At 39.2% G+C, this 288358-nt stretch overlaps 1 protein-coding gene across 6 annotated transcripts; it reads right to left on the bottom strand.

The window, feature by feature from the left end:
• Positions 1 to 90623: 90623 nt before the first annotated feature.
• Positions 90624 to 204298, bottom strand: LOC146004621 (uncharacterized). Of its 6 annotated transcripts, none has more exons than XM_083143501.1 (5): positions 204198 to 204298; positions 159536 to 159698; positions 156908 to 157083; positions 129129 to 129667; positions 90624 to 92306 (listed from the first exon to the last, which is right to left on the bottom strand). In XM_083143501.1, the coding sequence occupies exons 2-5, from the start codon at positions 159615 to 159617 to the stop codon at positions 90626 to 90628; spliced, it is 2478 nt and encodes an 825-aa protein (XP_082999627.1). In that variant the 5' UTR covers positions 159618 to 159698; positions 204198 to 204298; the 3' UTR covers positions 90624 to 90625. The 6 variants fall into 6 exon arrangements, with proteins under 6 accessions (XP_082999627.1, XP_082999629.1, XP_082999626.1 ...); XM_083143503.1 differs by lacking the exon at positions 204198 to 204298 and adding an exon at positions 171697 to 171795; XM_083143500.1 differs by lacking the exon at positions 204198 to 204298 and adding an exon at positions 169321 to 169364.
• Between the last annotated feature and the right edge of the window lie 84060 nt (positions 204299 to 288358).

Raw genomic sequence — 288358 nt, 5'->3', positions numbered from 1 at the left:
GAGTATGAACGAAGGTTGAAATATGGGTTTTTGAGTTATCAGCGCTCCGGGGTGCTGCAGCCTGGTGGAGGCTATGAGAATAGGCTATCTACAAGGACAAAGGTTGCGGCGCTATTTCGCAAGTGAAAGTGGTAGTTCTTTTCGGCCTTGGACGCTGTTATAGATTTGCAACCTCGGAAAACTTTTTGCATGTATGTTTTAACTCAACGTTTTCTGAATTCTCATCTGCTTTGTATATGTTATGATATTAGGGTGCATAAAACAGATGTGGGCTTTTATAAAACCATGATTTGTTTGTGAAATATGTACCACAGAGTGGGAAAATAAATTGAAGAAGAAAATGGTGTGATGGTCTAAATATGGGCTATGCCATAATGTCTAAATATGGGCTATCATCACATATTTAGAACACATATTAGTAATACTTAAACAAAGAACTAATAAATGTTTATTTTTATTTTAGAATGTGAAGCACAAAGCCATGCTATGAAAGGAAGGGAAAACGAAAAATATGGAATCAAGATGATATGGCGAGTGCCATAGCAGACGTAAGATCGACAAAATGAGTTGTGATAAAGCAGCCGTTGATCACAAAGTTCCTCGTTCTACATTGCAAAGACTTAGCAAGAATAATTCATTGACGCCAGCTGAAGCATCAAAAATAAAGTTAGGAAGAAAGACAATCTTAGGGGAAGAACTGGAGAAATTGCTTGTGTCATATTTGCTTTAAAGGGAACAAAGGTTTTTTGGTTTTACAATTGGCGATCTGGGGCCTAAGTCTTGAACTGTCAACACGTTAAGGTCTAACGAGTTCGTGACGTTTTTGTCAAGAAAGGCTAACGAATGCCATTTAGTGTAGTCTCCACTCTTCGTTAACGAATACGGTTACGGACGCGCTAACAGAAAACGAGTGGAACCTACTCACAAGCCAGGGTGCTTAATCCCGACTCTCAATACGTGAGCACGGAAACGACCATTTCGTTATCACCCCAACTCGTGATCGGAGAGAAAATCGTAGTCCTGACTGGTCGTTAACGAGTGCCGACTTCGATGGCTTACGAGTTCTCGCTAACGACTGATGGCCGAGTGCACCAACGCCGATTCTTTCGAAGTTCAGATGAGCGGGATCAATTTTGATCCACTCTAAATGAACGTGGTTTAAAGATTTGCATTGCACCAACGAAAAACGACGTTCAAGAGATTCCGTTCAAATGATCCGAGATTAATTTGTAAGGCTATACCTGATTGGTTGGCTAAAACAAATGACAATCAAGAACCCCACCGAATAGTGTGATGTGTTAAAGTATCAACGTGTAGGAGAAGAAAGTAATTCGGGACAAACGTATCTGAATTTGAGAAATGTACTGATCAACCTTGTCGACGAATACAAGGATGTAGTAGGGTGTAAAGAAATAATAATGTTAAAAAAGAACTGACGGCAAAGAATAAGGAGAAAGCATGGAACCTTCTTCTACGGGACTTCAATGCCTAACGAAATGCATTCGTGAGAGAACAGCGTACGCTGAAACTCGCCCGCTCAATAAAGATATTTTATTATTATTATTACTGTATTGTGGTAAGTATTTGAATTTTTCATTTCTTAATTCTTATATATTTATATTGTCATGTGTAGCAACAGCATGTAGCAATATCGTAACATTGCTCTGTTCTAATTTACCTTGCACTTGCACATGTTTTGTGTTCTGGGATAGAAAGTACAGTATTTAGAAACACTTCGACTTTGCACCACAGAACCACAAATTATTATTATTATTTTGGCAGTTTTTAGTTTACTTTACACAACTCTCGAATTATCAGCATTGTACATCCAACATCTCTAGCGTTTGCACGCCCTCGATATCACTTTCGTTTATATTCAAAAACAACTGCCTGCAGTCGAAGCGTCAGTATCGTGAACCGGGATCGGCCACCAAAACGGTGGCGAATGGCCGTTCAGAAGATAAACTCGTTTTGATGTTCCTAGATCGCGATCAAGTGTTGAACCGTCTTCGTGCAATGGAATTTTCCAGTGATCCTTTCCCGATCCGAGTTTAAAATTTGATCTTCGTTCGTGCACACGGCCATGAGAATATAGTCTCTGATGCACTCAAAACAAGTTTGTCGTAGAGGCTACACCCAAAGAACCAATCAGATGGCGAGAATTAAAATCGAGAGTCGTGAAGAATCGATCGATCTTCATAAAAATCGATTGTGGTTTGTTTACTGTGGGCCCGTTCCGAAAGTCGCACGAGTTGAACGCGTTAAACGAGTTATGGTAACTGGCCGTTCCATAAGTGCTTCCGTGCGTTTCGTGAGTTTCATTATGCTGTCCCAAAAGTCGCATTCCGTGCGTTTCGTGCAAGAACGAGATTCACCAAACGCACGGGCCAGGATGCTGGTTTGTTCCGTGAAAATCGTCTGCTCCTTGCAGACAAAGCGCGTGCTGGTGAATTCAAACTGCACTAGTTCGGAAAATGTATTATAATTTTAACAGATAGCGATATGAAGCAACATGCACAAGATAAGTATGGTTTGACCGTTCTTAGAATGTGATTAAAATGAGTAACAGTGGCCATAATAGAGTTTATTTTTGCCATAAGGACATTCCTTCCGCTGACGCCATGCGGAAACTTTCTCTAAACAAATCGCTGCGCCTGCGCTTTCGCCTAGAGTGTCCCATAAGTCCGTAAAATAACTGGTTTCGCCAGATTCACGAGCCCAGTTATTTTCGTTGAATGCGTTCGTTTCGTTAAGACTTTCGGAACGCACCCTGTCTTATGAAGTTGCCCAAATGTCGAAATTGATCTTAAATGTAAAACTGCACGGAAAAATAAATAGTGAGTTTATTCGAATAGATAATATTCATGTATGTGAGCGGCACTCCATGAGGATTTTTCGGAAGAAAAAATAAAACAAATCTATGCACTTACCAAATTAGCTAATAACGTCAAGACTTTAAAAAGAAAAAAAAAGTTGTACAATGTTATGAATGTACAGCCCAATATTTTTAAACATGTAATAGTAGTTTTCTTAACTGCATAGAAGACAGGGAGAGGGAGGGTTGTTTCTTTCAAATGTATTATGAGAAGAGGTGTTTCAAATATGTGGTAACTTCTCGGTCCAAGTTCCGATCGTTTAATTCAAAATTAATGGTGCAATTGTATTTTTTACACGGCTCGATTTTTTATCTGTATTAACACATCGTTACCACACATTCTTTATAGTTTTAGTGATTTCTTGCTGCATCTCGTGTGAAGAACGATTTTTCCCTTCCACACATACCTACATGATTGTTGGGGAGTATATATACGTATATTGCAACATATTGAAGGTTAGGTTTTTCTTGGTAAATAATATTTTACAAAATTTTAAGGGCAAAAATACACACATATTCCTAAAATGAATGTTTTGCTTGTCTTTGATACAAATAGCTGATTGGTATCTTACGTTTTAGGTTAAGCAGGTTAGATTTAAGGCTCTTAGAATTAATAAAATATTCCTAAATACTTTCGTTGTAAGGTTGGGTTAGTCAGGTTTAGGGTTCTTAGCATTATAACAATATCTAAGTGAACAAAACATCCAGTCTCAAGCACAAAACTCCCTTCGTACCTTGATGAAAATCTGCTAAAACTCCATGTCTTACATAACCGGAAACCAAGAATGATTATTTGCTGCAAATCACACCTACTCGTGTAAGCTCCTTTAAAAATCGAAGTATCTCGGGTAAATAATACTTTGTGTAGAATTTAACAGTGCTAATTCATTTCTCCAAGCTTCAAACTTACCTTCACACATTGTTTCCAGTATCCCAAACTACTTTCTAATACATCTATAAAATTTGCAAAAATGAAAAAGAAAGAAAAAAGAAAAGAATATCATTCAACATTCGGAACCGTTGCCAACTTCTCTATTAATGGCAGAATATTGATTTTCGGTAGGTAATTGTGGGAGTTTGTGAATGAGGGCTGATTTTCTATGAGCATTGTAGGAATATGTATGCATTTTATCCTAAATTTTCCAAATTTTATTTACAAAACAAAAAATATTGAAAAATCGAACGAACACATCGAACATTGGGAAATACAGGAGTTACCCATTTATGACAACATTAAAGTGCAAAAGCAACCTTTTGAAGTAATTCTTTTATGGCACATTCCTGGTAAATCCAGGTTCCTCCCCTCACTAATTCATAATTTATTGAATGGAGATGGAAGTATACAGAATTTCTTTGCATTACCAATACAAGTGTGATTTTCCTCAGTGAAATGTACAGAAAACATACCTAAAAAATGACAAAAATATGCTGTCATACAATGAATTTGCTAAAAAATATGCCTTGGGGTTTTTTATGCATTTACATGACAAATGACAGCATCATCATAGCGTTCACAGAAGATAGGAAATTTAATTTGGTGTGGAGAAATAAGCTGGGATAAAAACATGACAAAAATCTGAGGCCTGTAAGGGGAAAAAAACCTGAACATATACTTACTGATTTCATAAAGGTGCTTTGTCAAAAATGAAAATTGTTACTTCTGGAAGTTTATGACAGCCACACAATCTTCATTGTGTACCTCAACCTATCTACTTACCATTCAAGTTAACATTTCTGGAGGTGTGAATATCCTTAGCTAGTTATATGCAATAGCTTATGGCAAGTTGTGAATATGCTTAACTAGATGGCACCTCCATTGCAGGAAGAACACAGTAATTGCATGACAAATAGTATGCTGTAACTTATTAATGCCTAACAGAACCAAGAAGTTACAGAACTGGAATTGTAAATTTACACAGAGATCCAAGTTCTGGAAATTATGGGAGTGCAATACAGAGTTTTTTTTTTTTTTTTTGGAGACACTGTGAGCATTGGCACATAATACCAAAGACATGTTTTTCCATTTCATAAATTTTCAGTCAATTATAATGTCTCTAACATGTAAATTTTGCATTCCTAGATGCTATTTAATGATTGGTACAACAACTATAATTTCTCAAAACTATTTATTCAGTGAAGTGTAATTTTCAGTCGTTACAGTACCGAGACAGTGATGTGAAAAGTTTTATGAATTATAATGGCAATCTTAGTGTAGGATTTCCCTTGCTCTTTGAGTGGATTGGAGTTTAAAGTCCACTTTTGTGCACAGATAGGCTAATTGGGACTGGACCTACAGTTTAAAGTAGGATCCAAACCTCTATGCCTCACCGGTTCTCAAACTTGGAACCCCTTGATTGCAAAGCAAATATGTTACAACTATGCCATCGGGGAAGAACCCCTACCATTTGAAGTAGATGATGTAACAAAAATTATTGTGGATGCCGTATGCAAATGGAAATATAACATCAAAAGGTAAAAAAAATAATAATAAAAAGTCTCTCAAGAGATTGAAAATGAAATCTGGAGTCCCCTTGATGTTGAGGTAATTAAGATTTGACTAATCTATTAATGGGGAGACTGTTCAAAGTAGTCCTCCCATTAATGACTATTGCAATATTGTTGTACGAGAACCAGATGGACCTAACTTAAATTTATGTAATTTTCACGAGTGATTATGTCTGAATATAAAAAAGTCAGTAATTTGAAGATACTTAAATCCTCTTTACCACTAATGAGAAGAGCTGGACATGGGTGAATCTGACTCCAAACACGGCTTTTTTAGAGTTACGTTCCTCTGGTTCTCACACGGCAACATATGACATGAGGTCGTCTTTATGCACAAAGAAGCTACAGTTTAAAGTTGTATCTGAACCATTAAGTGCCTCTGCTGAGTATTGAACATGGAATCCCTTGGTTACAAGATGGCAACATGCAACATTTCCAATACACCAATGAAGAGGCTTGAACTCTCAGTGAGCAAATGAGTAAAGTAAACCAATCTCAGATAGAACAGCACTGAAAAATATATTTGCAATGAAACTTTTCTAAATCAAGTGGGAGGTGATTGTGTACATTATGAAACATGTATTCATGAAATCAGATACACACTGATGCAGACCTTTTGTACACAGAAAAGGCATAGTTAAAAAAAAAAACTGACTACATGGGAACTTTGCATGTAATATCAGCTTTTTAAAACTTTAGGAAAACCCTTTTGTGTGTTCTGTTACAGCTCTTGCAATAACAATCTTCTACAACAACACACTACTTTATGGCAAAAGTAACTAAGGCAATGAAGTACATTGATATTTCATAACGACAAACAAGGCTTAAAAACTGTTGCAAAGGGGAAGCTTTAAACAGAATAAAATAAACCTTTTCATGTTTCATCTTGCATATGAAAATATAAATCTCCTTTCTTTAAAGAAATATATTTTAAGGTAAAAGCCATCCAAGCCATATGAAATGGCTGATGTGCATTTTACTGAAAAGTTATCTGAAAATTCTGGCTCAAGCAGATATTTAGTTTTCTGTTGGTTGAGTCCCAATCTTCAAAAAAACCTTCCAGCAGGTAGTAAAAATAAATAAGTGAACCATTTAAAGTAGTCAATAATTAAATGAAAGAAGTGAGGAATTGGCACTGCTAACAATATTGAAATAAAGTTCTGGTGTACCGTTACAATGTTATATTTCAAAAAGAATGTCACAGAAAACCTATTTCACACAAACTTAATAACATTAAAACACATCTGAAGATTTACACACACACACATGCAGAGTTGACAGTGGATGGGAAAACTGAATTTTCTTCCATCCCTCCATCTTTGATTTTTGTTGCCATAGGAGGGCGATAGTGAAGCACCATGTTCTTTAAAAGACACCTCCATTTTTGTTTTAGGATGCCAATGGTCCATTACATTAGACAGCTATGCACCTCAGGAGTGTTTTCACCAGCACCATCTATTGGTGTCATGACCCATGGTCCTCTGGATACCCACTGTTACCTGCAAAGATAAAGAAAGGCCTGTCCTGAGTTTCCACTGTAGATAATAAATATCCCAATAACAATTGAAAGTAACTTCACTTAAAAGATTTTAAAGGATCAGCAGGAATTCAGCACTTCTATAATCTATTCCTTTACTTCAAAACATCTAAAGTGCACATATCCGGTGATGGTTCCCCCAGTCTCTTATGAAGAAACTGTATGTTAAATTTGGCAATCCTCTAAAGTGCCACATTTATAGAAATTTCGAGTTCTTTTGTCCAAATCGCAATGTCAGTGTTTGACTTCTAAAAATACGCAAGTGTTCCACAAAAGCTCTATTTCCATAGCAAATGGAATGTTGAACAAATGAACATGTAATAGCCCCATCTAGTTGCTGCACTTTTTTACACTCTGTGCAGTGCAGGTGTATCCAGTGTCAAGAGTAGTGCAAGGAAATCACGTTCAACCAACTAGACGGGGTAGTTGTATGCTTGTTATATTGTGGATGTGGAAGAAATGTTCCTTTATGACTATGGTACGAACCGACTGAGGGCCCCTTTGCTTTACCTCCCCTGCCCACCTTCACACAGCAGACCCCTTGTGACAGCCACTGGACAGAAGCATTCAAAACATCGTCTCTCACAAACATCAGGGTTTATCCGAAACTGATATCAATTCTGCCAGTCACACCAGAAGGGTTTCTAATTTAGCTGTACTTTTTTGCTAGTAGTTTGTGTTAGACATAAATATACAGGTTGTCGCCATACACATAGGCGGATCTAGAACTTGTTTCTGAAATGATGTCCTCCTGCATCCACATATTTATAGGAAATTTTCACTAACACGTATCAGTTCCTGTTTCGAAATTGCTTCAATTTATTTCTTCATAATTTCTTTCAATACTTCTGATATATGGCTTCCGGTATAAAAACTTGGTAACTTGCCACGATGACGTTAGAAATATGTCTGTTTCTTGTGCAAGGCTATCTGGATACTGAAGCACGGACGTGTCCAATGTCAAGGTCAGCGTACAGTTGTGTGTTTAAATGCCGGCAGATGTGCTCTTACTTTACGACGCGCTAGCCGCCGCCTAACGGCCACCTCGGCCGTGAAAGACAGTATATCCTTATCACTAAAAATTCCGAGAGAGAGAAATACAACGTTATGAAATCAAGGAGTTAACAAAATATGAATTAGAAATATTAAAATTGAGCTCCACACTCAGGTAGTCTGGTAATAATAAGACTGCTGCCTTGTAACCAAGTGTACCCATGTTCGATCCCTCGTGGGGGTACATTTCATGAAGTGGCTCGAATTCCACTATAAAATACTGCAATTTGTTCAAAAGTCAGCACGCTTGGGCAATTTAATGCTCTTCGGAGTCTTAGGAGTATGCCTACATTCCCCAAGCGTGCTCATTTTTGCACCGAATTGCAGTATTTAGTTGGTTGGATTTATATTAACTTCATTTCTGAGGTTACAAAATAATTTGTGCATTTCGATTCCAGCATGTGAAAGCAGAAGAGCTACATGTGAAGAGAATATTAAAATTATGATTTATTAATTTCTAAATTAAAGGAAAGCTTTACTAAGGACAGTAAGTGATGTGTTAATTGGATTTGGCGTTTCAATTCAGAAAGTTCCGAATTTATAAACTACGGAAAGCTACAATCTTCCGCCTCACACTACTGTTGTGATATGGAAGGGAATTAGCAATAAGAACCCTTCAGCAACTGCTTGCAATGGTTGAAACGTTCAAAAGTGCCTTTAACGAACTATATAAGCTTTGTGTTATTCATTAACAGTTAAATGCAGTGGAGGCGATTGGGTTACAAAACTTTGGGGGGGGGGGAAGAACAATTTACTTTCTCTTCGTACATATGGTTTAGCATAATGCGGGGGCAAAAGCGGCAAAAAGTGTGGGGGGGCATCTGCACCCCCATGCCAACCTAATCGCCGCCACTGCACTAATCGAGAATCAAAAAGTTGTTCCATCCCATAAAAAAAATATCCAGGACTATTTTGTTAAATAACTGTTATAATAATAATAATAATATATCTTTATTGAGCGGGCGAGGTTCAGCGTACGCTGTTCTCCCACCTAACCCTTGTCAGAATACAGTCTACAGTTACAAAAGGTATATATGTCCAATAAGAAAAAAAGAAACAAAACCAAAAATAATAATAGTAAATAAGAAAGATGAAAGAAAAACGTATGGACAATTTGAAATCAGATAAGAACTGTAAAGATACAATTAATGAGTATATGTATACACATAAAACTAAATTCTAAATACAATTTTAAGTATATATATATAGGCACACACACATGTACACGTAAATGCATATTTGTTAATATTTGATGGTGCAAAAATAGAAATATTTGACATGAAGTAATACCAAATTCTTACATTGACATTAATACATTGTGGGATGTATTTTTATTTGTGTGTGCTTCTAGATTCAAACTGTTTACATAGTAGATAGTCCTTTGATGTGGATTTAAGAGCATGCAATGTTGATTGGTTAGTTATTGTTATGGGTAATTTATTCCAGGTTGAAACTGCATTTACCGAGAATGATGATTTGAAGATGATTTGAAGGAGGCGGTACTGTAATGACATGTAAAAAGTTTGTTATGCCCTCGCGTGAAGTGTGAGTGTATTTGAGTGCCTATTTTAAGTTTTCTAAATAGATAATCTGGTTTACTTACTTTCAAAATTTTGTTCATGAAGGTGATATAGTGCAGATGCCTTCTTCTGTCCATTGTTAATATTTTCTTTGTGTTCAAATGAGGCAGGATATGTTCATATTTTCTTATGTTCAATGCAAATCGTATACAAGAATTTTGCATCACCTGAATTTTCCTTTTATCTCTGACTGAGACCCCAGGACCATAAACTACATCACAGTAATCAAAGAGTGACCACAATAAGAGCTTAACGAGCTTCAGTTTAACTTTTTCTGTTAGATAATTTTGAGACCTATATAAATTTATGAGAATGTAGAATGATTTTCTACACAGTCCATTGATGTGTTCTGTCCAAGTAAGAGAACTATCAATCACCAAACCCAGGTTTTTAGATGTTGTTTTATGCGGTATGCACGTCCCACGTATCTTTAAGACTATGTCATTATACTTGTCGTTCGTAATTGTTTGTCTGTTCCCCAGTAACATATATGTGGATTTTTTGGGATTTAAAATCAGTGCATTGGAATCACACCAGGTGGAAATTTTTTTTAATTCATCGTTGAGGACCATAACATCACATCTAACTGTAATTGGCGTGGTAGGTAGGTATATCTGTGTGTCATCAGCATAGAAATGATATGTACATGTTTGTATTACTCTCGATAAGTCTGCTGTGTATAAAGTAAACATGGCCCCAATATTGATCCCTGAGGCACCCCAGTTTTTATTGGCACAGATTTTGAAAATGATAGTGGAGTGCCAGGCATTTGTACTTTCTGGTGTCTGTCTGTAAGATACGAGTTGAACCACTTGATTGCTAATGGGCTGAAGTTATAATATCTGAGTTTAGCTAAAAGTAGATCATGCCGTACACTATCGAAGGCTTTGCTGAGGTCTAAGAGGACTAGTATGACTGCACTCCGTTCATCCATGAAATGAAGGAAGTCATCTACTACTTTTCTGAGTGCAGTGGCAGTACTATGTTTACTGCGAAAACCTGACTGTAATTCTGGTATTATATTGTTCGCATCAACAAATTTGGTGAGTTGCTGACACACTACTTTTTCAATAATTTTGGAGACAACAGGCAGCAAGCTTATTGGTCTAATATCATCAAGACTTTGAATATTCTTCTTCTTTGCTAGTGGGATTACGTGAGCTTCCTTCCATATGGAGGGAAATTCTCCAGTGCAGATAGAGAAATTGATGATTTGTGTGAGTGCAGGCAGTACAAAGGGAAGCGATAACTTTAACATTTTAACTGTGATTTTATCAGCTCCAGCTGCATTTGAGTGTATACTATGTATTGCCTTATATATGTCAAGTTCTGTTATTGTTTTAATTGTGAAACATAAATCTGTGGTATTCTCATTCTTGTTTGTCATGAAGTAATTGTACTGTTTTTGGATAAGAGTTTCAGAAAAATTGAAGTTCTGTGTAACGCTAACAAAATGGTTGTTTATAACATCTGCATCCCTAAGATTAGATGGAAGGGCATCAATATTATTTGTAGTTTTATCAACAATACCTAAATCTTTTAATTTTTGCCAGGTACCCCGTGTGTTCATATTTCTGCTGTTTATATGGGATGTGAAATATGCTTTGTTTTCCTGCCTTGTAATTGACGTTGTGAAGTTACGGAGATCCTTGTATTGTAGCCAGTCGTGTGGGTTATTTGTTCTTTTAAATTTACGTAAGGCATTATCCCTGAGTTTCATTACTAGTTTTACATTATCTGTGATCCATGGAGTATATTTTTTACCTACCCTTGCCGTTTTAGTAGGTGCATGAATTTCAAAGATGCTGATGATTTTTGAATTAAAATAGTTTATTTTGTCTTTAATATCATGGATAGGTTTCAGCAATTCCCAATCTACGGCTTTCATATCATTTTCAAATTTATCACTATCAAAATGAGAAAAGTCACGATATGTAACGTATTTCATCTGCTTTATGGGCTTCTCACAAACCAACGATACATATGTGAGACAGTGGTCAGAGGTAACTATAGGGTTTTCAACATTCGACCCGTGAACAAGCTCAGTATTATCTATTGCTATGAAGTCTAAGAGTGTCCTACTATTTGCTGTGATTCGAGTGGGTTTGTCGATTATTTGAGTCAGGCCAAATGTGTTAAAAATTGCTTTTAAATACATAGTGTCCGATTCGTGTTTTAAGAAGTCACAGTTTGCGTCACCCAGCAGCAAGAGGGTGTCTACACAAGGGTATAGCTCAGAGAGTAGATTTTCTACAATGGAGAGCTTTGTGTACGCTATGTTTGGTGCTCTATATATAATACACACACCTATTCTCTTACTATTATTATTTATAATAATACTGATATATTCAACATCACTGCCATTGTCCAAGTCACTATAACCTACAATGCGAAAGTTCAGTTCTGTTTTCATGTAAATGGCAATGCCCCCTCCGGTTTTATGCATCCGATCATTTTTCACGATCTGATACCCTGGTAGGTTGATAGATGCCATTGGCGTGTAGGCATCAGTCCAGGTTTCAGAGATTGCGACAATATCAAAATCATGCAGTAATGTAACACACTGTAGTTCATCAATTTTTGGTACAAGAGACCGCACATTACAATGAGCAACGCTAAAATTACCACTTGGCTGCTTTAGACACTCTAGATTTCTTCTTTCACTTTTGTTATGACTTACCATAAAAAATCTTCATTCCTTTTTGGGGCACACGCTTTACACTTTCTGAGGATCTTAATGTACGAGGTGTATTTATCTTTGAACTCTGATTTTTTTCTACATCACTACCACCATTAACACCATTGCATGCATTTGGCACTATATGATATATTTCCATGTAAGTATCACGAACATCACCACTGCCTGCATCTGGCATTTCTTGAAACATTTCTCTATCACTATCACCACTGTTGCATGTCATTAGCACTGTGTTGTATTCCACGTTCACTGTAGAGGGGGTTTGTTTCCAAGGGAGAGGGATGGTAGAACAGTCTGTATAATCTTCATTAACTATATCCATGATCCTTTGACAGATGCGACTTTTTCCTCTTCTGTTAAAATGCAAGCCGTGCTGCGTGTGGAGTGCCCTGTCCATTGAGTTAAGATCCAAAAGTTTGATATTTTTGAAGGCTTTACATACTTTCTCTAATTTACGGTTTACTTTGGTAAATTCTGAATTTACACACGAGCTTTTCATTAAGTCATGGCGGTGGGGAATATTTGCAATGATTATGTTAGTGTGATTTAGACTTCGTAAAGTATTTAACAGATTCGGGATGATGGCATCTGCGTTGTTTCTTGAGACGTCATTTGTACCACTTATTATGACCACATTATCCTTTGCACCCAGCGTTTTTGCATCTTCAACTGCTGTTTTTGTGACCTCTTCAGTCCTTGCACTAGGTTTCACAATAGCACTGCAGCGCATGTTTGGTGTAAGTCCATGTATTTGTGGAGCTAGATTGCGCCCATGACTGTCTGCGCTTAACTTTTTTGGGGAGGATTAAAAAGTTTTCTAGGCCATAAAAATAGCGTCCAAGATTATTTTTATTTTGTGAAACAACTGTCACATTTGTGAAATCATAAAAATTGCTCCTCTGGCCCGAAGAGGTCAATAAAAGTACCATTGACTTGTAAATTTTAATAAACCTGAAAATTTTAGACGGCCAATGCCCCCCTTGCTTCCGCCATTCTCATTTGCGACAGCAGTCCTCTTCTATTGCCTTTACTTCAGTTACTTTTGCATTTGAGACTATTTCCTGAAGTTAAATATTTACGGAAAGAATTTATGACTATCGTAGCATTCGCACAGCAAGCCCATCTCCATAAAGGAATAAGTTTCTATCCTGCATCTCTTAAGATGCTTTCGAAGATACCATGCCTTGTTGGACTACTTGAAATTAAGCTATATATGTATTGCATTATTAAAAAAAAAAAAAAGATCAGACTGTTTAAACTATATGTGACTTTAAATTAATCTCTCAGGTTCAGATTCAAAACAACTACACATAATTTATTAATTTCCAAGTATGAGCCATTTATTCGCCAGGCACATTTAGCTACATAGCTCACAACTCACAGCTAATGTATAAAATATGAGTGAGTGTTAATTACAAGAAATTTCCTAGAAAACGGAGTGGAATAGTTCAATTATATACAAAGTAATACAAGCAACCAAGAAACAAGAAAAAACAATAGTTGGTGATGTTTTTGATGTCGATGTTTTTTCCGTCGATGTTCTTGCCGTCGATGTTTTTGCGGTCGATGTTTTTGCGGTCGATGTTTTTGCCGTCGATGTTTTTGGTGTCGATGTTTTTGACGTCGATGTTTTTTCCGTCGATGTTTTTGCCGTCGATGTTTCTACCATCGATGTTTTGTTGGCGATGTTTTGTCGGCGATGATTTGATGCTACACCTACAAGAAGTATACTAGGAGAGGCAAAAGGCTTCGCCCTACATGCAAGGAAGCCGCCGAACAGCAAAAATATTAGAATAATTTTAGCATGCCCGGTGGAGGAACATAGTGGTTCGAATTCTATGTACTTTAAACTGTAGGTCCGGTCCCCATTAGGATTTCTGTGCATAAAGTGGGCTTAAAAACTGTAATGTAATTTTAGCGTTTTAGAAGCAAGTTATGCTAAAATTCGACATTTACTGTTAAGCAACTTGCTCATATATTTGCCACAATTACGTGTTGCGAGCGCACGTGTATCGAGCGCATGGTATTTGGAGCGGACACAGAAAAGAAGCCGTTCGAGCGCACGTGAAGGTAACATAACTGAGTCACCCAAGCATATTCAAGGTGCAGGTGGTGCAGGCGAGGAGAAGATTGACATTTGAAAAGTGGGTTCATTCTTGGAAAGTATTTGTAGTGAGAAAGTCGTGGTTATCGGTAACATGTTGGCCGTCAAACTGAGAACATTATCCACTGCCGGTGTGTGAAGGAACGACTTTCCGACGGCAAGAGCTTCCTTATGTTCGACATAACTCTGGATAATGGAAAGAAATGCATGATATTTGGAAGTGACAGTGGCAGAAAGTTATTACAATCCAGAGAATCTTTCTTCCTAGACGGCACATTCAAAAGCTGTTCTAACTAGATTCAACAGATTTATACAATACATGCTGATTGTGGAAGTTCAGAAAAAGAAACAAAAAATATCCAGCTGAAGGATAAGAAGAAATCGACGTACGTGCAACTTTTTGAAGCGTTAAAACGTTGGGGTTGGTCTCCGAAAACCATTAAATTGGACTTGGAGGTAGAGGTGATACAGGCGATCAGAGACGTGTTTCCACATACTTTCGTCTCTGGTTCTAATTATAATTTTTACCAGTGTCTGTGGAAGAAGATACAGCAACTAACCTTAGCAAAGGAGTACAAAGAAAACAGGGAGATTAGGAAAACATGTAGGATGCTGCTTTGACGTTGATACCGACAAAAAAGTCGACGCAGCCTGGCTCGGGATTATGGAGAGAGCGCCACAGGATCTGAAATTAACAAAATTCCTGGACTATTTTGTGGAGCAGTGGTTGAACAACGACAATATACCAATCAATTTATGGAATGTTTCCGGCCAACGACACTGGACAAATAATCCGGTTGAAGGATGGAACAAGTTCAACAGGATCGTTGGAGCACCGAATCCGAACGTTGCTCCAGAAAATGAAAGAAGAAGCGTAAGAGATAAGCTGGAGGATAATGGCTCAAGACTTGGGAATCCAAAGCAAGCAGAGGATGCGCTATTACATTGAAATGGACAGACTCATACAAGCCATTCTAGAAAAATATTCTGAAACTGAAGACTTGCTTCACTGCCTGAGAGCTCTATCGAATGTGTCCACGTTTGGTTGAGAGCCATTAACATTATGTGACGAGGCTATTGCCGACTGAAAGCCATTAACCTTATGTGATGAGGCTATTGCCGATTGAAAACATTATTGTGAAAGGTTTTGACGAAGCTGAGTGCTGAATTAAAAAGTATTAATCCTAAAAAAATTGACGAAGCCGTTGCTAATAGACAACAACCTTTAAACCAGCATTGTGTATTAAATTACACATTGCCAGTCCCAAGTCTGAAAAAGTGTGAGGGAAGGTTGAGATTTAAACATAATGGTAGAAAAATGTGTGTGCCCTCGTTGTATGGTCGTTTAAAGGTCATTCAGAAAGTGTGTGCTCGATGTACGAAATTTCCTTTTGCGTTCGATGTACATGCGTTAGTCGCACGACACCATTTGCCACTATTAACATCCTTTACAAATTGAAATACTTTGTTATTTTTTTTCGATACAAGACATAAAATAGATAAATCTAGCCTCCCTAAACTCAACGTAAATGATATGCATCTGCCCTTCTCCACTATTGTTAAGAATCTGGGTGTGATACTCAACCACCATCTCACCTGGACAGAGCACATTGACTCGGTATCTAGAAGAGCTTTCGGTGCATTGCATTCACTCTATCGGCTCAAAAACTTCCTCCCTGAATGCATAAAAATTAAACTCGTCCAGTCTCTTCTCTTTCCCATTGTTGACTATTGCGACATTGCTTTCTTGGATGTCAATCACGAGCAAGCTAAACGACTGCAGCAAATCAAATATGCCTGCATTCGTTTCGTTTTCGATCTAAAATATTCAGAGCATTTGACATCGTACTTTGCGAGGGTCGAGTGGCTTAAATTAAGCGATAAACGTAATTTTCATAAGTTAATTTTACTGTACAAAATTCTCCAAATAAAAGACCCGCAATATCTCTACCTATAACTGATTTCAACATATTTCAGACTTTCACAGCCGCAACACAAGATCGCGCGAAAGGTCTCTGCTCTCCATTCCACTCCACGAATCCAACTTTTATGCAAATTCTTTTACTGTTACCTCAGGAGGCCTTTGGAACAAGTTGCCACCTGAAATTCACATCTCTTCCTCAATTGTGACGTTCAAAAAATTGTTAAAGTTCACATATTATATAATGAAAATTAAATGTTTGACTTCCCTAATAATGTGGCGGGTACAGAGAATTATAGAAGGACGTAAGGCACAGAAATGATTTAATGTAATAGTTAACATGAATTATCGTCAAAGTATACCGTTTTGGACTGTGTTTAAGTAGAGGAGTATGAACGAAGGTTGAAATATGGGTTTTTGAGTTATCAGCGCTCCGGGGTGCTGCAGCATGGTGGAGGTTATGAGAATAGGCTATCTACAAGGACAAAGGTTGCGGCGCTATTTCGCAAGTGAAAGTGGTAGTTCTTTTCGGCCTTGGACGCTGTTATAGATTTGCAACCTCGGAAAACTTTTTGCATGTATGTTTTAACTCAACGTTTTCTGAATTCTCATCTGCTTTGTATATGTTATGATATTAGGGTGCATAAAACAGATGTGGGCTTTTATAAAACCATGATTTGTTTGTGAAATATGTACCACAGAGTGGGAAAATAAATTGAAGAAGAAAATGGTGTGATGGTCTAAATATGGGCTATGCCATAAGGTCTAAATATGGGCTATCATCACATATTTAGAACACATATTAGTAATACTTAAACAAAGAACTAATAAATGTTTATTTTTATTTTAGAATGTGAAGCACAAAGCCATGCTATGAAAGGAAGGGAAAACGAAAGATATGGAATCAAGATGATATGGCGAGTGCCATAGCAGACGTAAGATCGACAAAATGAGTTGTGATAAAGCAGCCGTTGATCACAAAGTTCCTCGTTCTACATTGCAAAGACTTAGCAAGAATAATTCATTGACGCCAGCTGAAGCATCAAAAATAAAGTTAGGAAGAAAGACAATCTTAGGGGAAGAACTGGAGAAATTGCTTGTGTCATATTTGCTTTAAAGGGAACAAAGGTTTTTTGGTTTTACAATTGGCGATCTGGGGCCTAAGTCTTGAACTGTCAACACGTTAAGGTCTAACGAGTTCGTGACGTTTTTGTCAAGAAAGGCTAACGAATGCCATTTAGTGTAGTCTCCACTCTTCGTTAACGAATACGGTTACGGACGCGCTAACAGAAAACGAGTGGAATCTACTCACAAGCCAGGGTGCTTAATCCCGACTCTCAATACGTGAGCACGGAAACGACCATTTCGTTATCACCCCACCTCGTGATCGGAGAGAAAATCATAGTCCTGACTGGTCGTTAACGAGTGCCGACTTCGATGGCTTACGAGTTCTCGCTAACGACTGAGAATATAGTCTCTGATGCACTCAAAACAAGTTTGTCGTAGAGGCTACACCCAAAGAACCAATCAGATGGCGAGAATTAAAATCGAGAGTCGTGAAGAATCGATCGATCTTCATAAAAATCGATTGTGGTTTGTTTACTGTCTTATGAAGTTGCCCAAATGTCGAAATTGATCTTAAATGTAAAACTGCACGGAAAAATAAATAGTGAGTTTATTCGAATAGATAATATTCATGTATGTGAGCGGCACTCCATGAGGATTTTTCGGAAGAAAAAATAAAACAAATCTATGCACTTACCAAATTAGCTAATAACGTCAAGACTTTAAAAAGAAAAAAAAAGTTGTACAATGTTATGAATGTACAGCCCAATATTTTTAAACATGTAATAGTAGTTTTCTTAACTGCATAGAAGACAGGGAGAGGGAGGGTTGTTTCTTTCAAATGTATTATGAGAAGAGGTGTTTCAAATATGTGGTAACTTCTCGGTCCAAGTTCCGATCGTTTAATTCAAAATTAATGGTGCAATTGTATTTTTTACACGGCTCGATTTTTTATCTGTATTAACACATCGTTACCACACATTCTTTATAGTTTTAGTGATTTCTTGCTGCATCTCGTGTGAAGAACGATTTTTCCCTTCCACACATACCTACATGATTGTTGGGGAGTATATATACGTATATTGCAACATATTGAAGGTTAGGTTTTTCTTGGTAAATAATATTTTACAAAATTTTAAGGGCAAAAATACACACATATTCCTAAAATGAATGTTTTGCTTGTCTTTGATACAAATAGCTGATTGGTATCTTACGTTTTAGGTTAAGCAGGTTAGATTTAAGGCTCTTAGAATTAATAAAATATTCCTAAATACTTTCGTTGTAAGGTTGGGTTAGTCAGGTTTAGGGTTCTTAGCATTATAACAATATCTAAGTGAACAAAACATCCAGTCTCAAGCACAAAACTCCCTTCGTACCTTGATGAAAATCTGCTAAAACTCCATGTCTTACATAACCGGAAACCAAGAATGATTATTTGCTGCAAATCACACCTACTCGTGTAAGCTCCTTTAAAAATCGAAGTATCTCGGGTAAATAATACTTTGTGTAGAATTTAACAGTGCTAATTCATTTCTCCAAGCTTCAAACTTACCTTCACACATTGTTTCCAGTATCCCAAACTACTTTCTAATACATCTATAAAATTTGCAAAAATGAAAAAGAAAGAAAAAAGAAAAGAATATCATTCAACATTCGGAACCGTTGCCAACTTCTCTATTAATGGCAGAATATTGATTTTCGGTAGGTAATTGTGGGAGTTTGTGAATGAGGGCTGATTTTCTATGAGCATTGTAGGAATATGTATGCATTTTATCCTAAATTTTCCAAATTTTATTTACAAAACAAAAAATATTGAAAAATCGAACGAACACATCAAACATTGGGAAATACAGGAGTTACCCATTTATGACAACATTAAAGTGCAAAAGCAACCTTTTGAAGTAATTCTTTTATGGCACATTCCTGGTAAATCCAGGTTCCTCCCCTCACTAATTCATAATTTATTGAATGGAGATGGAAGTATACAGAATTTCTTTGCATTACCAATACAAGTGTGATTTTCCTCAGTGAAATGTACAGAAAACATACCTAAAAAATGACAAAAATATGCTGTCATACAATGAATTTGCTAAAAAATATGCCTTGGGGTTTTTTATGCATTTACATGACAAATGACAGCATCATCATAGCGTTCACAGAAGATAGGAAATTTAATTTGGTGTGGAGAAATAAGCTGGGATAAAAACATGACAAAAATCTGAGGCCTGTAAGGGGAAAAAAACCTGAACATATACTTACTGATTTCATAAAGGTGCTTTGTCAAAAATGAAAATTGTTACTTCTGGAAGTTTATGACAGCCACACAATCTTCATTGTGTACCTCAACCTATCTACTTACCATTCAAGTTAACATTTCTGGAGGTGTGAATATCCTTAGCTAGTTATATGCAATAGCTTATGGCAAGTTGTGAATATGCTTAACTAGATGGCACCTCCATTGCAGGAAGAACACAGTAATTGCATGACAAATAGTATGCTGTAACTTAATAATGCTTAACAGAACCAAGAAGTTACAGAACTGGAATTGTAAATTTACACAGAGATCCAAGTTCTGGAAATTATGGGAGTGCAATACAGAGTTTTTTTTTTTTTTTTTTTTTTGAGACTCTGTGAGCATTGGCACATAATACCAAAGACATGTTTTTCCATTTCATAAATTTTCAGTCAATTATAATGTCTCTAACATGTAAATTTTGCATTCCTAGATGCTATTTAATGATTGGTACAACAACTATAATTTCTCAAAACTATTTATTCAGTGAAGTGTAATTTTCAGTCGTTACAGTACCGAGACAGTGATGTGAAAAGTTTTATGAATTATAATGGCAATCTTAGTGTAGGATTTCCCTTGCTCTTTGAGTGGATTGGAGTTTAAAGTCCACTTTTGTGCACAGATAGGCTAATTGGGACTGGACCTACAGTTTAAAGTAGGATCCAAACCTCTATGCCTCACCGGTTCTCAAACTTGGAACCCCTTGATTGCAAAGCAAATATGTTACAACTATGCCATCGGGGAAGAACCCCTACCATTTGAAGTAGATGATGTAACAAAAATTATTGTGGATGCCGTATGCAAATGGAAATATAACATAAAAAGGTAAAAAAAAAAATAATAAAAAGTCTCTCAAGAGATTGAAAATGAAATCTGGAGTCCCCTTGATGTTGAGGTAATTAAGATTTGACTAATCTATTAATGGGGAGACTGTTCAAAGTAGTCCTCCCATTAATGACTATTGCAATATTGTTGTACGAGAACCAGATGGACCTAACTTAAATTTATGTAATTTTCACGAGTGATTATGTCTGAATATAAAAAAGTCAGTAATTTGAAGATACTTAAATCCTCTTTACCACTAATGAGAAAAGCTGGACATGGGTGAATCTGACTCCAAACACGGCTTTTTTAGAGTTACGTTCCTCTGGTTCTCACACGGCAACATATGACATGAGGTCGTCTTTATGCACAAAGAAGCTACAGTTTAAAGTTGTATCTGAACCATTAAGTGCCTCTGCTGAGTATTGAACATGGAATCCCTTGGTTACAAGATGGCAACATGCAACATTTCCAATACACCAATGAAGAGGCTTGAACTCTCAGTGAGCAAATGAGTAAAGTAAACCAATCTCAGATAGAACAGCACTGAAAAATATATTTGCAATGAAACTTTTCTAAATCAAGTGGGAGGTGATTGTGTACATTATGAAACATGTATTCATGAAATCAGATACACACTGATGCAGACCTTTTGTACACAGAAAAGGCATAGTTAAAAAAAAAAACTGACTACATGGGAACTTTGCATGTAATATCAGCTTTTTAAAACTTTAGGAAAACCCTTTTGTGTGTTCTGTTACAGCTCTTGCAATAACAATCTTCTACAACAACACACTACTTTATGGCAAAAGTAACTAAGGCAATGAAGTACATTGATATTTCATAACGACAAACAAGGCTTAAAAACTGTTGCAAAGGGGAAGCTTTAAACAGAATAAAATAAACCTTTTCATGTTTCATCTTGCATATGAAAATATAAATCTCCTTTCTTTAAAGAAATATATTTTAAGGTAACAGCCATCCAAGCCATATGAAATGGCTGATGTGCATTTTACTGAAAAGTTATCTGAAAATTCTGGCTCAATCAGATATTTAGTTTTCTGTTGGTTGAGTCCCAATCTTCAAAAAAACCTTCCAGCAGGTAGTAAAAATAAATAAGTGAACCATTTAAAGTAGTCAATAATTAAATGAAAGAAGTGAGGAATTGGCACTGCTAACAATATTGAAATAAAGTTCTGGTGTACCGTTACAATGTTATATTTCAAAAAGAATGTCACAGAAAACCTATTTCACACAAACTTAATAACATTAAAACACATCTGAAGATTTACACACACACACATGCAGAGTTGACAGTGGATGGGAAAACTGAATTTTCTTCCATCCCTCCATCTTTGATTTTTGTTGCCATAGGAGGGCGATAGTGAAGCACCATGTTCTTTAAAAGACACCTCCATTTTTGTTTTAGGATGCCAATGGTCCATTACATTAGACAGCTATGCACCTCAGGAGTGTTTTCACCAGCACCATCTATTGGTGTCATGACCCATGGTCCTCTGGATACCCACTGTTACCTGCAAAGATAAAGAAAGGCCTGTCCTGAGTTTCCACTGTAGATAATAAATATCCCAATAACAATTGAAAGTAACTTCACTTAAAAGATTTTAAAGGATCAGCAGGAATTCAAGTATTAACTTATGAGCACTTCTATAATCTATTCCTTTACTTCAAAACATCTAAAGTGCACATATCCGGTGATGGTTCCCCCAGTCTCTTATGAAGAAACTGTATGTTAAATTTGGCAATCCTCTAAAGTGCCACATTTATAGAAATTTCGAGTTCTTTTGTCCAAATCGCAATGTCAGTGTTTGACTTCTAAAAATACGCAAGTGTTCCACAAAAGCTCTATTTCCATAGCAAATGGAATGTTGAACAAATGAACATGTAATAGCCCCATCTAGTTGCTGCACTTTTTTACACTCTGTGCAGTGCAGGTGTATCCAGTGTCAAGAGTAGTGCAAGGAAATCACGTTCAACCAACTAGACGGGGTAGTTGTATGCTTGTTATATTGTGGATGTGGAAGAAATGTTCCTTTATGACTATGGTACGAACCGACTGAGGGCCCCTTTGCTTTACCTCCCCCGCCCACCTTCACACAGCAGACCCCTTGTGACAGCCACTGGACAGAAGCATTCAAAACATCGTCTCTCACAAACATCAGGGTTTATCCGAAACTGATATCAATTCTGCCAGTCACACCAGAAGGGTTTCTAATTTAGCTGTACTTTTTTGCTAGTAGTTTGTGTTAGACATAAATATACAGGTTGTCGCCATACACATAGGCGGATCTAGAACTTGTTTCTGAAATGATGTCCTCCTGCATCCACATATTTATAGGAAATTTTCACTAACACGTATCAGTTCCTGTTTCGAAATTGCTTCAATTTATTTCTTCATAATTTCTTTCAATACTTCTGATATATGGCTTCAGGTATAAAAACTTGGTAACTTGCCACGATGACGTTAGAAATATGTCTGTTTCTTGTGCAAGGCTATCTGGATACTGAAGCACGGACGTGTCCAATGTCAAGGTCAGCGTACAGTTGTGTGTTTAAATGCCGGCAGATGTGCTCTTACTTTACGACGCGCTAGCCGCCGCCTAACGGCCACCTCGGCCGTGAAAGACAGTATATCCTTATCACTAAAAATTCCGAGAGAGAGAAATACAACGTTATGAAATCAAGGAGTTAACAAACTATGAATTAGAAATATTAAAATTGAGCTCCACACTCAGGTAGTCTGGTAATAATAAGACTGCTGCCTTGTAACCAAGTGTACCCATGTTCGATCCCTCGTGGGGGTACATTTCATGAAGTGGCTCGAATTCCACTATAAAATACTGCAATTTGTTCAAAAGTCAGCACGCTTGGGCAATTTAATGCTCTTCGGAGTCTTAGGAGTATGCCTACATTCCCCAAGCGTGCTCATTTTTGCACCGAATTGCAGTATTTAGTTGGTTGGATTTATATTAACTTCATTTCTGAGGTTACAAAATAATTTGTGCATTTCGATTCCAGCATGTGAAAGCAGAAGAGCTACATGTGAAGAGAATATTAAAATTATGATTTATTAATTTCTAAATTAAAGGAAAGCTTTACTAAGGACAGTAAGTGATGTGTTAATTGGATTTGGCGTTTCAATTCAGAAAGTTCCGAATTTATAAACTACGGAAAGCTACAATCTTCCGCCTCACACTACTGTTGTGATATGGAAGGGAATTAGCAATAAGAACCCTTCAGCAACTGCTTGCAATGGTTGAAACGTTCAAAAGTGCCTTTAACGAACTATATAAGCTTTGTGTTATTCATTAACAGTTAAATGCAGTGGAGGCGATTGGGTTACAAAACTTTGGGGGGGGGGGGAAGAACAATTTACTTTCTCTTCGTAATGAAGTAATACCAAATTCTTACATTGACATTAATACATTGTGGGATGTATTTTTATTCGTGTGTGCTTCTAGATTCAAACTGTTTACATAGTAGATAGTCCTTTGATGTGGATTTAAGAGCATGCAATGTTGATTGGTTAGTTATTGTTATGGGTAATTTATTCCAAGTTGAAACTGCATTTACCGAGAATGATGATTTGAAGGAGGCGGTACTGTAATGACATGTAAAAAAGTTTGTTATGCCCTCGCGTGAAGTGTGAGTGTATTTGAGTGCCTATTTTAAGTTTTCTAAATAGATAATCTGGTTTACTTACTTTCAAAATTTTGTTCATGAAGGTGATATAGTGCAGATGCCTTCTTCTGTCCATTGTTAATATTTTCTTTGTGTTCAAATGAGGCAGGATATGTTCATATTTTCTTATGTTCAATGCAAATCGTATACAAGAATTTTGCATCACCTGAATTTTCCTTTTATCTCTGACTGAGACCCCAGGACCATAAACTACATCACAGTAATCAAAGAGTGACCACAATAAGAGCTTAACGAGCTTCAGTTTAACTTTTTCTGTTAGATAATTTTGAGACCTATATAAATTTATGAGAATGTAGAATGATTTTCTACACAGTCCATTGATGTGTTCTGTCCAAGTAAGAGAACTATCAATCACCAAACCCAGGTTTTTAGATGTTGTTTTATGCGGTATGCACGTCCCACGTATCTTTAAGACTATGTCATTATACTTGTCGTTCGTAATTGTTTGTCTGTTCCCCAGTAACATATATGTGGATTTTTTGGGATTTAAAATCAGTGCATTGGAATCACACCAGGTGGAAATTCTTTTTAATTCATCGTTGAGGACCATAACATCACGTCTAACTGTAATTGGCGTGGTAGGTAGGTATATCTGTGTGTCATCAGCATAGAAATGATATGTACATGTTTGTATTACTCTCGATAAGTCTGCTGTGTATAAAGTAAACATGGCCCCAATATTGATCCCTGAGGCACCCCAGTTTTTATTGGCACAGATTTTGAAAATGATAGTGGAGTGCCAGGCATTTGTACTTTCTGGTGTCTGTCTGTAAGATACGAGTTGAACCACTTGATTGCTAATGGGCTGAAGTTATAATATCTGAGTTTAGCTAAAAGTAGATCATGCCGTACACTATCGAAGGCTTTGCTGAGGTCTAAGAGGACTAGTATGACTGCACTCCGTTCATCCATGAAATGAAGGAAGTCATCTACTACTTTTCTGAGTGCAGTGGCAGTACTATGTTTACTGCGAAAACCTGACTGTAATTCTGGTATTATATTGTTCGCATCAACAAATTTGGTGAGTTGCTGACACACTACTTTTTCAATAATTTTGGAGACAACAGGCAGCAAGCTTATTGGTCTAATATCATCAAGACTTTGAATATTCTTCTTCTTTGCTAGTGGGATTACGTGAGCTTCCTTCCATATGGAGGGAAATTCTCCAGTGCAGATAGAGAAATTGATGATTTGTGTGAGTGCAGGCAGTACAAAGGGAAGCGATAACTTTAACATTTTAACTGTGATTTTATCAGCTCCAGCTGCATTTGAGTGTATACTATGTATTGCCTTATATATGTCAAGTTCTGTTATTGTTTTAATTGTGAAACATAAATCTGTGGTATTCTCATTCTTGTTTGTCATGAAGTAATTGTACTGTTTTTGGATAAGAGTTTCAGAAAAATTGAAGTTCTGTGTAACGCTAACAAAATGGTTGTTTATAACATCTGCATCCCTAAGATTAGATGGAAGGGCATCAATATTATTTGTAGTTTTATCAACAATACCTAAATCTTTTAATTTTTGCCAGGTACCCCGTGTGTTCATATTTCTGCTGTTTATATGGGATGTGAAATATGCTTTGTTTTCCTGCCTTGTAATTGACGTTGTGAAGTTACGGAGATCCTTGTATTGTAGCCAGTCGTGTGGGTTATTTGTTCTTTTAAATTTACGTAAGGCATTATCCCTGAGTTTCATTACTAGTTTTACATTATCTGTGATCCATGGAGTATATTTTTTACCTACCCTTGCCGTTTTAGTAGGTGCATGAATTTCAAAGATGCTGATGATTTTTGAATTAAAATAGTTTATTTTGTCTTTAATATCATGGATAGGTTTCAGCAATTCCCAATCTACGGCTTTCATATCATTTTCAAATTTATCACTATCAAAATGAGAAAAGTCACGATATGTAACGTATTTCATCTGCTTTATGGGCTTCTCACAAACCAACGATACATATGTGAGACAGTGGTCAGAGGTAACTATAGGGTTTTCAACATTCGACCCGTGAACAAGCTCAGTATTATCTATTGCTATGAAGTCTAAGAGTGTCCTACTATTTGCTGTGATTCGAGTGGGTTTGTCGATTATTTGAGTCAGGCCAAATGTGTTAAAAATTGCTTTTAAATACATAGTGTCCGATTCGTGTTTTAAGAAGTCACAGTTTGCGTCACCCAGCAGCAAGAGGGTGTCTACACAAGGGTATAGCTCAGAGAGTAGATTTTCTACAATGGAGAGCTTTGTGTACGCTATGTTTGGTGCTCTATATATAATACACACACCTATTCTCTTACTATTATTATTTATAATAATACTGATATATTCAACATCACTGCCATTGTCCAAGTCACTATAACCTACAATGCGAAAGTTCAGTTCTGTTTTCATGTAAATGGCAATGCCCCCTCCGGTTTTATGCATCCGATCATTTTTCACGATCTGATACCCTGGTAGGTTGATAGATGCCATTGGCGTGTAGGCATCAGTCCAGGTTTCAGAGATTGCGACAATATCAAAATCATGCAGTAATGTAACACACTGTAGTTCTTCAATTTTTGGTACAAGAGACCGCACATTACAATGAGCAACGCTAAAATTACCACTTGGCTGCTTTAGACACTCTAGATTTCTTCTTTCACTTTTGTTATGACTTACCATAAAAAATCTTCATTCCTTTTTGGGGCACACGCTTTACACTTTCTGAGGATCTTAATGTACGAGGTGTATTTATCTTTGAACTCTGAATTTTTTCTACATCACTACCACCATTAACACCATTGCATGCATTTGGCACTATATGATATATTTCCATGTAAGTATCACGAACATCACCACTGCCTGCATCTGGCATTTCTTGAAACATTTCTCTATCACTATCACCACTGTTGCATGTCATTAGCACTGTGTTGTATTCCACGTTTACTGTAGAGGGGGTTTGTTTCCAAGGGAGAGGGATGGTAGAACAGTCTGTATAATCTTCATTAACTATATCCATGATCCTTTGACAGATGCGACTTTTTCCTCTTCTGTTAAAATGCAAGCCGTGCTGCGTGTGGAGTGCCCTGTCCATTGAGTTAAGATCCAAAAGTTTGATATTTTTGAAGGCTTTACATACTTTCTCTAATTTACGGTTTACTTTGGTAAATTCTGAATTTACACACGAGCTTTTCATTAAGTCATGGCGGTGGGGAATATTTGCAATGATTATGTTAGTATGATTTAGACTTCGTAAAGTATTTAACAGATTCGGGATGATGGCATCTGCGTTGTTTCTTGAGACGTCATTTGTACCACTTATTATGACCACATTATCCTTTGCACCCAGCGTTTTTGCATCTTCAACTGCTGTTTTTGTGACCTCTTCAGTCCTTGCACTAGGTTTCACAATAGCACTGCAGCGCATGTTTGGTGTAAGTCCATGTATTTGTGGAGCTAGATTGCGCCCATGACTGTCTGCGCTTAACTTTTTTGGGGAGGATTAAAAAGTTTTCTAGGCCATAAAAATAGCGTCCAGGATTATTTTTATTTTGTGAAACAACTGTCACATTTGTGAAATCATAAAAATTGCTCCTCTGGCCCGAAGAGGTCAACAAAAGTACCATTGACTTGTAAATTTTAATAAACCTGAAAATTTTAGACGGCCAATGCCCCCCTTGCTTCCGCCATTCTCATTTGCGACAGCAGTCCTCTTCTATTGCCTTTACTTCAGTTACTTTTGCATTTGAGACTATTTCCTGAAGTTAAATATTTACGGAAAGAATTTATGACTATCGTAGCATTCGCACAGCAAGCCCATCTCCATAAAGGAATAAGTTTCTATCCTGCATCTCTTAAGATGCTTTCGAAGATACCATGCCTTGTTGGACTACTTGAAATTAAGCTATATATGTATTGCATTATTAAAAAAAAAAAAAGATCAGACTGTTTAAACTATATGTGACTTTAAATTAATCTCTCAGGTTCAGATTCAAAACAACTACACATAATTTATTAATTTCCAAGTATGAGCCATTTATTCGCCAGGCACATTTAGCTACATAGCTCACAACTCACAGCTAACGTATAAAATATGAGTGAGTGTTAATTACAAGAAATTTCCTAGAAAACGGAGTGGAATAGTTCAATTATATACAAAGTAATACAAGCAACCAAGAAACAAGAAAAAACAATAGTTGGTGATGTTTTTGATGTCGATGTTTTTTCCGTCGATGTTTTTGATGTCGATGTTTTTGCCGTCGATGTTTTTGCGGTCGATGTTTTTGCGGTCGATGTTTTTGCCGTCGATGTTTTTGGTGTCGATGTTTTTGACGTCGATGTTTTTTCCGTCGATGTTTCTACCATCGATGTTTTGTGCTGTCGATGTTTTGTACCGTCGATGTTTTGTCGGCGATGATTTGACGCTACACCTACAAGAAGTATACTAGGAGAGGGAAAAGGCTTCGCCCTGCATGCAAGGAAGCCGCCGAACAGCAAAAATATTAGAATAATTTTAGCATACCCGGTGGAGGAACATAGTGGTTCGAATTCTATGTACTTTAAACTGTAGGTCCGGTCCCCATTAGGATTTCTGTGCATAAAGTGGGCTTAAAAACAGTAATGTAATTTTAGCGTTTTAGAAGCAAGTTATGCTAAAATTCGACATTTACTGTTAAGCAACTTGCTCATATATTTGCCACAATTACGTGTTGCGAGCGCACGTGTATCGAGCGCATGGTATTTGGAGCGGACACAGAAAAGAAGCCGTTCGAGCGCACGTGAAGGTAACATAACTGAGTCACCCAAGCATATTCAAGGTGCAGGTGGTGCAGGCGAGGAGAAGATTGACATTTGAAAAGTGGGTTCATTCTTGGAAAGTATTTGTAGTGAGAAAGTCGTGGTTATCGGTAACATGTTGGCCGTCAAACTGAGAACATTATCCACTGCCGGTGTGTGAAGGAACGACTTTCCGACGGCAAGAGCTTCCTTATGTTCGACATAACTCTGGATAATGGAAAGAAATGCATGATATTTGGAAGTGACAGTGGCAGAAAGTTATTACAATCCAGAGAATCTTTCTTCCTAGACGGCACATTCAAAAGCTGTTCTAACTAGATTCAACAGATTTATACAATACATGCTGATTGTGGAAGTTCAGAAAAAGAAACAAAAAATATCCAGCTGAAGGATAAGAAGAAATCGACGTACGTGCAACTTTTTGAAGCGTTAAAACGTTGGGGTTGGTCTCCGAAAACCATTAAATTGGACTTGGAGGTAGAGGTGATACAGGCGATCAGAGACGTGTTTCCACATACTTTCGTCTCTGGTTCTAATTATAATTTTTACCAGTGTCTGTGGAAGAAGATACAGCAACTAACCTTAGCAAAGGAGTACAAAGAAAACAGGGAGATTAGGAAAACATGTAGGATGCTGCTTTGACGTTGATACTGACAAAAAAGTCGACGCAGCCTGGCTCGGGATTATGGAGAGAGCGCCACAGGATCTGAAATTAACAAAATTCCTGGACTATTTTGTGGAGCAGTGGTTGAACAACGACAATATACCAATCAATTTATGGAATGTTTCCGGCCAACGACACTGGACAAATAATCCGGTTGAAGGATGGAACAAGTTCAACAGGATCGTTGGAGCACCGAATCCGAACGTTACTCCAGAAAATGAAAGAAGAAGCGTAAGAGATAAGCTGGAGGATAATGGCTCAAGACTTGGGAATCCAAAGCAAGAAGAGGAGGCGCTATTACATTGAAACGGACAGACTCATACAAGCCATTCTAGAAAAATATTCTGAAACTGAAGACTTGCTTCACTGCCTGAGAGCTCTATCGAATGTGTCCACGTTTGGTTGAGAGCCATTAACATTATGTGACGAGGCTATTGCCGACTGAAAGCCATTAACCTTATGTGATGAGGCTATTGCCGATTGAAAACATTATTGTGAAAGGTTTTGACGAAGCTGAGTGCTGAATTAAAAAGTATTAATCCTAAAAAAATTGACGAAGCCGTTGCTAATAGACAACAACCTTTAAACCAGCATTGTGTATTAAATTACACATTGCCAGTCCCAAGTCTGAAAAAGTGTGAGGGAAGGTTGAGATTTAAACATAATGGTAGAAAAATGTGTGTGCCCTCGTTGTATGGTCGTTTAAAGGTCATTCAGAAAGTGTGTGCTCGATGTACGAAATTTCCTTTTGCGTTCGATGTACATGCGTTAGTCGCACGACACCATTTGCCACTATTAACATCCTTTACAAATTGAAATACTTTGTTATTTTTTTTCGATACAAGACATAAAATAGATAAATCTAGCCTCCCTAAACTCAATGTAAATGATATGCATCTGCCCTTCTCCACTATTGTTAAGAATCTGGGTGTGATACTCAACCACCATCTCACCTGGACAGAGCACATTGACTCGGTATCTAGAAGAGCTTTCGGTGCATTGCATTCACTCTATCGGCTCAAAAACTTCCTCCCTGAACGCATAAAAATTAAACTCGTCCAGTCTCTTCTCTTTCCCATTGTTGACTATTGCGACATTGCTTTCTTGGATGTCAATCACGAGCAAGCTAAACGACTGCAGCAAATCAAATATGCCTGCATTAGTTTCGTTTTCGATCTAAAATATTCAGAGCATTTGACATCGTACTTTGCGAGGGTCGAGTGGCTTAAATTAAGCGATAAACGTAATTTTCATAAGTTAATTTTACTGTACAAAATTCTCCAAATAAAAGACCCGCAATATCTCTACCTATAACTGATTTCAACATATTTCAGACTTTCACAGCCGCAACACAAGATCGCGCGAAAGGTCTCTGCTCTCCATTCCACTCCACGAATCCAACTTTTATGCAAATTCTTTTACTGTTACCTCAGGAGGCCTTTGGAACAAGTTGCCACCTGAAATTCACATCTCTTCCTCAATTGTGACGTTCAAAAAATTGTTAAAGTTCACATATTATATAATGAAAATTAAATGTTTGACTTCCCTAATAATGTGGCGGGTACAGAGAATTATAGAAGGACGTAAGGCACAGAAATGATTTAATGTAATAGTTAACATGAATTATCGTCAAAGTATACCGTTTTGGACTGTGTTTAAGTAGAGGAGTATGAACGAAGGTTGAAATATGGGTTTTTGAGTTATCAGCGCTCCGGGGTGCTGCAGCCTGGTGGAGGCTATGAGAATAGGCTATCTACAAGGACAAAGGTTGCGGCGCTATTTCGCAAGTGAAAGTGGTAGTTCTTTTCGGCCTTGGACGCTGTTATAGATTTGCAACCTCGGAAAACTTTTTGCATGTATGTTTTAACTCAACGTTTTCTGAATTCTCATCTGCTTTGTATATGTTATGATATTAGGGTGCATAAAACAAATGTGGGCTTTTATAAAACCATGATTTGTTTGTGAAATATGTACCACAGAGTGGGAAAATAAATTGAAGAAGAAAATGGTGTGATGGTCTAAATATGGGCTATGCCATAAGGTCTAAATATGGGCTATCATCACATATTTAGAACACATATTAGTAATACTTAAACAAAGAGCTAATAAATGTTTATTTTTATTTTAGAATGTGAAGCACAAAGCCATGCTATGAAAGGAAGGGAAAACGAAAGATATGGAATCAAGATGATATGGCGAGTGCCATAGCAGACGTAAGATCGACAAAATGAGTTGTGATAAAGCAGCCGTTGATCACAAAGTTCCTCGTTCTACATTGCAAAGACTTAGCAAGAATAATTCATTGACGCCAGCTGAAGCATCAAAAATAAAGTTAGGAAGAAAGACAATCTTAGGGGAAGAACTGGAGAAATTGCTTGTGTCATATTTGCTTTAAAGGGAACAAAGGTTTTTTGGTTTTACAATTGGCGATCTGGGGCCTAAGTCTTGAACTGTCAACACGTTAAGGTCTAACGAGTTCGTGACGTTTTTGTCAAGAAAGGCTAACGAATGCCATTTAGTGTAGTCTCCACTCTTCGTTAACGAATACGGTTACGGACGCGCTAACAGAAAACGAGTGGAACCTACTCACAAGCCAGGGTGCTTAATCCCGACTCTCAATACGTGAGCACGGAAACGACCATTTCGTTATCACCCCAACTCGTGATCGGAGAGAAAATCGTAGTCCTGACTGGTCGTTAACGAGTGCCGACTTCGATGGCTTACGAGTTCTCGCTAACGACTGAGAATATAGTCTCTGATGCACTCAAAACAAGTTTGTCGTAGAGGCTACACCCAAAGAACCAATCAGATGGCGAGAATTAAAATCGAGAGTCGTGAAGAATCGATCGATCTTCATAAAAATCGATTGTGGTTTGTTTACTGTCTTATGAAGTTACCCAAATGTCGAAATTGATCTTAAATGTAAAACTGCACGGAAAAATAAATAGTGAGTTTATTCGAATAGATAATATTCATGTATGTGAGCGGCACTCCATGAGGATTTTTCGGAAGAAAAAATAAAACAAATCTATGCACTTACCAAATTAGCTAATAGCGTCAAGACTTTAAAAAGAAAAAAAAAGTTGTACAATGTTATGAATGTACAGCCCAATATTTTTAAACATGTAATAGTAGTTTTCTTAACTGCATAGAAGACAGGGAGAGGGAGGGTTGTTTCTTTCAAATGTATTATGAGAAGAGGTGTTTCAAATATGTGGTAACTTCTCGGTCCAAGTTCCGATCGTTTAATTCAAAATTAATGGTGCAATTGTATTTTTTACACGGCTCGATTTTTTATCTGTATTAACACATCGTTACCACACATTCTTTATAGTTTTAGTGATTTCTTGCTGCATCTCGTGTGAAGAACGATTTTTCCCTTCCACACATATCTACATGATTGTTGGGGAGTATATATACGTATATTGCAACATATTGAAGGTTAGGTTTTTCTTGGTAAATAATATTTTACAAAATTTTAAGGGCAAAAATACACACATATTCCTAAAATGAATGTTTTGCTTGTCTTTGATACAAATAGCTGATTGGTATCTTACGTTTTAGGTTAAGCAGGTTAGATTTAAGGCTCTTAGAATTAATAAAATATTCCTAAATACTTTCGTTGTAAGGTTGGGTTAGTCAGGTTTAGGGTTCTTAGCATTATAACAATATCTAAGTGAACAAAACATCCAGTCTCAAGCACAAAACTCCCTTCGTACCTTGATGAAAATCTGCTAAAACTCCATGTCTTACATAACCGGAAACCAAGAATGATTATTTGCTGCAAATCACACCTACTCGTGTAAGCTCCTTTAAAAATCGAAGTATCTCGGGTAAATAATACTTTGTGTAGAATTTAACAGTGCTAATTCATTTCTCCAAGCTTCAAACTTACCTTCACACATTGTTTCCAGTATCCCAAACTACTTTCTAATACATCTATAAAATTTGCAAAAATGAAAAAGAAAGAAAAAAGAAAATAATATCATTCAACATTCGGAACCGTTGCCAACTTCTCTATTAATGGCAGAATATTGATTTTCGGTAGGTAATTGTGGGAGTTTGTGAATGAGGGCTGATTTTCTATGAGCATTGTAGGAATATGTATGCATTTTATCCTAAATTTTCCAAATTTTATTTACAAAACAAAAAATATTGAAAAATCGAACGAACACATCGAACATTGGGAAATACAGCATTAAAGTGCAAAAGCAACCTTTTGAAGTAATTCTTTTATGGCACATTCCTGGTAAATCCAGGTTCCTCCCCTCACTAATTCATAATTTATTGAATGGAGATGGAAGTATACAGAATTTCTTTGCATTACCAATACAAGTGTGATTTTCCTCAGTGAAATGTACAGAAAACATACCTAAAAAATGACAAAAATATGCTGTCATACAATGAATTTGCTAAAAAATATGCCTTGGGGTTTTTTATGCATTTACATGACAAATGACAGCATCAAATAGTATGCTGTAACTTAATAATGCCTAACAGAACCAAGAAGTTACAGAACTGGAATTGTAAATTTACACAGAGATCCAAGTTCTGGAAATTATGGGAGTGCAATACAGAGTTTTTTTTTTTTTTTTGAGACTCTGTGAGCATTGGTACATAATACCAAAGACATGTTTTTCCATTTCATAAATTTTCAGTCAATTATAATGTCTCTAACATGTAAATTTTGCATTCCTAGATGCTATTTAATGATTGGTACAACAACTATAATTTCTCAAAACTATTTATTCAGTGAAGTGTAATTTTCAGTCGTTACAGTACCGAGACAGTGATGTGAAAAGTTTTATGAATTATAATGGCAATCTTAGTGTAGGATTTCCCTTGCTCTTTGAGTGGATTGGAGTTTAAAGTCCACTTTTGTGCACAGATAGGCTAATTGGGACTGGACCTACAGTTTAAAGTAGGATCCAAACCTCTATGCCTCACCGGTTCTCAAACTTGGAACCCCTTGATTGCAAAGCAAATATGTTACAACTATGCCATCGGGGAAGAACCCCTACCATTTGAAGTAGATGATGTAACAAAAATTATTGTGGATGCCGTATGCAAATGGAAATATAACATAAAAAGGTAAAAAAAAAAATAATAAAAAGTCTCTCAAGAGATTGAAAATGAAATCTGGAGTCCCCTTGATGTTGAGGTAATTAAGATTTGACTAATCTATTAATGGGGAGACTGTTCAAAGTAGTCCTCCCATTAATGACTATTGCAATATTGTTGTACGAGAACCAGATGGACCTAACTTAAATTTATGTAATTTTCACGAGTGATTATGTCTGAATATAAAAAAGTCAGTAATTTGAAGATACTTAAATCCTCTTTACCACTAATGAGAAAAGCTGGACATGGGTGAATCTGACTCCAAACACGGCTTTTTTAGAGTTACGTTCCTCTGGTTCTCACACGGCAACATATGACATGAGGTCGTCTTTATGCACAAAGAAGCTACAGTTTAAAGTTGTATCTGAACCATTAAGTGCCTCTGCTGAGTATTGAACATGGAATCCCTTGGTTACAAGATGGCAACATGCAACATTTCCAATACACCAATGAAGAGGCTTGAACTCTCAGTGAGCAAATGAGTAAAGTAAACCAATCTCAGATAGAACAGCACTGAAAAATATATTTGCAATGAAACTTTTCTAAATCAAGTGGGAGGTGATTGTGTACATTATGAAACATGTATTCATGAAATCAGATACACACTGATGCAGACCTTTTGTACACAGAAAAGGCATAGTTAAAAAAAAAAACTGACTACATGGGAACTTTGCATGTAATATCAGCTTTTTAAAACTTTAAGAAAACCCTTTTGTGTGTTCTGTTACAGCTCTTGCAATAACAATCTTCTACAACAACACACTACTTTATGGCAAAAGTAACTAAGGCAATGAAGTACATTGATATTTCATAACGACAAACAAGGCTTAAAAACTGTTGCAAAGGGGAAGCTTTAAACAGAATAAAATAAACCTTTTCATGTTTCATCTTGCATATGAAAATATAAATCTCCTTTCTTTAAAGAAATATATTTTAAGGTAACAGCCATCCAAGCCATATGAAATGGCTGATGTGCATTTTACTGAAAAGTTATCTGAAAATTCTGGCTCAATCAGATATTTAGTTTTCTGTTGGTTGAGTCCCAATCTTCAAAAAAACCTTCCAGCAGGTAGTAAAAATAAATAAGTGAACCATTTAAAGTAGTCAATAATTAAATGAAAGAAGTGAGGAATTGGCACTGCTAACAATATTGAAATAAAGTTCTGGTGTACCGTTACAATGTTATATTTCAAAAAGAATGTCACAGAAAACCTATTTCACACAAACTTAATAACATTAAAACACATCTGAAGATTTACACACACACACATGCAGAGTTGACAGTGGATGGGAAAACTGAATTTTCTTCCATCCCTCCATCTTTGATTTTTGTTGCCATAGGAGGGCGATAGTGAAGCACCATGTTCTTTAAAAGACACCTCCATTTTTGTTTTAGGATGCCAATGGTCCATTACATTAGACAGCTATGCACCTCAGGAGTGTTTTCACCAGCACCATCTATTGGTGTCATGACCCATGGTCCTCTGGATACCCACTGTTACCTGCAAAGATAAAGAAAGGCCTGTCCTGAGTTTCCACTGTAGATAATAAATATCCCAATAACAATTGAAAGTAACTTCACTTAAAAGATTTTAAAGGATCAGCAGGAATTCAAGTATTAACTTATGAGCACTTCTATAATCTATTCCTTTACTTCAAAACATCTAAAGTGCACATATCCGGTGATGGTTCCCCCAGTCTCTTATGAAGAAACTGTATGTTAAATTTGGCAATCCTCTAAAGTGCCACATTTATAGAAATTTCGAGTTCTTTTGTCCAAATCGCAATGTCAGTGTTTGACTTCTAAAAATACGCAAGTGTTCCACAAAAGCTCTATTTCCATAGCAAATGGAATGTTGAACAAATGAACATGTAATAGCCCCATCTAGTTGCTGCACTTTTTTACACTCTGTGCAGTGCAGGTGTATCCAGTGTCAAGAGTAGTGCAAGGAAATCACGTTCAACCAACTAGACGGGGTAGTTGTATGCTTGTTATATTGTGGATGTGGAAGAAATGTTCCTTTATGACTATGGTACGAACCGACTGAGGGCCCCTTTGCTTTACCTCCCCCGCCCACCTTCACACAGCAGACCCCTTGTGACAGCCACTGGACAGAAGCATTCAAAACATCGTCTCTCACAAACATCAGGGTTTATCCGAAACTGATATCAATTCTGCCAGTCACACCAGAAGGGTTTCTAATTTAGCTGTACTTTTTTGCTAGTAGTTTGTGTTAGACATAAATATACAGGTTGTCGCCATACACATAGGCAGATCTAGAACTTGTTTCTGAAATGATGTCCTCCTGCATCCACATATTTATAGGAAATTTTCACTAACACGTATCAGTTCCTGTTTCGAAATTGCTTCAATTTATTTCTTCATAATTTCTTTCAATACTTCTGATATATGGCTTCAGGTATAAAAACTTGGTAACTTGCCACGATGACGTTAGAAATATGTCTGTTTCTTGTGCAAGGCTATCTGGATACTGAAGCACGGACGTGTCCAATGTCAAGGTCAGCGTACAGTTGTGTGTTTAAATGCCGGCAGATGTGCTCTTACTTTACGACGGGCTAGCCGCCGCCTAACGGCCACCTCGGCCGTGAAAGACAGTATATCCTTATCACTAAAAATTCCGAGAGAGAGAAATACAACGTTATGAAATCAAGGAGTTAACAAACTATGAATTAGAAATATTAAAATTGAGCTCCACACTCAGGTAGTCTGGTAATAATAAGACTGCTGCCTTGTAACCAAGTGTACCCATGTTCGATCCCTCGTGGGGGTACATTTCATGAAGTGGCTCGAATTCCACTATAAAATACTGCAATTTGTTCAAAAGTCAGCACGCTTGGGCAATTTAATGCTCTTCGGAGTCTTAGGAGTATGCCTACATTCCCCAAGCGTGCTCATTTTTGCACCGAATTGCAGTATTTAGTTGGTTGGATTTATATTAACTTCATTTCTGAGGTTACAAAATAATTTGTGCATTTCGATTCCAGCATGTGAAAGCAGAAGAGCTACATGTGAAGAGAATATTAAAATTATGATTTATTAATTTCTAAATTAAAGGAAAGCTTTACTAAGGACAGTAAGTGATGTGTTAATTGGATTTGGCGTTTCAATTCAGAAAGTTCCGAATTTATAAACTACGGAAAGCTACAATCTTCCGCCTCACACTACTGTTGTGATATGGAAGGGAATTAGCAATAAGAACCCTTCAGCAACTGCTTGCAATGGTTGAAACGTTCAAAAGTGCCTTTAACGAACTATATAAGCTTTGTGTTATTCATTAACAGTTAAATGCAGTGGAGGCGATTGGGTTACAAAACTTTGGGGGGGGGGAAGAACAATTTACTTTCTCTTCGTACATATGGTTTAGCATAATGCGGGGGCAAAAGCGGCAAAAAGTGTGGGGGGGCATCTGCACCCCCATGCCAACCTAATCGCCGCCACTGCACTAATCGAGAATCAAAAAGTTGTTCCATCCCATAAAAAAAATATCCAGGACTATTTTGTTAAATAACTGTTATAATAATAATAATAATATATCTTTATTGAGCGGGCGAGGTTCAGCGTATGATGTTCTCCCACCTAACCCTTGTCAGAATACAGTCTACAGTTACAAAAGGTATATATGTCCAATAAGAAAAAAAGAAACAAAACCAAAAATAATAATAGTAAATAAGAAAGATGAAAGAAAAACGTATGGACAATTTGAAATCAGATAAGAACTGTAAAGATACAATTAATGAGTATATGTATACACATAAAACTAAATTCTAAATACAATTTTAAGTATATATATATAGGCACACACACATGTACACGTAAATGCATATTTGTTAATATTTGATGGTGCAAAAATAGAAATATTTGACATGAAGTAATACCAAATTCTTACATTGACATTAATACATTGTGGGATGTATTTTTATTCGTGTGTGCTTCTAGATTCAAACTGTTTACATAGTAGATAGTTCTTTGATGTGGATTTAAGAGCATGCAATGTTGATTGGTTAGTTATTGTTATGGGTAATTTATTCCAGGTTGAAACTGCATTTACCGAGAATGATGATTTGAAGGAGGCGGTACTGTAATGACATGTAAAAAGTTTGTTATGCCCTCGCGTGAAGTGTGAGTGTATTTGAGTGCCAATTTTAAGTTTTCTAAATAGATAATCTGGTTTACTTACTTTCAAAATTTTGTTCATGAAGGTGATATAGTGCAGATGCCTTCTTCTGTCCATTGTTAATATTTTCTTTGTGTTCAAATGAGGCAGGATATGTTCATATTTTCTTATGTTCAATGCAAATCGTATACAAGAATTTTGCATCACCTGAATTTTCCTTTTATCTCTGACTGAGACCCCAGGACCATAAACTACATCACAGTAATCAAAGAGTGACCACAATAAGAGCTTAACGAGCTTCAGTTTAACTTTTTCTGTTAGATAATTTTGAGACCTATATAAATTTCTGAGAATGTAGAATGATTTTCTACACAGTCCATTGATGTGTTCTGTCCAAGTAAGAGAACTATCAATCACCAAACCCAGGTTTTTAGATGTTGTTTTATGCAGTATGCACGTCCCACGTATCTTTAAGACTATGTCATTATACTTGTCGTTCGTAATTGTTTGTCTGTTCCCCAGTAACATATATGTGGATTTTTTGGGATTTAAAATCAGTGCATTGGAATCACACCAGGTGGAAATTCTTTTTAATTCATTGTTGAGGACCATAACATCACGTCTAACTGTAATTGGCGTGGTAGGTAGGTATATCTGTGTGTCATCAGCATAGAAATGATATGTACATGTTTGTATTACTCTCGATAAGTCTGCTGTGTATACAGTAAACATGGCCCCAATATTGATCCCTGAGGCACCCCAGTTTTTATTGGCACAGATTTTGAAAATGATAGTGGAGTGCCAGGCATTTGTACTTTCTGGTGTCTGTCTGTAAGATACGAGTTGAACCACTTGATTGCTAATGGGCTGAAGTTATAATATCTGAGTTTAGCTAAAAGTAGATCATGCCGTACACTATCGAAGGCTTTGCTGAGGTCTAAGAGGACTAGTATGACTGCACTCCGTTCATCCATGAAATGAAGGAAGTCATCTACTACTTTTCTGAGTGCAGTGGCAGTACTATGTTTACTGCGAAAACCTGACTGTAATTCTGGTATTATATTGTTCGCATCAACAAATTTGGTGAGTTGCTGACACACTACTTTTTCAATAATTTTGGAGACAACAGGCAGCAAGCTTATTGGTCTAATATCATCAAGACTTTGAATATTCTTCTTCTTTGCTAGTGGGATTACGTGAGCTTCCTTCCATATGGAGGGAAATTCTCCAGTGCAGATAGAGAAATTGATGATTTGTGTGAGTGCAGGCAGTACAAAGGGAAGCGATAACTTTAACATTTTAACTGTGATTTTATCAGCTCCAGCTGCATTTGAGTGTATACTATGTATTGCCTTATATATGTCAAGTTCTGTTATTGTTTTAATTGTGAAACATAAATCTGTGGTATTCTCATTCTTGTTTGTCATGAAGTAATTGTACTGTTTTTGGATAAGAGTTTCAGAAAAATTGAAGTTCTGTGTAACGCTAACAAAATGGTTGTTTATAACATCTGCATCCCTAAGATTAGATGGAAGGGCATCAATATTATTTGTAGTTTTATCAACAATACCTAAATCTTTTAATTTTTGCCAGGTACCCCGTGTGTTCATATTTCTGCTGTTTATATGGGATGTGAAATATGCTTTGTTTTCCTGCCTTGTAATTGACGTTGTGAAGTTACGGAGATCCTTGTATTGTAGCCAGTCGTGTGGGTTATTTGTTCTTTTAAATTTACGTAAGGCATTATCCCTGAGTTTCATTACTAGTTTTACATTATCTGTGATCCATGGAGTATATTTTTTACCTACCCTTGCCGTTTTAGTAGGTGCATGAATTTCAAAGATGCTGATGATTTTTGAATTAAAATAGTTTATTTTGTCTTTAATATCATGGATAGGTTTCAGCAATTCCCAATCTACGGCTTTCATATCATTTTCAAATTTTTTTGTGACAAAAATGTCATTAGTAATGTATATATATAAAAAAGATTTTCTCTCACCAGTGTCTGGGCAACCGAAGGAGTACTTTAACTTTTACTGGTGCTTAGGCGTTTAGGTTAGATTTTGTGATTACAATAAAAAAAAGATAATTTTATATTCCCGTCGTGATAAAAAAATAGATTTGGAATAAATTCTAATGTCCGTAACTCTGTAAATATACGTTTCTATGCCCCCAAGCTTCTGATATAGTCTTAACAACAGTTAATCTTTCCATGGGGAATTTTTCCTGGAAATTCGAGGGAGTACGTAATTTAGTACACTCGACCTGCAATTAATACAACTTAAAACATAGTGTCAAAATTTCCTTTAAAATCTTTATCATCAGTTCACGTACTGCATAAATCATGCGTACCATTTTTTCCCCCTATATATAACATATGGTAGTGGTGCCTAATTGAAGTATTTTATAGTACCGTAATTTCATTTACTGGTTGCAACAGGACAATATGTTGCAGAAAATTAATTGTTCTTATTTTGTGCGGCATCGTTATTTTACATTTTGATGTGACGTGGGTGGAATGTTGGCATACATTTCCCAGGTGTATCAAAATATATTTTGCAGTAGTATTTTGTTTCGCGATTGCTAAGCTTAAGGAATGTTGCAAAAATATCAGCTCTAATTCTTACAAAGTACGTGGAACAATGTAATTAACAATAAGAAGGAAAATGGCACGAAGTATTTAATTCTTTAGGTACATCGTAGCAACAATTCACAATACATACGTATTTCACTCTCCCCCAGATTTGTTCCAATTGTCCTTATGTTCATACCCAATAATATTAATAACATACTAACATGACGTACTTACTCGAAATACGACTCAAACGAAGTGGGATTGCAATTCTTGTTTCTTCAAAACCATCCTCCGCAACAGCTGATAGTGTCCATCTTGAAAATCTGCAGCCGTGAACGAACTCGGTAGGTGCCTGGCTTGTGACTAGGTTCCACTCGTTTTCTGTTAGCGCGTCCGTAACCGTATTCGTTAACGAAGAGTGGAGACTACACTAAATGGCATTCGTTAGCCTTTCTTGACAAAAACGTCACGAACTCGTTAGACCTTAACGTGTTGACACTTCAAGACTTAGGCCCCAGGCACCTACCGAGTTCGTTCACGGCTGCAGATTTTCAAGATGGACACTATCAGCTGTTGCGGATGATGGTTTTGAAGAAAGAAGAATTGCAAGCCCACTTCGTTTCAGTCGTATTTCGAGTAATTACGTCATGTTAGTATGTTATTAATATTATTGGGTATGAACATAAGGACAATTGGAACAAATCTGGGGGAGAGTGAAATACATATGTATTGTGAATTGTTGCTACGATGTACCTAAAGAATTAAATAATTCGTGCCATTTTCCTTCTTATTGTTAATTACATTGTTCCACGTACTTTGTAAGAATTAGAGCTGATATTTTTGCAACATTCCTTAAGCTTAGCAATCGCGAAATAAAATACTACTGCAAAATATATTTTGATACACCTGGGAAATGTATGCCAACATTCCACCCACGTCACATCAAAATGTAAAATAACGATGCAGCACAAAATAAGAACAATTAATTTTCTGCAACATATTGTCCTGTTGCAACCAGTAAATGAAATTACGGTACTATAAAATACATCAATTAGGCACCACTACCATATGTTATATATAGGGGGAAAAAATGGTACACATGATTTATACAGTACGTGAACTGATGATAAAGATTTTAAAGGAAATTTTGACACTATGTTTTAAGTTGTATTAATTGCAGGTCGAGTGTACTAAATTACGTACTCCCTCGAATTTCCAGGAAAAATTCCCCATGGAAAGATTAACTGTTGTTAAGACTATATCAGAAGCTTGGGGGCATAGAAACGTATATTTACAGAGTTACGGACATTAGAATTTATCCCAAATCTATTTTTTTTTATCACGACGGGAATGTAAAATTATCTTTTTTTTTTTATTGTAATCACAAAATCTAACCTAAACGCCTAAGCACCAGTAAAAGTGAAAGTACTCCATTCGGTTGCCCAGACACTGGTGAGAGAAAACCTTTTTTTGTGACAAAAATGTTATTAGTAATGTATATATGTGTGTGTGCATGGGAGGGGGTACTTGGTATACTGTATTCATAACCATCAATTGAAAAGGGGAAAATATTTTTTTTTCTATATGAAACCATCAACAGAATGCACTCAGTTTAACTACCTTATGTCATGTGTTGATAGCGGGTAGCATGAATTTATTTTAAGCATGAAAATCTTTGAGTCAGTGGGAACTGTTTGATAGAAGTTTCCTTGTAAGAGAATTTATATTTATTTTTTCTGAAATAATTTCATAGGTGCTAGAATCTCTCATTTTCACAACATGGAGGTACCAGCCAGATGGTTATAGGTCATCAGCCAGTGTATAGAGCAAGTGTGCAGTGCTATGGTGGTTATTGGTCCTCACAATGGATGAAGTTTCCACTGATACAAGCAGATCAGCTGGATGTTAAAAGGAGGTAAGATAGTGCACGTTATTTTTGTTTCATTATAATAACACCTATTGACATCCATCATGTGGTGGGTTTTAGACAGCTTCTACAATAAAATGTAATAAAACATAAATACTGAAATGAGTGGCTGACTGGCCATGTAGGTAGGTATATTGTGCAAGTGAACATGCTAGTTTATTTTCAATACTATCCATATAGTTCTGGATTTGCAAACAAATTTGTATCACTTTTTATCTCGTATTCCTATTTGCATGGACAAAACAATACAATTATAATTGTTAAGACAAACCAAATCAAAGGTGCTCATGGCAATAACAGTTCCAGAGTGATATTCTTTTAATATTTTATTATTTTTTATTTGAACACAGTAAAAGGTGAATTTGTGGGGTTTTCAAAACAGTTGCTATTTTCAAATAAATCAGAAGTAAACAACTGAGTAATGTGTAACATCAGATGGATGGTGTTTCTCATTCAGAATAACATGAATATATATATATATATATGTTTTTTAAAAAAAATCATTAACTTTGTGCAGTATCTTATTATGATCAATACCTCAACTTGTTAACCCAATTATTTGTGCAAAAGTTACAGTACTTTTCCTCTTTTGCAGATAGCCGATTAAAATGAAAATATTGTGACTACTCTCGGTATCCAGGGTGGACACATGAGGAATTCCAACATCAGATACTTTTGTCAATATAAGAATAAGGCAGGTACAAGGAACACTTGGCTATCAGGTATGTAGATGTTCTAAGTCTGGAATAATTATTGTTAATAATTTTTCCATGAAGTATTTAAATTGCACTCATCTCATATATTAACTGCATTATTAAAGATGTGAAGTACTATGTTTATTACCGCAGTGTTGTTTCATAATTATCTATATTCTACAATAAGTCTAGTATTCTCTTCTCTCACCTTTTTATTATTACAAAATGTGCAATATCCGTAAATTTTAAACTTAAACATTTCTGAGTTCTTCAAATGTTATCAAAACGTTTTATTCTTAGATACAAGTAGTAATAATAATAATAATAAGAAGAAACCCTACCAGTATACAACAACACCATGCTAGGGACAATTTTATGTGGAAGCATTTTTATTAATAGAAATGTTACGTGAATGTTTCATAAAATCATATAACTATTTTTATTCCAGACAATACTATTCATGGAAGCCTTCACATAACATTCACAGTTAGCATAATCTATAATATTTGCCACACAATGAGCATGTGATTAAATATGATACATGTTTAATTTGGATATGAATAACAAGATTATTGAAATGTAATAGAATTTGTAGAATGTAAATTGAGGATGTTGTAGGTGAGTTTATAAAACACCTAGGAGTCATAACACATTAGCCCCATCTAGTTGACTGCACTTTTTGACTCTCTTTGCACTGAAGCGTCTAGTTGGTTGCACGGTGCAACACTGAGTTGTTCTAGTTTGTTGATTTGGAGTCAAGTAGTGTATTTGGTGTCTGCACAATCTGCACTACCTTTCGGACTGGTGTATGGTCACGTGGTGTGTGCTAACTAATCAAATGACCATTCAAAGCAGCAGACAGGCATTTGTTGAATCTTCTTAACTGGAACACTGCTTTCCGTCTAGTTGGTTGAACGTGATTTCCTTGCACTACTCTTGACACTGGATACACCTGCACTGCACAGAGTGTAAAAAAGTGCAGCAACTAGATGGGGCTATTACATGTTCATTTGTTCAACATTCCATTTGCTATGGAAATAGAGCTTTTGTGGAACACTTGCGTATTTTTGGAAGTCAAACATTGACATTGCGATTTGAACAAAAGTACTCAAAATTTATATAAATGTGACACTTTAGAGGATTGCCAAATTTAACATACAGTTTGTTTCATAAGACACTGGGGGGACCATCACCGGATATGTGCACTTTAGATGTTTTGAAGTAAAGCAATAGATTATAGAAGTGCTCATAAGTTAATACTTGAATTCCTGCTGATCCTTTAAAATCTTTTAAGTGAAGTTACTTTCAATTGTTATTGGGATATTTATTATCTACAGTGGAAACTCAGGACAGGCCTTTCTTTATCTTTGCAGGTAACAGTGGGTATCCAGAGGACCATTGGTCATGACACCAATAGATGGTGCTGGTGAAAACACTCCTGAGGTGCATAGCTGTCTAATGTAATGGACCATTGGCATCCTAAAACAAAAATGGAGGTGTCTTTTAAAGAACATGGTGCTTCACTATCACCCTCCTATGGCAACAAAAATCAAAGATGGAGGGATGGAAGAAAATTCAGTTTTCCTATCCACTGTCAACTCTGCATGTGTGTGTGTGTGTGTGAATCTTCAGATGTGCTTTAATGTTATTAAGTTTGTGTGAAATAGGTTTTCTGTGACATTCTTTTTCAAATATAACATTGTAACGGTACACCAGAACTTTATTTCAATATTGTTAGCAGTGCCAATTCCTCACTTCTTTCATTTAATTATTGAATACTTTAAATGGTTCACTTATTTATTTTTACTACCTGCTGGAAAGTTTTCTTGAAGATTGGGACTCAACCAACAGAAAACTAAATATCTGCTTGAGCCAGAATTTTCAGATAATTTTTCAGTAAAATGCACATCAGCCATTTCATATGGCTTGGATGGCTGTTACCTTAAAATATATTTCTTTAAAGAAAGGAGATTTATATTTTCATATGCAAGATGAAACATGAAAAGGTTTATTTTATTCTGTTTAAAGCTTCCCCTTTGCAACAGTTTTTAAGCCTTGTTTGTCGTTATGAAATATCAATGTACTTCATTGCCTTAGTTACTTTTGCCATAAAGTAGTGTGTTGTTGTAGAAGATTGTTATTGCAAGAGCTGTAACAGAACACACAAAAGGGTTTTCCTGAAGTTTTAGAAAGCTGATATTACATGCAAAGTTCCCATGCAGTCAGTTTTTTTTTTTTAACTATGCCTTTTCTGTGTACAAAAGGTCGCATCAGTGTGTATCTGATTTCATGAATACATGTTTCATAATGTACACAATCACCTCCCACTTGATTTAGAAAAGTTTCATTGCAAATATATTTTTCAGTGCTGTTCTATCTGAGATTGGTTTACTTTACTCATTTGCTCACTGAGAGTTCAAGCCTCTTCATTGGTGTATTGGAAATGTTGCATGTTGCCATCTTGTAATCAAGGGATTCCATGTTCAATACTCAGCAGAGGCACTTAATGGTTCAGATACCACTTTAAACTGTAGCTTCTTTGTGGATAAAGACGACCTCATGTCATATGTTGCCGTGTGAGAACCAGAGGAACGTAACTCTAAAAAAGCCGTGTTTGGAATCAGATTCACCCATGTCCAGCTTTTCTCATTAGTGGTAAAGAGGATTTAAGTATCTTCAAATTACTGACTTTTTTATATTCAGATATAATCACTCGTGAAAATTACATAAATTTAAGTTAGGTCCATCTGGTTCTCGTACAAGAATATTGCAATAGTCATTAATGGGAGAACTTCTTTGAACAGTCTCCCCATTAATAGATTAGTCAAATCTTAATTACCTCAACATCAAGGGGACTCCAGATTTCATTTTCAATCTCTTGAGAGACTTTTTATTATTATTATTTTTACCTTTTGATGCTATATTTCAATTTTCATAAGGCATCCACAATAATTTTTATTACATCATCTACTTCAAATGGTACGAGTGCTTCCCCAATGGCATAGTTGTAACATATTTGCTTTGCAATCAAGGGGTTCCAAGTTTGAGAACCGGTGAGGCATAGTGGTTCGGATCCTACTTTAAACTGTAGGTCCAGTCCCAATTAGCCTATCTGTGCACAAAAGTTGACTTAAAACTCCACTCCACTCAAAGAGTAAGGGAAATCCTACACTAAGATTGTCATTATAATTCATAAATCTTTTCACATCACTGTCTCGGTACTATAACGACTGAAATAAATAGTTTTGAGGAATTATAGTTGTTGTACCAATCATTAAATAGCATCTAGGAATGCAAAATTTACATGTTAGAGACATTATAATTGACTGAAAATTTATGAAATGGAAAAACATGTCTTTGGTATTATGTGCCAATGCTCACAGAGTCTCCAAAAAAAAACAAAAAAAACCTCTGTATGCACTCCCATAATTTCCAGAACTTGGATCTCTGTGTAAATTTACAATGCCAGTTCTGTAACTTCTTGGTTCTGTTAGGCATTAATAAGTTACAGCATACAATTTGTCATGCAATTACTGTGTTCTTCCTGCAATGGAGGTGCCATCTAGTTAAGCATATTCACAACTTGCCATAAGCTATTGCATATAACTAGCTAAGGATATTCACACCTCCAGAAATGTTAACTTGAATGGTAAGTAGATAGGTTGAGGTACACAATGAAGATTGTGTGGCTGTCATAAACTTCCAGAAGTAACAATTTTCATTTTTGACAAAGCACCTTTATGAAATCAGTAAGTATATGTTCAGATTTTTTTCCCCTTACAGGCCTCAGATTTTTGTCATGTTTTTATCCTAGCTTGTTTCTCCACACCAAATTAAATTTCTTATCTTCTGTGAACGCTATGATGATGCTGTCATTTGTCATGTAAATGCATAAAAAACCCCAAGGCATATTTTTTAGCAAATTCATTGTATGACAGCATATTTTTGTCATTTTTGAGGTATGTTTTCTGTACATTTCACTGAGGAAAATCACACTTGAATTGGTAATGCAAACAAATTCTGTATACTTCCATCTCCGTTCAATAAATTATGAAGTAGTGAGGGGAGGAACCTGGATTTACCAGGAATGTGCCATAAAAGAATTACATCAAAAGGTTGCTTTTGCACTTTAATGTTATGTCAACAATGGATAACTCCTGTATTTCCCAATGTTTGATGTCTTCGTTTGATTTTTCAATATTTTTTTTTTGTAAAAAAAATTTGGAAAATATAGGATAAAATGCATACATATTCCTACAATGCTCATAGAAAATCACCCCTCATTCACAAACTCCCACAATTACCAACCGAAAATCAATATTCTGCCATTAATAGAGAAGTTGGCAACGGTTCCGAATGTTGAATGGTATTCTTTTCTTTTTTCTTTCTTTTTCATTTTTGCAAATTTTATAGATGTATTAGAAAGTAGTTTGGAATACTGGAAACAATATGTGAAGGTAAGTTTGAAGCTTGGAGAAATCAATTAGCACTGTTAAATTCTACACAAAGTATTATTTACCCGAGATACTTTGATTTTTAAAGGAGCTTACACGAGTAGCTGTGATTTGCAGCAAATAATCATTCTTGGTTTCCGGTTATGTAAGACATGGAGTTTTAGCAGATTTTCATCAAGGTTCGAAGGGAGTTTTGTGCTTGAGACTGGATGTTTTGTTCACTTAGAGATATTGTTATAATGCTAAGAACCCTAAACCTGACTAACCCAACCTTACAACGAAAGTATTTGGGAATGTTTTATTAATTCTAAGAGCCTTAAATCTAACCTGCTTAACCTAAAACGTAAGATACCAATCAGCTATTTGTATCAAAGACAAGCAAAATATTCATTTTAGGAATATGTGTGTATTTTTGCCATTAAAATTTCGTAAAATATTATTTACCAAGAAAAACCTAACCTTCAATATGTTGCAATATATATATATATACTCCCAAACAATCATGTAGGTATGTGTGGAGGGGAAAAATCGTTCTTCACACGAGATGCAGCAAGAAATCACTAAAACTATAAAGAATGTGTGGTAACGATGTGTTAATACAGATAAAAAAATCGAGCCGTGTAAAAAATACCATTAATTTTGAATTAAACGATCGGAACTTGGACCACATTTTTGAAACACCTCTTTTCATAATAAATTTGAAAGAAACAACCCTCCCTCTCCCTGCCTTCTATGCAGTGAAGAAAACTACTATTAAATCTTTAAAAAATATTGGGCTGGACATTCATAACATTGTACAACTTTTTTCTTCCTTTTTTAAATCTTGACGTTATTAGCTAATTTGGTAAGTGCATAGATTTGTTTTATTTTTTCTTCCGAAAAATCCGCATGGAGTGCCACTCACATACATACATGAATATTATCTATTCGAATAAACTCACTATTTATTTTTCCGTGCAGTTTTACATTTAAGATCAATTTCGACATTTGGGCAACTTCATAAGACAGTAAACAAACCACAATCGATTTTTAGGAAGATCGATCGATTCTTCACGACTCTCGATTTCAATTCTCGCCATCTGATTCGTTCTTTGGGTGTAGCCTCTACGACAAACTTGTTTTGAGTTCATCACAGACTATATTCTCAGTCGTTAGCGAGAACTCGTAAGCCATCGAAGTCGGCACTCGTTAACGACCAGTCAGGACTACGATTTTCTCTCCGATCACGAGTTGGGGTGATAACGAAATGGTCGTTTCCGTTCTCACGTATTGAGAGTCGGGACTAAGCACCCTGAAGAGAGAAGCCTATCAAGTTGCAGAAAATAACAACATACCCCAACCTGAGGCAGGAAGAACATGGGTAGATCTTTTTCTTCGTTGTTACAGCAATGTCTTGTCTATGCGAAAACCGACTGGCCCTTCATTTTCCAGAGCTCTAGGATTTAACAAAGAAAACGTGCAGAACTCTTTCCAACACCTTCATGAAGTTTACAAAAGGTTCAAATTCCATCCCGACAGAATTTTTAAAGTCGACGAGACAGGTCTCACGATAGTGCAAAGTAAAGTACCTTACGTCATTGGAAAGAGGCAAATCGCTGCACTCACATCAGGGTGCTTAGTCCCGACTCTCAATACGTGAGCACGGAAACGACCATTTCGTTATCACCCCAACTCGTGATCGGAGAGAAAATCGTAGTTCTGACTGGTCGTTAACGAGTGCCGACTTCGATGGCTTACGAGTTCTCGCTAACGGCAGAGAATATAGTTTGTGATGCACTCAAAACAAGTTTGTCGTAGAGGCTACACCCAAAGAACCAATCAGATGGCGAGAATTAAAATCGAGAGTCGTGAAGAATCGATCGATCTTCCTAAAAATAGATTGTGGTTTGTTTACTGTCTTATGAAGTTGCCCAAATGTCGAAATTGATCTTAAATGTAAAACTGCACGGAAAAATAAATAGTGAGTTTATTCGAATAGATAATATTCATGTATGTGAGTGGCACTCCATGAGGATTTTTCGGAAGAAAAAATAAAACAAATCTATGCACTTACCAAATTAGCTAATAACAAGACTTAAAAAAGAAAGAAAAAAGTTCTACAATGTTATGAATGTCCAGCCCAATATTTTTTAAAGATGTAATAGTAGTTTTCTTAACTGCATAGAAGGCAGGGAGAGGGAGGGTTGTTTCTTTCAAATTTATTATGAAAAGAGGTGTTTCAAATATGTGGTAACTTCTCGGTCCAAGTTCCGATCGTTTCATTCAAAATTAATGGTGCAATGGTATTTTTTACACGGCTCTATTTTTTATCTGTATTAACACATCGTTACCACACATTCTTTATAGTTTTAGTGATTTCTTGCTGCATTCGTGTGAAGAACGATTTTTCCCTTCCACACATACCTACATGATTGTTTGGGAGCATATATATATTGTAACATATTGAAGGTTAGGTTTTTCTTGGTAAATAATATTTTACAAAATTTTAAGGGCAAAAATACACACATATTCCTAAAATGAATGTTTTGCTTGTCTTTGATACAAATAGCTGATTGGTATCTTACGTTTTAGGTTAAGCAAGTTAGATTTAAGGCTCTTAGAATTAATAAAACATTCCCAAATACTTTCGTTGTAAGGTTGGGTTAGTCAGGTTTAGGGTTCTTAGCATTATAACAATATCTCTAAGTGAACAAAACATCCAGTCTCAAGCACAAAAGTCCCTTCGAACCTTGATGAAAATCTGCTAAAACTCCATGTCTTACATAACCGGAAACCAAGATTGATTATTTGCTGCAAATCACAGCTACTCGTGTAAGCTCCTTTAAAAACCGAAGTATCTCGGGTAAATAATACTTTGTGTAGAATTTAACAGTGCTAATTCATTTCTCCAAGCTTAAACTTACCTTCACATATTGTTTCCAGTATTCCACAGGCGGTCAGGGACGTGATGCTGATCACATCACCCCCACTCACGACCAGATAAAGAAAGTGTGGGGCGTTACCCCCACACCCCCTATACGCCTTCATGGCGTGGTGCTATGCACAGGGGAACACTTTACCTTTACCTTTTTTTTAAATTCCAAACTACTTTCTAATACATCTATAAAATTTGCAAAAATGAAAAAGAAAGAAAAAAGAAAAGAATATCATTCAACATTCGGAACCGTTGCCAACTTTTCTATTAATGGCAGAATATTGATTTTCGGTAGGTAATTGTGGAAGCTTGTGAATGAGGGATGATTTTCTATGAGCATTGTAGGAATATGTATGCATTTTATCCTAAATTTTCCAAATTTTATTTACAAAAAAAAATATTGAAAAATCGAACGAACACATCAAACATTGGGAAATACAGGAGTTATCCATTGTTGACATAACATTAAAGTGCAAAAGCAACCTTTTGAAGTAATTCTTTTATGGCACATTCCTGGTAAATCCAGGTTCCTCCCCTCACTAATTCATAATTTATTGAATGGAGATGGAAGTATACAGAATTTCTTTGCATTACCAATACAAGTGTGATTTTGCTCAGTGAAATGTACAGAAAACATACCTCAAAAATAACAATAATATGCTGTCATACAATGAATTTTCTAAAAAATATGCTAACTAACTAACGAACTCTCTAGCCTTCTTAAACCCGAAGGTTCATGGCTGCAGCAACACAGGCCTTCCATCTGTCCCTATCTTGAGCAAGATCTATATACTCTTTTCCATCCCTACCGATTTCCTTTAGGTCCATCTCAACGTTGTCTCTCCATCTTCGTCTTGACCTTCCTACAGGTCTCTTACCATCTGGTTTCCCAACAAGAATCCTGTAAACTCCTCTTTCCTCTCCCATTCGTGCCACATGGCCTGCCCACCTAAGTCTTCTTGATTTAATTATTCTAATAATATCTGGACATGAATACAAATTATGTAGTTCTAAATTATGTAACCTTCTCCACTCACCTGTCTCCTCATCCCTTTTAGGTCCAAAGATTTTCCTAAGGATTTTATTTTCAAATACTCTCAATTTATGTTCCTCTTTCAATGTAAGGGACCAAGTTTCACACCCATATAATACTACAGGCAAAATTACTGTTTTGTATATTTTAACTTTTAGTTTCTTAGATATTAAACGAGAAGACAAAAGTTTATGAAGAGAGAAGTAACATGCATTTCCTGAATTAAGCCTACTTTTTATTTCCTCTTTAATATAATTTTCATTTGTTAATATTACTCCTAAGTATTTGAATTTGGAAACTGGTTCAAACGAGTTGTTATCAATAATTAGATTTTGATTATTACCTAACACTTGGTTTCAGCCTGTAAGCATATATTTAGTTTTCTCTTTGTTAACTTCCAAACCTATCTCTTTAGCAGTTTTGAAAAATATTTTAGCATTATTCTTAATTGTATTCACATCATCCCCCAGTAAGTCTACATCATCTGCATATGCTAACAACTGAGTCACACCATTTAATTTTAGTCCTTCTTTAGTTTCTTTTACCTTCCTTACAGCATATTCTAGGGCAAAATTAAAGAGCAATGGAGATAATGCATCTCCTTGTTTTAACCCATCATGAATTGTAAATTTGTCAGACATATTATTACCCACACGAAGTTTACTTTCTGTTTCACTGGTGCATATTCTTATCATACTAACAAGCTTCTTAGGTATTCCAAACTCTACTAATATATTATATAATTTATCTCTTTTGACCGAATCATATGCTTTTTTGAAATCAATGAATAGCTGATGGACATTTTGATTATATTCCCACTTTTTTTCAAGTGTCTGTCTGATGTGAAAAATTTGATCTGTAGTTGATCTGTTACGTTTAAATCCACATTGATAATCACCTATAATTTCATTAGCATATGGGGTTAGTCTTGTTAAAATAATGTTAGACAATATTTTGTGTGTTGTTGAGAGTAGAGAAATTCCACGGTAATTACTGCAGTTCATTTTATCACCTTTTTTAAACACAAAAAATATGCCTTAGGTTTTTTTATGCATTTACATGACAAATAACAGCATCATCATAGCGTTCACAGAAGATAGGAAATTTAATTTGGTGTGGAGAAATAAGCTAGGATAAAAACATGACAAAAATCTGAGGCCTGTAAGGGGGAAAAAATCTGAACATATACTTACTGATTTCATAAAGGTGCTTTGTCAAAAATGAAAATTGTTACTTCTGGAAGTTTATGACAGCCACACAATCTTCATTGTGTACCTCAACCTATCTACTTACCATTCAAGTTAACATTTCTGGAGGTGTGAATATCCTTAGCTAGTTATATGCAATAGCTTATGGCAAGTTGTGAATATGCTTAACTAGATGGCACCTCCATTGCAGGAAGAACACAGTAATTGCATGACAAATTGTATGCTGTAACTTATTAATGCCTAACAGAACCAAGAAGTTACAGAACTGGCATTGTAAATTTACACAGAGATCCAAGTTGTGGAAATTATGGGAGTGCAATACAGAGGTTTATTTTTTTGGAAACTCTGTGAGCATTGGCACATAATACCAAAGACATGTTTTTCCATTTCATAAATTTTCAGTCAATTATAATGTCTCTAACATGTAAATTTTGCATTCCTAGATGCTATTTAATGATTGGTACAACAACTATAATTCCTCAAAACTATTTATTCAGTGAAGTGTAATTTTCAGTCGTTATAGTACCAAGACAGTGATGTGAAGAGATTTATGAATTATAATGACAATCTTAGTGTAGGATTTCCCTTACTCTTTGAGTGGAGTGGAGTTTTAAGTCAACTTTTGTGCACAGATAGGCTAATTGGGACTGGACCTACAGTTTAAAGTAGGATCCGAACCACTATGCCTCACCGGTTCTCAAACTTGGAACCCCTTGATTGCAAAGCAAATATGTTACAACTATGCCGTCGGGGAAGCACCCCTACCATTTGAAGTAGATGATGTAACAAAAATTATTGTGGATGCCGTATGCAAATGGAAATATAGCATCCAAAGGTAAAAATAATAATAAAAAAAGTATCTCAAGAGATTGAAAATGAAATCTGGAGTCCCCTTGATGTTGAGGTAATTAAGATTTGACTAATCTATTAATGGGGAGACTGTTCAAAGAAGTCCTCCCATTAATGACTATTGCAATATTGTTGTACGAGAACCAGATGGACCTAACTTAAATTTATGTAATTTTCACGAGTGATTATGTCTGAATATAAAAAAGTCAGTAATTTGAAGATACTTAAATCCTCTTTACCACTAATGAGTAAAGCTGGACATGGGTGAATCTGACTCCAAACACGGCTTTTTTTAGAGTTATGTTCCTCTGGTTCTCACACGGCAACATATGACATGAGGTCGTCTTTATGTACAAAGAAGCTACAGTTTAAAGTGGTATCTGAACCATTAAGTGCCTCTGCTGAGTATTGAACATGGAATCCCTTGATTACAAGATGGCAACATGCAACATTTCCAATACACCAATGAAGAGGCTTGAACTCTCAGTGAGCAAATGAGTAAAGTAAACCAATTTCAGATAGAACAGCACTGAAAAATATATTTGCAATGAAACTTTTCTAAATCAAGTGGGAGGGGATTGTGTACATTATGAAACATGTATTCATGAAATCAGATACACACTGATGCGACCTTTTGTACACAGAAAAGGCATAGCTAAAAAAAAAAACTGACTACATGGGAACTTTGCATGTAATATCAGCTTTCTAAAACTTCAGGAAAACCCTTTTGTGTGTTCTGTTACAGCTCTTGCAATAATAATCTTCTACAACAACACACTACTTTATGGCAAAAGTAACTAAGGCAATGAAGTACATTGATATTTCATAACGATAAACAAGGCTTAAAAACTGTTGCAAAGGGGAAGCTTTAAACAGAATAAAATAAACCTTTTCATGTTTCATCTTGCATATGAAAATATAAATCTCCTTTCTTTAAAGAAATATATTTTAAGGTAACAGCCATCCAAGCCATATGAAATGGCTGATGTGCATTTTACTGAAAAATTATCTGAAAATTCTGGCTCAAGCAGATATTTAGTTTTCTGTTGGTTGAGTCCCAATCATCAAAAAAACTTTCCAGCAGGTAGTAAAAATAAATAAGTGAACCATTTAAAGTATTCAATAATTAAATGAAAGAAGTGAGGAATTGGCACTGCTAACAATATTGAAATAAAGTTCTGGTGTACCGTAACATTGTTATATTTGAAAAACAATGTCACAGACAACCTATTTCACACAAACTTAATAACATTAAAGCACATCTGAAGATTCACACACACACACACACATGCAAAGTTGACAGTGGATGGGAAAACTGAATTTTCTTCCATCCCTCCATCTTTGATTTTTGTTGCCATAGGAGGGCGATAGTGAAGCACCATGTTCTTTAAAAGACCCCTCCATTTTTGTTTTATGATGCCAATGGTCCATTACATTAGACAACTATGCACCTCAGGAGTGTTTTCACCAGCACCATCTATTGGTGTCATGACCCATGGTCCTCTGGATACCCACTGTTACCTGCAAAGATAAAGAAAGGCCTGTCCTGAGTTTCCACTGTAGATAATAAATATCCCAATAACAATTGAAAGTAACTTCACTCAAAAGATTTTAAAGGATCAGTAGGAATTCACGTATTAACTTATGAGCACTTCTATAATCTATTCCTTTACTTCAAAACATGTAAAGTGCACATATCCGGTGATGGTTCGCCCAGTCTCTTATGAAGAAACTGTATGTTAAATTTGTCAATCCTCTAAAGTGCCACATTTATAGAAATTTTGAGTACTTTTGTTCAAATCGCAATGTCAATGTTTGACTTCTAAAAATACGCAAGTGTTCCACAAATGCTGTATTTCCATAGCAAATGGAATGTTGAACAAATGAACATGTAATAGCCCCATCTAGTTGCTGTACTTTTTTACACTCTGTGCAGTGCAGGTGTATCCAGTGTCAAGAGTAGTGCAAGGAAATCACGTTCAACCAACTAGACGGAAAGCAGTGTTCCAGTTAAGAAGATTCAACAAATGCCTGTCTGCTGCTTTGAATGGTCATTTGATTAGTTAGCACACACCACGTGACCATGCACCAGTCTGAAAGGTAGTGCAGATGGTGCAGACACCAAATACACTACTCGACTCCAAATCAACAAACTTAGACAACTCAGTGTTGCACCGTGCAACCAACTAGACACTTCAGTGCAAAGAGAGTCAAACAGTGCAGTCAACTAGATGGGGCTAATGTGTTATGACTCCTAGGTGTTTTATAAACTTGCCTACAACAAACGAGGTTAGATAAATTTATCATCCTCAATTTACATTCTACAAATTCTATTACATTTCAATAATCTTGTTATTCATATCCAAATTAAACATGTATCATATTTAATCACATGCTCATTGTGTGGCAAACATTATAGATTATGCTAACTGTGAATGTTATGTGAAGGCTTCCATGTAAAGTATTGTCTGGAATAAAAATAGTTATATGATTATATGAAACATTCACGTAACATTTCTATTAATAAAAGTGCTTCCACATAAAATTGTCCCTAGCATGGTGTTGTTGTATGCTGGTAGGGTTTCTTCTTATTATTATTATTATTACTTGTATCTAAGAATAAAACGTTTTGATAACATTTGAAGAACTCAGAAATGTTTAAGTTTAAAATTTACGGATAATGCACATTTTGTAATAATAAAAAGGTGAGAGAAGAGAATACTAGACTTATTGTAGAATATAGATAATTATGAAACAACATTGCACATGTATTCATAATACAGTAATGGTAATAAACATAGTACTTCACATCTTTAATAATGCAGTTCATATATGAGATGAGTGCATTTTAAATACTTCATGGGAAAATTATTAACAATAATTATTTCAGACTTAGAACATCTACATACCTAACAGCCAAGTGTTCCTTGTACCTGCCTTATTCTTATATTGACAAAAGTATCTGGTGTTGGAATTCCTCATGTGTCCACCCTGGATACCGAGAGTAGTTACAATATTTTCGTTTTAATCGGCTATCTGCAAAAGAGGAAAAGTACTGTAACTTTTGCACAAATAATTGGGTTAACAAGTTGAGGTATTGATCATAATAAGATACTGCACAAAGTTAATGATTTTTTTTTAAAAAAAATATATGTATTCATGTTATTCTGAATGAGAAGTACCATCCATCTGATGTTACACATTACTCAGTTGTTTACTTCTGATTTATTTGAAAATAGCAACTGTTTTGAAAACCCCACAAATTCACCTTTTACTGTGTTCAAATAAAAAATAATAAAATATTAAAAGAATATCACTCTGGAACTGTTATTGCCATGAGCACCTTTGATTTGGTTTGTCTTAACAATTATAATTGTATTGTTTTGTCCATGCAAATAGGAATACGAGATAAAAAGTGATACAAATTTGTTTGCAAATCCAGAACTATATGGATAGTATTGAAAATAAACTAGCATGTTCACTTGCACAATATACCTACCTACATGGCCAGTCAGCCACTCATTTCAGTATTTATGTTTTATTACATTTTATTGTAGAAGCTGTCTAAAACCCACCACATGATGGATGTCAATAGGTGTTATTATAATGAAACAAAAATAACGTACACTATCTTACCTCCTTTTAACATCCAGCTGCTCTGCTTGTATCAATGGGAACTTCATCCATTGTGAGGACCAATAACCACCATAGCACTTCACACTTGCTCTATACACTGGCTGATGACCTATAACCATCTGGCTGATACCTCCATGTTGTGAAAATGAGAGCTTCTAGCACCTATAAAATTATTTCAGAAAAAATAAATATAAATTCTCTTACAAGGAAACTTCTATCAAACAGTTCCCACTGACTCAAAGATTTTCATGCTTAAAATAAATTCATGCTACCCGCTATCAACACATGACATAAGGTAGTTAAACTGAGTGCATTCTGTTGATGGTTTCATATAGAAAAAAAATATTTTCCCCTTTTCAATTGATGGTTATGAATACAGTATACCAAGTACCCCCTCCCATGCACACACAGACACACATATATTATATACATTACTAATGACATTTTTGTCACAAAAAAAGGTTCTCTCTCACAAGTGTCTGGGCAACCGAATGGAGTACTTTCACTTTTACTGGTGCTTAGGTGTTTAGGTTAGATTTTGTGATTACAATAAGAAAAAGATAATTTTACATTCCCGTCGTGATAAAAAAAAAATAGATTTGGGATAAATTCTAATGTCCGTAACTCTGTAAATATACGTTTCTATGCCCCCAAGCTTCTGATATAGTCTTAACAACAGTTAATCTTTCCATGGGGAATTTTTCCTGGAAATTCGAGGGAGTACGTAATTTAGTACACTCGACCTGCAATTAATACAACTTAAAACATAGTGTCAAAATTTCCTTTAAAATTTTTATCATCAGTTCACGTACTGTATAAATCATGTGTACCATTTTTTCCTCCTATATATAACATATGGTAGTGGTGCCTAATTGAAGTATTTTATAGTACCATAATTTCATTTACTGGTTGCAACAGGACAATACGTTGCAGAAAATTAATTGTTCTTATTTTGTGCGGCATCGTTATTTTACATTTTGATGTGACGTGGGTGGAATGTTGGCATACATTTCCGAGGTGTCTCAAAATATATTTTGCAGTAGTATTTTATTTCGCGATTGCTAAGGTTAAGGAATGTTGCAAAAATATCAGCTCTAATTCATACAAAGTACGTGGAACAATGTAATTAACAATAAGAAGGAAAATGGCACGAAGTATTTAATTCTTTAGGTACATCGTAGCAACAATTCACAATACATACGTATTTCACTCTCCCCCAGATTTGTTCCAATTGCCCTTATGTTCATACCCAATAATATTAATAACATACTAACATGACGTACTTACTCGAAATACGACTGAAACGAAGTGGGCTTGCAATTCTTCTTTCTTCAAAACCATCTTCCGCAACAGCTGATAGTGTCCATCTTGAAAATCTGCAGCCGTGAACGAACTCGGTAGGTGCCTGGCTTGTGAGTAGGTTCCACTCGTTTTCTGTTAGCGCGTCCGTAACCGTATTCGTTAACGAAGAGTGGAGACTACACTAAATGGCATTCGTTAGCCTTTCTTGACAAAAACGTCACGAACTCGTTAGACCTTAACGTGTTGACAGTTCAAGACTTAGGCCCCAGCAGAAAGGCAGGCTACAGTCACAATCATTGTTTGCATGAGTGCTAGTGGCATTTTCGTCCCCCCAACAATTGTGTTTCCAAGGAAGAACATGTCCGAACATCTCATGCGAGGTGCTCCACCGGGATCTATTGGTTTCGCACATCCATCTTGGTGGATTCAAGCCAACATTTTTACGAAATGGCTTAACAATTTCATCGAAAAAGTGGTCCCTACAGCAAACTCCCCCATGCTGCTTATCTTGGATTGACACTACACCCATGTTAGGAATATGGAAGTTATTGACATTGCCAGCCAGAGCTAACCACATAACCATAATTTCTGTGCCTCTGCACTCAATGCACAAGCTTCAACCGCTACATAAAACATTCATGGGACCCTTGAAGATGTTCTATAGCGAGGATGTGCGAATGTGGATACGTCACAATGAGAAACCTTTCACTCCCTAAGACATGATGGAGCTTTTTGGAAAAGCTTATTTGAAGGTCCAAACCAGTGAAGTTGCAGTAAATGGGTTTAGAACAACAGGAATCTACACTATGAATAAAAATATCTTCTCCGAGGTGGACATCATTGAAGTTCAAAGGAAATCTGACAAGACGTGCTCATCAGCTGAGATGTCACCCGACGCAATCCCTGGACCAAGTGGATCAACCCAGCGAGGTCGAACACCGCCAGAAGGCTCGCTAGATTCTGTGCCACATTGCATGCATGAGACCAATCATCAAGGAATGTCAAGAGATCTCATTAGCCCATTCGATATCTCGCCTGTTCCATCAATCACAAAGAAAGCGAGTAATCGAGGTCCGAAGGTTGCGATGACTCCTGTTGTTACAGGATCTCTCTACAAGACTGCTCTTTCTGCATCGATGGAGAGGTCGGCAAGTAAACCACGAAAGGGAAAGAGGAACTTGGATTTTGGAGAAGGAAAACGAAAGTCATTGATAGAAGACCAAGAAAAGAAGAAAGCAAAAGGAATCCTCTGCAAACAGGGTTCATCAAACCTTGCATCACGAAAGACGAAACTCAAGGAAGATGTGGACAGCAGCGATTGAGATGAATATGAAGAAGAGGCCGTCACTAGGATGCAGTTGATTGAAAGTGACGAAATTCCTTTCGGAGAAATACATCCACAAGATAATGATGCTGAGTGCATATTTTGCAGTAAAAAAATTTCTGAAGACCGTTCTAATGAATTGTGGGTGATGTGTCAATCCTGTTCTTTGTGGGCACACAACGAGTGTGCGAGGTGGACAAAGATCTGTATATTTGCGATTTCTGCAAAGTATACACTGACACTGTCATCTACATAACATTTTCAATCTTGCTACATGAAAAATGAATATAGTTCATTGTTTACTTTCGATCTTTTATGTTATTTCAATTGCTCGTCCATGTTGAGATCACATTTTCAACAAATATTTGGATATTTTTCTTAATTTCGATTTTTTTCCCATTCTGCGTGATTTTCAAAACAACAGATTATTCATAAATGTGAATTTTATAATCTTTTAGTCATAAATGACTGTTTCTTTAAATTTTAATTGTTTTTTTGCGATATTGCCAATGGGAGCCCATATTTAGACCACCATTTTGAAATATATCATTTTACCATTTTCTGGAAATTCCTTTTTTTTTAAAAAAAAATGGAGACCTTCTATACTTTTAGCATGCTATTACATTTAAGTATATCTTTCATAGATATGTATTTTAAAGGCAGGTATTTGATATATTAAATTTCTTCCTCTGAAAATGACAAAATAAAAAGGGGGGTCCATATTTAGACCTTTTCCTCTAACTGTAATGTTGGACTGTGCTTAAATAATTGTACTGTTATGTATTGGCTTGTAGTACATGTGTAAGGCCAAAAATATGTATGTGTGAGTGTGTGCCCGTATCTATAGGTATTACTTATTTTTCTATAATTTTTCTATATTTTTTCTTTCTTTCTTTTTTTAATATTTTCATTATTCCACATTCATTTTTTTGTAAACATTGTCAAGTGGATGAAAAGGATCCACAGCCTTAACTTCGCCATGTAAAAGAAGTCGAAATAAATAAATAAATAAGACATGCACTTTGCATATGTACATTATATATTCAAGGATGGTGACAGAAAATATGTAAACACCCACGACAGTAAAGATTTTTTTTTTCCATAATTGAAATGAATGATCTTGAATATGCAGTTTTATTATTATGAATTTTAACTGGAAATAGTGCTGCTTCCTGAATGAGGGTTAATGAATGACCTTTTACTTGGCTCATGGCGGATTTTCAAATTGATAAGTGCATATGAATGTTTGCATTTAATTAATGGGGAAAGGAAAGTGCAATTTTTGTCCACAATGCATTAAAATTTCTCAGTATAACTAGAATTCTTACTCAAGATATCGCTGAAAAAGGGTAAAAATAAAGAAACTTGTGCAAAATGAATTAGAAAAATTGACGTCACTACAGAAGCAATCACTTCACTGAAGTAAATCTTCATCTGGGCAATGTGGGCCTCCGTGATGGTGCAGTGGTAGCCTTGTAATAGTCGTCGTGTAATCAAGGAGTCTCAGATTCAATACCCGGTGGAAGTACATAGTGGTTCGGATCCCACTTTAAACTGTATGTCCAGTCCCAAACGGAAGGGTTTTCACTGTGCATTAATTGTTTCACGATCCAGCTGTATTCTAGAATTCCTTTGTTTCATGCTGATATATGACAAAACTGCAGAAGCTGTGACAGACAATGTTGAACACTTGCGAGTGGTTACCAGTGGCGAAGCTCCTATGAGGCTTTTGAGGCTTAGCCTACCCAAAAAATGTTGAAAGTAAAATGTTCTTGTACCTTGTAACAATGAAAGTTCGTTAAAACGAATTAAACTATGTAATCCGAATGTTTGGTTCCGCCGATCCTTCCAGATATGTTGTCAGTCAGGCCAGAAAGATGAGAGCTCGTTCGGTCTGAACTGTGAGGCTTTTGACGAAAAGCCTCGCATTTAAAAGGCAGCTACAGCATGAGCTGTGTGTAGATGGGAGGGGAGGGTAAAGGGAGGGGACTGCCGATTCACTGGGTGAAAGCGGCTAGCCTCAGAACCAATCTGTTGTGCTTCTAGTCTTCTTGTGCAAAGTGCGTCGTTCACGCGCTGCATTGTTGAATGTTTATTTACTTCAAGTGCATGTGCATGCGTGTGTGTGTCACATAGTGTATTTATGTTATAAAAATATAATACTGTGAAATTATGTGTTGAAAACTCTAAGAGGATTTGCATTGAAATAAATGTAAGTGAACAAGATTTCGTGGCTCTCAAATGATTAACCTATGAAATCTTGGACATACTGACTGTACAAATGGAAATAGATTTTGGATATCTTGAAAAGATAAAATTTGTTGAATTGCTAGACCAAAATAGCTTTGGGCGATATAAACTGCATTTTCCAGTGATGAAATTAAATAACCTTTTGTCCACATATCCATTTTTTAATAAAGAACGATTAGAAAATGATTTGAAGAATATCTATGCTGATGAAGGAAAGCATTTACCTCCTGCAGACCTTCTAAAATTCATAGTTAGAAATGAACTTCAAACAATCTACAAAGAAATAACACAACTTATCAAGTTGGTCTTGATATTCCCTGTTACAACAGCTTACTCCAAAAGAAGTATGAGCACCCTCAAGAGAGGTGGTTAGGCCTGGATATGAACAATTTGGTGGGTTTCGGCTTTTATAAGAGCTGCAAACATGGGAGGACAAGACACATTAGTGGTGTTCATCAGACATACATTTTCGAGAACTGTCCGTGTTCAGTTCTCAGCCCACAATTTGAATCTCATGTTATTGAGTGGATTGTCCATCCCATGGAAGGACGTATTTAGGGGGGCCCGCCCCCTCCCCGAAAGATTTATCAAGTACTAAAATTAAATAATGAAAAATATATTCTTTTAGCCTTTGTTGTATAATTTCCTCTGAACTTATTGGAAGACAAGGGATCATATGGCTTTGAAGGACAGGAAGGACGTATTTAGGAGCTCCAGGTGCGCACCCCCCATCTTAAAAAAAAAAAAAAGACTTACATACTAAAATTAAGTAATGAAAATATTGACATTTGTTGCATAATTGATGGTTATTAATTTCCTTTCAACTTTTTAGAAGGCAAGGATTATATTGGGATCATACGGCTTTGAATGACATTACAAAGAAGATTTATGTACACTACTACTCAATATGCATAAAATCTTAATCAGAAACTTACTTTTCTCCAACTACATGTAACATGATTTTTGCTATTCGATAAACTTTCAATTATTCATCTATTTGACAATAATTTCATTGCCAGGGCAATTGTTTTTATGTAAATTATTCCGATCTTAACTACAGGTAAACTACGTAATGAATATGCACTGTTACATCTCTATTCTTATACAGTCTTTTTACCTATTCCTGTAATAATAAAATAATATTAATTTATATATTGTATTTAGTATTAATTTTATTTGATATAATTATTTTAATTTAAACATTATTAGTAATATTATTGTTATTATTCCTGAGACACTTACTTGGTTTGGACCGACACCCCCCCCAAAAAAAACATATTTCTAGACATGTGCCTGATCCCGTGCTTGTGTAACAGTTATGTGAAAACACTCAAAGACACCATAGATGTTTTAATGTCTGATGAGAAGAAATGTAGAAACACACATACTGAGATGGTTCCGGCATACAATATTAATGCATGGAAACAGAGGAGTCGAATGGTAAAAAATGTTCCGACTTCACGTTCTGATTAAAATGGCAGCCTTAAACAGTGGCCCCATTTTCTTTCTTTTTTTGCCTCCACACTATTACCCTATGACCTCTTAATGCTAAGCCTTGTCTACAAAGAGAAAGTCAATTTTCCTTGCACCCCTCCCCCCCCATTTTGGAATCCAATTGCAACCATTGGCCATAAACATAGAATTGTGAGTTTCTGTCTATATTCCTTAAAAAATTGTGTTTAGCCCCCCCTTAAAGGAATTCCTGGATATGTGCCTGTTATGTGGTGTTAGTCAGTGCTTTAGTCCAGGTGCGTAATCCTGGGGAGATAGGATGGGATTTCCCTCTCACCAACAATCTTGTCTCAAAGGAACTCACCAAAATTTCCAGGAGGACTGATGGAATTGGTGTTTAAAGTCCACTTTATGCACAGTAAGGCTAATCTGGATTGGACCTACAGTTTAAACCACTATGTGCCTCCACTGACTATTGAACCAGGGACCCCTTGATTACAAGATGACGATGCTACCGCTATGCCATCGGGGAGGCCCTTTAGGAGGCGAACTAGTATGTGCTTCCACCCAGTATTGAACCTGGGACCGCTTGATTACAAGGACAATTGATATTCTTGCGGCTTCCGTAATTGTTTCATTGTGTGTTAAATAGATCTTTGTCATTTCCAATGAAGAACCTAAAATCTCCTTGAACAAATCTATTCTGATAGCGAGATCTTCTACGTGCAAAGCAAGTATGGAGGAATTTCCTGTTCAACCAGGGAGTGGCAGGTCATTGTCACACGGAGATGTAGGAAAGCTATTTACAGCCGCTGCCGACACTGGCCTCAGGTCGAAGGGAGCTTGCAAATATCAGCCAACATCTTTCATCTTTTGTCTCCTTCACAGAACTTTCCCACAGCTGGCAAGAGGTCTGTCCATAGGGTCCCTTTTCCGAGAAGGGAAGGCGCTGGAATCATGAACACATATCTTCACACTGCTTTCCATGTGCCATTGTTAAATTCATTTGAAAACAGCGTCGATATGTCAACAATTTCCAAGAGTCAATAGTTACAGCAGAATATTTAACTCATTATATAATAATTTATTTTATATGTGGGGCATGGTAGGCACTTATCCATAAATATATTTCTGGAAGGGTTCTCGCATGCCAGTCAATAGCATCACACACAATAATAATAACAAAATTCTGGTAATATTAAAATATCTACTACTAATAGTATATTAAGACAAAAATAACCGGCTGGCTCTTTGGCTGAGCACGTTAAATAGTCGACTATCGATCTCATATCAGAAATTCCCGGTTTTGAATCCCTGCCATGAATCATGAAGTTCATCCAATTATCACTCATCGTCACAATTAGTGAAAAGTGCCATAAAAGTGATGTCAAATAATGAAACAGATAAGGAAAAGGTAATACTTGTAATAATTATGGATAATTATATGAATGGTGGCAGGGGCCGTGCTGATCTAGTCAGTAGGGTGTTTGACCCGGGTTCGATAGGAATTTTTCCGGCCTTTTCCCTGCATGAAGCACACTCAGCCACAATAAATGGGTTTTGGAGGCAACCCTTGAGAGGAAAAGTAGGTCGGAGCATGCCACTTCAAAATTACCGAGATGGACAATATGTGGTGCCTCCAGGCACGTAGCCAGAAAAGGGCTAAGGGGCTGAAGCCGCCGCACCCACAAAATCCTACAAATATCTAATTTAAATGTTATTTTTATTGTTAACGTAAATAAAGTTATAACCACAGTAAAAACTGCATTACATCAAAAAACGTTTAGTGTATAATAGAGAAACCAGGTTACATTTTTATATTCTTTCTATCAATTAATCCAAAGAATAAATGGATCCACAGCTTCCAAAACTTATAGTTTTCTTTGTGAAAATTCAAAGAGTAAAATTTATCACCAACTGTTAAAACCATCTTTAGAACGATTGTGTAAAAGTCAATAACAAAATACAATAACTATGATATTCAGTACACTAAATGTACAAAATTTAAGAAAAATAATGGACAGCAAATGTGTTAGTTATTCACTGATATGGTGGATGGAGTAGCAAAGTCTCTCCATTTATGTAATAATAACAATAAATTTGGAGTGAAATTGGTATATTTTAATAACTTATATTGTTATTATTGAAAAATAACAATAATTATTATTGTTAATATTATTTGTGCTAATCAAGTTTTATTTATGACCTGACACCTTCTACATATATTTCTGACGATGCCCTTGCTGATAAGGGATGAGCCCCCCCCCCCCCCGATATAAAATTCTGGCTGCGGCCCTACCCTTCACATCTCCTAAGGGAGATTTCACACCTAAGCATCAGGTGACATGCAACACGAGAGTTTCACACCGAAGCTACACTTGTTTCTGTGTTCAGTTCGCATGGTGCCGTCATCCGATGATGATACAGATATAATTGCACTAATCAGTTTATTAGTCGCCAGAAGAAAAAGTTAGAAGAGACATTGCTATACGTGATGCATATCATGTAAAATTTGTGCAACTCATGGAAACTTGGGAGAGTCATGTTGTCCATTAGAAAACCGAGAAATCATTGACAATGACCATAAGCTAGACTTTCCAGTCTAGATAACGCAAGGACTTAACGCTAGAGCAGTGGTTCTCAACCTTCGTGAAACCATGGTCCAATAAATTATTTACTTGAAAGTCAATTCCCGGATCGCAAGAATTTTCCAACTTAATAACTTTCCAGGATTTAAAAATTTTATTTATGAATTAAAATGCACCATTGAAATTAAATATTGATATGTGAAATCTGCCATGATCATAAAGGGTAGTAATAGTTCGAGTACGTGTAGGCATGTAATTAATTAATCCCGGGTTCGATACCTGGTGGAGGCACATAGTTGTGCGGATCACACTTGAAATTGTAGGTCCAGTCCGAAATTGGCTTTGGAAATTATGTGTGAATCCTACATGAATTTTTCTTCGTAGGCATGAAAAATGGCAACGTTTATTAATTCAAATACGTTTGAGCTTATACATATTTATTAATGCCCTGAGTCAAGTTTTTAACAGTTTAGTTGTTTTTTTTTTTTGTCGAGAAAGGAAAAGAAAGGAAAGCTGCATGGAAAATAAAATCCAATTCTCTCAATCCGATTGCTTTGCAGACGATACCCAGTTATATTTCTCAGGTAATTACGCTTCGTTGGAACATAAGCTTCAGTCACTAAATTCTGACTTGAACATCGTCAGTAAATGGTGTATATCTAAATGTAAATCTAACGGTCTGAAAATAAATCCAGAAAAATCCACTTTCATAATCATTGGTTCTAATTATTCAACTTCATTAATTAAAAATAATAAGATTGAGCTCAAAATAAACAATTTGCCCATTGTCAGGAATAAGACTGCTAGAAATCTTGGTCTGGTTTTTGATAAAATTTTTGATTGGACAGAACATGTAAAGACGCAATGTAGGGAAGCTTATGGAATCTGAATCGTTTCCATGACTTCCTTCCTGCGGAATGCAAGCTAAGACTCATCCAAGCATTAATCTACCCATTGTTCGACTATTGTGATAATGTTTACAGCCCTCAACTCTCGCAAAATCTCAGTAAAAAAAATACAAATGGTGCAAAATGCATGCTTCCAATACATTTTTCAAGCAAAAAGATCCCATCATATTCTTTCACTTTTAAATAATAATCAGGTTCTTACCATGGCAAACACAAGGAATTTGCACTATCTCTGTTTCATACGCTGCATACTGACACATTACCTGTTTGAGAAGATTCATTCCCATAGGGAAATCCATCAGTATGTTACCCGTAAGCAGAACAACTTCGATTTACCCCATCATTCTACCACGGACTACAATTTATCATTTTTCTCCTCTTCGGTTCCCAAAGCATGGAATGCATTGCCTGCGAACATCGCTAGTGTAAACAATCCATTAAATGTCAAAGGTAAAGTAAAAGATCTGCTGTTAATGGAACAATGGCAGAGTCGGGGCACATACTGAAGGTATCAAGTCACTCACTATATGGAATTGTATTATCACTACTATTATCTTTTGTATTTCTAGTTACACTTTTCTCTCTGTATGCAACTAATTCCTATGTATTTTTTTCTTTTTTTTAATCTGTGTATTATTTTATATTTAGCATACTGCTCCATAGGCAGTTTATATCATCTTCTATGTATTATCATATTGACAAGCGTTAAGTGGCAGAGCAGCCATTGGGTGGAACCTTGCCCACTTAATAAAGAAATAAGTAAAGAAAGAAAACAATCTACCTGACAGACTGAAGATTATTGCAAGATATTTTGAATTTGATTGGAAAATTTCAATTTGAAATTCTTACACAATTAACAATTTGTAATATATTTGTATATTATGTAACATTTGTGACTTGTGTTAGTAGATATATTTTGAGTCTTCAGTATGTGAAATGGCAAATGTAAACTCCGCACCTTAAATTAAATGTTGTAAATATCGTAGTGTACCTCACATTTTCTGAGTTACCTTGGCCTTCGTAGAAGGCAGGATATACAAAGAATGCGTTTACGGCAGCAATATACATTTCAAGTATCATGAGTTGTAAAAAGGAAGTAGGGGGAGAAAAGAGCAGGGAGAGAGCAAAGATTGGAGGTGAGAGGAGTGGAGACTCGGTGTTTGGCTTGGAAGGGAAGAGGAACATTTACCACATACAGTTTAATTTAATTGAATTAAAAATTTTGGATAAATTGGAATCGCACAGACCCTGTAAATGGTTTATACAGGGTGTTACTAAAGTTCGTTTCCAATGCTTAGGAGGTGATTCTACAACTGAAAATAAACACAAAAGTTCATGTGACGAAATACCGAAAACGGCACCCATTCGGAGTTATTGAAGTGGGAAAATTATGTTTACAAGGAAATAGTGGCACAACGGCCAACCATATGACTGCGGCGAAGGGCGTTCCACGAAGAAATGCGGCATGGTCTATTCAAAAAAGCACATGGCAGTTGTGTGAAGTTGATGCGCAAGGGATTCCCCAAATAAAGCAAATGGGTCTGTTGAAGTCATGGGGGTAGGGAAGGGTTTAGCGAGATGTGTTATCCACGGAAAGTGATATGTGGAGACTGACAACTAAGAAGAAAGTAAATATCCATAGTGGACATCACCATTACGTAGAAAAACAAAGATGGTGGTTGTGCTGCACTACGTTGAATATGTGCCAACATGTTCACTGTGTGCAGAGTGGAGGTGCCGAGGGAACCACATCACAGACGATGTTCAAACTGTCTGTCATTAACTTCCACGCAGAGATGACAACACCGTATCAACGATTGTCTAGTGCAAGCAAACAACCCTGCGGTGTCTGCTATCGTCGCTGTGGTGACATTAATGCGTGCAATGAGATCCTTGGCTGACATGACAGGTGTTTCGTATACGAGACATTTCATCTCTCCGCATAGAAAGAAGTCCAGGGGAGTGATGTCTGGCGATCTTGCTGGCGAAGGGCATAGTCAGGATAGTCTTGATACCAGTATGCGCGCTATAGCCAGTGCCCACAACACCTCCCGTGTTAATGATTGGCGCATCTTATCCGAAGAGGGATGTACCCTTCCAAACTCCAAAAGGCATAAGACCTTTTGCCCCAGGACTTTGACCCATGTGTGGTGTTTTGCCAATGGTTTTTGCATTAGATGAAAACTATCCAAAATTTTGTGAACAGGGTGTTGTGGACCGATGCAACAATGTTCACCAAAACGGGCATGTTCAATAGTAAAAACAGTTACGTTTGGGATTTTGCAAATCCACATGCAATTCTCATGGCACACCATCAGCACAGGTTTGCAGTTAATGTGTGGTGTGGGAAAGTGCATGACCATTTGATTAGGCTATACATTTTCCCTGTTCGCTTGTGTGGTGGTACATATCATGCATTTCTTCATGATGTTTTGCCTGAACTGTTGGAGGACGTGCCCTTGGCACTGAGGCAAGTACTATGGTTCCAACACGATGGTGTACCACCACATTTCGACAAAAATGTGCGTCACTTCCTCAATGGCTTGTTCCACAATCGGTGTATTGGTAGGGGTGGGCCTGTGCCATGGCCAGCAAGATCGCCGGACATCACTCCCCTGGACTTCTTTCTATGGGGAGAGATGAAATGCCTCATATACGAATCATGTAGAATCACCTCCGAAGCATTGGAAATGAACTTTAGTAACACCCTGTATATTTGTGTCTATGTGTATGTGGGTGGTGAAGTAGAGAAACATCTGCTTGTACCTTTATTTTTTGGAAAGTTTGTCTTGAAAAACGGGAATTATACTTGAATTTTATTATGGGTCTAGAGTGGCCACCCTGTTTTATCTCCACATGCTGTTTCTGATTTGTACCTGATTTCCATGGGCACATGATTTTTGCTTTCTTCTATTTAACAATGTAAATAATTTGTTTCGATTGGTAAGGCACTGTGATGTTACATTGTTTACGTAGTCTTTATATTTTGTTCCTAGGTAAATATTTAGAGTGACGTCAAATGCTATAGAAGGTTTGATGTGTATGCACACTGGGGCTGTTTCCACAGATTCCAGGCTTCCTTTTTGTTTCTTAACACCACTATGAAAAAACACCGAATATATTGTTGGTTTCAGTTTCCTGGTCGGCACGAAGTCATTAATCACGGCATGTAGGACGTCCACAAACATCTCTGCTGATTTGTCGACATCATCATCCTGCACCAGACACCAAGGGTAGAAATGAAGCGCTCGGCGAGTGTTGTCCCATGGTGCATTCCGCCACAGGCTGCTTTAGTGGCTGAGACTTCTCCACGGGGATCAGGTACACAAGGACATCTCATGATTGATAGTCCTATGGTACAATGTTTCTTCCAGGGTTATTTCTGGATCATGCAGTGTTGCCAGAATGTAGTCTTAAGTTACTATCACCATGTCTCTTATGCATATTGAATAGCTTCAAACCAATACCATTCACAAATGTGTCAATGAACTATTGGTCAGCCGGGCAGTTTGTAGTACCAGACGTGGAAGTGTTCCAATTGGTTATTCTGTACCAGTATTGATTTTCAATTGTTTACTTTATTTAAATAATAAATATCATCATAATGATAGGAATACCTATGCTAAAGTGATAAGTGATAATGAATACTCAGATTCTATAATGTTAAAATTTCATCTTCATAAACTTAATAATTTCTGTGAAATTAAAGCATCTTGAACATGGACATAGAAGTAAGAAGGTCAGTTGACTACAGCTGTTAACTAGGGGCATCTTCCAAGAACAATTAGAAAATTTACAGGTAAAGTTATCACAGCCAATTGATTTTTGTACACTAATGATAGAAAATGAAGGGAAGTCCAAATGAATCAATTGAAAAAAACAAAACAACTTAAGGTCTGGATTATCCTGGAGTCTATTGAAGTAGCAACTACAATACAGAAAAGCCTGGTAAATTTAAGAGATTCTGCAGATATTATTCCTGTGAAATTCCATAATTCTACCCTTGTGAATGAACTAAGTAACCGTACAAAATTTTGATGAAGAGGAGATTGGAGCAACACCTAAATGTAACTTCGAAGTTCTTGTTCAGTATAGTCACATGCATACAGGATGGAAATACTTGTTGTAAGTTTTACTATTTACCACAATTCAATAGTGAGCTTCCATGCCCAGCAAACAAGATAATAATGGAGAGCAACTATGCCCCATCTAAACAATTGCATGTTTGTAATCAAACAATCTTACATTAACAGTATATAAAAGCAAAAGTTTGGATGTTGTTGCTTTCGAAAGATACAGCACTCCAAACTTACTCCCATTTCAGTTTTCATGAAAAATGGAGGGTATGACCTTGAAATTCAACATTTTCTACAGAGAGGATATTTTCTCAGGGTCTCAAAATCGCACATTATTCATGTTTCATTAAACATACCTGTTTAAGTTCAATGAGTTAACTTCTATTTTTGAGCTGCCTTTAGGTGTATTTTCACTGCCCTTGAAGCCCTGGCTGCTGTGTTCAAGTGGCAAATGCAAATAAAAGTTTAATTTCTCCTATATCGTAGCATGATGTCGCGCACGGGATAGAGTCACGCTGGGACGTAGATCACTGAAATGAGGTATGAACTTCAAATTTAGGACTCGCTGAACCACCTCTACCCTCAGTGGTACAGATGAAGGAGATTGGGAGCTGTAGTCGGTTGAAGGCAACCCACCCCTCACTCTGTTTTCTCAACCCTCAGCAACCGGCCCCCATCGCGGAGTGGTTAGCACATTGCGCTACAACACCAAGTGTACCAGGTTCAAATCCTGGCCTGGGCATGGATGTTTGTGAGTGTCCATTCATCAATTTCATTCACTCATCCCCATCATTGCAAATTAGCCAAAAGTGGAACAAGAAGCAAAGTAAAATAAAACATATCAATCAATCAACTCTCAGCTGCTGTTGTTGGCAATGATTGACAGGGAAGTTGGCACCCTGGAGACTGTGATGGGATGCACCAGAGATTGCTGATTTGACGCAGATGGTGATGGAAGGTGGCAGGAGAATCGGCAGCTTATTGCATTACGCGTTCTCCTGACTTGGGCTGGCTTCTTGCTCTGTTGTGAGCCCGGAACTGCTGCAGTAGAACCGTGGACTGGATGCTGCCTTGGGAAGTTGTGATCTCTTGGGGGGGTTCTTGTCAGCTACGTCGATGCTCTCGAAGGCGTTGTCTGTTGATTTTCCATCTCCAGAGGGTTTTTATAATTCAGATTTTACTCATGATGAGGTGGACTTCGAACCTCCACCTGTTCATCTGGGATATCCCTCGATTGGTTGACTTGGTGTTTTAATTTCACTTTATGCACAGTAAGGCTAATTGTGACTGGGCCTACAGATTAAAGTGGAATCTAAACCACTATGTGCCTCCACTGGGTATAGAACCCAGAGCCCCTTGATTACAAGATGACGACTAGGTGGAAAGTTAACATGGAGGTGCACTCACTGCCTGCAATGACCATAGCCTAGGTGTCTGTGCAGAACCGAGTGGAAATTTCTTATCACTCGACTCTGCATCCGGAGGAAGTTGGGGTGAATGAGCATTTAGCTGGCAAGCTTCATCATTTTAATGAATGGAGATCTTGAATATTATCCTCCCAATTTCTTCGTCATTATTCCAGCAAAGATGTATCCACTGAGAGTGGTTACCAAACAGAGTAGCGATAGCCATTAAGAGTATATTTGTAAAAATATTGTGGAAAGTTACATTAAGTGAAAAAAATAAAAACCTGTATTTGTATAATTGGTTTAAAAAAAAAAGAGAAAAAATGAAGCCATCTGGACATCTGGTCACTGCAATGGTCCATGTTTTTTTCGGTTTGAGTTGATATCTTAAGTCCACTTGATGCACAGTAAGGCTAATCGGGAGTGGACCGACGGTTTAAAGTGGGATTCAAACCACTGTGCCATGTGCCTCCACCAGGTAACGAACCCGGGGATGATGCTACCACAATGGTCCATGGGAACGTAGGAATGAGTAGAATCATTGGGACAGCTGGGATGGGTTGAAAATGTGTTGAGTTGCTGGCACTGGCTTGATGATCAACTGAAACTCAAAATTTTTACTTAAGTTACTTATCATAGAGTACTGTATTGTGTACAAATTTCAGATTTTTAAACAACTGCCCACCAGAGATATTTAACCCTGAACTTGAATTTTTTTTAACAAAAAGTACATGTTTATGACCCTGTAGAAAAAATGGATTAAAGTCTGAAGCTTCAAATAAGTTTGGCACACACTATTGGTACACAGGTACTTGCACAAAAAAATTCAAGTGTCAAACAAACTGCCCTCCCCCTAAAAAAAATGTCTGAAAATGTTATTTTGAGTGATTAAAATACAGAATTTTGACCTTACAATTTATTATGAAGGAATAATATTTAGAAAACTACATAGAAATATAATTGTAGCCTATAATGTGCTTAACATCACACATTTTGTCTCATTGTCGTAGGACTTACCAGAGCTGAGATAAAAAAGTTGCCGCTGATGCTTACGAATGGAGAAAATGATGCACGCCATGATAAACAAATGCCCGTCATCTTCAAGTCGGTGATAGTAAAAATAAAAACAGTGGTTCTGAACTGTCAACACATGAGGCTCAAACCACACAAAAAATAAACTTTTTTAAAAATGGTCAAGCAACCATGTTGTATGACTTCATATGGATTGACCCAATTGTCAAATTATTCAAGGTCAAAATTCACAGAAATTGCTGTTTCTGAGCTTGTTTAGCTATACTAAATGTGCAATACCTCTGCTCCTATTTGGCCTAGGAAGTTTATAATAAATAAAGTTTATTGTGCAGGGAATCGAATGAGCTTTCCAATATGTAACAAGCCTACCTTTGGATAAAAATAAAATTTTGACCTTGAAAATCTCAAAACATGTCATCATCAATAAAATAAATACTTAAATTTTATTTATAAAGAAATTTATTACCAAAAGAAAGCTTAAATATTAAATGTTTATTTGTGGAAAAAGAGTATTGGACAAATGGTGACCGTTCATGTTGTCTCATTCAATTTTTCTTGAACTAAAGTTTTCGATCACTTGCCGAAGCAATGCACGAGGAATAGCATTGATTTCATCTGTAATTCCTTGCTTCAATTCTCTCAAATTTTGTGGCATTGGGGTGTATACCTTACTCTTAAGGTAACCCCATAAGAAAAAATCTGCTGGTGCAAATCAGGACATCTCGGTGGCCAGTTAATGTCTCCTCTGTGACTGATGACCCTTTATTGAAATAACTGATGAAGAGAATTCAGTGATTCACTGGTGACATGACAAGTGGAAAAACGTGTTTCTGTTGTAGCCATCATGGTTCTGAATTTCAGTAAGTTAAAAAGGTCCTAATCATTTGGCAGTAGTGCTCAGAAGTTACAGTTACGATTGGCAAGGATACTCACTAACAAACTGGCGCACACGGTCAACGTTTCTGTTCGATCTTGATGACCTTAGACGTCCCAGCGGGTTACTCGTCATAGTGCTTCCAGTGTTTTCAAACTTTCTCACCCAATATTTAATTAAATTTGCCTTGGGACGTCTCACATTCTGGCAGGTTAAAATGATGCCAGTACAAACGATGCACAACAATATAAGAATCATAATTTTTATAAACGCACAAACACAAAAAGTACGTTGCTACCCTGTAAAGTGCTCCATGGCAACTAAATATTAAGAATGTTGCCAAGCGTTCGCAATCTATCTCATTTCTCCATAATGTGGGAATTGCCCCAGAGGGCAGATTCAAAAACAAAAATATTTCTGAGATACGCCTTATTTGGCATACCATACCACATACTCTTGAACATTAAAAAATAAAATTGGAACTGCAATGGCATCAAGAGATACAAAATAATATGTATAACTATGTGAGTGAAAAAGGCCTCATTACAATGCACTAGGGTGAGTTAAAAGTCCATTAACACCCCTATAAAATGTAAAGAATGTAAAGGAGTTATACCAGATACAATAGGTCATGATAAAAACATGTTAGTCTCAGAGAGAACCATAATTATGTGTGCCAAGCAGAGGTCCGGTATATTGTTGGCCATTCAACTCAAACCTTTTCAGTTGAAAGGGGGTGATGTGACATATCAGGCTAGAATTTCATGAGCACCTTGTTGAAAACATTTTTAGAACCGTCTTTTCCCTTTCCTGACCATAATTTTGCACCTTAAAATCCGTTCCCAACTACTAAAGATAGAGAAATGATTTTATTACAGTCAATGAAATCAGATCAATGCTCTCTATCGGTTTATAGGATAATTTTCATGCCAAGTTACAGTAGAAACCACCCTAACAATACAAAATTGAATCCAATTGTGCACGATTGTAGTTGTTGCCATGAAAAATTACTATGATAAGTTCTGAATCAAAATAGATAGGTAAACATTTCATATTGCATGTAAAAATGTTTTATCGTTCAATACAACTGGTTTGCGAGTGTGCTTTGCCAAAACATTTTAAGGGTGAAGGGTCATGCCATTGACAAAATTGAACAGTCAATATATTAGAAACGAATACCGTGGAGATTCAGTCAGTAGGGTGTCTGACTGCCATGCACGAGACCTGTATTCAATTCCCGGAGTGGTAATTTAAGCATTTGAGGTTGTAATTTTTCCAGCAACTTCCCTCCATAAAGGGGCTCAAAATGGGTACCTGAGAGAACCCCTCCCCTGGGGGAACATAAAGGCATCCGAAGCATAATGCTTATCATATCACCTCAATGGTTGGGATCTTGAATGTGTGAAGCCCTTACCTCCACTGCCTTGAACCCACTATGAGCCTCTATGGCTTGTTGAAATGTATAGAGGAAGGCTTTACCTTTTGCAACAAAAGTTATTATCATTATTAATATACATATATTTCAGAAAAGACTTCTACCTGACCCAACAGCTAAGTGATTATCCAGTTCATCTGTCATTATACAGTTAATCTGTTTGTTATTAACATTAACACACCTTGCTCAAGAAACATCTCCAAGCTTAGAGGAACTTTTAGTTCAAAAATGTCTGATTTCTGGGCAGGAGGTGGGGCTCATTTTTCAAACTTTGCTGCAAACTTATGAAACCATTTATTATTTGGATTAAGTTGTGGAATATGATAAAATGAAGTTCTGACATGGGTCATGTACTTTACACTCATTTTATTAACATTTTAAAAAAAAATTAAATACTAATTAGCTAAGCTACTTAAAAATATTAAGCTATATGTTTTTCATTAATTTTCAAATGAACGATGCCAATATCTGGGAAGGTAGACTGTGCAGTTCGAACCTCTCTCACAACATCTACATGGTGTGTCTACTAAGTTTGAGGATTGACTTTATAAAAAGTATTTGTGTGAAAAGAAAATCACTTTTATTGTTCAGTCTTTCTACTGTGCACACTGATTCGCATAGTCATACAACTTCTGGATGCCTCTGTAGATGTCCTTGGCAATGGTGTTCAATGTACTCATCATGGCTTTGTAGATATCTGAAATCAAAGTCAAAATTATACAGTCCCTTACATGTAATTTTTTAACACATGTATTTGGTTGCAAAAATAAAAAATCACAGGGATATCAATATTGATCCACAAAATATCAGAGCATAACAGAAATTGCTTGATTCATGCAATATCACAACAACAACAGTAATTTTAAGACATAAGAAATTCTTATATTTAATTGATCTTGGGAAGATTTTAACTCACAAGTGATTTCCTATAAATTTTCATAATTATCTACTAAGAAGTGCACGAATCTGTTTAAGATAAAAAAAATATTAAAGTTCAAGCAGCATTTATAGAATGAATTGAGTTGAGCTGAGTTGGTGTTTTAAGTCCACTTTGCGCAAAGTAAGGCTAATCGGGACTGGACCTACAGTTTAAAGTGGAATCCGAACCACTATGTGCTTCCACCAGGTATTGAACCCAGGACTTCTTGATTACAAGGTGATGACGCTACCACTGCACCATCGGGAGGCCCATTTATAGAAGGAAAAGATTTCACGAGGTGAATAATAGGCTCAAGTAGTTACAAGTATATTAAGGTCCTTATGTACACTATTGGATAACTTATGTGTAGCTGATGTAGGCTATGTTATCCATACTTATGTAATTTCCTCTGGTCATAATAAAATTTTGTGGTCAAAGTTATTTTAGTGGTAATATTTCTAATAGTGTAAGGTTTTGATTGTTGACAAATCTCGTGTGCACAAACTCAGTTCATACTTTATGATTACTGTAATACTTGAATACTTCATAAGCCTCAAGTGGCTAAATCATAACGTGCACACGTGTTATTTTATATGTAGTTGGTTTTGCTTTTCTTAAATTTAACTTCCGGTAAGAGTAAGATAACACTTGTTTATTCCGAACAATATTTGTTCAAGACTTTTCTATATAATACTATTGCTTGATAGTTGTCATTATTTTTAATTTTCACATTTATTTACACATATAGAATTAGAACTCAATGAGTTATGATATTTTCTTGTGTTCATGGTTGTTGACTTATGTTTATTCATAAATTATAACAAACATTTAACAATACCACAGTCTTATGCATGGGTAGAAGTAATGTAGATGTTCCTAGTCTCATCAAGAAAACACTACGTATGATGCAAACACCAATTTTTAAGGTGGCAGAGAAGTGCATTGAATTTAAAAATATTTTCATTTGGGTAATATGTGTCAATTCTTTTGTTGGTAGTAGATATTTGGTAATTTCATTTACCTGGTCTCGTACTTTAAGTATATTTCTATTTGATATATGAACTGGTCATGCATACAAGCCTTAATATATGCAAAGATCAATGCATATGCATAAAAAAGCATGGTCTTTCAAGGTACACTAACTACTAAAGAAAATATACATATATAATATAGTTATTTATTTAAGTTTGGAAAAATACTTATATACATATGCATGTTTGCATACATATATAGATATTGACACATAATGGTACTGAAGTTACAGAAATTTGACATGCAGTTTGTGAGAAGTTGAATTTAAAAAAGCAATTGAATATTTTCTGTTGTATGTAGAATAGGTACGTGATAATTCATTATTTGGCAACTTGGTCATTGGGCCTGGGTATCATCCCAAGCTGAGTGCCAGTATGACCATCATTTTCAATGAGCTCATAGATTGACAATATCTAACAGGATATTTGGTATGCTTAAAGTCAAAATTATAGTCTCTGACATTTAATTTTTTTACACGTGTACAGGGTGTCCAGGCTAGAGGTATACAAAAATACATACATTTTAGAATCTGTACAGTTTACTAACTTTTTTTCCCGGTTTTGTAGAAAGTAACTTAGAAAGTCTCTATGTATGATGGTACACTTTTGTTCACAAAAAGTGGCACCATGTTTGAGTTGCAGTCCATCTTTGTGACCGGAAGTACAGCTGAAGTAAGTGTTAGGAAAGCAGCAGTGTTGCTTACTATCAATCAATTTAACCATATGCAGGGAATTTTGTGTCTCTCAGACTCAAAGAAAAGGGCTAATGGAAAGATTGCAGCGTAAATATTAACTGGATCTTCCACGTTTACAATCAAAATAATGTAAATTCAATGTTCGTGACGAAGTAGCTATCACAATTCGTTAGAATGCGAGGGCCCTGGGTTCGAATTTGGCCTGAGCTTGGGTGTTCATCATGGTCGCGAGTAGCCAAAAATGGAAGAAAAGCAACACTAAATAACGAAACGGAAAAAAACGCAAACAAGAATAAGCAAGACAGAAATAGTGCTGTTGCAATTCCTGAAAATTATGCAAAAGAAAAAAAAATCTTTCGAAAATAGTGTTATCCTAGTCCAGGAGAAGGCTTGAAGAATAAATAAACTCTTTCCCCATACACTTTGCAAACAGAATCACAAAGTTGGCACTGAATATGCAATGGGAAAAATAATAGAAATCTGAAAGGAAGAAGAGTTTTTCACAGCCAGGGGGGCACATGAGAAGAGGTACCCCCACATCAGTCATCCAGGCTATTCAAAAAATAAGTCAGTGGTTGTCCTCTCATTTAACTTTAACAGTAAATGGAATTATTGTAAAATAAAAATTGTCAGGCTTTACTTGTTTTACGCGTGCACATTGGTTTCGTAATGGAGCACAAAAATAGGATTGTGACTTTCGTAAAATTCTTACCGAATGAATGAATTGAATGTCTCCGTAAATTCCAGAATAATGACTCTGCATTTTGAAATCAATAGCTTAAAATAAAAAAAAAATATATGTGCTGTTGGTTAATGAGATTCATTGTCACATAGCAGAATCTGCTATATTGACAGAAACTAGAGAACGGTTATCATTTAGGGTTGCAAACACTAACCTTCCGCTAAAGCACGATTTCCCAAAGTCTTCATTAATTTTCATGTACAAGCTTCACTTGTATTTTGTCAACAATGTGTACAGTTTTTGAACCTTATCTCATGAAGTGTATTGCTTTCAAATTAATGTAATTAGCGAGAAGCGACATCAAAATTTTGAGCTGGACAGGAAAAGATGCAATCGTATGGATAAATTACTCAAATAGTTTGGTTTCTTCACTGTGGCTTGTGGACATGTCTGTTAAAGGCCAGCTTTGTAAGCTGAAATCCTAGGTTCGAGTCCCCGTGTCTCCAAAATATTTTTTCTTACCAAATGGGTGCTACATAATGTATTTTATTCTCATCACACCAATTGCAGCCTGAAACTTTATTGTTTGCATGCCAATAAGAAAATATGTATTGAAGCTATTACTTGTTCAGAGAACATGACTGTTACTCGAGACTACTTGAAATTGAATTTTTTTAGTTGCTGCTAACCCTCGATATTTACAAGTGCTAAAATTGAAAACTGTTGTGTGATAAAACACACCGTTAATATTCTCAAGAAGGAAACCACTCAAATTAAGTGAGTAAATTGTGAGGAACATCAGCAGATGTATTTTAAGATGTTCGTCATTCACGTGTCACTCTTCTCGTTTTATACATAGAGATATTTACAAGTGACCCACTCGAGGAATGCTCGCACCTTAAGAGTAATTTTCAGATGGGATAGAAAAAAGCCTGGTCCAAATTGTAAAGTCAAGACGTGCACAGATTGTAGATGTTATCAAAAAAACACAAAAAAAACAGAATTAATCAATAACTACAATTATTTACCTAAACATCACTCATATGGCACTTAGAATACAGATGTAAAATATGTATTTTGGATGATTAGATGTTTGAATTCTTCTTCTTATATTATACGTATTATACCGGGTGTTCCGTACAAATCTCCCTAATTTCAATTATTTACTGTGAACGAAGTACGATGAATTGTGAAATGACTATAACACCAAATGAAAGGCCAGATCTTCAAGTTTTGTTTTCATAACTTGAAGTTGTCCGTTTGCTCACTACGCAGCACCACTGTTGCATAAATTAAAATGGCAACTCTTCAACAACGTGCACAGGCAGTGGTGTGGTATTCTGAGACAAAATCTGTGATTGCAACGCAACGAAATTTCAGACGAGTGTGCGGAGGAGTTGCACCTGATGCTAAATCAATTAGGCTGCGGTTTAGTAAGTTTCTAACAACCGGCAGTGTGCTAAAACAATCTGGTGGAGCTCGGCGTCGTGTGTCAGAGGAAAAGGTAGAAGACATTCGAGCGGGGTTTTAGAGAAGCCCAAGTAAATGCATCCGCCAGGCATCTAGGCAATTAAATGTGACTCCAACAACAATGCAGAGTTCTGCACAAGCAGCTTCGGTTGTATCTGTATAGAGTGCAGATTGTGCAACAATTGAAGCCAGATGAAAAGCAGCGTCGCATAGAATTTGGTATGGAAACCCCGCTCGAATTTCTTCCACCTTTTCCTCTGACACACGACGGCGAGCTCCACCAGATTGTTTTAGCACACTGCCGGTTGTTAGAAACTTACTAAACCACAGCCTAATTGATTTAGCATCAGGTGCAACTGCTCCATACACTCGTCTGAAATTTCGTTGCGTTGCAATCACAGATTTTGTCTCAGCATACCACACCACTGCCTGCGCACGTTGTTGAACAGTCGCCATTTCTATTTATGCGACTGTGGCGCTGCATAGTGAGCAAACGGACAACTTTAAGTTATGAAAACAAAACTTCAAGATCTGGCCTTTCATTTGGTGTTATAGTCATTTCACAATTCATCGTACTTCGTTCACAGTAATTAATTGAAATTAGGGAGATTTGAACGGAACACTCTGTACTACTGCTTTTGAGGTGCAATTTGAGCAAAACAGCTGAATCTGGACTGCATTCTAATATTAATAGCATTACAACCATTGCAGTATAGAGAGATGAAAGGGACAAATATGTCGTTTCCATTCACATTGTACTACGCAGGTAACGTCTGGGGTAACTTATCATATGAATTGGTTTTAAGTAAATTTGACGTTACATTCCATGAAATGTTAGTTTCCTTGTTATGAACTATCTGAATAAAAGCTTCCTCTTGTCTGTTAGCAGGAGCTCATTTAGACTGCCAAGGTCAAATATTCACCATGTTCGAGTAACATAAGCACCAGTGACGTAGTCATGTGAACTTGTCAATCCAGCTGTTTCTTCTCTGCGACTGAGAAGCAAAAACAATTCATTTTGCTTATTTTGCTTTGGTATAAATTAACAAACTGCAAGGATCGCGAGTTCGAACCCTGTCAGGATCAGATTTTTTTCTTCTCTTTATTTATGAGGTAAACAGTGAAGTGTATCAAGATTCAAAAGAAGATTTTGATATTTCGGTTTGGCCATCGATGTATAATATGTCATTTTGAAAACTGCCAACATTCAGATGTTAAAGCATGTGGTGCTAATGGGAAACCTATATTTCTGTGCTTTTAGAGGTTACATACAGAAGGAAAAATTATACATTTATTTTTTAAAAAACTTGATTTTCACAGGGTCAGGTGGCAAAGTGATTTTTTTTTTTTCAAAACGTGTCAAAAATTTGTGGATACATCACACTCACACTTCAATTATACTCGGGACGGAACTTAAAGTTGCAAGCGAGAACTGAACCACTATGTGCCTGCCATCTGCTATCAAACCCACAGCCACTCTATTACAAGTGGACTAATTTACAACACAACATACGAAAGTATCACTCTTATGTCACGAAATTTACGATTTCTAATTCAGCTTACGATTAAGCTGGAGAACTATAAAATGAACTGTCCTTACCAGCATTTGAGGTGTTATTAGTGCAACTACTTAAACCCTGTCTCAAATAACCCAAATCGTAAACTTTCCTCTTGTATGCAACATCTTTAATGATTTGAACCTAGCCAGCTATATCATGTACAGCACTTTAAGCTGTGCACATCTGCACGAGGAGCAGAAACACTGCCAAGGTTGGTAACCCATCTTACTGAGAGTTGTTCTCATGCCGTTTCTGCTCATGCATGGCTCAACAGCACAATTAATCGTACTGACCACTGAAATCTTGGATCGCTGGTCTATCGATTGAGCACCATTATGAGACAATATAAGAAGTAGTTTTCATATTATCAGCAGTTATTTTTGTATCCCTCTAGCTCGGACACCCTCTATTTGGTTGTAAAAATAAAAAAAAAAAAATCACAGGAATATCAATATTGATAGAAAAAATATCAGAACATAACAGTAATTGCTTGATTCATCCAGTACCATAAAATTCGTAACTTTAAGACATAATAAATTCTTATTCTTAATTGACCGTGGAAAGATTTTGATGCACGGGTGATTTTGTATCAATTTTAATTAATTTTTGACTAATTATTAAATTGTTCTGAAGTCTGTTGGTATTTTGATAATGCAGACATGTTAATTTCGTTTTGATTTTAACTCTAATTTGATTTTGGCAGTGGTAAGTCTGCAATCTCTCATAGAGTGTAAAAATGGTAAAGTTAAATTCCTGCAGGAGAAAAATACTATCTTATTTTCATTTTCGATTTGAATATTAAAAACCTATATAAATTCATATAAAAATTAATTATTTGTTTTGTTGTACTACTAAAAGATTTGTTTCATTTATGTATAAGAATTTTAATTTTTGTATTTCGCACTAGAGGGTTTTAAACAACGAAGGTTTGGTCGTTGTAGCTTTTCATTTACATGCCCAGTAATGTTTCGCAATTGAAATTTAATTTATCTGGAGTTTGACAAGTGTTGACTTCAAACAACCTAAAATGAAAAGTCCTTGGACGATTTGTTTAGTCTTGAAGAAATATTGTAAAATATTAAGAGTTCCTTGTAGGCTCCTAATAATTATACTGCAATTTTATGGTCTACATGCAACTACTTCTGAAAATCATGCTTGGTGTATTTCTGCTCCTCATCCAATTCCAAACACCTTAGTTAAATCAAGCACTTGATCAATGGACCAAAGAAGAAATGTCAAGAAGCAAAGATGATCCAGGAACTCACATAGAATATGGACATATTGTCTACTCAAACTACTCCACTTTCTCAAGTTTCACAGAAACAAGTAGTTTGGAAAGTGGTAAAAAAAAAGGGGGGCAAGAAAAATATGAATGGAATTCCTGAAACACAAGACTAATTTGGAAAAAGGAAATTAAAAATATGAAAGAAAGTTGAAAATACCAAAAGTTATTGCAAAAATTACAAAGTTCAGACCGCAAATCCATTTCATATCATGCTACCCCAAAGAAGGAAGTGATGACTTTGGTAGAAACAAATAACACTGAAGAAACTGAAAAAAAGACTATTGTTTGGTGAAGTCATCAGACAAGATAATGAAACGTTTCCAAAAAGAAGGTTACACAAAGAAGAAAGCAGCTAAACTGCAAGCATTAACATGAAAAATGTTAAGGAAGATAAATACCTTGAGATGGAGCTTTCACTTCGAAGAAAACTTTTACGATCAAAAAGAAATAAAGTTCACATCTACTTTTTACCAAGGAAAAGGTTAGGTACAGAAAAAGTTTGGTTTCCACTCCAAGGACTTCAAAATTCACTTTATGGAGATGAAAGTCCACTCTGTGAACAAGTCAATATTACAAATTTTAATTTTCCAATTAACTAGGAGCAAATTATCTTGGCCAAGGTCAGCATTTGATTACGTTCTTGAAGAACAATATTTCATTATTTTTACAAATTTTAATTTTTCTCTAATTCATCTCTTTGTTCATTTCAAGAATGACCCCATATAATTAAGGACCAAAGTCACAGGGTTTTGTTGGGAGTTGAATATATATATTTTTAAAATTGTATTACAGTACATAATATATAAAGCCAATATATTCACACTTTGGCAAAAGTTAAGAAATAGACACAACATCCATTAATCTGTGATGCAAAATAAACATATATCTAAAGTCTGTATCTTCCAAAGGTGCTTGTGTAAAGTAGGTTAATGAAACTTTTGTGTTAATAATTACATTAGCTGTATTTTGTATTAACAGCATACAGTCAACTCTCGATACAACGACCTTTCACGGTTCTCGGGAAAAGGGTCGTTATTTCGAAGGGGTCGTTATTGGAATGTGAACCAATTTTTAGCTTCAACGGAGCTGAAACGGACACAAAGGTTCGTAGGAGACAGTAACACAATTTATCCTGCATAGTTATACAACCTGTAATGCACAGGAGGCGTGTCGTGAGAAGGAAAATAGACACGAAAACGTTTAAAAAGACAAAAGGATTTTAAATAATGTTATTTTCTTTTAATTGTGCACAGTCGTTGCTCTTCCCCAAAATTCTTACAATTCAAGTTCATGAGAAACCCGTTTGCAATGAGATCTACGAAAAGGAAAACAATCGTTTATTGCAAGCGAAACTCGAAGAATCTTGACACCAGTTACGCTGACGCCAGCAAAAGTCAGGAGATAATCGGGCAGAATGAATGTTGGATTTTATACGGGTCTACTAGAGCATTGTACAGGATTAAATGGTAAGATAAAATCTCTTGGGAGACACAACACAACCTTTCTTGGCACCAGGCCAAAAAAAAAGCGGGGCTGTAAATTTCGTTCTGATTCGGCTGTGTAAAATACATCGTCAAAAAAAGTCGCTTCTTCTTTGCTTCAACCAACTTCATATTCATCCCCCTCCCCCATTCAAGTGATCAGGGCAAACTATTCCCTGACTTGCATCGAAATCCTGCCTGAAAAAGGAAACACGTTGGTACATATGCTTTTTTTTTTTTTTTTGTCTGTCCCTGCCAATTCCCCTAAGGTTATGTACTATTATATTTCAGTTATGTAGATCACACTTTAAACTGCATACAGGTATCCAGTGTCAATTAGTTCAACAGCATAAACTGAACTCTAAACAACTTTTTTGACACTTTCGGAAGTTCATTTTTTCCACGCAAAATTTATTTGTGATCGATTTCATCACTGGTCTGGAAGTGTCGTCTTCTCTTGCTGCGGGCGGCATGGTTCCTTCTTCCGTGAAAGGCAGAAAGTAAAAGGCTCGCATCAACTAGCATCGCCATGAACACAAGGGGAAGAAGATGGAACCACCCCCCTGCAAGATAAGAGTTATGGTCTCTTTTTTTTTTTTTTTTCTTTCAGAAAGCTGGAGAAGAGCGAAAGAAACTGGCTTGTCTTTTAACTCCTCGCTTTGTGTATGGTGTTCGAATTTCGTAATCATCAAAGCAAAACAGTCTTGTGAAGCTGCAGATTCAAAACAATGCCGTTTTTCTTCTGGATGAGTCATTGTGATTCTTCTGGATGAGTCATTGTGATTATTACCGTAGTTGATAAGGCAAGCGATGTTTGTTTGCCACCTAGACAAAACACTGGCGCCGGGCAATAGCAGTCTGGCTGAAAAGGAAGGCAGGGGGAAACAGGTGGTTGAACGAGTTTTAAAGGACATCGCACTGCACGTGTTGAAGAAGAGAAGTCTTATCAGTAAAGTGCTAATTTTCGAAGCAAGCTGCAGAAGGGGGGGGGGGAGGAAGGGTGGATCGAACACTGCTTAACGCATTCCCATGCAATCAATGAACACACGAGCAATGTTTCAGACGCAGAACTTGAATAAAAACCAGTGCGTGCCTTATACTGTATACGCATAAATACGGTATATATGTAGTACTCTTTTTCTCTGTGTATCAAATTTTACCTTTTTCAAACATTTTCACTAAGTGAGCAAACTTGGAGTCTGCAATTATTGCAGTTGCTACGAAAATCAAAAGCAACATAATCGTCCAATAAGTCAGTCCAGATGATACCTTTAATGGAGGCCATGGAAGCATAATTCTTCCTCCTTACATGTATATATTTTTACCATGTCAAAAGTCGCATTAACAAAAAAATAATTAAATATTGCTAGATAGTGAAACGGACAAAAAACACATAATTTTATAAACATAGAACATCAATAAGTCTACTCACCATTGGCAATATTCAGGCTTATTTTCAACAGGTGGTTGAACGAGTTTTAAAGGACATCGCACTGCACGTGTTGAAGAAGAGAAGTCTTATCAGTAAAGTGCTAATTTTCGAAGCAAGCTGCAGAAGGGGGGGGGGGGAGGGTGGATCGAGCACTGCTTAACGCATTCCCATGCAATCAATGAACACACGAGCAATGTTTCAGACGCAGAACTTGAATAAAAACCAGCGCATGCCTTATACTGTATACGCATAAATACGGTATATATGTAGTACTCTTTTTCTCTGTGTATCAAATTTTACCTTTTTCAAACATTTTCACTAAGTGAGCAAACTTGGAGTCTGCAATTATTGCAGTTGCTACGAAAATCAAAAGCAACATAATCGTCCAATAAGTCAGTCCAGATGATACCTTTAATGGAGGCCATGGAAGCATAATTCTTCCTCCTTACATGTATATATTTTTACCATGTCAAAAGTCGCATTAACAAAAAAATAATTAAATATTGCTAGATAGTGAAACGGACAAAAAACACGTAATTTTATAAACATAGAACATCAATAAGTCTACTCACCATTGGCAATATTCAGGCTTATTTTCATCAATTGTCAGTTTGTCCTTGATCAAATTCACTGGCCCCGCCCCCCCCCCCACACACACACACTGATTCCCCCCACACACACACTGATTCCCCCTCCCCACTACTTTCTGAAGAAGTCCATTATCGATGTTTGTTTCTTCTTAGACTGTTCTGCAAAGTCTTTCACTTTGTAAAAGTGAGACCACATCTCTTCACTGGCGCCCCTGTGTTTCAGTATCCGTTCATACACATCCCCCGCTTTGAGAATGTCTTTGATGGTGGGGACATCTTCAGGCTCTTCAATTTCTTCCTCCCCCTTCATCGCTAGATTCCTGCTGCCCTCTGACTATATCCGCATCATCGAGGGTGCCCCAGACAGCAATGTCATTGTCCGCTGTTATGTACTGCTCGTACGTGCAGCCTGGGGCCAAACTCTGCCAAGTTTCTTCGTTGCACGGACGAGAGAAAGTCGGGGGGACATATGCAGGCGCTGTCGATTGGGCAGGCTGGGGCTCCGCATCCACTGGCGGCAGGCTGTCTGAATCTTTGGCGGCAGCGGAAGGCACACCGACGGCAGGTTCTTTGTCGACTCGTGGGACAAAGTGGGCGTGTCGGAAACAGTTTGTAATAACTTCAGGCCTCACAGCCCTCCAACTGGCGATGATTCCTCCCATGGCCCTGAACACGTCCCACTTCTTGACTTCCTGGCCCATGTCAAGTTTCCACACCATACCCCACACAAGCATCTCACGGTACTTCACCTTCACTTGTTGGATTATCCCCTGGTCCAGAGGCTGAAGCACGCTGGTGGTGTTCTTTGGTAAGAAAACCAGCTCGATGTTCCGGAGATTGTCGAGAGAAGGAAGTGCAGGGCACGACTTTCCTGTTTGCCGCACCCATCCTCGAGTCGAAACCTCTAAGCCACCTCGTAAAAACCCCCGAGGTCATCCATGCCTTCTTATTAAAGTCATAATCACAAGGCAGGATGTTGCCCTTGAAACCTCGGGGTTTCTTGAACTTTCCGATCACGAGGGGCTTCATTTTATCGCTGCCGTCCATGTTGCAGCACAGAAGGACGGTGAGATGCTCTTTACTCCTCTTCGCACCCTTGCACTTATCTCCTTTCACGGCAAGAGTGCGATCTGGCATCAGATTGTAGAATATCCCCAGCTCGTCAGCGTTATACACATCTTGGGGCGGATAGCGGTTGAGGATGTTTTGTACCATCGGCAGCCACTCACTCACAGATTTCGGATCGACCGATGCACTTTCGCCGACGACTTTGTGGCTGGATATTCCGTGACGCACTTTGAAACGCTCCAACCACCCACTTGAACATTTAAAGTTATCTATCCCCAACTTCAGGGCAAAGTCGTCGGCCTTCTTCTGCATCATGGGTCCATTTATAGGTACATTTTGAGCTCTATGCTGGCCAAACCACTCCAGCATTGCCTTTTCCAGGTTTGCATGCGCCGCGCCTTTCAAATTTTTCGATTTAACGTTGTGACCTTCCTTCTGCACTGCGTTCACGATTTCATCTCTCATTTTGAGAATCGTGAAAAGCGTCGACTTCGGAATACCATGCTGCCACGCAATCTCTGTCTTTGTGATTTTCTTTTCGTCCACTTCCTGGATGATCTCGTACTTCTTGATAAGCATCAAGAATGTCCTCTTTCCACTCATTTTGCCGAAATCACAAATCCGTAATAAATAGCGTGGGTCGTCAAAAATCGTTCACAAAATCAAATCCAAAAATACAAACAAATCGAAATATAAAAAAGCGCAAGTCGTCAAAATAGCTGTAATCAAAACCAAGAGAAATCCAAAATCGTAATCCAAAACACAATGCACAAATCCAAGACGTAATAGCACAAGCACAAAGAGAGGGTAGCGTATCCAAGAGCAAGCGAAATCACAATGGCAAAACAAGCCTGGCGCGTAAGTCGCGACCGTCGCTGAGCTTGGAGGAGGGGATGACAGAGGTCAATTGCTATTGGATATCACTCAAGCGTGGTGTGGTGGTGTCTATTTTTAGATCAGGCCCACTTGCGACCCGCAGAGCGCTCGTGAAGGGAATTGCAACACAGCAAATAAAATGAGTGCAAGAAACGTATTTTTCGGCCGATTTCCTTGAATTTTTCACTTTTTTTTTTTTCACGGTTCCCGGGAAAAGGGTCGTTACTTTGAGAGGGTCGTTAAATCCGGGGTCTTAGAATCGAGAGTTGACTGTATTCTAGTTCATCAGATGTACTTTATTAGGATGCGTGATCAATTAGATGATTTTCCCTGATATTTACATGAGATTTTAATTTTTTTCCAAATTCCCTGAGATTTTCAGGTTTCCAGGTGTGTTGGCATTCTCCATTTGCACATTGAGACTCCGTTTAACAGCAAAATCTTTGTTTCAAATTGAACAAACAAAAGGCTTCTCCTTAGTATGAACTCTCATATGCCTTATAAGATTGTGCTTATGGGCAAAATCTTTGTTGCAAATTGAACAATTAAAAAGGTTTCTCCTTGGTGTGAAGCCTCATACGTGCATTGAGACTACCTTTAGTGGTAAAATTTTTGTTGCAAATTGAACAATTGAAAGGCTTCTCTTTGGTGTGAAACCTCATATGTGCGTGCATTGAGACTCCCTTTAATGGTAAATTCTTTGTTGCAAATTGAACAAAGAAAAGGCTACTCCTTATTATGAACTCTCACATGCCTAATAAGAATGTGTTTACTGGTAAAACCTTTGTTGCAAATTGAACAATTGAAAGGCTTCTCCTTGGTGTGAAGCCTCATATGTACATTGAGACTCCCTTTAAGGACAAAATTTTTGTTGCAAATTGAACAATTGAAAGGCTTTTCATTGGTGTGAAACCCTATATGTACATTAAGATACCCTTTTTGAGAAAAACGTTTATTGCAAATTGAACAAAGGAAAGGCTTCTCCTTGGTATGAACTCTCACATGTACAATGAGATTGTGTTTACTAGCAAAACCTTTGTTGCAAATTGAACAATTGAAAGGCTTCTCCTTGAAAGGCTTCTCCTTGGTGTGAAGCCTCATATGTACATTGAGTAGCCCTTTAAGGACAAAATTTTTGTTGCAAATTGAACAATTGAAAGGCTTTTCATTGGTGTGAAACCCCAAATGTACATTAAGATTCCCTTTTCGTGAAAAACTTTTATTGCAAATTGAACAAAGGAAAGGCTTCTCCTTGGTATGAACTCTCGCATGCATTATGAGATTGTGTTTACTGGCAAAACCTTTGTTGCAAATTGAACAATTGAAAGGCTTCTCCTTGGTGTGAAGCCTCATATGTACATTGAGATTCCCTTTAACAACAAAATCTTTGTTGCAAATTGAACAATTGAAAGGCTTCTCTTTGGTGTGAACTCTCGCATGCACAATGAGATTGTGTTTAGTGGCAAAATCTTTGTTGCAAGTTGAGCAATTAAAAGGCTTCTCCTTGGTGTGAAGTCTCATATGTACATTGAGACTCCCTTTAAGGACAAAATTTTTGTTGCAAATTGAACATTTGAAAGGCTTTTCATTGGTGTGAAACCCTATATGTACATTAAGATACCCTTTTTGAGAAAAACGTTTATTGCAAATTGAACAAAGGAAAGGCTTCTCCTTGGTATGAACTCTCACATGCACAATGAGATTGTGTTTACTAGCAAAACCTTTGTTGCAAATTGAACAATTGAAAGGCTTCGCCTTGAAAGGCTTCTCCTTGGTGTGAAGCCTCATATGTACATTGAGATTCCCTTTAACAACAAAATCTTTGTTGCAAATTGAACAATTGAAAGGCTTCTCTTTGGTGTGAAACCTCATATGTTCATGAAGATACCATTTTTGAGAAAAACTTTTATTGCAAATTGAACAAAGGAAAGGCTTCTCCTTGGTATGAACTCTCGCATGCACAATGAGATTGTGTTTAGTGGCAAAATATTTGTTGCAAATTGAGCAATTAAAACACTTCTCCTTGGTGTGAAGTCTCATATGTACATTGAGACTTCCTTTAAGGGTAAAATATTTTTTGCAAATTAAACAATTGAAAGGCTTATCTTTGGTGAGAACTCTTGTATGGGCTATGGAACCACTTTTGTAAGAGAAAACTTTGTTGCAGATGGGACTTGCATATTGCTTCCTCCTGTTATCATTTTTGTTTTGGTCACTACATGCTCTGGTTTGAAGGGATTTTGATGAAGTTTCAGTCTCAAATTTTCCTTTCCCATTTTTATTTTTATGTTCTGTGTTATCTTCTGGCTGCTCTTGTTCACCTAACTCTCCTGTAGATACCAGCAAATGTGCAACTGACTTTGGGAGTTCTTGAATCTCTCCTTCCACGTACTTCTTGTTCAAGTATCTGAAAAAATAGAATAACACACAAATGTAGTGTCACTTCCTAAGCAGGTGACGTATTTTATATGTATATCATTGAAGACAAAGGATAGTAGAATATACTGTTAATGAGGATATACTCATAGAAATGTAAATATGTTATTGATTCAACAAAAAATATTAATATATTTTTCCTTCCACTTAGACCAATGTTTTTAAGAGCAATAAAAAAATGTGACATTCCTTGCAATGCATTTGCTGTACTTATTGTCAATAGTTCACTTTAGAGAAAAGTAAAATTAGACATCAACAGTACCAAGCAAGTAGAATAGGTGTGTCTGCCCATCACGATCCGACCTTATATGTATATATACATCCTCTGACAATAAAGTTTGGTGAATGATCCTGAATATCGAAAGTAGACGAATTCTTAATGAAACCTGCATCACCCCGTCGGAAGAAGGCCAAGGAGGAAAAATTGTTGTTCCCTTCAGCAGGAATTCCTTGTGGATCATGCCATCACTGTCAAAGAAAGTGATAAGAATCGTCTTGATGCGTGATTTTACACCTTGACCTTCTTCTGACTGGGTGATGCAGGAGAACGCCATTCCATGCTTTGGCATTTTGTTTCAGGGTCCTACCTCACACACCAGCTCTCATCCTCTGTAGCAATGCATTGCAAGAAATTTGAATCTGAATCCTCCAGATTTATTTCTCTTCCCACGCCTCAAAATCGCTTTGAAACGTCAGAGATTTGAGGATATTCCGGACATCCAACGGAACGTGACGAGGGTCTTGAACACCATCCCGAAAGAAGACTTTTCTAAAAGTTTCCAGGACATGTACAGCCGTTCTCAATGGTGCATAGCCATGGGAGGGGACTACTTCGAAGGACAGTAAGGTAGGTTTCATTAAGAATTCGTCTACTTTTGATATTCAGGATCATTCACCGAACTTTATTGTCAGAGGTTGTATATAACAAGTAACTACTAAGTTCTTTGAGGTACATGAAGTTTAGCATCTTTCGCATGCAAGAGATAGCTGTGCTCAATAGTTTGAAGAGTTTGAAATTTACTAACAATACCAGAAAACACACAAGGAAGCACTGAGAATATTTATGAAAATTCAGTTGCTGCTGTTTAATTTTTTGGTATGTCAACTAACTCTAGACTTCTTAAACTTGAAGGTTTTGTGGCTGCGGCAACACAAACCTTCCATCTGTACCTATCCTGATGAAGATCTATCTACTCTTTTCCATTCTTACTGATTTCCTTTAAGTCCATCTCCATGTTATCCCTCCATCTTTGTCTTGGCCTTCCTACATGTCTCTTACCATCAGGTGTCCCAACAATTAATGCTGTAAATTCTTCTTTCTTCTCCCATTCGTGAATTTGACATATTAATGAATAGCCACCATATTTATATAACTCAGCTGGTATTAAATCAATGCCAGGTGCTTTGTTATTCTTTAGTCTTTTAATATCATCTTTAAGTTCAGTCAAGTTAGATTTTGGAACTAAAGGTTCTGCTGTGTGTAATGATCATCAGTCAGGCAAAATGGTAACTAAAAACATAATTTATTATAACTTATAACTTCATGTTATAAAACTACATGAAAGACATTCAACAGAGACAAAAACACAATATATATCCACATAGCAATATCCGCAGTCTATCTTTACATATGCTTTATCTTCTTCTCAACCTTTCAACTCTCCCCCTCTAACAAAAGAAAAAAAATATTGACAGGTCTTCTTACCAAAAGTCACTTTCAGTCCATCAGGTTCTTTCTTGGATTTTCACTACGTATACCAAAAACTAATTGGTCTCTCATCATTTCGTTAAGGAATGTACCAAATGAACGTAGCTTCTTGATGCTTCAAACTAATTCTAAATTCAGATACCGTTTGCCGTTTTTCTTGCCTTAACAAATGAAACATACCTTTCAGCTATGACATTCCTTTTAGGCCTAAAATGAGTTAGCAACAAGGTACATAATTCTTCATACTGTATGTCTTGTGTGGCATTTTTGCTGGTGCAACTAAATTGCTGAGGATATTGTATACTCTTCCGCCAGCTACAGAAATTAATGTACAAACTCTTTTATCTGGCTCAATATTATTTGCCAAAGAGAATTGGTCAAACTTTTCAATGTAAGTTTGGTCAAACCTTTGAATGTTTCCATGCTCCACATTAAACTGTTCAAAACACTGTACATGATTGGTACCTCCATTCACAGCCAAATATTCTTAATAAGCCAAATCTTCTTATCTCTATTATACATGTTACCTTATGTTCCATTCTTATCCTCGTCACCAATTGTAATGATCATCAGTTACACCAAATGGTAACTAAAAACATAATTTAGTATAACTTACAACTTCATGTTATAAAAACTACATGAAAGACATTCAACAAAGACAAAAAGCCAATCTATCTCCATTCTCCACATAGCAATATCAACAGTCTATCTTACTTCATCATTGTTGTAGATTAATCTTAACCAATAATACTGCCTCTTCATCAAGTTGTCCTGCTAGGTTTTGGGTAAGGAGAGGAGAGTAGGCCTTTTAACCCATTACTGCCCACTGTCGACATTTGTTGACATAAAATTTAATAATTTAGTATATTTTTTGCTCATGTGTTTTGTGGTATTTCCTTACAATGATAATTTTCGTGGATGAGTTGGCAACTACTTCAGTGGCTGCAGCAGAGTGACATTCAGTTTCCTACCACAGAGCTTGGTGAGTCATTGTTGTTCACACGTGTTTCGATTGTGTTTGCATCATGCACTATGGCTGCTAACAATAAGTAGGTTTTTTGTATTATCCTAAAACTTAATTAGGTTATTTTTGTGTGTGCATAAAAAGCACATATTGGTTATATTTATGCTAAGTTCACTTTCATTGAATGGTTATCATCATCTTCTACGTATGTCGTTTTAATTTAGTGTCGACAGTGAGCACGCACGGGTCCATTGTTTTCATCACCGTCCGTGTTACAATATCAGTTGCATAATTTTTCCAGCTTGACTGTAGAGCACATCGCTTGTATATTAGAAAATACAGACAATCTCTTAAATGCAATTGTATAAACCCAGCCTCCTGAGCATGTTCTTCTAGGCGATGGTGACAGTGATGAAGATGAACCCATTGGGAGATATGAACAAACTTTCTAGTAACCAACTTCGGACAGGTGCAGCGCTGGTTTGCTCCAAAATCACCGATAAGGGAATAGTGCATTTGATACAGGGTGAACCAGATGATGATGCGAGCAATATGTTGCAGCTATTTCAGTGTCCGATGTGCCTCAGTTTAATTTTGGAAGCCCTCCGCAGAAGTGACCAAAATCTGAAGCGTCAACAAGAACAGATCCCAGTAGTTCTATTCAAATCGAGAGTAAACAAATCAAGACTGGAGTAAAAGGTACACCTTCACATCACAGAATAAAGTCTCAAGTTCGTAAGTGGGAAAAGTGTGACATCAGAGACAAACCTTCGATCAAGTTCAAAATGATTTCACACTGGCACAATTGTTCAAAATGTTTTTGGACGATGAAGTTATTGAATTTATAGTTCAATCCACAATTGAGTATGCTGTACAGAAGGGAAAACCTGCATTTACATTGTGCGAGGATGAACTCAAACTTCTCTTTGCAATATTATTCCTTTCTGGATACAATGTAATGGCTAGAACCAGAATGTATTGGGAATTAGCTGAAGGTGTACATCACGCAGGTGCTTCAAATGAAATGTCAAGGAATAGGTTTGAAGAAATACTGTGATACATACATTTTTGTGACAATTCAAAACTAGACGCTGTTGATCGTTTTGGGAAGATAAGGCCAGTTTGGTCTATGATAAATGAGCGTTGGCTCCAATTTTATCCAGGTGATACATATCTCTCAATCGACGAGTCAATGGTGCCATATTATGGGAGACATGGCGCCAAACAGCACATCCACGGGAAACCCTTCACTTTGGTTTCAAAGTATGGGCATTGTCGATGCGTCATGGATATCTTATTCAAGGAGAGCCTTATCAAGGTGCTGCGACGGGAAATAGAATACCAGAATCTGGAGTAGGCGGCTATGTAGTCATAAATTTGATATCCGAACTTTCGGCTCACTCACGGCTCTATTTGTTTTTTGACAACTATTTTACTTCCATTCTTCTGCTGAAACATTTGCAGGCACACGGTCATGATGGAACTGGTACAGTTTACGCAAATCATGTGAAAAATGCTCCACTTCCGGATGTTAGTTCGTGCAAGAAGCAAGAGCGGAAAAGTTACCATCAACTAACAGACGAAGTACTGCCATTACTCTTGTACAATGCCATGATAACATCATTACAGTAGCATCAACTGTCTCGGGTGTGTTACATCTGGGACATGCAAGGCGATTGAGTAATGCAAACAAAAAATACATTTCAGTCCCTCAGCCTTCATCTGTTGTTCTATACAATAATTACATGGGGTGGTGTTGACCGCATGGACCAAAACACTGCATGCTACAGGATTAGTATCAGGTGCAATAAGTGGTATTGGCCAATGATAAGTTATCTGCTTAATGTCTCCATGAACAACGCATGGCAACTTTATCGCCTGACTGCAAAAGGAAAAGAAGATGGGCTTGATCTGCTCTCATTTACGAGGTATCTAGTATGGAATTATATGCAGTCGTACGTGACAAACCGTCCACTAGCAGTAAGGCCAAGCATTAAAGTCGCATCCAAAATATTGCCTGTAGTGCAATTTAATGGCACATCACATCATTTGGAAACTGTTTCCAAGCAAGTCCGTTGTGGACATTGTGGAAAGGCTATAAGGAAAAATTTAAGAAGTGCAATGTCGACTAGTAGATGCACCAGCCCGGTTCTGCAACCTCTATTGAGGCTCGGTGAGGCTCGCCTTAATGGACTTGTCTCGTAAGGCAATGAGCCTCATTTGATGGCAGTGTTGCCAGCTGCTTACTCGAAAAAATCACCAAGAGTTTTTTTGGGTCTAACGTAGCCTCAAGCAAGGAGCTGGCAATTTTGCTTGAGGCTCGCCTTAATAGTTTGTTTTTGTAAGGCATAAGCCTTATTTTCTCCCAGTGTTGCTAATATTTTACTCGAAAAAAATCACCAAGGTTTTTTTGGTCTAACCTAGCCTAAAACAAGAAGCTGGCAATCTTGCTTGAGGCTTGGGGTTACACAGTGCATAAAGCAAGGAGCTGGCAATCTTGCTTGAGGCTTGGAGAGAGAGAGAGAGAGAGAAGAGTTAAACAACCGACAGCTGCCAACACCCACCCTAACCTACTCTAACCTAACCTAACCTAACCTACTCTAACCTAACCTACTCCAACCTAACCTACTCTAACCTAACCTACTCTAACCTAACCTAACCTAACCTAACCAAACCTACTCTAACCTAACCTAACCAAACCTACTCTAACCTAACCTACTCTAACCTAACCTACTCTAACCTAACCTAACCTAACCTACTCTAACCTAACCTACTCTAACCTAACCTAACCTAAAGCAAGGAGCTGGCAACCTTGCTTGAGGCTTGCCTTACAGTGCATAAAGCAATTTGCCAACCTACTGGTACTTTTGCCATGGCTTTTTACAAAAAAAAAGAGAGGAGAGAGAGAGGGGAGAGTTAAACAACCGACAGCCCACCTACAGTTTTTTTTTGTCTAACCTAACCTAAAGCAAGAAGCTGGCAACTTTGCTTGAGGCTTGCGTTACAGTGCATAAAGCAATTTTGCCAACCTACATATACTAAACAAGAAGATAGGTTAGGTTAGGTTAGGTTAGGTTAGGCAACAAACATATATACTGCCGTAAAAGAGAGGGAGATATGGGTGGATGGTAATATAGTATGCGTGTGCGTGTGTGCGTATAATATGTAGCATTATTAACTAGAGTGTGTTGGCAATTTACTTACAACTAAAAAAAATAGAGATGCCAATTTTGCTGTAAGATAAAGAGAGAGAGATTTATGGCTGGCAACAGTGGTGAGCGATGTTCTCTCTCTTCTGTGCAATATGACATTATGATGTTACTGTAGTTTTTGACGAGGATTACGAGTTAACTAAAAAAAACCTGCAACTAGAGAGAGTTGCCAGCACATACACGCTATTGTAAGAGAGATGGATGACTGGGGGGAGGGGGCAGCATTTCTGGCATTTCAGCAGGTCTGGCAACTGTTGAGAAATAGTGACGTCAGTTAACAGCATTGGTAGCAGTGATGCGATGCGATGCATTAACTTGTGAATTTTCGAACTCGTAAAATGATGTGGCTGAAATATAGGGGGGGAAGAATGGCTATTCACAGTGGCGGATGTACTTCCTGTTTTTTCAAAAGCTAACAATAATGATGGAATTTCATGCTGACGCATTTATTTCGTTCAAAAATTCGTGTTCAGCACAGATAATGCTATGTAATTTTCACATCAGCTCAGCCAACTGTTGAGAAATAATGACGTTAGGTAACAGCATTGGTGGGGGTGACGTGATGAATTTACGAAAATAGGAAAAATGACAGTGCTAAAAATTGAAGTATAAAACTATTTTCTAGAGCATACACATGATGCTTAGGTTACAACAGCTGTTAACATCAGGTCTGGCAACTGTTGAGAAATAGTGACGTCAGTTAACAGCATTGGTAGCAGTGATGCGATGCGATGTATTAACTTGTGAATTTTCGAACTGGTAAAATGATGTGGCTGAAATGTAGGGGAAGAATGTTCTAGACTGGATTTCTACTAGTCCACGTTGTTAACCTACATATTACTCCTCGACTAATAAACTAGAAGCTCGAGGGGCATCAGGTCTTATTTTTTATTGTGAGCTGCAAGAAGAATATTGTGATTGTGATTGAAATTAACTAAGGTGAGTAAATTTGTTTGTTAGCTTGCATGAGTTGGCTTTGTGTTATATAAATAGGTAGTGTTGCTTTTGTGAGTTGATTCTGTAATAACCAAACAAATGTAAAGAAATTGTAGATAAAAAACCAAACAATTCTTAAGCATATTGTGCAAGAAATATATACTCGCAAAGCACGCAAAAAGAAGAGAGATAGAGTATACGAGTTTTAAGTGTGTTGCAAGTATCCCCCTTCTTTTTTTTCTTGCTTTTTTTATATATATATTTATTACATATTACTATATACACCAAGCATATGCAAAATAGCAATATGCAGGGGTGTAGGAGGACGACTTTCTGGTAAGACGCCTAACAGTTAACCTCACTTCCACGTAGTACACTCTGGACTGTAGAGTAACGAGGCTCTGGCGTCTGGCAGACCAGTATAATTTTGCGTGTGTTAGCCTGTTTTTTTGTTTTTTTTTGTGCCTTTGATATTTAGTGGGGGGTACATAGTGTTTCGAATTTTATTATTATTTAGTTTTATACACAGAAAAGATATTAAACATAAAATTAAATAAAATAATATCTAATTATGTTTTTTTATCACAACAAGCATTCACAAAAAAATAACAATAATGTGGTTTAAAGTTTTTTAACGTAATTGCTACGTAAACAAAATGGCCGACTTGCAATGAGTGTGTCAAAGTTTTTTTAAGCCTAATTGCTACGTAAACAAAATGGCCGACTTGCAATGACTGTGTCAAATATGAATAGATTGAGAGATGGAAAGAGAAGTTAAATATGCTTAAATAAAGTGCTCTTCTGTGCATAGCACCATACCATAAAAACATATAGGAAGACTGCCATGTTTATGCATGAAACTTAAATATACATATAAAATTAAAATATTTGGTGCTGACCACATCACACATTGCTGATTTTGCATTGTACTTTCCTATATTCACATATGTACAGTAAAACTAATCGGGACTAGGCTTTTAGTTTTTTTAAAATAGGATCCGAACCACTATGTACTTTTATCGGGTTCGAACCTAGGACCTCTTGATTACAAGGCAACAACACAACCACCGCACTTTCGAACCCTAATGAATATGTAGGAAAAAACAACGGTATATACATAATCCAAAATTGCGTGGTTCTAGGCCCCATAGGAACCGAGAAAATCAATGTCTTGGAAAACATCTTAAGATATTTGTCTTAATCTTTAAGAAAGTCGACTTCCGGTCTGTCAAGATGTTACTTCCGGTCTGTCAAGAAAATTTTCTTAAGACAAAAATCTTAAGACGTTTTCCAAGACATTGATTTTCTCGGCTCCTAATTGAGCTAGGATGATGATTTTAGGTTTGTTGGATAGGATTTGACGAAAACTATACAACTAGCAAATAAAATCGATTCCACCCCCTCAAGTTTCGAAAATATAGACAATTTTTTTTATTTTTTGAGAAACTTGATTTGCTGGCTTAGTTTTTACCCTATTTCGAAAATTTTAATGAGATTTGATAAAAAATTGAATGTACTCTACAACCTATTGGAAAGATAATGATTAGTGCTTACTGTTTTCGAGTTATTTTAAATTTAAATTTCAAGATGTAATTTCTAAGTTGTTTTGTAACTCGTAAACTAGGGGTCGTAGAAAACCCATTCTTGTTTTATCTGCTATTGCCAGACAAATACTATAAACACAAATAATGTTTATTGTTTGATTTAAAAAAATCTGAAAATAAAAAATGTGTGTATGGAAAAAAAAATACGATTATATCAGCCGAAACAATAGAATATATATAAACAAGTATATTTTCATAGTGTCATACCTCTACTAGATTGGTAGAAAAATATACTAATGGGCAATAAAATCTGAAGAAGATTTGTGTCTAGCAAAAAATAAACTAAATAGAATTACACATGCATACAATATTTATTGTGCTTTTTTTTCTATCTACATATTTTTCTTATATCTTTTTTTTTAATTTTTTTACAGGGTTTATTAAAGCACATATTTGAGGAAAACAAAATTTTTCTCGTAAGGCATTTTTTGTAAATACTCTACCACCAACAGATCACATATAAATAAACATACCCCCCAAAAAATGCGCTCCATGAAAAGTTGCCCTGTGTGCAAAATAAACATATCAAGCAGAAATTTTGCAAGACATTGTCGTACCTGCGTGCCAGGCAAGCATTTGGGTGCTAAAAAATCATGTCCCAGGTGCGGTATACATATTACCATTAATAATTTAAAGCGGCATATAACATTATGCAAAATTGTCGTCGGAACACCTGTTCCACAACCGTCGACCAGCTCCACCAAGAGGAAAGCAGAAGCAGCCTCCATCAATGCACCACCCACGAAACGTGTCAAGCCTGTGGCGAAAGCGAACCGGACTGCTTTCGAGCGTTTGTTGGAGGACTTTGTCATCACTTCGGAGGGCTTATGCGACGTGCGTAGCTTTTTGGAGGAGAAGCGAGCAGAGATAATTTCCATCCTCGGTGATGCGCTTGCAACACACTCCACCAAATTCTACGCATCGCTACGTTGCCAGTACAAGAAGCCGTCCGATGAAATTTACAGCTCTACCACAACACCAAGGCGAAGACGCTGCATCTGGCGGATGTCGAAAACCTAGAGGTCATCTACAACAAGTTTGCCGAGGAGCTGGTGGCAAAACAAGAAGAACATGAAGCTGAGGGCTCGGGGGGTTCGCTGTGTGGCGGGCCTCACGAACTGTGCGTCAAACTTTGCAAGTTTACGCCTCTCTCCGCCTCCAGCTACGTCCCCTTACCACCTTCCATCGCGGCAAAAAAGGCCGTCCTGAACATTCAAAACGGTGACGCCAAGTGCTTTCTCTGGTCGGTGCTTGCAGCGTTGCACCCTGTCGACCGGAAAAACCAACCACATCGAGTTAACCACTACCTACCCTACGAGGCAGAACTGGAAGTTGCCATGGCTGGGATCGACTACCCGGTGGAGGTCCCGGATATTCGCAAGTTTGAGGCCCGTACACGCAACCCTCGGTTGGCTATCAACGTTTATGGCCTCACCGACGAAAATGTGGTGTACCCTATCCGGGTGAGCGACGTAGACGACGATGGTGCGCAGGAAATTCATCTTCTGCTCATCAAGGACGAGACCCATCACCATTACACCCTCATTCGCTCCCTCTCTCGGCTTGTTTCGAGCCAACGGAGCGGTGATAGTCACCACGTCGAGGTGTGTTGCAGGTGCTTGTCAATGTTCGACGGACGGGATCAACGCAATTACCAACATGTTCGAGGCTCCAACATCGCTGCCGAGAAGCTCGCTCGCCACACGTTCTACTGTAGTAACAACGAGCCTGGGGTGGCAGTCTTGCCCAAACCTGGCACCGTGGAGCGTTTCCGCATGCACGGTGCCATGGTGGAGCATCCCGCTATCATCATCGCGGATTTCGAAGCCTTCCTCAAACCCCTGTCCACTTGCGATCCCGACCCTGAAGTTTCTTCCACCACCCCTTACCAACTCCACGAGGCTTCGAGTTATGCATACGTTGTGGTGCGACGAGACCAGCACATTGCCCCCGAGCCCTACGTGTACCGTGGTCCCGACGCAGCCAAACACTTCCTCGAGAGGATGGTTGTCGAGGCCAACGAGATAGGGAAGGTACTGTTGACCCCCAAGTCTATGCTCCCACTGTCTCCCGACGATCAGCGTAGACACGACGAGGCCATCGCTTGCCCTGTCTGCGTCAAGGAGTACACCGCCAACAACCGTAAAGTCCAACACCACGATCACTTTAACGGTAGGTATGTTGGTCCTTGGTGCAACGGATGCAACCTCATGGCCCGGGACCCGCGATTTATCCCTGTGTTTTTTCACAATGGCTCGGGATACGACTTCCACCACCTCGTCAAGCATCTTGGGTACGACGACATGCGAATCAACGTCCTGGCGCAGAACGAGGAGCGTTATATTAGCTTGAGCAAGTGGGTGCGAATCCCAGGATCACGCTCTACCGTCGAGCTTCGCTTCCTCGACTCTCTGAGGTTCCTCCCGGCAAGCCTCGATGCTCTCGTGGGGAAGCTTAGCGATGAGCAAATGCTCATCACTTCTGCAAACTTTCCGAACTTGGACGCCGGCCTCTTCAAGCGTAAGGGGGTCTATCCCTACGAATACATCACAGACCCTTCCAAGTTCGCGGAGACGTCGCTACCTCCCCAGGCGAAGTTCTACAGTCAGCTACGAGGTTCGAACATCACCGACGAAGAATATCACCATGCCCAGTCCATGTGGCGCGAGCTGGGCTGTCGAACTCTCGGGGACTACCACGACGCCTACCTCAGACTTGATGTGACGCTCCTCGCCGACGTGTTCCAGACGTTCCGTGCGACCGCAATGAAGATCTACCAGCTGGACCCCGCCTACTTCTACAGTCTCCCCGGACTGGCGTGGTCAGCCATGTTTTTGGTGACGAAGATCGAGCTGGAGCTTCTTTCCGATTATGACATGGTGCTGTTTGTGGAACGTGGCATCCGGGGTGGCATGGTCCAGGTGTCGCAACGGTACGCGCGCGCCAACAACCATTACATGGCTACTGGCTACGACCCCTCACAACCGTCCAGCTACATCATGCACACGGACGTGAATAACTTGTACGGACACTCCATGATGCAGCCACTCCCCTTTAGAGACTTCGAGTGGGCCGACCCCTCCAACTTCAACATCGAAAGCTTCGACGATTCAAAACATGGGTTCTTCGCCGAGGTTGATCTGCAATTCTCCGAGAAGCTGCAGGATTTGTTCAACGATCTCTCCCCTGCACCCGAGTTCAAGTGTCCACCCAATTCCAACCAGAAGAAGCTCATCATGGATTTCGAGCCCAAGAAGAATTACGTCCTACACTACCAGAATCTCCGGTGGTTGATGCAGCAAGGGGTCACGGTCGACGCAGTTCACCGCATCCTCAAGTTCGAGCATTCTCCGTGGTTGCGTCCATATATTGAAGTCAACACCGAACACCGCACCGCAGCCACGTCGGAGCTTGATAAGGATTTCTTCAAGCTTATGAACAATGCGGTGTTCGGGAAAACCATGGAGAATGTACGGAATCGTGTAGATGTGAGGCTAATATCAAACAAAGCACAATGTCGCAGGCTCGTAGCAAACCCGTTATTCAAATCGAGGACCATTTATAACGAACAGCTTGCTCTGGTGCATATGAGGAAGGGCGAGGTGAAGCTCAACAAGCCAATTTATGTTGGCGTCTCAGTATTAGACCTGAGCAAGCTGCACATGTTTCAAATATATTATGGGATACTACGCCAGCACTATAACGACAATATTAGCCTACTCTACACGGACACGGACAGCTTAATATATCAGGTTCGCACAGCCGACGCGTACAAGGATATGGCCACGGTTCCATCTTTGGTTGACCTCTTCGACACCTCAAACTATCCCCAGCCGAACCGATACGGCATCCTGGCTCGCAACAAGATGGTGGTCGGCAAACTCAAAGACGAGAAGAAAGGTGATTTAGGTCTCGAGGTTGCAGGTTCTTGCGCCAAAACCTATGCCATCAAAGCCGAGGGCAGCGTTACCAAGAAGGCCAAGGGTGTCGGCAGACAGGTGGTTCGGGAGAATTTCATATTCAAGGACTTCTACAATTGCGTCAAGAGCAGGTCGCGGGTTCTAAGAGCAGAACAGCGCATCCAGAGCGTCGACCATGTGTTGACCACAAACAAAGTTAGAAAAATTGCGCTAAATCCTGATGACAATAAGACGTACATCCTCGAGTGTGGTATTCACGTATCGTCGTGGGGGTACTATCGCTTAGCAAAAAGCAAAACCTGCAACATATGTCCATCTTCAACAGAAGATTCATAAAAACAAAACAAAACAACAAAAAAAAAACATTTTGACTGTCATTACAAAAAACTTTGACCGTATTCTTAAATAACCAGCATGCCTATGAATTTGTTCGGTTTCAAAAAACAGATCATTATGGAAACCATACCAGATCATGAAGTCTTACCTTCCGTGTTACCTAAACTCAACGGTCTGTTGATCATTCACCTCAACAGCATTTGGACGAAACTGAATGACGATGTGGGCAAGATGTTTTGTTTTTAATAACAATTTAGATTTCTACGAAATTCCGATCGATGGGAAACTTCAAATCACCGTGAATCCGGAAAACGCAGGCGAAATCAAAATTTCTACCGGCAAGAATATTTTTCGAATCAAGCACGACAAGATGCTTTCTAACATTACGTACGATGTGTCTGCAGGAGATTATTTTTACATAGAACTCCTCGGAGATTACGACAAACTTATTCCTCTTTTTGTAGAATTACGAATCGTCTATCCTATTATAAATAACCGTTAACCAAAAATGCCTAACGACATTTTCGGCAACACCAAGCGTGTAGACCATGCAGAAGAGATTCTCATGTTGGACATTCGAGTTAAGAAGTTTAGGACCGATTTGATTGCTTTGCAGGAAACCTTAAACAAAAGTTTAGAGTCGGAAATCGCTACGCTCCAAACGCAATGTCTCGACCCCATTCTGAAAATCGATTCCGAACTGAAAACGCTCATAAAAAATTATGTCGACGTACCTTCTTACGACAACGTTCAAAATATACAGTTGAGCGTGGATTCGCTTCAAAATGATTTGGCCAAATTACAGCAATTTCAATCGAAAAATGAAGATTTGGAAAAATTGAAACTCGAAATCGAAAAACGAACTTCCGCAATAGAAAAGAATTTCTCTGAACTTCAAACCGTCGTGAACGATATAGACGCAGAACGCTTGCACGTCGTTGTTTCCAAATTACAAGAAGAATTCACCGGCACGTTGGAAGAAATTAAATCCAAGTTGCAGACTTTGGAAGATACCATGACGAACCTACCATCGTCGGACGAACTGCAGGTCATCGGTAAAAGCGTCGCGAACATAAAAATTCAATTGGAGGCCTATCAAGATTTCGAACACATTCAAACCACCATCGCTACGCTTCAGGCGTCCTTGGAATTGATCAACGAAGAAATTAAAAATATTCACGCTGAAGCGAGAGCGTTGACGAGCATTCAAGACACGTTAAGCACGGTTCAGCAGAAGATCGAATATTTAGAAAATTTGAACGTCGAAACGAATCTCGCTCATTTTCATCACGTACTCGACAACATACAGGGTGACTTGGAATCGTTACGGGCGAGCGTGCCTTCGAGCGAAGATTTGGAAAAATTGAAAACGGCGGTGACGGCACTATCCGATTCGAGCGACATCAAAAGTTCGTTGAGCGATCTCGAGAGTAGGGTGGCCAATCTCCCCACCTCCAAAGAATTACACGCTTTGAAAAGGAACATATCTCGAATGCTGAAACGACTGGAAACGGAAACGGCGAACGTGGAACAGATTCGAGACGAAATCAGTTCGCTGGTGTCGACGCTGCCCACTTCGCAGAGCGTCGCCGACCTTCACACGCAGTTTACAGAGATGCGAAGCATCGTGAACGATCTTACCGAGAAGAGCTCGAAATTGAATCAAGTCGAGAACCTTCAGAACATCGTCGTCAACATCAGAAATCAAGTTGGAGTGCTGGAATCCACGCAGGAATCGACGCTGGCCTCTTTCGGTGCCAAGTTGCAAGAACTCAACGAAAACTACAAGCAGTTGAACGTGGAAGTGAAAATCAAACCGTCGTTTTCTGCCGTAACGGATACCATAGTCGAGCATTTGCTGCCCATCGAAAATAAACTCGGACAAGTTCACAGTAATCTGCTCGGCGTCGACACTAAATTCGCTAAACTGCATTCTCTGCAAGCCATCGAAATCAACAGCGTACCCAATCAACAGAGAATTTCCACGTTCGTCGAAGGTAACAAACTGTACATGTTGCATCCTTATCATCCGTACTACAAGTTTCTCCTCGATGGCACGATTCAGATAAACGAATTTTCGTACTGGTCTCACGGTAGAAAAGCTAGCGTTCCCACCATGACCTTGATATCGAATCGTGGTGTCCAGAAAGCAGGAAACATTCCTCTGGCACGTTGGAACGAAACGCGCAACATATATGAAATACACGAAGACGAAGATCTCACCGTTTTCGACGTGAGTGCCGGCGATAAGCTGATCATTCAAAACACGAGCGAAGTGCCACCCTCTTTGAATCCCATCACGCTTGTGCTTCTCTTGAAACGTAATCTCTAAACAAAAAAATGTCTAGGCAAGCCATCGTCGAAGAATTGCATAAACCTGCACGCCGCAACTACGAACGTTTGGCTGTGGTAACCAAGAGCATCGATGACCTCTGGCAAAGTGACCTCGTGGAGATGAGTAGCGGCAATTTGAAGAACATACATAAATTGAACAAGGGCAACAAGTACCTTCTCACCGTCATAGACACGTTTTCGAAATTCGCATGGGCTCTACCTTTGAAAGCCAAAACAGGAACATGCGTCACGGAAGCATTCAAGACAATTTTTCGCGAAAGCGGCGGCAGACGACCACGGTTTCTGCAAACAGACAAGGGGAAGGAATTTTATAACGCTGTATTCCAAAAGTTTATTCAAAAACACAAGATTCGACATTATTCGACCTTCAGTCACATCAAAGCCAGCATCGTGGAAAGATTCAATCGAACCTTGAAAACACACATGTGGAAACGATTCACGCTTCGGGGAAATTACAAATGGGTCGACATCCTCCCGGAACTCGTCGACACCTATAATGATACGGTACACAGAACAATAGGCATGAAGCCAGCCGACGTTACGAAATCTGACGAGCAGCGTTTAATTTCTACCGTTTACTGTCCAAAGTACACACCCACGACAAAAAAAGCTAAATACAAAATTGGAGACCAGGTGAGGATCAGCAAATTCAAACGCACCTTCGAGAAGGGATTCACAAAAAATTGGAGTACGGAACTCTTTACGGCGGTTCGAGTTTTACCTGGAAACCGACACACGTATATAATAAAAGATAGTAGCGGCGAGATTTTGAAAGGAAGATTTTACGAAGAGGAACTCTCTAAAACAAAACACCCCGACACGTACCTCATCGAGAAAGTATTGCGTAGGAAAGGTGACAAACTGTTTGTCAAATGGCTGGGACTTCCGGAAAAGAGTTGGATCGACGCGGACGAAGTGATCTTGTGAGTACGTGGAACGTGGTGAAGCGTCTACCGGATCCGGAAAGTCAAACGAAGAAAAAGAACGGTGAGTTGCTTCCCGACAGCATCCGCTGTCTGATCGTAGGTCCTTCGGGGTGTGGGAAAACAACACTGCTCGTGGACAATTTTCTCCTCGCACCTAATTGGTTAGATTGGAAGAACAGGCACCTGTACGTGTTCTCGAAAAGTTTGGAGCAATCCAAATACCAGCAACTGATGAAACTGTACGATGGTCTGGACATTGCAACGTTCGCCTCGGAAATAAAACCACTCGACGATTGTCGTGAAAATTCAGTTGTTGTGTTCGACGACGCCATCCTGGAAAATCAAAATGAAATTCGCAACTTTTTCACGCAAGGTCGTCACAAAGGAATGGATTGTTTTTACCTAGCTCAAACGTTTTCCAAAATTCCAAAACAGTTAGTGCGCGACAACGCTAATTTCATATGTTTGTTTCGCCAAGATCACACCAACCTCAAGCACGCGTACGATGACTACGTAGGCGGTGACATGAACTACAATCAATTTTCGGAAGGCTGCTGTTCTACTTGCTGGAACGGTGACGATTTCGGATTCGCGACGATCGACATGACGAGGAAACCCAACGACGGAAAATACAGAAACAAAATCAACGATTTTCTAAACGTTGCAACGTTGTGAGAAACGATGTATATAAATAAACATTATGACGAAACGAAAAATCGAGGACGAAAATCTCAAGTTGCGAAAATACTTCGCGAAACGCTTCAAAGGTTGGAAATCCGAGAATCGCGGATTCTACGAAGAGAAGAAACGTCAGGATCAACCCGTGATCGATGCCATCAGCAGTCTAGGTAAAGAAATTAAAAGTGTCACGGAACAAAATAAAAATTTGATCAACGAACTCGTACCGCTCGCAGCTAAAAGTTACGCCGTACCCACACCTATTTCGAGCATTCCTTCGACGCCGTTCGAACTGAAGGATGCACCGGCACGACGTCGAGCCATTGGTAGCACGTCTTCGGATAAAATCGAGTTGGGGCCTTTGGCACGAGACTACCTGAGCACGGGGAAATTCGACAAGGATGAAGTGTTCGGATTGTATCCCAGCATGGAAACCAGCGAAGGCGGTGGTGTGGTGTGGAAGATTGGGAAATCGAAGGTGACCTTCGAAGGCAACGACATTAAAATTAATTTAGGCGACAAGGATAGTTGGAACAGGTATCCGGGTACGGTGGGACTGTGGGAACTAGTCGCCAAAAAGCAGCCGAAAGATTACACCGACGAAGATTACCAAAGTTACAAGGAAATTCTGATCATGACGGATGCCTTGTACCAGAACAACGACGCCTCGCAGAATAGGGTGAAATCGAGCAGCGGCGAGAAGTACAAGAATCTCATCAAACCGATTTGGAACCAGGTCAAAACAGGCAGCGGCGTCAAACGCTACAACACGCTACCCAAAGAATTCGTTTGGGTGGACGACGTTAGGAAACTCGTGGACCGATTGTTGGTGATAGCCGGCGAAGAGAATGCAGGCAACCGTAATTTCTACAACGAGAAGGTTGGCATCGTGGACATGATCAGCACGAAACTTTCCAACTTCATCGTGAACGACGACAAGGGCATAGGTTACCTGATCAAAATCATCAACACGCTGCCTCCGAAATTTTGGAACGTGGCCGAAGGAAAGGGACTCGTGAACGACATCATCAACAAGTTACCTTTCGAGATGCATCTACCTGGCTACCAGTACTGCGGACCGGGTACCAAACTCGAGAAAAGATTGGAGAGAGGAGACAAGGGTGTGAATCCGTTGGACGCTGCATGCAAAGATCACGACATCGCCTACAACACCACGCAGACGGATCTGGACGCACGTCACGAAGCAGACAAAAAATTGGAACATGCAGCTTTCGAAAGGTTTGTGAGCAGAGACGCATCGCTGGGTGAACGGGTCGCCGCACTGGGTACCACCATCGCCATGAACACGAAACAAAAATTGGGGTGGGGTATATAAATAACATACCGTAAAAAAAACTACACAAGAAAAAATCTCAGAATATATATATAAATAACATACCGTGAAAATAACACATAGAGCATCAACATGAAGCCCAAGGGTGTCGTGTACCAGATACCATACTCCAATCTTAAAAATCTAGGTGCTCTCGATGGGTTACTCACCAAGAAACAACGCGAGAAGAAACGTTCTTGCTTGTCGAAAGGACACGGAATGAAATTGCTGCTCAGCACACCTCAATTGAAAAGATTGCAGCGTTCGCGGAAACAGCAAAAGGTCGGAGGTTTCATATTCAGCATCCCGGCCATCCTGGCAGCATTGGGGGCCGTTGGAAGTTTAGCCGGCGGTAGCGCCGCCATCGCGAAAACCGTCATCGACTCGAAGAAGAACAAGGCGGAATTGGAAGAACAGAAACGTCACAACCTGGCCATGGAGAAGAAAAAGGGGAAGGGCGTGATGAGAAAGTTTAAAAAAAAGAAACAGAAGCACTCACCAACCGAGATATTGAATCTCTGATCGAACCGTTACAAATCAAACACTTCAGAGGAGTTTTCATGTCCGACTCGTTACCTTCAAGCGTTAAAAGAAGAGAATGCGGAGTAGTCAATTTGGACGGTCAAGAAAATCCAGGCACGCATTGGATATGTTACCACAAAAATGATGATAAAGCATTCGTTTTCGATTCTTTCGGAGGTGTTCCACCTACAAATTTAATTTATTATCTGAAAACGAACAAAACCTCTATATACTACAATGACGAGCGCATTCAAAATTTCGAAGACGTGAACTGCGGTCATCTCTGCCTCTCCGTGCTCGCGTTTCTCTCTAAAATAAATAACCCTACGATCGAGGATTTCCAGAAAGCATTGTGGAACCTCAAACAGCATCACTAGGATGGGCGTGTTCCATCTCACGAGCGAATCTTCAATCTTGAAACTCACGCTGCACGACGACATCGTCTATCCTAAATCCGTGGCTCTGCGTGCATTCTACAGCATGTACCTCATACCTAACGTCACGCAGCACAACAACAAAATTAGCGTCGGAAGCGAACACATCGTCGTCACGCCAGGCCAATACAATCTTTCCACTTTGCAAGCTCAATTACCCAAAGGCACGTACCTTTCTCAAAATTCGGTCACGCACAGAGTGGAAATCCTATCCGCGACGGAGACCGTGGACCTGGGCACCATGGGAGAACTTTTAGGTTTCGAGAACGACACAAAACTCGAAGCTGGCATCAAGCACACAGCAACCAACATTCCTAAATTCTTGGCCATAGAGACTCTGAACGTACACTGCAACGTGGCGGAAGGTATGATCACGAAATCTTCGGACGGATTATTAGGAAGTCACAAGCAGACGGGAATCATAGCCACTTTCAAACCAAGTTCCGAGTTCATGGAACCGATCATCTACACGCCCTCTTCGCCGATCTATTTTCCAGTATGCCGCAACCGCATAGACGACATAGAGTTGGTGGTGACGAACGAGAAAGGAGACGTGGTGGATTTCGCAGGTGCCACTACGACGGCCATCGTGGAGATCAACGTATAATAAATAACCATACATGTAAAATGGAGCAAATCGAAAGTTACGAATTGCAATCTTTCCCTCCCAACCGTCGCACGTTCGCCAATCTGAACGAAGCGAACAGGGAGATTGAATACGACGTGGACGTAGGCGACGGGTTCATTCATCCTCACAGAGCGGACCTCTACCTTCAATTCGACGTGGTGAAGAAAGAAAGCGAAGACGCGTTTCCCGCAGCAGCAAACTTGATACTCGTGGACAACTTCGTGCCTCACCTGTTCTCGCAGGTGGAGGTGAGGAAACACAACACCGTCATCGACAGAATAGATTATCCAGGCATCACGTCGACGGCAGTGGGAACATTGAAATTATCCAAAACGGACGCAGCGTACTACCAGGCCGGGGGATTCGAAGCCGGGACCAAAATATCGACGAGAAGTCACACGGTGCTTTTTCCCATGCGTCTGCTGCCTGGTTTCTTCTCGGACTACAAGGAGATCATGTGGAAGGGAGGACTGAGGATCACGTTTCGAAGAGCGGCCAACGACAACGACGCACTGATGCGATACGCTACTTTGGGTCCGGACGGCACCACGCCGATAGCCAACACTTTACCCGAAGCGGCGAAATGCGTCATCCAAAGCATGGAATTGAGAATGCCGGTGGTGGAATACGAAACGAACTACGCCCTCAAGTACAAAGCGGAGATCTTGAAAAGTCCGCAGGTGCCGATTCACTTTCACGGTTACCAGTGCGTGCAGAAAATAGCGTCGGGAAGTCACATGGAATTCGACGTGACGACGCAGTTCAACAACATACAGTTCGACATGCCAGATTTCGTCGTAGTGCTTTTTCAGACCGGGAGAGACAAGAATCAGGAAAAAGATTCCAGCAAGTTCGACGACTGCAAGATCAAGAACGTTTATCTGAAGAACGGACGCAACGAAGTGTTCCCGCGCGAGAATTACAACCTCGACGTGACCAAAAACGATTACCTCAAACTTTACGAAGCGTTCTCGGCTTACAAACGCGTGACCAAGGGAAGCGTGGACATGTACTACACGCCCAGCGAGTTCAAAGCACGGAGACCCATGACCGTCATCAACACATCTAAGAGAAAGAAGGTTGTGGTCAACGATCGAACCAACATCAAGGTCGTCTGCGAGTTCCACGATGCCTTGCCCGAGGATACCCTATGCAGTGTCATCCTGATTGCAGAGAAGTCCTTCGCCTACGACGTGAAGAACGAGAGGGTCACAGAGCAGTTTTAACAAGTTTTTAACATCTTTTCTTGCACAATAAGAAATTTTTTGTACTAGCACAATCAGTTACAATGGCACAATACGAATTTCACTAGTTCAGATCAGTTACAAATGTCAATTTCATTAGTTATCAGTTACAATATCTTTTTTGCACTATAGCACGAGAGACAATCAGAAAATTTGCACAAAATTTGTTGTTGTTTTTACACGTGAAAATTAACAATAAAATTTCTTTTATCGTTTCAGATGCTGTCGAACATCAAAAACACATACACACACACTAGAAAAATAAGCATGCAACTTTATTTGTAACACACACACATATTCTCCATCTTCATCAAGAAAATATTATAATAAACATAATTATTTTTATCTATATCTCACAATAAAACTCTATATCCAAAAATATCACAACATCAAATAACACTAGAGTCGTTAGTACACGTTGCATGCATTACGGAGGTCCTCTGTAGGGTTTCATGGAAGTTTGGGGGGAAAAAAAAAAAACACGTGAAACCCTACAGAGGTGCGGTTATCTAGAGCCGTAGCCGTTAGAACCTTTTTGGGTTGGGCACCACGCACCCTGGCGGGGTTAGGGGCCAGGTATCCTAAAAAACAACAATTATTATTTTGTTTGTTTGTTTGCGTCACAATACATACGCGCGCACGCGTGTGTGGCACATCGTTTCCCCGAGAGAAGTTTACAAAAGTCACGATATATAAACATTGGCCTTTTTTTTTTGGGACTTGGAAAAAATTTACAATAAGAGAACATCGCTCACCACTGTTGCCAGCCATAAATCTCTCTCTCTTTATCTTACAGCAAAATTGGCATCTCTATTTTTTTTAGTTGTAAGTAAATTGCCAACACACTCTAGTTAATAATGCTACATATTATACGCACACACGCACACGCATACTATATTACCATCCACCCATATCTCCCTCTCTTTTACGGCAGTATATATGTTTGTTGCCTAACCTAACCTAACCTAACCTATCTTCTTGTTTAGTATATGTAGGTTGGCAAAATTGCTTTATGCACTGTAACGCAAGCCTCAAGCAAAGTTGCCAGCTTCTTGCTTTAGGTTAGGTTAGACAAAAAAAAAACTGTAGGTGGGCTGTCGGTTGTTTAACTCTCCCCTCTCTCTCTCCTCTCTTTTTTTTTGTAAAAAGCCATGGCAAAAGTACCAGTAGGTTGGCAAATTGCTTTATGCACTGTAAGGCAAGCCTCAAGCAAGGTTGCCAGCTCCTTGCTTTAGGTTAGGTTAGGTTAGAGTAGGTTAGGTTAGGTTAGAGTAGGTTAGGTTAGGTTAGGTTAGAGTAGGTTAGGTTAGAGTAGGTTAGGTTAGGTTAGGTTAGGTTAGAGTAGGTTAGGTTAGGTTAGGTTAGGTTAGGTTAGAGTAGGTTAGGTTAGAGTAGGTTAGGTTGGAGTAGGTTAGGTTAGAGTAGGTTAGGTTAGGTTAGGTTAGAGTAGGTTAGGGTGGGTGTTGGCAGCTGTCGGTTGTTTAACTCTTCTCTCTCTCTCTCTCTCCAAGCCTCAAGCAAGATTGCCAGCTCCTTGCTTTATGCACTGTGTAACCCCAAGCCTCAAGCAAGATTGCCAGCTTCTTGTTTTAGGCTAGGTTAGACCAAAAAAAACCTTGGTGATTTTTTTCGAGTAAAATATTAGCAACACTGCGAGAAAATAAGGCTTATGCCTTACAAAAACAAACTATTAAGGCGAGCCTCAAGCAAAATTGCCAGCTCCTTGCTTGAGGCTACGTTAGACCCAAAAAAACTCTTGGTGATTTTTTCGAGTAAGCAGCTGGCAACACTGCCATCAAATGAGGCTCATTGCCTTACGAGACAAGTCCATTAAGGCGAGCCTCACCGAGCCTCAATAGAGGTTGCTCAACCGGGCTGGTGCATCTACTTCGACTGCCATATACAATGCTCAGAGGCATTTCACACACAAAAACAGATAGACAACACTTACACAAAATATGCATTGTTTTCTATTTTCAAAACTTACTTAGGTTTTTATTTAGTTAGCTTCGACAGAAGCAACTCAATTCAGAAATAATTTTAAAAAAATTATTATGTACTGCTGCAAATGTAAAATTTTAAATTTTACATGTTCATGTATCAATATAATCTGAATGTCAAATAATAAAAAAACAAAATATGTGGAATTTAGTTTTAATTACTGCCAATATATTTAGTAAAAATAATCATGTTTAATAAGGATTTGTTATTCAATATTGACTGTGCCATCCATGCTCACTGTCAACATGCTATAACTAAAAGACTATTGGTCGAAAAAATAAAAATCATTATTTTGGTATTATTTTAGACAAACTACAAAATACTTTCAAAGGATACAAGAAATTTCGAAAAAATATAATTTGGGCGGTAATGGGTTTTGAGGAAACTAGTTTTTTCACTTACTTGATGTGCCGTGAAGTCTGTAACACCATTGAACTCATTCCTTATCATAACTCTATACCAACTTTTAAGTTTCTGTAGAGGGATTAGCTTTGTCTCAAAACATTGCTTCATTTCTCGAATTTGGATTTTACATAAACAGTCGAGTGAGAAACCTTATCAACAGGTGACTCACCTAATTAAGAAAGAGATTTGTTCAACAACTGAAGTGAAGTGTTTGAGTCAAATATCTTGCCTTTCGCCACTGGGGCCAGCCATTGCATTTTCATCAACAGAAGGTTCTTTTGTTTTAAATTCAGACAGTGTCTTTCTGCAATTATCAATATTTTCATTCCTCATTTCATATGAAAACTTTTTGAAGAACTCGTCCATAAGGTATAATTACCAGTTCTGCGATGCTGTTCTGAACATGAATTACAGCATTTTGTAGCATGTAATGACCATTCCTTTCCTCTCCCACCATCCATGTGATGAAAAATATTTCTTACAATTATGCAGTCACTATTTTATAACCACAAGGATAACTTCACTAACGCATAAGTAATAAATCAATTTACACAAATCTTATGTAACTAGAAGATTGCCATGAAACAAACTAAAACAACAGTAAGTTAATAATAACATGAAAGAAGCCTGTTGCTTGGTCCAAGCTGAAACACAACTGAGGTTTATAGAGTAGAGAAGCAGGACCCAGCAAAATTGGACATGTTCTTGCAGGTACAGACACAGACAGTGTGCCACCTAATGCACATCTTGTCTTCTGTTATTCCTTCCAAATTAACTCTGTTATATATATTTGCTATATTGTTCAACTTCATTTGCAAAGTGATTAAAATATAAATTTGTACTTACAGATTTCATGGCTTAATAACTGTTAAGTGACAGATCAAAATGGGTCACTTTTTAACTTTTTTTATCCAATGATAAATTTTGCACAAATGCTTACAAAAGGTATTTCTTTAACAGGTGGCTAGTCTAGGACCTTGATAAAATTTAAGTATAATTCCTTGTTTTCAAGGCAAACTTTCCAAAAATTCAAAGGTACAAGCACATGTTTTCTCTATTTCAATTACCACCTCTTACCATCCAACCACGCACAAATATATTAACAACATAAAGGGTCTGTGTGATTGCCAGGGCTCAAAAAATCCCGGTCACCAAGTCGCCATGGCAACTGAAAATTTCAGCCTGGTGACTGTGATGTTTGCTGTAATATTTTGTAATTTTTTAAATTTTTTTTTAAAATTTGCATGTACGAAATTTTCAAGATTCTAAGTTCAAATTGCAATACAGTGTAATTTTTTTAAAATCAACGTTATGAACATTCCATAGAATCAGTAACAATTTCTTACTCTTTGTCCCCTACCCCCTCCTCCTGCTTTCTCTTGGCAAGCACTTCCTAATTAAATGCTCACATGATTCAGCCATGTTTTGAATTCGGTGATGCTACTCAGCTTCTTATAGTATGCACAATTGCTAGCAGGTGGTTTCCTGGCGCCTGATTATCAGAGCTGGCGCCTACCTCTGAAAAACATCTTTCGAGCACTGGTGATTGCAATGTATTGAAAAATTCAATATCAACACACACACAGACAGACAGACAGACAGACATACATACATATATATATATATACCGCGTGAGGCACCTAAAAGTACCACCTGAAATAGCGAAGAAACCAGAAACAGTAGCGATGTGAGGTTTGCGGGAAACAATAATATCAAATGGGGCTCGTAAATCGGAGGTATGGGGTGGGTCGAAAAATATCGACAAATGGGGCATCTGGAGCAAAGTCATATTTTTTTAAATGGAACGATATACAATAACACGCATAATATAAAAGAGCACACACAGAGAAACACAACGCCGTTGGTCTCATGCATCTACTGCACATAGGAACGAAGATATGGCCATGTGAAAATATGTAAACAAACTAACAAGTGGCCCACTTGACCGTCAGTACCACGGCATGTACAAGTATGAGATGTCGGAAGCCATTGGACAAGATGAAGACAGAACGTGTTAAAGGAAGAAAAAATACAGTAGACATCGTCAGCACCATGTATTTGACAGTGTTACAGCATAATGAAAATGACCATGACAGTATGTCGAAGAACCACTGCGTAAGAAGCGAAAACCTGTCAAAGTGTGTGTTCAAAGTGGTGGCCGTCAGCTGCGATACAGGCAACGAGGCGCCCACGCAAAGATCGTTGCACAGAATGTAGCATCTCATAGGGAATGTCCCTACAGGCCGCAGTAATGCGGTGTTGCATATCCTCTGGAGTTGTTGGCACATCCCGGTAGACAATGTCCTTCAGCTTTCCCCACAGGAAAAAGTCTAACGGTGGGAAATCTGGGGAACGAGCCGGCCATTTGACAGGCCCTCCATGTCCAATCCAACAATTTGGAAATGTATTTTCCACACATTCTGTAGCGCATCTTGCACTGTGAGCTGGGCACCCGTCATGTTGGTACCCCATTTCCCTCCTTGTCTGAAGTGGTATGTCCTCCAATAGTACAGGCAGTTCATGTTGTAAAAACTGTATGTATCGGTCAGCATTCAGTGTCCCTTGTATAAAAAAAGGGCCAATGAGATGCTCACCCACTATACCACACCACACGTTCACACTCCATGGGCGCTGGCGTTCAACTTGGCGAAGCCAATGTGGATTTGTCACCGACCAATAGTGCATGTTCCTTAGGTTGACATTTCCATGATTGGTAAAAGTTGCCTCGTCAGTGAAGAGGATACGTGACAAATCGGGTGTGTCGTGTTGTAACACGAACATTTGTTGCACCTGCCTCACCTGTAGTTGGCTTGTTCCGCACATGTGCTCGTGGTGTTACACTTCCGGTGTCTCTTAATTTAATAAATAACTTACCAAACAGACGTCGAGATGGCTGTCGTCTGTCCGGATATCTCTCTGCGTACACACGGTAGGCTTCTGAGGCATTCTTTCGGCATTCCCCATAAATCAGGATCATGTCCGCTTTTTCTATGTTTGTGAACACCATAATCTTCGCTCTTACCACTACGACTGCTTGCTATGAACTAACACGGTCTCGTGGACCTGCTATGAAAACTTGCTCTGCGTAAAGGCAGTTCTGTCAGGCACCTGAGAAGTGGTACTGACGGTCAAGTGGGTCACTTGTTAGTTTGTTTACATATTTTCACATGGCCATATCTTCGTTCCTATGTGCAGTAGATGCATGAGACCAACGGCGTTGTGTTTCTCTGCGTGTGCTCTTTTATATTATGCATGTTATTGTATATCGTTCCATTTAAAAGAAATATGACTTTGCTCCAGATGCCCCATTTGTCAATATTTTTCGACTCACCCCATACCTCCGATTTACGAGCCCCATTTGATATTATTGTTTCCCGCAAACCTCACATCGCTACTGTTTCTGGTTTCTTCGCTACTTCAGGTGGTACTTTTAGGTGCCTCACGCGGTACACACACACACACATATCTACGAAAAATATACTAAAAAATTAAACAGATTCAGGGAATTGTTTTATTTTTCACCCAGCTTTTTCCCCCACTCAATAAAAATAGAAGATAAAGTTTGAAGAACTTGTCTCAAGGCATTTATAAATACACTGCTGTTTGTGAAAATTGCAACACCAAGAAGAAAACGTATGATTAAAATGAACTTTATACCACAGATTAGGTACATGTCAATACACAAATGATTAGAGTTACAGACCTGTATATGATCTCTGACCTTGAGAATTCAGTATGGTGTAAAGCCCCCATGTGCTGCAAATAGAGCCTCTACACGTCGTAGCATGGAATCAAGGAGGGCCTGGATATATTCCTGGGGAATCTCCCTCCACGCGGTTTGTATGCGAGTCCACAAAGCATCAACAGTGGTTGCTGGAGGACCATGACGAACAAGTTGCCGACCAACCATATCCCGGACATGTTCGATGGGTGACATTTCAGGCGAACGTGCAGGCCAGTGAAGCAGTGGTAACTGTCTTTCTTCGAAGACGGCTTGCACATTCCTCGCCACATGTGGCCGGGCATTGATCTGCTGAAATATGGCATGTGGAGGTGCCTGAAGGAGGGGCAGTGCCTCAGGCTCTAAACCCTCTCTGACGTAGCGGTTGCTGTTCAGATTGCCTTCAATGCGTAGGAGGGGAGATGGCATGTTGTGTCCAATGATGCCCAAAACCATCACACTTGGCGTTTGTCCGCTATGCCGCTCTACAATGCAGGTTGCCAGATTGCGTTCACCACGATAGCGTCTAACACCTATGCGGCCATCACTGTAGGACAAGTTTAAGCGGGACTCGTCCGAAAACACTACATTTTGCTACTTCGCATGTGAGCGACGGCATTCACGTGCCCATTGCAGTCTGAGGCGTTTGTGGTTTCTGGACAATGGAAGCCGACGCAATGGCATGCGTGTCACCAGCCCAACCCACAACAGACTTTGTCGTACCGTCGACGCAGACAGGTCTACAACTGTTGTAGTGCTCCAGCGACGAGCCAACACTGTGGACGAAGCTGTACCGTGAGTTACAGCCATGCGGGCAAGATGGCGGTCATCCCGTGCTGTGGTCACATTGCGTGGTCCAGTACCTGCTCGTCGCTGTGTACGACCCTGTGTGGACCCTGTGGCTCCACACAAGCATCACTGTTGTAGCAGCATGCACTGTAAGAGCCGAAATGTCACGGTATGACAAACCCGCTTCCCGGAGACCGCTCATTCTGCCCCGTTCGAACACTCTCACATGCTGATATTGCACCCTTTGACGTTGACGAGGCATACCAGAACTTGCTCTCACGTTTCCAGTTCGTTTGATGGCTCTTCACTGACTGAGCTTGGCGTAACACTGACATTTCCGGTAACACAACAGAGAGCGCTGCTGGGCCTACATGTACGCCATCTCTCTGCAATCCTAATCACTTATTGCTGGTACACTGTTCTACACATCCTCCGAGTTTGGTTTAATTTGGGCCATTATTTCTGGGTGTTGCAATTTTCACAAACAGCAGTGTATTTATAAATTCAATGTTTTTTTGGATTAATAAAATTTGCAAATTTTCACATCTACGGAGAAAAATTCACGCAGAATTACTTTTTAACTTTTTTTTATGGTCCAATGATTGTTCCATCCTAAAATTTTGCACAAATGCTTATAAAAGATATTTCTTTAACAGGGTGGCTAGTCTAGGATCTTGATAAAATTTAAGCATAATTCCTGGTTTTCAAGGTGAACTTTCCAAAAATTCAAGGGCACAAGCAGATGTTTTCTCTATTTCAACCTTATGTGTTACCACCTCTTACCATCCAACCACACACAAATATATTAACAATATAAAGGGTCTGTGTGTTTCCAATGTATCGAAAAATTATATATCAACACACACACACACACACACACACACACACACACACACACACACACACACACACACACACACACACACACACACACACACACACACACACACAAATATATACATATCTACGAAAAAATATATACTAAAAAAGTAAACAGATTCAGAGAATTCTGTTTTATTTTTCATGCAGAGTTTTCCCCTCTCAATAAAAATAAAAGCTAAAGTGTGAAAAACTTGTCTCAAGACATTTATAAATATTTATAAATTCAATGTTTTTTGGATTAATAAAATTTGCAAATTTTCACATCTACGGAGAAAAATTCACGCAGAATTCCCAGAGCCAACAATTCATGCATAATTCCTGAAATTCAAGGAATTCCCAGTGAGTAGCCACCCTGCTTAACATATAGTATTTTGAAATTTTAAAAAAATGGTGTTAGATTTTTACAAATATAATTTTTGAAAAAAAAAACTAAACTTTTGTTTTCTTCAAAATATGACTGTGTTGCATATCATAGGAACGCCCATTAAAAGATCTTTAACATGAGCTTAAGATGAACTTTCTAGCTGAAATAAGTACCGAAATATTTGCATTAATATGAACCAAGATGGTAGAAAAATTTTAGTTGATTTTTTGAATTTTCAAAAGTAAATCCCAGGAAAACAGCATGACCAAAAGTTTTGAAAAATTGCAGTTTTCATAGTCCCATTGGGTATGATTCATAAAACCAAAAATCATTGAAATTTCTGAAACAAGGTAAAACCCCTGGTTAATTTGGCATGAAATAACTCTATTTTATTATGGTGCACCTAAAGTAGCTCCCATATGATTCATAAGTATCCTTACTGCGAGAAACAAGAAAACTGGGTGGAGGGATTGTTCTGCATGATCATATACTAGTTGAATACTTATTGCTACAAACTGTACCAGTTCAGAGAAAACAGTATAATTTAGATAGAAAGCAACAAGGGCAGGACATCTGCCTCTGTAATTGCCATTACAATGTGATTATAATCAAAATACGGTTTACTTATGGAACAACAGGTTGGCGTGTACAAAATTTTCCAAAAACAAAACACTGACTGATGCTGTGGATTGTGTATTACTAGGCAAATAAGTGGTTTTTACCAACATTACAAGAACAGTTTTTATTATTTTTTCCAAATTATGACTACCAGAATATACTCATTGTACAAGATAACCACAAAATTTCTTGCTGTTTTTGATGTCGCATGGAAAGAAGTGATCACTAATACAGAAACATGTGTGCCACATGCTGGAAGAGTGGTCGGGGTGGAAGTGGGGACATTGACCTTGACAAATACAAGTGTGTTGAGCACTCACAGTAGTCATAGCTTGAGCAGTGACAAGGAGAAATAGAGCTGTCAAAGCAACTGGTTCGGGATTGTCTGCTTGTCCGCAGCCGAATCAAGTCGCCGAATATGTTAAGCCTTTGGGGATAATGCTATGAATGAACGCACCGCCAGGCAATGGTTCCAGAACTTCAGGTCGTGAGATCTGACCCTTTGTGATGAACCCCTCAGTGGCCAACCACAGGTCATGGATGACGAGGCTCTGAAGGATACATTAGAGGAGACACCGAGTGGATTCAGAGCAGGTAGAGGTGTCCAAGATCACATATTTACAATAAGGCAAATAATAGAGAAAGTTATAGAATACAATAGAGAATTATAACTATGCTTTATAGATTTGGAAAAGGCTTTCAAAAGGGTGACGTGGCAAGAGCTATGGAAAACAACAAAGAAAAACAACGTAAACAAATAATTAATAGAAACAATACAAAGTATCTACAAAATGAACAGATGCTATGTCCAGATGCTAATAACTTTTCCACACCATCCAAATCAAAGTGTGCCTCGTCAGAAAACCAATGTTGTTCAGTGTTCTTGTTGTTATTCTCAGCTCAATGAACGAAGGCCGTTCTCTGTTTATTTGTGAGTTTTTGCACCATGGTAATCTTGTATGGATACATATAGAGATCATTTTTAAGAATGAGTTGAACAGAGCATCTTGATATCTCTAGCTGTATTGCTGCTTGTCTAGCCAATTTGCCGGGACTCCTCTGCATAGCGGCTCAAACATCTTCAATATTCTCAGGTGTACGAACAGGTTATGGATTCCAATAATGATCCTTCTATTCAAAACTTTTCATGCAGTTTGTGGATCGCTTATCTTGAGAGGGCCCGGAGTGTGTGGAAATGTGCACGAAAATGTCTCTAAGTCACGACAATGCCTTTTGTTTCATACAAAAATAAAAAAGTTGCTGATCGCTGTTGCATCGTAAGTCTTCCTTTGTGCACCATGTTGTCTACTCTAGCCCCCTAGTGGCAGCATTACGAAGTATGCTTCAAATTTCATCACACTATTTTTCCAATAACTACCGTAACTGCTGTTGATACACATGATGATTACTCATCTTAAGAGTTAAAAAAATGAAAAACAAAAGGGGAATCATTTTGTGCGCCACCCTGAATATTATTATTTCTTTTGATGATTGACAAGACTAATCAAACGTTTTTAAGCAGAATTTTCCCATACTTTAATTAGCCTTTAATTCTTTTCAGTGAAAGTGAACATTTTTCTAATTAAATAAAAATTACAATGGGTGTATAAAAATTGTGCTGTATAAACTACATGGCACTTCTAAATTCATTGACTGCACAATTATGTTTTATCTTGTATATTAACTCAAGCAACTACGTATGTACATATTACATTTTATTTAATAATTTATTGAAGTAAGTTTAAATAAAATTATATTGAAATAAGCAATAAATTTAATTTTATTGTATGTCCTTTTTTTTCTTTTTTGGTTGTTGTAAAACCTACTTTTGAAAAAAGGATAAAAAGTTTATTTTCCCACAAAATTGTATTTCATAAAGGACAATGATCAGCTGCTGCTACCAGCACTGCTTCCACACCTCAGGTATAGGATATGGGTCATTCCACGTCAAATCAACTAATTTTTTTAAAAATGGTTGCATGACCATTTTAGAAAAATTTCATTTTTAGTACATAGTTTTGTACATGTTTCTAGATATCAAAGCCAATGTTCATTGTCTTTAGTTCTCCTGGGGCAGCCATTTTTCCAACATGGCGCATGGCTTTTTTTGCTCATGTAGCAGTATACAGAAACCTTAATATCTCAAAAACCATTAAAGTTAGAGACCTGAAACAAAATTCATTTTGTAGCTAATGAAGTATACTTCCTATGGTATTCAGGTATGTTTTGCTTGAAGTTGCATTGTAAGTACGAAAATTATGGTGGAAAATGAGGTAACAATAGTTAAAAAATTGCATTTTTAAGCCCAATTTTTTAATGAAGGGGTTTAGTCTAAGGCTTGATTTTTTTTCATGTGTAGAACTACCTGCAGGGTGTCTGTAAATAAAATATCAGTGCATAGAAATGCACCCCTTTTTTTACAGCATGGGCTCAAACATGGCCGTTCATTGAATTTTGACAGTTTTCGGGGTTAAATATCTCAGATGGGTCCCCTTTAAAAATTTGGCACATACGAAGTCCTTCATGAACCTAACTCACAGTAAAAATCTCAACTTTTAGATTCAATTCCTTTTGGTCAATATGAGGTAACGTATCTCACCTAATTTCTGATGTTGCAAAGTAAGGTTAAACTACATCCCATACTTAGAATAATGAAGTCTTTTCTTTCTTTTTTTAAATTTGGGTTAAATAAAGGCTCAGAAAATATAGTAACATAAGGTTTTATTACTTGACTTACCATAAATTGAAATTACAAGGTATGACAATTGAAAATCTGCGATATTTCATTGCAAAAATTGTGTGATTTATTAGGTACCCACAACCAGTTGGTTTTGTCAGCTCCAGTTTCCTATTCATTCTGTTTGTTAAATCAGGCAGGATTCTTTGTTCTTTCACTAGGTTCCTAAGTAAATGATCAGAAACCTTTAGTTCATCACATATGCTTTCTTGACCAAGTCGTAGCAATCAAACTGTTGATTCTGACCTTTTCAACATTAGTTTTTTGCTCATTTACATTTTTCTTCTTATAATTTCAATTATATGATTGTACTGGCCACGCAAAGGATTGTCACACTTGCATTCCTTTTCTTCAGTTTTAATACTTAGTGAAAAGCATCTTTCCAGTTTCCTTTGCACTCCTTGTAGGATGTGAATAGTTTTTCGAGCAATATCACCTTATTGTTTTTTTCCAATCAGCCTCCTCAGTTTTGAAACAGGAGATGTATAAAAAACAGAACAGATTTCATGCATTTCCTTTAGTTTTCCTTGGCTTGGCACAAAGTCATGATTTCAATTCTGGCATTTAAGTGAGTCATTTTTTCCACATATGAAACTTTTACTCCAACATATCAGGCATATTGATTTAACTGGTATAAGGCTTTCTTGACACTTTTTTACCTTACCTTACTTAACCTTTTCTCTAAGTGGTACTTCTGAAGATCACAACATACCGTGCGTCCATTTCGATCTTCAGCCGAAAGATCGGGAGAAGCGTGGCGGGCGGCGCTGACAGAGATGCCGACATTTGCGGCCTGTAATGCCCGCTTATTTTTATGGACATATGCAGACATTTATATAAATATTGCAAAACGAGCACTAACCTGTGTTATAAGAGTTGTTCAAACTGATATCCACTAAGTGCCAAGTGTGTAGACTTTCAGGGAGAATACGTTGAATAGCCTGAAACTTTCGTGCCTGTAGCTAAAGTGCTTCTGGGTCGGGCCGAGAACTTATCAGCCCCCTCGTAACGTTAACCTTGCGGCTGGCATTCCAATCCTCTCACTGACACAACACACATACACACTGCAATAACACAAACAAGTAATGGCAAGTAACCAGAATAACACTCTTGCGCACAGTACGAAATTAACACGCTCTTGGTTTACATCTGTTCGCCACTATATTCACAGCTCTGTTGTGAAGGAACAAAAAACTCGAGCTCGGAGATTTCGGATTGCAAGGAAGCTCACGAACACCACTGACTTTTAACGGTTTCGTCTACAGCGTAATCTTGATACAGTGTTGCACATTCGAAACCTCCAAACGATCTCCATCGCCACAAAACTCTTTCAAGGATATAAACTTAAACACGACGTTACTGGTCAAAACTATGATTAAAATGTTTTATTATCTGTGGCTCTTAACATCGTTCCTAAAGCGTATTTTTTTTTGTGCAGAAGGGTAGAACTTGGATGAATTACAGATGATAAATTATAACACAGGTTAGTGCTCGTTTTGCAATATTTATATAAATGTCTGCATATGTCCATAAAAATAAACGGGCATTACAGGCCGCAAATGTCGGCATCTCCACCAGCGCCGCCCGCCACGCTTCTCCCGATCTCTCGGCTGAAGATCGAAATGGACGCACTGTACTTTACCATATGAAAAGCTATATTTAATGGTATTTGCATATTGTCTCTAAGCCATACACCTGTAGTCTTGACCTAAGAAGTGTTATCATTTTCACTGACTTTATTAAGATTAGTTAGGTCTTTGGGAACCTTACCAAAAGGGTATTTATTACAGTCCTCTCCAGTTAAAAATATTACAGAACACTCCATTTCCTGTCACAGATAACGAACATTCACAAGTCACTACTCTCGGCACATTAGGCAAAGGAAGAACGACAGCAGAGATTGTACATGCACAGATCAATTCGAGGCTTGCCTCACATCCTATCAAAACATGTCTCTGAATCTTCTGCTGTCCATGACTCACATCTATTTCAACGAATGTCTTTTCTTGGAAGAAAAAAAAAGTGGAAAATAAAGTAAACAAAAGATAATATATTCTACCAGCTTTGACACTCCAAAAGAAATAGCCTACTTTCATTGGAGTGCCCAAGGAGGGGTTTGTGGGGGTCATAACCCAATACCTTTGGCCTAGTATTCCATAAACAATTACGTCAAAGGCAGGATAATGTGGCAAAAACAGGGCTGTATACTAAAAAAGTATATGTAACCCCCCTCCCTTTTGAAATTCCTGGGCATGCCACTGCCTATCTAAAGCTGCATGTACTGCTACATTGATAAAAATATGGGGGAAGCTCAGTTTTGGAGCTGACAATACCAACTGGTCCTGGGTACCTAATAAATCAACCTTTTGCAATGAAATTTTCAAGATTTTCAATTGTCATACCTTGTAATTTCAATTTATGGTAAGTCAAGTAATAAAACCTTATGTTACTATATTTTCTGAGCCTTTATTTAACCCAAATTTAAAAAAAGAAAGAAAAGACTTCATTATTCTAAGTATGGGATGTAGTTTAACCTTACTTTGCAACATCAGAAATTAGGTGAGATACGTTACCTCATATTGACCAAAAGGAATTGAATCTAAAAGTTGAGATTTTTACTGTGAGTTAGGTTCATGAAGGACTTCGTATGTGCCAAATTTTTAAAGGGGACCCATCTGAGATATTTAACCCCGAAAACTGTCAAAATTCAATGAACGGCCATGTTTGAGCCCATGCTGTAAAAAAAGGGGTGCATTTCTATGCACTGATATTTTATTTACAGACACCCTGCAGGTAGTTCTACACATGAAAAAAAATCAAGCCTTAGACTAAACCCCTTCATTAAAAAATTGGGCTTAAAAATGCAATTTTTTAACTATTGTTACCTCATTTTCCACCATAATTTTCGTACTTACAATGCAACTTCAAGCAAAACATACCTGAATACCATAGGAAGTATACTTCATTAGCTACAAAATGAATTTTGTTTCAGGTCTCTAGCTTTAATGGTTTTTGAGATATTAAGGTTTCTGTATACTGCTACATGAGCAAAAAAAGCCATGCGCCATGTTGGAAAAATGGCTGCCCCAGGAGAACTAAAGACAATGAACATTGGCTTTGATATCTAGAAACATGTACAAAACTATGTACTAAAAATGATTTTTTTCTAAAATGGTCATGCAACCACCATTGGATGATTTGGCATGGAATGACCCATATCCTATTTGCCTTTTTTAAGCCCTGATGCATTAAACAAGACAAATAATAATATTAGAACCCTCAAATGTTATAAATGTTAGACTAGAAATGAGCATGACAGTAAAAATTTATATTCAAGAAAGTTCTACTAGCTTAGAAAAGGAAAATAGCTCTTACAGTGTAGAACTTCACAAAATTTTCTTTTCCTGGTTTTCCATGCCTGTTTGCAACAACATTGATTTATTCGCAAGTTATAGTAAACTCATACATAACCTACAATTGGCTGAATATCTGTTGCACCAATCGAAATGGAAGGTAGGTTGGGAGTACAAGGAGTGTCAACTTTACTCTCCGAGATCCGTGAGTAAAATCAGTTAACCCACGTGCAGTGCAGTAATGGCTGCCATTTGCAAACAGGTATGAATCATTTCAGAATTTCAAAACTAAATAAATGTTTAAAAGGAAGTAATAGACTCAAACTATGCATCTAAAAAGCGAGAAATATGTAGTAGCTACCACATACATACTTTGGGAGGTTTACTATGCACATTCTGCAGTACAGAGTTTGTAAAATTACACATGTAATACTTGTAAAATTACACATGTAATACGAACATAAATATATGTACATCCATAACCCCACAGCGATGTAAACATTAGCTATAAAGTGATCGTGAATGCTACATGCAGATACATGTATACCTATTGAAATCTACTACAACTATAACTGTAACACTACTTACTACAATTGCAAGCTGCACTAACATATAAAAATTTATTCACGTAAATATGTTTTTGCCCCATCTTTATTCCATGCTTCAAATTTTGTCATGCCCGTTGCTTGCCACTATTTAGGATAGCAATGTCCAGGTCCCGTTACTTCCATTCTTTCCTTGTTTCCTACCACACCATATGCAGAACCACGCCTTCTCGAAAGAGGTAACCAATCACACACTTCTGTCTGTATGACATTAGGCAGTTGCTTTGAGGCTAGCTACTCTCTTAGGGTTAATCCAGAGTTTCATGTCTCGCTATGTTCATCATCGAGGATCATTACTCGAGGATTACTCTGATACACAGATTTTTTTACTCGTGAGTTAGTGCAACGTTGCTGCAACCAGGCATCAGTAATCACCAGCATTGGCAACAAGCCAGTGAACTCAATTGAGGCAGGGGATTTGATGCACAATCCATACACATCACTCTGAAAAGAAATCAACCCTGGGAAATTCTCACATGCTCATTTTCAATCCATGTACTAAAATTTTCTTCACCTACCTTTCTGCAAGATGTGCCAGTTCACCTTCTACCAGAACAGGATTCTCTACAATATTCTTCCTGTCTTCCCGATCACTTAAAAGTAAGGCATCATTGTCACTATACGCAGCTGGAACTTTTGCAACAAATTGTTTACAATCATAGGGATAAAATCCTTCACTTTTAGGAACATCTTGTCCACTAGGAACCTCCTGAGTTGTGCCTTCAAAATGCATCAAATCTTCTTCACTCTCACTTTTCACTTTACCAACTAAAGTCTCTTCCATGTACTGACTATATAAATTGCTATCACTTTTCACTTTCCCAACCATGTACTCACTAGATATTTTGCTGTCAACAGAACTGTCACTATTAGGAGGCACAAGGGATGATGTGATTTCAGTCTTGACATAAAGTTGATCTGGAGGCCACATATTTTCCAGGGATGTTTGTTCACAAACTAATGGGTCAGTTCTTTCTGTTTCAAACTTTGTGATCACTTCCGGAAGAGAAGAACCCATATCAGCCACATTTTCTTGAGACCTGGATGCTGATGATATCTGAAATATAATCACACAGGACATAAATATTTTGGTACTCTCTTTGCCTTTATAAAACAGCCCTTCCCTCTTCCTACAGAAACCAATGTAATTATTAGAGCCCGGAAGTTCAGGCATTTATTTTCGTTAAAATAGGCAGGCAAAAAGGCATTTATAATGTGGAAAATAAGCACTAAAAATGAAAAAAAAGGCAAAATAAAGCGAAAAAAGGAACATTTGGAAGTCACTTACTTTTATCTATAATCTCTGGCAAAATGTTAAAATCTACAGTGGGAAGAGCATTTCAATTTTCTCCGTCTGGATTGCACATAACTACAAGGTGCTTTTTAAGTTCTAAACATTCATTGATAGTCGTCTGTCAGAGAGAATGTTTTTCATAATAGAAAATGATCTTTCTACTTCGACAGAAGTTATTGGAGCATACATAAAACAAGCTAATGTAGCTGGACTCATTTTGATAATAGCATTTTCATCTTTTAGAATATCACAAATTGTTTTCAATTGTTTCAAGTCCTCATTTGCACTCACTACACGTTTGCACTTTTCCGCAACAGCTGACCCCTTTTCTCCTGGCACTTCCATCATCTGCTGCATAGATTCCTCGAAGACTTTCATGGATGCTACAAGAGTCTCACCTCTTTTATCTAGCTTTGTAATTGTCTCTGGCAATGCACAATAATGTGCAAAAATAAACGACAGTTCATTCTTCAGTTCTGAATAGCACAGGAGTTTTTTCACTTCACGAATTGAAGCCGCTTCATTTTCTGGAAGAGCATCAATCACCTCACTGATTTTTTCAAGGTTGTTAGCATAATATATAGCTGCTGATATCCAGGTTCCCCATTTCGTGAAGACTGGTTGCGGAGGTAAACTAAACTCAGGCGCAACTTCCTGAAATTTTCGGGTTCGAGAGGGAGATTTCAGAAATATCTTCTTTGCGTTCGAAATCAACCTCTCCACACCAGCAGTCAATCATGCACTAGGAAATGTTAACCGAAAGGCAATATCCTAACTCAGCATGAAATACTTTTTTCTCACACTTTTCTCCTTCAGCAATGTTGAAACATGTGTGAGCTCAATATTACTTAAATAAAGCGACAATTATTCACATAATAAACAGAAGAAAAATAAATGCCAACATATTTTTTTAAAAAATGGTCAAATTTCATTGAAAAAGGCAAAAAAGGCATTATAATTCAAAATAGGCAGTTGGGTCCCAAATAGGCAAAATGAAAAGGCTTCTAAAACATTCGAAACAACATAAAAAACGTATATCCGGAAAATTTTTATCAATATATGCAGTAGATAAAAAGAGGCATTTTGCCAAACTTCCGGGCTCTAGTAATTATTATGAGGTTTATATTGCACCAATAAAGCAGGGATGCTTCTGAGCTGCAAAGCATCATTCTCCTAACCTCTTAACTAGGTATGAAGCATCAACGATTTACTCTCCCAGTAAGCTACACTGTTCTTCAGATAACATTCAATGGGTATGAAGGCCTTGAGTCAGTGGCATAGTGCAGTTTTTCTGTGGCACCCTGCAAGTAAAATAGACACAGCACTTCACGAAAAAAAAAAAAAATTGAGAATATTATGTATGTACTGCTGATTCCAGAGATGTGGATGCAGGTACAATAGTTACCTAGTCCTTCACTGTCTACAATCCTGGCAGTCACAATGGACAAGAAATTAATTTTATTGTAAATATGCTCCAACTTACTGTGTGTGAAAGCAAGTATTATGTTAATATTTTACTTCACAAAAAAAAAAAATGGTAAAATTTAACTTGCATATGGCATCCTGTGCGGGAGAAGAGGGATTTAGAATACACAATTTATTATCAGGTCCCTGGGCCCCAACTGCTACTGATCTTTTTCAACCTAGCAAGTGTTTAGCATTTAAAAGAAAAAATCAACTAATGTCTGCCTGGACAAGAAATGGATTTGAGGAAACCCAGACTTTTCGCCTCCAGTTCAAGAGAGCGAAAGCTGTGTTGCTACATGCCTGATTTTTGTTGTCATACACAACTTCTTCCTGTCAACATGCCCCCTTTGCTCGCATTTCAGGGAGAGACAGGGAATCGGAGACCCATTTGCTTGCTGCGTTGTGGCAACTATTAGGCTTTGTCATCCTTGACCTTGTTGGGGGTTCCACCTGTTTCAAAATGAAAAATTTGGCTATGCAGAATACGAGAATTTCCCCTCAACATGGCAACTGGGCCAAGCCGATTGGTTCAGCAGTTCATGTGATGCTCCCTGGCTTTCAACAGAAAAGACAAAAACAAAATTTCCAAGTCCATTCTTTGGGCGGAACCACTATACCCTGTAGTAGTATAACTAAAATTTAAGAAACATCTAACAAATAGCAGGTGTGTATAACGTGGGGAAAATTGATTTTAGCTGATATATGATTATGAAAAAAGGATATTCACTTATTTACATAAATGAACCCAACAGGCTGATGCCCAGTTAGTTCATGTTACATAACTCATACATACTTCAGTGAGTGTTATTTGAGTGTGTTTTCATTATAGCGTTTTTAAATTGCATATAAGACATACAGAATAGATCAATATTTTTGTTACGCTTTTCTAAGACATTGTAGAGGAAACTCGTTCTCCAGATAGAAGATTTTTTAACAATGTTTGTTCGAGCTCTATTCACAAAAAATGTTTTGGGTCACGTCTTGTTGTTAGGAACACATAATTTAAGTTGTGAGATCCAGAGCAGCAGCAGTTCGTGGGCTGTCCTTTGATCATCAAGCTTGTGCATTCGTAGCTCATCTATTAGGTTACTGTATGAATCAAATCTGGGACAAGTACCTTCAAGTTTATACTTCATGTAATGTAGCATTTTTGATTGTACTTACTATTTTTGTAGTCTGTACTATACTGTCAGTGTTCCATACAACAGACCAGAATTCAAGTTTTGAGCATACTAATGAGTAATATGTACCTTAGGGGTTTGAATGTCTCAAAAGCCTCTGCCCATTCTAATAATGAACCCCACAAGTTTGTAAGCATCGCTTATTACTTTGTTAATATGGTGAGTGAAAGTTAGTTTAGAGTCAAAATATATTCCTAGGTCCTTTGCCATTTCAGATTTTTTTAGATTGGTATTATTAAGTTTACATTGAAAATTTATGATCATTATTTGTTTAGAATAAGTAACGGAATAGCATTTTGCAGTATTCGAAGAAAGACCGTTGCACAAGCACCACATACTCAATCTATTTATGTTTTGTTGTTGTAGACAAACAGTCTTCAATACTTTTTATTCTTTGGAAGATTCTTAAGTCTTTTGCAAATAACAGTTTCCTAGAATTAATCAAGTGTTCTGGTAAGTTGTTGATTAATAGAAGAAATAGAAGAGGTCCTATGTTGGACCCTTGAGGTACTCCGGAACGTACACTGGCGAACTTTAAAAAAAATCTCCCTCCTCTCAGTTAGATTGGAAGCAACAAACAAAAACCGATATTGAGTTTGAAACACTCCAGCGTCAATGGCGAAACTCTATGCAAGATAAGGAAGAGCTGGAGAGTTGTAAGTCGTGAACACCACACAGAAGAGCAATGTTAACCATGAGTCATCAAGGAATTAGCACAGCGTTTCTTTCTGTGGTCATTCGGCCTCGGAAGAAATATTTGTTGTCCATTTTGAGCTTTCGAGAAATCAGGTTCTGAGCTGGCGATTTATTTCCTTCATGAATGAAAATAGGTTGTTCATTTTTTTGTTTCTTTTCTCTCTTTTGTCATTAGCTCTAAAACAAATATAAAAAGAAAACGAGCAAAGAAGGTCGGAAGGCCATTTCTTTCGGCACGTGACAGGCATATGTGGTAACGTTGCTATTTTTACGACCATATTATATTCCTCTTGTTTACTTTCAATGATAAGGACAAATGTTGGAGTGACCAGAAAAAATGAAGGAACACAAAAAGCTCTTAAATATTACCCACGCTTCGAAAATAGATTCCGGCCCCAGTGGCATAGTGGTTACCATGTCACGCTACGACGCTAGGCATCCCGCATTCGAATCCTGGCCTGGGCATGGATTTGTGAGTGTCGATTCATCAATTTCATCATATCGTCACTAATCCCCATATTTGATTGAGTTCGATTGATTGAGTTTGTGTTTGAAGTCCACTTTATGCACAGTAAGGCTAATCGGGACTGGACCCACAGTTTAAAGTGAGATCCGAACCACTATATGCCTCCACCGGGTATCGAACCCGGGAACCCTTGTTCACAGGGCGATGATGCTACCACTGCGCCATCGGGACGGCCTCCTTCATATTTGCAACTTAGCCAAAAGTGGCACAAGAAGCGAAGTAAAATAAAGCAAATCAATCAATCAAACATAGGGTCTCCGGTTTCATAGAGCAGTATGCAAAGCACTCGGTCATGAAGACCCTCAAAATTGAAATAATAAGTGGAACAAAAAACCTGATATTAGAGTATTTTAAGAGTTTAGGCAGATTAACAGTTCACGTCAACCTACAACAATTTCACCTGTATTGTGTGATATATGGTTCTGCAATAATATAATTGAACGTGCTCTTGCGATAATTGTTACACATTTCCGTCTTGCAACACACAACCTCGACTCGGCACGATATGTGCATTTCCTTGCCCCTTTTCTGTATTTTTTTCTATTTAGGATATATTACGTTGCCTTTTTGCCTCTTGGTTAATTCGTGGCGATGAGAATGATTGACCAATTGATAACATGGATGTGATGGGGCAAACATGCCTTAATCATGGTTCGAACTTAATACCTCTATCTTCAAAGCACGTTACAATCTGCCACGTGTATCTTTTCATCTCCAGTCACCATTAATTTCAAGAGGTAGAAAACGACGTTGCTCAAACAAATTGTATAAATAATTTCCATGACCATAAACATTTGTTGCACTTGTTGAGGGAAATCCATACCCTCGTAACGTTATAAGTAAACGTCGACCTAGTTGATGTCCCAGGAACACCCGCCTTGCATGAAAATCACACTGTGTCCACAGGATTTACGACTGAATGCTTACTAAAGTAATAGAAATGTGCATCCCCATTTCCATTAATCATTCACTCTTCGTATATTTTGAGGTCGGCTAATTCGAACATATGACCCTAAGACAGCTACACACTGCCAAAAAAAACTGCAGTGTTAACAAATTAGTTACTGTATATTTATATATTTTATTTTTGGTAATGGAATATTTTCCCTTCAGATTCTTATTTATGTTTGATTTGGTTTATTTTACTTTGCTTTTCTGCCACTTTTGGCTAAACGCGACGATGAGGATGAGCGATGAAATGATGAAATTAATGAAGGGACACTCACAATGAACACCGAACGAACACAATGCCAAGGTGGTGTTTAAGCAAGCTGTGTTAACCACTCTACCACGGAGGTCGGAATCCTTTTTAGTTAGGAGAAATCATTCCTTGACAGCGAACTAAGAACAGTTAATATGCGTCACGTCAGAGTTATAATATTTTACATTTCTAACAATCAATTGGGATTTACTCTTAACCATTTTTTTGCCTACATAAAAACTTCCACACAGTTAAGATCGTTTACACTAAGGCCAACAGTGTTAAAGTCTATGCTTGAAGGAATGATTAAACACACTATGATGACGGAAAATAATAATTCACATGACTATATTGATGCATTACATTGGTGAAACATTAATTTTCGTCCAGGAAGAAATATTGAAAAATGCAGGGACACAATGACCAATTGATTGATTTATTTTACTTCGCTTTTCTTCCACTTTTGAGTAATCACATAGATAAGGATGAAATGTGTGTGTTAAGACGAAATTTGTGAAAGGCAATCACAAAAGTAGGACACAGCCCAAACTTCACAGACCATTATACTGGCCTTGTGTCTAGATGCCAGATCCTCGTTAGTCTGCAAATTATACTCCATTGTCACAATGACGTAAGCATTCGTAGAATAAATTTGTATATCATTCTCCCCCTCCCACCCCTCAAGAAACGTGAGCTAAACTATTGCACATTCTGTGATATGTTCATTACTCCTCAGGAACCACTCGTGGCCTTCAACTAGTTTATCCTGAAAAAAAACTGCGGGTTAGGATGTTAACAGATACTTCAGGGACAATTTCCAAAGAATACTGTCACATACGCAGAATGCAAAACATTTCTATTTTCTCATTTCTACTACAACCCTGGCGGAAAAAAGGTGGCTGGAGCATGGTGCTGATCGTATCACCTCCAAAATGGCCAAGCTCGAGAATATGCAGTGCCCTACTACCACAGCCCCTAAATGTGTCTTCATGGCACGTTGCTATACGCACGAGGAACTTTACCCAACCTTTACTACTACTAACTACTCATGCCAGGAATTTTGATATTTTTTATACTTTTTTATTTGCCCATTGCTAACCTGGTTCATTCCCAGCCATAACAGCAATTAGTCGATGCAATAAATATACGCCAAACTTAAAAAGAAACGGGTGTCGGCGTGCGCACGTGCACGCACACACACACACATACACAGAGAGGGGGGGAGGGGGTAGGAACACAAAAATCTTCCACAAACTGATCAGATCATGCCTGATAAGAGTCCAACAGAAAGCTTTCCGGAAACAAGTTTACGTGCGCATAAGGTAGTGATGGCCTTGTCTGCAACTGCCTTCCCTCACTTTCTTATCCAATACAGGAGTAATGAAGTGTTTCCAACTACCTTCCAATCTAACTAAGATGAGGGAGATCTTTTTTTAAAGTTCGCCAGTGTACTAGAAATTTGCTGGATGTGTGGCCTTTATATGATATATATTGTTTTCTATTCGTTAAATATGATGCCATAAGTATCCTGAGGGGTTGGGAAAAGTTGAAAGTGCCTAATTTACTTAATAGTACATCATGATCTCTAGAGCCAAAGGCTTTGGAAAAATCAGTGTATATTACATTCACCTGTCCCCCATCATCTAGCATTGTGCTTATATAATACGGTTTCTAGCCAAGGTTTGTTTCTATTGAGCAGTTGGGCAGAAAGCCATGCTGGAATTCAGATAAAGTTTCTTTTGCATGGTTATATATGTGGCAATATAAGATTTGCTCAAATATTTTACCAGGGGCAGATAAAAGGGCTATGGGATGATGGTTTTGTATGTTTCTGTTATCCGAGGATTTCGGTACTGGACATACAGCAGTTACTTTCCATCGTTCGGGAAACTGCATAGAAGATACAATCGCATTGTAGATAATAAAGAGTGACCTATAAAGAAACCAAACTGTTAAAAGAAAAAAAGAAACAAACCAAATAAAAAGGTACCGGGTTCTGACAACACTGCACAGAGCTATATTTAAACTTCTGTCAGTGCATGTTTCAACCTGTTACAGGCAGTCGGTATCGGGGCAAGCGTGCGTCAGATGCAGGTCGTGTGCAGGCGGCATACAAAATATGCACACCAAGATAGAACAACGTTTTTACCAAAACGTTAGAGATGACACAGGCAGTGTATGGTGATGCAGCATTATTATCAAGAACCCAGGTGTATGAGTGGTACAATCGTTTCAAAGGACAGTTCTCGCCCGTAAAGAAAAAAGAATGGATGTCGAAATCGAAGACAAAGGTGCTGCTGATCACATTTTTTGATTCCCAAGGACTGATGAGATGAGTGCACCATGAATTTGTCCCTGAAAATAAAAAATCAATCAGTGGTATTACAAGGAAGTGCTTAATCGACTCAGACAGCATGAAGCGGTTTAGGAAGGACCCCTGTGATTCTGGCCAATGGTTTCTGTTACACGATAATGCTCGGCCTCATACTGTATTGTCTGTACAACAATACCTTGCTAAGCATTCAGTGACAGTGTTCAATCACCCTCCATATTCTCTGGCCTGCTGATTTTTTTCATTTTTCCCAAGCTTAAGATGGCTATGAAAGGGCGAAGATTTGACAATGTCACGGACATTAAATTAAATGTTACACATATTTTGCGAACACTTACTCTCAAAGACTATCAACAATGTTTCCAAGACCTGTACAAACGTTGGTCACGTATTGCCTCCTCTGGTGATTATTTTGAAGGTGATAAAGTCATTTCAAGGTAGTAGATAAAAAATATGCCTTTGACTGCAACTCTAATTTCTTGACCAAACGACCACAAAAAGTTGAAAAACTCACTTTCTCTCCCCGTTCCGCGCCTTATTTATTGCGCTGACGATGTTTCACGGGGGCAAAAAGGCAGTGATGAGTGAAAGATGAGCTCTCATCCCCTCATCCTTCTCATCTTTCTCATTCTCTTTTTATTCTCTCATCTTCCTCTCATCCTCCTCTCATCCTCCCATCTTTCTCTTATCCTCTTATTTTTTTATTTTCTTATTTTCTTATTTTTTGAAAGATGAGTGCATCTTATCGTAATTTTCCAAGTCTGGGACCAAATGTTTATATATCGTGACCTACGTAAACCTTTTTTCTTATTTTCTCATTCTCTTATTCTCTTATTTTTTGAAGGATGAGTGCACTTTATCGTAATTTTCCAAGTTTGGGACCAAATGTTTATATATCGTGATCTTCGTAAACCTCTCTTCTCATCCTCTTATTCTCTCATCCTCTCATTCTCTCATTCTCTTATTCTCTCATTCTCTCATTCTCTCATTCTCTCTACCTTTAGAATATTGTCGTCAACATTAGAGATGAAGTTGGAGTGCTGGAATCAACGGGGCCAAATGTTTATATATCGTGATCTTCGTAAACCTCTCTCTTGGGGGAACGATGTGGCATATACACACGCGCGCGCTCTCATCTTCTCATTCTCTTATTCTCTCATCCTCTTATTTTTGAAAGATGAGTGTATTTTATCGTAATTTTCCAAGTCCGGGACCAAATGTTTATATATTGTGACCTACGTAAACCTCTCCTCTCATCTTCTCATCTTCTCATTTTTGAAAAATGAGTGCACCTTATCGTAATTTTCCAAGTCCGGAGCCAAATGTTTATATATATATTGTGACCTTCGTAAAACTCTCTCTCGGGGAGGGAACAATGTGCCACACACACACGTGCGTGCACGCGCTTATGTATTGTAACACAAACAAACAAACAAACAAAATAATAATTGTTGTTTTTTAGGATACCTGGCCCCTAACCTCGCCAGGGTGCATGGTGCCCAACCCAAAAAGGTTCTAACGGCTACGGCTCTAGATAACCGCACCTCTGTAGGGTTTCACGTGTTTTTTTTTTTCCCCCAAACTTCCATGAAACCCTACAGAGGACCTCCGTAATGCATGCAACGTGTACTAACGACTCTAGTGTTATTTGATGTTGTGATATTTTTGCATATAGAGTTTTATTGTGAGATATAGATAAAAATAATTATGTTTATTATAATATTTTCTTGATGAAGATGGAGAATATGTGCGTGTTACAAATAAAGTTGCATGCTTTTTTTTCTAGTGTGTGTGTGTATGTGTTTTTGATGTTTCGACAGCATCTGAAACGATAAAAAAAAAATTTTATTGTTAATTTTCACGTGTAAAAACAACAACAAATTTTTTTGTGCAAATTTTCTGATTGTCTCTCGTGCTATAGTGCAAAAAGATATTGTAAGTGATAACTAATGAAATTGACATTGTAACTGATCTGAACTAGTGAAATTCGTATTGTGACATTGTAACTGATCTGAACTAGTGAAATTCGTATTGTGCCATTGTAACTGATTGTGCTAGTCCAAAAAATTTCTTATTGTGCAAGAAAATAGATGATAAAAACTTGTTAAAACTGCTCTGTGACCCTCTCGTTCTTCACGTCGTAGGCGAAGGACTTCTCTGCAATCAGGATGACACTGCATAGGGTATCCTCGGGCAAGGCATCGTGGAACTCGCAGACGACCTTGATGTTGGTTCGATCGCTGACCACAATCTTCTTTCTCTTAGATGTGTTGATGACGGTCATGGGTCTCCGTGTTTTGAACTCGCTGGGCGTGTAGTACATGTCCACGCTTCCCTCGGTCACGCGTTTGTAAGCCGAAAAAGCTTCGTAAAGTTTGAGATAATCATCTTTGGTCATGTCGAGGTTGTAATTCTCGCGCGGGAACACTTCGTTGCGTCCGTTCTTCAGATAAACGTTCTTGATCTTGCAGTCGTCGAACTTGCTGGAATCTTTCTCCTGGTTGTTATCGCGCCCGGTTTGAAAAAGCACAACGACGAAATCTGGCATGTCGAACTGTATGTTGTTGAACTGCGTCGTCACGTCGAATTCCATGTGACTTCCCGACGCCATCTTCTGCACGCACTGGTAACCGTGAAAGTGAATCGGCACCTGCGGACTTTTCAAGATCTCCGCTTTGTACTTGAGGGCGTAGTTTGTTTCGTATTCCACCACCGGCATTCTCAATTCCATGCTCCGGATGACGCACTTGGCCGCTTCGGGTAAAGTGTTGGGCAGCGGCGTGGTGCCGTCCGGACCCAAAGTAGCGTATCGCATCAATGCGTCGTTGTCGTTGGCCGCTCTTCGAAACGTGACGCGCAGTCCTCCCTTCCACATAATCTCCTTGTAATCGGAGAAGAAACCAGGCAGCAGACGCATGGGAAAGAGCGCCGTGTGACTTTTCGTCGATATTTTGGTCCCGGCTTCGAATCCCCCGGCCTGGTAGTACGCTGCGTCTGTTTTGGATAATTTCAACGTTCCCACTGCTGTCGACGTGATGCCTGGATAATCTATTCTGTCGATGACGGTGTTGTGTTTCCTCACCTCCACCTGCGAGAACAGGTGAGGCACGAAGTTGTCCACGAGTATCAAGTTTGCTGCTGCGGGAAACGCGTCTCCGCTTTCCTTCTTCACCACGTCGAATTGAAGGTAGAGGTCCGCTCTGTGAGGATGAATGAACCCATCGCCTACGTCCACGTCGTATTCGATCTCCCTGTTCGCTTCGTTCAGATTGGCGAACGTGCGACGGTTGGGAGGGAAAGATTGCAATTCGTAACTTTCGATTTGCTCCATTTTACATGTATGGTTATTTATTATACGTTGATCTCCACGATGGCCGTCGTAGTGGCACCTGCGAAATCCACCACGTCTCCTTTCTCGTTCATCACCACCAACTCTATGTCGTCTATGCGGTTGCGACATACTGGAAAATAGATCGGCGAAGAGGGCGTGTAGATGATCGGTTCCATGAACTCGGAACTTGGTTTGAAAGTGGCTATGATTCCCGTCTGCTTGTGACTTCCTAAAAATCCGTCCGAAGATTTCGTGATCATACCTTCGGCCACGTTGCAGTGTACGTTCAGAGTCTCTATGGCCAAGAATTTAGGAATGTTGGTTGCTACGTGCTTGATGCCAGCTTCGAGTTTGGTGTTGTTCTCGAAACCTAAAAGTTCTCCCATGGTGCCCAGGTCCACGGTCTCCGTCGCGGATAGGATTTCCACTCTGTGCGTGACCGAATTTTGAGAAAGGTATGTGCCTTTGGGTAATTGAGCTTGCAAAGTGGAAAGATTGTATTGTCCTGGCGTGACGACGATGTGTTCGCTTCCGACGCTAATTTTGTTGTTGTGCTGCGTGACGTTAGGTATGAGGTACATGCTGTAGAATGCACGCAGAGCCACGGATTTAGGATAGACGATGTCGTCGTGCAGCGTGAGTTTCAAGATTGAAGATTCGCTCGTGAGATGGAACACGCCCATCCTAGTGATGCTGTTTGAGGTTCCACAATGCTTTCTGGAAATCCTCGATCGTAGGGTTATTTATTTTAGAGAGAAATGCGAGCACGGAGAGGCAGAGATGACCGCAGTTCACGTCTCCGAAATTTTGAATGCGTTCGTCGTTGTAGTATATAGAGGTTTTGTTCGTTTTCAGGTAATGAATTAAATTTGTAGGTGGAACACCTCCGAAAGAATCGAAAACGAATGCTTTATCATCATTTTTGTGGTAACATATCCAATGCGTGCCTGGATTTTCTTGACCGTCCAAGTTGACTACTCCGCATTCTCTTCTTTTCACGCTTGAAGGTAACGAGTCGGACATGAAAACTCCTCTGAAGTGTTTGATTTGTAACGGTCCGATCAGAGATTCAATGTCTCGGTTGGTGAGTGCTTCTGTTTCTTTTTTTTAAACTTCTTCATCACGCCCTTCCTCTTTTTCTTCTCCATGGCCAGGTTGTGACGTTTCTGTTCTTCCAATTCCGCCTTGTTCTTCTTCGAGTCGATGACGGTTTTCGCGATGGCGGCACTTCCACCGGCCAAACTTCCAACGGCCCCCAATGCTGCCAGGATGGCCGGGATGCTGAATATGAAACCTCCGATCTTTTGCTGTTTCCGCGAACGCTGCAATCTTTTCAATTGAGGTGTGCTGAGCAGCAATTTCATTCCATGTCCTTTCGACAAGCAAGAACGTTTCTTCTCGCGTTGTTTCTTGGTGAGTAACCCATCGAGGGCACCTAGATTTTTCAGATTGGAGTATGGTATCTGGTACACGACACCCTTGGGCTTCATGTTGATGCTCTATGTGTTATTTTCACGGTATGTTATTTATATATATATTCTGAGATTTTTTCTTGTGTAGTTTTTTACGGTATGTTATTTATATATAAATATTCTGAGATTTTTTTTTCACGGCCCCACAGTCGCTACACAAATTCTATTACGTGCTTCGTTTTCTTGCCAAGAAGTTCCTTTGTCCCCTTGTACACGATTCGAGTTTTGTTCTCGATTAAAATATATAGCTTCTCATCGGATAACATGTTAGCGTATCGATCTGGTAAAAATAGACTGTATTGTGCGTTGAGCAACAGGCGTACCTTGGGACCATACTGGGTAGAAACGATTGAACCGGAAGTTATCGTGTAAGGTTTGTCGACTTCCAATTCCTGAATTTTTACATACTCGACTGACAAATTTAGCATTTGTTTTAATGCTTGGAGATCACTTATTTTTTCAGTCGTCATATCAAAAAAATTTCAAAGTGTTAGAGAGAAATTTAATTGTTTTTTCACGATGTATGTTATTTATATATCAAGTTTTTTTGACATGTATATATATTATTATTTTTTTAACAGAGGAAGAAAGTCCGTGCTTCGGAAAACGCGATGATGTGCGTAATAATATCTTCCGTCTCCTGCATAGACTTGTACCAATCATCAGTATATCGTCTTCTTCCCTGCCTTGCCTCGTGCAATTCATCGAACCTATCGTTTAATTTCTCCCCTGCGGCCAAAAGCAGAATGTTGAGATCACCGCACCTCAGGCCACTGATCTCCCGAAGATGGTCCTTGAGAACCATTTCACAAGGGATGCGAAATTCCGGCGTCGTTTTTGCTATGATTACAAGTTTATTAACATCTCCGTTAACTATTTTTTTGAATATTTTAGATAGTAGCTCGGGTGGCAAATCAGTTATACGAGACATGTTGATTTTTTACTGTATGTTATTTATATACCCCACCCCAATTTTTGTTTCGTGTTCATGGCAATGGTGGTACCCAGTGCGGCGACCCGTTCACCCAGCGATGCGTCTCTGCTCACGAATCTTTCGAAAGCTGCGTGCTCTAACTTTCTGTCTGCTTCGTGACGTGCGTCCAGATCCGTCTGCGTGGTGTTGTAAGCAATGTCGTGATCTTTGCATGCCGCGTCCAACGGATTCACACCCTTGTCTCCTCTCTCCAATCTTTTCTCGAGTTTGGTACCCGGTCCGCAGTACTGGTAGCCAGGTAGATGCATCTCGAAAGGTAACTTGTTGATGATGTCGTTCACAAGCCCCTTTCCTTCGGCCACGTTCCAAAATTTCGGAGGCAGCGTGTTGATGATTTTGATCAGGTAACCTATGCCCTTGTCGTCGTTCACGATGAAGTTGGAAAGTTTCGTGCTGATCATGTCCACGATGCCAACCTTCTCGTTGTAGAAATTACGATTGCCTGCATTCTCTTCGCCGGCTATCACCAACAATCGGTCCACGAGTTTCCTAACGTCGTCCACCCAAACGAATTCTTTGGGTAACGTGTTGTAGCGTTTGACGCCGCTGCCTGTTTTCACCTGGTTCCAAATCGGTTTGATGAGATTCCTGTACTTCTCGCCGCTGCTCGATTTCACCCTATTCTGCGAGGCGTCGTTGTTCTGGTACAAGGCATCCGTCATGATCAGAATTTCCTTGTAACTCTGGTAATCTTCGTTGGTGTAATCTTTCGGCTGCTTTTTGGCGACGAGTTCCCACAGTCCCACCGTACCCGGATACCTGGTCCAACTATCCTTGTCGCCTAAATTGACTTTAATGTCATTGCCTTCGAAGGTCACCTTCGATTTCCCAATCTTCCACACCACACCACCGCCTTCGCTGGTTTCCATGCTGGGATACAATCCGAACACTTCATCCTTGTCGAATTTCCCCGTGCTCAGGTAGTCTCGTGCCAAAGGTCCCAACTCGATTTTATCCGAAGACGAGGACGTACTACCTATAGCTCGACGTCGTGCCGGTACATCCTTCAGTTCGAACGGCGTTGAAGGAATGCTTGAAATAGGCGTGGGTACAGCGTAACTTTTAGCTGCGAGCGGTACGAGTTCATTAATCAAATTTTTATTTTGTTCCGTGACACTTTTAATTTCTTTACCTAGACCGCTGATGGCATCGATCACAGGTTGATCCTGACGTTTTTTCTCTTCGTAGAATCCACGATTCTCGGATTTCCAACCTTTGAAGCGTTTCGCAAGGTAATCGCGAAGCTTGAGATTTTCGTCTTCGATTTTTCGTTTCGTCATGACGTTATTTATACACGTCGTTTCTCACAACGTTGCAACGTTTAGAAAGTTGTTGATTTTGTTTCTGTATTTTCCGTTGTTGGGTTTCCTCGTCATGTCAATCGTAGCGAATCCGAAATCGTCACCGTTCCAGCAAGTAGAGCAGCAGCCTTCCGAAAATTGATTGTAGTCCATGTCTCCGCCTACGTAGTCATCGTACGCGTGCTTGAGGTTGGTGTGATCTTGACGAAACAAACATATGAAATTAGCGTTGTCGCGTACTAACTGTTTTGGAATTTTGGAAAACGTTTGAGCTAGGTAGAAGCAGTCCATTCCTTTGTGACGACCTTGCGTGAGAAAGTTGTGAATTTCATTTTGATTTTCCAGGATGGCATCGTCGAACACAACGACTGAATTTTCACGACAATCGTCGAGTGGTTTTATTTCCGAGGCGAACGTTGCAATGTCCAGACCATCGTACAGTTTCATCAGTTGCTGGTATTTGGATTGCTCTAAACTTTTCGAGAACACGTACAGGTGCCTGTTCTTCCAATCTAACCAATTCGGTGCAAGGAGAAAATTGTCCACGAGCAGTGTCGTTTTTCCACACCCCGAAGGTCCTACGATCAGACAGCGGATGCTGTCGGGGAGCAATTCACCGTTTTTTTTCTTCCTTCCACTTTCCGAATTAGGTAAACGTTTCACAACATTCCACGTACTCATAGAATCACTTCGTTTGAATCGATCCAACTTGTTTCCGGAAGTCCCAGCCATTTCACCAAAAGTTTGTTGCCTCTCTTGCGCAAAATTTTTTCGATAAGGTACGTGTCGGGGTATTTAGTTTTAGAGAGTTCCTCCTCGTAGAAGCGCCCCAATAAAATTTCACCGCCACTGTCTTTTATTATATACGTGTGACGGTTCCCGGGTAGAACTCGAACCACGGTAAAAAGTTCAGTGCTCCAGTTTCGTGTGAAACCCCTGTCGAACGTTCGCTTCAATTTACTGACCCTCACCTGTTCTCCAATTTTGTATTTAGCTTTTTTTGTCGTGGGCGTGTACTTTGGACAGTAAACGCTAGAAATTAAACGTTGCTCGTCAGACTTGGTAACGTCAGCTGGCTTCATGCCTATCGTTGCGTGCCGTGTGTGATTATAGTCGTTAACAAGTTCCGGAAGAATAATGACCCACTTGTAGCTTCCCTGAAGCGTGAAGCGTGACCACATGCGCGATTTCAGAGTGCGATTGAATCTTTCCACAATGCTGGCCTTGACGTCACTGAAGGTCGAGTAATGATGAACGTTGTGTTTCCGAATAAACTTTTGGAATATGGCATTGTAAAATTCCTTCCCTTTGTCCGTGTGCAGAAACCGAGGTCGTCTGCCGCCGCTTTCGCGAAAAATTGTCTTGAATGCTTCCGTGACGCACGTTCCTGTTTTCGCCTTCAAAGGTAGAGCCCATGCGAATTTCGAAAATGTGTCTATGACGGTGAGGAGGTACTTGTTGCCATTGTTCAATTTATGCACGTTTTTTAACTTACCGCTACTCATTTCAACGAGGTCGCTTTCCCAGAGGTCGTCGATTCCCTTGGTTACCACAGCCAAACGTTCGTAGTTGCGGCGTGCAGGTTTATGCAATTCTTGGACGATGGCTTGCCTAGACATTTTTTATTATTTTTAGAGATTACGTTTCAAAAGAAGCACAAGCGTGATGGGATTCAAAGAGGGTGGCACTTCGCTCGTGTTTTGAATGATCAGCTTATCGCCGGCACTCACGTCGAAAACAGTAAGATCTTCGTCTTCGTGTATTTCATATATGTTGCGCGTTTCGTTCCAACGTGCCAGAGGAATGTTTCCTGCTTTCTGGACACCACGATTCGATATCAAAGTCATGGTGGGAACGCTAGCTTTTCTGCCGTGAGACCAGTACGAAAATTCGTTTATCTGAATCGTGCCATCGAGGAGAAACTTGTAGTACGGATGATAAGGATGTAGCATGTACAGTTTGTTACCTTCGACGAAGGTGGAGATTCTCTGTTGATTGGGAACGCTGTTGATTTCGATGGCTTGCAGAGAATGCAGTTTAGCGAATTTAGTATCGATGCTAACGAGGTTGCTGTGAAGCTGACCCAGTGTGTTTTGTACGGGCACCAAATGCTCGACTATGGTATCCGTTACGGTAGAAAATGACGGTTTGATTTTCACTTCCACGTTCAACTGCTTGTAGCTTTCGTTGAGTTCTTGCAACTTGGCACCGAAAGAAGCCAGCGTCGATTCCTGCGTGGATTCCAGCACTCCAACTTGATCTCTGATATTGACCACAATGTTCTGAAGGTTCTCGATTTGATTCAATTTCGAGCTCTTCTCGGTAAGATCGTTCACGATAATTCGCATCTCTGTAAACTGCGTGTGAAGGTCGGCGACGCTCTGCGAAGTGGGCAGTGTCGACACCAACGAAGCAAGTTCGTCTCGAATCTGTTCCACGTTCGCCGTTTCCGTTTCCAATCGTTTCAGCATACGTGATATGTTCCTTTTCAAAGCGTGTAATTCTTTGGAGGTAGGGAGATTGGCCACTTTACTCTCGAGATCGCTCAACGAACTTTTGATGTCGCTCGAATCGGATAGTGCCGTCACCGCCGTTTTCAATTTTTCCAAATCTTCGCTCGAAGGCACGCTCGTTCGTAACGATTCCAAGTCACCCTGTATGTTGTCCAGTACGTGATGAAAATGAGTAAGATTGGATTCGACGTTCAAATTTTCCAAATATTGGATCTTCTGCTGAACTGTGCTTAACGTGTCCTGAATACTCGTCAACACACTTGCTTCAGCGTGAATATTTTTAATTTCTTCGTTGATCAACTCCAGAGACGCCTGAAGCGTAGCGATGGTGGTTTGAATGTGTTCGAAATCTTGATAAGCCTCCAGTTGAATTTTTATGTTCGCGACGCTTTTACCAATGACCTGCAGTTCGTCCGACGATGGTAGGTTCGTCATTGTATCTTCCAAAGTCTGCAACTTGGATTTGATTTCTTCCAACGTGCCGGTGAATTCTTCTTGTAATTTAGAAACAACGACCTGCAAGCGTTCTATATCAATATCATTCACGACGGTTTGAAGTTCAGAGAAATTCTTTTCTATTGCGGAAGTTCGCTCTTCGATTTCGAGTTTCAATTTTTCCAAATCTTCATTTTTCGATTGAAATTGCTGTAATTTGGCCAAATCATTTTGAAGCGAATCCATGCTCAACTGTATATTTTGAATGTTGTCGTAAGAAGGTACGTCGACATAATTTTTTATCAGTGTTTTCAGTTCGGAATCGATTTTCAGAATGGGATCGAGACATTGCGTTTGGAGCGTAGCGATCTCAGACTCTAAACTTTTGTTTAAGGTCTCCTGCAAAGCGATCAAATCAGTCCTCAACTTCTTAACACGAACGTCCAACATGAGAATCTCTTCTGCATGGTCTACACGCTTGGTGTTGCCGAAAATATCGTTAGGCATTTTTGGTTAACGGTTATTTATAATAGGATAGATGATTCGTAATTCTACGAAGAGAGGAATAAGTTTGTCGTAGTCTCCGAGGAGTTCCACGTAAAGATAATCTCCTGCAGACACATCGTACGACATGTTAGAAAGTATCTTGTCGTGCTTCATTCGAAAAATGTTCTTGCCGGTAGAAATTTTGATTTCGCCTGTGTTCTCCGGATTCACGGTGATTTGAAGTTTCCCGTCGATCGGAATTTCATAGAAATGTAAATTGTTATTAAAAACATAAAACATCTTGCCCACATCGTTATTTATTTCCGTCCATATACTATTAAGATGTACAATTAGTAGACCATTGAGTTTAGATAACACGGAAGGTAAGAGGTTATTGGAATTTGGTGATGCAGTGTCCATGTTGCTTTGTTTACGAAAACCAAAGAGATTCATTGTCCTTGTTAGTTATTTAACACATTGTGCTTTTTTGCTATTCTTCAAAAACAGACGGAGGAAAAGAATAAAAGAGGGAGCCCTCGGGCGATGAAAAGTTGCAACCTGTTATTATGTTGTTAAGCCCGCTCCAAACCGAGGCTCATTAAATTCAACTCTTATTTTTCATCGCCCGAGGGCTCCCCCCTTCATTCTTTTCCTCCGTCTGTTTTTGAAGAAGAATAGCAAAGACACAGCGGACTTCATGGCTATGAGGTTACGGTTAACACACGTCACATTTATCGCTTTTATTGTAGTGCCCCCACTCTCGCGTGTGGATTTGACAATCGAGAACACGTAACTTGTTGTCCGTTGCATCCAATGCTACTTTGGTTACGCGCGTCGTGTACAAATCATGCAATTTACTTGCAATGCGATGATCGGTGCTGAGTTGCCTTTTACCATGAAAAAGGCATTCTTTGTAGTCTTGCATGCTAAATTTGCTGGTACTTATTTTTCCCACCCCCTTCGCCTTCTTGATCTCTTTTTCTTCTGTAATCTTTACACAGTACATTTTGGCACGAAGCCCCGCAAATTCCCTGCTGTAATTACCAGCCGCTTCATCTTTGAACTTTCCAATCGTCATTTTGTTTTCTGTTGAATGCAAGTGATGGCCTGATGGTAAGTTGCTAAAATCAAACAGATGCTTCATCTTAGTCAGATCATGTTCGAGGCTTGGTGTTTGGATTAGAAAAATGAAGCTATCCGTATCAATGTAACATATTTGGATGTTATCTCCATAAAAAGGTTGAAACTGATCGTAGTACGATTGGTACATGTGCAATTTTGATAGTTCAAGGACGGTGGCACCTATGGCAATCGGTTTGTTGAGCATCACTTGCTTCTTGTTCCTCTCAACGAATACTAGATTCTCGTCGAAAATAGTGAAGTTTTTGAAGTAGGGTGACGCGACGATCTTCTCAAATTTCTTTTCGTCCGTGACCAACGTTGCGTCGATGTAATTACGCACGTTCTCCATCGTCTTGCCGTAGATGGCGTTATTGAACAGTTTGTACAGATCCTTGTCTGCAGGCGATGTCGATTGCGCTCTGAGGCGCGTGTTCTCGGCTATGTAGGGTTCGAGCCACTTGCTCTGTCGGAACTTCAATCCTCTATGAACTTTCTTCAACTGCAAGCCGTGACTTATGTAAAATTGGAGGAGTTGGTAGTGCAGAACGTAATTCCGCTTGTTCTCCATGCTTAGTATGAGTTTTGGCTCCGATCCTCCAGGTGGCTTCTCCTTGGTGGGGGCCAGGGCCAATCCGTGATGTTTCTCGTGAAGCGTTTCGGGATAATCGAGATCCACTTCCAAGAAACAACCCCATTCATTATCTTCCCTCCAGTTGAGAAAATCTTCGCAGGAGAGTTCCTCTTCGGTCATCCACGCGTAGTCGCTGATGGGAAGACACTGGGACATGGAGTGGCCGTACAGGTTGTTGACATCCCAGTAGACGATGTAGGTGTTAGGCTTCGATGCATCGTAACCAGGCGTATGAGGATTGTTTGCCTGAGCATGGCGTCGGGGACATTGGACGATGCCACCGCTTATCGCACTCTCCATGAAAGCATACTGTTCCTTCTCTGCAATAAGTCCCAGTTCCACGTTGGTGTATTTCATCATCGATTCCCAAGTCAATCCCGGCGTGGTGAAGAAATACACAGGATCCAACTTGTATATCGCGATGCATCTCTTACGAAACGATTCGAAAATGTCCATGAGGAGAGTCACGTCCAATTTGAGATAGAGATCGTGATAATCGCGAAAAGTTTGGCAATTGAATGCCGTCCATACACTACGAGCATGTTCGTAGTCCTCTTCGGAACAGACGTCCTCCGTGAGACAAGAATAAAATACCTCCCGGGGTGGAAGTTCCGTCTCGTCAAATTTCTCGAAATCGTTGACGTACTCGTAGGGGTAGACGCCCTTGCGGCGCAACAGATTCAAATTCTCATCTCTCCCCGAAAAACATTTTTGTTTGGTGGCCACAAGATCTTCGTCGCCAAGTTGAGCTGCAAGGCTTGCGAGGCTGGAGGACAGGAAATTGTACGAGTCCAGGATTCGCACTTCCACGCTTCCTCCTTCTTCGAGAGGGATCCACACTCTCACTGTAATATACTTCTCGCTCGTTCTCGGAATGATGCTGATTCGAGAAGTTATGTTGTGGAGCTCTTTGACGAAGAGATGTGTGTCGTACTTCTCCGTGTAGTGCAGAAACACGGCAACAAAATGCGACTCCTTAATTTTAAGATTGCACGAATTACAGATGGTGCTTAGAAATAATCCATTCTGGTGGTTATGGTGGACGACCTTGTAATTTTCGGGGGTGAAAGCCTGGTTACACTCCTCGCATCTTGTCGCCGCGTCATGTCTCTGTTGTTGTTCTGTTGTGAGAGCAGGTGGAGAAACGTAAGAGCCTTTCAGGCCGGGTGCAAGTTTTCTCGCGCATTCCGCTATCTTCTCAACAAAATGTTTTGCCGCATCGGGTCCGCAATACAAGATGACATCATTCAATTTTTCTCCGTAGATGGAGAAACTGCAAGGCTCGTGGTGAAAAATTTGGGTCGTGCTTGAGGTAGAGGGATCAGGGTTGCAAGACGTCATGGGAACTTGGAAGCTTTCAAAGTCAGCATAAAGGACGACGGGATGGTGGAGAAGAGCCTGGTGTTTCTGAAATTTCATCTTGGTTCCGGGTTCCGGCATGACATCTTCGGGTTCTGCATTCACAGAGCCAAAACACTTGTGCTGTTCTTTCATCTTCTTACCCCCGCGAAAAATTCTGAAGCATCGATCGCAAATTTCGATCTTATCGTGATCCTTGGTGATCTGTCTTCCTACTAATCGTGAGAAATTCCGAATTAAACTGTAACGCCCATCTACAAGCAAGAGTCGAATTACATTATTCTGGCTTCTAGCAGGTCTTAAGACACGAATATTGCCAGAATCGTCAACCCCAAAAACAGAAATATCGATATATTCTTTTTTTTCCTCTCTATAGTTTTTTAAAAATTGATTGATCTTATTCAGGGGCACAGGATAGGAAATTCCTCTCATCATATTCTCGTATCTTCCCTCGTATCCTCTGTAATTGGACAGGCGTTCGGGGTTAACATTATTAGCTGGGTGTAATGCGGCGATGACAGACCATAGGAAACTCTTCTGATTATTACTTTGTATGTTCAACACTGCATTTTGCTTTTTTTTTTGTTTTTTGTTTTTTTTGAGCGCTGCGTAATGGTTTGAAATTGCAGACTCGAAGTTCTAACATGTGGCTGCGACCGCAAAGACTCCATCCACTTCCTCTACCTTCAAACTCTTCTTGTTTTTGTGTCAGGTGATCAAATAGCCGTGTCACTATCTCGTCAAGATCCTCGTTATTGTCATCGTGTAAGGCTTCACACCCTACGTAAAAGCTAAAAGTACTTGACTCGGACGAGACAACTTTCTCATACAGCAGGGTCAAGACGAGATGAATTTTAATTGCAACATTGACGAGGCAATCACGTAATTTATCGACTACCAGGGATTTCACATTGTTGAGGAAGATGCTCGAGTCACACTTTTCATCGCTTCCAGATTTATATGTTATGATGCGTGCACTTTTATTCAAAGCACCGCCTTCATGCTCATCAATGCGAGGTTTCTTTGCCGGGGGGGCGTCATCATGTTTCGGTAGACGACATTTTTTCAAATGCCTAGCAATATTAGGTTTAGAAATCAACTTTCCACAGTTGCGACATGCCACTTTCCCGCAAAAACCGGAGGGACCTGGTTGCGGTTCCATTTTTTTCTCTCTGTTATTTATATATATACAGAGAAATTTTTTTGGGGGGGTTGTGGTAGTGGTAGTGGAAAGCGCACTGAAACAGAAGAAAAAAAAATTGAAAAAATGCTCGACATTTTTTTCCTTCCACATATATATTAGAGGCGAACAGTATGTATGTATGTATGTGTGTGTGCACTGTTGTAGGAGGTTAAAAATATGGGACATGTAAGTGTGTGTCAATTTTTTATGGCTCCTCTGAATATGTGTGTGTGTGTCAGACGCAAAACAAAAATATTAATATATCATGAAAATAAAAACTTACCTTTCAAGAGAGGTGGAGAGAGACTTCAAAATAAAAACTTGTAGCTCACTAAAACTTCCACGATGATATATATGTATACTGCCAGACAAACAATTAAGAATACTGAACTGTCACGATTGACGTTCACCCTTCAAGAGAGATAGAAAAACTTCAAAATAAAAACTTGTAGCTCACTAAAAACTTCCACGATGATATATATGTATACTGCCAGATAAACAAATTAAAAAATACTGAACTGCCACGATTGACGTTCACTATGATAATGATGTACAAAAGAAGAAACTAGTACGTTATATAGGAACTCCTCTTTTTTTTTTCTCCTTCTCTCCTCCCTACTCCACGCGACTCTCTTTGGTGAAAACACAATGAGGGCTATGGTCAATATCCTAGCAAATAAAACCCTTGTTAACTAATTCATTCATGCCATATTTTTTCAACAAAAGATTTTTGTGATGTGCACAATATCCTGTAGGGGACAAATAACAATAAACGGGACGTTGATAGTTCCACCCATGCATGTATTGTCGATTATTTCCCCTCGGCCTCTATTCCACGCCCCGTCAGGGTGTGGTGTGTGAAACAAACGATTCCCAGCACAAAACTCAAAAAGCGAAAGATGCTGCTGTGTTTGCTTCCGCCGCATCCGCTTCTGATTCTATTGTTATCCGGGATGTAATAGATTCTTTATTCAGAACCGTGGGAAAGCTGAAAAAAAAATAGAATCTCTTCGGGCGAAAGAGGATGTAAGGTGAATGGGTTCGGGGAGGGGTTGCTGTGGATAGTTTGGTCCGTGATGAAAATGTTACATTGAGCGACGAAACACAATTTCTCCACAGGGACAGGAAAAATTCTACCGAGCGTCGCTATCCACGCGAACATTAGAAATTGCCTGAATAGCTTGGGGGCTTGGCATAGGATTATCGATTTTCGTTTTAGAGAATAATCTATGTAAGATTCTAGCATCGAGAATAAACAACATTGATTAAATTTTTGTCAACATTCGCAGTACAAATCTAAACTCGTGATGATTTCGCCGTTACCACGCACCCCTGGCGAGGTTATAGGGGCCAGGCATCCTAAAAACAACAATTATTATTTTGTTTGTTTGTTTGTGTTACAATACATATGCGCGCGCGTGCGTGCGTGCGTGTGTATATGCCACATTCTTCCCCCGAGAGAGAGGTTTACGAAGGTCACGATATATATAAACATTTGGGTCCCGGACTTGGAAAATTACGATAAGGTGCACTCATCTTTCAAAAAATAAGAAGATGAGAAGATGAGAGGATGAGAGCGCGCGCGTGTGTATATGCCACATCGTTCCCCCAAGAGAGAGGTTTACGAAGATCACGATATATAAACATTTGGCCCCGTTGATTCTAGCACTCCAACTTCATCTCTAATGTTGACGACAATATTCTAAAGATAGAGAGAATGAGAGAATGAGAGAATGAGAGAATAAGAGAATAAGAGGATGAGAAGAGAGGTTTACGAAGATCACGATATATAAACATTTGGTCCCAAACTTGGAAAATTACGATAAAGTGCACTCATCCTTCAAAAAATAAGAGAATGAGAGAATGAGAAAATGAGAAAAAAGGTTTACGTAGGTCACGATATATAAACATTTGGTCCCAGACTTGGAAAATTACGATAAGATGCACTCATCTTTCAAAAAATAAGAAAATAAGAAAATAAAAAAATAAGAGGATAAGAGAAAGATGGGAGGATGAGAGGAGGATGAGAGGAAGATGAGAGAATAAAAAAAGAATGAGAAAGATGAGAAGGATGAGGGGATGAGAGCTCATCTTTCACTCATCACTGCCTTTTTGCCCCCGTGAAACATCGTCAGCGCAATAAATAAGGCGCGGAACGGGGAGAGAAAGTGAGTTTTTCAACTTTTTGTGGTCGTTTGGTCAAGAAATTAGAGTTGCAGTCAAAGGCATATTTTTTATCTACTCAAGGTAATTACATGTTTTCTTTCCTAAAAAAAAAGTTAGTTTTTTATGGGCGGGCCTTGTATTTTGCAACTTCTTCAAGGACGGGGTTCAGGTTTAGTATGGGTTCATTGTTTGAAGAACCTGGAAACTGTTTATTTTGCCTGTTGCAATTTATGTACGACCAGGAAAGTGATGGGTCACTTTGAATATTGCTTTCGACGTCAGACAAGTAGCTATTATGGACGGCCAATATGTATTTTTTGATTGCTTTTCTGAGATCCTTGAATCTGTTGGCATGGTGAACTGGGTTACCTACGTTTTGTTTCCATTTTTGTTGGTGGTGAGCCTTTGCTTTTATTTTTTAATTATATTGGCAGTAAACGAGCATGGATATTTAGGAGGGGTTAGGCATCTTAAGGGGATGCACACGTCAAAAGCTTCGTATATTATTTTGTAAAACATATCTGTCATTTCGTTTACGTTATCACATAGTTTTAGAACCAGTTTTTCAATGTTCAGTTAAGGTTCATGTTAGCACGTAACTTGAAGTTTGTGAAAATTTCGTTTTTTCAATGTACAATTAGCGCGTAACTGGAACTCTGTTGGCGATTATCTTTACTGCTGCTCCTTCTTGCAGTTACCAGCCTAACTGGAAGTTGCGAAGCAACATGGCTGCCTCATGCAGCTATCAAAGTTCCACACTCGCAACTTCACTGTCAGATTAAACAAGATATGATTCATAAAACTGTTAAATTGGTACAGAAGAAGACTTGTTTTGTTTGACAGAGCTTACCAATGTCCATGCAAATATGGAAATCAAGAAACATAGTTGTTAGAATTCGCTTGGCAAGGTTGTGTTGGAGAATTTGTGGCCAGGATATCCGGTCTAGCATGCAGGACAATCTCCAAACAGTAATTTGGTGCAGTGGTTAGCAGCACCACCTTTTGGAGTGTGTTGTGTTTTGTAATACGAGTTTGAGTCCTGGTCACTGATATTTTTTTCTTGTCAATTATTTATTATGTGTATGGCCTTGAATTTATGCTTTATTGTTGAATGATCTTCTCGGAGAAATATTACAGTAAATTTTAAAATTATTCTTACTTGTACCTTCATATTTTTAGAATTTGACCTACAAAGCATGCTCACTAACATGTTCTTTTTTTCCTCAACAATAATGCATAGAGAGGTACAAAGGATGCAGTCAAATGTACAATACTTACATATTAATAGTGTTTATATCAACAGACAGCTATTATTAATATTTCAACTTTCGAGTTCTATACGTTTCTTCTACAAGAAAGTATCTGCGCTGGCTCCTCATAAAAGCATTTCCTCCACGTGGAATTGACCTTTATTAGAAGAAAGCCAAATCTGTAGTGCTGGCTTTCATTAATTTATTTCGTAAGCAGACAGATTGGATACGCAGCCATTGTTCCAATTCTTTCCAATGCAATAACGTGCTTTCGAGCTCAGTGCGCTTGTAATTCTATATTTAAACACCAGGATGTGTGCCAGTCGACGTGGTTTGAAACTATACTAACAGATGGCGCACAGGTCGATTTTCTGTAATTTCCATGCTTCAGAATTGCCAACACACTGTTTTGGAGAACAAACTATGGTTTAGTTAACTGGCAGTAACTTTCACAATGAAAAACCCGGTGCTGGTTAAGACTGGCTATTATCTCCTACTGGCAGTTAGTTAACAGAAAGATTAACAGGACATTGAAAAACTGGCCCTTAGTGTATCTCAGTTAACGACTGATAGTTTGTTGTATAGTTTGTTAAAGACAGTTTTTTAAAAATTGTATGAGAGGTTGTTTGGTGGAAGGTTACTTTGTGTTCTTTTTGTGTGTTTTATTTCAATTGCGAGACAAGGATGGTGCTTATCCTCGAGCACGAGTGGCTGAGTTTCTCGTGTCAAGTACATGTCAAAAACATTAGTTAGTACAAGGTCGAGAGTTTTACCGTTACTATTTTGAATGTTATTAATCCTGCGAAACTGGTAGAAGCACATATGATTGTATAAGTCGCAACATACAGGAGAACTGTTAACGAGGTTGTATTCATTGCTTGTTATGCAAGGGATATTGAAATCCCCTATGAGGAGAATGTCATGTGCGGGTCTACAACACCTTTCAAGAAAATTATAAAATAAGTTGTAAGAATCGTCATTACAGCATGGAGTAAAGTAAACAATACAGATGTAAAAAGTAGGCAGTCCATGAATTACAATTTTCACAAGCAATGCGTCAACGTTAGGGTACTCATTAAATTTGCCTGTCAGCGTCGCTGCGTATTTGTTACAAATTGCCAGAAGAGCATCCCGCCCAGATTTTGCCCAAGTCAGTTGCATCCCTGTCTGATTGGAACAAGTTGTAGCAATCGTCAAAAAGTTCCACCCTTAGATGATTTTCATTGAGCCAAGTTTCTGTAATTCCTATGACAGTATAATTGTTAGGTAATATGTTATGAGAGAACATCTGCATTTTAGTACGCAACCCACGAACATTTTGGTACACTTTGTTAAATATTTTAGTCTCAGAACTTACGTGTTTATCTTTGTGGGAGTTGCCTCCGGGCTTACATTCTTCCTCCCTTGCTGTCACTGTTACCATGTCACTTGGGGGAGGGGTGGGGTGTGAGAAGGGGTGCGGATTTCCAACCTGCTTCCGAATTTCGACCACCATCTTCATCCTTCCATAGCAGCTGCAAGAACATTCCGATCCTAATCTGGATTAGGATTTAGTTTTACATATTTGACAAAGTATTTTAAATACTGAAAAGAAATACCTAAAGAAGCGAAGTGTACTTCGCAAAACATCGTCTGCAAGGAGTGTTATGACTATTATACGCACTCATGTAAGTTTTTTTTTTATGCTTTTTATATTGTGAATATATTTAGTGAGTAAACGCACATATTTACAAAATGAGCAACTTAATCTTCCAACTAGATTAATAAGTGTAGACAATTTACACTACATAAATTTATGACGAACAGTTTGTTTGAATTGTTGTTTTGAGTTCACTTTATGCACAGCAAGGCTAATTGGGACTGGATCTACAGTTTAAAGTGGATCCAAACCACTTTGACATGTGCCTCCATCGATTATTGAACCTGGGACCCCTTAATTAATGATGTTACCACTATGCCATCGGGGCAGTGGCAGCCGGTGGTCTGGCTCTATGGGTGTGCACTTCACCCTTGCATCCAGACGAAGTGTTATAAGTCCCCAGTCTCAAATATTCGCACCCGTTTTTGCATACATAATGATGCTAAATGTATTGGAAACCCAAGTTATGACCAAACCAGGGCATCCTCCTTGATTAGAGCCAAATCCCAAATGTGGCTATTTATTTGTTTGAGTTATTAGGTCCACTTTATGCACAGAAAAGCAAATAGAGATCACCTACAGTTTAAAGTGGGATCCGAACCACTATGTGCCTTCACTGCGTGCATGGCTATTTTTTTTTTTTAAAAAAAGATTTGATTGTTGTCAAGAATTAATTGATGTTACTGCTGAATAACCTTATAAGCATATTGAAAAATCATGTAGGAATTTAAGCTAAGATATTACTGTTATTTTTATGTCATTATGTAGGTATTAAATAAACACACTCACAATAAACATGCTCTTTAATAGCAACACTTAAAGAATTTTTAAAATAAGGCTATTATTTTTCGTCATCAAAACTGTAAATATATAACATGGCTGGCCATGATTTACATTGAAGCAAGGTGCAAAGTACAAGCACCAGGGTAAAAAAGAGGGTAATTGGTAATTCAGTTGCCTGCGACCCTTCTGAATGAGCCTGCATATCCCTGTCTATTATGGGAGACACCTTCTTACAGTATGTTACTAGGAGTCCACTTCACTATCTGACCATATATTAAAAAACAGTAAACACTGGTCTTGGACTTATTTGTGGAGCCATTCAACTCATACCAGTGGGGTTCTAGAGAAAACCTGGAAGGTAACTGTGGCAGAGCATGGTGCAGATCATGTCACCTTCACTAGGAACAAAATCGAAAGTATGTGCATCCACAACCGCTATGTGAATTCATAATATCGTAGGTTATATCCAACCTTCTCTACCACTGAAGGATGGCCTTTTTAAGGGCAGAGGGTGTGGTCGCACTCACAGTTGATATGCAAGACCTCTCCCAGTGTATACATTCTGAGGTGTTGTAGGATTTAGTTAAAAGGTAGATGACTGCTACCGAGAAGCAGTCATTGAAAGTGATATTATTACTGTTGATGTGGATATCTACAACAAAATTCAGGTTTTGGGTGGAGGAGTGTTTATTCTAATATTGAGAACTGTGGATTGTTTCCCCAAATAGAAGCCAACACAGATGTTGCAGGTGGAAAGAATGTGCATGAAGTCCGAAGTGTGGCAGGATTCTTTTTGAGTGGATAATAAAGTTGCCTGCGGGAATGTGAAACGGGAGAGTAGTAGAGGTGACAAGAATTTGACATGTACTGAAAAGGGTGTTGGTTGCAGGGTTATTGTGGACCAGAATAAGGATTACACACAAGGCTTCAAGCTTTGGCTACAGGCTGCTTTAGGTCCCCTGGGAGGAAGCGTAAAAACTTTGCTCCTGAGATTTTGGCTAGTGTATCGGACAGGTGGTCACTCGCCATTGTGAATGAATTGGGGAGCTACGAATGATTAGCGTAAACCTACAACATCTGGGAGTTCATCCTGCTGACCACATGTCACCTCGTAACTGGTTGGATGCATGTCCACCTCTGCTCAGCAATGGACAAGTGAGGCTGGCAATCGATACATAGGCTTGGCCCACAAGGGTTGTTACACCATGGGCTATGTTATGTTAAGGATAGTGTGTTAAGAAATATAATATTTTACACATTAGACCTGATACATACATATCTGAAGCTGTAGACCTCCACGAGAAATAACATACGATTTTCAGAAAAAGTTGTGTAAAATATCAATTGCATTCTGTATTTGACAAGTGTTTGTTATAAGAGCAGCCCGTGAGGCCGAAACACGCTTACTCAATAAAGGTGATTTTATTCTATTCTTATTAATTGCAGATGTAAAAATATTACTTTCTATTTTTAAAATAAGCATGTTATTACCATGCCATATGTAAGTAACACCTGACTGGTTTGCATAAGTAATCATTTATTGAAGTGAAAAATTAACTTTACCTCCAAACTTGACATCCTCCTTAGCTTCTCTTCTGCAGATAACAGGTATTCTTTGAAGAGGTTTTCCAGATTCATGACACATATCATGGAAGTCCAGGTAATTCTCTAACTTGTCTGTGCATGGGTAGCTTACAAACTTCAGCAAATGGACATCCTCTATAACCTGGCATGCAGAAAATTTAAGTCATAAGTAGGGTTGGAACATGAGTATTTCAAGCATGTCAAACTTCACTTTTCATATATAAATTGTGTTTCATATTTTGTATTTGTTAGAAATGTCATCTTTCTGTGTCAGGGAAGAGTTTCTATTGAGAATTTTGAAGTTTATACTATTGTGCATGTTAGTTAGGCTTGTCTGTGTTTAAGGTCGTAATTTCCTTAGTGGTTGGTATTATTTTATACATCCATCCATCAATACATACACACACACACACACACACACACACACAGGTAAGTAAGTACCTGGGGGCAACCCACGAGGTACAGAGCATGGTGTTATTCACACTGCATCACTCATGTGTGAGGCCCTACCTGTACACAGTCCAATATATCTCCACTGCATGCACATAGGATATATTTAGCTTCTATAAATGTTCAGTTATTTATTGCATTGTAGTGCTTAAAAGTAGGGATGGCCAAACGGATCCGGATCCATTCAGATCTGGATCTGGGTCTGAAAGTTTTGGATCTGGATCCGGGTCTGAAAGTTTCGGATCTGGATTCAGGTCTGAAAGTTTTGGATCTGGATCTGTATCCGAGAGTTCCGGATCTGAGAGTTCTGGATCCGGATCCTGGTCTCAAAGTTTCGGATCTGGATCTGGATCCAAAAGTTCCGGATCTGGATCCAGATCAGAAAATCTGGATCCTGGTCTCAAAGTTTCGGATCTGGATCCGGATCCGAAAGTTCCGGATCTGGATCAGAAAATCCGGATCCAGATCCGAGAGTTTCGTATCTCAATCCCATTATAATATTACCACACCTTAAAAGGTATTATGATCTTAGATTACAAAGAAATTTTTCATTAGTTAGTCCTACAAGATTTTTTTTCAAGTGTTGTTCCTAAAATACTTTGCTATGCATCGGCTAATACACTCGTGCACAAAAATAATCTTACTTGTTTAACATAAAATGTCAGAGGTGATTTTGTAAATGCCATTGAAACAAATATGTATTCATTCGAATGTATTGGAAATGAAAACACACATAAATTTGAGACATTCCATTCCAGGATGAAACCTTTAACACATATAACAAGATAGAAATGTTATACAAAAATTATACAATTGTTCTAAAGTTACAGTTTTAAAGATTAAAATAAAACATTATAATATATGCAGTGTTATATAATTACAAAGTGTAAGACTAACATGGGAGGTTATCTAAGTGTCCCCCTCTGATTTCTATGAAACTTGGCAGGTGTATAATGGGGCCCAAAGGAAGAAGTACGTGTTTTTTGTTTTTTTTTGTTTCAGCTAAAAAAACTGTTTTACAGGGCAAAACCCACTCAATTGTCAAGATGAGGACAAATTGAAGTGGGGATCTGACCCCTGTGTCCCCCTCCGATTTCCATGAAACTTGGCAGGGGTGTCTATAACGGGCCCAAATGAAGAAATACGTGTTTCTTGTTTCGGCTAAAAATCTGTTCTAGGGGGCAACCTCCCCTCAAATGTCAAGATGAGGGCAAATTGAAGTGGGGATCTGACCCCTGTGTTCCCCTCCGATTTCCATGAAACGTGGCAGGTGTATAGAGGGGCCAAAAAGAAGAAAAACGTGTTTTTTTTGTTTCGGCTAAAAAACTGTTTTAGGGGGCAAAACCCACCTCAAATGTCAAAAAGAGGACAAATTGAAGTGGGGATCTGACCCCTGTGTCACCCTCCGATTTCCATGAAACTTGGCAGGTGTGTCTAAAAACGGGCCCAAATGAAGAAATACGTGTTTCTTGTTTCGGCTAAAAATCTGTTCTAGGGGGCAACCTCCCCTCAAATGTCAAGATGAGGGCAAATTGAAGTGGGGATCTGACCCCTGTGTTCCCCTCCGATTTCCATGAAACGTGGCAGGTGTATAGAGGGGCCAAAAAGAAGAAAAACGTGTTTTTTTTGTTTCGGCTAAAAAAACTGTTTTAGGGGGCAAAACCCACCTCAAATGTCAAAAAGAGGACCAATTGACGTGTGGATCATCGGACCCCTGTGTCCCCCTTCAATTCCCATGAAATTTGACAGGTGTATAGAGCAGCCCTATGCCCAATGTTTCTTCCTATGCCATATTAACGTGGTTTCGGGGTCAGATCCCCACTTCAATTTCTCCTCATCTTGACATTTAAGGGGGGGGGGCTCTAAACACCTGCCAAGTTTCATGGAAATCGGAGGGGAAGACTTAGACCTCCCTTGTAAGTGTATTAATTAATTACAAATCGCGAACGCGCACACTATATATATACAGGGTGACTGGTAATTAGATGTATTCCCTGAAAGGGGTTAAAGTAGAGACAATTTGCAATAAATTTGACCATATGATACCCCGTCCGAAAATTAGTAGTTTTCGAGATAATCGAATTTCTATTGTTTTTTTTAAAAAATAACAATTTTCCACATAAAAAGATGAATTGAGAAAAAACTGCTCATTGTATGGAACTCATTTCAGCATTTTCTGATAGCTAACAAATAAGTGGTTCGTTGAAAAAAAAGTTTTTCCCAAATAACAATCACATGTAAGTAACGGGTGGGTCTAAACTTACAAGTGATGATAAAAAAATGCCCTCTTAGTTTATTTGGCAACGTATTAATAACAAAAATGGTATGACACGAAGCATACAAATTACTTAAATTACTTCCTTGTGACATCTGCTATCCAACAAGGTACAAATGTTGCTAACATTCACATATGTGTACAAGAAATAATACTTCATTCATCGTCATGTGAATGGAATCAATGAACAATAAAATTAAAGAACATTACACGTCTTGCTCAAAGTGAGCACCTCCGTTACGAATGCAGGCACGCAGGTTTTTACGGACATTTGGTCTTTTAACTTTATATGTGATGGTGTCCTTGATGTGTTGACCAGATGTTAAGATCCTCTCTCTGAGCTCTTCTTGCGAGTTTACCGGTGTCTTGTCTTGTGGCTCCAAATGTAAAAGTCGCAAGGTGACAAATCGGGGGATCGAGCCGGCCAGGGAATCGGGCAGCCTCGGCCAATCCATTTCTTTGGGTAATTTTCATCCAGCCACTGTCGCACCCCCAGGCAGAAGTATGGATGGGCATCATCAACAATCATTTGATCGAACCATTTTTCCTGCCCCAAATCTTAAATGGCATCACTTATGAACATGTTTTGAGAAACGGGATGGTAATGTTGTTGGAGGATGTACCTCTAGCTACAAGACGTGATATGATTTATCAGCATGATGACTGCCCAGCTCGATCCCCGATCGATTTGACGCCTTGCGACTTTTATATTTGGAGCCACATGACACAACACCGGTAAACTCGCAAGAAGAGCTCAGGGAGAGGATCTTAACGGCTGGTCAACACATCAAGGACACCATCACATCACAAGTTAAGAGAACAAATGTCCGTAAAAACCTGCGTGCCTGCATTCGTAAAGGAGGTGCCCACTTTGAGCAAGACGTGTAATGTTCTTTAATTGCATTGTTCATTGATTCCATTCACATGAAGGTGAATGAAGTATTATTTCTTGTACACAAATGTGAATGTTAGCAACATTTGAACCTTGTTGGATAACAGATGACCCAAGGAAGTAATTTAAGTAATTTGTACGCTTCATGTCATACCATTTTTGTTATTAATACATTGCCAAGTAAACTAAGAGTGCATTTTTTTATCATCACTTGTAAGTTTAGACCCACCCGTTACTTATATGTGATTGTTATTTGGGAAAAACTTTTTTTTCAACGAACCACTTATTTGTTAACTATCAGAAAACGCTGAAATAAGTTCCATACAATGAGCAGTTTTTTTCTCAATTCATCTTTTTATGTGGAAAATTGTTATTTTTTTAAAAAAACAATAGAAATTTGATTATCTCGAAAACTACTAATTTTCGGACGGGGTATCATATGGTCAAATTTATTGCAAATTGTCTCTACTTCAACCCCTTTCAGGGAATACATCTAATTACCAGTCACCCTGTATATATGTGTATGTGTATATATATATATATATATATATATATATATATATATATATATATATATATATATATATTATATATATATATATATTAGCAGGTAACAATATGTTATAAGCACATTCTTACTTTCCAAAGAAGTGCATGTGGGATGGCAAAACGGATCCGGATCCGGATCTGAAAATTCCGGATCCGCGAGGATCCGGATCTGGCCATCCCTACTTAAAAGTAGTTTTCACATAGTATTCAAGCATACAAACATGAACCAGTATTTTCCAAGTTATGAAAAGTACAGGAAGACTTAAAGACTTTGTCACGGGCACTAACAATTGTTGTATTACCCTTACATATTTTGTTATATGTATGCAGTATTGACATACGTTACATTCGTTCTGTTAGATGAGTAGCTGTAGCTGATGGTTCTCTTTTTAGTAGTCTGCAATAAAGATGTTAGGTGGCAGAACAGATACAGGCTGAACCTCGCCCTTCAACAAAGGAGAATTGAATTGAACCTGGCCTGGCCTGCTACAAGGATGTTTGTATTCTTCAATTGTTGATGTATATGAAGGTTAAGACTGGTCTACACATATTGTTTTTGTCATCAGTCTTGCATGATCACGCCAGAGAGATCAAATAAAACATTGTGTGTGGACAGCAAGTTTGATGTTTGAAGTTTGATTTGTTTACAAGCAAAATGGAAGACAAGTCGTAGAATTCGTCTAATTGGTCAAACTTTGCTGAATTTTTCGTCGGGTTTCGTAGATGTTGGATGAGAAATGTCTTGTCTTTTTTCAATTTCTAGGGTACTAGCGTTAATAATTTGTAGTAGCTGTCCAAATCCATATGTAATTAATTATGCCTATCTTCATGTTCCTGTCGTGATTCATGGAGCAAATTAGCATGTGAGAATTTATCCCTTTTAAGTAACTACTCTCGAGACCACAGTGAATGACATGTAAATTTGTTTTTGATCTTACTGCACATATTGAAAATATACTTAAGAGCATGCAGAACAGTTTCCATGGGCTCTTCCCCCATATCAGTGTTTCCAATTTAGCTCTTTCATGCACTTGTTTAGCTATGAACCGGAGCACCTGCCCCCGTGCCCCACTATGATGCCATCATTGGTTCTGGCCCACATAGACGAACTTTTGTCATGATTATACAATTTGAACGTGACATGATATTGTTATATTGGTTGCAGCACACCACCCCCTCTTATCTCCCCATCTACTTTTTTATAGCGCTGTGTTTGACGTGAAATTGACATAAAATTGTTATCCTTTATTTTTGATTTCATACGACCATTGTTGGATTATTGAAATGGGTGATGTCGACGGATCTAGATGGGGAATATTAAGAAAAAATTGTCATCCATTTAGAGTTAATGGTAATAGCAGCACCCCAACCCCTTTGACAACTAACATTACCCTAGGAGGCACTTTATACAACCTTCATAAATGTAGCTCTTTGAAAGTCAGTTTTAACTCCATTCAAGGTGAAATTTTGCTCTTTAATGTGCATCAGGTTTGGGAACACTGCCAGGATAGCCATAGGAGGCAAGGAGAAATGCATTGGACTTATGGGAGTATTATTTGATTTGTTCTATTGAGAATATTAAAATTTTGAAGGAAAGAAAAATATATCAACAGGAAGAGGACAGTTTGAAGATGCATTTCACCAGCAGAAAAGTCAAAACTTCTATTTCATTACGTAGATTTTCAGCAAAAATGCAGGCTCGACCAGGACTTGAACCCGGGTCTCTGGCGATCCATGCCATTGTTCTACCACTGAGCTACTGAGCTGGCCTGGCTTCACCTCATTTTTCACTGGCGCTGTTTTACCTGTGTGAAATTGTCTCTGCAAGTGCTACTGCAACGGAATTTGTTGCCTTTGAAACACTATAGACATCGACGTTGCCTGGTTCCTCCCAGCATAGAGATGTCAATCCACTAAATTCATACTTTTGCATACAACGTTCTTTCTTTTTTTTTTTTAGTAGCACTGCCCATTCGGGCAATGTTTAAATAAATGCACAACTATACTTGCTGTAATTCCTCCCCATAAACCCTTAAGTTTTTGTTTTCACTCGTATGGTATTAAATTTATTGGATTGACATCTCTACACTGAGAGGAACCAGGCAATGTCAATGTCTATAGTATTTCAAAGGCAATAGATCCTGTTGCAGTAGCACTTGCACAGATGATTTCACAGGTAAAACAGCGATAGCGAAAAATCAGGTGAAGCCAGTCAGGCTCGGTAACTCAGTCGTAGAGTAATGGAATGGATTGCCAGAGTCAGGGTTCGAGTCCTGGTCGAGCTTGCATTTTTTGCTAAAAATCTACGCACTACAGTTCTGTGTGTTAAATTTAATGGATTCCATTTGATTAACTGTAACTTGATGTTGAAGTTGATTCTGAAATCCTTGTTCATCATATTTTTCAAACATTATCTTCAGCTTAGTAATCAACATAGAAAAAAATTCTTCCACTTGCAACATGGGGAGAAATTCATACTCTTGCATACAACCAGTTTCTTTTTTTTTTTTCTAGTAGCAGTGCCCATTCGGGCAATCTTGAAATAAATGCGCAACTGGTGATTCTTCCCCTTAAACCCTGAAGTTTCTGTTTTCACTGGTTGTACGATATGATGTTCTGTCTACCATGTCACAAGAAAGATTGCTAGGACTGGTAATATTACCATACAGATTGATATTGCCTTAACTCTGAATTATTCAGAAGATGCAAGAAGCTCTGGGAAAAGTAGAGAAAGACTTTTTAGGGTGGTTGAAATTATTAAATATAATTTTAAGAGGCAATTTTTATTTATATTATTATTTAAAATTGACAACACTTTTGTTGCCATACACATGAATTTTTTTTTGTAATTAACACTGAGACTCCAAATTTAAAGAATAGAAGGGGACCTAATATTCCAATCTCAAGCAGGGCCTTGCGATATGTTGCTATGCCACTGGTAATAAATAATGATTCATCCGTGCTGTTTTTGGAGCGACACTGATGACAAAGCATTACATGTGGACCAGGCATTACTTCGGTGCAAGCCTGTACCCAGAAAGGGGGGGCAAAAGGGCCATGCCCCCTTCTCGAGCCATGAAATATTGTGATGCAAACCTACAAAAACATTGATTGATTTGGTGTTTTAAGTCCACTTTATGCACAGTAAGGCTAATCAGGACAGGGCCTACAGTTTAAAGTGGGATCCAAACCACTATGTGCCTCCACCGGGTATCGAACCCGGGACCCCTTGATTACAAGGTGATGGCGCTACCACTGCACCATTGGGGAGGCCCTCCTACAAAAAAAAAAAAAAAAAAATGGATAATTTTTAAGATTTTGAAAGAATTTAGATTTTCTTCTTGCATAAGTGAATGGGTTGTCTCTAGAGAGAGGCGGACACAAGTCTCCAGTCTCCTATATTTAGTAATTTTAGTTTTATAACCATTTATGCGAAGCTACTATATATTCCAATTTGGTTGGGACAGTTCACCATATTTACTGCCTGTTTTGACTTTTTTCGAAATTCAGGCTTGATGAGAAAATGTCCTCTTTTTTGCGGTTAATTCACATTCACATTATAATGAACATTCCATTGCATTGGTGGTCACATTCAGGGTATGAATTCCCATGGTGGAAGGGGGATCTCCCACCTTCCCACCAACGAACTTGTTCTATTAAAATTTTTCCCCCATTAAAATTTTCCGAGGGTAAGAGTTTGTGTTATAATAACAAAGATAAGAAATTAATTTGGACTTCAAACATACTTTACTAAGAATAATATCATAAACACATACATTTCTTGTTCTCTCTCTCTATCTCTCTATCTATCTATCTCTGTTCAGGGCTCAGCATCGGGTAAAAACGTACTTCTACAGTCATAGATAAGATTTTAAAATTATATCAAATTGGACTAGGAAGAAATGGAACCCTAGCTGCAAAGGTGGTTGTCATTAAAGAAAAACACATTTAATACTAAATATTTCATAAAAAATAATTGCGTTCAAAGAGTTGCTACACCAAAGGACCTGGGTGTCATATTTGATGAGAAACTTTCCTTTGCTGAGCACATCTCTGCAGTCACCAGGGGTTCAGTGCGTATGCTGGGTCTTCTCTATCGTTTCACGGAAATAAACAACTTGACTGCTCTAAACACCTTTTACAAATCCTTTGTGTCACTTAAAATTGAATACTGTTCTCCAATCTGGTCTATGGCATGCCCCTCAAATTCAGATAGACTAAATTCCATCCTAAATTTCTTCCTGGCCATTGTTCGACACCGAATTCTGTCCACAAAACACTTGCAAAAGTCCATCCACCTGCAAATGTTAAATATCCAAACTCCTCAAGAGAGACATAGACTGGCTGACCATATATTTCTACATAAAATAGTGAATGGCAAAATCAGAAGTGACTGCCTTCTTCAGGAAATTTACTTTTGTATGCCAGCCTGCTCAAGAAGCACTCAACGTTTAGTTTCTCAGAAGCCGAGATTGTGCCTCATCTAGCGCTCTCTGTTCCATAGAATGCCCAGTGAATATAATAATCTAGGAAGCCAGATAGACATTTTTGAAAATCTGGACCGTTTTAGAAGAAAGTTAACTAAAAGTATGTAAGTCTCTTAACCACATGTAATTTTTCTATGTCATTATTTTTGTCCTTATGTTCTATAAATTCGTTCCAATGTAAAATGGCTAACGCCGTATTTGGAATCTTCTATTAAATAAATAAATTGTCACCCTAGGCCCCTGGAACATAGAAATTAGACCGACCTGTCACTTCTCCATTTCTCACCTCCTTTTGTCAGGAATAAAACATAGCACTTACATGTTAATTTAATAGGAAACCAATGTCTTCTTAAAGTTTCTCATTTTTTGTCCCTCCACCTAGTTATCTTTAATCTGCAATCGATTTTGCAGATGTGAACAATAACACACACTGCTTCAATGAAGATGGTGTGGGATGCACAACCAACTGTTCTTTTATTAGCCACATTTCTTGAATGATAAGTTTTTTTCATCAGATTCAACGGAAAAGAGTAATACATAAAATTTCTACAATGTCCAAGTATGCCAGCTACATCTAGGGGGGGGGGGGTGAAAATCATTCTCATCCTGGGCCCTGAAATCTCTAGCTACAACTCTGATAAGGAGAAATATTTCCTTTCGAGAGACCATTAATAGATTTACACCATTATAAAAACATAACGCAATAAAAGTATGAAAATTTAATTATCATTTTTAATAAAAAAACAATAATTAAATAATATGTAGGGCACTTATTAAAAACATTTCACCTATCTTCTAATTTCTTAACATTTTGAACCAGTCGTTAAAGGAATTAATTTGCTAGTTTATATTGTAGCAAATTAATCTGTTTATATAAGTTTATAAATATAAATACATATGAATAAATTGTGATATTAATTATATATATATAACCAAGATTTCGGGCTTGGCCCCCACCTTAAAAAAATCCGGGATATGGGCCTGCTTCATTGTACATATATTTTCTTACTGGAGATACTTTTCTGCATCCCATGGAGTTGGAAAAATACCACGGTACTAGTTTACTATCCTTCGGACACATTTATTTATTTGTACAGAAGAGACTACTTACCGTAATAGGTTCCTGTAGCATTGTCGAACATCGGGAAGGTGTTTTGTGTGATGTTGCAATGTTTCATAGCTGAAATTCATGTTGTTCGTTGAAAATTAATTCTCTGACGGAGATAGCGTTTAGCGCGTACATCTGCGTATACCATGAAGTTCACACCGTTCATACACCGTCGTGACTATCATGACGTGTCGTGATTGTGTTTTGTTGGTATCCAGTGTTTCGAACTGCCTGCGTTTGCGACGAGAGTTAGAACTGTGGATCGAGGGTTTGGAGAATGACGCGTGGTGGGTGTGTTGTAAAGTTTGTGCCGGGTGTGGACAAACCATTGGTGCTAGCCCCACGAACCATTGGCACGTGGATAGGTTAGTAGGGCTACGCAAAGGTTTCAATAGTTAAAAAGATAGCCCCACGAACCATTGGCACTAGCCCCACGAACCATTGGCGCAAGCCCCACAAACCATTGGCGCTAGCCCCACGAACCATTGGCATGTGGATAGGTTAGTAGGGCCACGCAAAGGTTTCAATAGTTAAAAAGATAGCCCCACGAACCATTGGCGCTAGCCCCACGAACCATTGGCGCTAGCCCCACGAACCATTGGCGCTAGCCCCACGAACCATTGGCGCTAGCCCCACGAACCATTGGCGCTAGCCCCACAAACCATTGGCACGTGGATAGGTTAGTAGGGCCACGCAAAGGTTTCAATAGTTAAAAATTGGTTTCGAAAAAATTATTCGTAGCCCCACACACTATTCTCGGATAGCCCCACGAACCATTGGCGCTAGCCCCACGAACCATTGGTGCGTGGATAGGTTAGTTCAGTTAGGTTGGGATACATAGTTAAAATTTGGTGTCAGAACGCGAAAAATAAAGTTAAAAAGAAATAGATCTGATTAAGTTTGTCGACGGGCATTTCTTGGGTTCCGAAGGTTGAAACACTGCATAACAATTGAAAATCGAAAAAAACAAGGCCGATGCATCATTCCTACGCGTTATTATTTACGAAGGTGTCCGCGCCATGTTGTGTGTGAGGCAAACGGAAAGGTAGGAGGAAGAAGTAGTCGTAAGGTGAAAAATTGATCTTACTTTCATCAAAACAACGTCAATACACGTTCAGGAATGTTCCGCGAAGCAGATACGTAAGTATCAATGTCAAAAATTGACGAAACCAAAAAAATAGAGGTGTCCGAAGGATAGTAAATTTTTACCAAAATTACTTCTGTAAATACTTCCCAACACCTACTCATGTAAGTTCTGGTCTTCAGCACTTTCTGCTATTCTCACTACCTGGTGAGAGTAGTAATCACACCCATTTTTAATTTAAAACAACTTATTAGCAGTAAGTTCAATAACACTGCCAATGGATATAACAAAAAAAGATAAAATACAATATTATGGTATGATTCAGGTAATTACTTTTGTGATGAAAGTAGCTACATATTCTCAGCACCTGGCCAAAATAGCCCTACTAGCTATTCTCGGTTAGTGGGTTGGAAAGATTGTTATTCATATGAACGTTTCTTGTTGTTTTTACACGGAAGTGCGTTATAAGCAAGTAATTGATAATTTTATGAGGTATGATTTATGATGTCAAGCACACGAGGAAAGCCTATGTTGTTAGGTTAGGCCTGATAGGTTTGGTTCTCTTACCATAAATATCGTTGAAGCACAGAGAGTGGAAAGTGTGCTACCAAATATGTTGTCACGTTGGTCTACGATATTTCAAATTTACGATTTCTTCAATAAGAGCCTGCAGGTACATTCATGAGTTGCCGAGAACCAGAAATGTGTGAAGTATATCAGATGTTATTTTAAAAAGTGTACACTGGTAAAAGTTTGATATAGGCAAAACACATTTCTTCAATTTTACAGGAGAAAGTACTTACGGAACTGAGTTTCTGTAGACTTTTGAAAGGTCGTGGAAGTGTTTTCTCCCTTTGTTCAAATTATTCGGCTGGTAAAACATGTATTTTTTGACATTAATGTCTCTGCGATGCACAAAAGCTCTTGCCTCCATTACCTTCGACTACGTGAACCAAATGTTCCGTGTGTTCGATGACGTAACCCCCGGTCAGTGTTTCCAACGACACCATTATTTTCCCAGAACATGACAATTTTAACTGTTTGCCTAACCTAACAGAACCTACCCTAACCTTGCCATGAATGGTTCGTGGGGCTATTTATGGGTATAATTTAACAATACAGGGAATTTCTCCGATTTGTTTGAAATTTCGCATACTGACTAATTTAGGGCTCCTAATCACGAATCTGCAGTTAAAATTTGGCGCTCTTGTGTGGAACTTTCAAAATAACGTGTAGAAGGTTGTGATTTTACACCAAAAAAAAGGCATAATTTAATTAAAAATTCTAATACTCACTAATTATGGAGTCCTGATCACGTATCTGCAGTTAAGATTTGGTGGTCACGTGTAGAAATTGTAAATTAACGTGTAGAAGTTGTAAAATAGCGTTGTGAATTACCACGGTGATTGTCGATACATACAACAACGAAGAAGCCATATTTTCTCATGTGAACAACTGACATTCGCAACTCGTTACGTTGCATTCAGAAGGTTGCTAAAGTGTTGTGCGGTAAGTGAGACCCGTTATTTGCTAAGTTGCGTCCAGTACACAAGAAGGTTGATAAAGTGTTGTGCGATAAGTGAGGCCTTCAGTTCGTCAGTTGTTCGTGTGAGGAAGATGGTGTCTTTTGAAGGAAGGAAGTAATACAGGCACCGCATATGGCACCCCTTGTGTCTGTGCTAAGAAAGGACAAACTTTTGAGGATGGGCCGCCCCAGCCCTCCTCTTCGATTTTATGGCAGGAAGATGTAGAAGAGATGCAAGGCGTTGATGAGGGACGGGATCCCTGGGCCGATTTACTCTATTTTGTTGGAAATATGTCCACTTCCTGAAATAGAGATGTGCAGTTACTTTTATTTTTACTTCTTCAAAGTACTTTCCTTTGAGGTCAATATCTACCGACGGTTGCAGATTATGCCACAGACTAAGATTATGCTAGATTTGGCTGTTATGCCAAACACAGGGTGCTAGGTGCCAAAGATGGTTAAATTATGCTAGGTTTAGCACCATTATGCTAGGGTTGGCATCGCTGAGATGATGCAACCCCGTAGCCAGTGTTTCAGCCTCGCCGTGTTTTCACTAGAACCACCTGTAGAGTTCGGAACAAGCCATTTTTTCCGAATTGGTGTCACTTATCGCACAACATTGTAGCAACATTGTGTTCCGACGTCACAGGAGAGAGGTTTTTTTATAATTTTTCTTTGTAATTATGCTAATGGAACCTAACCTAACAGGCCTAACCTAACCACGTAGGCATTCCTCGTCTCACGTCTGACGTCAATATTCAAGGTTGGAAGGAAGAGAATTACGAAAGAAAGATGGTTCCGACCCGAATGGGTGTCACTTATCGCACAACACAGTAGCAACATTGTGTTCTGACGTCACAGGAAAGTTTTTTCATGTTAGGCAATACAAACGCGTCTCTCAGCGAAAATATTATTTTTTCTTTGTATTTATGCTAATGGAACCTAACCTAACAGGCCTAACCTAACCACGTAGGCATTCCTCGTCTGACGTCAATACTCAAGGTTGCAAGCAATTTTTTCCGAATTGGTGTCACTTATCGCACAACATTGTAGCAACATTGTGTTGCGACGTCACAGGAGAGAGGTTTTTTTATAATTTTTCTTTGTAATTATGCTAATGGAACCTAACCTAACCACGTAGGCATTCCTCGTCTCACGTCAATATTCAATGTTATGAGGAAGAGAATTACGAAAGAAAGATGGTTCCGACCCGAATGGGTGTCACTTATCGCACAACACTGTAGCAACATTGTGTTCTGACGTCACAGGAAAGTTTTTTCATGTTAGGCAATACAAAGGTAACGCGTCTCTTAGCGAAAATATTATTTTTTTCTTTGTATTTATGCTAATGGAACCTAACCTAACAGGCCTAACCTAACCACGTAGGCATTCCTCGTCTGACGTCAATATTCAAGGTTGCAAGATGGTTGTGCGTAAAGGAAGAGCATTAACAAATTACGAAAGAAAGATGGTTCCGACCCGAATGGGTATCACTTATCGCACAACACCCTAGCAACATTGTGTTCTGACGTCACAGGAGAGACCTTTTTCATGTTAGGCAAAACAAAGGTAACGCGTCTCTTAGCGAAAATATTATTTTTTCTTTGTATTTATGCTAATGGAACCTAACCTAACAGGCCTAACCTAACCACGTAGGCATTCCTCGTCTGACGTCAATGTTCAAGGTTGCAAGAATGTTGTGCGTAAAGGAAGAGCATGAACGAATTGCGAAAGAAAGATGGTTCCGAATTGCGAAAGGAAGATGGTTCCGAATTGCTGTTTATGTACAATGAACGTGGTAAATCGCAAGGTTATTTCACAAGTTCTACACGTAAATGCGACGTATTAGCATAATTTCAAATAGGGGCACGAAAGTAGATATTTTCCGGTGAACGAGGTTGCACCACTGCATAAATCGACAAAACACTCTCAGAACGCCCCCTAAACCAGTATGCTATCACGGCCATAATGTGTTACAGATTTGAAACAACAAGTAACAGTAAGTACTGTAAATAGAGAAAATAAACATTATCTTAGTTAGAAATGCATTATTTCGCCTTAAGAAATGTTCCGCAACATGTTAGCAATGTAAAGAAGTCCGAAATACATGATTCGTAGGTGTTTTGACCATACGATAATAGCATAGAGGAGTTAAGGAGTAGAGGATTACCCCACATTTAAACCTCGCTGCGCTTTGAAATTGCATTTCCATCGGTGGCCAGTAGATGGCGCGGCCGTCTTCTTTTGCTGTTTCCAGCACAAATTGGGGGGAGAGCTCTTTCGGTGACAGTCACGTGGGTTTCAAACGTCCTTATTGGTCAGATCTCTTGTATCCCATCAAGGCTGTTACCAATGGCAAGGGCTTCCTTTTTCGCTGGTTCCCTTCCAAGCACCGCTGTTAGGGGTGGGGTGAAGAGATGGGATGGGTGATGCGTTTCCGCCACCGCAAAGTTCTTCGGAATCTTTTACTCGAAAGTAAGGTTGCCTTTCCTATGCAATTAACAGATTCTTTGAGTGTTTATTTGAAGGCGAAATTGGGAATGTAAAATGTAGGCATTTTCAACTGGCGCCTGAATTTTCAAATTCAGTTCTCAAAAAACTTTTTTTAAAAAATATTTCAACTTCGCTTGTGGAAATTTTCATTACCACTTTTGAAATAACGAGTACAGTGTGTGGGCCTCCCCGATGGCTCAGTGGTAGCGTCGTCGCCTTGTAATCAAGGGGTTCCGGGTTCGATACTCGGTGGAGCTACAAGTGGTTCGGATCCCACTTTAAACTGTAGGTCTAGTCCCGATTGGCCTGAGCAAAAAGAAAAAAATAATAGCTCATAACTGAAGTACAAACGGGGGGCGGCGAATTCCATGCACCCGCGCAACAATCATTTCTTGACTGCAACAATCTTTACTCGGCCTTGCCGCACAAGAAATGAAAATGAACTGAATAGCGTGAAATTCAAATAATTTTTGTTTCACTTTGCTCGAAATAAAATCGTTTCTTTAAGATAGGGTGACCATTCGTCTCGTTTTGACCGGGAGAGTCCCGTTTCATAGGCGTGTCCCAGTTGTCCCGTCGATATTATACAAGAAACACTATTTGTCCCGTTTTTTAAAAGTCTAGGAATTAGCTTGAAAACCAAGTCTAAATTTGAGAGATTCTTAAAAAGAATGACTTTCTGTGTCTTGGCGGAAATTCAAATGTCAAATCCCGCGTTTTGTGTTAGATATTAATATGTGATGCAACTTTTTCGGGGAGCTTTATTAACGGTTAGTAAAGAATAAAGTTGTTCTCAAGAAGATTGGTCCTTCTGCAAAATACTTCTGGCATAGTAGTCATACCGAGATTATAAAAATTAATAGCTCTTGACAACGAGAGATCATATTTTACATAGATATTGTTCATGATGTATCATTTATGTGATCCATACTATAATAAATAATAAAAAAGGTAAAGTGCTCCCCTGTGCTTTGCACCACGCCATGAAGGCGTATCTCGGCCGAAGCTTGGAGTGATATGATCAGCACCACGCCCCTGGCCGCATTTACCTCCCAGAGTTTCCTCCAGGTATCCACTTTATACAACACTGGGCGAGCGCCGGAGCCGCATAAACAGGTGGAAAAAGTCCCGGTTCTCTCAGCCGGGGATCGAACCCGGGCCTCTCGCATGGTAGTCAGACGCCATACCGACTTTTTTATATATAAAATAAAGAAATTCCCCTATTCGGTGGTATCCCCCGTCATTCACACACATTTTCTCAACATTCGTACATATCAGTTTTTCTCTATATTCTCGGTTTTCTAAATTTACGGACAACACAAACATCCAAGTCCTAGCCGGGATTCGAACCCGGGACCACTATGCTAACCACTCCTCCACGGAGGCCGACCACCGACTGAGCTACAGCGGTTACTATAAATAATAATAATAATACGTTAATGACAATAATTTTATAGCTAATTAGGCCTAACCAATTTTTCAGGAGGGAGTAAAGTGACCTTTGGGTCAAAATATTATGGTCACCCTACTTTAAGAGCAACATCAAATCGTACTTGACCATGATTTTATGTTTAAATTTTTGCAGCTTTTAAAAATTAAGATATACTATTGATGAAATCCTACGAGCAATATTTGTATTTTCCTCAACCACTACAAATTTTTAATTCACCATGCTCCAAAAAACTTGTAAAATTATTGCTTTTTTATTTTGTTATTTTTTTTTTTTTTTTTGAAGAGTGACAATTGTCAATTCAACCTGTATGTGGAGTGAGTTGACGATATGTTCGGGGTCAGTTGACAATACTTGTAATTCTACCTTTGAAATGGTTTGGCATATTTTATTTCAAACAATATACTGCCTTAAAATTACAGATTACAAAAATGTGATTTAATGAACAGCATAATATGTAACATAAATGTTCCAAACCAAGGTGCGGAATCCCGGGGGGACGGGGGAATTCCTCCCACCAACGATCTTGTCTTGAAATTCCCCCCTCCCCCCACAAAAATTCTTCCAAGGGGGGAAGAGTTTTTGTTTTAACAACAAATATAAACAATTAGTTTGAGATTCGAATATACATGACTGGAATAATATCGAGAACATACAAAAAGAACGGACAACAAAGAGCCTCACCTCTAAGGACACTAAACCCAGCAATCCCCAGAACACAGAAATTGGACCGACTTGTTACTTCTTCTCCATTTCTCATCGTCTTTCGTTAGCAACCACGAAGTATATAGATATATTAATAAAACACGTAATAGCATTTATATGTGAATTTTATACATGAAACTATATCATCTTAATATATCTTATTTTTTATCCCTCCTCCCTTATGCACATCATTGTTCATCTATTTGCAATTATACATTTTGAATGAAAGACAGTCGATATAATATATTGTATATATTATAAAATAATTTGAGACATTTAATTACATTATATATATAAATATGGGTCGGGTCATTCATTCCATGTCAAATCAGGCAGGAGTTGACCCTCATAGTCACGATGTTGATGATATTTCGGACACAGCTTTGCTTTGCTCCAAAACCTGTGAAAGGATTTTGCTGAAATATGATTATTACAAATTATATGAGGGTTGTTCAAAATGTCAGTTTTGAGCATCATGCTCTTTTCAATTAAGTATATCTCGGGAACGAACGAAGATACAGAAGCGTTCTTGAGCTCGTTGTAAAGGGGAAAAACGGTTGCATGTTATGAGATGATAAAATGTTGAAACTTTGTAAAATTTGAACACACTGTTCAAATGTTCAAATTTCAAGTTTGAACAGCTCAAAACATCCCCTCGTCGATTTTTCTCATTTTTGAATATTTTTAACTACCATCCTTCCTCTTCATACTAATAAAGTTTTATGAAGGTTTTTTTTTTATATAAGAGAGAAAAATGAATTTGAAATTTGTCCTGCATCAGCAATGAACTGAGCTATAATGAGACTTTTCATTTGTGTCGCGCTAGAGGATATACATACGTACTGTTCAGGGACAGATGATATTCCTCTTGATAATAGCCTTTATTTTGCGCTGTTATTGCTAATTTATACGTTACTGTTTTCATATTTTTAGCCGCGTTCATGGGGACGAGATGTGGGAGTGTTGTGAAAACTTCTGTGTTAGCCAAAAAAAAAAATTAAGTTGAAAACGACGAACGTTGGGAATGATTCCGTAAAAGATGGATTTTGGTCAGTTGTTAGACCTCTACTAGAAGAAAAAAATCTCAAAAGTTCACGTCCTTCTCCCCTGTGCTTCCCCTCAAGCATCGGATTCACAGACTCTTAGTTACTGGCTTATATCTAAGCAGTTATTTTTCTATTAAACTTTTGATCCTCATTAGATAGACTGAAGAAAAGGTAATGTTTCGTTGTTCAATAATGCGTAACGATCTGTAGGATTTTATGTTTTGGTAATGAACGATACCCCTATAAGATTGGATCACATATAAAGACGAATTCAAAGGAATTATTTTCCGGAGAGGGGCATCGTAACGATCTGTAGAATCTTTTAAATGTAACGTACAACGAACTCTAAAATCCCAGACATTTAGCCATCACTTTCCAAATCAGGAAATTGCTAGAACCATCTAAGGAATGTCTTGTTAGACATTGCCGAGCTTCCTTGATCGCCGTCGTTGCAAACAGGTGTAAACGATCGCAATCAAGTAAGAGTCTACAGATAACTGAGTCGGCATTACTGAGTAAATTCGATTGGAATAAATGTCTGGAAGGAGAGGGGTCAGTGGTCAGTTCTAAGTCAGTCAATCGAGGAGCGAGTACGAGGATTACGAAGAGAGATAAGAGGACGCCTTGGGAAGACCGTGTCGAGACGAGTCGCAAGTCAGACTCTTTGTATAGTCTCGAGCGTAACCTCTCATCGCATATCTTCAGTAGTGCAGAGACAAGTATACCCTTTCCAATAAGCCATGTTGATCCAGTCTTTGGGGGTTTAAAACTCAAGTGGTGTGTCTTGCCACACGTAGGGTTACCAGACGTCCGGTTTTTCCCGGACATGTCCTACATTTTAGCCTTATGTCCGGCGTCCGGGAGGAATTTGAAAAATATCATAAAAGTTCTACATTTTGAGCGTCACAAAATATTAATTAGGAAAATAGGTAACAGAAAGAAATCATGCTAGTTACAAGTCTATGGACTACGCTTCCAAACTCAATAGTGAAATTTATTTTGCTTCAGTCATTGATGTCCGTGTGCACGAACGAAGATCAAATTTTAAACTCGGATCGGGAAAGGATCACTGGAAAATTCCATTGCACGAAGACGGTTCAACACTTGTTTACCTTCTGATCGGCCATTCGCGACCGTTTTGGTGTCTGATCCTGGTTCACGATACTGACGCTTCGACTGCAGGCAGTTGTTTTTTAATATAAAAAGAGCGGAAAGTGATATCGAGGGCGTGCAAACGCTAGAGATGTTGGATGTACAATACTAATAATTCGAGAACTATGTAAACTAAAAACTGTTAAAATAATAATAATAATTTGTGGTTCTGTGGTGCAAAGTTGTAATATTTATAAATACTGTACTTTCTATCCCAGAACACAAAACATATATAAATGTCATATATTACGCGCAAGGTAAATTAGAACACAGCAATGTTTACGATATTGCTACATGGTGTTGGAAATATGATTGTATAAATTTACGAAAATACATGTTACTGGCTATTTACACGACACGACAATATAAATATATAAGAATTAAGAAATGAAAAATTCAAATAGTTACCACAGTACAGTAATAATAGAAATAATAATAATAATATATCTTTATTGCGGGCGAGGTTCAGCGTACACTGTTCTCTCAAAATCGAATGTATTTCGTAAGGCATTAAAGTCCCGTAGAAGAAGGTTCCATGCTTTCTCCTCCTTTTGTGTTGTGCCGTCAGTTCTTTTTTAATATCATTATTTCTTTACACTCCACTACATCCTTGTACATATTGACAAGGTTGATTAGTACATCTCTCAAATTCAGAGAAGTTTGCAGCCCGAATTATCTTCTTCTCCTACATGTTGATACTTTACCACATCACATTACTCTATGGAGTTCTTGGTTGTGATTTGTGTTAGCCAACCAATCAGGTATAGCCTTACAAATTAATCTCGGATCAGTTGAACGGAACCTCCTGATCGTTGGTGCAATGCAAATCCTTAAACCAAGTTCATTTATTGTGGATTAAAATTGATCTCGTTCATCTTGATTTATTTTGATTTAGTTTATTTTACTTCGCGTTTTGTGCCTCTTGGCTAATTTGCGAAGATGGGGATGAGTGATGAAATGATGAAATTGTTGAATGGACATTCACAAACAACCAAGCCCGACCGGGATTCGAACCCGGGACCCTTGGCGTCGCAGCGCGATGTGCTAACCACTCGGCCACAGGGTCGGGCGATCTCGTTCATCTGAACTTCGAAATAATCGGAGTTGGTGAACGCGGAAATGAGTCATTGCCCCCCCTCCCAAAAGTTTGTCCTGCTATTAAACAAACAGGAAAACGGAAGCACTTAATGAACAAAGTTTTGGGACCACTTTCTGATAACGTCACTGTTCAATGCCTGAGCAGAATTTCTTGCCTTAGGGTTTATACTGATGGAACAAGGTCTTGCCCATTCTGATTCAATATTCAATACAATTTGATTGTAAAGCAGGGGTATAGATAACAAAATTATTCATGGTGTCTGCCAGTCAAGGAAGTCATGGTAGTCAAGAAAAAGTAAATATATTAACAAGTAGGTCAAGAAGTCAATAAAAAGGCAATAAATTATTCTTGTGGTCAAGAAGTTTTGCTATCATAATGACTGATTGGTTGATTTAGTTTATTTTACTTCACTTTTTTCTGTCCCTTTGGCTAATCGCGAAGATGAGGATGAATGGTGGTAAGATAAGATGGATGAAGAGACAGTCACAAACATATAGGGACAACCGACACAAGCCCCACATGAGTAGACGCCAAAGCCTCGCTTATTTGCCAAACACAGTTCAGGCTCTTTAGTACGGTTTTTCATTAAATAAATATTTATTTTCTTAATTACTAATTTTCAACTTTACCTAAGTAGCGGTCGAATAAATAGACATTAAGAAAAACGGAAAAAGGTATAGAAAAGTCCAGAAAAAGTCAAGAATTCTGGATGTGTTATTTTGGTAGACACCCTGGACACTACTCAAGATGAAACTTCTCGAACCATTTTCAATTACGGTAACTGCTGAATATTTGTTTGCCATTACAGGTCATAATTCAAATGTTGAGAGAGTACTTTCATTACCATCAGCACAACAGACTCAGGAGAGAAATTATTTTTTCATGAATTCTGTAAAATGTTTGTTTGGTACTGGTCCCTATAATTTCAAAGAGTTTGACTGTCCACTCTAACATAAATATAGTTTGGCTAAACCTGAAATTTTGATAAAGATTGTCTCCTCTGAGAAGTACCGCTTAAATCATGTAGTGAGAGGTGCATTGATTAGTATGATTGCAAGTTTTGAAATTTTGCATTTAAAAATTCATTAAGAATTAATTTTTTTAAAACTGAAAAGTGTCACTTTTCAACTACTTTCTAAAGTGTTCTATAGAAATATCTATTATTTATTGAGAATGTTTTGTGTCCTACCTACATTTTGGATAGCATGTCCTACATTTCCCTTACAGCGATCTGCTAAGTGCTAACCCTAGCCACACGTATGTGTTTAGTCAGTACCACTTGCACCTTACCATCAGGTTTGCCATGAACAGCGAGTATGCCAATAGTTGGGGGTGATGAATGATGAATGAGCTACATTACCCGTAGTACGATCCCACGTGGTGATAGATGTGGGATATTCATTTATTTCAATTCGAAATAAATGAAAATTGGAAGGATAGGCAATGATACGAATGTAAGTGGTTTTCACGTTATGTAAGAAATCATCTTTTAAAATAAAGACAAGTCTTGTCTTCCCCTGTAAAATAGAGACAAGTCTTCCTGTACTTTTAGAATTTTCTCGATTGTAACTATCAGATAAATTATGCGACAGAATATTATTTGGAATAAAAATTATAGCCTAATTTATAAGCGTTAAACTGATATAACTTTTAATGTATTTAATCAAAGAATCGCCATAAGATGTGTCTCCAAATAGAGGACTCGTACCCACAATCTTGATCACTGTCCAGCGGCTAAGTCCCTAATGATTGACGAATTGTTACACTTTTTGATAAAAGCAAGAGACTTGGTAGTATAATTGTTATGCCATTTAAGGAATTTTCAGTCGAGGAGCCAATCGCTATGTGCGTGCCGATGCCTCCCATGTTCAAAATAGTCCACCGTATTAGATTTATTTTGGTTTGATATTTCTCGGGAACGGTGACGCCTATGAATGTCTGGTTTTCTCAGAAGTGCTCCAAATAGTATAAACTTTCACACTAAATCAATAAATCTATTTTTAAAAAATAAACGATTATTTTGTGAAATACTCATTTTTAAAGTATTTTGTGAGAATAACTGCATATTGAAAATTTTGTTGATGGTTATGTTCTTACATTTTCAGTCATATAAATTAGAGCTCATTCCAACATCTCGAATTGAGGTCTCAAGCAATAAAATTTTGTATAACTGTCATTTGTCCAGTAACTTTATAAATATAAAAATAGTATTTTAAGAGGAAATCATGCCCCTTGCCCGAGCGCGACCGTCTGCCCCTCCCTTTCCTAGAAAGACGAGTTTTCCCCGTTTATTTGTAAAAGAAGTAATCAATTCCACTCCTCGGTAACTATTGGACTTACGACCTTCATATTTTTATGGGACACTTTTTAAAGGTTTATTTCATAATCTATTCACTCAAATTCTCTGTAGCAATAATGATTTCATACTTGATTTTAATTATATTGAGTTTGGTAACAGCGTACAATTGCCTCACTAAATGGTCGGCTTCTCACTTTCCGATTCCGAGGGTAAACAAAACAGGTTTCGAGAATCGACGGGACCGAGCGGGCAGTGGTTTCTAGTGTTTCGCCCGATGGGAGGGATTGAGAGAGAGGGGAGGGGGGAGTGAACTGCCTCCTCCAGAATAAATAGCCTCGGCCTTTTACTATAGCCATGGGCAGGGGCAGCGTGACAAAATTCGCAGCAGCTTCTATTCTCCACTTGCTTGTGTCCATAGGAACACAGAGCAGATGGTAGGTTGGTTACTCTATCCCAGTGGTTCTCAACCTTTTCGAGACCTCGGCCTAGTATTTTTTTATTTTATAGGACGATGCCCAATCCCAACAAATTTATTCGTAAATACTTTTCATTTTTTTTATAGTTTATACTAACAATTGGAAAGTGTGGTATAATCATAAAGACTGACAAATATAAATTTAAATTAGTTACCAATCACTGGAGCAATGCAATATTATAGCATATAAGTTCCTCAAGCCATCATCATTAAATTAATTTCTGTTCATTATTATTGACAAACCCCTTTCTGATAAAAAATATATAATATTATTCCGTATAAAATTGATTATTGTGTTATTAAATTGATTGATTTTAATTGTGTAATTAAAACTGCCGGCCCCCGTGGCGGAGTGCTTAGCACATCGCGCTACGACGACAGGGGTCCTGGGCTCGAATTCCGGCCTGGGCATGGATGTTTGTGAGTGTCCATTTATCAATTTCATCATATCATTCCTCATCACCATCCTCGCAAATTAGACAAAAATGGCACAAAAAGCGAAGTAAAGAAAGCAAATCAAATCAATAATTTTAATTAAAACTGTACTCACTATAGAAGTCAATTAAGCAGGAAGCCAGCAGAAGAATGACAGCTTATCGGCGAAACCCTGTCCTATCATATACACACAACAAATATGTACATGCGTAAAATATATAATTTAGTCAATAAACACTAGTTCAACACTAATACCAGGCTGTCCCAGAAGTCCTGCACCATCAGCACACTGAGCCCCAAGAGATGAAGTTTGCGAGGGTAGGTGGCGCCACCGGTGAAAGGCTGTTGGCAGGCATAGAGGACAGGTTCGTGGGATCAAGTGAAGGCACGCGCAGCATGTGTAGCCAGTGTTCCTTTGAAATTAAAGTGGGCACGATGAGTGAGGACCAAATTGCACTTCGTGCAGTGCTAGCTTTTTTTTATGGAAAAAAATGTCTAACAGCAAAAGCGGCAGCGGAGGAAATTTGTCGTGTGGAGAACGAAGAAGTGGTGAATTGATGGACAGCTTCCCGTTGGTTTAAAAAATTCGCTTCGGGTGAACTACGCCTCGCGGACAAGGCCCGCACGGGGTGACCTCCGATGGACATTAACGAGTCTCTGCAGGATGCTGTGCATGCTACACCACAATCCAGCACACGTGTTAGCCAGAGGGGTTGGGGCATCCAAATCGACAGTAAAACTTCGCTTGCATGACATGGATTACACCAATACACAGTCTCGACAAAGTCCACACGAGCTGACAGAGGTGCAGGCCCAGCGCAGAGTTGCAATTTGCCAGACATTGCTACAAAACCCGCATGATCTTCGTTTTTGGAGGAGAATTGTGACAGGAGACGAGAAGTATGTGTTTCTGAAAACCCCGATACACGTAAACAGTGGGTGAAAAGAAGGCAGGAGGCCATCGCCCATGTGAAACAGGACAGATTTGGGAAAAAGCTCATGCTGAGTGTGTGGTGGAATATTGACGGGATTGTCCATTATGAGTTTGTTCCAGAAGACCATGCTGTAACAGGTGAAATGTATTCTGAACAATTACGCCGAGCGTATGCCATTCTGGACGGGAAATACCCGGCATTAACGAGGAGGAAGAGGTTACTGCTGCAAAATGACAATGCTCCCAGTCACCGGTCTCGAAGAGTGGCCAACACACTAGCTGAGCTTGACGGATTTGAGTTGTTACCTCATCCCGCCTATAGTTGGGAAGTTGCACCATCGGATTACGGTTTGTTTCGCTCTCTCTCATTTCCTGTGTGGTCGGCACTTCAGTTCATATGATGAGGTAAATTCTGCCTGTCGTGAGGTTTTCAATTCTAAACCTGCCACCTGGTATCGCCATCAGATTGAACTGTTGTCGCAGAGGTGGGTGAAGGTAATTGAACATGGAGGCCTGTACTTTGCTGGATAAAGTCTGTCTTTGTTTCTGATATTCTGTGTTTCGTTTTCGTTCTAGTATGGATTCTTGGATTCCATTTTCTAATATTCCTGTGAAGAGCATGTTCCAATGTCACTTCGGGTTCGGGCCTATTATAATAATTAATGCACTGTTACAGAAATTGAATTACATGTTTAAGAGATGATAATTAACCTATCGTTAATGTCCAGGTTGAAGAGGTCCTCCATTTCTTCTCTTGAGATCTCGTCAAAGAAGGCGTCATTAGAAATATTATGCTTATTTCTGTGCTTATGTCAGAAATTAGTTTTTAGATTATATTTAGTTCAGTCTTCACAGAATTGCTTCCACATAAAAAACATCCACTGTGAAATGAGATTTGAAAAGCCTCAATTGCGTACACTTTATACGAATCCATGTTCGAAAGACAAATTGAACGACATCCAGACAGCGCAAATTTGTAATTTATATTTTCAACAGATAGTTTCTAATTTATATGATCAGCGATCAATATATGTCGTGGGATATACACTAATGAAATCTGTCCGAAAATCTTACTAATTCAAACATTAATAGAATTTTCAAGAAAACGTGTACATTACCCAGGGCGAAGTTCGTACCTGGAATCTTCGGCGGTGAGTTTTTGAGTCGATAACTCAAATCATTTGGCCACTGAGGCTGTCCATTAAATGTAGAAAATATAGGTACGTGTATCAGTTTGTACTTAATCACTCCGGATAAATTCTAAGATGCAACCATAATGGAGGCTCTTCCTCCCAGTTTCATATTTTTATTCCTCCATCTCGTCTTTCTTAATCTAATGATATAAAGAGCAATATATTTAAGTTTATTACACTTATATTCACCTCACCGTTAGATCAACTTTGATGGGAAAAAGTTTCAAGATAAAGAAAATTGAAAGAAAGCATACGAGGTCTTTATGGAAAACACAGTCTTATAATTCACATAAACTGACTGTATTTATTATTTTCGTTGCTTTTATAATTCTTAGCTTAATCGCGACTATGAGGATGATGAAGCGTATACAATACAATTTCTCTCTCCGTGTAAACAATAATTATAATTATAACCCATGGCGCAAAGGTCCAAGCAGGTCAAGATACTCCCACATGCCTCAGCAGAGGGAGATCATGCAACAGTGGCGCAACTACAGGGGGGCATTGCCCCCCACCCCAACCTTGGACGGAAATGAGTTCTGGGGGGATGAAACATTGACGGCCAAGTGCATCTGCAAGGGGCAATTACCGCCCACAACTTCAAATTTTATGTAAATAAAAATGCTTTTCGTAAAATTTTCTTCCTCGCTTCGCTTGCAGTACCTGCTTTTGTTAGTATTATCAAGTCCCGAAACATATCTGGGAATGGCGAAAGTCGGCCTTGGGCGCCGAACGATCTAAATCAAAAGAGATGAATTGTGGTTTTAAGTCCACTTTATGCACAGAAAGGCTAATAGGGACTGGACATACAGTTTAAAGTGGGATCCGAAGCACTGTCATGTGCCTCCGCCGGATATCGAGCCCGGGACTCCATCAAAAGGTGACGACGTTACCACTACGCCATCGGGGAAGCTAAAAAGTTGTAAAAGAGAGAATGCGTTGGCGTCCCGTGAAATTATTTGCCCCCTATTAAATTAAAAAAAAATGGATCTAAAAAAATTCTTGCTCGCAGGTTGTTTTCTGTAATGCATTGTAAATTACCAGAGAGAGAGAGTGAAACTTTTATTAATTGATTTTGTTTTAAATGTATGAGCAATTGTTGAGGAAAAGGAGCGTGCACAATTTATGTAATTTTTGCTGTTGGTTTATTGTGAGATGGATGAATTTATTGTGTAATGTATTTAAATAATATATTATATTGTATGCATTAAAGAAACTTTGAATACGTACACAATTTAGTGTTGCATATGTGCGAAACATATATCATGCATGAGTTATACATGTTAATGTAAAAGGGAATTATATTTGGAATGCATTTATCAAGCATTACTATCTTTCAAAAATAGTTTGAGTACTTGTTTTCCATTATTAATGTGAAATTGAACGTGTTGAAAAATAATTTAGATCGTTTGATCGAAAACAAATACTTTAGCACCAACTTCTACCCCTTTTTGCATAATTTACGAGGGTAATAACGTCTTTGATACTACTACTACTACCGCTACTACTACTACTACCAATAATAATAATAATAATAATAATAATGTTGGTCCCGGGTTCGAATCCCGGCTTGAGTGTCAATTCATCAATTTCATCATATCATTCATCCCCATCTTCGCAAATAAGTCAAAAGTGGCACAAGAAGCAAAGTAAAATAAAGAAAATCAATAATAATAACATTATTATTATTATTGGTACGTTTATTATGGTACTTGCCCCGCCCCCAGACAAAAATTTAAAAAAATCGTGGTTCCGCCTGTGTCATGCTACCAGTTACGGGATGACGTGTGATTAGCACGACGAACCCTCAGTTGTTGTTATAGGTTTCCACGACCTGATTACACTAATCGTTCGTAGTTCCCCAATTTGCTCACGATGGTGAGTGGCCTACGACCTCATACCCTGGCCAAAATTTTCGGGAGAAAAGTTGTTACTAAGTAGAAATATTTTCCAAGTATAATAAGTAAGAATTTGATATGGTTCTACTAGAAAGTTTGTATTACTAGGAAGCTAGCAAAAAGTCTATCACTGTTTTGCAATTGCAAGCCGAACGATACTGATTTTATATGACCAGGGGTCAACCTAGAATTTTACAGAAGTGTAAGGGTAAATTTAGAGCCGAAATAATCATAAATTTGACTTCAGTGAAAAACTTTTGGTGAGAGTTGAGAAATTTTGTAGTCGTTAGGGGTACGTGGATAAATTTCTGTATAGGACGTCATTACTTTCACAGGTAAGGTAAAGCAAAGTTCCCCGTGCATATAGCACCGTGCCATAACACACATTTAGGGGATGTGAGGTAGGGCCCCACACATTCTCGGTTTCGGTCATGTGATCAGCACCACGATCCGGCCGCCTTTATCCCAAGGGTTGCCCCCAGATACACATTGATTAGAGGCTAGGTGAGCCTCAGAGCCGCTTTATGAGGGGACAAGGCCCACCTCCAGAATCGAAACTGTGTCTCCCACGTGGCAGTCAGACGCCCTACCGAGTAGACTACCGAAGCAGTATTCTTTATTTTTATTTCATTTTGTCTTTATTTTTTTTTATTTTTGGTGATCTGGTGTCCCTTGCTATCACTTCGCTTAAGAATGATTTAATACACAAGGATTCTCTGTTTATTTTTAATACACCAAATCGCCGACCTACATGACGCTGTGGTTAGCACTGTGCGCAACAATGCCAGGGATGCAAGGTTCGAAGCCAGGGCTTTGCATGGTTGTTCTTTGTGAGTGTCGGTTCATCAGAACATCAATCATCCTCATCTTCACGATTAGCTAAAAGTGGCAGAAAAGCAAATAAAATAAACCAATTCAATCGAACCACAAAATCGAAATTAAATATTTGTTTTTACCCGGACATGCAAACAATTTTCATTGTGAACTCAGCCGGCTCCCGTGGCGGAGTGGTTAGCACATTGCGCTCCAACGCCAGGGGTCTCGGGTTCCCGGCCTGGGCATGGATGTTTGTGAGTGTCCATTCATCAATTTCATCATATAATCACTCATCCCCGTCTTCGCAAATTAGCCAAAAAGTGAACAAAAGTTGAAGCAAAAATAAAGCTAATAACAAATATTGTGAAATTTTATGTAAATAAAAATACTTTTCGTAAAATTTTCTTCCTCGCTTCGCTAGCAGTACCTGATTTTCTTAGTATTATCAAGTTCCGAACCGTAGCTGGGGGTGGCGAGAGTCTGCCTTGGGCGCCGAACGATCTAAATGAAAAGAGATGAATGGTGGTTTTTCCATTAATTCCGAAGAAGAGCACCCTGCCGAGATTTATTCTTTGGAACCTTTGAATATGGTGTTCTGCGCCTTTTCTCTCTTCGATCTTCCATTTCTTGAAGGTTTACTCTTCCAACGAAGGTTTGGCACTTGTTACAAATAACACAAACTCCCGTTGCTTCGTAAAACACACTGAAAGGAGGTTCAAGCATTCTGTGGTCAAAAGCAGGCGGGCCATTAGCAGCACCCCTCCCTTCCTTCGCGGTCCTGCCGAAATGAGGGGGGAAAACTCCAACCGCCGGGAAAGACCCCGTTCCGTGTAAAGGGTCGATTTTGACTTCGCCTGTTTATGGCATTTGGAATGAACATTGCCAAATTTAATGTAAATAAAACCAAATATCAAACCATTTGTGAGAATGAAAATTTGAATGAATAGATTATGAAATAAACCTTTGAAAAGTGTCCCATAAAAATTTGAAGGTCGTAAGTCCAATAGTTACGCAGAAGTGGAATTGATTACTTCTTTCAGAAGTAAATGGGAAAAACTCGGGAGACGAACGCGCTCGAGCGAGAGGCATCATTTCTTCTTAAGTATTCAGTTAATCTAAAATTTAAATTAAAACTTCTAACAAACATTGCCCAATATTACAATATATATAATACTATCGTTTGATTCGGGAATATTTTTAAGACTGCTAATTAGTAGTGGTGATCGGCACAAGAAGAGAAGTAAAATAAAGTAAATCAATAATAATAATAATGTTACAATAACATTATTAGCAACATTATTATTAACATTATTTTATTAACATTATTATTATTAACATTATTATTATTATTATTGGTACGATTATCCTGGTACTTGCCTCCCCCCCCCCCCCAGACAAAAATTCGTGTTTGCGCCTCTGGTCCCAACCAAGACAAAGCCTACATCACGCAGGAAGTCACAGCACGGAGTTTGCGGGTTGTTTTTAAAGAAATCGTTTACGCACGACATCAAACTATGGTCAATGGATTCGTCTCTCCCCAAACCTTCCCTCGCTCAAGGACGACTGGTCCTCTATGCCTCGCAAGAAGGCATCCCTTCTGTCCCGCAGTCAAGTTACGTTGTGTTCTCTGCCCACTGCCTGAAGGTCCCCTTTTGCAGGGATATAAAACCTTTTTCGAGCAAGGCCTCATCCCCTTTTGCTAAGAGAATGAATGGGATTTTGTCAACCCTCGCGGTCTGAAAATTCTGTGACGTCATCGTCACATCGGCTCGAAGAACTTGCCTTCCTGTGATGTGTTCACGTGGAGTGAACATCAGTGGAGTGTACTGAGTGTACCGAGTTTAAACCCATTCTTGAGCTTTGATTATATAATGGAAAATTTGGAGAGCGGTATTGGAGGCTTATCACGAATCTTTACAGTGTCGTTTGAGAACTTTCGATATGTCTAAACCATGTAAGCTACCGCCGCCGCAAAATTCAATTTTGCATTCCCGCTCCCCGTCCCCCAAAAAAAGTCACGCGGTGACTCTTGCCAGAATTGTGAAAATTCCTTTCCTCCTCGCATTGGGTCGTCGTTATTGCGAACGTTCTTCCCGGTATTGATTTCGTATCCCCTTGTGAACTCTCAAGTGGTACTGAATATACATCTACATCAGTAAATAATGTTGATGAAGTGCTTTCTGAATAGCCTAGAAGTGATTAATGCGTTGCAATTTTTTTAAATTTACTTGTGAACGCAAAAATAGACTCAGTGGAATTTAGCAACATGTATTCTGGTGAGTTCCATAGGTAAAGGTAATGTAAATTTTCCCGTGCATATAACACCGTGCCCAGGGGCGCCGACTTGTCAAAATTATTGGGGTGGCTCTGATCACTGAAATAAATGAATGAATGACTCACTCTCTCCCTTTTTTAAAAATAAAAATTACGTCTTCGTATAGCAGATTTAAGCAGCTATTATATTCCTCATGCAAATGAAATGTAACATGAAAAACGTGTGTCTGCTCATTTGTTTTTTAGATAACAATTAACATTTTTATTTAAAAGTAGGCTATGTATTTACATTAAGAGGCCAACATAACAGTTTTATGCCGGCCTCGGTAGCCGAGCGTGTTGGGTGGTCGGCTCAACTCGCTTTGATCCGGAGGTGTCGGATTCGAGTCCCGGCGAGGGCATGGGTGTGTTTTAATGTCCGCAACAGATTTGTAAAGAAAGGACATGTGACGGGTGCAAAGAACCTTAGTGTTGACGTACCCATAAAAATAGCGAATATTTACAATATTTAACAGTTTTATTTAATTATTTACATAAATGCTAACACAAATCGCAGGCAAATAGTTTTACTTTTTTGTTCTTGCTACAATATTTTACTTTTTTAATTTAATTTTGCAATAATAAATAAACACATAGCACGCCGTGCTTTAGCAATAATGCCTTTGATCATAGCCCTTCCCGCTTTCGCAATACAGACTTTTCATAAGCTTTCCTTGCGTACTTTACTGCAAGCCAGTGTTAAATAAACTCAAAGACTTTAGAATTATTTTCCCCCTATTCTTTGGACTAGAGGAAGAGATTTCGAGGATAACTAAATATCGTACATATCAATATTGCCTGAAAGTCGTGTTTACGACCTCAAATTGTTCCGATTTAACTAAACAACATACTGGTATAATTGTCATATCACCTCGTTATTTTGAAACTCTTTTTAGTAAAAATATTATCAATACTCATAATTATATACTTAGTATATAGTAATAAGTCACGTGTTTTGCTGTCTCCGCTCATAGCCCACCCCCCCAAAAGTTGATGGTTTAGCGGTCTCAGCCCCCAAATTTGATGGTCTAGAACATTTCAAATGTGTATTTTAAGTTAAGTTCATGTTGCACAATTCAGAGTAAACTTTACAAGAGAAGCAAAATAATACATTAGATTCTCTTAAGCAAAATTATTTGAGGGTCTCTTCTCCCATATCATTAACATTGGGGGGGGGGCTCGAGCCCCCCAAGCCCCATGGAGTCGGCTCCTATGACCGTGCCATGATGGCATATGCAAGGGTGGGGCCCACACATTCTCGATCTCGACCATTTTGGAGGTGATCTGATCACTACGCTCCGGCAGCCTTTACCACGTTGATTTACTCTCGGGTACCCATTGATATAAGGGTGGGTGAACCTTGGAGGCACAAGGCCGGAAAAGTACCAACCTTAGATAACCCATCCCGAGAATCAAAGCCAGAAAAACACCAGCTTTGGGCCTCTCTGCAGAGCTGATTAACGGAGTCCTTTATAAATCGTGCTTCATAATGTTTCCCACTAGTTTCCAGTATGTAAGATTTTTACTCACAAAGGAATCTAACGAGAAACCAACAACACCATTGTGTTGTGTTATGCAAGAAAAATCGAATTAATTAAATAATAATGGTTACATATTATCTACACTTTGATGATAAATTATGTAAAACTTTGTAATATTTTTTTTCTACTTGCTAAAACATGGGTCCTTTAGTCCACCACGGTTTCTATTTCCTTCAAAGGGCAGAGACTCTTGCATCACAACAGACAATGTTTGCCTCCTGGTTACGTTAATCATTTTGCAAAATGTTGTGTGAATTTTGTTATTTTATTGTTGAAATAAATGTGTTTGACACCCAACAAACAAATTGGAATCCCTTGATTGATCAGTTACTTCTTGGATTACAGTGGCATCATTAATATTTCATATGAAGTTTCATAGAGAGACATTTAATTAAAAGGGTGCAAATAATTTTACGGGGCTCCATGGCATTCTCTTTAACATTTTTTCCCCCACATAGATCATTTGGCTCCCAAGGCCGACTCCCGCCGCCCCATGGTATGGCTCTGAATTTGTACTATAAGTGCGAAGATATTGCGAGCGAAGCGATCAAGAAAATTTTACGAAATGTATTCTTATTTTTATTATATTTGAAATCCAGGGGGCAATTTCCACTCTGTGCCCTCCTGCAAGTGCCCTCGGCCGTCTGAAAGATAAATGCATGGAACACGTGAAAACTAATTCCATCTTGAGTATCCATTTGTCCTTGTTTTTCTTTCTTCCTCAATGTTTGCTTCCCCTAGAATGAACTCAATCCAAGGTCGGGGAGGGGGGATGGACAATGCCCCCTTCACCCCTGTACTTGTGGCACTGTTTGTGAGTGTCTCTTTATCAATTTCATGTCATCACTCATTTTTGCGATTAGCTAGAAGTTGCACAAAAGCAAAGCTAAGTAACAAAAATTAAATATCCACTCCCTCTCTCTACCATATGATTCATATGATATGAATCAATATTACCAAAAGGTAGACTTGGGAATCAAAAATTTAAGCAGTTCGAAGTTCATACCAACACATCAAAGAAAAACATCCGAACACATTAGGGAACTTTAATACAACACTACTCAAAATGCCACAACTGTTCTAGATATTGAAAATTGCGAAATCATTTCCCGAAGTCTGAATCTCGAAGAGAATCCCCCCTTGCATCAATGATTGTAAAATAGAACTAAAAATACACAATATTGCAGACTGCAAACTTCTGATGTCTGCCTCTCTACACAACAAACACATTCATTTTTGCAAGAAGAAAATTGGAATTTTACAAATTTGAAAAATCGTCGATGTTATTTTCGTAGCTTATTGTAAGTTCACATTTAAATATTTCATAGTTCGAGGAGGGGCATGCCCCCCCTGGCCCCTCCCCTGGGTACGGGCCTGCCCATATTATATAATATTGCCTAGAATACCAATTTTTCTATTATTTTTTATTCATCTTTATTTCTTCAACTCAGGTTTAAGTACATTGTAAATGCATTTATGACCTAATACATGCAAGAAAATGCCCTATAAACTTAGAAAAATGACCTAAAAATTCTGAAAGATTTTTAAAACAAATTTATAAACTACCAAGAGAAATTCAAATTACAAATCAACGTTACAGTATCTAGCACATGCTCATTGCGTATGATGGTAGTACAGTGGGATCCTTGAGTATTACCGTGCAAATTGTCCATGACTATTTTCATTAACTTTTCTCTTACATGCGATGCGTTTTTAAGCGATGGATTTTTATGCATGATGGTGCAGAAGTTGTCAACAGCTTGTTTTGTGTTTTCTTCTAATTCTTAAAGCTCTTACTGGGTCAAATAAAGTGTACGAACATGGTGATGGATAATTTGCACGGTAATACTCATGGATCCCACTGTACAAGTAAGAAAGTTCACTTTTTGTCATCTTTTACACTTTAAGTACTGAGTTGCAGTACACAACGAATGATTGTCGGTTTTTGGACAAGAGAGCCTTGTACACGGAAATTTTTTTCTCGACTTCCACCTACACAAGAGTAGCTTACTTGAAATGAACAATATCACTTCCTGTTAAGTCACTTTCAATTCCATAGAGTGCAAATTGCTCCCTGACAAAATATCCGATACAGAACACAAAACTTTGTACCCTTTGTTTTTTTTTTACAATAATCCGTCTGGCGACAATATATTTACTGATATAGGGGAAATCACATTGTTTGAGCTGAATTGTTATACAACACCTTGTGTCAACAATTATGCACAGAATTTCTTTTTTTCTTCAAACACAGTCATTCAGAACTGCGCTGAAGACAATGAGACGAGAGTCGGGAACCTCTCTCCTTCAAAGGGTTACATTTGCATGTAAAATGTCCCTTCTTTCACCAAAATGTAGAAAATTCATAAAATGACTTAAAAAATGGCCGAAAAATGACAAACGGTTTAAAAAGTCTAAAAACTTACATTTACTTCAAAAAGGTTCAAAGAATTGCAAAAAAATGCCCAAACAAAGGCGTTCCCATTTATTCACTTACGTGTAAAATACGTTCCTATCTACTTATGCAATGTTTCTGCCTTACCAAAAAAAATATGCATTTGCATCAAAATCCTAGCCCTAGTTATCACATTACAAAGGATGTAATATTATTGAAATTACAATTTCTCACCACCAGAGTAAAGAACCTGGATAGCTATTTAGTGACTCGGACAGAACGACACCAATCAGATGTCAGCCCACCCCTTCCTTTTTTTCAGCTCCACATTTATAGTAGTCAATCATTATTAAATTGTTTCGTTCTACGTGTATTTCGATGCCCGGCCTGGGCATGGATGTTCATTGTGAATGTTCTCATATGAATTTCATCATATCATCACTCATCCTCATCGCTGTGATTAGCCAAAGTGGCAGAAAACGACGTAAATAACCTAATTCAATCAATTGAGCATTCAACACTTTCGAATCTGCCCCCCCCCCCCACAAATGCTTTGTGTGAGCCTGACATACGCCCCCCTTCTTCAAATCAACATGTTTTCGTTGCTGAAATGGCGACCCTCGGAAGAAGTTTCACCTACGTAGGTGACGTCACAGCAGGCCTGTAGCTATAGGGGGCAGAGGGGCAACTGCCCCCCCTGTAAAAAGTACAGAATACATATCTACCTGGAATTCTCACTAATCTTTACAATTTGATCCTGTATTACTCTAGCAACATAACAAAGACATTTATTGATTTTGTGATTTATGAAGGTGTGTGGGATTCCGTATAATGTCGCATCAGGATTTGGGGAATAAAATCTCTTCCAGATTCAAACTTCGGGAAATGATTTATCAATTTTCAGTATGTAGAACAGTTGTGATATTTTGAGTAGTCTTGTATTAAAAGTGCCTAATGTATTTGGATGTTTTTCTTGGATGTGTTGCTAAGTAGTTTGAACAGCATAATTTTTTGTTTCCCAAGTCTACCTTTTGGTAATAGCGATTCATGTGATAGAGAGAGGGAGTGACGTGAAATTGATGAAGAGACAATCACAAACTGTGCTGCAACCACAGGGGGTAGGGGCATTGTCGCCCCCCCCAAACTTGAACGGAAGTCCAATCTGGGAGGGGGCAAACATTGAAGTAAAGAAACATGACTAGCAGAATCTAAGAATAGTAGAACAAAATGGTTACTCAAGTTGGAATTAGTTTTCAAGTGTTTCTTGCTATTTTCCTCCAGACGGCTTAGGGCACTTGCAGGGGACAAAGAGGGGCAATTGCTCCCTCGATTTCAATTTCTTTTACAAATAAAAGTACATTTCGTAAAATTTTCTTGCTCGCTTCGCTCGCAAAATCAATATCTGATATTCTTATAGTCCCACGTTCAGAGCTATAGCTAGGGGGCGGCGGGAGTCAGCCCTGGGGGCCAAAACGATCTAAATAAAAAAAAATGTTAAAGAGAATGCCATGTTCCCCGTGAAATTTGTTGCGCCCTATTAAATAAATATTGTTTTCAGTTTGCAAACATTTGATACTAAAGATTTTCCTGCTCGCTTCGATCCCAATATGATTATTTCTGTAATGCATTCTAAATTACCCGAGAGAGAGAGGTAATGCCAGATATATAAATACTTCAGACTGTTGCTACTTAAATGCATGAACAATTCTTTTGAGGAAATGGAGCGTTCACATCTGAGAGACAATTTGGCGGATGAATTGACCATGTAATGTATTTAAATTATATATATATATATATATATATATATATATATATATATATATATATATATATTAAAGAAACTTTGAATATGTACACAATTTAGCGTTAACATGTTGCATATGTGTTTTGCTATTTTATGTCGCTCTATGTTACATATGTTTAAAATATATGTTGTATACATGAAAGTTATACTTGTCATATGTACAAAATAATAATGTTCGTCATTATTCTGTCCTTGAAAAATACGGTTTGTGTGCTTGTTTTCCATTATTAGCTAATATGAAATTGAACGTGTTGGAAAAATATTTCAAATAATTTGTTCAAACACAAATGCTTTAGCACCGACTTCTATCCCCTTTTGCATGATTTACGACGATAATAACGTCTTGTAATGCTACTATTATTACTACCATTACCAGCACTATATTACTATTATTATTATTGGCACGTTTGTCCTGGTACTTGACCCCCTCTCCAGATAAAAAATTGTGGTTTCGCCTCTGCTCACAAAGACTCATGCCCAGGCTCGAACCTGGAACCCCTGGCTTCGCAGTGTGTTATGTAACCATCCTACCATGTAGGTCGGCTAGTGAAAGATGTAGGACAGCTTACTGGCTCAAATATCAAACACGATGAAAATGTGATAGTGTTTCACAATTATTATTTCGGTTAGAAAGCGATAAAATTTGTAGTTCCATAGGGTTACACTAAGCATCTTATGGAGTGTAAATATCAATTTCAAATCTTATGAATCATTTCTCTATGCAAACGCATCAAATATGGTAAGCAACATAGGTGTGTGTTATGATATCCATTTTATAAAGGAAAAGTTAAGTTTTAACCCTGACTGTTTGCATGATATCGTTTCAATAGCATGTTATATATTGCTCTCAGAATTTTAATCGGCAGTAAAAATAAATGACATTTGCAACTACGAAGCTTACAATGGGATTGCATCCATTAAGGACAGAAGATGCCTATTTTGATTGCTTGTAACATCGAAAGATGAATTAGAGGCGCAAATAGTGACTGAGAAAAGTTGCTTGCCTTGATGTCCTGCACACACTGTGAAAGTTGTCAATGTTATCAGGCGGCACCTTATGAATATAGGTTCAGGAAAATGACAAGTAGAAAAAAGCTGCAGTGAAATAAATACGATTGAAAATCTCTCAAATTACATTCTATTTATTTTCTTATATTTATAATAATAAATTGTGTCTGTAGCAGAAGTTGTCTGTTAAACCTACCTCAGGCACAACCTAATTTTTTGACAAATAATTATGTCAACTCTTCTGCTATGTAGTGGATTCTCCTAATTTTATTCATATATCTTAAGCCTTTGTGTGACTGGTAAAAATTAGTATCAGAATAAAAATCCCTGATATTTGGGGTTTGTACTCTTCTGCTCAAAAAGTGGTGACGATAAGCTGCTCAGAGACTTCGTGCCGCGGAAATGGGGTAAAGCGAAGGTGGCCCCTTATATCTTTCGGTTTCGTACCATAGTAATTAAGGAAGGTATTTTTCAAAATGTAAAGAGGATACAGCATTTCCCTCGATAAAACTTGATAAAACATGAAATATTAATGATGACAGTGTAATCCAAGAAGTCGCTGATCAATCAAGGGATTCCTATTTGTTTGTAAGGTGTCAACACAATATTTTGCAAAATGGTTAACGTAGGCAAAGATTGTCTGAAGTGATGCAAGAGTCTTTCATTTGAAGCAAATAGAATCCATGGTGGAGTAAGGGACCCATTTTAATGTTTTAGCAAGTAGGCCTAAAAAAATGTAAATGTTTACACAATTCATCAAAGTGTAGATAATATGTAACCATTATTATTTAATTAATTCTATTTTTCTTGCCTAACACAACACAATGGTGTTCTTGGATTCTCGTTAGATTCCTTTGTGCGTAAAAATCTTGCATACTGGAAACTAGAGGAAAACATTATGAAGCACGATTTATAAACGTCTTCCTTAATCAGTTCTGCAGAGAAGCTCAAAGCTGTTGGTACATATTAATCGTCTATTAACATTATTGACCTGTAAATATAACGTAGATACAGTCCCGATTAGCCTATATATGTTAAACTTTATCTTTGTATTCTTTGGTAGTCCGAAAATGTCATTATCAAAATATTGTTATTTGATGTTGCTCGAACTTTTTTTGTTCGTTGGAGTTTCAAGATATCATCCCTTTCCTGTTACTTATCACTTTTGGAGGAGGGGGAGGGGCATCTTCCAATGCAACACAATATATTAAAAATTTGCCCCCTCTAGGATTGACTTCGCCCCCCTACTAAAAATTCTGGCTACGGGCCTGCGTCACAGAGAAACTGGCTCTGGCGGGATTGTAAACACGAGAGTTGGGGGAAGAAAATGCCTGTAGGACCTTCAAAAGCGGGCCAAACCTGAATCAGATCCGCGAGCAGTTTGGGCATCGGGGTAATGGTTGCGGTCGTAAACTTGGGAACATTACGACAGTGAGTGAGTCCTAACTCAAGGTTATCCCCCCCCCTCCTCCTCGAAGCCAATGCGTCGCTATTTTTCCACAGAAGATTTGAATCTGAAACCTGCGAAGATTGACATAACAGCTACTGAAGGGAGCCACGAAAGCTCAATTGATCATGATAATTAGAGACAGTGGCGTAGTGGCCGCCCGGCAATGCAGGGTGTGGCGAGGTGTAGAACCAGCCCCGCAATATTCTTTCTCTCTCTCTGCTTCTGAAATTTTATATAGCTCAAAAATTCAACAGGAAGTGTCGCTTATGAAATAATTTAATTTACAAGACAGAAATCTGGTTTCCAGTAACATATGATACGACATCTTCGATAATAAGCAGGGGCGTTCTGGTTCGGCCAGAGGGGCCCGGCTAACTTAACATATGTGTCCCCTCCGAAATGCAGAATTAACTTCCTTGCTCGCAGGTGGACATCTATAGGAAAAATCCCATATCTCATAACTAGACCTCGGATTTTTAGATGCTAAAAATCCTGAAATAGGTCCTAAAAATCTTAAGTTAGGCTCGAAAAATCCTAAAATAGGTTCGAAAAACCCTAAAATAGGTTCTAAAAATCCTGAAATAGGTCCTAAAAATCTTAAGTTAGACTCGAAAAATCCTGAAGTAGGTTAAAAAAAACTTAAAATAGTTCAAAATTTCTGAATACTGCTGATTAGGTATAGTCACCGGCAATGAAAATGAGACACATATATCCTGAAATATGCACTATCTTGCATAACGTTATGTGTGTTGCCTAACCCTACGGCGATGGCAGAACTCAACATTGGAAATTTGCTATCAAATTCCACTCATCGCCGTATAGTTTAGGCACCAATCTGTTTTCATGTTATCCACAGTAAAACTCCGCAATTTTGTCTGTGAGGATCATCTTATATTCTGAAAATCTTACAACAAAAATATAGTGAGTGGTGCAAACTTCAATGCTGAAATGTTCGTTTGCAAGGCGTGAATGCCACAAAGCATGGAAGTGACGCGAAAGTGAGCAAGACCACACAGATCAGACCACTTTGTATTGCACAGGTAACAGTGGAACCTAAAATAGGTTCTAACAAGCAAAATAGGTTTTTAGGCACTAAAAAACTTTTGTTGCGTTTTTTAACGAAACGCTGACATAACTTATTATTTCTTGCATTAATCCAGTATAGAAAGATCCAGTTACTCAACCAGTCGTTGCTTTGTTGCTGCACAATATAAAGAATTAAATTTGATAAATCATGAACTTTTATCACTAATTTTAATTTTATGTGTGGTATTTAAATGTAACTTCACATCAAATATTTTCAAGATGGCTCTAAGCCTTTTTATATTCAAATAAGAGCTGAAAAAAACTCTAAAATAGTTTACACCTGTTCCATGTTACTTCAAAGTGGTCCCAAAACTCAGTTTGATGTGGAGTCGAATTATCCCTTTGCCCTAAGGGTTCACATCGTATGGGTTAAATGTTACCATTATTTGGGGGCATTTTGTGAAGTTCATTTTTCTTCCATATTGAAATTCTGTGGACATTTCCTTCTTTCCAGTGTGTTTTTATTTTATGATCTACAGTGCTCGAAGTGGATACTCCTATAGCTGGTATGCTTGGTCGAGGAGGATTGGATTGATTTGGTGTTTTAAGTCCACTTTATGCACAGTAAGGCTAATCGGGACTGGACCTACAGTTTAAAGTGGGATCCGAACCACTTGTGCCTCCACCGGGTATCGAAACCGGGACCCCTTGATTACAAGGCGACGACGCTACCACTGCGCCATCGGGGAGGCCTCTTGGTCGAGGAGGGTCTTTGTGTAGATCAGCATGGAGACAATGAAGAAGTGGGGGATGCTTATGCAAATTATCCTAGCAGGAGGGGATGGTTAATGGAAATGTACATAACTGGGGGAAAAGCACCCCTCTGCACTCCTTCTCCACACCCACAACTCCAGCACTGAAGATCTATTATTAATATAAAAAGGTCTTGTTTCATGAAATATATCGAAAAGAAATGCTATTGTTGAAATTATTATTAATAATGTCCACTATTATTAAAATTGAAATCCTTTTCGGAATTCAGTCTTTCCGATCGACTTTCATTGAGTGACGAATTTTCAGTGAATGAAGTCCCAGCACCGCCCTATTACCCGTCTTTCAAAGCTGGAGTCCTCCATATTTCCGTCTACTAGATTCCAATTGAACTTGTGATGCTGGGTTAACACTGGAAATCTAGAGGTCCAGTTCAACCCCCAAAACAGAAATGAGCACATTGTTGAATACATTAGTTACTATTAGTATTAGAAGGCTAATGTGAGGGGATTACTTTATATCATACATTTTAGTCCGATGAGAAGGTCCGGAAAAATGCACATAGATACCTCAAAAATTTTTAGATCCAATTTGTGCAATTGAAAACAATATTGATTTATTAGTGCGCAATTAATTTCCCTGGACGCCATGGCATTCTCTCTTTTACAACTTTTTTTTAGATCATTCGTGCCCAATAGCTGGCTCCCGCCGCCCCTCTGAACTTGATTAAAAAAAGAATAGCAGATAATGCGAGCGAAACAAGCAATAAAATTTTACAAAATGAATTTTTATTTGCATAAAATTTGAAATCGAAGGGGTAATTGCTCGCATTAGCCCCTGTCCCCCCTGTAGTTGAGTCACTGTATAATGCAGACATACAGGGTGCTCGGAAATTCCCCTTACAAACTCCTAGGGCTAGTAGAGGGGACTGAGTAGACAATATTTGGAATAGGAACCCATGTCCGGAAACGTACCGTTTCCGTGCTACAACCATGACAATGTGTCGGATGTGCCTGTGTTGGTATGCAACCGGGTAGGCAGTATATGACGTCAGAAGATCACCTGATGACCTAAAGTGTAATCATTTATTACAACCATGTCAAATGAGGTGTTACGTAAGGTACGGAAGTGAATGACGTGTGACTCAGTCCATAATACAAACACATTTATTTGGTAACAATGCCAAGGGAACAAAAAAGAAACTTACTATTCATTAATCAACACCTGTGTCGACAGTGGAACGCAACAATTTGTAGACGTCATTGTCTACATTGTCATGGTTGTAGCACAGAAACGGTACGTTTCCGGACCTGGGTTCCTATTCCAAATATTGTCTACTCAGTCCCCTCTACTAGCCCTAGGAGTTTGTAAGGGGAATTTCCGAGCACCCTGTATTTAAGCAATATATGTTTACTTTGGATACTTTAGGCTCACTGCCATTGTTAGTCAACCTTAATCTGCACAGTTGCTCGACTAACCTTGTGTTAATGCGAATACCACGCACCCTTCCCCCTTCCATCCAAACCGATTCTAAAGGCATAAGAGATAATGTTTTACTTCAACCCTATCACCGCGATCACCCACAGGTAGGTAGAAAACCTATACATAATAACCAAAACTAAAAATCAATAACAAGTCAATCAAACGATAGTTTAAAGTGGGATCCGAACCACTATGTGCCTCCACCAGGTATCGAACCCGGGACTCCTTGATTGCAAGGCGAAAACTTATTCACGGCGCAATCGAGAAGGGCAGTTATAAATATCTGATACATAAAAAATATCAAATAAATTCCCTTATATGTATTAAATACTAATGTATTTTTACATGTTTAGTAATTTACTTTTATATTTAATAACATTATAAATATTAATCATATAGGCTCTTTCTTGTCAGTTGCTTGGTAGAAAATTTGAAAAGTTTCATGCACATACATAATATATATGTATAGTTTGTGTATGTCTGTGTAGACCACAATCTTCTTCCCCCCCCAAAAAAAAAATCAATCTTCAATGATTTCGCGCCCTGGTAGGGTATGTAGCTGCCTGGCAAAGTCCTCATTCCGTAAATTCACGAACTGCATGAAATCAGAAAAAGACATATATTCCCCCCTCGTTTTGAGAAAACCTGTTTCACAACCCACCCCTGTCCTTTCTGTGGTGAAGGACACTCCAGTGGGACAATGAATCTCCCCCCCTATTTACTGCGAGCAGCAAAAGAAGACGGCCGCGCCATCTACTGGCCACCGATGGAAATGCAATTTCAAAGCGCAGCGAGGTTTAAATGTGGGGTAATCCTCTACTCCTTAACTCCTCTATGATAATAGTACCAATATGTTAAATTGTAAGTATTTTTAACACTGCTTTTCATCTGGTATTTCAACTAGGTAGTTCAGTAGGCTCCTAGCCCACCACCCTAGTCCTTTCAATGTTTGGACATTTTGATTTTCCTTGGTAAAAATTTTATATAGCCAAAACACATTTCATTCGTCCATTTCGGTTTTTTTTTACATTCGTATTTCCCTATTATGCATTGCGAAACATTATTTAAGGTGGGATTTTGCTTTTTTCACTCAAATAATTGTAATTTTTCACATTACTAGTATTTATTGTTCATTGCTTTTTCGCTTCTCTTACACGCAATATGGCGGGCAAATCTTCACTAGCGTTGTCTATCATCTGTGGGTATGCAGTGTTTCAAACCATCTTAACTGATAAATTCCTACTTTCGTCTTACCGATTTTGGTACTATTATCGTATGGGCAAAACACTTCCGAATCATATATTTCGGACTTCTTTACATTGCTAACGTGTTGCGGAACATTTCTTAAGGCGAAATAATCCATTTCTAACTAAGATAATGTTTATTTTCTCTATTTACGAGTACTTACTGTTACTTGTTGTTTCGAATCTGTAACACATTATGGCCGTGATAGCATACTGGTTTAGGGGGCGTTCTGAGAGTGTTTTGTCGATTTATGCAGTGGTGCAACCTCGTTCACCGGAAAATATCTACTTTCGTGCCCCTATTTGAAATTATGCTAATAAGTCGCATTTACGTGCAGAATTTGTGAAATAACTTTGCGATTTACCACGTTCATTGTCCATAAACAGCAATTCGGAACCATCTTCCTTTCGCAATTCGGAACCATCTTTCTTTCGCAATTCGATAATGCTCTTCCTTTACGCACAACACTCTTGCAACCTTGAACATTGACGTCAGACGAGGAATGCCTACGTGGTTAGGTTAGGCCTGTTAGGTTAGGTTCCATTAGCATAAATACAAAGAAAAAATAATATTTTCGCTAAGAGACGCGTTACCTTTGTATTGCCTAACATGAAAAAGGTCTCTCCTGTGACGTCAGAACACAATGTTGCTAGGATGTTGTGCGATAAGTGACACCCATTCGGGTCGGAACCATCTTTCTTTCGAAATTTGTTTGCTCTTCCTTTACGCACAACCATCTTGCAACCTTGAATATTGACGTCAGACGAGGAATGCCTACGTGGTTAGGTTAGGCCTGTTAGGTTAGGTTCCATTAGCATAATTACAAAGAAAAATTATAAAAAAACCTCTCTCCTGTGACGTCGGAACACAATGTTGCTACAATGTTGTGCGATAAGTGACACCAATTCGGAATAAATGGCTTGTTCCGAACTCGACAGGTGGTTCTAGTGAAAACACGGCGAGGCTGAAACACTGGCTACGGGGTTGCATCGTCTTAACACAAGGAACATTGCACTCTCATGCAAAAAGCAAATGGCGTGAGGAGAAACAGCGTGTCGAACAGAGATTTTCGCAGAAAACAACACGCATTCACATTAAAATGGATCAAATCTACATTCAGGAACTTCCAAAACGCTGAAGAAAATGATTTCCGTAAGTGCTTTCTCCTGTAAATTTGAAGGAAATTTCAAGGAATCCGTTTTGCCCATACGATAATGTTACCAACATATTTTCTTGAATACCTCGTCTTTGTCCTTCCTCTAGGCAGATGTTAAGATTCAAACCAGTCATCGTCAAGCAAAGTCTACACAGACTATGATAATCCTCTCCGATCTTTGCATGCCGACAAGTAACACACCAAAGAGAATAATAGGATGAGAGCTGGCACTCAGCCCCTAATGTGGAAATCGTGCGTCGTCTGCTAGGAGGGGAAATGAGGGGAGGTAGGGGACTTGAGCTACACTAGCGGCATCTCGTCCTGGTCCCCCGAAACTCACGAACTTACACAGCGCTCTACTGTTAACAAGTGAAGGAAGCGTCGCACGTAAGTTTGAATTTGAAGTAACCGTCGATGTTGCTCGCGTCGGTAGAACGCCGAAATTTGTTCGTGCTCCGTGTTTGGCGTGGTGTTTGGATGTATTTTTTGGCTATATTTTTTAGGCGATTAGCAACAACTGAAGTGCAATTCAAAGCCCACCATACCTCGTAGATGTAAGTTACGAGTTCGATTATTTTACGGGAAAAATCTACGAGATCTGAAGCTTGGATAAATTCGCGTTTCAGAATTCCGAAGGATCCAGACAGGTATGTACAATAAATCTTACGAGACATTAGGAAAATGTAGTTAGAAAATTCTTAGTTTGTTAATAAATAATGCGATCACCAAAGGTAAACATATTAGTATGTGTGTATATTTATAAGGTAAACAATCATAACACAGTTGCATGATACTTTGGTCCACCCTCTATTTTCACGAAATTTCACACTTTTGTCCTATAAGACGTGTTGGCTGGAGCTCAAGGGAGCCAAAAGGAACGGATATCCGGTGATTCGGAGTCCACCATCGAATTTGTGATTTTTTTCCCCTATCTAAAGGAGGCCTTTAAGAATACTTTTAACATACCAAGCCCGGTCTCACTGCAGAACATGGGCTGCCTTTTCCCTCTAAATAGACGAACGAAATTTATATCAACTGAAAGTACGTACCTTCTACTTCCATTTTCTGGTGTTCCTTTTACGATTACTATTATATTATTGCCCGTAAAAAATGTTTTTCCTGCTACTAAAAGCAATGCATTTCCCCATTTGTTGGCATCCATATTGTTTACGCACTCAAGTGTTGTGCGATAAGTTGATTTGTCACTCCGGATTCCACCCACAGACGCTTAGTTTCTTTCATTATTTCAGATGAGGAATGCTTACAAGGTTAGGTTAGGCCTGTTAGGTTGGGTTCCAATAGCATAAATACAATGAAAAATGTTTTTCCTGCTACTAAAAGGAATGCATTTCTCCATTCGTTCATGTCCATATTGTTTACGCACAGTTTCTTTCATTATTTCTTCGAGGAATGCCTAGAAGGTTAGGTTAGGTTTCATTAGCATAAATACAATGACTAATTATTATTTAGGCTAAGTAAACTAAACCTAGCTACCTAACAACACAGGCATTTTTTGCTTTCACTAGATTTGTGCAGGAATATGCCTTTTCCTTCGCTGCTACGATTTCAATACCGCCCAACCTGAACACGTTTTTCTGTTTTTTGTAAAGAAAAATTTTTTTCCGCACTTTAAAACTTACTTTTCCCGATTACTAACTACAAAACGTTACCAAAAAATTATGAACCGCGTTCCTCCTAAGCAGCCCATATTCTGCAGTCTTACCCCAAGCCCCTTTGGAGGCAAAATTGTCAGTTCGACACGCAAGAAGCTCAGTCTGTGAAGCACGTTTTTCTGCTTCTATAATACAGATTTTCTGAAAAATTGGAGAAGAAATATAAACAAAGAGAGATTGTGTGTGTGTATATATAAAACTTCCAGGGAAGAAGGAAATCAAGTACATCTCTGTATAACACACAGTATTTAAATTAAATGATGTAATAAAATATAAAAATAAACATTGTGTGAAAACCTTAAAATTTAATTCTAAGTTCTTCGGATCTTAAATACCATATGCACACGTATGTGTTTAGATCTGCTTGTTAGAATGCATGTGATTGTATTTGTACATGGAACTGTAAATTATGAATCTAATCAACTTATGTTTTTATATTACAGATGTTCCCATGGTTGACCAGTCCTGAAAGCACAAAATATGGAGAAATACTGTGCAGTGTCCATACATAACATGAAAGTGATTTCTGCTACGATTTAGTGACAAGTGTGAAATGTGATAAAAATTTATTTTTACTGCCTCACTGTGGACTAACAGCGTTCCAAAATCTTCTGATATTGAAATATTTTCTTGGTGCATAGTTTACCTCAAGAAAAAAATAATTGGTGAGAGCTTTGATTCTTAAAAAGTTTAATTGTTCTTGTTGCCATTTCTTCATTTGTGTGCGGATGTATATAAGTGAGAAAAACTTGTGATACACTGTGAGAAATTCCAAATGTAGTGCCTTTTGCCCTTTTTCTTTATGAGATGTAATGCATCTTTATTCAAAAAGGAAAGATGAGAAGACTATATTCGGATCGATACATGAAAAACAAGGGAGTATGTATTTTGTCATTAATAGTGTCAGTGGTATGAAGAAAATTGCATGGATTCAAACAAAGTGCTTGTTTTGACAACCATATTCTCATACTTTCATGCAGCTTAGGGTATGGATTACCTCCCTTATGGTAAGAAACCACATTCAAATTTTAACTCCGGTATGTCACTCTTCTGGTTCCACAAGTTTTAAGGCAATTCTTGCTTCTTTCTAATTTACTAACGAAAACATATTGACTGCAATTGAGTCATTGGCCCAAGTTCCTTTTGTTTTGTTGCGATTTCAACATGCTACGAATGCAATTTTTACATGGTTCAATTTCGGTGTGCGTCTGTTAACACATACTGCGGAGTTTTAGCGATTACTTAAGGTTTTTTTCAATATATGCTTTCGTGGTTAGGTTAGGCCGGTTAGGTTTGGTTTTCTTAGCATTAAAATAAAGTCCCTAAATGCATTCTACTAAGTTTCCGATTTACTTCTACATTCATTCCCACACTTCTACGATATTTACTGTCGCTTGTCGACAGAGAATATCGTGTCCATGAGAAGTGCGTAAGATAATTTTAAAGTTTTTTTTTCAACATAAATAACAGTGCTCATTACTTTAAGGAGGGTTCAAATTTCGTGTGACAATGATTTCCAAAATTCTACGATAATTAGTCTTTGTGCTAGGATAAATCATAAAACAATCGGAACCGTTACCGAGCCATTTTAGAAATCTAGATTGTGAATTAAAGCCAGTGTATTTTAGGAAGAAAAATATAGTGACAATGCTCTGCATTTGTGTTAGTTCACTAGTAATCTTATTAAAAGTATTTCCAGTTCTCAGTGGCACATTTGCTTGTGTGCAGGACCCAGTACTGATTGCATTTGGGCAGCTAGTAAATATAATGCTCCAACACAGTGTAGATACAACACATGTTAGTCACTAAAATAGGTACTTTAGTATTATGCAGACTGCCTCATTTGAGACTGTGCATTTAGGGACTTTTTTTTAATGCTAAGAGAACCAAACCTGGCCTGCCTAACCTAACCACAAAAGCATAGATTGAACAAAATGTGGTTAGGTTAGGCAGACCAGGTTTGGTTCTCTTAGCATTAAAAAAAATCCCTAAATGCACGGTCTGAAATGAGGTATACCGTATAATACTAAAGTACCCTAAAATATAAGTGTTTTATGCAGCCTCAACATTATTTTTTAGAATATTTTTAGTGCTAATCTCATAACCAAAGGTTCCAGTTCAAGTCTGGGCCAGGGTTTGGGTATTTCTTTGTGAGAGTCCCTTTATGTCAGAGAAGTGACCCATAATTAGAAAGCTTTTAGTACAGAAGGGACAGATTAACTGATTGTTTACTGGTTTCGGCTAATATAGGAATAAGTAATGGATCATTATAATTTTTTTCATCCACCCCCACCTTCGGCCGTGATCATGAAAGTGTGGAATCCACACCCGCTAGAAGTTTTCATGGGAGCACTTTACTTTTTTTTTTTTTACTTTAATATATAGGCTCAATTGTCATACCAATCCCATGTTAGAGGTTAAAATGTCATCTCAGTCTTCATTATAAAATTGGGTGAAGTTTTATTCCTGGAACTTTTGTTATGTTTACAAAGAGGAACAGTTTCACCTATGTAAAAATAATAATTTACATAGTTTTTCATTACATGTCTGTACTGTTATAATGATTTGGAGACAATAATGAAATAATTTTGAGTATCTGTCTTTGTTTATATTATCCTTTCTTTACTTGCCTATTGTTACTGCATTTCTCCACAAAAGACCTACAGTCGAGAGTCGTCAGCTATTAGAGGTTGAGTGTTCTGCACTGCAGAAGTGTGTCAAATGAAAAGTGCTACTGTTTCATGTAGAAATGGCTGTGCGCTCAATTTATCATAATATAATATATATTATCTGAGTTCAGTTTCATTTAAATATTGATGAAAATACTTTCTTCTACATGCAGAACACTCAACATACATCCACATGTAGATAATAAAAATGTAATTAGCACATTTACTTCTTACTGGGAAAATATCGTAAGGAGGATCTGATGGAATTTTGTGATACATATATTTGTCCTGGTCAACATTATATGGATTACGACTCAATTAAATTCCTTTTTTTTCTTTGTTCAGTGAAGATGTGAACATGCGAGTCGTGATGAATGGGATTTATTTTTAATTGAATTCAGTTTACATTTTTTCATGGATGATGATGATGAATGATGCTTTTTACCCTATCATTGAGTTTAGAACAGTGGTGTATTCATCCATATTATCTGGTCTACCATTGTTAAACAAGCTTTTTGCATACATGTGGAAATTGCCTCAAAATTTGAATTTGTTTTAATTCAATACTTGTTTTACTTTACTTGGTGTTTTATTTCTTTTATATCTAATATATAATAAACTTATACAATAAGTAAGAATTGTTCCGGTAAACCAGGTAAAATATTACGAATACGCCACTGGTTTAGATTTGCCTCCGGCTATGTGCCACAGGAAAAAGCATGTTACAATTACCTGGTGATTGGAATATTTAGATCCTATGTGGGTAAAGGTGGTAATGTAATGCAAAGCTAAATCCTAGGCAGTGCTTTTTTTCTGGTGGTATGCAAACTGTATGCCATACCGGTATCTTTTTACATGTGAAAATAAAAAATAACATCATTTTATTTTAATGTTAGAAGTTTGTGTTTGTGTGTAACTGTATGAATGCAGGATCACATGTGAACATACCTTACTATTCTGGGTAGTTCTCATAATGAACACAAGAACAAATTTTTTGGAGAGTACTGGAACCTGTCTTCCCAGAAAAAAGTACTGGCCCTAAGTAAGACCAGATGATTCTGTGCCAAAGTTTGAGGTTTAAGCCAACTTTATGCTCAGATAGGCTAATTTTGAATTTAAAATTGAATCAACCACTGCATTAAGCCTCCACCCACGACTTCTCCTGATTACAAGTCAACATCATCAGAGAAGCCGAGATTATCCTTCAGATCACTAATGTAACTGCCCAGGGTGTGAAATCATTGAAAACTGGTGGGGGGAGAAAGTTCTTCATCTAAAACCCTCCCCCACAAACATATGTGATACATATTTGTAATGTTATTAAAAGCAAAAATAGTAGTATAATTGTTAATGATCTCTTGAGAGAGAATGCATTCAATACTCATAACTACACTAATTTGTGTGTGTTTTCGATATTATTCTTAGTAAAGTATATTTGAAATTAAAAGTAATTGCTTATCTTTTGTTTGCTATAACAAAAACCCCTCCCTGCCTGGAAATTTTTGGTGGGGGGATTTTTGAGGCCAATATTGTTGGTGGGGGGAAATTCCCCGTAGGATTTCGCACCCTGTAATTGCCACATTTTATCGGAGAGAGAGATGAAATTATTCATTTATGGAATTATTTACACATTTTCAGAAAGTAATGTATCAGGTAAGGGTTTCAATTTTTTTAATGTTTAGTTTTGAATACATTCTTGCTTTAACTGCACAAGGTGTTTAGTAATGAGCAAATCATCTTGAGGTGAAATGTGTGCATGGTCATCAGGAAGATGGGACCCCCCCCCCCCCTTGCAAAATGATTATCAACTTAAATTTATATTTCACCCATGTTCTTTCATTTAAGTAACAGCAATATATGATAATTTTTATAAGATTACAGTCCTTCAAAATGAAGGACAGGTTTCATGGGATTTACTGTCTTTTTGCCCGCCTCCTCTATCCTGGAAAAATCAAAGCTGTGGCTGCATTATTACTGATGTAATATGGTGTTTGTTTTTTGAAACCTCTATGATGTGCATATGTTTTTCGTAAAATATTGCTCGCACATGAAGATACATATACAGAAAGTTCGTGAACGATTGTAAGAATCGCCTTTAGATGGTGTATGCTGAAATAAGTAAGTTCCCGTCCCTTTTTTTTACGTGTAATTTTCAGGAAAAAATCTAATTTACGTTTAAATTTTCTACACTTAGAAAATTACAATACTCTGTAAAGAAAAGAAAAAAAACTAGCAGAAACCTGAATTCCTAAATACATTTATTTAAATTGTAAATGTTTTTCCCTTCGAAAGTTCACTACGTTGGTAATAATTTTCAGCAGTCAGGCAGCTTAATTTAGAGAGTCCATATTTCGCCATGGAATTTTTCGAAATATAGACGTGTGTTGCGACGTAAAAATATAATAGCGTCTACGCAAAGCGCGTTGCTCCCGGCGTTGCTATGGTAACCGCAGTAGTTCGGGGGACTTGCGTGTGGCGGCAGCATAATCTCTGCTTGTTCCTGATTGGCCGCTCTCGTTTAAATTTCTCATTCCGGATTGGCTGTCTTGTAAGCCGGCTGCTGAAAAGTTTCCATTGTGGGTATAGGAACTTTCTTCTCTCTTTACATCCCCATTCTCTTTGTAACACACGTCCGTGAAGTTAGCACCGAATTGAAACGAGAAGTAAGCGACCTGAACGCAGCTGAAACAAAGGATATAGATGGTAGCTCTGGGTTGCCAGGAGTGTAAAAAAAGCCATCCAATTCAAGAGAGCCGGAAAATTATGCAAATAGCAGTTTATGAATTTATATTTGTTTTCGGGTGGAGGGGGGAATACACGAAAGTCACCGATATTACAAAAATGTATGCACGTACGGATACAAATGCAATTGTAATGGGTAAATTGGAAAAAAAAACACCGCAAAAAAAAACCTAGGATTTCATAACTACAACATTTTTCTATAAGCCTGCATACTCAACATCATTCTTCCTACTATATTCTAGCATCTAGAGTACTCCCACCGAATTGAAATGTCACAAAATAACGTATACGAGGGAATAATGAAAAACTTAATGTCCCGCGGTGTCCAACCTGTGGCCCGCGAGGATTTGGTTTCCCAAAGAAATCAAAGCAGGTTCCTTCCCCAAAAACCCTGTATGCTCCATATATTTCTTCGAATCGGATTCTAGGTTCTAGGGCATTTTCAATGTAATCGTACGTACCGAGTATAAGGGGGAAATTTTAAAATTCTCCTCATGTCCAAACTGTGGCCCGCGAAGATCTGATAATCTAGGGTGTCGTAAGCACATCCTTTGTTTATCACCCTGTAATAGTCAAAATATTTCTTCGAACGATATTCTTGCCTCTAGGGAACTAGCACCGAATTGAAATGTCGCATAATAACGAATACGAAGGATTAATGAAAAACTTATTGTCCCGCGGTACCCAACCTGTGTTCAGCGAGGATATCGTTTCACCTTGAAATCAAAGTACGTTCCTTCGGCAATCACCCTGTATGCTCCATATATTTCTTCGAATCGTATTCTAGGTTCTAGGGCATTTTCAATGGAATCCTATGTACCGAGTATAAGGGGGAAATTTTAAAATTCCCTCATGTCCAAACTGTGGCCCGCGAAGATCTGATAATCTTGTGTGTCGTAAGCACATCTTACGTCAACTTACATCAACTTACAAACTTACCAAGTCAAAGGTTTCCAATAAGTGGGGACTTAAATTAAGAACGCTCATTGCAAAAAGTCTCCATCGTGTTTCGACGGTCATGAATAATCCCATAACATTAAATGCTAGCCGCCTGGTTTCAAACACTCACGACTGTAACAATGTATTTGGAAATTATACCTTGGCATGTAGCGTAATTTCGTAATAAGCATAATTGTGTTTAGTGAATTCTTCTTGCCCCTTTTTTCCAGAATCCCTATTGTATATTGGTTATTTTGTGACCTTGGCCTCAGTGGCGTGCGCAAGGGGAAAGGGTTAGTGGGCGTTATAATCCTCCTTTTTGGTCCGGTATTTCTTTAAAAAAGAACGTCTAAGGCATGAAAAGATGGCAAAATGAAGGCTGACTGCTAAAAAAAGTATACGTAACCCCCCTCCCCTTCCGGAAATCCTGGGCAGCCACTGCTTGGCCTCACAACGCTTTGCTTTGTGTTTCTTACGCGGGCGCTGTAGATACAAATCCTGAGGTTCCTTAGTACGGAGCGAATTACGTTTCGCTGAAACCTGTTTATCTGAATGTACACAGAATACTCCTTGCATGTGAATATCCTTTATTAATTTCATTCTGAATAAATTTTTGTTTAAACGATGTTATTAATTTTATTGCAAGAGATATAACCATTAATTTGTTTTTACTACGGGCCTTGCTCCCTGCTCCCGTATTATGTAAAAAAAAAGTAAAGTGCTCCCCTGTGCTTAGCACCACGCCATGAAGGCGTATAGGGGGTGTGGGGTAACGCCCCACACTTCTCTCATCCGGTCATGGGTGGGGGGGATGTGATCAGCATCACGCCCTGACTGCCTTTACCCCCCAGGGTTTTCCCCAGGTACCCATGTCATTCGACGCTGGGTGGACGCCGGGGCCGCTTCCAACGTTAGAAAAGTTCCCGGATTTGAACCGGCCGGGGATCGAACCCGGGACCTTGAGCATGGTAGTCAGATGCATTACCGACTTTTTTTTTATTTACAATATAACTCTATTACATACTACTACTTTTTATTAGGGTTTAACCATACTTCATTTGTAGTTACATTCACCAATATTACATTATATTGTTGAGTCATACAGTGTATGTTGAATATAGTTTGCATATAACTTTTTTTTTACTTGGTAAAATTTTTCCATATTCACTGCGGTAATAGTCCCTTATATTGTTTCCTGTTTGTAAGGTATTGATTATACAAATCTTTCACTGTTAGCTGATTACAGTCTGTTTTCTTTATAAGTCCATATACATATTCATTATAGCTTCTTGATATACTTTTTGTGAAGTGGGAATTTTTATCTCATTCACTGGTGCTTCTAATGGAATATCTCTTATATATGTATATCCTTGAATGTCCTGGACATTTTCTTTAGATTGAATCATTGAAAAATACCGATGATTAATCAAAGCTTTTGTTTTTTTACCAACATCCATGATACTCATTCCTCCTTGCTGTTTTTGTGAGCTAAGTGTCTGTTGATTCACTCGGAAAACGTTTCCTGCCCAAAGGAACCGGTTTAAACTTTTCTTTATTCGTGCTAAGTTACGATTATCACATGGCCAAATTTGGGCTTCATACCACAATTTTGATAAAATATATACATTTGCTATTTTAACTCGCGTACATAAAGTGAAGGGTCGTTGTATAAATTTGTGTATGGTATAATTAATATTCTGATATATATTTATCATAGCTAAGTTTTATGCTTTTTGTAGTGTCATTTGTAAAAAACACTCCTAGGATTTTAACTTGATCCACTTTTTTAAATATCACATCAGGTAGGTGTTAGTAGAGTAAACGATACTTTCTGGGCCACCCCCCAAAATCTAACCATTTTATAGTGATCTCTTCAAGTGTAATTTAATCAAAAATAAAAATGTAGCTGTTTTTCTAAGTGTAAAAAAGTGAAAATTTGCTTCACGCAAGAGTTCAACATTCAATTTTTATAGATTAAAATCGCAAGATTTAGATAATTTCCCCTTATTTTTAAAATTTCACTTTTTTAAAATTCTAAGTGTAAATAAATAACTAATTTTATTAAAAAATGTTATTTATTTGTTTTGAATAGGGTTGAATTTCAAAATCCTTTTTCTATTGCAGATTTTTCTAAGCAAATTAAATATTAACAGAAATGTTGGAAAGAATTCTCATGTAACCTAGTGTTTTTTTTTTTTACTCAGACAAATCAATAGTTTTGTCTCGAGAATTCTTTGCATTCCAAACATTCCTGAGTGTGTGCGTGTGTGTGTAGAGATTGATGCACTTACGGGTGCGTGAGAACATTAAGACATTGACCTGTTAAGAATGCCACATCAATAATACTGGCTCGGGGAATGTCATGTGACTTGTGCTGATTGGTTGGCTAAGGGGAATTTCCCGATTAGTAAATTGAGCTTATAAATAGAGGTTTGCTATCTTAAATTATTATTTGTGAATTAGAGGGTGTAAGAAGAGGTTTGTTAATAATTAATTACCTAAAATTATATAGTTTTTGAGCAGAAACATATAAAAAGTAAATATTTATTGGTGTATAGTATATTTTTTATAAAATTTTCTATTTTCTTACGGATTTTTAATAATATAAATTCATAATTATTTTTAATTAAATATATTAACCTAAAAAAATTATATATATAAAACCTAATTATAAAAAATAAAATTAATAACAAACAAATTAAATTTAACCAAAAACAAGAAATTTTACATCATGTTGTATATGATACAACAGATATAAAATAATGAAGCATTAGATATTCCAAATTTTCTAGCTAATCTTAAATCCAAAATTAAAAATGAAATCTGTAAAAAACTTACAGAATTTTCCCTCAAAATATATTTTATTTTATCATCAATGTATAAAAATCCTCGTAATGAAAAAAAAATATTTTCATCCTATCCATGTGTTAATTTTACACAATTATGACATTCTTAAATTAGATGATATTTATGATAGAATTTGTGAAGAACTCAAGTTAAAACAACAAGAGTTCCAAGGGAGAGGTTCAGGTTGGTCACTTTGTGAGACAAACCATAAACTTGAATTGAAAATAGCAAAATATACCCCCCTTGGAGGTGGATCTAGTTATATTAAACTGCCTGAACAGATTGAAAGAAAAAAGCTGTATTGAATATTAAAAATAATGATAATAAATGTTTTCTCTGGTGCATCGTACCATATTTTCATCCAGATAAAAATCATAAATACCGTGTCCCCCAATACAAAAATTTTGAAACAAAATTTTAAAAAGCCATGTCAGGAATAAAATATCCAGTACACATCTCAGCTATCGAGCAATTTGAAAAACAATATAAACAATATAATAATCAATGGACAGCTGTGCATGTTTATTGTTATATTGAAAATCATGATATTAATATACTTAAACACCATTCACAACCATATGGTGCACATATTATAAGATTATTATATGTTAAAAAGGGAAACAAGAAACACTGTTGTCTCATACAGATCTCCCAAAATTGGTAAGAAAACAAATAATATCAGTTCATTATAAAATTACTACGAGGTGTGGCAATTAAATAACGAGACTGGTGTCATAACTGTGATGTATTGCAAGAAAGTTACAATTGACTGGTATCCCCTTCAATATACTCCCCTCCCCTATCAATACACCGCTGCATACGTGTCTTCCATTGTTCAAAGCAATGCTGTAGGTCATCGGATGTCACACTGTTCAACAACTCTGCCGTTTTTCGTTTCACCTCTTCCACGGAGTGAAAATGTGTTCCCTTCAATGCACTTTTCACTTTTGGGAAGAGATAAAAGTCACAGGGGGCCAGGTCTGGGGAATACGGAGGATGGTCGAGCACAGGAATGCGCTTGGCGGCTAAAAACTGCTTCACAGAAAGGGCATTATGGGCAGGCGAATTGTCCTGGTGGAGGATCCATGCATCGTTCTTCCACAAATCCGGTCTCTTCTTCCTTATTCTTTCCCTCAGTTTGCTTAGGACTTCTTTGTAGTAGGTCTGATTCACCGTTTGACCCTGAGGCACCCATTCAGTCATGATGATACCCCTGATATCGAAAAAAACGATGAGCATTGCCTTCAGTTTCGACTTGCTCATTCGTGCTTTTTTCATTCTTGGCGATGTGGGAGTCTTCCAGTGCATGGATTGACGCTTGGTCTCGGGATCATATTGGAAAATCCATGTTTCATCACATGTGATGACACGTGTTAGCAATTCTGGGTCTGCTTTGAGTCGTTCCATGATGTCACAGCAAATGGTCTTTCGATTGTCTTTTTGGTCCTGAGAGAGGTTTTTCGGAACAATTTTTGCACACACTTTTGTCATGTTTAAATTCTCATGCAAAATTTGTCTTACTGTCTCTTTGTTAATGTTCATCATGTCTGCGAGCATCCGAATGCTCAGACATCTGTCTTTCCGCACAAGTTCATGAATTTTTTGAACATTGTCGTCCTTTCTTGAACTCACAGGGCGGCCGGGACGTTCATCATCTTCAACCTCCTCCCTCCCTTCTGAAAATCGTTTGTGCCATTCGAACACTTGCGCACGTGACATAGCATTATCACCATACACCTCTTTTAACATTGCACAACATTCCGTCGGTGTTTTTTTAAAATTTCACCAGAAATTTGATGTTAATGCGCTGCTCAACTTTATTGTCCACCATGATTCCGGCACTACTACAGAACACTGTCCTCTTCAAGCAAGCCTGCAAAGAAAAGAAAAGCTTTCAGAATCATGAAACAAACAGTGGGTGCGCATGAAGGTTCAATATCAACAACACATCAATAGCTACCTCCCCCCACTATCCTACGCGACAGGAGGTGCGCAGTCTCGTTATTTAATTGCCGCACCTCGTATATGTGATAGATGCCTGTCAATATTTTATGGAAGGGGTAACAAATCATGCGAACAGCAATTAGAGGAACATGTTGAAAAATGTTATCTTTATCCTCATGTAACTTACAAATTTCCATCCAAAAATATAAAATTTTCTAATTATAATTCATTAGTACAACATCTATTTGTAATCTATGCTGATTATGAAACAATACAGAAACCAATGGCAACATGTATCCCAGATTCGAATGTATCCAGTACAACAAATATAGCTAAGCATGAAGCATGTAGCTTTGGACTAAAATTAGTAAAACTTATGGAAAAGCAGTCCACATATATATTGTTGTAATCCCGTCTTACCTGGGATCTGAGGTCACAGGGATGTTTCAATAATACATTTTAGGTAGAGCTTAAATGTATCTGTTAGCTGAACCTGCTCCGATTAAGAGGGAAGAGATATGGAAAGTTGAGTTAAAGGTTATTCACGCTTGTTCATACCTGGTAGGTGAGTGAAGTTCTTGTCCAGATGCTTCTTACAGACCGAATTGTGACTGATGCCAAGGTTCTATCCTGCGACTCTTGGCTCACCAAACCGAGCGATCCCGCGCGACTCGCTGCATGCTAGGCAGCCGTAACTCCGTGTTCCGTCGTCGTAGTTCAGTAGTTGTAATGTGTTGTAGAGTAAAGTGTAATCAGAGACTAATGAGAGTTCGATGATACAAGTAATCCAAATGAGAGTCCAATGAGCCAAAATGAGAGCGAGCTCGGGGAGTGAGCTCCCTTTTATAATCTTAGGCTTCGAAAGGTTGTTAAACCTTTCGGACACGATGGATCTTGTTTAGATCCACGCGTTTGCCTTTCAGTCGATGCTTCACGGAAGTTACAAAGTTAGCGCATTCTTGGGATCACCAGCTGGTCGGACAATTCCAGGAAATAAACAAGCGTAAATATTATCATGACGAGGTTTTCTCGGTTTAATAATCTCCATATCTCTACAATATATTTATCGAGGCGAAGATGCACCTAAAATATTTATTCAAACACTTCGAGAGTGGATTGAAATTCTTGCTCCAGTGTTACATAAAGAAATACCAATGAAGGAACTTACACCACAACAAAATTGGGAACATAATAATAGTTTAAGTTGCAAATACTGTAATAGATATTTTATTTCTGATAGTGAAACACCACAACCATTTTAATGGAGAATATATTCATACAATTTGTAATTCATGTAACTTGAAAATACAGAAACCTAACTTCATTCCAGTATTCATTCACAATTTGCAAAATTTTGATACACATTTATTTATCAAAGGATTGGGGTATGATGGAGAGAATATCAATATTATACCACGCACTAAAGATAAATATATTGCCATAGAGAAAACTATTAGATTAAAAAATGGAACAAAAGTTGTTCTTAGATTCCTGGATTCATATCAGTTTCTTTCCAGCAGTTTAGCTACTCTGGCGAGTCAATTAACCAACGAAGAATTTGTTCACACAAAATAATATTTTGGTGAGGATAAGATAGAATTGCTGAAAAGAAAAGGGGTCTTTCCATATGATTACATGGATAGTTTTGAAAAATTTAAGGAGACACAGTTACCATCGAGAGATAAATTTTATAACAAACTTCAGGATGAAGAATGTAGCGAGTTAGATTATCAATATGCACAGAGAATCTTGAAAACACTAAATTGCAAAACAATGGGAGATTATCATGACAAGTATTTGTTTCTAAATGTTCTCTTGTTAGCTGATATGTTCGAATCTTTTCGAGAACGTTGTTTTAAATTATATGAAGTAGATCCTGTATTTATGTACACAACACCCGGTTTATCCTGGCAGGCTATGCTTTTAAATACAAAATATAAAATTGGTCTTATTACCGATATCGACCAGCTCATGTTCGTTAAATCTGCTAAACGTGGTGGTATAGTCCAGTGTCCTTAAGATATGCAAAAGCAAACAATAAATATTTACCTAGCTATGATCCTCTACAACCATCTAAATACATATTTTACATTGATATTAACGCTTTATATGCGTGTGTCATGACTCAATCACTCCCAATTCGTAATTACGAATGGATGACCGATATAGAACTTGAAAACAGAGATTTCTTAAACTGGTCTGAAGATCATCCAAAAGGTTGTCTACTGGAAGCTGATTTGGAATATCCATCAGATTTCCATGACAAACACCATGATCATGGTACAAAGGAAACAAAATTAATATTATCATTTGAGAACAAAACTAATTATGTTCTTCATTATCGACTGTTAAAATTTTATTTGGAACATGGTATGAAATTAATAAAAATCCATAAGGGGTTAAAATTTGACCAAGAAAAATGGTTAGCTCAATATATTAAGAAAAATACAGACAATCGAATACAAACAAATTCGAAAGTTCAAAAAAAATTATCATAAATTAAGGAGTAACTGTTCCATATTTGGAAAATGTATAGCACATTGACTGCCGTGTGTATGATATGTCATACACATGGCTTCTTGCTTCTGGGCCACGTGTATGCTACTCCATACACAAACAAGAACCTGATTTTTGGCCGCGTGTATGGAAACGCATACACAGTTCAAGCAAAACTATATGACTGTTAAATAGCCGTGGCGTACAGCTAAGATGGGGCAGTAATAATTTTAATTTCTGTAATGTCTTACAAGAGTAAAAAAATCTTCAAAACTTTATTTACGCTTACGTATTCTTTTCACTAGTACGTACAAATGTATTGACAACTAAAAGAGAAGGGTAAATGTGTAAATACATTTTTTTCTGGTTGGAATTCACAGCAAACGATTATACATTATGGAATACATTGCTAGTACATCATAATTCTTACAAAACGATTCGTTATACGATAATATTTTTTTGTAAACTTATGTTCCTTGTAGATATATAGATAGATATAAGGATGACATATTTTATACCGAACACTTTGGAAGTTCAATAATTTTTGTTGAAAGACTCCCGGCACATAAAAGGATTTTTGGGACATTTGTCAAATACTGTCTTCACCCACCTGGCAAACTTCCTCCCTGTCGAGTCAGAATTTCCACTTCTGCCATAGATTTTGTAGCAATGTTCACAGCGTCCTTGCTTCTTTCTTCCATTATCCCCTACTTTGTTTATCAAGTGATGAGGTTGAGTTTTTCTGCTTTGTTGCACAGGTAAAGTGAGTTTGCTGTCCAGGAGGTAATTGTTCAGAAAGAATATTTAGGATTACAAGTTTCCTGAATTCATTTATGTGTATGTTACTGGACTGGATGCAGTCACTGTAGAGAATGTAGGCATTCACGAGAGCCGTTCCCCATATAAATTCAATAATAACTTTCTTGTACCATTTTGTAGTCTCTCGCAGAGCATTTCCATATGAAGCGAATTGATCACTTACGTCAATGAAGGACTTGCTAGTAGTGTAATCAATAATTGCGGTAGGCTTTCTAATTTCTGAACCACGTCTTTCTGTTACAGTGACCTCTTCAGCAGAGTGAGCTGTAGATAGGACTAACACATCTCTCTTATCTTTCCACTTCAGAATAGTCACACCTTCCTGAGTTTCCATTCCTACAATATTATTACTTTTCCTCAATTTATCTTGAACAACATCTGCTGGCAAATATTTACGGTTAGACCTAATTGTACCGATCAGATGGGTATTATTGTCAATGGCAAGGTAAGCAAGAGGAACGCTGGTGTAATAATTATCTGTGTAAAGACGCCGGCCTTCACCGAGAAGATCTCTTACAAGCTGTAACACAACAGTTTCAGGAACTGATATGTTACCGGCCGTTTATATTTCCAACATAAAGAATAATGTTCCATGTATAGCCCCTGCTGGCACACAACTTGAAAACTTTCACTCCGTATTTATTCTTTTTGGAAGGGATGTACTGCCGAAATGAAAGTCTTCCCCGCCATGGTATCATACTTTCGTCGACACAATTTTTTCCCCTGGTGTGTATATTTCATGGAATTGTGAAATGAGTTTGTTGGTGATGTTCGTAATTTTATGTAATCTATCATTAGGGACAGCACGTGAATTGTCTGCAAAATGCCACATTCGTAGAAGCAGTACAAATCTGTTTCTACTCATTATACTTCGGGGAACAGGAAAATCAAACAAAGCACTAGTGCTCCAGTAGTCTGATCACCACAAAATTTTAAAACAGCGTGATATTCGGAAAGAACAAGACAAAATGTGGTAACACAAAGCGAATAATTACGTGTATGAAATCATATACACATGGCATACAACGTCAAATTAAAAACCTACGCCGCGTGTATAGAAATGCATACACACCACAAAAACCTCAACAATGGGCTTAATTTCAATTGTATTGAGATATTATGCATACACATTTCATTCACAGTCGGTCAGTAACAAGAAAATCGGATTGGCCCAGAAGAGATACATTTTCAGTTACACGGTGGCAGTCAATGTGTTAGAGAACAAAGAAAATCGAGTAAGGTGTAATTTGGTGTCCGATCGACAAAAACTTCAGAAACTTATTGCCGATCCCACATACAAAGGTTTTACAAGAATTACTGATAATCTGAATCTCATTGAAAGATCTAATACCAATGTAACGTGTGATACACCAACAGCTGTGGGTGTTGCAATTCTTGAATTATCTAAATTAGAAATGTATAAATTTGATCATGTTATGAAACTTAGATACAAAGATAAAATTGAAATAGCATACATGGATACTGATAGTTTTGTGTATGTGATAGAAACACCTGATTTATACAGTGACTTGCTTTTTATGAAAGAATATTTTGAATTTAGCACCTATCCAGAAAATAATTTATTATACAGTCTCGAAAATCAGATGATCCCTGGGAAAATGAAAGATGAGGCAGCAGGGTCTATAATAACAGAATTTACTGGCCTAAGACCAAAAATGTATTGCATAAATATTAAAGGCAAAGAAGAAATTAAGAAAAAGGTAAGGGTGTAAGTCGACTATGTATAAGAAATTTTATAACGAAACATTTTAAAGAATGTTTATTTGAAAAGAAAACAATAACGAGGTCTTCATATCATCTGTCTAGCAAATTAGCTAGTGTGCATACACTAAAAAGAAACAAAATAGCTCTTAATGGGGATGATAATAAATTGCAAATATTAGATTGCAATGTCCATAATAGAGAATATGGACATTATAACACAAGTAAAAAATGTGATAAATGTTTATGAATTAAAAATTATTTTTTAATAGTATAAAAATTGTTCTATTTTTATTATATTATATTAAATATTAATATTATTTCTTTAAAATATTTTTCTCATTTATTGTAATATCTATTTGCAGCGTTAGGTGGTGGTAGAGTAGCCCTAAGGCTAAAGTTTTGCTCTAAAGTAAAAAATAAAAATATATTGTACTATATTGTATCATATATATTAGTATTAAATAGTATAAAAATTAAGATTGTTCTATCACTCTCTCATTCTTTACATCATATACAGGGTGATTCTAAAGGTATAGTACAAACGAAAACCACAGATACCTCCCATGAAATAGAGACGAAAGTTCCCCTTCCACTTTGCCGAGAGATGCCTCCTCCGTGAGGAGCTAGACAACGCCGAAAACGTGTGAAAATGAACTTCACACCTCTGTACAGCCAGTACCAGTGAAGATAGAAAGGCGGAACAAACGAAGTCAAAAGGAACACCAAAGTCGCCCATCCGAAAAACACTAGGCGGCAGCTGCGCAACGCATGCGCATGGGGTTCCACAAAGGAAACAGGAGTGTCCCGCAAGACAAGTGAAGGGAAAGGGTAGCGATCGACAACGGTAGCGAGAAAAGAAGCTATGAAGCATGAAGTAACAATTGCACAGCGGGAAACAAACACCATGACTGAAGCAGTGCAGTCGAGAAAAGTAGTGCGGGGTTGCAGAACCAAGGGAGGACGACGTAGGATGTAAAAACACACCGAGAATGCAACCAAAGTGGTCCGTGACACTCGACAGGCAACAGACGCGTACATGGTTCGGGGCAGAAATGGCGGCGCTGGCGGTGCAGCGCAAGGGGAATCCCCAAAACACAGTGGGGAGACACCGCAGCAAGAACAAAGCACGGTGCAACAAAAGAGAAAGAGGACCGGACGGGGAATGGTACCTGCCAAGGAGACAACAAATGCGGGACGAGGGATTCCCCGTAGCAGCACCGAGGGGATGTCACACAGAGGTCGTGCGCCAGCAGGACAAACACAGCAACTACGGGCACAGGAGGTTATTCCTTATGAAAGGTGCACGTACAGATAGGACCACGTACCCCGTACTGACGTTGTAACAAACGTCGTGATGGGGCCCAATCAGCCTCTTAGAAATGAAGCCGGAGGCACATCGCTGGGTGGGAGCGGGCGAAAGGCTGCTGGAGTGTCGTACGGACCCCACCACTCCGTACGGTGGACGACACTAATGGACGAGGTCGGAATGTTTCCATCCCGATCACCAGGTCCACCGTTCCCAGACCTGATGCGGCTGCTTGCTTCCGAGCGCAACCCCAGCCGAACAACTCGAGTCCCTCCTCGGCCGCAGCCTTCCGCTCCGAAACCAAGCGTGGCCTCACACCACCGCAGCCGCACACTGCCGCGTGGGTGTGAGACCGGGCCGAGCAAGGCTGGACAGATAAACTGCGTGGGACAATCGTGTAATGAAGCTACGTGGGGGTATGCACGTCTGTTCAACTGCTGGGTTACCCCACATTGGTGTACACAAACACCACACGATCGTACGTAGTGCTCCCCGTCGGCTCGAGCAAGACGGACGAAGTACGTGTTGTGGGTGAATGGGGCAAGAATGAAGGACGCTACATGTGTTCCACGATGACTAGGCCCCAGAGTACATGGCCCCACCTGACGGCAGTGGTCAGGTAGTGAAGAGCACAGGCACGGGTAGCTCAGGAACGTCAGGTGATTGTACCACAGCGCCGTGCGGACTGATTGGAAGTGCAGCGTCAGGGAGCGTGTCAGTGAAAGAGCCGGTGCGGTGGTGGTGTGCTTGACGTACGACAATTGAGTACGTTGTTTCGAAGCCGTTGTGACCAGTGTGTGTGTGTGTGCCACCTGTGCACTGCAGTACAGTATTCCATAATTGGCACTATCCTCACCGTACCATGGAACGCTACACATTTGTAGAACTGAGGGACATGCATTTTGTCTACGGCCTTGCAGATGGCAATGGCCGAGCAGCTGCACGCCTTTATCGCGGACGGTATCCGGAGAGGCGACAACCCGACAGCAGGTTGTTTTCGAACGTGCACCGTACCCTTGGTGAATCGGGTGTGTTACGTGCAGGCCATCATGTCGGTCACCCAAGACATGTGCGCACCGCGGCGGTCGAGGAGGACGTACTTGCTCGCGTGGACGACACACCGTCCACTAGCACCCGTAGCATTGCACGTGCAGTGGGAGTATCACAGTCGACAGTGTGGCGTGTCCTTCATGATGATCTGCTGTATCCCTATCATCCACAGCGAGTCCACGCGTTGCAGGCTGGGGATTACCCACGTCGTGTGGAATTCTGTCAACGACTGTTGCAGTTTTCTACCGACGATCCCCGTTTTTTGCGCCATGTGCTTTTCACGGACGAGGCAACATTCACCCGTGAGGGCATCTTCTATTGCCGAAACAGCCATGTGTGGGATTATGAAAATCCACATGCAGCAGTCGAGGTGCACCATCAGACCCAGTTTGCAGTGAATATCTGGGCAGGTATCATCGATGAACAGATTATCGGTCCATACCTGCTGCCACCACGTTTAAATGGCTGCCTCTATCGCACCTTTCTTGCATCAGTCCTTCCAGAGCTGCTAGAAGATCTACCCCTCAACGTGCGACATCGTATGTGGTTTCAATTGGATGGAGCGCCTGCACATTTTGATGGCACAGTGCAAACCCTTTTGCACCATACCTACCCACAGCGCTGGATCGGCAGAGAGGGCCCCGTCCCCTGGCCCGCCCGTTCGCCTGACCTCACACCAATGGATTTCTTCTTGTGGGGCCATGTGAAAACACTCGTCTACTAGACCCCGGTGCCTGACAGGGAAACATTGGTAGCGCGGATACTTGCAGCATCGGCGTAGGTGTGTACCATGCCAGGGATTTTTGATAGGGTTCGCCATAATTTCCTGCGACGCTGCAATGCCTGCATTGAATGTGGTGGTCGTCAATTTGAGCAACTTTTGTAACAACGTCAGTCCGGGGTACGACTACGTACTACGTACTATTCCTATCTGTAATTGCACCTTTGCGTGGCAATAAACCTCCTGTGCCCGTAGTTGCTGTGTTTGTCCTGCTGGCGCACGACCTCTGTGTGACATCCCCTCGGTGCTGCTACGGGGAATCCCTCGTCCTGCATTTGTTGTCTCCTTGACAGGTACCATTCCCCGTCCGGTCCTCTTTCTCTTTTGTTGAACCGTGCTTTGTTCTTGCTGCGGTGTCTCCCCACTGTGTTTGGGGACTCCCCACGCGCTGCATGTGTTTGTTTCCCGCTGTGCAATTGTTACTTCATGCTTCATTGCTTCTTTTGTCCCTACCGTTGTCGATCGCTACCCTTTCCCTTCACTTGTCTTGCGGGACACTCCTATTTCCTTTGTGGAACCCCATGCGCATGCGTTGCGCAGCTGCCGCCTAGTGTTTTTCGGATGGGCGACTTTGGTGTTCCTTTTGACTTCGTTTGTTCCGCCTTTCTATCTTCACTGGTACTGGCTGTACAGAGGTGTAAAGTTCATTTTCACACGTTTTCGGCGTTGTCTAGCTCCTCACGGAGGCAAAGTGGAAGGGGAACTTTCGTCTCTATTTCATGGGAGGTATCTGTGGTTTTCGTTTGTACTATACCTTTAGAATCACCCTGTATATATATGATTTCTCTACAATTAAAATTGCATTGCATATGGTATTTTCAGGTAAAGTTTCATGAAACCTACATATTAACTTAATATTTGTTCGATCATTAATAACTACCAATTTTCTTTTTGATGCATTGATTAAAAACATTGGTCTGTGAATTATAAACTCGTCTGGATTACAATACATATCGATATTTCCTTCAGTTACGCTTTTAAATGTACTAAATGCTTCATATAATTTCAAATAATCTTTATCTGCAATGTTTAAATTGTAATTTTCACGTGGGAATACCTCATTTCGACCATTCTTCAGATATGCAATTTTTAATTTTACAATTATCAAACTGGCTGCTACCTTTTTCCTGATTGTCGTCTCTCCCTGTCTGAAACAATACAGCTACAACTCTGGCATATCGTATTGTAGAGTTTGAAACTGATTAGTAATATCGAATTCAAAAAATTTACCCTCCTCTGACCTCTGTATGCATTGATATGTATAAAATTGTATAGGAATTTGCGGATTTTTCAAAATGTTGGCTTTGTATTTGAGAGCATAATTCGATTCATATTCAACTATAGGCATGCGTAACTCCATAGACTGAATCACACATTTTGGAGCTTCGGTTAAACTAGCTTCATTGGCTGTTCCATCTGGATTCAAAGATTTGTATCTCATTATCGAATTATGATCATTGGGTGATCTGCGAAATATGATATTTAAACCACGTTTCCACATAATTTCTTTATAATCAGAGAAAAAGCCAAATAGCAATCTCATGGGGAACAATACTGTGTGACTTTTTGCTTGAATTTTTGTTCCAGCCTCGAACCCACCAACTTTTTAATATACATTCTCTGATTTGGATAATTTTAATGTCCCCACTGTAGTGGATGTAATTCCAGGATAATCAATTCTGTCTATGACTGTACCATGCTTTCTGATTTCAATTTGTGAGAGTGAAAATGGAACAAAATTATCTATAAGTTTTACATTAGCAGTAGCTGGATATTCTTCACCATTACTTTTCTTGACGATGTCAAATTTTATATACAAATCTGATCTATGTGAATGAATAAAACCGTCCCCTATTGTAATGTCAAATTGAATATCTTTATTCGGTTCATTGAGGTTAGGAAATGTCCTCCTGTTTGGAGGAATTGACTGCAACTCATAACTCTCGATATTTTCCATTGGTATTTATTTATTTATTTTAAATATTAATTTCTATTATTGCAGTGGTATTAGCACCGGCAAAATAGATGATCTCGTTTTTCTCATTTGTAATTGTTATCTCTATGTAATTCACTTTCTCAAGAGAAACAGAGAAATAGACTGGTGGGATTGGGGAATAGATGATAGGTTCCATAAATTCTGAATTTGGCTGAAATGTAGCAATGGTACCTGTCTCTTTGTGCTACCAACTGAATTTTCTTCAGCTTTGATAATATTTTTTTTGGCAATGTTGCAGTTAATATTCAATGTTTCTATAGCTAGGAATTTTGGTATAAATGTACCTAAGTAGTGCAAGTGGGGGAGTTCTGCAACATCAAGTGGTGAGCTGAAGTGGTGAGCAGTGTTACCAACTCCTCACTTGAAAAAATCACCAAGGTTTTTGTTTTTGGGTCTAACCTAACCTAAAGCAAGGAGCTGGCAACCTTGCTTGAGGTATTTTCTCGCAGTGTTGCCAACTCCTCACTCGAAAAAATCACCAAGGTTTTTTTTTCTTGGTCTAACGTAACCTAAAGCAAGGAGCTGGCAACCTTGCTTGAGGCTTGCCTTACAGTGCATAAAGCAAGGTTGCCAACCCACTGGTATTTTTGCCATAGCCTTTTACAAGAAAAAAAAAGAGAGAGGGAAGAGTTAAACAACCGACAGCTTACCCACAGCCTTTTTTGCTCTAACCTAACCTAAAGCAAGGAGCTGGCAACTTTGCTTGTGCAATCAACCCGGTTGATCGCCCCTCAAGTGGAGATCAGTGTTGCCAACTCCTCACTCGAAAAAAAATCACCAAGGTTTTTTTTGCTCTAACCTAACCTAAAGCAAGGAGCTGACAATTTTGCTTGTGCAATCAACCCGGTTGATCGCCCTCAAGTAAAAATCAGCGTTGCCAACTTCTTACTCGAAAAAAAAATCACCATGGTTTTTTTTGGTCTAACCTAGCCTAAAGCAAGGAGCTGACAACTTTGCTTGAGGCTTGCCTTACAGCGCATAAAGCAATTTTTGCCAACCTACACATACTAAACAAGGAGAGCCGACAACAAATATGTACTGCCGTAAAAGAGAGAGAGAGAGATGGGTGGATGGTAATATAGTATGTGTGTGCGTGTGTGTGTGTATAATATGTAGCATTATTAACTAGAGTGTGTTGGCAATTTACTTACAACTAAAAAAAATAGAGATGCCGACGTTGGTGTAAGATGAAGAGAGAGAGAGAGAGAGATTTATGGCTGGCAAGAGTAATGAGCGAATGCGCCATATCGTAATTTTCCAACTCCGTATATCGTGACCTTTGTAAACCTCTCTCGGGGGAACGACGTGCCGCGCACACACACACACACACACACACACACACATGCGTGTCTTGTAACGCAAACAAACAAACAAAATAATAATTGTTGTTTTTAGGAGGCCTGGCCCCTATAACCTCGCCAGGGTGCGTGGTGCCCAACCAAAAATGTAAAAGTTTTCTAATGGCTGCGGTTATAGATTACCGCACCTCTGTAGAGTTTCACGTGTTTTTTTTTCCCCCAAACTTCCATGAAACCCTACAGAGGACCTCCGTAATGCATGCAACGTGTACTAACGACTCTAGTGTTATTTGATGTTGTGATATTTTTGGATATAGAGTTTTATTATGAGATAGATAAAAAATGATTATGTTTATTATAATATTTTCTTGATGAAGATGGAGAATGTATGTGTGTGTTACAAATAAAGTTGCATGCTTTTTCCTAGTGTGTGTATGTGTTTTTGATGTTTCGACAGCATCTGAAACGATAAAAAAAAAATTATTGTTAATTTTCACGTGTAAAAACAACAACAAATTTTTTTGTGCAAATTTTCTGATTGTCTCTCGTGCTATAGTGCAAAAAAGATATTGTGACTGATAACTAATGAAATTAACATTTGTAAGTGATCTGAACTAGTGAAATTCGTATTGTGCCATTGTAACTGATTGTGCTAGTGCAGAAAATTTCTTATTGTGCAAGAAAATAGATGTTAAAAAACTTGTTAAAACTGCTCTGTGACCCTCTCGTTCTTCACGTCGTAGGCGAAGGACTTCTCTGCAATCAGGATGACACTGCATAGGGTATCCTCGGGCAAGGCATCGTGGAACTCGCAGACGACCTTGATGTTGGTTCGATCGTTGACCACAACCTTCTTCCTCTTAGATGTGTTGATGACGGTCATGGGTCTCCGGGCTTTGAATTCGCTGGGCGTGTAGTACATGTCCACGCTTCCCTCGGTCACGCGTTTGTAAGCCGAAAACGCTTCGTAAAGTTTGAGGTAATCGTCTTTGGTTACGTCGAGGTTGTAATTCTCACGCGGGAACACTTCGTTACGTCCATTCTTCAGATAAACGTTCTTGATTTTGCAGTCGTCGAACTTGCTGGAATCTTTCTCCTGATTGTTATCGCGCCCGGTCTGAAAGAGCACCACGACGAAATCTGGCATGTCGAACTGTATGTTGTTGAACTGCGTCGTCACGTCGAATTCCATGTGACTTCCCGACGCCATCTTCTGCACGCACTGGTAACCGTGAAAGTGAATCAACACCTGCGGACTTTTTAAAATCTCCGCTTTGTACTTGAGGGCGTAGTTCGTTTCGTATTCCACCACCGGCATTCTCAATTCCATGCTCCGGATGACGCATTTCGCCGCTTCGGGTAAAGTGTTGGCTATCGGCGTGGTGCCGTCCGGACCCAAAGTAGCGTATCGCATCAGTGCGTCGTTGTCGTTGGCCGCTCTTCGAAACGTGATCCTCAGTCCTCCCTTCCACATGATCTCCTTGTAGTCCGAGAAGAAACCAGGCAGCAGACGCATGGGAAAGAGCACCGTGTGACTTCTCGTCGATATTTTGGTCCCGGCTTCGAATCCCCCGGCCTGGTAGTACGCTGCGTCCGTTTTGGATAATTTCAACGTTCCCACTGCCGTCGACGTGATGCCTGGATAATCGATTCTGTCGATGACGGTGTTGTGTTTCCTCACCTCCACCTGCGAGAACAGGTGAGGCACGAAGTTGTCCACGAGTATCAAGTTTGCTGCTGCGGGAAACGTGTCTCCGCTTTCTTTCTTCACCACGTCGAATTGAAGGTAGAGGTCCGCTCTGTGAGGATGAATGAACCCATCGCCTACGTCAACGTCGTATTCGATCTCCCTGTTCGCCTCGTTGAGATTGGCGAACGTGCGACGGTTGGGAGGGAAAGATTGCAATTCGTAACTTTCGATTTGCTCCATTTTACATGTATGGTTATTTATTATACGTTGATCTCCACGATGGCAGTAGTTGTTGCACCTGCGAAATCCACCACGTCTCCTTTCTCGTTCGTCACCACCAACTCTATGTCGTCTATGCGGTTGCGACATACTGGAAAATAGATCGGCGAAGAGGGCGTGTAGATGATCGGTTCCATGAACTCGGAACTTGGTTTGAAAGTGGCTATGATTCCCGTCTGCTTGTGACTTCCCAGCAATCCGTCCGAAGATTTCGTGATCATACCTTCGGCCACGTTACAGTGTACGTTCAGAGTCTCTATGGCCAAGAATTTAGGAATGTTGGTTGCTACGTGCTTGATGCCAGCTTCGAGTTTGGTGCCGTTCTCGAAACCTAAAAGTTCTCCCATGGTGCCCAGGTCCACGGTCTCTGTCGCGGATAGGATTTCCACTCTGTGCGTGACCGAATTTTGAGAAAGGTACGTGCCTTTGGGTAATTGAGCTTGCAAAGTGGAAAGATTGTATTGTCCTGGCGTGACGACGATGTGTTCGCTTCCGACGCTAATTTTGTTGTTGTGCTGGGTGACATTAGGTATGAGGTACATGCTGTAGAATGCACGCAGAGCTACGGATTTAGGATAGACGATGTCGTCGTGCAGCGTGAGTTTCAAGATCGAAGATTCGCTCGTGAGATGGAACACGCCCATCCTAGTGATGCTGTTTGAGGTTCCACAATGCTTTCTGGAAATCTTCGATCGTAGGGTTATTTATTTTAGAGAGAAACGCGAGCATGGAGAGGCAGAGATGGCCGCAGTTCACGTCTCCGAAATCTTGAATGCGTTCGTCGTTGTAGTATATGGAGGTTTTGTTCGTTTTCAGATAATGAATTAAATTTGTAGGTGGAACGCCTCCGAAAGAATCGAAAACGAATGCTTTATCATTGTCGTTTTTGTGGTAACATATCCAATGCGTGCCTGGATTTTCTTGACCGTCCAAGTTGACTACTCCGCATTCTCTTCTTTTGACGCTTGAAGGTAACGAGTCGGACATGAAAACTCCTCTGAAGTGTTTGATTTGTAACGGTTCGATCAGAGATTCAATGTCTCGGTTGGTGAGTGCTTCTGTTTCTTTTTTTTATATTTCTTCAAAGCATCGAGGTTGCTTTTTTGTTTTTTGGTTATACCTTTCCCCTTCTTCTCCATGGCCAGGTTGTGACGTTTCTGTTCTTCCAATTCCGCCTTGTTCTTCTTCGAGTCGATGACGGTTTTCGCAATGGCGGCACTTCCGCCGGCCAAACTTCCAACGGCCCCCAATGCTGCCAGGATGGCCGGGATGCTGAATATGAAACCTCCGATCTTTTGCTGTTTCCGCGAACGCTGCAATCTTTTCAATTGAGGTGTGCTGAGCAGCAATTTCATTCCGTGTCCTTTCGACAAGCAAGAACGTTTCTTCTCGCGTTGTTTCTTGGTGAGTAACCCATCGAGAGCACCTAGATTTTTTAGATTCGAATATGGTATCTGGTACACGACACCCTTGGGCTTCATGTTGATGCTCTATGTGTTATTTTCACGGTATGTTATTTATATATATATTCTGAGATTTTTTCTTGTGTAGTTTTTTACGGTATGTTATTTATATATTTTCAAGGCCTCGCAGTCGTTACACAAATTCTATTACGTGCTTCGTTTTCTTGCCAAGAAGTTCCTTTGTCCCCTTGTACACGATTCGAGTTTTGTTCTCGATTAAAATAGATAGCTTCTCGTCGGATAACATGTTAGCGTATCGATCTGGTAAAAATAGACTGTATTGTGCGTTGAGCAACAGGCGTACCTTGGGACCATACTGAGTAGAAACGATTGAACCGGAAGTTATCGTGTAAGATTTGTCGACTTCCAATTCCCGAATTTTTACATACTCAAATGACAAATTTAGCATTTGTTTTAATGCTTGGAGATCACTCATTTTTTCGGTTGTCATATCGAAGAAGAGAAAATTTTCAGTGTGTATGTTAGAGAAATTTAATTGTTTTTTTTTTTCACGATGTGTGTTATTTATATATATATATACCGAAGATTATTTTTTTTATGATGTGTGTTATTTATATATCAAGTTTTTTTTTTTGGCACGTATATATATTATTATTTTTTTAACGGAGGAAGAAAGTTCGTGCTTCGGAAAACGCGAGGATGTGCGTAAGGATATCTTCCTTCTCCTGCATAGACTTGTACCAATCATCAGTATACTGTCTTCTTCCCTGCATCGCCTCGTACAGTTCGTCCGACCTATCGTTTAATTTTTCCCCTGCAGCCGAAAGCAGAATGTTGAGATCATCGCACCTCAGGCCGCTGATCTCCCGAAGAAGGTCCTTGAGAACCATTTCACAAGGGATGCGAAATTCCGGCATTGTTTTTGCCATGCTTACAAGTTTATTAACATCTCCGTTAACTACTTTCTTGAATATTTTAGATAGTAGCTCGGGTGGCAAATTAGTTATGTAATCCATGTTGTTTTTTTTACTGTATGTTATTTATATACCCCACCCCAATTTTTGTTTCGTGTTCATGGCGATGGTGGTGCCTAGTGCGGCGACCCGTTCACCCAACGATGCGTCTCTACTCACGAACCTTTCGAAAGCTGCGTGCTCTAACTTTCTGTCTGCTTCGTGACGTGCATTCAGATCCGTCTGCGTGGTGTTGTAGGCGATGTCGTGATCTTTGCATGCGGCGTCCAACGGATTCACACCCTTGTCTCCTCTCTCCAATCTTTTCTCGAGTTTGGTACCCGGTCCGCAGTACTGGTAGCCAGGTAGATGCATCTCGAAAGGTAACTTGTTGATGATGTCGTTCACGAGTCCCTTTCCTTCGGCCACGTTCCAAAATTTCGGAGGCAGCGTGTTGATGATTTTGATCAGGTAACCTATGCCCTTGTCGTCGTTCACGATGAAGTTGGAAAGTTTCGTGCTGATCATGTCCACGATGCCAACCTTCTCGTTGTAGAAATTACGGTTGCCTGCATTCTCTTCGCCGGCTATCACCAACAATCGGTCCACGAGTTTCCTAACGTCGTCCACCCAAACGAATTCTTTGGGTAACGTGTTGTAACGTTTGACGCCGCTGCCTGTTTTGACCTGGTTCCAAATCGGTTTGATGAGATTCCTGTACTTCTCGCCGCTGCTCGATTTCACCCTATTCTGCGAGGCGTCGTTGTTCTGGTACAAGGCATCCGTCATGATCAGAATTTCCTTGTAACTCTGGTAATCTTCGTCGGTGTAATCTTTCGGCTGCTTTTTGGCGACGAGTTCCCACAGTCCCACCGTACCGGGATACCTGTTCCAACTATCCTTGTCGCCTAAATTGACTTTAATGTCGTTGCCTTCGAAGGTCACCTTCGATTTCCCAATCTTCCACACCACACCGCCGCCTTCGCTGGTTTCCATGCTGGGATACAATCCGAACACTTCATCCTTGTCGAATTTCCCCGTGCTCAGGTAGTCTCGTGCCAAAGGTCCCAACTCAATCTTATCCGAAGACGACGACGTGCTGCCTATGGCTCGACGTCGTGCAGGTGCATCCTTCAGTTTGAACGGCGTCGAAGGAATGCTCGAAATGGGTGTGGGTACGGCGTAACTTTTAGCTGCGAGCGGTACGAGTTCATTAATCAAATTTTTATTTTGTTCCGTGACACTTTTAATTTCTTTACCTAGACTGCTGATGGCATCGATCACGGGTTGATCCTGACGTTTCTTCTCTTCGTAGAATCCGCGATTCTCGGATTTCCAACCTTTGAAGCGTTTCGCGAGGTATTTTCGCAACTTGAGATTTTCGTCCTCGATTTTTCGTTTCGTCATGACGTTATTTATATACGTCGTTTCTCACAACGTTGCAACGTTTAGAAAGTCGTTGATTTTGTTTCTGTATTTTCCGTCGTTGGGTTTCCTCGTCATGTCGATCGTCACAAATCCGAAATCGTCACCGTTCCAGCAAGTAGAGCAGCCTTCCGAAAATTGATTGTAGTTCATGTCTCCGCCTACGTAGTCATCGTGCACGTGCTTGAGGTTGGTGTGATCTTGACGAAACAAACATATGAAATTGGCGTTGTCGCGCACTAACTGTTTTGGAATTTTGGAAAACGTTTGAGCTAGGTAGAAGCAATCCATTCCTTTGTGACGACCTTGCGTGAAAAAGTTGCGAATTTCATTTTGATTTTCCAGGATGGCGTCGTCGAACACAACAACTGAATTTTCACGACAATCGTCGAGTGGTTTTATTTCCGAGGCAAACGTTGCAATGTCCAGACCATCGTACAGTTTCATCAGTTGCTGGTATTTGGATTGCTCCAAACTTTTCGAGAACACGTACAGGTGCCTGTTCTTCCAATCTAACCAATTCGGTGCGAGGAGAAAATTGTCCACGAGCAGTGTCGTTTTCCCACACCCCGAAGGACCTACGATCAGACAGCGGATGCTGTCGGGAAGCAACTCGCCGTTCTTTTTCTTCGTTTGACTTTCCGGATCCGGTAGACGCTTCACCACGTTCCACGTACTCACAAGATCACTTCGTCCGCGTCGATCCAACTTTTTTCTGGAAGTCCCAGCCATTTGACAAACAGTTTGTCACCTTTCCTACGCAATACTTTCTCGATGAGGTACGTGTCGGGGTGTTTTGTTTTAGAGAGTTCCTTTTCGTAAAATCTTCCTTTCAAAATCTCGCCGCTACTATCTTTTATTATATACGTATGTTGGTTTCCAGGTAGAACTCGAACCACCGTAAAAAGTTCCGTGCTCCAATTTTTGTGAATCCCTTCTCGAAGGTGCGTTTGAATTTGCTGATCCTCACCTGGTCTCCAATTTTGTATTTAGCTTTTTTTGTCGTGGGTGTGTACTTTGGACAGTAAACTGTAGAAATTAAACGCTGCTCGTCGGACTTGGTAACGTCGGCTGGCTTCATGCCTATCGTTCTGTGTACCGTATCATTATAGGTGTCGACGAGTTCCGGCAGGATGTCGACCCATTTGTAATTTCCCCGAAGCGTGAATCGTTTCCACATGTGTGTTTTCAAGGTTCGATTGAATCTTTCCACGATGCTGGCTTTGATGTGACTGAAGGTCGAATAATGTCGAATCTTGTGTTTTTGAATAAACTTTTGGAATACGGCGTTGTAAAATTCTTTACCGTTGTCCGTTTGCAGAAACCGTGGTCGTCTGCCACCGCTTTCGCGAAAAATTAATTTGAATGCTTCCGTGACGCACGTTCCCGTTTTCGCCTTCAAAGGTAGAGCCCATGCGAATTTCGAAAACGTGTCTATGACGGTGAGAAGGTACTTGTTGCCCTTGTTCAATTTATGCACGTTTTTCAAATTGCCGCTACTCATCTCCACGAGGTCACTTTGCCAGAGGTCGTCGATGCCCTTGGTTACCACAGCCAAACGTTCGTAGTTACGGCGTGCAGGTTTATGCATTTCTTCGACGATGGCTTGCCTAGACATTTTTTTTCTTAGAGATTACGTTTCAAGAGAAGCACAAGCGTGATGGGATTCAAAGAGGGTGGCACTTCGCTCGTGTTTTGAATGATCAGCTTATCGCCGGCACTCACGTCGAAAACGGTGAGATCTTCGTCTTCGTGTATTTCATATATGTTGCGCGTTTCGTTCCAACGTGCCAGAGGAATGTTTCCTGCTTTCTGGACACCACGATTCGATATCAAAGTCATGGTGGGAACGCTAGCTTTTCTACCGTGAGACCAGTACGAAAATTCGTTTATCTGAATCGTGCCATCGAGGAGAAACTTGTAGTACGGATGATAAGGATGCAACATGTACAGTTTGTTACCTTCGACGAACGTGGAGATTCTCTGTTGATTGGGTACGCTGTTGATTTCGATGGCTTGCAGAGAATGCAGTTTAGCGAATTTAGTGTCGACACCGAGCAGATTACTGTGAACTTGCCCGAGTTTATTTTCGATGGGGAGCAAATGCTCGACTATGGTATCCGTTACGGCAGAAAACGACGGTTTGATTTTCACTTCCACGTTCAACTGCTTGTAGTTTTCGTTGAGTTCTTGCAACTTGGCACCGAAAGAGGCCAGCGTCGATTCCTGCGTGGATTCCAGCACTCCAACTTGATCTCTGATGTTGACGACAATGTTCTGAAGGTTCTCGACTTGATTCAATTTCGAGCTCTTCTCGGTAAGATCGTTCACGATGCTTCGCATCTCTGTAAACTGCGTGTGAAGGTCGGCGACGCTCTGGGAAGTGGGCAGCGTCGACACCAGCGAAGTAAGTTCGTCTCGAATCTGTTCCACGTTCGCCGTTTCCGTTTCCAGTCGTTTCAGCATTCGAGATATGTTTCTTTTCAAAGCGTGCAATTCTTTGGAGGTGGGGAGATTGGCCACTTTACTCTCGAGATCGCTCAATGAACTTTTGATGTCGCTCGATTCGGATAGTGCCGTCACCGCCGTTTTCAATTTTTCCAAATCTTCGCTCGAAGGCACGCTCGTTCGTAACGATTCCAAGTCACCCTGTATGTTGTCGAGTACGTGATGAAAATGAGCGAGATTCGTTTCGACGTTCAAATTTTCTAAATATTCGATCTTCTGCTGAACCGTGCTCAACGTGTCTTGAATGCTCGTCAACGCTCTCGCTTCGGCGTGAATATTTTTAATTTCTTCGTTGATCAATTCCAAGGACGCCTGAAGCGTAGCGATGGTGGTTTGAATGTGTTCGAAATCTTGATAGGCCTCCAATTGAATTTTTATGTTCGCGACGCTTTTACCGATGACCTGCAGTTCGTCCGACGATGGTAGGTTCGTCATTGTATCTTCCAAAGTCTGCAACTTGGATTTAATTTCTTCCAACGTGCTGGTGAATTCTTCTTGTAATTTGGAAACGACGACATGCAAGCGTTCTACATCAATATCGTTCACCACGGTTTGAAGTTCAGAGAAATTCTTTTCTATTGCGGAAGTTCGTTCTTCGATTTCGAGTTTCAATTTTTCCAAATCTTCATTTTTCGATTGAAATTGCTGTAATTTGGCCAAATCATTTTGAAGCGAATCCACGCTCAACTGTATATTTTGAACGCTGTCGTAAGAAGGTACGTCGACATAATTTTTTATCAGCGTTTTCAGTTCGGAATCGATTTTCAGAATGGGGTCGAGACATTGCGTTTGGAGCGTAGCGATTTCCGACTCTAAACTTTTGTTTAAGGTTTCCTGCAAAGCGATCAAATCGGTCCTCAACTTCTTAACTCGAATATCCAACATGAGAATCTCTTCTGCGTGGTCCACACGCTTGGTGTTGCCGAAAATGTCGTTAGGCATTTTGTTAACGGTTATTTATAATAGGATAGACGATTCGTAATTCTACGAAGAGAGGAATAAGTTTGTCGTAATCTCCGAGGAGTTCCATGTAAAGATAATCTCCTGCGGACACATCGTACGTAATGTTAGAAAGCATCTTGTCGTGCTTGATTCGAAAAATGTTCTTGCCGGTAGAAATTTTGATTTCGCCTGCGTTTTCCGGATTCACGGTGATTTGAAGTTTCCCGTCGATCGGAATTTCGTAGAAATGTAAATTGTTATTAAAAACATAAAACATCTTGCCCACATCGTCATTCAGTTTCGTCCAAATGCTATTGAGGTGAATGATCAACAGACCGTTGAGTTTAGGTAACACGGAAGGTAAGACTTCATGATCTGGTATGGTTTCCATAATGATCTGTTTTTTGAAACCGAACAAATTCATAGGCATGCTGGTTATTTAAGAATACAGTCAAAGTTTTTTGTAATGACAGTCAAAGTGTTTTTTTTTTTTTTGTTTTGTTTTGTTTTTATGAATCTTCTGTTGAAGATGGACATATGTTGCAGGTTTTGCTTTCTGCTAAGCGATAGTGCCCCCACGGCAATGTGTGAATACCACACTCGAGGACGCACCTCTTATCGTCGTTGGGATCCAGGGCAATTTTTCTAACTTTGTTTGTGGTGATGATATGGTCGACGCTCTGGATGCGCTGTTCTTCTCTTAGAACCGACGACCTGGTCTTGAGGCAATCGACAAAGTCCTCGAATGCGAGATGCTCCCGAACCACCTGTCTGCCGACACCCTTGGCCTTCTTGGTAACGCTGCCCTCGGCTTTGATGGCATAGGCCTTGGCGCGAAGACCTGCAAACTCGAGAATTACATCACCGTCCTTCTCGTCTTTGAGTTTGCCAGGCACTTTTTTGTTTCGGGGCAGGATGCCGTACTGGTTCGGCTGGGTATAGCCCGAGGTGTCGAAGAGGTTAAGCAAAGCTGGTGCCGTGACTATATCCCCGTATGCATCGGCTGAGTGGACGTGGTACACCAAGCTGTCCGTGTCCGTGTAGAGAAGCGAGATGTTGTGGCTATAATGTGGACGTAATATGTCGTAGTACGTCTCGAACATGTGCAGCTTGCTCAGGTCTAATACTGAGGCACCAACATAAATTGGCTTGTCGAGTTTTACCTCACCTTTCCTCATATGCACCAGAGCAAGCTGCTCGTTATAAATGGTCCTCGATTTGAATAACGGGTTCGCTACGAGCCTGCGACATTGTGCTTTCCTCGTTACCAATTTTATGTCCATGCGATTCCGTACATTCTCCATAGTTTTGCCAAACACCGCATTGTTCATAAGCTTGAAGAAATCCTTATCAAGCTCGGACGTGGCTGCGGTGCGGTGTTTGGTGTTGACTTCAATATATGGCTTCAACCATGGAGAATGCTCGAACTTGAGGATGCGGTGAACTGCGCAGACCGTGACCCCTCGCTGCATCAACCACCGGAGATTCTGGTAGTGCAGGACATAACGCTCTTTGGACTCGAAATCCATGACGAGCTTCTTCTGGTTGGAATCGGGTGGACACTTGAACTCGGGTGCAGGGGGAAGATCGCAGAACAAATCCTGCAGCTTCTCGGAGAACTCAAGATCCACCTCGGCGAAGAACCCATGTTCCGAATCGTCGAAGCTTTCGACGTCGAAGTTGGAAGGGTCAGCCCACTCGAAGCCTCTAAAAGGGAGTGGCTGCATCATGGAGTGTCCGTAGAGGTTATTGACGTCCGTGTACATGATGTAGCTGGACGGTTGTGAGGGGTCGTAGCCGGTGGCCATGTGGTGATTGTTGGCGCGCGAGTGTCGCTGCGACACCTGGACCATTCCACCCCGCACGGCGCGTTCCACAAACAGCATCATGTCCACGTTCGAAAGAAGCTCCAGCTTGATCTTCGTCACCAGAAACATGGCTGACCACGCCAGTCCGGGGAGACTGTAGAAGTATGCGGGGTCCAGCTTGTAGATCTTCATTGCGGTCGCACGGAACGTCTGGAACACGTCGGCGAGGAGCGTCACGTCAAGTCTGAGGTAGACGTCGTGGTAGTCCCCGAGAGTTCGACAGCCCAGCTCGCGCCACATGGACTGGGCGTGGTGATATTCCTCGTCGGTGATGTTCGACCCTCGCAGCTGACTGTAGAACTTCGCCTGGGGAGGTAGCGTCGTCTCCGCGAACTTGGAAGGGTCTGTGATGTATTCGTAGGGATAGACTCCCTTACGCTTGAAGAGGCCGGCGTCCAAGTTCGGAAAATTTCCGGAGGTAATAAGCATTTGCTCGTCGCTAAGCTTCCCTGCAAGAGCATCGAGGCTGGCCGGGAGGAACCTCAGGGAGTCGAGGAAGCGAAGCTCGACGGTGGAGTGTGATCCTGAAATTCGCACCCACTTGCTCACACTGATGTAACGCTCCTCGTTCTGCGCCAGGACGTTGATTCGCATGTCGTCGTACCCAAGATGCTTGACGAGGTGGTGGAAGTCGTATCCCGAGCCATTGTGAAAAAACACAGGGATAAATCGCGGGTCCCGGGCCATGAGGTTGCATCCGTTGCACCAAGGACCAACATACCTACCGTTAAAGTGATCATGGTGTTGGACTTTACGGTTGTTGGTGGTGTACTCCTTGACGCAGACAGGGCAAGCGATGGCCTCGTCGTGTCTACGTTGATCGTCGGGGGACAGTGGGAGTATAGATTTGGGGGCCAACAGTACCTTCCCTATCTCGTTGGCCTCGACAACCATCCTCTCGAGGAAGTGTTTGGCTGCGTCGGGACCGCGATACACGTAGGGCTCGGGGGCAATGTGCTGGTCACGTCGCACCACAACGTATGCATAACTCGAAGCCTCGTGGAGTTGGTAAGGGGTGGTGGAAGAAACTTCAGGGTCGGGATCGCAAGTGGACAGGGGTTTGAGGAAGGCCTCGAAATCCGCGATGATGATAGCGGGGTGCTCCACCATGGCACCGTGCATGTGGAAACGCTCCACGGTGCCAGGTTTGGGCAAGACTGTCACACCCGGCTCGTTGGCATTGCAGTAGATCTTGTGGCTGGCAAGCTTCTCTGCAGCGATGTTGGGACCTCCGATGCGCTGGTAATCCTGCTGTTCTCGATCATCAAAAATTGACAAGCACCTGCGACAAACTTCTATGCTACCATGATGCTTGCTTTTTTGGCTCGAAACAAGTCTAGAGAGCGAGCGAATAAGAGTGTAGTGGTGATGGGTCTCGTCCTTGATAAGTAGGAGATGGATTTCCTGCGCACCATCAACGTTTACGTCACTCACCCGGATGGGGTACACCGCATTTTCGTCAGTGAGACCGTAAACGTTGATGGCCAACCGCGTACGAGCCTCGAACTTTCGAATGTCCGGGACCTCTACCGGGTAGTCGATCCCAGCCATGGCAACTTCCAGCTCTGCCTCATAGGGTAGGTAGTGGTTAACTCGGTGTGGTTGGTTTTTCCTGTCGACAGGGTGCAACGCTGCAAGCACCGACCAGAGAAAGCACTTGTTATCTTTATTTTGGATGTTCAGGACGGCCTTCTTTGCCGCAATGGTAGGTGGTAAGGCGGCGTAGCTGGAGGCGGAGAGAGGCACGAACTTACAAAGTTTGACGCACAGTTCGTGAGGCTCGCCACACAGCGAACCCCCCGAGCCTTTAGCTTGATGTTCCTCCTGTTTTGCCACCAGCTCATTGGTAAACTGGTTGTAGATGACCTCGAGGTTGTCGACATCCGCCAGATGCAGCGTCTTCGCCTTGGTGTTGTGGCAGAAGCTGTAAATTTCGTCGGACGGCTTCTTGTACTGGCAACGTAGCGATGCGTAGAATTTGGTGGAGTGCATTGCAAGCGCATCGCCGAGGATGGAAATAATTTCGGCTTGCACGTTCTCCAAAAAGCTACGCACGTCGCATGAGCCCTCCGAAGTGATGACAAAGTCCTCTAACAACCGCTCGAAAGCAGTCTGGTTTGTTTTTGTCACAGGCTTGACGCGTTTGGCGGGTGGTGGCGAGTCGGCTTCCGCTTTCCTCTTGCTCGAGCTGGTCGACGGTTGGGGAACAGGTGCTCCGACGACAACTTTGCATGATGTTATATGCCTCTTCAAATTATTAATGGTAATAGGTATACCGCACCTGGGACATGGTTTTTTAGCGGTTACACGCTTACCAGGTGCGCAGGTACGACAATGTCTTGCAAAATGTGCGCTTGATATGCTTATTTTGCACACAGGACAACTTTTCATGGAGCGCATTTTTTTGGGGGTATGTTTATTTATATGTGATCTGTTGGTGGTAGAGTGTTTACAAAAAAAAAATACCTTACGAGAAAAATTTTGTAGGCTAATTCTAATTAGTGTTAGTTTGAGGAGTTTATTTATATATGGGTGGCGTTGTTTTCCTCAAATATGTATTTTAATAAACCCTGTAAAAAAAATTTAAAAAAATATATAAGAAGTTTGAGAAAAAAAAAACACGTGAAACTCTACAGAGGTGCGGTAATCTATAACCGCAGCCATTAGAAAACTTTTACATTTTTGGTTGGGCACCACGCACCCTGGCGAGGTTATAGGGGCCAGGCCTCCTAAAAACAACAATTATTATTTTGTTTGTTTGTTTGCGTTACAAGACACGCATGTGTGTGTGTGTGTGTGTGTGTGTGTGTGCGCGGCACGTCGTTCCCCCGAGAGAGGTTTACAAAGGTCACGATATACGGAGTTGGAAAATTACGATATGGCGCATTCGCTCATTACTCTTGCCAGCCATAAATCTCTCTCTCTCTCTCTCTTCATCTTACACCAACGTCGGCATCTCTATTTTTTTTAGTTGTAAGTAAATTGCCAACACACTCTAGTTAATAATGCTACATATTATACACACACACACGCACACACATACTATATTACCATCCACCCATCTCTCTCTCTCTCTTTTACGGCAGTACATATTTGTTGTCGGCTCTCCTTGTTTAGTATGTGTAGGTTGGCAAAAATTGCTTTATGCGCTGTAAGGCAAGCCTCAAGCAAAATTGCCAGCTCCTTGCTTTAGGCTAGGTTAGACCAAAAAAAACCATGGTGATTTTTTTGTTCAAGTAAGAAGTTGGCAACGCTGATCTTTACTTGAGGGCGATCAACCGGGTTGATTGCACAAGCAAAATTGCCACCTCCTTGCTTTAGGTTAGGTTAGAGCAAAAAAAACCTTGGTGATTTTTTTTCGAGTGAGGAGTTGGCAACGCTTATCTCCACTTGAGGGCGATCGACCGGGTTGATTGCACAAGCAAAGTTGCCAGCTCCTTGCTTTAGGTTAGGTTAGAGCAAAAAAAGCTGTGGGTAAGCTGTCGGTTGTTTAACTCTTCCCTTTCTCTTTTTTTTTTTCTTGTAAAAGGCTATGGCAAAAGTACCAGTGGGTTGGCAACCTTGCTTTATGCACTGTAAGGCAAGCCTCAAGCAAGATTGCCACCTCCTTGCTTTAGGTTACGTTAGACCAAGAAAAAAAAACCTTGGTGATTTTTTCGAGTGAGGAGTTGGCAACACTGCGAGAAAATACCTCAAGCAAGGTTGCCAGCTCCTTGCTTTAGGTTAGGTTAGACCCAAAAACAAAAACCTTGGTGATTTTTTCGAGTGAGGAGTTGGTAACACTGCTCACCACTTCAGCTCACCACTTGATGTTGCAGAACTCCCCCACTTGCACTACTTACCTATGTGCCTAATACCTGCTTCTAATTTGCTATTGTTGGGGAAACCTAGAAGTTCGCCCATGCTAGAAAGGTCTACTGTTTCTTTGGTGGATACGATCTCTACTCTGTGTGTTACAGAGTTTTGAGATATCAATACAGTGTTAGGAAGTTCAGATTTTAAAGTAGATAAATTATATTGTCCAGGAGAAATAATAATTTTTTCATTACCTACAAATATAAAATTGTTGTAGGTAGTTACATTTGGCATCAGATACATGCTGTAGAAGGCTCTCAGAGCTATGGATTTTGGATAGATAATATCATCGTGGAGATGTAGTTTCAAGACCGAAGTCTCGCTGGAGAGATGAAAAATTCCCATATTTAATATTCCGCACTGCTTTTTGAAAATCTTGTAATTTGATGTTATGTATTCTATTTAATATTCTAAGCATCGTACTGCAAACATGACCACATATAATTTGATCGAAATCTTGAAGACGTTCGTCGTTGTATTAAATCTTAACATGTTTTAAATAATGAATTAATTCTGTAGGGGGTACCCCTCCGAAAGAATCTAAAATAAAACCATTGTTATTTTGTTTATAATAGCATATCCAGTGGGTACCAATATTTTCGGACTTATTCAAATTCACCACGCTACATGATCGTGAGAAAGGGGGACTATCTTTAAAGAGAGAATCAGACATGACCCCCCCCTGAAATGTCGAATTTTAAATATTTTAACTAAAGATTCAATGTCTTAGTTCGTGAGCGCTTCTTCTTTTTTTTAATTTTCCGAGTGCTCTGGACTTCACACCACTGCCTAATTTTCTTTCCATGGCAAGATTAAGACGCTTCTGCTCTTCTAGTTCTGCCTTATTCTTTTCTGATTCAATTACAGTTTTGACAATAGCAGCACTGTCACCAGCTAAACTCCCCACTGCCCCTAAAGCCGCCAGGATAGCTGGAATGCTGAATATGAATCCACCACTATGTGTTTTTTTTCTTGTATTTTGCAAACATTTTAATTGTGGTGTACTAAGTAATAATTTCATTCCATTTCCTTTGGTTATACATTGTCTCTTCCTTTCCTGTTGTTTTTAGTTAAAATTGGATTAATTTTTAAATTTTTAAGATTATGATATGGAATTTGGTATACAATTCCTTTAGGTTTCATGTTGTTTTTTATTATTATTATTTTCATAGCAATGGTTGTACCCAATGCTGTTATTCGTTCACCTAATTATGCATCTCTGCTGGATAATCTTCCAAATGCAGTCTCTTCCAATTTTTGATCAGCCACATGACGACCATCCAGATCTTTGTGTGTGTTGTATGCAATGTCATGTTCTTTACAAGCTGCATCGAGAGGATTGATCCCCCGTCCCCTCTTTTTAATTGTTTCTCAAGTTTTGTCCCAGGACCACAGTATTGGTAACCAGGTACATGTAACTCGAATGGGAGCTTATTAATAATATAATTTACCAAATCTCGACCCTCTTCTACATTCAGGAATTTAGGGGGTAGAGTATTGATAATTTTAATTAAGTATCCTATACCTTTTTAGTAGTGGTACTGGACCGGTTGAGCAACCTCTATTGAGGCTCGCCTTAATGGATTTGTCTCGTAAGGCATGAGCCTCATTTGATGGCAGTGTTGCCAGCTGCTTACTCGAAAAAATCACCAAGGTTTTTTTTGGGGGGTAACGTAGCCTCAAGCAAGGAGCTGGCAATCTTGCTTGAGGCTCGCCTTAATAGATTTCTCTTGTAAGGCATAAGCCTTATTTTCTTGCAGTGTTGCTAATATTTTACTCGAAAAAAATCACCAAGGTTTTTTTTTGTCTAACCTAGCCTAAAACAAGGAGCTGGCAATCTTGCTTGAGGCTTGGCTTACAGTGCATAAAGCAAGGAGCTGGCAATCTTGCTTGAGGCTTGTCTTACAGTGCATAAAGCAAGGTTGCCAACCTACTGGTATTTTTGCCATGGCTTTTTACAAAAAAAAAGAGAGAGGAGAGAGAGAGGGAAGAGTTAAACAACCGACAAGTACCAACACCCATCTACAGCTTTTTTTGGTCTAACCTTAGCTAAAGCAAGGAGCTGGCAATCTTGCTTGAGGCTTGGTTTACAGTGCATAAAGCACTGGTATTTTTGCCATGGCTTTTTACAAAAAAAAGAGAGGAGAGAGAGAGAGAAGAGTTAAATAACCGACAGCTGCCAACACCCACCCTAACCTACTCTAACCTAACCTAACCTAACCTACTCTAACCTAACCTAACCTAACCTAACCTAACCTAACCTACTCTAACCTACTCTAACCTAACCTACTCTAACCTAACCTACTCTAACCTAACCTACTCTAACCTAACCTACTCTAACCTAACCTAACCTAACCTAACCTACTCTAACCTAACCTAACCTAACCTAACCTAACCTACTCTAACCTAACCTAACCTAACCTACTCTAACCTAACCTACTCTAACCTAACCTACTCTAACCTAACCTAACCTAACCTAACCTAACCTAACCTAACCTAAAGCAAGGGGTTGGCAACCTTGCTTGAGGCTTGCCTTACAGTGCATAAAGCAAGGTTGGCAACCTACTGGTATTTTTGCCATGGCTTTTTACAAAAAAAAAGAGAGAGGAGAGAGAGAGGAGAGTTAAACAACCGACGGCCCACCTACAGTTTTTTTGTCTAACCTAACCTAAAGCAAGAAGCTGGCAAATTTGCTTGAGGCTTGCGTTACAGTGCATAAAGCAATTTTTGCCAACCTACATATACTAAACAAGAAGATAGGTTAGGTTAGGTTAGGTTAGGTTAGACAACAAACATATATACTACCATAAAAGAGAGGGAGATATGGGCGGATGGTAATATAGTATGTGTGTGCGTGTGTGCGTATAATATGTAGCATTATTAACTAGAGTGTGTTGGCAATTTACTTGCAACTAAAAAAAAAAATAGAGATGCCAATTTTGCCGTAAGATGAAGAGAGAGAGATTTATGGCTGGCAACAGTGGTGGGCGATGTCCTCCCTTTTCTGTGCAATATGACATTATGATGTTACCGTAGTTTTTGACGGGGGTTACGAGTTAACTAAAAAAAACCTGCAACTAGAGAGAGTTGCCAGCACACACACACGCTGTTGTAAGAGAGAGATGGGTGGCAGCATTTCTGGCATTTCAGCAGGTCTGGCAACTGTTGAGAAATAGTGACGTCAGTTAACAGCATTGGTAGCAGTGATGCGATGCGATGCATTAACTTGTGAATTTTCGAACTCGTAAAATGATGTGGCTGAAATATAGGGGGAAGAATAGCTATTCACAGTGGCGGATGTACTTCCTGTTTTTTTTTCAAAAGCTAACAATAATGATGGAATTTCATGCTGACGCATTTATTTTGTTCAAAAATTCGTGTTCAGCACAGATGATGCTATGTAATTTTCACATCAGCTCAGCCAACTGTTGAGAAATAATGACGTCAGGTAACAGCATTGGTGGGGGTGACGTGATGAATTTACGAAAGTAGGAAAAATGACAGTGCTAAAAATTGAAGTATAGAACTATTTTCTAGAGCATACACATGATGCTTAGGTTACAACAGCTGTTAACATCAGGCCTGGCAACTGTTGAGAAATAGTGACGTCAGTTAACAGCATTGGTAGCAGTGATGCGATGCGATGCGATGCATTAACTTGTGAATTTTCGAACTCGTAAAATGATGTGGCAGAAATGTAGGGGAAGAATGTTCTAGACTGGATTTCTACTAGTCCACGTTGTTAACCTACATATTACTCCTCGACTAATAAACTAGAAGCTCGAGGGGCATCAGGTCTTATTTTTTATTGTGAGCTGCAAGAAGAACATTGTGATTGTGATTGAAATTAACTAACGTGAGTAAATTTGTTTGTTAGCTTGCATGAGTTGGCTTTGTGTTATATAAATAGGTAGTGTTGCTTCTGTGAGTTGATTCTGTAATAACCAAACAAATGTAAAGGAATTGTAGATAAAAGGTAAAACTCTCTACAAAACCAACCAATTCTTAAGCATATTGTGGAAGGAATATATACTCGCAAAGCAAGCAAAAAGATGAGAGAGAAAGTATACAAGTTTTAAGTGTGTTGCAAGTATCTTTTTTTTTTTGCTTTTTTTATATATATATTTATTACATATTACTATATACACCAAGCATATGCAAAATAGCAATATGCAGGGGTGTAAGAGAACGATTTTCTGGTAAGACGCCCAACAGTTAACCTCACTTCCACGTAGTACACCCTGGACTGTAGAGTAACGAGGCTCTGGCGTCTGGCAGACCAGTATAATTTTGCGTGTGTTAGCCTGTTTTTTTTTTGTGCGTTTGATATTTAGTGGAGGTACATAGTGTTTCGAATTTTATTATTATTTAGTTTTATACACAGAAAAGATATTAAACATAAAATTAAATAAAATATATCTAATTATGTTTTTTTATCACAACAAGCATTCACAAAAAAATAACAATAATATGGTTTAAAGTTTTTTAACGTAATTGCTACGTAAACAAAATGGCCGACTTGCAATGAGTGTGTCAAAGTTTTTTTAAGCCTAATTGCTACGTAAACAAAATGGTCGACTTACAATGACCGTGTCAAATATGAATAGATTGAGAGATGGAAAGAGAAGTTAAATATGCTTAAATAAAGTGCTCCTCTGTGCATAGCACCATACCATAAAAGCATATAGGAAAACTGCCATGTTTAATGCATGAAACTTAAATATACATATAAAATTAAAATATTTGGTGCTGACCACATCACACATTGCTGATTTTGCATTGTACTTTCCTATATTCACATATGTACAGTAAAACTAATCGGGACTAGGCTTTTAGTTTTTTAAAATAGGATCCGAACCACTATGTACTTTTATCGGGTTCGAACCTAGGACCTCTTGATTACAAGGCAACAACACAACCACCGCACTTTCGAACCCTAATGAATATGTAGGAAAAAACAACGGTATATACATAATCCAAAATTTGCGTGGTTCTAGGCCCCATAGGAACCAAGAAAATCAATGTCTTGGGAAAACGTCTTAAGATATTTGTCTTAATCTTTAAGAAAGTCGACTTCCGGTCTGTCAAGATGTTACTTCCGGTCTGTCAAGAAAATTTTCTTAAGACAAATATCTTAAGACGTTTTCCAAGACATTGATTTTCTCGGCTCCTAATTGAGCTAGGATGATGATTTTAGGTTTGTTGGATAGGATTCGACGAAAACTAATCGACTAGCAAATAAAATCGATTCCACCCCCTCAAGTTTTGGAAATACAGACAATTTTTTTATTTTTTGAGAAACTTGATTTGCCGGCTTAGTTTTTACTCTAATTTGAAAATTTTAATGATATTTGATAAAAAATTGAATATACTCTACAACCTATTGGAAACATAATGATTAGTGCTTACTGTTTCCAAGTTATTTTAAATTTAAATTTCAAGATGTAATTTCTAAGTTGTTTTGTAACTCGTAAACTATGGGTCGTAGAAAACCCATTCTTGTTTTATCTGCTATTGCCCGACAAATACTATAAACACAAATAATGTTTATTGTTTGATTTAAAAAAAAATCGAAAATAACTTTGTTTTCTGAAAATAAAAAATGTGTGTATGGAAAAAAAAATACGATTGTGTAATTTTTTATGATGTATGTTTGCATGTAAAAATAAGTATACCTGAAAATTTTAGAATTTCAAAATAGTTATATATATATTTGCTATTATATCAGCCGAAACAATAGAATATATATAAACAAGTACATTTTCATAGTTTCATACCTCTACTAGATTGGTAGAAAAATATACTAATGGGCAATAAAATCTGAAGAAGATTCGTGTCTAGCAAAAAATAAACTAAATAGAATTACACATGCATACAATATTTATTGTGCTTTTTTTCTATCTACAATTATATTTTTCTTATATATTTTTTTTAAATTTTTTTACAGGGTTTATTAAAGCGCATATTTGAGGAAAACAAAATTTTTCTCGTAAGGCATTTTTTTCGTAAACACTCTACCACCAACAGATCGCATATAAATAAACATACCCCCCCAAAAAATGCGCTCCATGAAAAGTTGCCCTGTGTGCAAAATAAGCATATCAAGTAGAAATTTTGCAAGACAATGTCGTACCTGCGTGCCGGGCAAGCATTTGGCTGCTAAAAAATCATGTCCCAGGTGCGGTATACATATTACCATTAATAATTTAAAGAGGCATATAACATCATGCAAAATTGTCGTCGGAACACCTGTTCCACAACCGTCGACCAGCTCGACCAAGAGGAAAGCGGAAGCAGCCTCCATCAATGCACCATCCGCCAAACGCGTCAAGCCTGTGGCGAAAGCGAACCGGACTGCTTTCGAGCGGTTGTTGGAGGATTTTGTCATCACTTCGGAGGGCTTATGCGACGTTCGTAGCTTTTTAGAGGAGAAGCGAGCAGAGATAATTTCTATTCTCGGTGATGCGCTTGCAACCCACTCCACCAAATTCTACGCATCGCTACGTTGCCAGTACAAGAAGCCGTCCGATGAAATTTACAGCTTCTGCCACAACACCAAGGCGAAGACGCTGCATCTGGCGGATGTCGACAACCTCGAGGTCATCTACAACCAGTTTGCCGAGGAGCTGGTGGCAAAACAAGAAGAACATGAAGCTGAGGGCTCGGGGGGTTCGCTGTGTGGCGGGCCTCACGAACTGTGCGTCAAACTTTGCAAGTTTACGCCTCTCTCCGCCTCCAGCTACGTCCCCTTACCACCTTCCATCGCGGCAAAGAAGGCCGTCCTGAACATTCAAAACGGTGACGCCAAGTGCTTCGTATGGTGTGTTCTGGCAGCGTTGCACCCTGTCAACAGGAAAAACCAACCACACCGAGTTAACCACTACCTACCCTACGAGTCAGAGCTGGAAGATGCTATGGCTGGGATCGACTACCCGGTGGAGGTCCGTGACATTCGCAAGTTCGAGGCCCGTACACACAACCCTCGGTTGGCCATCAACGTTTACGGCCTCACCGACAAAAATGTGGTGTACCCCATCCGGGTGAGCGACGTAGACGACGATGATGCTCGGGAAATTCACCTTCTGCTCATCAAGGATGAAACTCATCACCACTACACCCTCATTCGCTCCCTCTCTAGACTTGTTTTGAGTCAACGGAGCAGTGAGAGTCACCACGTCGAGGTGTGTCGCAGGTGCATGTCAATTTTTGATAATCGAGAACAGCAAGATTACCAGCGCATCAGAGGTCCCAACATCGCTGCAGAGAAGCACGCTCGCCACAAGTTCTACTGTAGTAACAACGAGCCGGGTGTGGCAGTCTTGCCCGAACCTAACACCGTGGAGCGTTTCCGCATGCACGGTGCCATGGTGGAGCACCCCGCTATCATCATCGCAGATTTCGAGGCCTTCCTCAAACCCCTGTCCACTTGCGATCCAGATCCCGAAGTTTCCTCCACCACCCCTTACCAACTCCACGAGGCATCCAGTTTCGCATACGTTGTGGTGCGACGTGACCAGCACATCGCCCCCGAGCCCTACGTGTACCGTGGCCCCGACGCAGCCAAACACTTCCTCGAGAGGATGGTTGTCGAGGCCATCGAGATAGGGGAGGTACTGTTGGCCCCCAAGTCTATGCTCCCACTGTCTCCCGACGATCAACGTAGACACGACGAGGCCATCGCTTGCCCTGTCTGCGTCGAGGAGTACACTGCCAACAACCGTAAAGTCCAACACCACGATCACTTTAACGGTAGGTATGTTGGTCCTTGGTGCAACGGATGCAACCTCATGGCCCGGGACCCTCGATTTATTCCGATCTTCTTCCACAATGGCTCGGGATACGACTTCCACCACCTGATCAAGCATCTTGGATACGACAACAAGAGAATCAACGTTCTCGCCCAGAACGAGGAGCGTTACATCAGTGTGAGCAAACAAGTGTCGATCCCGGGATCACGCTCTACCGTCGAGCTTCGCTTCCTCGGCTTCCTCGACTCCCTGAGGTTCCTCCCGGCAAGCCTCGATGCTCTCGTGGGGAAGCTTAGCGACGAGCAAATGCTCATCACCTCAGCAAACTTTCCGAACTTGGACGCCGGTCTCTTCAAGCGTAAGGGGGTCTATCCCTACGAATACATCACGGACCCTTCCAAGTTCGCGGAGACGTCGCTACCTCCCCAGGCGAAGTTCTACAGTCAGCTACGAGGCTCGAACATCACCGACGAAGAATATCACCATGCCCAGTCCATGTGGCGCGAGCTGGGCTGTCGAACTCTCGGGGACTACCACGACGCCTACCTCAGACTTGATGTGACGCTCCTCGCCGACGTGTTCCAGGCGTTTCGTGCAACTGCGAAGACCATCTACAAGCTGGACCCTGCATACTTCTACAGTCTTCCCGGACTGGCCTGGTCGGCCATGCTTCTTCTTACGAAAATCAGGCTTGAGCTTCTTTCCAATTATGACATGGTGCTGTTTGTGGAACGCGGCATCCGGGGTGGCATGGTCCAGGTGTCGCAACGGTACGCGCGCGCCAACAACCATCACATGGCCACCGGTTACGACCCTTCGCAACCGTCCAGCTACATCATGCACACGGACGTCAACAACCTCTACGGATACTGCATGATGCAGCCACTCCCCTTTGGAGGCTTCGAGTGGGCCGATCCCTCCAACTTCGACGTTGAAGGTTTCGACGATTCGGAACATGGGTTCTTCGCCGAGGTTGATCTGCAATTCTCCGAGAAGCTGCAGGATTTGTTCAACGATCTCTCCCCTGCACCCGAGTTCAAGTGTCCACACAATTCCAACCAGAAGAAGCTCATCATGGATTTCGAGCCCAAGAAGAATTACGTCCTACACTACCAGAATCTCCGGTGGTTGATGCAGCAAGGGGTCACGGTCCACGCAGTTCACCGCATCCTCAAGTTCGAGCATTCTCCGTGGTTGCGTCCATATATTGAAGTTAACACCAAACACCGCACCGCAGCCACGTCCGAGCTTGATAAGGATTTCTTCAAGCTTATGAACAATGCGGTGTTCGGGAAAACCATGGAGAATGTACGGAATCGTGTAGATGTGAGGCTAATATCAAACAAAGCACAATGTTGCAGGCTCGTAGCAAACCCGTTATTCAAATCGGGGACTATTTATAACGAACAGCTTGCTCTGGTGCATATGAGGAAGAGCGAGGTGAAGCTCAACAAGCCAATTTATGTTGGCGCCTCAGTATTAGACCTGAGCAAGCTGCACATGTTTCAAATATATTATGGGATACTACGCCAGCACTATAAAGACAATATTAGCCTACTCTACACGGACACGGACAGTTTAATATATCAGGTTCGCACAGCCGACGCGTACAAGGATATGGCCACGGTTCCATCTTTGGTTGACCACTTAGACACCTCAAACTATCCCCAGCCGAACCGATTCGGCATCTCGGCTCGCAACAAGATGGTGCCTGGCAAATCCAAAGACGAGAAGAAAGGTGATTTAAGTCTCGAGGATGCCGGTCTTTGCTCCAAAACCTATGCCATCGTGGCCGAGGGCAGCGTTACCAAGAAGGCCAAGGGTGTCAGCAGACAGGTGGTTCGGGAGCATATCACATTCGAGGACTTCGTCGATTGCCTCAAGACCAGGTCGCCGGTTCTAAGAGCAGAACAGCGCATCCAGAGCGTCGACCATGTGTTGACCACAAACAAAGTTAGAAAAATTGCGCTGGATCCCAATGACAATAAGAAGTACGTCCTCGAGTGTGGTATTCACACATTGTCGTGGTGGCACTATCGCTTAGCAAAAAGTAAAACCTGCAACATATGTCCATCTTCAACAGAAGATTCATAAAAACAAAACAAAACAAAAAAAAAACACATTTTGACTGTCATTACAAAAAAGTTTGACCGTATTCTTAAATAACCAGCATGCCTATGAATTTGTTCGGTTTCAAAAAACAGATCATTATGGAAACCATACCAGATCATGAAGTCTTACCTTCCGTGTTACCTAAACTCAACGGTCTGTTGATCATTCACCTCAACAGCATTTGGACGAAACTGAATGACGATGTGGGCAAGATGTTTTATGTTTTTAATAACAATTTACATTTCTACGAAATTCCGATCGACGGGAAACTTCAAATCACCGTGAATCCGGAAAACGCAGGCGAAATCAAAATTTCTACCGGCAAGAACATTTTTCGAATCAAGCACGACAAGATGCTTTCTAATATTACGTACGATGTGTCTGCAGGAGATTATCTTTACATGGAACTTCTCGGAGATTACGACAAACTCATTCCTCTCTTCGTAGAATTACGAATCGTCTATCCTATTATAAATAACCGTTAACCAAAAATGCCTAACGACATTTTCGGCAACACCAAGCGTGTAGACCACGCAGAAGAGATTCTCATGTTGGACATTCGAGTTAAGAAGTTGAGGACCGATTTGATCGCTTTGCAGGAAACCTTAAACAAAAGTTTAGAGTCGGAAATCGCCACGCTCCAAACGCAATGTCTCGACCCCATTCTGAAAATCGATTCCGAACTGAAGACGCTGATAAAAAATTATGTCGACGTACCTTCTTACGACAGCGTTCAAAATATACAGTTGAGCGTGGATTCGCTTCAAAATGATTTGGCCAAATTACAGCAATTTCAATCGAAAAATGAAGATTTGGAAAAATTGAAACTCGAAATCGAAGAACGAACTTCCGCAATAGAAAAGAATTTCTACGAACTTCAAACCGTGGTGAACGATATAGACGCAGAACGCTTGCATGTCGTCGTTTCCAAATTACAAGAAGAATTCACCAGCACGTTGGAAGAAATTAAATCCAAGTTACAGACTTTGGAAGATACCATGACGAACCTACCATCGTCGGACGAATTGCAGGTCATCGGTAAAAGCGTCGCGAACATAAAAATTCAATTGGAGGCGTATCGAGATTTCGAACATATTCAAACCACCATCGCCACGCTTCAGGCGTCTCTGGAATTGATCAACGAAGAAATTAAAAATATTCACGCCGAAGCGAGAGCGTTGACGAGCATTCAAGACACGTTGAGCACGGTTCAGCAGAAGATCGAATATTTAGAAAATTTGAACGTCGAAACGAATCTCGCTCATTTTCATCACGTACTCGACAACATACAGGGTGACTTGGAATCGTTACGGACGAGCGTGCCTTCGAGCGAAGATTTGGAAAAATTGAAAACGGCGGTGACGGCACTATCCGATTCGAACGACATCAAAAGTTCATTGAGCGATCTCGAGAGTAAAGTGGCCAATCTCCCCACCTCCAAAGAATTGCACGCTTTGAAAAGGAACATATCTCGAATGCTGAAACGACTAGAAACGGAAACGGCGAACGTGGAACAGATTCGAGACGAACTTGCTTCGCTGGTGTCGACGCTGCCCACTTCGCAGAGCGTAGCCGATCTTCACACGCAGTTTACAGAGATGCGAAGCATCGTGAACGATCTTACCGAGAAGAGCTCGAAATTGAATCAAGTCGAGAACCTTCAGAACATCGTCGTCAACATCAGAGATCAAGTCGGAGTGCTGGAATCCACGCAGGAATCGACGCTGGCCTCTTTCGGTGCCAAGTTGCAAGAACTCAACGAAAACTACAAGCAGTTGAACGTGGAAGTGAAAATCAAACCGTCGTTTTCTGCCGTAACAGATACCATAGTCGAGCATTTGCTGCCCATCGAAAATAAACTCGGACAAGTTCACAGTAATCTGCTCGGCGTCGACACTAAATTCGCTAAACTGCATTCTCTGCAAGCCATCGAAATCAACAGCGTACCCAATCAACAGAGAATCTCCACGTTCGTCGAAGGTAACAAACTGTACATGTTGCATCCTTATCATCCGTACTACAAGTTTCTTCTCGATGGCACGATTCAGATAAACGAATTTTCGTACTGGTCTCACGGTAGAAAAGCTAGCGTTCCCACCATGACTTTGATATCGAATCGTGGTGTCCAGAAAGCAGGAAACATTCCTCTGGCACGTTGGAACGAAACGCGCAACATATATGAAATACACGAAGACGAAGATCTCACCGTTTTCGACGTGAGTGCCGGCGATAAGCTGATCATTCAAAACACGAGCGAAGTGCCACCCTCTTTGAATCCCATCACGCTTGTGCTTCTCTTGAAACGTAATCTCTAAACAAAAAAATGTCTAGGCAGGCCATCGTCGAAGAATTGCATAAACCTGCACGCCGCAACTACGAACGTTTGGCTGTGGTAACCAAGAGCATCGACGACCTCTGGCAAAGCGACCTCGTGGAGATGAGTAGCGGCAATTTGAAAAACATACATAAATTGAACAAGGGCAACAAGTACCTTCTCACCGTCATAGACACGTTTTCGAAATTCGCATGGGCTCTACCTTTGAAGGCGAAAACGGGATCGTGTGTCACGGAAGCATTCAAGACAATTTTTCGCGAAAGCGGCGGCAGACGACCACGGTTTCTGCAAACAGACAACGGTAAAGAATTTTACAACGCCGTATTCCAAAAGTTTATTCAAAATCATGGCATTCGACATTATTCGACCTTCAGTCACATCAAAGCCAGCATCGTGGAAAGATTCAATCGAACCTTGAAAACACACATGTGGAAACGATTCACGCTTCGGGGAAATTACAAATGGGTCGACATCCTGCCGGAACTCGTCGACACCTATAATAATACGGTACACAGAACGATAGGCATGAAGCCAGCCGACGTTACCAAGTCCGACGAGCAGCGTTTAATTTCTACAGTTTACTGTCCAAAGTACACACCCACGACAAAAAAAGCTAAATACAAAATTGGAGACCAGGTGAGGATCAGCAAATTCAAACGCACCTTCGAGAAGGGATTCACAAAAAATTGGAGCACGGAACTCTTTACCGTGGTTCGAGTTCTACCCGGAAACCGACACACGTATATAATAAAAGATAGTAGCGGCGAGATTTTGAAAGGAAGATTTTACGAAGAGGAACTCTCTAAAACGAAACACCCCGACACGTACCTCATCGAGAAAGTATTGCGTAGGAAAGGTGACAAACTGTTTGTCAAATGGCTGGGACTTCCGGAAAAGAGTTGGATCGACGCGGACGAAGTGATCTTGTGAGTACGTGGAACGTGGTGAAGCGTCTACCGGATCCGGAAAGTCAAACGAAGAAAAAGAACGGCGAGTTGCTTCCCGACAGCATCCGCTGTCTGATCGTAGGTCCTTCGGGGTGTGGGAAAACGACACTGCTCGTGGACAATTTTCTCCTCGCACCGAATTGGTTAGATTGGAAGAACAGGCACCTGTACGTGTTCTCGAAAAGTTTGGAGCAATCCAAATACCAGCAACTGATGAAACTGTACGATGGTCTGGACATTGCAACGTTCGCCTCGGAAATAAAACCACTCGACGATTGTCGTGAAAATTCAGTTGTTGTGTTCGACGACGCCATCCTGGAAAATCAAAATGAAATTCGCAATTTTTTTCACGCAAGGTCGTCACAAAGAAATGGATTGTTTTTACCTAGCTCAAACGTTTTCCAAAATTCCAAAACAGTTAGTACGCGACAACGCTAATTTCATATGTTTGTTTCGTCAAGATCACACCAACCTCAAGCATGCGTACAATGACTACGTAGGCGGAGACATGAACTACAATCAATTTTCGGAAGGCTGCTGCTCTACTTGCTGGAACGGTGACGATTTCGGATTCGCGACGATCGACATGACGAGGAAACCCAACGACGGAAAATACAGAAACAAAATCAACGATTTTCTAAACGTTGCAACGTTGTGAGAAACGACGTGTATAAATAACGTCATGACGAAACGAAAAATCGAAGACGAAAATCTCAAGCTTCGCGATTACCTCGCGAAACGCTTCAAAGGTTGGAAATCCGAGAATCGCGGATTCTACGAAGAGAAGAAACGTCAGGATCAACCTGTGATCGATGCCATCAGCAGTCTAGGTAAAGAAATTAAAAGTGTCACGGAACAAAATAAAAATTTGATCAACGAACTCGTACCGCTCGCAGCTAAAAGTTACGCCGTACCCACGCCTATTTCGAGCATTCCTTCGACGCCGTTCGAACTGAAGGATGCACCGGCACGACGTCGAGCCATAGGCAGCACGTCTTCGGATAAAATCGAGTTGGGACCTTTGGCACGAGACTACCTGAGCACGGGGAAATTCGACAAGGATGAAGTGTTCGGATTGTATCCCAGCATGGAAACCAGCGAAGGCGGCGGTGTGGTGTGGAAGATTGGGAAATCGAAGGTAACCTTCGAAGGCAACGACATTAAAGTCAATTTAGGCGACAAGGATAGTTGGAACAGGTATCCGGGTACGGTGGGACTGTGGGAACTTGTCGCCAAAAAGCAGCCGAAAGATTACACCGACGAAGATTACCAAAGTTGCAAGGAAATTCTGATTATGACGGATGCCTTGTACCAAAACAACGACGCCTCGCAGAATAGGGTGAAATCGAGCAGCGGCGAGAAGTACAGGAATCTCATCAAACCGATTTGGAACCAGGTCAAAACAGGCAGCGGCGTCAAACGCTACAACACGCTACCCAAAGAATTCGTTTGGGTGGACGATGTTAGGAAACTCGTGGACCGATTGTTGGTGATAGCCGGCGAAGAGAATGCAGGCAACCGTAATTTCTACAACGAGAAGGTTGGCATCGTGGACATGATCAGCACGAAACTTTCCAACTTCATCGTGAACGACGACAAGGGCATAGGTTACCTCATCAAAATCATCAACACGCTGCCTCCGAAATTTTGGAACGTGGCTAAAGGAAAGGGGCTCGTGAACGACATCATCAACAAGTTACCTTTCGAGATGCATCTACCTGGCTACCAGTACTGCGGACCGGGTACCAAACTCGAGAAAAGATTGGAGAGAGGAGACAAGGGTGTGAATCCGTTGGACGCCGCATGCAAAAATCACGACATCGCCTACAACACCACGCAGACGGATCTGGACGCACGTCACGAAGCAGACAGAAAGTTGGAGCACGCAGCTTTCGAAAGGTTCGTGAGCAGAGACGCATCGCTGGGTGAACGGGTCGCCGCACTGGGTACCACCATCGCCATGAACACGAAACAAAAATTGGGGTGGGGTATATAAATAACATACCGTAAAAAAACTACACAAGAAAAAATATCAGAATATATATATAAATAACATACCGTGAAAATAACACATAGAGCATCAACATGAAGCCCAAGGGTGTCGTGTACCAGATACCATACTCCAATCTAAAAAATCTAGGTGCCCTCGATGGGTTACTCACCAAGAAACAACGTGAGAAGAAACGTTCTTGCTTGTCGAAAGGACATGGAATGAAATTGCTGCTCAGCACACCTCAATTGAGACGCTTGCAGCGTTCGCGGAAACAGCAAAAAGTCGGAGGTTTCATATTCAGCATCCCGGCCATCCTGGCAGCATTGGGGGCCGTTGGAAGTTTGGCCGGCGGAAGTGCCGCCATCGCGAAAACCGTCATCGACTCGAAGAAGAACAAGGCCGAGTTGGAAGAACAGAAACGTCACAACCTGGCCATGGAGAAGAAAAAGGGGAAGGGCGTGATGAAAAAGTTTAAAAAAAAGAAACAGAAGCACTCACCAACCGAGATATTGAATCTCTGATCGAACCGTTACAAATCAAACACTTCAGAGGAGTTTTCATGTCCGACTCGTTACCTTCAAGCGTGAAAAGAAGAGAATGCGGAGTAGTCAATTTGGACGGTCAAGAAAATCCAGGCACGCATTGGATATGTTACCACAAAAATGACAATAATAAAGCATTCGTTTTCGATTCTTTCGGAGGTGTTCCACCTACAAATTTAATTCATTATCTGAAAACGAACAAAACCTCTATATACTACAACGACGAACGCATTCAAGATTTCGGAGACGTGAACTGCGGTCATCTCTGCCTCTCCGTGCTCGCGTTTCTCTCTAAAATAAATAACCCTACGATCGAGGATTTCCAGAAAGCACTGTGGAACCTGAAACAGCATCACTAGGATGGGCGTGTTCCATCTCACGAGCGAATCTTCAATCTTGAAACTCACGCTGCACGACGACATCGTCTATCCTAAATCCGTGGCTCTGCGTGCATTCTACAGCATGTACCTCATACCTAACGTCACGCAGCACAACAACAAAATTAGCGTCGGAAGCGAACACATCGTCGTCACGCCAGGACAATACAATCTTTCCACTTTGCAAGCTCAATTACCCAAAGGCACATACCTTTCTCAAAATTCGGTCACGCACAGAGTGGAAATCCTATCCGCTACGGAGACCGTGGACCTGGGCACCATGGGAGAACTTTTAGGTTTCGAGAACGACACCAAACTCGAAGCTGGCATCAAGCACGTGGCAACCAACATTCCTAAATTCTTGGCCATAGAGACTCTGAACGTACACTGTAACGTGGCCGAAGGTATGATCACGAAATCTTCGGACGGATTGTTAGGAAGTCACAAGCAGACGGGAATCATAGCCACTTTCAAACCAAGTTCCGAGTTCATGGAACCGATCATCTACACGCCCTCTTCGCCGATCTATTTTCCAGTATGTCGCAACCGCATAGACGACATAGAGTTGGTGGTGACGAACGAGAAAGGAGACGTGGTGGATTTCGCAGGTGCCACTACGACGGCCATCGTGGAGATCAACGTATAATAAATAACCATACATGTAAAATTGAGCAAATCGAAAGTTACGAATTGCAATCTTTCCCTCCCAACCGTCGCACGTTCGCCAATCTGAACGAAGCGAACAGGGAGATCGAATACGACGTGGACGTAGGGGATGGGTTCGTTCATCCTCACAGAGCGGACCTCTACCTTCAATTCGACGTGGTGAAGAAAGAAAGCGGAGACGCGTTTCCCGCAGCAGCAAACTTGATACTCGTGGACAACTTCGTGCCTCACCTGTTCTCGCAGGTGGAGGTGAGGAAACACAACACCGTCATCGACAGAATAGATTATCCAGGCATCACGTCCACGGCAGTGGGAACGTTGAAATTATCCAAAACGGACGCAGCGTACTACCAGGCCGGGGGATTCGAAGCGGGGACCAAAATATCGACGAGGAGTCACACGGTGCTTTTTCCCATGCGTCTGCTGCCTGGTTTCTTCTCGGACTACAAGGAGATCATGTGGAAGGGAGGACTGCGCGTCACGTTTCGAAGAGCGGCCAACGACAACGACGCACTGATGCGATACGCTACTTTGGGTCCGGACGGCACCACGCCGATAGCCAACACTTTACCCGAAGCGGCGAAATGCGTCATCCGGAGCATGGAATTGAGAATGCCGGTGGTGGAATACGAAACGAACTACGCCCTCAAGTACAAAGCGGAGATCTTGAAAAGTCCGCAGGTGCCGATTCACTTTCACGGTTACCAGTGCGTGCAGAAGGTGGCGTCGGGAAGTCACATGGAATTCGACGTGACGACGCAGTTCAACAACATACAGTTCGACATGCCAGATTTCGTCGTAGTGCTTTTTCAGACCGGGAGGGACAAGAATCAGGAAAAAGATTCCAGCAAGTTCGACGACTGCAAGATCAAGAACGTTTATCTCAAAAATGGACGCAACGAAGTGTTCCCGCGCGAGAATTACAACCTCGACGTGACAAAAAACGATTACCTCAAACTTTACGAAGCGTTCTCGGCTTACAAACGCGTGACCGAGGGAAGCGTGGACATGTACTACACGCCCAGCGAGTTCAAAGCACGGAGACCCATGACCGTCATCAACACATCTAAGAGAAAGAAGGTTGTGGTCAACGATCGAACCAACATCAAGGTCGTCTGCGAGTTCCACGATGCCTTGCCCGAGGATACCCTATGCAGTGTCATCCTGATTGCAGAGAAGTCCTTCGCCTACGACGTGAAGAACGAGAGGGTCACAGAGCAGTTTTAACAAGTTTTTTAACATCTTTTCTTGCACAATAAGAAATTTTCTGCACTAGCACAATCACTTACAATAGCACAATACGAATTTCACTAGTTCAGATCAGTTACAAATGTCAATTTCATTAGTTATCAGTTACAATATCTTTTTTGCACTATAGCACGAGACAATCAGAAAATTTGCACAAAAAAAATTTGTTGTTGTTTTTTTACACGTGAAAATTAACAATAAAATTTTTTTTTTATCGTTTCAGATGCTGTCGAAACATCAAAAACACATACACACACACTAGAAAAAAAGCATGCAACTTTATTTGTAACACACACATATTCTCCATCTTCATCAAGAAAATATTATAATAAACATAATTATTTTTATCTATATCTCACAATAAAACTCTATATCCAAAAATATCACAACATCAAATAACACTAGAGTCGTTAGTACACGTTGCATGCATTACGGAGGTCCTCTGTAGGGTTTCATGGAAGTTTGGGGGGGAAAAAAAAACACGTGAAACCCTACAGAGGTGCGGTTATCTACAGCCGCAGCCGTTAGAACTTTTTTTGGGTTGGGCACCACGCACCCTGGCGGGGTTAGGGGCCAGGTATCCTAAAAAACAACAATTATTATTTTGTTTGTTTGTTTGCGTCACAATACATAAGCGCGCACGCGTGTGTGGCACATCGTGTTTCCCCCGAGAGAGGTTTACAAAGATCACAATATATAAACATTGACCTCTCTTTTTTTTTTTTGGGACTTGGAAAAAATTTACAATAAGAGGACATCGCCCACCACTGTTGCCAGCCATAAATCTATCTCTCTTCATCTTACGGCAAAATTGGCATCTCTATTTTTTTTTTAGTTACAAGTAAATTGCCAACACACTCTAGTTAATAATGCTACATATTATACGCACACACGCACACACATACTATATTACCATCCGCCCATATCTCCCTCTCTTTTACGGCAGTATATATGTTTGTTGCCTAACCTAACCTAACCTAACCTAACCTAACCTAACCTATCTTCTTGTTTAGTATATGTAGGTTGGCAAAAATTGCTTTATGCACTGTAACGCAAGCCTCAAGCAAAGTTGCCAGCTTCTTGCTTTAGGTTAGGTTAGACAAAAAAACTGTAGGTGGGCCGTCGGTTGTTTAACTCTCCTCTCTCTCTCCTCTCTCTTTTTTTTGTAAAAAGCCATGGCAAAAATACCAGTAGGTTGCCAACCTTGCTTTATGCACTGTAAGGCAAGCCTCAAGCAAGGTTGCCAACCCCTTGCTTTAGGTTAGGTTAGGTTAGGTTAGGTTAGGTTAGGTTAGGTTAGAGTAGGTTAGGTTAGAGTAGGTTAGGTTAGAGTAGGTTAGGTTAGAGTAGGTTAGGTTAGGTTAGGTTAGAGTAGGTTAGGTTAGGTTAGGTTAGAGTAGGTTAGGTTAGGTTAGGTTAGGTTAGGTTAGAGTAGGTTAGGTTAGAGTAGGTTAGGTTAGAGTAGGTTAGGTTAGAGTAGGTTAGAGTAGGTTAGGTTAGGTTAGGTTAGGTTAGGTTAGGTTAGAGTAGGTTAGGTTAGGTTAGGTTAGAGTAGGTTAGGGTGGGTGTTGGCAGCTGTCGGTTATTTAACTCTTCTCTCTCTCTCTCCTCTCTTTTTTTTGTAAAAAGCCATGGCAAAAATACCAGTGCTTTATGCACTGTAAACCAAGCCTCAAGCAAGATTGCCAGCTCCTTGCTTTAGGTTAGGTTAGACCAAAAAAAGCTGTAGATGGGTGTTGGTACTTGTCGGTTGTTTAACTCTTCCCTCTCTCTCTCCTCTCTCTTTTTTTTTGTAAAAAGCCATGGCAAAAATACCAGTAGGTTGGCAACCTTGCTTTATGCACTGTAAGACAAGCCTCAAGCAAGATTGCCAGCTCCTTGCTTTATGCACTGTAAGCCAAGCCTCAAGCAAGATTGCCAGCTCCTTGTTTTAGGCTAGGTTAGACAAAAAAAAACCTTGGTGATTTTTTTCGAGTAAAATATTAGCAACACTGCAAGAAAATAAGGCTTATGCCTTACAAGAGAAATCTATTAAGGCGAGCCTCAAGCAAGATTGCCAGCTCCTTGCTTGAGGCTACGTTACCCCCCAAAAAAAACCTTGGTGATTTTTTCGAGTAAGCAGCTGGCAACACTGCCATCAAATGAGGCTCATGCCTTACGAGACAAATCCATTAAGGCGAGCCTCAATAGAGGTTGCTCAACCGGTCCAGTACCACTACTCTTTTTGATCATTTACAACAAAATGAGCTAGTTTATTGCTAATCATGTCTACAATACCCATTTTTTCGTTGTAAAAGTTGTTGTTTCCAGCATTTTCCTCCCCTGCTATAACCAGCAATCTATATATGAGTTTTCTCACATTATCTACCCACACAAATTCTTTAGGTAAAGTATTGTATTGTTTGATACCACTACCGGTTTTGAGTTGGTTCCAGATAGGTTTAATAACATTCTTGTATTTGTCCCCACTGCTCGATTTAACTCTATTCTGACTGGCATCGTTATTTTGATATAAGGCATCAGATAGTATCAAAATATATGAGTAACTCTGATAATCTTCTTTTGTAAAATATTTTGGTTGTTTCTTGGTGATGAGCTCCAATAATCGAGGAGTACCAGGATATCTGGACTAGCTGTTTTTCCCACCCAAATTGATTTTTATGTTGTCCCCTTCGAATGTTACTCTAGATTTCCCAATTTTCCAAACCACACCCTCGTTTGACTCCATGGTCGGATACAATCCAAACACTTCATCTTTTTTCAAATTTTCCAGTACTCAGGTAATCTCTTGCCAAGGGACCCAACTCGATTTTCTCTGGTTTTTCAAAGCTACTTAGGTGCTTCCTTGAGTATTAAAGGTGTGTGAATGCTGGATAAAGGATTAGGTAGAAAATCTGCATATTTTTTAGCAGTAACAGGTACCAATTCATTTATGAGATTTTTATTTTGTTCTGTGACATCCTTAATCTCTTTACCGAGACCACTGATCGCATCGATAATTGGTTGGTCTTAACGTTTGTGTTGTTCATAGAATCCTCGATTCTCAGATTTCCAGCCTTTGAAACGTTTGGTTAGGTAATCACGTAATTTTAAATTATCTTTAATTATATGTTAAGACATATTTATTTTTGATTAGAGGTTATTTTATATCGTTTCAACGTTCAAAAAGTAGTTGATTTTATTTCTAAATTTTCCATTGTTAGGTTTTCTAGTCATGTCGATGGTAACAAATCCAAAATCATCAGTTCCAACAGGATGAACAGAATTTTGAAAATTGGTTATAATTTAAGTCACCCCCATGTAATCTTCATATACATGTTTCAAATTAGTATGATCTTGACGAAATAAACAAATTAGGTTTGTATTATCTCGTAGTAATTGTATAGGAAATTTGGAATAAGTTTGAGCTAAATAAAAGCAGTCTAGTTATCAAAAACTACAACAGAATTTTTCAAACAATCATTGAGAGGTTTTATTTTTGATGCAAATGTAGCTATGTTAAGTCTCTCGTACAAGTTCATGAGTTGTTGATATTTCGGTTGTTCTAAACTTTTAGAGAATACATACAGGTAACTATTTTCCTAATCTAGCCAATTAGGGGCGAGCAGGAAGTTATCTACCGGCAGAGTGGTTTTTCCACAACCAGAGGGACCTACAATGAGGCACCCAAATTTCCCCCTTAAACTCGGTACGTACGATTCCATTGAAAATGCCCTAGAACCTAAAATCCGATTCGAAGAAATATATGGAGCATACAGGGTGATTGGCGAAGGAACGTACTTTGATTTCAAGGTGAAACGATATCCTCGAGGAACACACGTTGGGTACCGCGGGACGATAAGTTTTTCATTATTCCTTCGTATCCGTTATTATGCGACATTTCAATTCGGTGCTAGTTCCCTAGAGGCAAGAATATCGTTCGAAGAAATATTTTGACTATACAGGGTGATAAAGAAAGGATGTGCTTATGACACCCTAGATTATCAGATCTTCGCGGGCCACAGTTTGGACATGAGGGAATTTTAAAATTTCCCCCTTATACTCGGTACGTAGGATTCCATTTAAAATGCCCTAGAAACTAGAATCCGATTCGAAGAAATATATGGAGCATACAGGTTGATTGGCGAAGGAACGTACTTTGATTTCAAGGTGAAACGATATCCTCGAGGAACACAGGTTGGGTACCGCGGGACGATAAGTTTTTCATTATTCCTTCGTATCCGTTATTATGCGACATTTCAATTCGGTGCTAGTTTCCTAGAGGCAAGAATATCGTTCGAAGAAATATTTTGACTATGCACGGTGATAAAGAAAGGATGTGTTTACGACACCCTAGATTATCAGATCTTCGCGGGCTACAGTTTGGACATGAGGGAATTTTAAAATTTCCCCCTTATACTCGGTACGTACGATTCCATTGAAAATGCCCTAGAACCTAGAATACGATTCGAATAAATATATGGAGCATACAGCGTGATTGCCGAAGGGACGTACTTTGATTTCATTGTAAAAGCAAAACCTTGCGGGCCACAGGTTGGGTACTGTGGGACATTAAGTTTATCATTATTCCCTCGTATACGTTATTATGTGACATTTCAATTCGGTGCAAGTTCCCTAGAGGCAAGAATATCGTTCGAAGAAATATTTTGACTATACAGGGTGATAAACAAATGACGTGTTTACGACACCCTAGATTATCAGATCTTCGCGGGCCACAGTTTGGACATGAGGGAATTTTAAAATTTCCCCTTATACTCGGTACGTACGATTCCATTGAAAATGCCCTAGAACCTAGAATACGATTCGAAGAAATATATGGAGCATGCAGGGTGATTGCCGAAGGAACGTACTTTGATTTCATGGTGAAACCAAATCCTCGATGGGCACAGGTTGGGCACCGCGGGACATTAAGTTTTTCATTATTCCCTCGTATACGTTATTTTGTGACATTTCAGTTCGGTGCTAGTTCCCTAGAAGCAAGAATATCGTTCGAAGAAATATTTTGACTATACAGGGTGATAAACAAATGATGTGCTTACGACACCCTAGATTATCAGATCTTCGCGGTTCACAGTTTGGACATGAGGGAATTTTAAAATTTCCCCCTTATACTCGGTACGTACGATTACATTGAAAATGCCCTAGAACCTAGAATACGATTCGAAGAAATATGTGGAGCATACAGGGTGATTGCCGAAGGGACGTACTTTGATTTCATTGTAAAAGCAAAACCTCGCGGCCACAGGTTGGGTACTGTGCGACATTAAGTTTATCATTATTCCCTCGTATACGTTATTATGTGACATTTCAATTCGGTGCAAGTTCCCTAGAGGCAAGAATATCGTTCGAAGAAATATTTTGACTATACAGGGTGATAAACAAAGGATGTGCTTACGACACCCTAGATTATCAGATCTTCGCGGGCCACAGTTTGGACATGAGGGAATTTTAAAATTTCCCCCTTATACTCGGTACGTACGATTCCATTGAAAATGCCCTAGAACCTAGAATACGATTCGAAGAAATATATGGAGCATAGAGGGTGATTGCCGAAGGAACGTACTTTGATTTCATGGTGAAACCAAATCCTCGCGGGGCACAGGTTGGGCACCGCGGGACATTAAGTTTTTCATTACTCCCTCGTATACATTATTTTGTGACATTTCCGTTCGGTGCTAGTTGCCTAGAAGCAAGAATATCGTTGGAAGAAATATTTTGACTATACAGGGTGATAAACAAAGGATGTGCTTACGACACCCTAGATTATCAGATCTTCGCGGGCCACAGATTGGACATGAGGGAATTTTAAATTTTCCTCCTTATACTCGGTACGTAGGATTCCATTGAAAATGCCCTAGAACCTAGAATACGATTCGAAGAAATACAGGGTGATTGCCGAAGGAACGTACTTTAATTTCATTGTAAAAGCAAAACCTCGCGGGCCCCAGGTTGGGTACCGAGAGACAATAAGTTTTTCATTATTCCTTCGTATTCGTTATTGTGAGACATTTCAATTCGGTGCTAGTTCCCTAGAGGCAAGAATATCGTTCGAAGAAATATTTTGACTATACAGGGTGATAAACAAAAGGATGTGCTTACGACACCCTACATTATCAGATCTTCGCGGGCCACAGTTTGGACATCAGGGAATTTTAAAATTTCCCCCTTATACTCGGTACGTAGGATTCCATTGAAAATGCCCTAGAACCTAGAATACGATTCGAAGAAATATATGGAGCATAAAGGGTGATAGCCGAAGGAACGTTCTTTGATTTCATGGTGAAATCAAATCCTCGCGGGGCACAGGTTGGGCACCGCGGGACATTACGTTTTTCATTATTCCCTCGTATACGTTATTTTGTGACATTTCAGTTCGGTGCTAGTTCCCTAGAAGCAAGAATATCGTTCGAAGAAATATTTTGACTATACAGGGTGATACACAAAGGATGTGCTTACGACACCCTAGATTATCAGATCTTTGCGGGCCACAGTTTGGACATCAGGGAATTTTAAAATTTCCCCCTTATACTCGGTACGTACGATTCCATTGAAAATGCCCTAGAACCTAGAATACGATTCGATGAAATATATGAAGCATACAGGGTGATTGCCAAAGGAACGTACTTTGATTTCATGGTGAAACCAAATCCTCGATGGGCACAGGTTGGGCACCGCGGGACATTAAGTTTTTCATTATTCCATCGTATACATTATTTTGTGACATATCCGTTCGGTTCTAGTTCCCTAGAAGCAAGAATATCGTTGGAAGAAATATCTTGACTATACAGGGTGATAAACAAAGGATGTGCTTACGACACCCTAGATTATCAGATCTTCGCGGGCCACAGTTTGGACATGAGGGAATTTTAAATTTTCCCTCTTATACTCGGTACGTAGGATTCCATTGAAAATGCCCTAGAACCTAGAATACGACTCGAAGAAATATATGGAGCATACAGGGTGATTGCCGAAGGAACGTACTTTGATTTCATGGTGAAACCAAATCCTCGATGGGCACAGGTTGGGCACCGCGGGACATTACGTTTTTCATTATTCGGTCGTATACGTTATTTTGTGACATTTCAGTTCGGTGCTAGTTCCATAGAAGCAAGAATATCGTTCGAAGAAATATTTTGACTGTACAGGGTGATAAACAAATGATGTGCTTACGACACCCTAGATTATCAGATCTTCGCGGGCCACAGTTTGGACATGAGGGAATTTTAAAATTTCCCCCTTATACTCGGTACGTACGATTCCATTGAAAATGCCCTAGAACCTAGAATACGATTCGAAGAAATATATGGAGCATACAGGGTGATTGCCGAAGGAACGTACTTTAATTTCATTGTAAAACCAAAACCTCGCGGGCCACAGGTTGGGTACCGCGGGACAATAAGTTTTTCATTATTCCTTCGTATTCGTTATTATGAGACATTTCAATTCGGTGCTAGTTCCCTAGAGGCAAGAATATCGTTCGAAGAAATATTTTGACTATACAGGGTGATAAACAAATGATGTGCTAACGACACCCTAGATTATCAGATCTTCGCGGGCCACAGTTTGGAATGAGGGAATTTTAAATTTCCCCCTTATACTCTGTACGTAGGATTCCATTGAAAATGCCCTAGAACCTAGAATACGATTCGAAGAAATATATGGAGCATACAGGGTGATAGCCGATGGAACGTTCTTTGATTTCATGGTGAAACAAATCCTCGCGGGGCACAGGTTGGGCACCGCGGGACATTACGTTTTTCATTATTCCCTCGTATACGTTATTTTGTGACATTTCAGTTCGGTGCTAGTTCCCTAGAAGCAAGAATATCGTCCGAAGAAATATTTTGACTATACAGGGTGATAAACAAATGATGTGCTTACGACACCCTAGATTATCAGATCTTCGCGGGCCACAGTTTGGACATGAGGGATTTTTAAAATTTCCCCCTTATACTCGGTACGTACGATTCCATTGAAAATGCCCTAGAACCTAGAATACGATTCGAAGAAATATATGGAGCATACAGTGTGATTGCCGAAGGAACGTACTTTGATTTCAAGGTGAAACGATATCCTCGCGGAACACAGGTTGGGTACCGCGGGACAATAAGTTTTTCATTATTCCTTCGTATTCTTTATTATGCGACATTTCAATTCGGTGCTAGTTCCCTAGAGGCAAGAATATCGTTCGAAGAAATATTTTGACTATACAATGTGATAAACAAAGGATGTGCTTACGACACCTTAGATTATCAGATCTTCGCGGGCCACAGTTTGGACATGAGGGAATTTTAAAATTTCCCCTTTATACTCGGTACGTAGGATTCCATTGAAAATGCCCTAGAACCTAGAATACGATTCGAATAAATATATGGAGCATACAGGGTGATTGCCGAAGGAACGTACTTTGATTTCATGGTGAAACCAAATCCTCGCGGGGCACAGGTTGGGCACCGCGGGACATTAAGTTTTTCATTATTCCCTCGTATACCTTATTTTGTGACATTTCAGTTCGGTGCTAGTTCCCTAGAAGCAAGAATATCGTTCGAAGAAATATTTTGACTATACAGGGTGATAAACAAAGGATGTGCTTACGACACCCTAGATTATCAGATCTTCGCGGGCCACAGTTTGGTCATGAGGGAATTTTAAAATTTTCCCCTTATACTCGGTACGTACGATAACATTGAAAATGCCCTAGAACCTAGAATACGATTCGAAGAAATATGAGGAGCATACAGGGTGATTGTCGAAGGAACGTACTTTGATTTCGTGGTGATACCAAATCCTCGCGGGGCACAGGTTGGCCACCGCGGGACATTAAGTTTTTCATTATTCCCTCGTATACGTTATTTTGTGACATTTCAGTTCGGTGCTAGTTCCCTAGAAGCAAGAATATCGTTCGAAGAAATATTTTGACTATGCAGGTTGATAAGCAAATGATGTGCTTACGACACCCTAGATTATCAGATCTTCGCGGTTCACAGTTTGGACATGAGGGAATTTTAAAATTTCCCCCTTATACTCGGTATGTACGATTCCATTGAAAATGCCCTAGAACCTAGAATACGATTCGAAGAAATATATGGAGCATACAGTGTGATTGCCGAAGGAACGTACTTTGATTTCATGGTGAAACCAAATCCTCGCGGGGCACAGGTTGGGCACCGCGGGACATTAAGTTTTTCATTATTCCCTCGTATACGTTATTTTGTGACATTTCAGTTCGGTGCTAGTTCCCTAGAAGCAAGAATATCGTTCGAAGAAATATTTTGACTATACAGGGTGATAAACAAATGATGTGCTTACGACACCCTAGATTATCAGATCTTCGCGGGCCACAGTTTGGACATGAGGGAATTTTAAAATTTCCCCCTTATACTCGGTACGTACGATTCCATTGAAATTGCCCTAAAACCTAGAATACCATTCGAAGAAATATATGGAGCATACAGGGTGATTGCCGAAGGAACGTACTTTGATTTCATTGTAAATGCAAAACTCGCGGGCCACAGGTTGGGTACTGTGGGACATTAAGTTTATCATTATTCCCTCGTATACGTTATTATGTGACATTTCAATTCGGTTCAAGTTCCCTAGAAGCAAGAATATCGTTCGAAGAAATATTTTGACTATACCGGGTGATAAACAAAGGATGTGGTTACGACACCCTAGATTATCAGATCTTCGCGGGCCACAGTTTGGACATTAGGGAATTTTAAAATTTCCCCCTTATACTCGGTACGTAGGATTCCATTGAAAATGCCCTAGAACCTAGAATACGATTCTAAGAAATATATGGAGCATACAGGGTGATTGCCGAAGGAACGTACTTTGATTTCATGGTGAAACCAAATCCACGCGGCCACAGGTTGGGCACCGCGGGACATTAAGTTATTCATTATTCCCTCGTATACGTTATTTTGTGACATTTCAATTCGGTGCTAGTTCCCTAGAAGCCAGAATATCGTTCGAAGAAATATTTTGACTATACATGGTGATAAACAAATGATGTACTTACGACACCCAAGATTATCAGATCTTCGCGGGCCACAGTTTGGACATGAGGGAATTTTAAAATTTCCCCCTTATACTCGGTACATAGGATTCCATTGAAAATGCCCTAGAACCTAGAATACGATTCGAAGAAATATATGGAGCATACAGGGTGATTGCCGAAGGAACGTACTTTGATTTCAAGTTGAAACGATATCCTCGCGGAACACAGGTTGGGTACCGCGGGACAATAAGTTTTTCATTAATCCTTCGTATTCGTTATTATGCGACATTTCAATTCGGTGCTAGTTCCCTAGAGGCAAGAATATCGTTCGAAGAAATATTTTGACTATACAGGGTGATAAACAAAGGATGTGCTTACGACACCCTAGATTATCAGATCTTCGCGGGCCACAGTTTGGACATGAGGGAATTTTAAAATTTCCCCCTTATACTCGGTACGTACGATTACATTGAAAATGCCCTAGAACCTAGAATCCGATTCGAAGAAATATATGGAGCATACAGGGTTTTTGGGGAAGGAACATGCTTTGATTTTTTTGGGAAACCAAATCCTCGAGGGCCACAGGTTGGACACCGCGGGACTTTAAGTTTTTCATTATTCCCTCGTATACGTTATTTTGTGACATTTCAATTTGGTGGGAGTACTCTAGATGCTAGAATATAGTAGGAAGAATGATGTTGAGTATGCAGGCTTATAGAAAAATGTTGTAGTTATGAAATCCTAGGTTTTTTTTGCGGTGTTTTTTTTTTCCAATTTACCCATTATAATTGCATTTGTATCCGTACGTGCATACATTTTTGTAATATCGGTGACTTTTGTGTATTCCCCCCCCCCACCCGAAAACAAATATAAATTCATAAACTGCTATTTGCTTTATTTTCCGGTTCTCATGAATTGGATGGCTTTTTTTTACACTCCTGGCAACCCTGAGCTACCATCTATATCCTGTTCTTCAGCTGCGTTCAGGTCGCTTACTTCTCGTTTCAATTCGGTGCTAACTTCACGGACGTTTATAATCCGCGGTAACGAAATGCATTCACACCTTCAGACTAGTGATGGGTCGTTCGTGAACCAGTCGTTCAAAAGTAACGACTCTCTCTTGTGAGCGGTGAACGACTCGTTCACCAGAATTGAACGACACGTTCAAAGAGTCGTATGTGTGCCACGACTCCTCCGCGATGGGTCGTTCGTGAACGAGTCGTTCAAAAGTAACGACTCTCTCTTGTGAGCGGTGAACGACTCGTTCACCAGAATTGAACGACACGTTCAAAGAGTCGTATGTGTGCCACGACTCCTCGGCCCAGTGTTGCCAATCTCCGCATGCAGGATTTCCCTTATACCAGTGTAAAATTTCCCTTTTTCGACCTAAATTTCCCTCGATTTTCAAAACACATCTGAAGCTGTATCTTTGTATTACTATAACTGTTAATCAGGACCGTATATAAGGGGGTTTAGTTGGTTCAACCCCCCCCCCATTGAATAAAATACCAGAAACTGATCATAGTTTCATAATATAATTATCCTAAAATAAACATTTGAATTTTAAAATAAAACACTAATATATTTTAAAAATCCCCACACCAAAAAAATAAATCATCTGCGGCGCAATGCGTCGGACTTTGAAACCCACCCATTGTCAAAGCTTAGCTAGGGGCTGCTGTTAATATTTTTGTCTGGGGAACAAACTTTATTATTATTATTATTATTAAATATATATGAAAATCATAAAAGTGTGAAGTAATGGTCGGATATCCTCGAACAAGAAAAGATAACAGGGGCGCACCGAAGTGGGGTCGGGTACTCTACGTTTTTCAAATTTTCCTGGGGAAAGAGAAACAGAAAATTTTCCCATTCGCTTCACTTGGGTAGGGTTACCAGACGTCCGGTTTTTCCCGGACATGTCCTACATTTTAGCCATATGTCCGGCGTCCGGGAGGAATTTGAAAAATAAGTTAAATGTCCTACATTTTTAGGGTAACATAATATTAATTAGGAAAATACGTGTTTCAGTTGAGCAAAGAGAAATCCTACAAGTTTCAAGTCTATGGACTGCGCTCTCAAACTCAATAGTGAAATTAATTTTGATTCTTCCATTTCCCAAAAAGAACGTAAAAAGTGTCTAAGTGGAATTTCTTACCTCGGGGTTTATACTGATGGAACAAGATGTTTCCTATTCTTAAAGCAGGGTGTATAGAGAACAAAGCTATTGAATTAAAAACTACCCTAGATGAAACTTCTGGAACCATTTCAAGTTATGGTAATTGCTGAATATTTGTTTACCATTCCAGGTCATAATGAGAGAGTACTTTTATTACCAGCAGCATAACGAAATCATGAGAGAAATATTATTTTCCAAAAAATCTGTAGAAATGTTGGTACTGGGGTTGAGTATAATTTGACTGTTCAATGTCTCATATACAGACTAAACCTGAAACTTTAATGAAAATTGGCTTCCCTGAGAATATCAGTAAAACAAGTACTAAGAACTATATTGTGTAGAATTAAATACGATTTTGAAAATTTTACATTTAAGGATTATTTTTTTTTAAATCTGAAAATTGTAATTTTTAAATTACTTTTTGACTTGTTCTAGAAATGTGTATTGTTTATTCCGAATGTTTTGTGTCCTGCATTTTGACTTAAAGTCCTACGTTTTGGGACATTATGTCCTACATTTCCCCTATAGAGATATGGTAAGCCTACACTTGGTATACAAACATTTCTATGATATTCAAGGATTTAGGAAACAATTATTATTACCCAATATGTTGCTAGTTTTCAAAGGGAAAAAAATTTACTCGCTTCGCTCACAGTGCAAATATTTCCGAGTTCAGGAAACAATGTTAGCTTTTCACATGTTTCCCAGATATCTTTTCATCCGCAGATAAATCCCCACAACGTTTTCTAACCATTCTCCTTGCAACGACACAGGACACACAAATCACATACACAGCCACTAACACACGGTCTGAAATGATGGATGGAACAAGGAAAGAAGTTGAAAATCACTTCCCAAATTTTTTCCAGGTGCAGCGCGGCTCGTGCCTTGAGGCCTTTCTAGAAAACGCGACAAATATAAGACTGACCGGTCAAGGTCATCTATAACAGGGAGAAAGGAAGCTTACTGAAAAGCGTCACTGTTGCTAACTATTCTTTTGGAAAAGTACGCGCTAAAAAAATATTTTCGACCTTTTTAAAAGAATGAAACGAAAACGTGAGTTTAAATTTCCCTGTTCTTCAGATATTTTTCAATAAATTTCCCTTTTCCCTTTTCACCCTCAAATTTCCCGGTGCCGAGGGAAATTTCCCTGCTTTTGGCATCACTGCCTCCGCCTGCCAAGCAACTATTATTCCCTCTCCTTTCCACGAATTTTGGGAGGAAGGCGCATGCGCAAGTGTATACTCGCCTGACGGCCGGAATTTTTGAAAGAAAGCAAGTCGATTATGCGGGCAGCAAATGGGGACTGGAGAGGAGAGGGAGGGGGGTCCTCTCTGTTCCTTTTCCCTACCCCTAGTTGAGTGAAGCTGGCTGAAACGTGCCGTGTACGATGAGAGGGGAAGGAGTCGACTCTTTGTAGGAAGGAAAGAGTCGACTCGACTCGCGAGTGTTTGCAGAGAGAGAGAGCGCGCAACCCCAGGCCATGACGGGCAACGAAGAACAGCCAACAAATTTGTCCTGTAGTTTCAAGTTCGGCCAAACCATTGTGTTTCTTCGCCGGAAGTCAAGCCCCTAGAAGCCTATACCCAGTTATGATGTCCAGACAAAATTAGCGCTAAAATTACAAGAAATTAAATGTTAGTAAAAAAAATATTAGGGGAGTCTTGTGAAAATTTTGGGAAGGTGTTAGACAGAGACCTCTTGATTACAATATTCCGATTAGCCAATTTTGAGTTGTTATTGTTTAAGTTCACTTTATGTGCAGATAGGATAGTCGGGACTGGACCTACAGTTTAAAGTGGGATCCGAACCTCCACTTTGTATTGAACACGGTACAAAAGTGGACTTATAACAAATTTTGCCACGCAAACCATTTTAATACATGACAGCGTTAACCACTATGCTATTAGGGTGAATCAGAAAAAAATTGATGAAGTGACACTCAATTCCGGGATTCCTCTTAGCGCACTGTTCTAACCACTCCTCCACAGAGGCGACTGAAATTGTGGGAAGTGAATCAGTTTCACAAGTAGCAGGACATTACAAGATCGCAATGAAAACAGGGCCAACCCTTCCAAAGTTGGTGAGATGGTGAGAGGCACTCTGTGTAAAATCTACTGTCCGAGAATCTCGTCTCATTGGAGTAACGATACCGATTTATGCTTTAGAAATCGATAAGCGAACAAGACCAGACAGGTGTTTTTAACTTGAAATCAAATCGCGAACAAGATATGCATTCTCATTCACGAGTTGAAACGATGTGCCAAGTCATCTTGTCTCACCACGATACCCGATCGAGTTGCTCTTCCGCTTCGTGCACATGTAAACCTTTTAATTTACACATTCAATTTTATTTATCCAAGAAAACAAATCTATTAACATGAGAATGAACAGAAGAAATAAGCTACTAGTTATTTTCCCATTAAGGAACAAACAAATTTTAAAATGCTATAATTTCTTATAAATTAGCATGGAGTAATTATATTTTATAATTTATTAATTCAATTTTAATATTTTAACTGCCTAACACGCTTTGTTGTATTTTATGCATCTTTTATAACTAATTACTTAGTATTGACAGCGAGGATGAATGAATTTTACGTACAGATAGGCTAATCGGGACTGGATCTACAGTTTAAAGTGGGATCCAACAGGTATCGTTACAAGGCAACGACGGAGGATTAGAGTAATTGACAGGAGGTTAAATACAGATTACCACTCATCTCTGGGCTGGGGTTCGAACCCGGAACTTTCGGTGTCAATAGGCTTACTTTGAGGAGGGCGACACCACTTATCTGTCACTCCAAGATTATTTCAAGCTGGCCAACGAAGAAACCAAGAAACAAAGAACATGCACCATGGAGTTTCTTTTATTTATGTTATTCAGCCATCCTTTCATTCCTTGTTAAATCCTGGTAAGAAAATCGCTTCCTGTCGGTGGAGGCACCTTGCCAAATGATTTAGACACCAGTTTAAAATGTAGCTTTAATCCCGATTAGACTATCTGAGCATAAAGTGAACTTTAAACATTGTCTGACAAAATCGTTTTCATAGAACGTGAAATATTTCATTAACATTAACGTGTAAATATTTTACTAATGAAAACATAATTAAAGAATAAATACAGAAGTTTAATCATAAATTTGATCGTACATGATACTGCAAAAAAGCTTTTATTGAATGACTGCAGAATTAGGAACAACTACGTAAGATGGACATGGGTCATGTTCACGAGTGATATAAACAGCTGTTGGCCATCTGCGGTGAGCCTACGTGTTAAGGTGTTTTACTAGTAGAAAGCAACATTTTAAAAAAAATACATACGTATAATTAGGCCTGCTTTATAGAAATTCGATCATACATTATGATATTGGCATAAACTTATATTGAATGACTGTAGAACAACAAACAGCTATCTGGGATGGACATGGACAATGTTCAAGAACGATATAAATTTCTTAAAACAGAGCTGTTAGCAGGGACGTAGCTAGGTTGATCAGTTCGGGGGGGCCAAATCTGAAATTTGTTCCTATGTAAATATTTCCAGACAGTAAAGGTAAATAACTCTGTGTGTGTAATGTACATACACACACACACACACACACACACACACACACATATATATATATATATATATATAATATTATATTACATTATAATATTGCTACATATATAGTGCATTGGTATATTAAACTACTAAGAAGTGTATACGTATAATATACGTATATGTGAATACTGGAGGTCAAATAAAAATTAGAGTTCAACAATTTTCAGTAAGCAAATCAATTTATGTAATTACTATTAAACTATTACTTTACAGTTTTCCTTAATGTATTTTACTTTCTGCTTGTCTCAATGACAACCTCTTCTTTTTTATCGAAACTATATCCCCTGTGGAAGTGCTAAACTGATAAATTATTCTGTGTAGGATCTTTCCTATTCATTCTGGAGGATACCGGGATTCTTTTTTCACCTGTTCGAGCGGCTCCGGTGCCCACCCAGCGTCGTACGTATAAAGTGGGTACATGGAGGAAACTCTGGCAGGTAAACGAGGCCAGGGACGTGGTGCTGATTGATCACATCACCTGCACCTTCGGCCGTGATCAAGAAAGTGTGGAGCCCTAACTACACACCCCTATACGCTTTCATGGCATAGCGAAAAGCACAGGGGAGCACATTACTTTACTTTTTTCATTATTTGGTATCTAGTACGTCATCATTAACAAATCATATTACATACACGCACACATATACACAGTTTTTTGGGGTAACAATTATAACTTGTTACTTATGAGAAACGCTTATATTGAAAGCGAAGCGAACAAGAAAAATATTACTAATTTCATACCTTTCATTCTTTCAAACAGGCAATAACAAATACTTTCACGAGTCATCATGTAAGTAAACTGCTACATTTTCTTCGTCCTCTTGCATCTGCCCCTCCTCCCTCCCCAAGCCCTCCTACCTCCTCACTAAAGTTATTGCTTGCTCGAAGGCAGCGATGTCATTGGACTGTTCTGGTACTTGGCACCCTGGATAGAAGCAAAATCTAGCAGAATGAACAAAATGAATCGAAAACAAAGGTTTACTGGGGAAGGGAAAATTTAACCGTATTTGCGTATTGCCTTACAGAAACGGTGCACTGAAACAGCAGGGGTACAATAACTCAACCCAGGGATAAGTCTTCCCTGCCATTCGAATGCCATTTCTTTCCCTTAATCCCATAAAGCAAGAAAGACCGCTCCCTGCAATTTGTCAGGTTCGACACAAAGGGGTCTAGTCATACAGCGACGACCACAGATTAGAAATAGGTCTCGCAGGAACATTTTATGACGGCCAGTTCAGAGAGTATTTGGGACGCAGTGCCGCCTTTGGTTGTCCGCAACCATCTCGCCAACATTTGTTGAACAAGCTTGTTGTATTGTCTCCATTCAAGCTTTGTGCTGGTCTTAGGGCCGCCTGTCAAGATGTTGCTTTCCTGAAGAAAGAAGATCGCGTTTTATTCTAATTTCTGGGCCTTCCCGATGGCGCAGTGGTACCGTCGTTCCCTTGTAATTAAGGGGTCCCGGGTTCGATACCCGGTGGAGGCACATAGTGGTTCGGATCCCACTTGAAACTGTAGGTCCAGTCCCGATTAACCTTACTGTGCACAAAGTGGTCTTAAAACAACTCAATCAATCAATCTTATTTCTGGCTGTGAATTTAGGCAGGGACGTAATTATAACAATAATAGGACGTTATAAAAACATTAATAATAATAATAATAATAATAATAATAATGACGCTTTTAACATTGAAATTATTGTCAAATTTAAATTCTAGCACATTTAGTAGTATTCCAGCGCAAACAGCACTTTAAATTATGCGATTGATTTGTAACTCTCCTCTAGACACTAACGTGTGCAGGTTTTTTTCAGAGAGGAGGGGGAGAGACAGTATAACATATTTCATAATTAACCACTTTTAAGCTTCCTTTTGAAAGTTGTTCAAAGACAGAAATTTCGGGAGAGTTATAGCCGCATCAGCTCCCCCATGTGTACACCAGTGCCTCGAGATGTAGTAGGAAAAATAGATGCACGCCACTTTTTTTGCGGCAATTTCGAAAATTGTGCACCTCTTAACTTGCACCCTGCATTCTCGCAAAACGAAGTTGATGGTTTGTGCAAGTATCATGCACAAAGACACTGAAGTAGGTGTTTTCACACTTTGTTTATTTCTGTCTTGAGTTCGTGTTATCAGTAGGGAGCGGGTTTATAATAGCCACAAAGCATGCTAAATAGACAGGTAAATTGGCGCCAAAAATGACAAAATTTGACAACTTCAAAAAGCACAAAAAATAGGTAGTAAATATCAACTTGTTATTACCTTTCTTTTTCAGTTTCACACCTATATTTTTTATTCTACGTATATTATATTTTTTTAAATGTGCCGATTTTCTGTTACTTTTAGTTAATCGCAATGTTGACGATCATGAATGGCAATTAATGAAGGAAAACTCACAAATCGCCATCACAATTATGATATGTAATATGCAGAATATTATTGGCGACTCAAATGTTCTGTTTCTTGTTGTTGTTGTTTTTTAACATTCTCAAGAATAAATTCATGTTTTTGCTTTATATTGCATATTTATTATAACGTCACGTTTACCACGGCGGACCTCCTCGGTGTGGTTTACCACGTTGCCTTGTAACCAAAGAGTGCCAGGTTCAAGTCCCGATGGAGACACATTGCACAATGGGTCGGAGTCAAATTTAAATTATAAATCCAGTTCCAATTAATCTATTTGAGCATAAAATGGACTTTAAACTATTTTTGATTACGACGACAATGGGATCAGTTATTGTAATAGTGAAAGAAAATAATATCTCCTTCAGGATTCAAACCTCGGACTCAGTTTTACAGAAATTGTAATCTCTAGACCAGTGGTTCCCAAAGTGTGTGTCGCGGCGCCCTGGAGCGCCCTGGTAGGCTTACGGGGCCGGCGTGAGATGTTCCAATATTTTCACTAAAATTCAGTCATTGATATGATTGTTCCAAATACATGTTCTTATTTAGAACATTTTACATAAAAAATGTTTCTGAATTTGAAATATATGTTTATTTTTTAACTTAAGGAAAGCAACCTATACACACTAACAGAGCGTTACAAGTGTTAGATAGGGCCTCCCCGGTGGCGTAGTGTTAGAGTTGCCACCTTGTAATAAAGGGGTCACGGGTTCGTTACCCAGTGCAGGCACATAATGGTTCGGATCCCACTTTAAACTGTAGGTCCAGTTCCGATTAGCTTTATTGTGCATGAAATGGACTTTAAACATCAATTCAATCAATCAATCAATCAAAGCAAGTATTAGATATGCCTACATTCTGATTTGGACGCCGTGGAAAAATCTTGAAACACTAATGGCGCGGCGAAACGAAAAAGTTTGGAAATTCCTGCTCTAGACCTTCCAGATTAGCTTTGTTCCTTCGTTCGTCAGTGCTATATATATTTTTTAAAACAATGCAAATATAGGTAAATATTATTTCTCCGTTGTGTGAGGTATCGGTAGACCGTTAACATCTGCTGGCAATGCCAACAATGCATTAGTGTACATTGTTATTAGATAGGCTTCCACTCTCCCCGACATCCATTCTAAACAATGGCATTACTTATTTCATTTATTCCAGTGTTCGTGGCGGAGTGGTAAGCGTAAAGGGCTACGGAATCAGAGATCCCATGTTCAAACCTCCACCAGCCATTGGTGACTCATTCTGTTTGTCTATGCTCCCATCACCTTTCCATCCGTCCATCATTCATCCATCCACATCGACTTGTAAAAATTAACCTACGAGGTAGGAAAAAAGGTAAAATAGCCAAAATGAAAACCTATTGAATTCTAGCCGCCTCAGTGGCTGAGCACGTTAGCTACCGAATTCCGATTTTGTCCCAAATTGATCTAAGTTCGAGTCCGTGAGTTTTTGTATTAAGTCCTCTTCATGCACAGATAGGCCAATCGGGACTGGACGTACAGTTTAAAGTTGGATTCAAACCACTATGTGCGTCCACTAGATATCGAACCCAGGCCAGGACCTCTTAATTATATGGTGACGACATTACCGCTACGCGATGTCCTCGCCTGGAGAGGCAGGCGCTTTTTTTGTTACTGTCCATGCATTAATTTCTTGTATCACCGTTGCATATCTTTGACATTAGCCAGAAGTGTCAGTAAAGTAATGTAAAATCAGGAAACGAAAATCAAAGTACATCCAGTTTTCAAATTGAAATTTTTAATTTAACTCCTGACCAGGTAAAGAATTTTCCTTTTAAATATTCCCGATCATATTTTGCTATTGCTAAGAATTTGACGTAATCATTTCTTTCAACTTCAAGTAAATATTACATTAATATCAGCATATAAATTGTCAGTTTCTGTACTGAATTTTACATTAAAATTAATACTGTTGTTGGTTTGCAAATTACAATATGTATTTGATGAGAAAATATTTCCTGATTAATTTGCCTTCCTCTAAGAAAAATAATTCTGATATGAATTAAAAGTCCACTGAGACGAGATCAGTGATTACTGAACTCTTGTACATTAATTGGAAAATTTGTGTTATTTACTTTGAACCATCAGTCCGTATGTTTTAGGTACAAATCTCAAAATTTGAAAAGGGAAGCTGATATGACTTTTCTCCTCAGCATTTTTTCAATTTGAACACTCGATATACAGACATACACATATTTCATTATTTAAGTTAAACTACGAACACACACACACACACACACATATAATTGTTTTACAAAACTGATTGGTACTCACTTTGTAATTCGCCCACAGTTCCATGCATTTTAGATGATAGGACGTTCCTCAGTTTTCCTTAATTTTTTCACATGGTTTCTTCCAGTTGCGAATCCCTATTTTCCTGAAACTTGATTCTGCATATCCTGAATCTGTGCCAAATTTACGGCATGGAAAACAAAAGCATGCGTCAAGTTCCACACTATATTCTAGCCACGGCGCAGATGCAAACCAGTATTTTTGAAATAATCGCTTTCGCTTTCCGAACGTAGTATTTGGATAGTTTTGCAAAAGTGGTTGCCTAGGATTATCTACCCCAAGATCAGTAATTATTTTCACATTAGTACATTCACTTGTTTTGTCTAACTTTGGAACGTCAGAACTTGGATCAACATCATCTTCATTGTCGTCATGTTCCACATGTTTTGAGATAGTTTTAAAATATCCAGTTTTGATAAATTTATCCATTCAAAATGGAAATGCACAACAACGCTAGAACTCTTCCCACACACGAATAAAAACACAGTGACCGTAACAACCCGATAGCAGACTTTGCTCGCAAGCAAGAACACAAAGCTAATCTGTGGCTCTGAAGCTGAAGCAAGGAGCAATTTTAAATCTCAGAACAATGTCAGTACTGGAGAACTCTCTTTATAGCCTATGTCGCTCGACTCCTCTACTGTTGACCGCTCGGCCTCGGCGGAGTCTTTGATTCCATCTGTAACGGAAGGGTCATTTGTAACAAAAGGCAAAACGTTTTCACAAACTTAGGGTAGGGCAAGGGTAATAACCTCAAAGCAGGCAGATTTTATGCCTTTGGTTATAAACTGGTAAGCAACGAAAGGGTGGAATTTTGCTGTCCTACATTTGCTTCCGAAGATTTTCTTCGGAACAGTGTTTCCAACTCTGCTACAAATTTACCAGAAAATAATATGTAGTATTAATTTAGGATAATTTTTAATCGATCAAAATTTTGTTTGCGGGGGCCAGAGTAACAACTGCCGGGGCCAAAGCCCCCCCAGGCCCCCCCCCTAACGACGTCCCTGGCTGTTAGCCATCCGCGGAGAGCGAGCGGGTGGATCCCAGTCTGCTGGCGAGACTGCCGCCGCCGCGCCTTGTGTAAGAGAGCTCGCGACTCGCGAACGAACGATGATGGCCGCGTGCACCAACGCCGATTATTTCGAAGTTCAGATGAACGAGATCAATTTTAATCCACTCTAAATGAACTTGGTTTAAAGATTTGCATTGCACCAACGAAAAACGACGTTCACGAAATTCCGTTCAAATTTGTAAGGCTATACCTGATTGGTTGGCTAAAACAAATGACAATCAAGAACCCCACCGAGTAGTGTGATGTGTTAAAGTATCAACGTGTAGGAGAAGAAAGTAATTCGGGCCGCAAACTTATCTGAATTTGATAAATGTACTGATCAACCTTGTCGACGAGTACAAAGATGTAGTAGGGTGTAAAGAAATAATAATCTTAAAAAAGAACTGACGGAACAAGACAAAAGGATAAGGAGAAAGCATGGAACCTTCTTCTACGGGACTTCGGATCGGGAAAGGATCACTGGAAAATTCCATTGCACGAAGACGGTTCAACACTTGAACATCAAAACGAGTTTATCTTTTGATCGGCCATTCGCGACCGTTTTGGTGTCTGATCCTGGTTCACGATACTGACGCTTCGACTGCAGGCAGTTGTTTTTTTTAATATAAAAAGAGCGGAAAGTGATATCGAGGGCGTGCAAACGTTAGAGATGTTGGATGTACAATGCTGATAATTCGAGAACTATGTAAACTAAAAACTGCCAAAATAATAATAATAATTTGTGGTTTTGTGGTGTCGTAATGTTTATAAATACTGTACTTTCTATCCAAGAACACAAAACATATATAAATGTCATATATTACGTGCAAGGTAAATTATAACACAGCAATGTTTACAATATTGCTACATGCTATTGGAAATATGATTGGCTATTTACACCAGTTTACACGACACGACAATATAAATACATAAGAATTAAGAAATGAAAAATTCAAATACTTACCACAGTACAGTAATAATAGAAATAATAATAACATATCTTTATTTGAGCGGGCGAGGTTCAGCATACACTGTTCTCTCAAAATCGAATGCATTTGGTATGGCATTGAAGTCCCGTAGTAGAAGGTTCCATGCTTTCTCCTTCTCTTTTGTGTTGTACCGTGAGTTCTTTTTTAATATTATTATTTTTTTACACTCCACTACATCCTTATACATATTGACAAGGTTGATTAGTACACCTCTCAAATTCATAGAAGTTTGCAGCCCGAATTATTTTCTTCTCCTACATGTTGATACTTTAACACATCACATTACTCTATTGGGTTCTTGATTGTCATTTGTTTTAGCCAACCAATCAGGTATAGCCTTACAAATTAATCTCGGATCAGTTGAACGGAATTTCCTGAACGTCGTTTTTCGTTGGTGCAATGCAAATCTTTAAACCAAGTTCATTTAGAGTGGATTACAATGGACATTTCCACTCAATTTTTTTTAGAACAATTTTAAAAACTACACCCTGGAAAAATTACCCCTGCAAGTTCTCGCGTTTCTCTGCGTCCAGTTTAAGGTAGAAACGAGACTTCCAAAGTTGCGAGGCTAGCGTTGCGCTGAAAACACGCCGCCGCCATGTTAATACGTCACGCCTTAGAGAGAGCTCGTTTGTCGTCTGCTTCGAGCGTCCAGCTTACTTCGGGTAGCCCACGGTGAGCGAACATGTGCAGCAGTTTTACAAATCTGTACAGATTTAACTAATGGAAGAAGGAGCGATAGTGGAAAGGAAAGCTAGGCTTTGTAATGATCATTCTTCCATGAAATATCACTGCTGCTCACGTGCAGGATAAATGAAAGGGTTCTGCTGCGTGCGTGTTCTCAGGTCATGCGAAAAATATTGCTTGTAAAATTGGTTGCTGACCAAACTTTCAAAAAAAAAATATATATATATATTAAACTTATATTTAGCGAAATTTACCGTAACCTATGTAGCGTAAAATAAGAATTTTCACATTCTTCACTTTATTTATAAAGCCTATTTTACTTTATTTTCGATAAAGTAATTTCAGTTTGTGTTTCATTTCTGTTGCGCAAGTTATGATCAAATATTTTTGGGCAATTAAGAGAAAATACACTGAGAAGATTACATCAGTTGCACAGTACATATTAATACTTAGTTTATGTATAATTATTACAAGGAAATAATGTGCATAACCAAGGGCGTATTTAAGGGGGGGTTCAACGGGTCCACCCCCTTTGGTTCAGTAAAATTGCCAGAGTTACCTGTTCATCCGATTGTTCATAAAAATTTTTTCGGACTTATTTTATTCTCTTAAATTAGAGACGTAAGACGGGATACGGATGGGAAGGAAATTACGTAGTTCCACACACCAGATGGGACTGCAAACCAAATGTCTGCAATTTCCTGAAACTGCATTGAGACAGTTAAATCAGTTATTTTTCCCCCCTCGAGTCATCTTAAAGATATTTGGTTTTTAAAAACGGTTGACACAAGATGAACAGAAAAGTATCAATACTAGCGTGACTTATTGACTACATACACACAACTTTGTCGGGTCCAGCACCCCCTGTTCCCAACAAGTTTCCGACCAGCAGTGTCCTGGATTTTCACTTACGAAGTAAAACAACAGTAGTATAAAAGGTGATATTATAAACCCGAGAAAGGAAGAGCCCCCCTCAAGCAGATTTGGCTACACTTAAAACAAGCTCAACATGCCCATATGAGCTTTTTGCTCAAGTGTGGAACCCTGTCTAATCCAAGATTTTTGTAAAAATGCTCTTATGGATTCCATGAGAAAGGAAGAGCCTCCTCAGATTGATTTGTCTACACTTACAGAAGGCACTTCTGTGAGATTGTTGTCCATAATCCTGTCAAAAATATGCCCCTCCTCATATTTTTTTTGACCACACCTGAAACTACGCCAAGATGCTTATAAGAGCCACACCTACACCCACCCACACCCACCCACACATATTTACTTCCGGTCCACTTCCGGTCCACTTCCGGTCTACTTCCGGTCCACTTCCGGTCTACTTCCGGTCTACTTCCGGTCTACTTCCGGTCCACTTCCGGTCCACTTCCGGTCCACTTCCGGTTTGCCTACTTCCGGTCTACTTGTGGCCAAGTTGTGGCCTATTTCTGGTTTATTTATATTGCATCATGTTTTTGCAACAAATTATTATCCAGTATAGAGTTTTGATTTGAACCCCAAGAAATTTTATATAAATACCAAAGCCAAAAATATTAACACACATACACACATACACACACTAAATATACAAAACACACTGCTGAACCCAACTGATATTTTTTATTAAGCATAGAATTTTGAATTGGACCCCAGGAAATATTTTACAATTTTGAGAATCTCAATTTAAATTCAGGAACAAGAGATTTGGATTTGATGTATCTGGAAATATCTTTGCATCTTGAATCAACCTGCAAACAACATTACATGTTAGGCTGGGCTGTTTCAACAGCAGTAAATATTTACCAAATGTTTCAACGTTAAAAACAATCAGAATAATATCTTCCAGGACCTGAACATGCAAACATATTTTGAAAGAAGAAATATTGCAAGATATATAAAATCAGACCACCTGTTGGATTGTTTTAGGGAAAAATTTGAAAATCTATCAGAGTATGATTTTTTTAAAGTGCAAAATGAAACAGAAGCAAGATGGGTACTTGACAGTGATGTTGGGTTTGGGTATGTGAGCATAGAATTGGGTTCTGAATATGATGATTTTGAATCCAATACATACTGGCATAGAATTGATGCATACGTGTTGCATTGTTATTGGGGAAAATATGTTGCTTTTTTTACAAAAAGTACTTCAAGTTTAGAAAAATTTAGGTTTTACAAATTTTTTCATGATCATAGAATTTATACAAACAGCAGGTGGCCTGTTGATGACATAACATGGGACACAACAATTTCCATACTTGATGAGGCAGGAAAATTGGATGTAAATTCTGGTTTATATTTTAATGAGTTGATTATGTACCTGCTTAAAAACAATATCAATTCTGGCTCATTCAATACAAGATGGACTTAAATAATTAGAGTTTTTACACAAAATATTGAGAGAATATGTTGTTTCTAAGATCAGCATTGATTCTGTAGTATAGTATTGCTGTGGAACATGTCAAGTTCTTGGATTCTGTCACACCTATTCTAATACAATTAATATCACAAGTACCATTACAAGGCACGCACTGCATAAAATCATAATTCCAAGCGATGGAATGGATTCCACGATTCCATATCAAACATACTGCAATTGGAGCTTCAGCAGTTCGGGACTGTGCAATATATTATCTACAAATGTAGGATTGTACGGGTTGCAAACAAAACTCCCAAAGCTTATGTATTTCAGGTTTCTTAAATTTGAAACAGAATCCAAACTGTCTGGAAGTTCATAAAAGTGAAGCCATTCTACAAGCGGGTCTATCTCAGCTTCTGCATGATATATTTGAGCAAGAGGTGATGTGTTTATAATATTTGTTGGTATAGAGGTTTGTTCTGAATCTTATCAATTATGAACAGCTCTGCTGCATGTTGTGATGATGAATATCTAGTCCCTAAACCTAACAGAGCTGTGCAGTGATGTTGTTATTGGGAACAGGATTCAAATCCTACACAGATTTATGGATAGGAGTGATTGCCATGAAATTATATCTAGATCCCTGTGCAATAATGCTGTTATTGGGAATCTTACACAGATACAGATTCTTGCTGAGCTTAATAGGTGATTGTCATGGAAGATACTCAATATTTCTGCTGTTATTAGGTACAAAATTCAATTACACAGAGATAGATATAATATCTAGATGCATACAGAATCTATAAATCTATACTCAATATCCCTATACCTGACAGCTGTGCGGTGATGCTGTTATTGGGAACAAGATTCAAATCCCACACAGAAACAGATTTTTGCTGGGCTTAGAACTATTATGGATAGGTGATTGCCATGAAATAATATCCCTATACCTGACAGAGCTGTGCAGTGATGCTGTTATTGGAACAGGATTCAAATTTGCTAAACTTAGAACTATGCCATGAACAAAACTGTGCGGTGATATAATTATTGGGAACAAGCTTCAAAACCTCGCACAATGCTGAGCTTAGAGTGAAGATACCAGTGATATAATTATTGAGAACAGGATTCAAATTTTGGATAGGTGATTACCATGAAGATACTCAATATTTTTGTTATTAGATATATTTATTAACAGAGCTGTGCGGTGATGTTGTTATTGGGAACAGGATTCAAATCCTACACAGATACAGAGCCTTGGAATTATTATGGATAGGTGATTGCCATGAAGATAGATACTCAATATCCCTATACATGACAGAGCTGTGCAATTATTGGGAATTGGAACTTAGGTACAAGATTCAATTACACAGATACAGACACGGAAATAATATCTAGTTAACAGAGCTGTAGTTTCCATAAATTTATACTCAATATCCTATACCGTGCAGTGATGCTGTTATTGGGAACAAGCTTCA

This window comes from Lepisma saccharinum, chromosome 22, assembly GCF_977018435.1.
Source record: "Lepisma saccharinum chromosome 22, izLepSacc3.1, whole genome shotgun sequence".
Lineage (NCBI taxonomy): Eukaryota > Metazoa > Arthropoda > Insecta > Zygentoma > Lepismatidae > Lepisma > Lepisma saccharinum.
Note: the sequence above shows the minus strand (reverse complement) of the source record. Positions and strands in the feature narration are given on the sequence as shown.

Bases quoted from the DNA above. Each gene is read 5' to 3' on its own strand.
- LOC146004621 (XM_083143500.1), bottom strand. From the start codon at position 169,341: ATGCTACAGGAACCTATTACG. The intron at 159,699-169,320 runs GTAAGTAGTCTC...TCTGCATGCCAG, and splicing joins TGCTACAGGAACCTATTACG to GTTATAGAGGATGTCCATTT. The intron at 157,084-159,535 runs GTAAAGTTAATT...AATCCAGATTAG, and splicing joins GGAGGATGTCAAGTTTGGAG to GATCGGAATGTTCTTGCAGC.